The sequence below is a fragment of the Rhinopithecus roxellana genome, chromosome 10 (assembly GCF_007565055.1).
Source record: "Rhinopithecus roxellana isolate Shanxi Qingling chromosome 10, ASM756505v1, whole genome shotgun sequence".
NCBI lineage: Eukaryota > Metazoa > Chordata > Mammalia > Primates > Cercopithecidae > Rhinopithecus > Rhinopithecus roxellana.
In genome coordinates this window covers 62195732-62465308 of record NC_044558.1, presented here as the reverse complement: position 1 = coordinate 62465308, position 269577 = coordinate 62195732, and the positions used below count along the sequence as shown (strand labels likewise).

At 48.7% G+C, this 269577-nt stretch overlaps 9 protein-coding genes and 1 non-coding gene across 19 annotated transcripts in view; 3 read left to right on the top strand and 7 right to left on the bottom strand.

Moving 5' to 3' along the window:
• Positions 1–4438: 4438 nt before the first annotated feature.
• Positions 4439–40046, bottom strand: CCNT1 (cyclin T1). Of its 2 annotated transcripts, XM_010354175.2 has the most exons (9): positions 39663–40046; positions 36530–36611; positions 26214–26342; positions 17697–17757; positions 16784–16846; positions 14828–14873; positions 11994–12157; positions 11754–11824; positions 4439–10431 (listed from the first exon to the last, which is right to left on the bottom strand). In XM_010354175.2, the coding sequence occupies exons 1-9, from the start codon at positions 39821–39823 to the stop codon at positions 9022–9024; spliced, it is 2187 nt and encodes a 728-aa protein (XP_010352477.1). In that variant the 5' UTR covers positions 39824–40046; the 3' UTR covers positions 4439–9021. The 2 variants fall into 2 exon arrangements, 1 of the variants encoding a protein (XP_010352477.1); XR_746904.2 differs by lacking the exon at positions 11994–12157 and having other exon boundaries at positions 9922–10431.
• A 9741-nt stretch (positions 40047–49787) lies between these two features.
• On the top strand, positions 49788–81195 carry TEX49 (testis expressed 49). Of its 2 annotated transcripts, XM_030938415.1 has the most exons (5): positions 64845–64869; positions 66514–66531; positions 74327–74449; positions 80096–80240; positions 81009–81079. In XM_030938415.1, the coding sequence occupies exons 1-5, from the start codon at positions 64845–64847 to the stop codon at positions 81055–81057; spliced, it is 360 nt and encodes a 119-aa protein (XP_030794275.1). In that variant the 3' UTR covers positions 81058–81079. The 2 variants fall into 2 exon arrangements, with proteins under 2 accessions (XP_010352479.1, XP_030794275.1); XM_010354177.2 differs by lacking the exons at positions 64845–64869; positions 66514–66531 and adding an exon at positions 49788–49906 and having other exon boundaries at positions 81009–81195.
• A 405-nt stretch (positions 81196–81600) lies between these two features.
• On the bottom strand, positions 81601–116822 carry ADCY6 (adenylate cyclase 6). 2 transcript variants are annotated; one of them, XM_030938411.1, is made up of 22 exons: positions 116649–116822; positions 110331–111198; positions 105896–106045; positions 105410–105531; positions 105206–105317; positions 104900–105027; positions 104222–104380; positions 104002–104143; positions 103753–103884; positions 92010–92035; positions 91644–91791; positions 91298–91395; positions 91029–91116; positions 90738–90854; positions 90276–90434; positions 89808–89986; positions 88837–88872; positions 88624–88753; positions 88017–88280; positions 86749–86953; positions 84340–84464; positions 81601–84120 (listed from the first exon to the last, which is right to left on the bottom strand). In XM_030938411.1, exons 2-22 carry the CDS (start codon positions 111192–111194, stop codon positions 83995–83997), a joined length of 3510 nt encoding a protein of 1169 aa, XP_030794271.1. In that variant the 5' UTR covers positions 111195–111198; positions 116649–116822; the 3' UTR covers positions 81601–83994. The 2 variants fall into 2 exon arrangements, with proteins under 2 accessions (XP_030794271.1, XP_030794272.1); XM_030938412.1 differs by lacking the exon at positions 116649–116822 and adding an exon at positions 115447–116139 and having other exon boundaries at positions 81736–84120.
• Positions 116823–143019: 26197 nt separating this feature from the next.
• CACNB3 (calcium voltage-gated channel auxiliary subunit beta 3) lies at positions 143020–157486 on the top strand. 5 transcript variants are annotated; one of them, XM_030938414.1, is made up of 15 exons: positions 147523–147551; positions 148213–148279; positions 148404–148521; positions 151934–152056; positions 152271–152393; positions 152855–152970; positions 153275–153339; positions 153556–153575; positions 153773–153853; positions 154045–154103; positions 154270–154379; positions 154983–155134; positions 155300–155395; positions 155515–155664; positions 156126–157486. In XM_030938414.1, exons 3-15 carry the CDS (start codon positions 148468–148470, stop codon positions 156438–156440), a joined length of 1464 nt encoding a protein of 487 aa, XP_030794274.1. In that variant the 5' UTR covers positions 147523–147551; positions 148213–148279; positions 148404–148467; the 3' UTR covers positions 156441–157486. The 5 variants fall into 5 exon arrangements, with proteins under 5 accessions (XP_010383738.1, XP_010383737.1, XP_010383736.1 ...); XM_030938413.1 differs by having other exon boundaries at positions 147514–147551; positions 148213–148521; XM_010385436.2 differs by lacking the exons at positions 147523–147551; positions 148213–148279; positions 148404–148521 and adding an exon at positions 143020–143133.
• An 814-nt stretch (positions 157487–158300) lies between these two features.
• Positions 158301–178945, bottom strand: DDX23 (DEAD-box helicase 23). Its single transcript, XM_010385432.2, has 17 exons — positions 178845–178945; positions 172973–173181; positions 171532–171642; positions 169235–169328; positions 168746–168811; positions 166852–166990; positions 166434–166567; positions 166189–166301; positions 165803–165946; positions 165478–165703; positions 165030–165175; positions 162909–163086; positions 161808–162050; positions 160946–161097; positions 160604–160712; positions 159684–159858; positions 158301–159234 (listed from the first exon to the last, which is right to left on the bottom strand). Exons 2-17 carry the CDS (start codon positions 173179–173181, stop codon positions 159011–159013), a joined length of 2463 nt encoding a protein of 820 aa, XP_010383734.1. The 5' UTR covers positions 178845–178945; the 3' UTR covers positions 158301–159010.
• Positions 178946–183688: 4743 nt separating this feature from the next.
• Positions 183689–192432, bottom strand: RND1 (Rho family GTPase 1). Its single transcript, XM_010385430.1, has 5 exons — positions 192216–192432; positions 191348–191435; positions 188585–188694; positions 187570–187704; positions 183689–184788 (listed from the first exon to the last, which is right to left on the bottom strand). The coding sequence occupies exons 1-5, from the start codon at positions 192333–192335 to the stop codon at positions 184543–184545; spliced, it is 699 nt and encodes a 232-aa protein (XP_010383732.1). The 5' UTR covers positions 192336–192432; the 3' UTR covers positions 183689–184542.
• Positions 192433–219126: 26694 nt separating this feature from the next.
• Positions 219127–219228, bottom strand: LOC115900127. The gene has a single exon (XR_004059807.1). It is a non-coding gene; the product is annotated as a U6 spliceosomal RNA (small nuclear RNA).
• A 12250-nt stretch (positions 219229–231478) lies between these two features.
• CCDC65 (coiled-coil domain containing 65) lies at positions 231479–248026 on the top strand. 2 transcript variants are annotated; one of them, XM_010385427.2, is made up of 8 exons: positions 231479–231794; positions 232311–232460; positions 242098–242267; positions 243101–243239; positions 244401–244598; positions 244822–245040; positions 247379–247531; positions 247617–248026. In XM_010385427.2, the coding sequence occupies exons 3-8, from the start codon at positions 242227–242229 to the stop codon at positions 247890–247892; spliced, it is 1026 nt and encodes a 341-aa protein (XP_010383729.1). In that variant the 5' UTR covers positions 231479–231794; positions 232311–232460; positions 242098–242226; the 3' UTR covers positions 247893–248026. The 2 variants fall into 2 exon arrangements, with proteins under 2 accessions (XP_010383729.1, XP_010383728.1); XM_010385426.2 differs by having other exon boundaries at positions 231479–231816; positions 232293–232460; positions 247617–248025.
• Positions 248027–248408: 382 nt separating this feature from the next.
• Positions 248409–253191, bottom strand: FKBP11 (FKBP prolyl isomerase 11). Of its 2 annotated transcripts, XM_010385428.2 has the most exons (6): positions 252239–253191; positions 251988–252053; positions 251503–251590; positions 251165–251198; positions 250245–250315; positions 248410–248651 (listed from the first exon to the last, which is right to left on the bottom strand). In XM_010385428.2, exons 1-6 carry the CDS (start codon positions 252365–252367, stop codon positions 248434–248436), a joined length of 606 nt encoding a protein of 201 aa, XP_010383730.1. In that variant the 5' UTR covers positions 252368–253191; the 3' UTR covers positions 248410–248433. The 2 variants fall into 2 exon arrangements, with proteins under 2 accessions (XP_010383731.1, XP_010383730.1); XM_010385429.2 differs by lacking the exons at positions 251988–252053; positions 252239–253191 and adding an exon at positions 251716–251925 and having other exon boundaries at positions 248409–248651.
• A 9970-nt stretch (positions 253192–263161) lies between these two features.
• Positions 263162–269577, bottom strand: part of ARF3 (ADP ribosylation factor 3) — a 22877-nt gene continuing 16461 nt past the window's right edge. Inside the window, exons 2-5 of the mRNA XM_010385425.2 lie at positions 267930–268171; positions 266985–267095; positions 266640–266764; positions 263162–266093 (exon numbers count right to left, since the gene is read on the bottom strand). Of these exons, the coding sequence (XP_010383727.1) occupies positions 265932–266093; positions 266640–266764; positions 266985–267095; positions 267930–268077 (546 nt within the window). The 5' untranslated portion in view covers positions 268078–268171 and the 3' untranslated portion in view covers positions 263162–265931. The remainder of the gene's footprint in view (positions 266094–266639; positions 266765–266984; positions 267096–267929; positions 268172–269577) is intronic.

Here is a 269577-nt window from a genome sequence, read left to right as displayed (position 1 = left end):
AAAAAAGATGTTTTGTTACAAACACCCTATAATTAAAAAATAGCCAGAGGCAGTCATGTCACAGAAAATTTGGGAATCCAAATCTCCAACCAAATGTAGTAATATCAAAAAGCAACATTAAAACTACTGTAGTGAACAATATGAAGAGACACAGGAACAGATGGGGAAGAAACAAAGACTTTCTTTTAATGAATTTACTGAAGGTCTTAGTTGAAAAAAGAATCCTTCTTGTAAGTCCAAGACAGACAAAACATTACTATTTAGAACCACTTCCTTTTTTTTTTTTTTTCTTGTTTTTTTCTTGTGACGTAGTCTTGCTCTGTCACCCAGGCTGGGGTGCAGTGGCATAATCTCCGCTCACTGCAACCTCCGCCTCCCGGGTTCAAGTGATTCTTCTTTCTCAGCCTCCCCCGAGTAACTGGGACAACAGGTGTGTGCCACCACGCTCGGCTAATTTTTTTATATTTTTAGTGGAGACGGGGTTTCACCATATTGGCCAGGCTTGTCTCGAACTCCTGACGTCGTGATCTGCCCACCTCGGGCTCCAAAAGTGCTGGGATTACAGGCGTGAGCCACCGCGCCCGGCCTAGAACCACTTCTAAGTGAAAGGAGGGAGCAGATATTAAAAGCTCAAGGTGTCAGCAAATTCTTTGTTCTGTTTAACAAAGTAGATGGCTTTTTTTCTTCTTCTTTTTGAGATGGAGTCTCCTCTGTCGCCCAGGCTGGAGGTAGATGGCTATTTTTAATTCACTGAACACTTTGTAGCTATTGAAGAGGTTAAAGTAGACCAGAAGCTATTTATAAATAGGGATTAGGAAACGAGTTTGGGGGGCTAATCCTAGAGAAAAGTGAGGAAAAAAAAGATGAAAGCGGCTGGGCACGGTAGCTCACGCCTATAATCACAGCACTTTGAGAGTCTGAGGCGGGTGGATCACCTGAGGCCAAGAGTTCAAGACCAGCCTGGCCAACATGGTGAAACCCCATCTCTGCTAAAAGTACAAAACTAGCCAGGTGTGGTGGCATGTGCCTTAATCCCAGCTACTTGGGAGGCTGAGCAGGAGAATCACTTGAACCCAGGAGGCAGAGGGTGCAGTGAGCCAAGATTGTGCCACTGCACTCCAGTCTAGGTGACAGAGCAAGACTGTCTCAAAAAAAAAAAAAAAAAAAAAAGTTATCAAAGACCTTCTCGTTGCTAATTCTAATGAAGTTTTCAGGCCTCATCTTATTAGACCACTTTGCAATATTTGACACACTTGGCCACTCCTCCTCCTTAGAACTCCATACTCTTTCTAGATCTCCATACTCTTCCTAGTTTCGCATCTACATCATAGTCACCCACTCTCTGTCTCTTGTTTCTCTCTTTTCCCCAATTCTAAACACTGAACATTTCTATTTTCTACTACTACTCCCTTACTTATCTCACTCTGTTTCATCCCATTCATAAGCTGATATCTCCCAAATGTGTATATCCAGCCTGGACCCCTCCTTTGAACTTGACTCTCATCTGTCCAGTAGGTATCTCCACTTGGATGTCTAATTGGCATTTCAAATTTAATGTTAAAGCCAACCTCCCGCTACTCCTGTAGTCATCTCTACCTCAGTATATGACAACCCCAACCTTCCTGTTGGTCAGGACAAACACTGGGAGTTATCCTTGACTTCTTTCTCTTCTATCTAATAGAAAAATCCTATTAGCTCCATCTTCAAGATATATCACTTCTCGGCCGAGCGAGGTGGCTCACACCTGTAATCCCAGTACTTTGGGAGGCTGAGGCGAGTGGATCACCTGAGGTCAGGAGCTCAAGATCAGCCTGGCCAACATGGTGAAACCCTGTGTCTACTAAAAATACAAAATTAGCTGGGTGTGGTGGTGCATGCCTGTAATCCCAGCTACTTGGGAGGCTGAGGCAGGAGAATCGCTCGAATCTGGGAGGCGGAGGTTGCAGTGAGCCGAGATCGCGCCATTCCATTCCAGTCTGGGCAACAAGAGCAAAACTCCATCTCAAAATCTCAAATAAAAAAAAAAGATATATCACTTCTCATTACCTTGGGTACTTCCAACCTGTCCAAGCCACCCTCATCTCTTAAATTGTTGTGAGAGCTCCTTGCCCTTGACTCCTATAATCTATTTTCAACACAGCAGCCCAAATGAACATTTTAAAACCTAAATTGGATGTCACTTCTTCTCAAAACTTTCCAATAGTGTCTGTTCCATTCACTCAGTCTTCATACAAGGTCCTGTTGTATTTGGCTTTCTATTGCCTCTCTAACCTCATATCCTGCTACTCTCCCCTCTCCAATACCCCCTCCCCACTCATTCCTATACCAGCTACACTGGCTTCCTTGCTATTTTTCAAACATATCAGCATATTCTCACCTCAGAACCTTTGACGCCTCACATTTCCTGGAATGATCTTATCCTAGTTATTCCCATGACTTGCTGTCACCTCCTTCAGGTCTTCTCTAAAGGTCATGAGGCTTCTGGTCATGAAGCCTTCCCTAGCCACCTTTTTTCCAATTCCAACAGCCCTACTTACCCACACACACACATGCACACACACATCCCTAGGTCCTATTTTCTGCTTTAGTCCCAAAGTGCTTATTATGGCCAGGTGCAGCGGCTCACACCTAAAATCCCAACAAGAGTGAAGGAGACCCAGGTGGGCAGATCACTTAAGCTCAGGAGTTCAAGACCAGCCTGGGCAACATTGGATGACCCCATCTCTAAATAAAAATACCCAGGTGTGGTGGTGCACACCTGTAGTCCTAGTTACTCAGGAGGCTGAGATGGGAGGATCACTTGAGCCTAGGGAGATCAAGGATGCAGTGAGCCATTATCTTGCCACTGCACTCTGACCTGGGAGACAGTGAGACTGTTTCAAAAAGAAAAAAAAATTTTAAGTACTTATCACCACCTAACATACTGTTTTACTTATTTGTAAATTCTTTGAAGGCAGAATGTCTGCTTACTGCCATATTCCCATTAGTAAACAGTCCACAGCACTTAGTAGGAATTTTTTTTTTTTTTTCCCCCCCGAGACTGGGTATAGATCTATAGCCCCACAGGAGTGCAATGGTGCAATCATGGCTCACTGCAGCCTTCAACTGCTGGGCTCAAACAATCCTCCCTCCTCAGCCTCCCTAGTAGCTGGGACTATACACTACTGTGCCTGGCTAATTTGTGTGTGCAGAGATGAGGTCTCACTTTGTTGCTCAGGTTGGTCTTGAACTCCTGGCCTCAAGCAATCCTCCCACCTCAGCCTCCCAAAGTGCGGGGAAGTAGGTAGTATTTTCTAAAGGAATGAATGAAAAGCAGGGGAGTGCTTCAAACCACACCAGAATTCCTGAACTGTTGGCATCTTCCTAAACTGTCAGCAACTTCTGCAAAGATTTCCGATTTCATAGTTTTTACAGGAGAGGTATACATACTGTCTGTAAAATTAGCTACTTTATTTTAGAAAATTGGAGAAGAAATGACTCAAGTGACTTTTCAGAAGTATCATTGTTTATTTTTTTCCTTTTAAAGCTTTCAAACTATATCTATTACTAACTTTGTGTAGTAAGTATGGAGTACTTTAGCATAAAAGTTATTTTCAGTGTGTAATTTACAAGAGTTACCTTGTAAATGTGGTCTTATTATGTCTCAGGATGAGTATTCACTATCAATTTTTCCAGGCACTACCAAGAATGTTTTTTTCTTCAAAGTTTTTCTTCCAGATAGAATGCTATGTCTTTACTAACATGTCAGGCTTTTCAAAGAACCACGTATACAATTATGAATCATGTTGATAATGCTTGCAAGATAAGCAGCACATGCGTACATGCTGCCATCATGTTAGTGCTGTAATTTTTTGTGTACAAGTTACTTTTCCAGGTATTCATGTAACAATATAGAGTGAGGGTTTTTTTCTTCCCTTTGACTACAACAGACTTCATACTACTGGGTTTACTGATCAACAAATCTTGGGTCTTTCCAATGGACTCAATTCCCACAAGATCTTGCACAATAAGAAAACATACTAATATCAAAACTGAAACAAAATTGTAAACATATCAATAAAATTACAGTTATAGACTAAGGACTAGGCTGGGCGCGGTGGCTCACGCCTGTAATCCCAGCACTTTGGGAGGCCGAGGTGGGCAGATCACCTGAGGTCAAGAGTTCAAGACCAGCCTGGCCAACACAGTGAAACCCTGTCTCTACTAAAAATACAAAAATTAGCTGGGTGTAGTGGTGGGCGCCTGTAATTCCAGCAACTCAGGAGGCTGAGGCAGGAGAATCACTTGAACTCAGGAAGCAGAGGTTGCAGTGAGCCAAGATCACACCATTGTACTCTCCAGCCTGGGCGACAGAGCTAGACTCCGTCTCAAAAACAAACAAACAAACAAACAAAAAGACTAAGGACTAATTTGAGGACAGTACACATAAACAATCAAATGAGTGTTTTACCATTAACATTTATTGAGGGGATGGATAAATACAGATTGAGAAACATACTTGACAGCAAGATATCAAACTGATAGCCAGACTATAAAATGTATACATCCTTTTTAAATTTTTTACAAACAGCCCTTACTATAATGGTCACTTACATCCTATCATTCACATAACAGCAGTAGATATTCCAGGGGTAGCATCCAGAGCTGAGGTGCCCCAAGGAAGACAAAGGCAATGGCAGAATTATATGCTGAGAAAGGACTCTTAAGAGCAATACAAAGAGAACAGACAAAAATCTCACCACAAAATTGTACCTGAGTGACATAGATTGGTAAAGTGTTTTACTTTTTTTTTTTTTTTTTTTTTTTTTGCTCTTTGGTCTGACAAGAAAACAGTTTTAGGTGTGTGAAGTAGGGTGGGGAAAAAGGTCAGTTTCAAATTCAGTAACATATGGTAACACTAAGTTAGGCTGCTGCATTCTTTTCTTTGGGTACTTAAGCCAGCCAGCACTTCCACTTTGTAACCAATTACATTATGATCAATCAACAACTAATCAGTTAGTTCCTCAGCTTCAGCTGAAGAGTTCCTGATTACCTGATGAAGGCCATACTTGCTCTGGCTTCAATTAGCATGCTGTCAAGCATCCCTCTCCATGCTTAACATGGCAACACAAAACCCAAGAGTCCTCCTCTTTTTTTCATTAGCCATGAATACACACTCATCAAGGGGAAGAGTAGACACTTTTAGTAAACGTCCTTTTTCTTTACCTCCCTTTTCCAATGCCAAGTTCATATGAAAAACTTTAGAAACATTAAAATGGAGAACTCTCCCACTCAAAAAATAAGTCTCATTCCAGACTACTCTTGATCAGGCAGGATTACTGTACTGTGCTTGTTTGAAACTCACATCTACAGAGGGATAAAAAGACAAAATAAAACCTGACAGTGTGATACAATATGAAAATCTCCTAAACCATCAGGAGCAAACACTCAGTTAAAAGCTGGGTGTTAACAAGCAGCAACTCAAGAAACTTGGGGAGGTATCAAAGTCACTGAAAGCTTACTGGAACCTCGGAGGGCTATTTCTCATCATTTGATGAGTTGCATAGACTGCTTAAATTCTCCCAAGACCAAAAGAATAAAATTTGTATTCCAACTTCAAGATGTTCTAGATTCTCTCTTTTCCTAGTATTAGTATCAAAATAACTCATAAACAAAAAAAATTGTAAATATTAATCAGTTCCCAAAATAACGGAAACACAGATATGTTTAAAATCCAACCATACTGGGATAGACAGGGCCCCTCTACAATTGCCTTTACCTAGAAGCCATGTATGTGGAGGAGTATGCATTTCAATATGGAGAATTAAGTAGCAGAGGTTTAAGATAACTCAGCAGTGATGTCACCATGATTTTATTTCCATATCCTAATCCATTGCTGTTTGCAACTGGAGATTTAAAATTTTTCTGTCAACACTGGTAAAGCCAGTAATACTGAACTATGTAATATACACTAAATCAAAACATTAAAATCATTTTTAAAAAGGAAGAAGTTGAGGCTGTCTGATATGGACACACACTGATTCATGAATGGCAAGACTAGACTAACACCTAAGTATTTTCTAAACTCAAAAGCATAACTGATACTTCAGAAGACCAATTTGGATCGATGCTTCACTACAGTTCAGCTAACAGCAACACAGGTATCTGATTAAAAGCCTTAAGGACAATCCACAGGTATTTGTTTTTGCCAACACCAGTCTAGCAAAATTTTAGAAATGAGATTTACAGAAGCTGAGGCTCCAGGCCTACTTATCACCATCACTTATTTGTGACAGTCTAGGTTAAATGAAGAAACGAAAAGCCATGTTTATCAGACTTTGGATGTATAAATCTCATTTCTCACCCTTTGAAGGTACAAGGATAGGAAAGACACATAGAGCTCAGAAACCACACAGCCCTTAAAAACCTTAAGTTTATGGAATTTGGACAATACACATGCTAGTTGACAGGCACATCTGTTAACCCAAAAACAAAGCAGCAGCTTCATGCAGAGCCCACAAGGAGCTTCATGACATATGCATAGGTCTAAAAACAGACATTGTATGTATCTTAAGACAGTACCAGGAGGCATTAACACAGAAAGGTCTCTAAACTGACCTATGTCAGCAATGATCTACTAGTGCAAAGGCCAGACTACACAGCACAAAGCAACTCTTAGGCTCTAGTAAGCACTTTTTTCTAGTTCACTCCTGACAAAGTTCTAAGGAACTTTACTACAGTATGGCCATGGAGAACTGCTATGAGGCCAAATGATTATGTGCCTCTGTAGTAAAGGAGTGCATGTGATTAGAAAATATGTGACACTTGATGAGAGTAACTAAAAGCTGGAAAAGACATTTTTCAAAATCAAACCAGTGATCATCAATTCCACAAAGATACAGATGCAGATTAAACAGCACATTCCCTTTTGGAAACAGACTCCACCAAACAAAATCTAAATAAATAGAAGCCCTAAATGTACTAAACCACAACTATGTATCTACCAATTATCTAACACAACACAGAAAATATCAAGGGGAAAGAGGAAAATGTCACCTATAAAGTGAAGTGACACTCCAAGTCAAGAAGTATTAATGATTTACAGGTCGACAGAGAGCTCCTCATTTTATACCCAGCAATGGCAGGAACTCTAGACAGTTCAAATATGCAAGATGCAGGGTACTAACCCACCGCCAGTTAACGTTTACTCCTGCCTACAAATTCCTTTCTATATTAGGCCAGTACGTCATCAATTCCAACAGCCACAATTTTCTTCCCAACCTGTTCCTGGCAAGTAGCAGCACAAGTACAACTCCTGTCTCCCTATGACTTCCAAATGAAAAATAATTCAACCTCTCCCTAAAAAATACTTGGCATGAAGGAAGCTGCAATCAAATCACAAAGACAAACTCAAATTGCACCATCCTTTCCAGAGCAAAAAAATGCAATGAAGATCAAAGAATATCCCATTAAAAGATCTCTGGCTAGGTAGTTTTTAGTACTTAGACAGCTAACTTAGAATTCTTTCTAGCCAAGATTTTCTGAAAGGTTTCTTTATCAAAAATGTTCACTCCTAATATTTGGGATAATCAAGCCTCCATAACAACAGGACTCTTGACCTATTTTTATAAAGGACTCAGAAATCTTAAGAACCTCAATCAAGAATCTAAAGCTACCAAAGATGAACAATCTAAACATAATAGTATCCATTGGCTAGGCTTTGCTCATTCTCATGGCACCAGTACTGTTAAATTCACAAGCTCCAAACTCAAGTCATATAGGCTGCAAAAACTTGAGGATGCAGCTGTTTCCCTTCAGATATACAGATAAAAGCATGTCTTACATGTATAATGTAATTTTTAAAACAATGTTCTAAAACTTCTAAATCACAATTTCATTGTTTTTAGTATCCTCTAGCTTCTCCCATATGGTTTGGGCTTTCACAGGCAGGATATACATAGCACATTCCCCATCTCTTACAGACCTTAAGACTGCTCTCATTTGAACACTTTCCGAAAGCCTCACTTGAAAAAAAGACACACCCAATTCTGTAGGGCAGAAGCTGGCCTTGCTCACCAACCCTCCTTCCTCAACCCCATCTGTTTTGCACAAAAACAAAAAAGCGGGTAAAAAGGAAGTTCTCATAATGAAGTTAAAAGTCAGGGTATTGGCTGTACTTGCCCAAACTATAAATTAGAGGGTTACTACTTAATTATAACATAAAGAAAGGGAAAAAAACCATGTCAAATACATGCCTCTTCCTTTATGTTCTCAAGGCCAACCATGTTTTTCTCTAGTAGACTGTTGGAAAATGAAAATGGTAAGGAACAGGGAGGGAAAGATAAAACATGATTTTTAAACACACACACTTAAAAACACACATACCCACACTTACATACACACTTAAAGTCTGAACACTTGGAGTGGCCTGAGCCTATTTCAGAACTCCTAGCCAAAAACCTACCCTCCCACCCACCCTCACACATTCCCACCCTCCAATCCCACCCACCAGGAGTCACTGCTATGTATCACATACACACAGCAAAATCCCTATCCCCTTCCCGATCATATAAAAAAACTAAACAGATAACTTACTTTCTTTAAATTATTTTTTTTAAGTCTATTAAAAGATTTTGATGTTTAAATACTTCCTCTCTTCTGATATATTAAACACCAAAAGGATTCACAATTGTCTGATACAACAAACCCTCCATTTTTCGGCTCTGGCAAGAAGAGGGAAGATATCAACTCCAATCAACCTAATTAGATGGTGGAGAGGCCAAGAATTCAGAAAGTGTCCTTAATCCTTCACAGCTTCAACACCTAATACCAGTAAAAACTGTAAGAAAATAGTTAAATGCATGAGACAGCAGATATAATAGCCAACGCCTTCTACCACCCTCCTAACTATGTCTCAGTATCAATTTATTCCCTAGTCCAAGAGGGATGACATATTTCGTAAGTAATTTTCTTAGTCCAAAAAAAAAAGAAAAAGTATGTGGTTTTTTAAAGAAGTTTTTTTCTCCTCTTCTTTTTCTTTTTTCACTTAGGAAGAGGTGGAAGTGGTGGTGGAGGTTCTGAGGGCAGAGGTGGTGGTGGCCGGGGTTTGTCTGTATTGCCGGATCTTGAGGAGATTCCACCAGCCCGAGGATTCAGATATTCGCTGTAAGGACGAACAAATTCAAATGCAGTGGGCTGAGTGGGCTGAACACCCTGGGCACTGAGCAGGGAGTGAAGCATATTCACAGTATCTTGATAGTCTATGGTCTGGGTCGTGTTGTGACCATTGGCCCCAGTGGGCCCTTTATCCAGTTTCGAATGAGGGACTCGAGTTTTACAGCTGGGCTGTGAAAAGGAAAGCCCACTTGTGTCTGAGCTATGCCCAGGCATCTGAGCCATTGTAGGAAGTGAAGGGAAGGAGAAATTTAGGGAAGAGGATTTAGTACTCTTGGCAATCTTGGCTGGATGATCAAACACGGCCCCTCCAGACTCTTCAGAGGGTCCCCTTTTACGAGTAGAACTGGAAGAGGAAAAAGAACTAGACAAGCTATAAGTTTTATGTGCTAAGTTGCTTGTCTGGCTACTATGTTTTGGATCACCTGGACGTTTGTTCCCAGTACCAACTGGAAGTTGGGAATGAGAGTGCTTGTGTGAGTGGTGATTATGATGATGATGATGATTAGACGGGTGAGTCTTGTGCTTTTCTTTGTACTCTCGGGTCTTTGTAACACTGTCCTCTACAGAATTGTGCTTATCAGCTGCAGCATGGACTTTTATGCGCATTTTTATCTCCTCTGGTTTTGAAGTGGCAGCTTTATCTCCACCTGCCACTGGGATTCTCATTTTGAAAGCTGTTTTGTCAGCCTTTTCCAGAAAAGGCCGCTCAGGGTTTTCTGAACCCTCTATGGGCATTTTTAGAATGACTGAAGAATGGCTATCATGATGAGAAAGGAGATTCTGGGCAGCATATGCATATTGTGACTTCACATTGGCTTCCATGTTCTCCAGTTGCCTCTTCTGGGCAGCCAACTCTTCTGCATGCTTTGCACGGTATTCTTTCAGTGACACTTTAGCTGACGGCACACTCTTACTACTCTGCTTTTGGGAAATAAATGTATTTGAACCATCCTGTGGTAAGGAATGATCAACTCCTGTAAGTGCTAAATTCTCACTAGTCCGATGACCCTGAGTAGGTTCTAGTTTGAAAGAAGGTTGGGAGGATAGCCAACGCTTGCCCGGCAACATCTCCACACTGGTTAAGTTGCTGGATGACTCTTCAGAGACCGGGAGGGAAGGCACTGCACTTGTGGTAGAAGAGGTTGACATGCTCATTAAACCTGCAATGGTTGTGTCTGAAGAGCTCTGAGAAATCATATTGAGGATTGTCTGCTCTGAGGTCTTTTCATCTGTTCCTCGGTCATCTGCTTTTGTTTTCTTGGCAGCCTCGCATGCCTGGAATGAAGCAAATAGCATCTCTTTACTTAGGTAATTTACTAAATAAAAAAACATTGAGATGAGTAGATTGTACTTGCAGCAACACTGGAAGTTCTGGATAGGCCACAGGCAGGAGGCTATCCTAACATGAAATCCAATAAATATTACCATCAAGAGAAGATTTTAAAACCTTCAATTAAGAATCACAGCAATCTATCCAAATGTTACAAAGTAATTAACAACAAAGAATCTATGCTTATCTAAAATTCATACATGAACATCCATGCCCTCTGCTTATGATTATAGTTAGTCCATAGCTGAATTCTAGAAATTTTGGTGAGGTTTTATGCTAAAGTAAAAGATGACTATGTGCTCTCAAGCCTATTTCTTTTTTGTTGTTGCTGCTGTTTTTTGTTTGTTTGTTTGAGGCAGAGTCTCACTCTGTCACCAAGGCTGGAGTGCAGTGGCACAATCTCGGTTCACTGCAACCTCAACGTCCTGAGTTCAAGCGATTCTCCTGTCTCAGCCTCTCGAGTAGCTGGAACTACAGGCATGCATCACCATGCCTGGGTAATTTTTGTATTTTTAATAGAGACAAGGTTTCACCATGTTGGCCAGGCTGGTCTTGAACTCCTGACCTCAGTTGATCCGCCAGCCTTGGCCTACCAAAGTGCTGGGACTATAGGCGTGAGCCACCATGTCCGGCCTCTCAAGCCTACTTCTAATCTCAGGCTTCTAAGAGGCAAACTCACTCTGCCACTCACTCAACTCAGGAGAATGAAATTAACTTTATCTGTCTGGATTTATGAGAAAATAATGGAAATATCTGAAAACAAGCTTTATATCTGAACAAAAAAAGGAATGATTCCATTATTCCTAAGACTTTGACAAATATCTGAAATACAACTTTAGACTACAACCTATATAAAAACAAAATTCTAAAATCCATTTTATAAGTAGGTAATGTCAAAGACAAAATTATGATACCAGCTCTACCCTTGTAATTCTCTATCTTGCCTCTACCAGAAGCCAATACTCAGAGAAGCCATGACTCAGAGAAGCCATGTTTTTTCCCTACCAGTTTCCACACAGAAAATACTCAACCAGTGTTACTCCCCAAATGATCACAAGAGTTACACAATGAAAAGCAAATCCTGCTATCCCAAAGAGACACTGACTTCTACAATAGTATCCAAGGTATGAAGTGGAAGTCATGATGATTACTGTGTAACTATAAATAGGGAAATTCCAAACCTAAGGTACATATTCAATACTGGTATATTCACTGTTGCAGTCAAAAGAAATTGATTTTGTCCACAAGCTGACAGTAATATTCTTACCCTCCAATTCCAAATGCGTTTGAGCCTGTTGGGAGTTTTCTCCAAAATCTGTAGAAACTCATGTGTCAGTTCTACAAATAAAACAGAACATTCAAGAAAGACTGAGAGAAACAGAAGTAATGAAACAAGAATAACCTCAACTACTAACTAACTATTTTCATCTGAATCAAGTCACCTTTGGCCAGCTATGTGACAGATCAACAGCAAGTGCTTTTCAAGGTCCCTTACTCTAAAACTTACCATCTAAAAGTTCCAAGGTCACAGTGGCGTCAACATACTCCCACCAGTGCTTCCCGTCAGTTGAGACTGGGATCTCCCAATTGGACCACTTGCAAGCCAGATGAATGCAGACACAGGCCACCACAGGAGGTGTGTACTGCAGGCTAAATGTGGTCAAATGCAGGCTGACATCAGAGGGAAGAAAACAGAGAGTGTCATGAGCTCTCAATTCTCAACCCAAAGCTAAAACTCTCCATTATTAAAAAAAAAAAAAAAAAAAAAAAAAAAAGGCTTAAAAATACACAGGAGAGTAAGAAGGGTAAGAAATATGCAATGCTCTGATCTAGCACTCAATATAATTTCCTATTAACCCACCTGTTCCGGTAACAACATTTTTCACTTCTTGAATACACATCACTTAATCTACACATTGACCAGAGCCAAAAAAAATGAAAAAAGTAAAAAGGCTGGGAATTCAAGTTCTTTAAAACATTGACTTCTGAGCCAGTATTCAAGCCTAGAAGTCAATATTTATTACCTATTATTCTGAGACTAAGCTCAGATCCTAAGGAAAATTGTAAGCTTTTTGGTCTGTGTAATCCATAGATCAAATACTTAAGAAAATATCTGGCCGGGCGCAGTGGCTCAAGCCTGTAATCCCAGCACTTTGGGAGGCTGAGACGGGTGGATCACGAGGTCAGGAGATCAAGACCATCCTGGCTAACACAGTGAAACCCTGTCTCTACTAAAAATACAAAAAACTAGCCGGGCAAGGTGGTGGGCGCCTGTAGTCCCAGCTACTTGGGAGGCTGAGGCAGGAGAATGGCATAAACCCGGGAGGCGGAGCTTGCAGTGAGCTGAGATCCGGCCACTGCACTCCAGCCTGGGAGACAGAGCAAGACTCTGTCTCAAAAAAAAAAAAAAAAAAAAAAAAAACAAAACAAAAAACAAAACAAAAAAAAAGAAAATATCTTAAAAATAATTTGTTTCTCACCAATCATAGTTCTGGTCTATTTAAAATAATGAATAGACAACTACTCTCTCAAGTATAAATACGTTGGTTTATTTCAAAACTTTCTCGTAACAGGCTATAAAAATGAACTTCTTAGCTCTGACAGTTATTAGGGATATCTTTGGTTTCCATTAACTAACAATGTTGGGCAAGTCATTTGGTAATACAAGTTATGTACTAATCAGTTACTTTTTTTTAGACAGAGTCTCTCTGTCACCCAGGCTGCAGTGTAGTGGGGCAATCTCAGCTCACAGCAACCTCTGCCTCCTGGGTTCAAGCAATTCTAGTACCTCAGCCTCCCAAGTAGCTGGTACTACATGCATATGCCACCACGCCCTGCTAATTTTCGTATTTTTTAGTAAAGATGTGGTTTCACCATGTTGCCCAGGCTGGTCTCGAACTCCTAGACTCAAGTGATCCACCAGCTTTGGCCTCCCAATGTGCTGGGATTACAGGTGTGAGCCACTGCGCCCACAGTCTCATTTACTTTTCTTTAAAAGGGAAGAAGGAAAAGGACTGAAACGCTTTACATCCGTAAGTGCCCGTTGATTGACAGAGGGGGAAGAAAAAGGAATATTTTAAAATATAATTATTGGCCGGGTGCAGTGGCTTACCCCTGTAATCCCAGCACTCTGGAAAGTCAAGGCAGGCAGGAACACTTGAGGCCAGGAGTTTGAAACCAGCCTAGCAAACATAGCGAAACCCCATCTCTACTAAAATTACAAAAAAATTAGCCAGGCATTGTGGTGCCAGCCTGTAATTCCAGCTTACTCAAGAGGCTGAGGTCGGAGAATCACTTGAACCCGGGAGACAGAGGTTGCAGTGAGCCAAGATCACACCACTGCAGTCCAGCCTGGCAGACAGAGTAAGACTCTGTCATTAAAAAAAAAAAATATGGCCGGGCGCGGTGGCTCAAGCCTGTAATCCCAGCACTTTGGGAGGCCGAGACGGGTGGATCACGAGGTCAGGAGATCGAGACCATCCTGGCTAACACGGTGAAACCCCGTCTCTACTAAAAATACAAAAAAAAAACTAGCCAGGCGAGGTGGCGGGCACCTGTAGTCCCAGCTACTCTGGAGGCTGAGGCAGGAGAATGGCGTAAACCCAGGAGGCAGAGCTTGCAGTGAGCTGAGATCCGGCCACTGCACTCCAGCCGGGACGACAGAGCAAGACTCCGTCTCAAAAAAAAAAAAAATATATATATATATATATACACACACACACACACACACACACACACATATACATATATATATATATATGCTGGGCGCAGTGGCTCACGCCTGTAATCCCAGCACTTTGGGAGGCTGAGGCGAGCAGATCACGAGGTCAGGAAATCAAGACCATCCTGGCTAACACGGTAAAACCCCGTCTCTACCAAAAACACAAAAATTAGCCGGGCATGGTGGCGGGGTGCCTGTAGTCCCAGCTACTCGGGAGACTGAGGCAGGAGAATGTCATGAACCTGGGAGGTGGAGCTTGCAGTGAGCTGAGATCCCGGCACTGCACTCCGGCCTGAGCAAGACTCCGTCTCAAAAAAAAAAAAAAAAAAAAAAAAATATATATATATATATATATATATATATAATTACTATTATTGCAGAATCCTCCAAATTAGATTTTCAGTCACTATCATGCAGAATTGAGTAGGTTATCAAAAAAATCAGTACTAAATAATTACATAACCTTAGAAAATTAAAAAGTAACATGGAAATTTAAAGTACAACATGAAAACTGTGCAGAAAAATCAATATTCACCAGAGAATTGTCTACAGCACACTGTATCAAACCCAAGTAAAGTCCTATACCAAAAATAGAAGAGAAAAAAAATTAAAATATAAACCTGTTGGTTGCCATGAAGTAAGAAGTCTGTGCTAAGTCCTTGCTTGCTAAAGAAAAAAAAAAAGTCAGGGTTGGGGGAGGAAAAAACTTATTAGTTCCATTCATTCTCAGCAAATATTTAGTAAGCATTTAGTATTTGCAAGGTACTGTGAATATAATGGCAAATGAGACAGCAGACATGGTCCCTGTAAACCTGATGTTTACATTCTGCCAAAGTAGACATATCAATGATTTTTTATTTTAACATTAATAATTATGCTGCTTCCAGATCTAGGTACTCAAGCTTTATTCTAAACACCACATACCTGAGGTACTTGTTTAAAATGCAATTCTTGGACATGCTCCCTAAAATTTCATTAAATGTTTGGAGAAGGGTGCAAGCATTTTTTTAACAAGTAACCCAGAGATTCTGATGTAAGGATTCACCGAGAAACACTAAACTACAGGATGAACTAAGATGATCTAGAAAGAAGACCAGAATCTAGAAGACTTTGACATATTTCAGAAAAGTGACTTTTGCTGTTAAGAAAGTTTTTAATTAAGGCCAAGCGCAGTGGCTCACACCTGGAATCCCAGCACTTTGAGAGGCCGAGGCGGGTGGATCACCTGAGGTTGGGAGTTCACGACCAGCCTGACCAACATGGAGAAACCTCGTCTCTACTAAAAATACAAAATTAGCCGGGTGTGGTGGCACATGCCTGTAATCCCAGTTACTCGGGAGGCTGAGGCAGGAGAATCGCTTGAACCCGGGAGGCAGAGGTTGAGGTGAGCCGAGATTGTCCCACTGCACTCCAGCGTGGGCAACAAGAGCAAAACTCCGTCTCAAAAAAAAAGTTTTTAATTGAGTAGCCTGTGATTTAATCCTCAAATCATCAAATAATGTAATATATTACAATGAAAAAATTTAACTTCTTCCAAAACAAACCATTCTGGGTGACAAAGCAAATTTTTTTTTTTCTTTTTTTTTTCTTTTTTTTCGAGACGGAGTCTTGCTCTGCTGCCCAGGCTGGAGTGCAGTGGCCGGATCTCAGCTCACTGCAAGCTCCGCCTCCTGGGTTCACGCCATTCTCCTGTCTCAGCCTCCCGAGTAGCTGGGACTACAGGCGCCCGCCTCGTCGCCCGGCTAGTTTTTTGTATTTTTTAGTAGAGACGGGGTTTCACCGTATTAGCCAGGATGGTCTCGATCTCCTGACCTCATGATCTGCCCGTCTCGGCCTCCCAAAGTGCTGGGATTACAGGCTTGAGCCACCGCGCCCGGCCGACAAAGCAAATTTTTATCTTCCTTAGGACACAGTCTTCTCAATATTAACATACATCCATCTCTAATCTTATCCTTGTTCAATATAACATTTTAATACTTTCAAATATAAAGAACTCGGGAAAATTTGGGGATTTTCACATGAAACACATATTAGTAAAATGTAAAATAAGACCAATTATTAGTTTGGCCTACAAAATCATAAAAGGACTTAAAGGCACAATAGTGTTCAGATATTCTTGATACTACTTAAACTAAATAAGAGAGTTTCTTTCAATTATACCTAATATTGTTAAATCAGAATTAAAAAGAAAAGTTCTCCAAGGGATTGTAAATCATGGAAAGTCCAAATAAATTCTATATGATCCTCTAGGGGGCCTTTAATCAACTCCAGAATTAAAATAAGATCACCCACTCCTCATGACTTTCTTAAAATTGCTGTTAAATAACTCTTCAAAACCTGCCCAACTTTGACAAACATTCTCAAGAGGTTAGCTCGCTTTAACCAGAGATCATCTAAAAACATTACTTGTAAGAACCCAACAGAAAAACATCAAGTCAGAACAACTCATTGTGATTTAAGCCAAGCAGGCCTTTAAATCTGGCCAAAGCAGAACTGTTATGTATTGTCCGCCACAAACCAAAACCTCTAAATGAGAAAACAATTTGAGATAGTCTTCATAAGTTGGGATTCCTTACCTCGAACAAGTTGAGTGCACTTTACTACATGAGTATGTGGGTGATCAATTGTTAGTTCAAAGCCTTAAAAGAAAAAGTAATTGGTTAAAAAACTATTAAGAAGTTTACATTTTACAAATTATTCTACAAGGATAACTGATTGTGAATTATACCTTACTGGTTTCCACATTAAAATATTAATAGAAATTTATTCCACCAGAAAAATATCATTGTCCCATGAAATATAATTTGAAGGTATTTTAAGAAAAAAGTTAACTAGAATTAACTTGAGAAATAAACTTTGAAGAACTCATCATGTATATATATGTGCAAAAAAAACTGTACCTACACCAATAACTTTGACATACAACTCATGAAACCTTACCCTAAGAGAAAAATGATAGCCCAAAAGAACAAGGAAAAACAAAATCTGTATTTTCATATTTTCTAAACTTTTAAAGGCAGCCTATGTGATGAAAATAACAGATAATAACACAGTGTCATCAGAGTTGCCCATGCAACCACTAAAGCTTAAGTTCCCCCACTTTCACTCTGCTGTTCTAAACACTAGTTACCATTTTAAAAACAAATGCTGTTACAGGCCATAACGATCCACGGAAGGAAAAACATCCTTTAGATAGTTTTTATAATTTTTGAGGGTAAAAGTCACCAAAACTCAAAAAGTAAATAATGAACCCTAGAATGAAAAAAATAATACCCCACTGACTGCTGTTTCAAAGGTCAGCTGTATTACCTGCATTCACTCTATGGAACAGGCCAAGGTTAAACTCAGGTCTACAACCTCTATAATCTGGAAACAGAGGGACACTACGAAAACTTTCCCAAGAAATATTCTTCCTATTGAGCAAATATTTAAAATCAAATCATTTTATTGCATAATTTAAAAAAATGTTTCAAAGGAAGATAAGCTTACCTAAAGTCTGCAAAATTATGCTTTCTAAAATGACCAGATCTTGAACTTGTTGCAAATAAGCCTAAAAGTGAGAAGACAGAAATTATCCCCTACGAAGGCACAATACATAAAGTATAAACAATTCTAACAATCCCTTCCAGGGAAACCAAAACAATAAAAGACATGGGTGGAGTTAGGAAGTAGAGTTAAGAACTGAAGTACAATCTTTTATTTATTTATTTATTTTTTGAGACAGTCTCCCTTTGTCACCCAGGCTAGAGTGCAGTGGCATGATCTTGGCTCACTGCAACCTCCACCTCCCTGGGTCAAGCAATTCCCCTGCCTCAGCCTCCCAAGTAGCTGGGATTCCAGGAGCACATGACCACGCCCGGCTTTTTTGTGAAACACAATTTTTATCCCTTATGCCCATTCAGTACAGATTTTCTTTAAAAAATAAATAAGTAAGTAGTATGCTGAGAGATAACACTTTAGATACAACTACAGAAAAAGCACCATATATTTGGTTTATTTTCAGGCTAATATTTAAGGTTTTATGGTTTCTGTGATTTAGACATAAGAAAATTTAAAATATGTATTTTTTCCTTTTCTTTTCTTTTTTTTTTTTTTGGAGTTGGAGTTGGAGTTTCGCTCTTGTTGCCCAGGTTGGAGTGCAATGGGACAATATTGGAATTGGAGTTTCGCTCTTGTTGCCCAGGCTGGAGTGCAATGGGACAATATTGGAGTTGGAGTTTCGCTCTTGTTGCCCAGGCTGGAGTGCAATGGGACAATCTTGCCTCACCGCAACCTCCGCCTCCCGGGTTCAAGCAATTCTCCTGCCTCAGCCTCCCGAGTAGCTGGGATTACAGGCATGCACCACCATGCCCGGCTAATTTTGTATCTTTAGTAGAGATAGGGTTTCTCCATGTTGGTCAGGCTGGTCTCAAACTCCCAACCTCAGGTGATCCGCCCACCTTGGCCTCCCAAAGTGCTGGGATTACAGGTGTGAGCCACTGCACCCAGCCTTTTTTTTTTTTTTTTTTTTTTGAGACGGAGTCTTGTTCTGTCGCCAGGGCTGGAGTGCAGTGGCCAGATCTCAGCTCACTGCAAGCTCCGCCTCCCGGGTTCACGCCATTCTCCTGCCTCAGCCTCTGGAGTAGCTGGGACTACAGGCGCCCGCCACCTCGCCCAGCTAGTTTTTTGTATTTTTAGTAGAGACGGGGTTTCACCATGTTAGCCAGGATGGTCTCGATCTCCTGACCTTGTGATCCGCCTGTCTCAGCCTCCCAAAGTGCTGGGATTACAGGCTTGAGCCACCGCGCCCGGCCAACCAGCCTTTTTTTTGAGAGGAAGTCTCACTCTGCCGCTCAGGCTGGAGTGCAGTGGCACGACCTCGGCTCGCTGCAAATTCTGCCTCCCAGGTTCAAGCAATTCTCCTGCCTCAGTCTCCCGAGTAGGTGGGATTACAGGCGCCCACCACCACACCCGGCTAATTTTTGTATACTTAGTAGAGACGGGGTTTCACCATATTGGCAAAGCTGGTCTTGAACCCCTGACCTCAGGTGATCCGCCCGCCTCAGCCTTCCAAAGTGCTAGGATTACAAGCGTGAGCCACCGCACCTGGCCATAAAGTATATATTTTTCAACATCACCAAAATACATTTGCAGAACCTTCCTACAATACTGTAAGCATTTAATTGATATCAAACATTTGACTCCTATTAGACCTTCCCCTTTGGGTCCATGCTAGGTTTCTAAAAAGTAGCAGAAGAGTTCAAAGGAAAAGGTAATAAGAAAATTCGCTCAGATTTCTGCCAGACAAAGCTACAGCCACTAGCCCCATGTAGCCATTCATCACTTGAAATGTAGCTAGTCTAAATTGAAACGTGCTATAACCATAAAATAAACTGGATTTTTTAGACAGTTAAAAAATAAAGAACGGGCCAGGTGCGGTGGCTCATGCCTCTAATCCCAGAACTTAGGGAGGCTGAAGCGGCTATATCATGAGGTTAGGAGTTCAAGACCAGCCTGGCCAATATGGTGAAACCCTGTCTCTACTAAAAATAAAAATAAAATAAAATAAACTAGCTGGGCATGATGGTGGGTGTGAACTTTGGCCTGTTTCATAGAGTGAATGCAGGTAGTAGTCCCAGCTATTCAGGAGGCTGAGGCAGAGAATCGCTTGAACCCGGGAGGTAGAGGTTGCAGTGAGCTGAGATCGTGCCACTGCACTCCAGCCTGGGCGACAGAGCGAGACTCCATCTCAAAAAAAGAAAAAATAAAAAATGTAGCGAGGCATGGTTGCTCACATCTGGAATTCTAACACTTAGGGAGGCCAGTGTGGGAGGATTCTTTGAACGTCAAGAGTTCAAGATCAGCCCGGGAAACATGGTAAGACCTCCATCTCTACAAAAAAATAAAAATTAGCTGGGAGTGGTCGCATGCAGCTATAGTCCTAGCTACTTGGAAGGCTGAGGTGAAATGATCACCTGAGCCCAGGTGTATGAGGCTGCAAGAGGCTATAATCTTGCCACTGCACTCTATCCTGGGCAACAAAATGAGATTCTGTCTCAAAAAAAACAGAGCTGGCTGGACGCAGTGGCTCACGCCTATAATCCCAGCACTTTGGGAGGCCGAGGCAGGTGGATCACCTCAGGTTGGGAGTTCAAGACCAGCCTGATCAACATGGAGAGACCCCGTCTCAACTAAAAATACGAAAAAGTAGCCAGGCGTTGTGGCGCATGCCTGTAATCCCAGCTATTTGGGAGGCTGAGGCACGCGAATCGCTTGAAACCGGAAGGGGGAGGTTGCGGTAAGCCAAAATTGCGCCACTGCACTCCAGCCTAGGCAACAAGAGAGAAACTCCGTCTAAAAAATTTTAAAAAGTAGAGCTGGGCAGGGTGGCTCATGCCTATAATCCCAGCCTTTGGGAGGCCGAGGTTGGCAGATCACCAGGAGATCAAGACCAGTCTGGGCAACATAGCGAGACCCTGTCTCTATCTAAAATACAAAAATTAGGCCAGGCGTGGTGGCTCACACCTGTAATCCCAGCACTTTGGGAGGCCAAGGTGGGCAGATCACGAGGTCCCAGGAGTTCAAGACCAGCTTGACCAACATGGTGAAACCCCGCCTCTACTAAAAATACAAAAAAAATTAGCCGGGCATGGTGGTGCATGCCTGTAGTCCCAGCTAACTCAGGAGACTGAGGCAGGAGAATCACTTGAACCCAGAAGGTGGAGATTGCAGTGAGCCAAGATTGCGCCACTGCACTCCAGCCTGGGTGACAAAGCAAGACTCCATCTTAAAAAAAAAAAAAAAAAAAAAAATTAGCTGGGCATGGTGGTGCACACCTATAGTCCTAACTACTTTGGGAGCTGAGGCACGAGTATCACTTGAACCTGGGAGGCCGAGGTTGCCATAAGCCGAGATCACACCACTGCACTCCAGCCTGCACAACAGAACGAGTCTCTCAAAAAAAAAAAAAAGTAAAATAACCCATTAATAACTTTTTAACATTGATTATATGCTAAAATGCCCATGTATTAGACATACTGGATTAAATATATGTATTTATGTTAAATATCTATTGCATTATACATTTATACATTAAATATATATTATATATATAGTTTTCTTTTTTAAAAACTAGGATTTTAATGAAATTTAATGAAAAGTTAAAAATTTTAAATTAAATATGTGGCTCCCACTATATTTCTATTCAACAGTACACTGGTCTAGAGCTCTAAGAAAATGAGACCTGGGTCAGTACTTAAAAGACCTAAATTACAGTTAGCTTTCTCTTAGGGAAACAGGAACCCAGGATAGCCATGGTAATATGATTTTAAAAATCACCTTCATCTTACAACTACCAAGGCACATTCCTTGCAAGTCATGACCCATGGTCATAAGACATTTGCAGCTAAGGAAGTAGTTTAATAATGCCTACAAGAACAAACTCCTACAACAACAAAATGTCCAGGTATCTTGAAAGCACAAAATATATGCTTTTTAAATATAGTTATGCTTTGATGTGCTTACACACTAAAATGCCAAAGATCGTTTTCTTTAAATCAACAAAATAATACATTTTGTCACAATGTCAACCCACCTGCATGTAGACGTAGCTTAGCTTTTACACAGAGAAGACGCCTATATAAGAAATGCTTAAAAGGCTGGGCGCAGTGGCTCACACCTGTAATCTCAGCACTTTGAGAGGCTGAGGCAGGCTGGTAGCTTGAACCCATGAGTAGAGACCAGTCTGGGCAACATGGCAAAATCTTGTCTCTACAAAAAATAGAAAAATTAGCGGGGTATGGTGGTCTGTGCCTGTAGTCCCAACTATTTGGCATGCTGAAATGTGAGGAGCAACTGAGCCCAGGTAGGTCAAGGACACAGTGAGCCACCATCGTGCCACTGTACTCCAGCCTGATCGACAAGAGTATGATTTTGTCTCAAAAACTAAAATTTAATAAAAAAAAAAAAAAAGAAATGCTTAAAACAAAGATGAAACATTCCTTCTCCTGCTTTCTGAGGACTCCCTACTCTGTAACTGCGTAGCTTTCAATCAACTATCTTCTCACTGCGCTCTGTGACGCACCTTGAACTCCTTCCTGCATGAAACCCAAGAACCCTCTCTTGGGGTCTGGATCAGGATCCCCTTTTTCATAACTTTATGATTTGAATATGTCAATAAGGACTTAAAACTATACTAGTTTCTCCTTTCCACATAGAGGAGAAAACATCTCCCTAACCAACTCACAAGAACTGCAGACTCAGGTGAGAAGTTACATAAATACACTTTCGAGAAGAAAAAAGTGTGGATTATTTTATTTTTGTTTAATTTTGTTAACTCAATTCTATAGACCAATGGCATTTACTAGTCTCAAACCTAAACAAAGTCCAGAGCAATCACTCTTTCCACAAGAGCTACTGGTATGGCTTAAACAGAAAAACAAATGAAGACACTGCTATGCAAACATTATTAAGAAGGACTATTACTAAAAACAAACAAAAATCTCCCCTGCCACCCAAAAAAATCTTCCTACAACATGATCAGAAGAAAACACACTATTCCATTTATTTATTTCATAAAGGACAAGCCGCACATTCATTGGAAGAGGGTTAAATAATCTAGTCTCACCACAGATACATAATTTTTCTTCAATCGCTTACAAGTGTCAGACCTCTCAATTTATCATCACTCCCCAATCACTGACTTCTAAAAGCAGGAGAGCGTTTTCCTTCTATTTTATTTTATATATTTTATTTACATCTTATTTTGTTTTTGAGATAGAGTTTGGCTCTGTCACCAAGTCTAGAGTGTAATGGCGCCATCTCAGCTTACTGCAACCACTGCCTCCCAGGCTCAAGCAATCCTCCCACCTCAGCCTCCCAAGTAACCGGGACCACAGTCATGCACCACCATGCCCAGCTGATTTCTGTATTTTTGGTAGAGAAGGGGTTTTACCATGTTGCCCAAGCTGGTCTTGAACTCCTGGGCTCAAGCAATCCTCCCATCTCAGCCTCCCAATGTGCTGGGATTACAGGTATGAGCCACCATGTCCAGCCTTTTCCTTCTTTAACAAAGTCAAAAAAGGATGGAAGAAAACAAAAAAAGTCCTGTGTACATGTGCAGGATAAAGATCTGGAAGAATACATATCAAACAGTAATTGGCACTATCTTCCTAGGAGAAAAGGCCAACTTTAACTTTAAATGTTTCTTAAGTGTTTGAATTCTTTTATCATAAGCATAAGTAATTTTTATAATTTTTTTTTTTTTTTTTTTTTTTTTTGTTGAGACGGAGTCTCGCTCTGTCGCCCAGGCTGGAGTGCAGTGGCCAGATCTCAGCTCACTGCAAGCTCCGCCTCCTGGGTTTACGCCATTCTCCTGCCTCAGCCTCCCGAGTAGCTGGGACTACAGGCGCCCGCCACCTCGCCCGGCTAGTTTTTTGTATTTTTAGTAGAGACGGGGTTTCACCGTGTTAGCCAGGATGGTCTCGATCTCCTGACCTCGTGATCCGCCCGTCTCGGCCTCCCAAAGTGCTGGGATTACAGGCTTGAGCCACCGCGCCCGGCCTATAATTTCTTTAAAAGTTAAAAAAATAGACCAGGCGCAGTGGCTCACACCTGTAATCCCAGCACTTTGCGAGGCTGGGGCGGGCGAATCACCTGAGATCGGGAGTTCAAGACCAGTCTGACCAACATGGAGAAACCCCATCTCTACTAAAAATACAAAATCAGCCAGGCGTGGTGGCACATGCCTGTAATCCCAGCTACTAGGGAGGCTGAGGCAGGAGAATCGCTTGAATCTGGGAAGAAGAGGTTGTGGTGAGCCAAGATCACGCCATTGCACTCCAGCCTGGGCAACAAGAGAGAAACTCTCAACTCGGGGAAAAAAAAAAAAAAAAGTTAAATAAATAACTAGTGACACTACTAATTTAAGGATCCATAACAAAAATTTATAATAATATTTTTCAGCCAGGTGCAGTGGCTCATGCCTGTAATCCCAGCACTTGGGAGGCCAACAGGGGTGGATTACTTGAGCTCGGGACGTCGAGAGCAGCCTGGGCAACATGGTAAAACCCTATCTCTACAAAAACTAGCTGGGCATGGTGGCACACACCTAGTCCCAGCTACTCAAGAAGCTGAGATCGGGGGGATCACTGAGCCCAGGAGGTCGAGGCCACAATGAGCCATGATCACACTACTGGACTCCAGCCAGGGCAACAGAGCAAGACCTTGTCTCAAAAAAAAAAAAAAAAAAGAATATTTTTCATAACACTTATAGTGATGAAAAGCTATAAATTGTCTAGACTTCTTAATGGAGAATGGTTAAAACTACCTACATTCACATATATGTCATCAAATACTAGCCAGACATTTTTAAAAAGTAGAGAATCCATCAGATGGGAAAATATTTGGGATATAGTAAGCAAACAAAAACAAAACCAGAGACAAAATACATGCACACATAGCTATTTATACAAAAGAAACCACAAATAACAGTGGTTCATTAGTATACCTGTGCTTCAGGTGTCTCTAACAGGGGGTCCATGGCCTGTTATGAACTAAGCCGCAGAGCAGGAGTTGAGCGGCAGACGAGTGAGTGAAGCTTCATCTGTATTTACAGCCGCTCCCCATCATTCACATTGCCCAACCTGAGCTCCACCTCTTGTCTGATCAGCCGTGGCATTAGATTCTTATAGGAGTGCTTGAACCCTGTGGTGAACTGCCCATGCAAGGGATCTGATTTGCTGCTTTTTATGAGAATCTAATGCCTTATGATCTGTCACTGTCTCCCATCACCCCCAGATGGGACCATCTAGTTGCAGGAAAAGAAGCTCAGGATAGCCGGGCGTAGCGGCTCACGCCTGTAATTCCAGCACTTTGGGAGGCTGAGGCGGGCAGATCACAAGGTCAAGAGATCAAGACCATACTGGCCAACATGATGAAACCCCGTCTCTACTAAAAATACAAAAATTAGCTGGGTGTGGTGGCGTGCACCTGTAGTCCCACCTACTCGGGAGGCTGAGGCAGCAGAATCACTTGAACCCGGGAGGCGGAGGTTGCAGTGAGCCAAGATCGCGCCACTGCACTCCAGCCTTGTGAAAAAAAAAAAAAAAAAAAAGAGAGAGAGAGAGACGCTCAGGGCTCCCACTGATTCTACATTATGGTGAGTTATATAATTATTTCGTTATGTATAACAATATGATAATAACAGAAATAAAGTGAACAATAAATGTAATGTGCTTGAATCATCCCAAAACCATCTCCAACCCCACCCTCTGTCCGTGTAAAATCTGTCTCCCATGAAACCAGTCCCGGGTGCCAAAAAAGGTCTGGGACCATTGGTCTAAAATTTATCTGAGAGATATTTTCTTCTTCATTGTTCTGTATTTTCAAATTTTACTGCAACAAATACACAACTTTTGCCATAAAATTTATGTTTTGTTTTGTTTTTCAGACAGGGTCCTGGCACTGTTGCCTGCAGTGGTATGATCATGGCTCACTGCAGCCTCAACATCCCATGCTCAAGCAACCCTCCCACCTCAGTCTCCCAAGTAGCTGGGACTAAAGATGTGAGCCGGCATGCCCAGTTTTTTTCTTTTTTTCTTTTTTTGTAAAAAGGGGGTTTCACTTTGTTGCCAGAGCTGGTCTTGAACTGGACTCAAGCAATTCTCCTGCCTCAGTCTCCCAAAGTGTTGGGATTACAGGCATGAGCCACTACATCTTTCATAGAGACAGCATCTTGCTATGTTGTCCAGGCTGGTCTTGAACTTCTGGCCTAAAGTGATTCTCCCACCTTATCCTCCCAAGGTGCTAGGATTACAGGTGTGAGCCACCATACGCAGCCTGAATTTTTACTGTTAAGGAAAACACAAACACTAAAAGGTTCTTTTAATAACCCCAATCCAAACTTCAATAAATCAGTTATAAAATTAAGTTGCATCAAAATACATAAAGATCCTGGCATGCTTGGGAGTAGGGTAAAAAAAAGAAAGAAAAAAATTAAGAAAAACAGATGTGTAATTAATCTCCTACCTCACTTCTAGTATCAGGAAGGGATTCCTGAGGATGGAGACAAGTATGTGCTACCTTGATGACATGTTCCAATTTTTTGGGCTGCTCCTCCACTTTAGCTGCTAGAAACAAGGCTGCTGGAGCCACAGACTGAATGGAGAGAAAATAAATAATATTTATTACCAATTTATTCATTCATAGATCAAGATAGATCCAAAGAGGAGCTAAGTCTCAAATCAAGTTATTTACTTGCCTCGACTTTGTCACCTCTTTACCCTTTCCCCCCAGCTTCTATCATCTTCCCCTCTCCTACCTATTAATCCATGTCCACTTCTAAACACCAATTATTTGACAAACTCTCATTAAAAGCTATCTATGGGAAAAGCTACTAGATGTAAAGACAGTTTTCTATTTAAAATGAGATTCTTTATTAAGTTTGTATCAAATCACTCAATACATCTTTTAAGGAGTAAATTGAAATGTCCAGAATACACAAATCCATATAGAGAAAAAGTTTAGTGGTTGCCAGGAGCTGGGGGGAGGGGAGTATAGGAATAACTGCTAATAGGTGAGGGGTGATGTAAATGTTCTGGAATTAGATTGTTTTGATGGTCGCACAATTTTGTGCATATACTAAAAACCAGTGAACTATATAATTTAAACAAATGAATTTAATTGTATGTGAATTGTATCTCAATTACTTATACATATCAAATCTTTCAAAAACACAAAGCATGGCATTATATGCAAGGCATTATTTATAGAAAGCATTAAGAGGGAAAAATTGAAGTCAATACACAAGTAGATAAACTTGATAAGAGCTGTAATTCACCAGGAGTCAAAGAAATACATAAATAATTTTACAGAATTGAAATATATATTTCATTTTACTGACTAGAACTGATATTCTAATACTTATTTATAACTCTGATGTCACCTATGCCATACTTTTCTAGAATAAGTTTTTCTCCACAAATTAAACTCATAGTAATCATTTCAGACAAGACCATAGGAGACAAAAATAATTTAAAACAAATTTTTTTTAGGCCAGGCACAGTGGTTCAAAGTCTATAATCTCAGCACTTTGGGAAGCAGAGGCAGGGGATCACTTGAGCCCAGGAGTCCGAGACCAGCCTAGGCAACACAGTGAGAGACTCCATCTCCATACACACATGAAAAAAAATGGTTTTAAGTAAACATAGTGATTCATTTCCTTCATATTTGTTTCAGATGAATATGAAGCATACTACATATATATTCCTCAGACTTCAGGATAAACAAAACAGAATCAGAGAAAAATGGGTGTGAACAAAGGTATTTTGATCGGGCATAAAGCACATTTTCTTTTTCTGAGACGGAGTCTCGCTCTGTCGCCCAGGCTGGAGTGCAGTGGCCGGATCTCAGCTCACTGCAAGCTCCGCCTCCTGGGTTTACGCCATTCTCCTGCCTCAGCCTCCCAAGTAGCTGGGACTACAGGCGCCCGCCACCTCGCCCGGCTAGTTTTTTGTATTTTTTAGTAGAGACGGGGTTTCACCGTGTTAGCCAGGATGGTCTCGATCTCCTGACCTCGTGATCCACCCGTCTCGGCCTCCCAAAGTGCTGGGATTACAGGCTTGAGCCACCGCGCCCGGCATAATTTCAACACTAAACTGAGTAGTTAAATAAATTAGATAATCAGATGTGGAACACAAATTTTTTTTTCTTTTTTTTTTTTTTGAGACAGCATCTCACTCTGTCACCCACTGCAGTGCAGTGGTGTCATAATCACAGTTCCACTCAACCTGTGGAAGGTTGAGATATTCCCATCTCAGCCTTTGAAGTAGCTGGGATCACAGGCACACGCTACCACATCCAGTTAATTTATTTTTATTTTTAATAGAGATGGGGTTGCCCTACATTGTCCAGGCCGCTCAAACTCCTGGGCTCAAGTGATTCTCCTGTCTCTGCCTCCCAAACTCCTAGGATTACAGGTGTGAGTCACCTCACCCAGCCAAGATTCTTAACAAGAGTGACACTAAAGATTTTGAAAAACATAGTTCAAAAAATGTTTATGATAAATGTATGTAACTATTATGCACATATGATAATTAATAAAAATAAATTTTTTAAAACACAGTAATATTTAGAAGAAGTAATCTGGTGGTAGGTAGAACTAGGAGAAAAGGATGGGATACATTAAAAGTTAATTCAGGCTGCGTGTTGCGGTTCACACCTGTAATCCCAGCATTTTGGGAGGTTGAGGCGGCGGATCACTTGAAGTCAGGAATTCAAGACCAGCCTAGCCAACATGGTGAAACCTTGTCTCTACTAAAAACACAAAAATTAGCCAGGCATGGTGACACACACCACCACTAGGGAGTCTTCTAATAGGGTAGTCCCACTTACTGGAGAAAACTACCCGACCCCAGGAGGCAGGGGTTCAAGTGAGCCAATATCATGCCATTGTACTCCAGCCTGGGCAACAGAGCAATACTGTCTCAAAAAATAAAATGAAAGTTAACTTAAATAATAATTTAGGCATTAGGACATAAAGTTTAGAGTACTTTGGGAGGCCAAAGCAGGAGAATCCCTTGAGCTCAAAGTTCGAGATCAGCCTGGGCAACACTGTGAGACCCTGTCTCTTGTTTAAAAATTATTTTAAAATATAGAAAAAATGATTTTAAAAAGTTTAGAGTAGGCTGGGCATGGTGGCTGATGCCTGTAATCCCAGCACTTTGGGAGGCCGAGGTGGGCAGATCACCTGAGGTCAGGAGTTCAAGAACAGGCTGGCCAACATGGTAAAAGCCCATCTCTACTAAAATTACAAAAATTAGCCAGGAGTGGTGGTGCACGCCTGTGGTCCCAGCTACTTGGGAGGCTGAGGCAGGAGAATCGCTTGAACCCAGGAGGCAGAGGTTGCAGTGAGCCAAGATCACACCATTGCACTCCAACCTGGGCCACAGAGCAAGACTCTGTCTCAAAAAAAAAAAAAAAAAAGTTTAGAGTAGACAATAGCAGTAGAAACAAAGGAAAAAAGAAACACAGGCATCACTTTGTAAAACTAATAGGGCTGCACTAAATATATGTACATGTATTTGCACACAAAGAAAAAATTCTAATGGGATATACTCTAAAATGTTAACAGGATTATCTCTATTTCCTGTCCTCTTCCAATTTTATGATAATTTAAAAAGTATATATTTAGGCCAGGCCCAGTGGCTCACGCCTGTAATCCCAGCACTTTGGGAGGCCGAGACGGGCGGATCACGAGGTCAGGAGATCGAGACCATCCTTGCTAACATGGTGAAACCCTGTCTCTACTAAAAATACAAAAAATTAGCCGGGCGTGGTGGCAGGTGCCTGTAGTCCCAGCTACTTGGGAGGCTGAGGCAGGAGAATGGCATGAACCCGGGAAGCAGAGCTTGCAGTGAGCCAAGATCACGACACCACACTCCAGCCTGGGTGACAGAGCGAGACTCCATCTCAAAACAAAACACAACCAAAAAAAAGTATACATTTATAAGGAGAGGAAAAAAATGGTAACATTATAAAATTGCAAGACTTTATAGGCTGGGAGCAGACTCTTGCCTGTAATCCTAGCACTTTGGGAGGCTGAGGCAGGAGGATCCCTTGAGCTCAAGCCTAAGCAACATAGCAAGACCTCATCTCTACAAAAAATCAAAAGGAAAATTCACTGGGCCTGGTGGCACTATGGTCCTGGTAAGGCGGGAGGATCACTTGAGCCCAGCAGATGGAGGCTGCAGTGAGATATGACTGCACCACTGCACTCTAGCCTGGCCTAGGTGACAGAGTAAAACCCTATCTTGGGGTGGGGGGACTATAACTAACTGAACAAAGGGGAAAAGGACAAGTCAAAGACTATACTAAGGCTTAGCATAAACTAATAAAACCAAAATAAAACTAAACTCAATTATGGCACCACTGCACTCCTGGGCAACAGAGGAGACTCTGTCTCAAAAAAAAAAAAAAAAAAAGAAAAGAAAAAAAAAGAACTCAATGAATGTTTCTTAAAGTAATGAGTATGTGTTGTTTGTTAAGGTGGAAAGAAAAGGACCCTCACCTATAGGCTGGAAACAACGTATAATGTATAATCTTTCGTAGGGCAAACTGACACTACAAAAATTTTTATATATACTTGGGGCACAGCAATTCCACCTATAGGAACTTATATTAAAATGCTTATATAAGTGCACTATATATATACACACAAGACTATCCCATGAAACATAACATACAATATAATAAACTAGAACAACCCAAATAGCTATCAACAAAGAGCTGGTTAAATAACCTACAGTAACTACACAGATACCATGTGGCAATTTCAAATAGTAAGAAATCCAAAAAATAATAATAATGAGAAATATGGAAAGATGTCCGATACATACTGTTACATGATAAAGGCAAGCTGTGCAACAGTAGCATAGCAAGATGTGATTTTTTAATAGAAATACATAAATGCTACTTTATGTGCACAGAAAAATGTCTGGGCCACTATATACAAAACCTTTATCAATGGTTATCTCTGGGTGGGATTACAGAGTAGTTTTCACTTTCCACATATATTTCTGTACTGTCTTAATTTTTACCATGGGAATTTATTATAATACTTTTGGGTTTTTTTTTTTTTTTTTTTTTTTTTGGAGATGGGAGTCTCACTGTGTCGCCCAAGCTGGAGTGCAATGATGTGATCTCAGCTCACTGCAACCTCCATCTCCCAGGTTCAAGCGATTCTCCTGCCTCAGCCTTCCAAGTGAGTAGCTGGGACCACAGGCGCATGCCACCATGCCCAGCTGATTTTTGCGTTTTTAATAGAAACGGGGTTTCACCACGTTGGCCAGGATGGTCTCGACTCCTGACCTCAAATGATCCACCCAACTCGGCCTCCCAAAGTGCTAGGATTACAGGCCTGAGTCACCGCACCCAGCCTATACCTTTGTAACAAGAAAAACACACACATACATACACACACAAATGCCTGACAACCTGACAGGATATATGACATATCAATGCCACATTTATTATTAGACCACACTTAATGTATTAAGTCCTCTCACATTTAAATTTGGATTCATCACAGCTAAATTTAGAATTAGCATGTTAAAAGATGATATTAAATCTAGAATGTTGATTCCAAAATGTGCCTAAAATCAATCCTCTAAAAAGGATCAACAACTTCATATTAATCAATGGATTTTGAAAAAGGTCATGACATTCAAAAGAATATCCCTATACTAGCCAGGCGCAGTGGCCCATGCCTGCAATCCCAGCACTTTGGGAGACTGAGGTGGGAGAACAGCTTGAGGCCAGGAATTTGAAACCAGACTGGGCAACAGAACGAGATCTCCTGTCTCTAAAAAATAAATATATATAAAATGTTTGAGGCCAGGCGCGGTGGCTCAGGCCTGTAATCCCAGCACTTTGGGAGGCCGAGACGGGAGGATCACAAGGTCAGGAGATCGAGACCATCCTGGCTAATATGGTGAAACCCCGTCTCTACTAAAAATACAAAAAATTAGTCAGGCACGTTGGTAGGCACCTGTAGTCCCAGCCACTCAGGAGGCTGAGGCAAGAGAATGGTGTGAACCCAGGGGGTGGAGCTTGCAATGAGCCGAGATTGCGCCACTGCACTCCAGCCTGGGCAAAAGAGTGAGACTCCATCTCAAAAAAAAAAAAAAAAAAAAAAAAAAGGTTGAAAGACTCTCTCTATATTGGGTAATTACCAGATCATCCATTCATTCAATAAGTTTACTGAAGTTGCTTTAGAGAATACACAAAAAAGGGAATCTCTGTCCTTGTTAAGCTTAACACATGTAATCCTAGCACTTTGGGAGGCTGAGGCAGGAGGATCACAAGGTCAGGAGATCAAGACCATCCTAGCTAACATGGCGAAACCCCATCTCTACTAAAAATACAAAAAAAATTAGCCAGGCGTGGTAGCAGGCACCTGTAGTCCCAGCTATTCGGGAGGCTGAAGCAGGAGAATGGCGTGAACCCGGGAGGTGGAGCTTGCAGTGAGCCGAGATCGGGCCACTACACTCCAGCCTGGGGACACAGCTAGACCCCATCTCAAAAAAAAAAAAGAAAAGAAATAAAAAGATACAGCCTGGCACGATGGCTCATGGCTATAATTCCAGCACTTGGTAGCCAAGGCGGGTGGATTATGAGGTCAGGAATTCAAGACCACGCTGGCCAAGATGGTGAAACCCCGTCTCTATTAAAAATACAAAAATTAGCCAGGTGTGGGGGCGGGCGCCTGTAATCCCAGCTACTTGGGAGGCTGAGGCAGAAGAACTGCTTGAACCCAGGAGGCGGAGGTTGCAGTGAGCCAAGATCATGCCACTGCAATCCAGCCTGGGGGAAAGAGCGAGACTCCGGGTCTCCAAAAAAAAAAAAGATATAATTTAAAATACAAGGCTAGGCACGGTGGCTCACATCTGTAATCCCAGCACTCTGGGAGGATGAGGCGGGCAGATCACAAGGTCAGCAGTTTGAGACAAGCCTGGCCAACATAGCAAAACCCCGTCTCTACTAAAAATACAAAAATTAGCCAGGTGTGGTGGCGGGCACCTGTAGTCCTAGTTACTTAGGAGGTTGAGACAGGAGAATCGCTTGAACCTGGCAGGTGAAGGTTGCAGTGAGCTGAGATAATGCCACTGCACTCCAGCCTGGGTGACAGAGCGAGACTGTCTCAAAAATAAGTAAATAAATAAATAAATAAATAATAAAAGCAGGGGAAAATATATATTAACCTATACATGAGGAGTGGACAAACTGATTTGAGATTTTCTTTTTTTGATTTGATATTTACTTCACCCCAGATTTCAAGTCTTTATCATAATAAAAGGGAAGTATAGAAAACTTTCAGAACTGGCAAAACAGCTAGGAATTTCCTCTTCAAATTTCACTTTGTAACTACTCACTACCTTCTACTCTGGTGTTATCAGATAGCCTCGTTTAAATGCTAACAGGCTTCTCTCTCTCTTAATAAGAAGGGTAGGCCGGGCGCGGTGGCTCACGCCTGTAATCCCAGCACTTTGGGAGGCCGAGGCGGGCGGATCACAAGGTCAGGAGATCGAGACCACAGTGAAACCCCGTCTCTACCAAAAATACAAAAAATTAGACGGGCGCGGTGGCGGACGCCTGTAGTCCCAGCTACTAGTGAGGCTGAGGCAGGAGAATGGCGTGAACCCAGGAGGCGGAGCTTGCAGTGAGCAGAGATCGCGCCACTGCACTCCAGCCTGGTGGACAGAGTGAGACACCGCCTCAAAAAAAAAAAAAGAAGGGTATACTCCCTGCAATCAAAGCCAGAGCAAGGCTCCAGGGCATAACTAGAGGTACAGGGGCTAAGGGCAGAAGAAAGCCAGCCAGGGTGGATCATTAGCAAAAACCTTAGTTCACAAATCCAAAAAGTTTCCTGTGCAGTTACTCCCAATATTTTTTCTGCCAGTTTTTTACATTTCAGGAGCTATGTCTAGCTTCATAGACTCTCTACAGCATTAAAAAAATTATAAAAAATCTGAAAACCCACCATTCTAAGGATATGAAATAAGCATTCTCAAAGGCATAACATTTTTCTTTCTGAGACAGAGGTTTGCCCTTGTCGCCTAGGCTGGAGTGCAATAGCAATCTCGGCTCACCACAACTTCGGCCTCCCCAGTTCAAGTGAGTGCCTCAGCCTCCTGAGTAGCTGGGATTACAGGCATGAGACACCATGCCTGGCTAATTTTTGTTTTAGCAGAGATGGGGTTTCTCCATGTTGGTCAGGCTGGTCTCAAACTCCCTACCTCAGGTGATCTGCTCGCCTCGGCCTCCCAAAGTTCTGGGATTATAGGCCTAAGCCACTGCACCCGACAGGATAACTTTGTCTTAAAAAAAAAAAGCGGCCGGGCGCGGTGTCTTACGCTTGTAATCCCAGCACTTTGGGAGGCCGAGACGGGCGGATCACGAGGTCAGGAGATCCAGACCATCCTGGCTAACACAGTGAAACCCCGTCTCTACTAAAAATACAAAAAAATTAGCTGGGCGTAATGACGGGCGCCTGTAGTCCCAGCTACTCGGCAGGCTGAGGCAGGAGAAGGGCGTGAACCCGGGAGGCGGGGCTTGCAGTGAGCCGAGATCGCGCCACCACACTCCAGCCTGGGCAACTGAGCAAGACTCCATCTCAAAAAAAAAAAAAAAAAGGAGTGACATATTTGACTCACAAATCCATATAAACTATATAGCCCGTACGGTGGCTCACACCTATGATCTCAACACTTTGGGAGCCCGAGGCAGGCAGATCACCTGAGGTCAGGAGTTGAAAATCAGCCTAACCAACATGGTGAAACCTTGCCTCTATTAAAAATACAAAAATTAGCCAAGGCCGGGCGCGGTGGCTCAAGCCTGTAATCCCAGCACTTTGGGAGGCCGAGACGGGTGGATCACGAGGTCAGGAGATCGAGACCATCCTGGCTAACACAGTGAAACCCCGTCTCTACTAAAAAACACAAAAAACTAGCCGGGCGAGGTGACGGGTGCCTGTAGTCCCAGGCTACTTGGGAGGCTGAGGCAGGAGAATGGCGTAAATCCGGGAGGCGGAGCTTGCAGTGAGCTGAGATCCGGCCACTGCACTGCAGCCTGGGCGACAGAGCGAGACTCCGTCTCAAAAAAAAAAAAAAAAAAAATTAGCCAAGTGTGGTGGCACACGCCTGTAATCCCAGCTACTTGGGAGGCTGAGGAAAGAGGATTGCTTGAATCTGCAATGCAGATGTTACAATGAGCTGAGATCATGCCATTGCACTCCACCCTGGTCAACAAGAGCGAAACTCCATCTCAAAAAAAAAAAAAAAAATCAATGCATATGAAGTACTCAAGTTTATCCCTATTACCTTAGCATTCTATTAAGTAAATACAGTCCTTCCTAGAACTGGGATATCACTATGCATTCACTTCCAAGTCATTTATAATAATGTTAAATAGGACCATTTCAAATAGCAACACTGAAAAGATCACTATTTATAATCCCGTACAAAAAAATACAATTTCTTTATTAGTATTATTTTATTCTTCATGTTCTTTTAAAAAATTTTTTTACCTTTTTCTTTTTTTTTTTTTTTTTTTTGTAGAAACGGGGTCTCACCATGTTGCCCAGGCTGGTCTCAAACTCCTGGGCTCAATCGATCCTCCCACCTGGACCTCCCAGAGTGCTGTGATTATACATAAGAATGAGACACCATGCATAACCTATTTTTCATGTTCTTAAAAGTCATTTTCCCAGTTATTATTACATAATGTACCTTCCCCTCCAACTGCTGACTGCAATTTTATCAAAGGCTTTTAGAAAATCTAAGTAACTTACATTTACTTCTTCTGCTGTGACCATATTTTATAAACTACTTCAAAATTAACACCAGGAATGGCGGCTTATGCCTGTAATCCCAACATTTTAGAAGGCGGAGGCAGAAGGATCCCTTGAGCCCTGGAGTTTGAGACCAGGCTGGGCAACATAGGGATAGGGAGACCCCATCTCCACAAAAAAAATTTTTTTAATTGCCAGGGATGGTGGCAGGCCTGTGGTCCCAGTTACTTGGGAGGCTAAGGCAGGAGGACTGCTTGAGACCAGAAGGTTAAGGCTGCAATGAACTGTAATCAAACCACTGCACTCCACCATGGACAACAGGGCAAGACCCTGCCTGTCTCCCTGCCCCAGCAAGAAAAAGAAAGCTATACCTAAATTACACATGATTTCCCCTTTAATGTTACTCCTCCAACCTCAAAATGTTGACTTTAGATGTCTGATAATCTGTTTTTGGGGGGATTTTTTGGGGACAGGGTCTCACTCTGATGCCCAGGCTGGAGTGCAGTGACTCGATCTTGGCTCACTGCATCCTCAACTCCCTGAGTTCAAGCAATCCTCTTGCCAACCTCTGGAGTAGCTGAGACCACAGATGCATACCACCACACCCAGCTACTTGGTTTTTGTTTTTGTTTTGATATTTTGTAGAAATGAGGTCTCATTATGTTGCCCAGGCTGGTTTTGAACTCCTGGGCTCAAGTGATCCTCCCATCTCCATCTCTCAAAGTGTGGGATTACAGTTGTGAGCCACTGCACCCGGCCTAATCTACTTTAGAGAATCGACATGGATGTACTAAATCCAATAGACAAGTAGATACTTAACAGGAAAACTGAAAAGCTGGATTCAGAACAGCAACACAGCACATAATGAAAGTGATCAACCCTAAATTCTACAGTTCAAGTCACAGTTCAGTAGCAAAGACCAACCACAAATGGAATAGGTAGTTGGAATCAATCACAAAAGGATTACGCCATTTAAAAAAAAAAAAATTATACTTACATTTCCAGGAAACTGTGTGAAGGACTGAATCATGTAGAATCGATGCATGTATACTATAGCAGTGTTGATAGTCAATTGTGAGCTGAAGAGTTCAAGTTAAGATCCAAAAAACAGGCAGGTATAATTCTGGAAAAGATAACCTCTATCTCCCTCCCAAAAGGATGAAATGGCCAAGCAAGTAGATGCTACTAAATGAAAATCATACTTATCTCTCCAAATCAAAGAATATGTTTGTTTTCTTTCACCAAATTACTAATTGCCAACTGACACTTATTACAATGGCTTACACATAACAAATATATAATATAAATGTACTGAATGAATAAACAAACATATCAGGATGCATGGATCTAGACAGAGTTTTTAAAAAACTATATAAAGCGGCCAGGTGTGGTGGCTCGCTCCTGTAATCTCAACACTTTGGGAAGCCGAAGGGGGTGCAGGTCACCTGAGGTCGGGAGTTCGAGACCAGCCTGACCAACACGGAGAAATCGCGTCTCTACTAAAAATACAAAATTAGCTGGGCGTGGTGGGGCATGCCTGTAATCCCAGCTACTCCGGAGGCTGAGGCAGGAGAATCACTTGAACTGGGAGGCGGAGGTTGTGGAGAGCAAGGATCATGCCATTGCACTCCAGCCTGGGCAACAAGAACAAAACTGCTCTCCAAAAAAAAAAAAAAGAACAATTTATAAGGCCTGGCTGGGCACGGTGGTTCACACCTGTAATCCTAGGGCTTTGGGTAGGGGCAGAGGCAAGTGGATCACCTGAGGTCAGGAGTTTGAGACCAGTTTGGGCAACATGGCGAAACCCCTCCTTGACTAAAAACACAAAAATTACCCAGGCATGGTGGCAGGTATCTATAATCTAATATGATTTACAGCGCCCACCCTGATCTGACCCATAGGTATGTCTCCACTACCTCTCTCACCTGCTCCATCAACTAAATTATTTTCTTTTTTTTTTTTTTCAGACGGAGTCTCATTCTGTCGCCCAGGCTGAGTGCAGTGGCACAACCTCAGCTCACTGAAACCTTCGCCTCCTGGGATCAAGCAATTCTCCTGCCTCAGCCTCCCAAGTAGCTGGGACTACGGGCTGGGCCACCATGCCTGGCTAATTTTTGTATTTTTAGTAGAGATGTGGTTTCACCTTTTTGGCCACGCTGGTGTCGAACTCCTGACCTCAAGTGATCCGCCCGCCTCAGTCTCCCAAAGTGCTGGGATTACAGGTGTGAGTCACCACACCCGGCCTAAACTATTTTCAGTTCCACTTCTCTCTGGTAACCAAGCCTTCTCATGTGGTGATCCACGGGACAGGAAACATCTGAAATGATCTGATAAATTCATTAACTGAAGAAGAAAAAACTTGTAAATGCCTTACTTCTAAAAACTTCAGCAGACAATATGGGGTAGAGAGATGATGCAGTCCCAAATTACAACAGCCTTTTTTTGAGGGGGCAGAGTCTCGCTCTGTCGCCCAGGATGGAGTGCACTGGCACCATCTTGGCTCACTGAAACCTCTGCCTCCCAAATTCAAGTGATTCTCCTGCCTCAGCTTCCCCAGTTGCTAAGATTATAGGCACCCATCACCAAACATGACTAATTTTTGTATTTTTAGTAGGGACGGGGTTTCACCATTATGGCCAGGCTGGTCTTGAACTCCTGGCCTCAAGTGATCGACCCGCCGGGGCCTCCCAAAGTGCTGGTATTACAGGTGTGAGCCACCGCGCCTGGCTGACAACCTTAATGACAACACACATACAAAAAGAAAAGCGTTTTAAGGATACGCTGAAATAGAATTTCGAACAAAAAGATTTACTGCATACTGATAGGATGCTTAGGAAACACACCTGGACATCAGCAGGAAACAAACTGGCGATAAAAGACACCCATTTTGAGATGAACACACCCTTAAGATACAAACATTACTGTCAGCCACACATTTAAATAGAAGCTGCACCCAAGAAAATTTTCACACACAGAGTGGAAAGAACTTTAAAACTATACTAGTTTTCTCCACCACAAAATAAGTGTATTTCCTGACAAACAAAAATATGTGGGAGAGGATACCTCATTTTTTTTTAATTTTTTTTTTCTGAGACAGAGTTTCACTATTGTTGCCCAAGCTGGAGAGCAGTGGCGCGATCTCGGCTCACTGCAACCTCTGCCTCCCGGGTTCAAGCGATTCTCCTGCCTCAGCCTCCTGACTAGCTGGGATTACAGCTGCCCGCCTCTAAGCCTGGGTAATTTTTTGTATTTTTAATAGAAACAGGGGTTTAATTATGTTGGCCAGTCTGGTCTCGAACTCCTGACCTCAGGTGATCCACCCGCCTCGGCCTCCCAGAAGTGCAGAGATTACAGGTGTGAGCCACTGCACCCGGCCGTTACCTCATTTTTGAATAGAAAGAAAATGAAGTACACACCACCACTCTAAGTAACTTAAGGACCCAGTATTTTGTAAAGGATTTAAAACATTAGATTCGTGGGTATCCCCTACAAACGTAAACTAACATCTTTCCTCTGAAATTCTATAAAACAGCAGCTACTAATTGAGCATCTTAATGCAAAGCATGGACACAGAATCAAACACAAGAGGTATCATCCCATTTTATAGACAAGACGACCAAGAATTTGACAGGTCATTTAAATAGCTAGCAGATGAGGAATGGATTTGGGACCAAGGCTGAGGCATTAATTCTAGTCCACCCTTTATAAGACTTTCAGGTACTGAATTTCTCGAAATTTACACACTAGGTTTGGGAGGCAGCCCTCAACAGAGAAACCTCTGCCAGACCCAGACCCCTAGGGCACAGCGGAAAATGAGAAACTTAACGTCACCAGAGCAGATTAGAACACAATGACGAGAGACTTGGAAGGGCCGGTTAAAACACAAAGCCGGGAAGGGTACGAATTCCCAGCAAGGTTGGTGGCACGGGTGAGCGAGCGGGAAATCAACTCCGCCTCGCTTCCCTAGCGCGAACTGAGTTTCAGCCCGCCCCATCGTGGGCTCCCCCAACTAGACATCCAGCTTCTGCCCACCTTCTTCCCCACTTTCGTCCCCCACCAGAGCCTGAGACCTAGACGCCAGAGCATGGCGGGACCAACTCGAAGGCCGAAGGCCTAGGCCGCAAGGATACACGTTAAGACGCTGCCCCATGTCCTGGAGCAGATTGGCCGCCTGCTGGCGATAAGAAAGTTCTTTATCTGGGTCCACACCAAATCGACGGGATGGGCTATTTTCCAGCTGTTCTCGAGTGAAATACCACCGTTTGTTGTTGTTCTTCCTGTCTCCCTCCATAGTGCTTCAACCAGAAGGCAGCGGCGGAGGCTGCAAGCACTTCCTAGCGTCACCTAAGAGGCGACCCACATCCGCTGTGCGGGGGCAACTGCGACTTGACGAACTTCCGCTAGGCGTCGACCGCCGGGTTGTGACTCTCTTCCGTAAAGAAAGCAAAAGTCAAAGGACCTGCTTCCGGAGTGCACCTCGCGACACCTCGTAGCCGAGTTAACAGCCAATATGCGACGAGAAAAAACCTTGAGGCGAGGACGCAGGCGCGTCACGTGACCCTTGGGAGGTGGAGTGGGCTTAGAAGTTCTCGCTTAAAAAAAAAAAAAAAAAAAAAAACATGTATCTTCCCGCGAGAAGCGGATTGAGCGTTGGCGCCGGGGGTTAGGCTGTGAGGTCACAATTATAGTGGTATGAGGCGCCCGCCCACGCGCCGCTTGGCGGTTCTTAACGAGAACTTAGTTTGTGACTGCAATGGTGATATAAAATGGGGCAGGTGGACCGGGCGCGGTGGTTCACGTCGGTAATCTCAGCACTTTGGGAGCCCGAAGCGGGCGGATCAGCGGGAGTTCGAGACCAGCCTGGTCAATATGGCGAAACCCCGTCTCTACTGAAAATACAAAATTAGCCCGGCGTGGTGGCGTGAGCCTGTAGTCCCAGCTACTCGGGAAGCTGAGGCAGGAGAATCGCTTGAACCCGGGAGACGGAGGTCGCAGTGAGCCAAGATCGCGCCACTGCACCCCAACCTCCAGCCTGGGTGACAAAGCGAGACTCCGTCTAAAAAATAAATAAATAAAAATGGGGCAGATGAACTTGAAAGTGAAAGTAGGTGAGGCTGTCAGAAACTGAAAAACAGAATCAAATGGTGGGGCGCTTTCGGATATCGGAACATAAAGCAACTAGAAGGCTGTTACATTGTTGGTAGCAATGTAAAATACGACAACCCATTTGGAGAGGTCGCTTTAATGTGTAGCCAAATTCATGAAAACATTCTCACGTTTCGCCGCAGTGATCCAACTTAAAGGAATAAAATGAAATTAATAACATTAAGAGCTTACATGTCCCATGCACAATACTGACTTAACTATACCGTTTCATTTATTCAGCAGAACTCTTAAGAGGTAATTTTTAAGTACGTTTGCTAATGGGTGAACTAAAACTGCCCCTTGAATGTGAAAAGCCTCCACCGCTACCCCTCACTTGCACAGATTAGCAAGTTCCTGCCCTCTGTCAAGATATTTCCCAGCTCCTTTGCCGGGCGCGGTGGCTCACGCCTGTAATCCCAGCAGTTTGGGAGGCCAAGGCGGGCGGATCACCTGAAGTCCGGAGTTCGAGACCAGCCTGGCCAACATGGTGAACCCTCGTCTCTACTGAAAATACAAAAAGTAGCCAAGTGTTGTGGTGCACGCCTGTAATCCCAGCTACTCGGGAGGCTGAGGCAGGAGAATCATTTGAACCCAGGAGGAGGTTGCAGTGAGCCTAAATCTCACCACTGCACTCCAGCTTGGGCGACAGTGCAAGACTCCTTCTCAAAAAAAAACCAAGATATATCCCAGCTCCAGCATCTGGTAACTGTTTGGTGCTGGCAAGATAGTTAACCTCTCTATGCCTCTTTTCTGTGATAATACCTATGTTTTAGATTGTGAAAGGGAGTAAAGATTTAATGAGTAAAAAGTATTTATAATAGTACCCAATACTTAGAAAATATTCAGTAGCCCTTAATGTTATAATATTTGTTACATTGTATTGAAATTGAAGGCAAGAGCAATGCCTTCATTTTTGTATGGCACCTACCTTGTAAAGTCCTGGCCCTAGTAAATAGTCCATAAATCTTTGTCAGATAAATGTGCAAAACACCCACAATACAGAAACTGAGGCTCTGGGAGTTTGCCCTCACTACACCACTAATAAGCGTAGATCTTAAATCTAATTCTTAAATCTAATTCCGTTGGTCTTCCCATTCACGCAATTCCCATTCACTTCCTGCTTTTCTGGAACCACGTTCAGTTTACCTTGATTAAATGTGGGTAATTTTAGATAGATTTGGATAATGTTAGAATCCTGTGTCTTGCTTTGATAATATTTTGGGTTTTGTCATTTCTGGGCATGGGTGACTTTACTATGTTTGATTGTCATTCATTCTCAGACGTGTTTCTTTCCATTTCAGGTCACCTCTGCCATATACTGCCTGTAGTTAGTACTAGCTCCATTTTACCCTGGAGAAATTGAGGTTCAGGAAGATTTAAATGACTTACTTCTGGTTATAAGGTAAAATAACTTAGGATTTCAAACTTCTTCCCTCACAGACTCTTTACTAGTAACAGAATAAACACTTATAAAATAGATTTTTTAGTAGAATAAGCACTTTTTCAGTTATGTAGTCATGTGTGTTTTCTTTTAAACAGCTGTGTTAGTCCATTTTCATGCTGCTGATAAAGACATACCCAAGACTGGGCAATTTACAAAGGAAAGAAGTTTAATGGAGAACTCACAGTTCCACGTGGCTGGGGAAGCCTCACAATCATGGCAGAAGGCAAGGAGCAAGTCACATCTTACCTGGATGACGGCAGGCAAAGAGAGAGCTTGTGTAGGCAAACTCCCATTTTTTTAAAAACCGTCAGATCTCAGGAGACTCATTCACTATTGTGATAACAGTGCAGGAAAGACCTGCCCCATAATTCAGTCACCTCCCACCGGGTTCCTCCTACCATATGTGGAAATTGTGGGAGTTACAACTCAAGATGAGATTTGGGTAGTGACACAGTGCCAAACCATATCATTCTGCCCCGGCCCCTCCCAAATCTGATGTCCTCACATTTCAAAATACATTCATGCCTTCCCCACAGTCCCCCAAAGTCTCAACTCGTTTCAGCATTAACTCAGAAGTCCATAGTCCAAAGTCTCATCCGAGACAAGCAAGTCCCTTCTACTTATTAGCCTGTAAAATCAAAAGCAAGTTAATTACTTCTTAGATACAATGGCGGTACAGGCATTAGGTAAATACAGCCATTCCAAATGGGAGAAATTGGCCAAAACAAAGGGGCTACAGGCCCCATGCAAGTCCAGAATCCAGCAGGGCAGTCAAATCTTAAAGCTCCAAGATGATCTCCTTTGACTCCATGTCTCACATCCAGGTCACACTGATCCAAGAGGTGGGTTCCCATGGTCTTGGGCATCTCCACCCCTGTGGCTTTGCAGGGTACAGCCTCCCTCCCATCTCCCTTTCCAGGCTGGTATTGACTGTTTGTGGCTTTTCCAGGTAAACAGTGCAAGCTGTTAATGGAGCTACCATGCTGGGATCTGGAGGACCATGGCCCTCTTCTCACAGTTCCATGAGGCAGTGGCCCAGTAGGGATTCTGTGTGGGGGCTCCAACCCCACATTTCCCTTCCACACTGCCCTAGTAGAGGTTCTCCATGAGTGCCCTGCCCCTGCAGCAAACTTCTGCCTGGACATCCAGGTGTTTCCATACATCCTCTGAAATCTAGGCAGAGGTTCCCAAACCCCAGTTCTGTGCACTCGCAGGCTCAACACCATGTGGAAGCTGCCAAGGCTTGGGGCTTGCATCTCTGAAATCACAGCCCAAGCTCTGTGTTGGCCCCTTTCAGCCATGACTGGAATGGCTGGGATGCAGGGCACCAACTCCCTAGGCTGCACGCAGCACACACGGGGACCCTGGGCCTGGCCCACGAAACTGTTTTCTCCTAGACCTCTGGGCCTGTGATGGGAGGGGCTGCCATGAAGTCCTCTGACATGCCCTGGAGACATTTTCCCCATTGTCTTGGGTATTAATGTTCAGCTCCTCTTTAGTTATGCAGATTTCCTCAGAAAATGCGTTTTTCTTTTCTATCACATCAGGCTGCAAATTTTTCAAACATTTATGTTCTGCTTCCCTTATAAAACTGAATGCCTTTAACAGCACCCAAGTCACCTCTTGAATGCTTTGCTGGTTAGAAATTTCTTCTGCCAGATACCCTAAATCATCTCTCTAAAGTTCAAAATTCCACAAATCTCTAGGACGGGCAAAATGCTGCCAGTCTGTTTGCTAAAATATAACAAGAGTCACCTTTGCTCCAGTTCCCAGCAAGTTCCTCATATCCATCTGACACCACCTCGGCCTGGACCTTATTGTCTATATCACTATCAGGCTTTTGGTCAAAGCCTTTCAGCAATTCTCTAGGAAGTTTGAAAGTTTCCCACATTTTCCTATCTTCTTCTGAGCCCTCTAAACTGTTCCAACTTCTGCCTGTTACCCAGTTCCAAAGTTGCTTCCACATTTTGTGGTATCTTTTCAGCAACACCCCACTCCTGGCACCAATTTACTGTATTAGTCCATTTTCACACTGCTGATAAGACACACCGGAGGCTGGGCAATTTACAAAGGAAAGAAGTTTAATGGAGAACTCACAATTCCACGTAACTGGGAAGCCTCACAACCGTGGCAGAAGGCAAGCAGGAGCAAGTCACATCTTAAGTGGATGGTGGCAGGCAAAGAGAGAGCTTGTGCAGGCAAACTCTCATTTTTTTAAAACCATCAGATCTCGTGAGATTCATTAACTATCATGATAGCAGTGCAGGAAAGACCTGCCCCATAATTCAATCGCCTTCCACCAGATTCCTCCCATGACATGTGGGAATTGTGGGAGTTACAATTCCAGATGAGATTTGGGTGGGGACACAGAACCAAACCATATCAACAGCCAAGATCATTTCTTCCAGATTCCTCTTGTCCAATTTTCTGACCTGTGCTTGGTTCTCCACTTAATCTGTTGGATTAATGACTCCATATTGAGTTTGCTATCTTGGTTAAGTATGCCACTTTTTAGGGCATATATTACCCTTAAAGAACAATTGACAAAATCTTAAACCAGAGGAATTTTCCTTTTTTACAAAATGTAAATATTACTCCATTTCTTATAAGCCATACCTATAGGGCTACTCCTCCTGTTTACTAGAGACTAGTCTTGTTCTGGGTATAGGATTCTACCATATTTCATGGTGTTTTGGGTTTGTTTGTTTGTTTGTTTTGTTGTTGTTGGACAGAGTTTTGCTCTTGTTGCCCAGGCTGGAGTGCAATGGTGCCATCTTGGCTCACTGCAACCTCCGCCTCCCGGGTTCAAGTGATTATCCTGCCTCAGACTCCTGAGTAGCTGGGATTACAAGCATGTGCCACCATGCTCAGCTAATTTTGTATTTTTAGTAGAGACAGGGTTTCTCCATGTTGGTCAGGCTGGTCTCGAACTCCCCACCTTAGGTGATCCACCTGCCTCAGCCTCCCAAAGTGCTGGGATTACAGGTGTGAGCCACCACGCCTGGCCAGGGTTTTGTTTTTATTATTTTTAAATTTTTATTTTTTCTGTGAAACAGCTTCCGAAGGTCCTAAGAATTTGTGCCCCTCTTTTTGTTTTTAGAGATGGGAGCTTGCTATGTTGCCCAGGCTGGATTCAAACTGCTAGGCTCAAGTGGTCCTCCAACCTCAGCCTCCCAAATATCTAGGACAACAGGCACATGCCACCACGCCCAACTAGATAATAACTTTTAAATAGTGGAACAGGCCGGGCGCGGTGGCTCAAGCCTGTAATCCCAGCACTTTGGGAGGCTGAGACGGGCGGATCACGAGGTCAGGAGATCGAGACCATCCTGGCTAACACAGTGAAACCCCCTCTCTACTAAAAATACAAAAACTAGCCGGGCGAGGTGGCAGGCCGCCCCAGCTACTCGGGAGGCTGAGGCAGGAGAATGGTGTAAACCCGGGAGGCGGAGCTTGCAGTGAGCTGAGATCCGGCCACTGCACTTCAGTCCGGGCGACAGAGCGAGACTCTGCCTCAAAAAAAAAAAAAAAAAAATAGTGGAACAATATGTCAAATTTTTGTGCTAGCAACAATGTAACAATGTAATGGCTTTAGACATGATATGCTTTTTTTTTTTTTTTTTTTTTCCTGAGACATACTCTCGCTCTGTCACCCAGGCTGCAGTGCAGTGGCACAATCTCAGTTCCCTGCAACCTCACTTCCTAGATTCAAGCGATTCTCCTGCCTCAGCCTTCTGAGTAGCTGGCATTACAGGCCTATACCAACACACCCGGCCAATTTTTGTGTTTTTAGTAGAGATGGTGTTTCACCATGTTGCCCAGGGTGGTCTTGAATTCCTGGCCTCAGGTGATCCAACCACCTTGGCCTCCCAAAGTGCAGGGATTACAGGCGTAAGCAGCCATGCCCAGCCAGACATGATACAGGCTTTAAAACTTAATCTGAATTATTAACATTTTCTCTATCACTTTCTTAAGTTCAGACAATCAACTAAATGAATAAATCAAGCTTTGTTTGTAACATTTGCCAATGTTTGTGATATAAATCCTCCCACCATGCTTGATTTCAATATGCCCATATGACATCACTGATCATAAAATTGGGAAAAGAGGCACACACCATCACATAGTATTTTCTCCAGACAGATAAAATAGATAGGGCGTTCCAGTTTTCAGTCTGACAGGTAAAGAGCTTGGAAGTCATCACTCCCATTTTCACAAGAAGGAAAAAGCCAAACAAACTGAAACTTAACAACCCTTCTTAGACCCTTCAGAGAATCGAGGTCCCAGGGCAAACCATCACCCCAAAATCTGGAGAGACATTTGGACTTAAAATAGGTGGAACAGAGAATTATGACTTACTTGGAGGAAAAACTACTACTGGAACCAGCAACTGGTAGAAATACTTATAGGGCAAGTGATTAATTGCTGGAGACTGAACATGGACTAGCTTGAGATTTTTTTTTAAACTCCTAGGGACCCAGTGTTAAGGAGTCCCCCACATTTTTGTAAGTTTTGCTTCCAACAGGGAGAGAGAGAAGTTAGCCATTTTGAAATACACCCAGAGCATTCTATGCTCCTTAACAAAGGCCTGCCTTCAAGGGAAACTGTTGAACAGAGCCTAACCAATGCGGGAGAAGGGATATACCCAACAGAAGCCTCCTCTAAAAATGAGACAGTTGTGAAGGTCACACGTGCAATAAAAGACAGACCTAATAATAGAATTATGGAATTCTTTCCCCATCCACCTTAATAGGGCTCCTGTTTAATAATGGGATTACAACGGAAAAAACTGCAAGGCCCAGAGCCTATTTCAGGAAGAGTCTCTAAGGAAAGTTGAAGACCAAGGGAGGCAAAAACAAGGACACCAGCTATAGCAAACAGTAAACACAACCTAATTCCTAGCCACATAAACACAAAACCTTACCCTTACCCAATACATAATGTCCAACTTAAAACAATTATATGGGATGCTAAAATGTAAACAAAATATATATATACACACACACATTTATATACACACATATACATATATATGTAATCTAGAAAGACAAAGCAAGCCAGAAGCAATGGCTTACGCCTGTAATCCCAGTATTGTGGGAGGCTGAGGTGGGCGGATCACCTGAGGTCAGGAGTTTGAGATCAGCCTGGCCAACATGGCAAAACCCTGTCTCTACTAAAAGTACAAAAATTAGCTAGGCAAGGTGGTGGGCACCTGTAATCCCAGCTACTCAGGGGGCTGAGGCAAAAGAATTGCTTGAACCCAGGAGGCGGAGGTTGCAGTGAGCTGAGATCGTGCCCCTACACTCCAGCCTGGGTGACAGAGTGAGACTCCATCTCAAAAAAGACAAATCAAGCATCAGAACCAGACTCACATATGGCAGAAATTTTGGAATTATCAGAGTGAGATTTTTAAATAACTATTAATATGTTAAGGACGCTAATGGAAAAAGAGGACAACATTCAAAAACAAGGACACCAGCTATAGCAAACAGTAAACACAACCTAATTCCTAGCCATATAAACACAAAACCTATAGATGAAAACTCTATAAAGAATCAAAAGGAAATGCTAGAAATAAAAAAATACTGTAACAGAAATGAAGAATGCCTTTGGTGGGCTCATCAGTAGACTGGACCTGACAAAGGAAAAAAATCAGTGAGCTTGAAAATATGTCAATAGGAAACTTCCCAAACTGAAAAGCAAAGAGAAAAATGAATGAGAAAAGAGTGGAATACCCAGATGCAGTGGAAGTAAACTCATGAGCACAGATAAGAGTAAAATAATCAGGAAGAGATGAGTTGTTAATATTTACTACTTTTATTTTATTTTATTTTATTTTATGACAAGATCTGGCTCTATCGCCAGTCTGGAGTGCAATGGCACAATCTCAGCTCACTGCAACCTCCACCACCTGTAATCCCACCTCAGCCTCCCAAGTAGCTGGGACTACAGTCACATACCACACCTAATTTCTGTAGGTTTTATTTTTTTGTAGAGACGGGGTTTGCCCAGCCTGATTTCAAACTTGTGAGCTCAAAAGATCCATCTGTCTCAGCCTTCTAAAGTGGTGGGATTACAGGTGTGAGACACCATGCCTGGTGTACTACCTTTATTTTTAATATAACTTATTCAATTGTAAGTTTAGTTAATGTAACTTTTAATAATGCCTTGTTTAATAACCACTTCACAAAATTAATGAAAATTTAACAAGCTTTCAAAATTCACTATGGATTGGCACACCACTGCTGAAACAAAGACTCATTGAAAGTATCCTATTCAGATTTCTTTTTTTCCTGAATATAAGACTGAATAACTATTAACATTTAAATACTGGCAGGGCGTGGTGACTCACACCTGTAGTCACAGCACTTTGGGAGGCCAAGGAGGGCAGATCACTTGAGGTCAGCAGTTTGAGACCAGACTGGTCAACTCTGTCTCTAGTAAAAATATAAAAATTAGCCAGGTGTGGTGGCACGCCCCTGTAATCCCAGCTACTCGGAAGGCTGAGGCATGAGAATCTCTTGAAACCCAGGAGGCAGAGGTTGCAGTGAGCCAAGACAACGCCATTGCACTTCAGCCTGGGCAACAGAGGGAGACTCTTAAAAAAAAAAAAAAGATTTAAGTTTCCATTATGTGCTGAACACTGTTCTAAGGAAATATGCATGTATTATCTCATTTGATTCTTGTAACTATCAGATACTGTCATTGCCATTTTTTTTTTTTTTTTTTTTTTTTTTGAGACGGAGTCTCGCTCTGTCGCCCAGGCTGGAGTGCAGTGGCCGGATCTCAGCTCACTGCAAGCTCCGCCTCCTGGGTTCACGCCATTCTCCTGCCTCAGCCTCCCGAGTAGCTGGGACTACAGGCGCCCGCCACCTCGCCCGGCTAGTTTTTTGAATTTTTAGTAGAGACGGGGTTTCACCGGGTTAGCCAGGATGGTCTCGATCTCCTGACCTTGTGATCCGCCCGTCTCGGCCTCCCAAAGTGCTGGGATTACAGGCTTGAGCCACCGCGCCCGGCCCATTTTTTTTATTTAAAATTTAAAATGGAGGCTTAGTTAATCTATTCAAAGCCAGACACCTAGAATATGGCATAACTAAGATATGAGCCCAGGTCAGTGCTCTTTCTACTCACTGCCTTCTGAAGCTTACAGTGGAAGACTAGGTCAAGAAAAGGTATACTGACAGGCCAGGCGCAGTGGCTCACTCCTGTAGTCCCAGCACTTTGGGAGTCTGAGGTGGGTGGATCACGAGGTCAGGAGACCGAGACCATCCTGGCTAACACGGTAAAACCCAGTCTCTACTAAAAATACAAAAAATTAGCAGGGCGTGATGGCGGGCGCCTGTAGTCCCAGCTACTCAGGAGACTAAGGCAGGAGAATGGCGTGAACCTGGGAGGCGGAGCTTGCAGTGAGCCAAGACTGTGCCACTGTACTCCAGCCTGGGCAACAGAGTGAGACTCTGTCTCAAAAAAAAAAAAAAAAAAAAAAAAAAAAAAAAAAAATGGTGTACTGACCATTGATTTCTCCATTTTCCTGAAGTTATTTAGCCCACTCCCACTCCAGCTCCACTGTGAACCTATAAATCCTGTGCCTCATTAGACAAAGGGAGTGTCAGTTGTGGTAATTCTTAGGACATTACCATGGTTACCAGACACAGAGTCCAGTGCCCCAACCTGGACATTCCAGAAGAGGCCAGGGAGGATCTGAGATGGCCTTCTTCAACTTGTATCTATTGGGATATCAAAATTCCTTTCGGAACAAGAAAAGGAACGCAACTGAAGAAACAAGTAAGGGGAATATAGGGTAGAGGGTTAGAAGGGCCATTTCTTTTCCTAGATGCTTCATAGCCACTTCCTAGCTATTTATTTTCCTACCTGGCGTTAGAGATTTATCCTCCGAGACCAACAGTTACGCTAGTTAAAATTGTGGAATAGGGCCAGGCGTGGTGGCTCACACCTGTAATCCCAGCACTTTGGGAGGCCGAGGTGGGTGAATCACAAGGTCAGGAGTTCGAGACCAGCCTGGCCAACATGGTGAAAGTCCATCTCTACTAAAAATACAAAAATTGGCTGGGCACGGTGGCGCGTGCCTGTAATCCCAGCTACTCAGGAGGCTGAGGCAGGAGAACCGCTTGAACCCAGGAGGTGGAGGTTGCAGTGAGCTGAGGTCGTGCCATTGCCTTCCAACCTGGGTGACAGAGCGAGGCTCTGTCTCAAAAAAAAAAAAAAAAAATTGTGGAATAGGGACAATGTCCTTTCAGATTTGCTCTCCTGTCATTTAATATCTTTATTAAGACACACAATTTGGGCCAGGTGTGGTGGCTCACATGCAATCCCAGCACTTCGGGAGGCTAAGCATTGCTTGAGTCTGGGAGTTCGAGACCAGCCTGGGTAACATAGTGAGACCACATCTCTACGAAAAGTTACACAAATTAGCTGGGTGTGGCAGTGCATGCCTGTGGTCCTAGCTACTTGGGAGGCTGAAGTAGGAGAATCACTTGAGCCCAGGAGGTCAAGGATGAAGTGAGCCATGATCACACCACTGTACTCCAGCCTGGGCAACAGAGTGAAACCATCTCAAAAAAAAAAAAGACACATAATTTGTTCAACCAAATAAGTATATTCTTAGTCATTCATTTGCTCATTTAACCAACATTTGTTAAGCACCAGGCTTTATGTTCCAGGGATTATGTTGGTGACTAGGGTTAAGACCTCTGCTATAAAGCGACTATCTGATGAGAAAGATAAGTATGCAAACAAAAATTGCAATATGTTGTATGATTACATTAAATATGGAATGTTCTAGAGCCACTAAGAAGGAAGTACCTGATACTATTGGATTTGGAATAAGAACAGGGGGTGGAGGGTGGGGGAATCCTTCAGAGAAGACTTCACACAGGAAATGCTTCCAGAACCCGGTGTTAAAGGATGATTGGAGTTCACTACAAAGAAGGGGATATAGCACAGACGAAGGAGCAGAGACCTAAGAGAGAACCATATTAAGTGAATTCCAAGTTCGTGGGTACAGATAAAGGGCAAAGTGGAGAGGTGCAGAGACCTAAGAGAGAACTATATTAAGTGAATTCCAAGTTTGTGGGTACAGATAAAGGGTAAAATGGAGAGGTGCTGGGAGGCAGACATTGAAAACTAGGAAGGGGCCAGATAATTGAAGATGCTGTTAGCCATGCTAAGCATTTTAACTTTATAGAGAGCCATTGAATTTTTAGTAAGCAGTGAGCAGATCTATATTAGATTCAAAATGCCTAGCCATGCCTCACACATAATAGAGGTTTCATAAATACTTGTAGGGTGAATGGATGAATAAGTAAGTTTGAATAACTATAAAACAGGAAGCTAGGGGAGGCTTTACAGGAGATATAACAATTGATTTCATCTTAAAAGATGAATTGTTGCCGGGTGCAGCAGCTCACGCCTGTAATCCCAGCACTTTGAGAGGCTGAAGCGGGCAGATCATGAAGTCAAGCGATCGAGACCATCCTGGCCAACATGATGAAACCCCGTCTCTACTAAAAATACAAAAAAAATGAGCTGGGCATGGTGGCACACGCCTGTAATCCCAGCTACCTGGGAGGCTGAGGCAGGAGAATCGCTTGAACCCAGGAGGCGGAGGTTGCAGTGAGCCGAAATCGCACCACTGCACTTCAGCCTGGCAACAGAGCCAGACTCCATCTCAAAAAAAAAAAAAAAAAAAAAAAAAAAAGATGAATTGTTTAAAAGCACAGATATGAAGGAGAAGAGTATTCCAGGTAGAATGGAGGACACATGTGAAGGAAATTAAGTTTAGGTGAGTGCTGAAGCAAAAGCTGTATTGGGGTGGGGGAAAAGGGACTGGGAAAGTATAAAAGCACAAAGTTAAGATTGTGGGCCGGGCACAGTGGCTGACGCCTGTAATCCCAGCACTTTGAGAGGCTGAGGCAGGCAGATCATGAGGTCAGGAGTTCAAGAGCAGCCTAACCAACATAGCGAAACCCCGTCTCTACTAAAAATACAAAAATTAGCCGGGTGTAGTGGCATGCGCCTGTAGTCCCAGCTACTCGGGAGGCTAAGGCAGGAGAATCACTGGAATCAGGGAGGCAGAGGTTGCTGTGAGCCGAGATCGCGCCATTGCACTCCAGCCTGGGTGACAGAGCAAGACTCTGTATGAAAAAAATAATAAGATTGTAAAGAACGATCTTACATAGGCCTCTATTGGTCACTGTCTGTCCTCTGCAATTCCATCAAAGAAGTTCTGTTTTACTATCCAGCTTCCAGGTAAGATTTGTACGAAGGGTACCCCTGATGGACCTTAGAGACTCCTTAATATCCTTATACCAATTCTTCCCCTTCCTACCCCAACTGGGTCCCAGCATTATGCCATGGGACTGTTTTTATCTCCAAATAAAGAGGAGCTCTTCTCTACCCTCTTTCAGAAAAACAAACTCTTTGGGAAACCTACAAATTTCCCTTTTTCCAGGCCAAGACTAAGTCTCTCCTGGCTGCTCCAATCCTACCTACTCCAACTAGATAGAATTCCCTCACCATGAAAAAACTGAGTATACAGCTGACCAGTTGTCCTACCCAGTTAGCTACTTAAGCACAGTTGAACAAGACTTATTACTGATCCAAAGAGGCCTGGGCATCATTTCTTTATAGGCTAGACAAAGTGGAAGATTTTACTTTATAAAAACCAGAGCCCTCTATGGGATGATAGAGAAGTATCCTGAATATATCATCTGCTATCTAAGTTTTCTCATTCTGGTGGCAGAAAATCAGAGGCAGGAGGCTTGGCCAAACCCGTGGAATGTCAGGTTAGAGGGAAGATTGAACATCAAATATGCCACCCCTACTCCGTGTTCACTTCCCCTCCACCCCAATTTTACACCCTCCAGTTACTCTCTCAAAATATGGACTTCAACCTGCCTGTTTCTAATTAATCCATGTTTTTGTTGGCTCCGGCACTTTATAATAAACAACTACTTATTATGCAGTATACTAGGCACTGTACTAAGCACGCTACATGCTTAATTTCATTTAATACTCTAACATTCCTGTGAGGTAGGTATTACTGTTCCCTTTTTATCAGTAAGAAAACTGAGGCTCAGGCCGGGCACCGTGGCTCACGCCTGTAATCCCAGCACTTTGGGAGGGCAAGGCGGGTGGATTACCTGAGGTCAGGAGTTCGAGACTAGTTCAAAACACAGCAATCTGTCAGTTCCATTTTTTCCCAAACTGCCTATCCTACTGTAGTCTAGACTGTTCTTTCTCAAATCCGGTTGCATAACTATTGTCCTGGGACTTGCTTTTGCCTCTCTCCAAGGTAGTATTCACTGTTTCCTGGATCCCATGTTTTTTTTCTTGGCTTACTCCCTCCGTTTCCTGCAATATGCCAGGAAGTTTTATAAGAATGCATAGGAGGTATATTTATGAGTCCAGAATGGCTTTATTCTATACCCTCACACTTGATTGACAGTTTTTCAAGATAGGAAATTCTAGGTTGAAAATCATTTTCTGAAAATTTTGAAGCTGTTTTTATTGTCCTCTAGCTTACAGTTATATTACTTTGTATGTAACTAATTTCTTTCTTTCTGGAAGTTTTTTTTGTTTTTGCTTTTTCTGAGATAGGGTCGCCCATGCTGGAGTGCAGTGGCACAATCTTGGCTCACTGTGCTCAATCTCTGCTTCCTGTGCTCAAGCGATCATCCCACCTCAGCCTCCTTAGTAGCTGGAACTACAGGCACACACCTGGCTAACTTTTTATATTTTTTGTAGAGATGGGGTCTTTCCATGTTGCCCATGCTGGTCTCAAACTCCTGCAATCAAGCAATCCACTTGCCTCAGCCTCCCAAAGTGCTAGGATTACAGGTGTGAGCCACTTTGCCCAGCCTCTGGAAACTTTTGATTTTCTTTCTGTTCTGTAGTATTCTGATATTTCAAAATGATGAAATTTATTGTAAGTCTTTTCTCATTCATTGTTTTGAATACTCCATGAGCTCTTTCATTCTGGAAATTTATGCTTTCCATTTCTGAGAAATTTTATTTTAATTTTTAATTTATTGTTTTCTTTCTTCTTTTTTAAACTACCATTTGTCAGTTATAAAGTCTCCCAAATTGATCTTCTAACATTAATCTTGATATTATTATTATTATTAATTACTATTTTTGAGACAGGGTCTTGCTCTGTCACCCAGGCTGGAGTGCAGTAGAACAATCATGGCTTACTGCAGCCTCAACCTCCCAGGCTCAAGCAATGCTCCCAGCTCAGCCTCCCTGAGTAGCTGGGACTACAGGTGCAGGCTACAATGCCTGGCTAATTTTTGTATTTTTTAGTAGAAATGGAGTCTCCCTGTGTTGCCCAGGATGATCTGGAACTCCTAAGCTCAAGCAATCTGCCCACTTTGGCCTCCCAAAGTGCTGGGATTACAGGCGTGAGCCACCACGTCTGGCTTAATTTTCTTTATCATCATTATTATTATTACTATTTATTCTTTGGAAGGCTTCCTTAATTTTATCTTGCAACCTCGTGTTAATTAGCTATTGCTGTATAACATACTACCCTAAAATATGCAGGTTTATAATAGCAAATATTATTTTACAGTTTCTGTTAATCCAGAAGCAACTTATCTAGATAATTCTGGCTCAGGATCTCTCACATGGTTGCAGACAGGATGTCAGCAGGGGCTGTAGCCATATAATGGGTTGGAGATTGGGTGGGAGCTGAAGGAGCCATTTCCAGGATATCTGGTGACCTCAGTTTCTCTGTGGGTATTGACAAGACACCCCAGTTTCTCGCCATATGGGCCTCTCCATAAGCAGTTTGAGTATTCTTACATGGCACTTAACTTTCTTCAGAGCAAGTGATCAGAAAGAAGGAAGGGAGCCAAAATGCATTTTTATGACTTAGTCTCAGAAGTGACTGTCACTTTACCTTTTCTATTTGTTAGAAGAGAATTACTAAATCCAGCCCATACCCAAGGGAAGCAGAAGCTCTACTTCTTGAGGGGAGGTTTATCAAAGGATTTGTGGAAATGTGTGAAAACCAGCACACCTTCATATCAGAACTTTTTTTTTTCTGCTTTTTTTCTTCATGCAGTAGATAAGAACATTTTATATTGGTTATTATATTATATTTTAATTCCCAAGGACCATTTTTGGTCCTCTGATTTTCCTTTTTTACATTTTCTCTCTTTTGTCCATGAATGTATACTTTATTTGAAGTTCTTTTCCTTGCATCGACCCTTTTTCCCTCTGAGCCCTTTTTCCTAGGAGTTTATTTTGGTATCTTGTTTTTCTCAATGATTACTCTCCTCAGATAACTAGTGATCCTTGGCTTTCCATTCTGATTTAAGAGTAAGAAACAAAAAAAGCTAACTAGAAACTGATGGAGGGAGTTGTCCATTATGGGCTTCATTCCAGAGCTTTCCTCTGGCTCTCTACAATTTCTCTGGGGAAGAATCTTATTATTCCTTCTCTGGGTATTGGTTATATGCTTATCTACTAGCATGCTGGGGCTAGGACAGAAGAAGGTATTGAGGGTCTTAATTTTGAGGATCCTGACTTTTTTAACTTAATCACCAGATTTTCTGTCCTACACCTGTGCCAGCTATATTAGTCGGTTCTCACATTCCTTTAAAGAATTACCTGAGACTGAGTAATTATAAAAAAAAAAAGAGAGAGAGAGAGATTTAATTGTCTCCATTCTACAGGCTGTACAAGAAGCATGGCAGGGGAAGCCTCAGGAAACCTACAATCATGGTGGAAGGCGAAGGGGAAGCAGGCATGTTCTACGTGGCTGGAGTAGGAGAAAAAGAGAAGAGAGAAGGGGTGGGTGGTTGGTGCTATACACTTTCAAACAACTAGATCTTGTGAGAACTCACTCACTATCACGAGAACAGCAAGGGGGAAATCCGACCCCATGATCTAATCACCTTCCACCAGGTCCCTCCTCCAACACTGGAGATTACAATTCGATAGGAGGTTTGGGTAGGGACATAAATCCAAACCATATTACCAGCCTTCACAGTGAATCCTGTCCAGGGGTGCAAGGCCTCCTAGATTCAGGTCCTCTAGAGAAATCTTACATTCCATTTTCAGGGCAGGGTAGTTTGCCTGGTTTAGCCAGATGCTCTGACAGTTTCAGTGACTCCCTTCCTGTTCTCAAGCCTATTCCCTACTCCTACCATCTGTGGTACCCATTACACTCTAAGTTTTGGGCCTCTCAGATGAATTAGCTCAATTCTAGATGTATTCTCCACTACAGAAACTTAGGTAACAACATTATTTACTGTGTTAGGTTAATTGCCACCCCTCTGTCCACTTTGCATTTTCCAAAAGGTATTTCTACTGAAATATCTCATATGCTCTTATATCCTTGCCCACTGTTTTTGCCCTTGAAGATTAATATTATTGCGATTATGATGGTGACGATGTCATTTTAGCAAATTTAGGAGGAAATAAATAAATAATAAATAATAAAGCCAATAAGGTCAATCTACCATTTTTTAAAACTTTTCTTGCTGGCCGGGCGCGGTGGCTCAAGCCTGTAATCCCAGCACTTTGGGAGGCCGAGACGGGTGGATCACGAGGTCAGGAGATCGAGACCATCCTGGGTAACACGGTGAAACCTCGTCTCTACTAAAAATACAAAAAACTAGCCGGGCGAGGTGGTGGGTGCCTGTAGTCCCAGCTACTCGGGAGGCTGAGCCAGAAGAATGGCGTAAACCCGGGAGGCGGAGCTTGCAGTGAGCTGAGATCTGGCCACTGCACTCCAGCCTGGGCGACAGAGCCAGACTCCGTCTCAAAAAAAAAAAAAAAAAAAAAAAACTTTTCTTGCTAATGTAACTTCAAAATTATAGAAAACGTGTAAGACTTGTAGAAAGAATTTCTCTACACCCTTTACCCAAGTTAACTCATTGTTAATTTTGCCACTCTGTTTTTTGCTTTGTCTCTACTATAGTATCTACTTTATCTCAGATAGTTGAGAATATTACATCTCTTTCCCTTTAAATAATAAGCTTATATCTCCCAACAACAACTCACCATATAAGTATCAAATTCAGCAAATCTTAGCACTTACACAATGCTGTTATATAATTACCTAGAGTGCATTTCTCAGTTTTGCCAATTGTTTCATAAATGTCTTTTTTTTTTTTTTTGAGATGGTGTCTCACTGTCGCTGAGGCTGGAGTACAGTGGCGTGATCTCAACTCACTGCAAGCTCTGCCTCCCGAGTTCAGGCCATTCTCCTGCCTCAGCCTCCAGAGTAGCTGGGACTACAGGTGCCCGCCAGCACGTCTGGCTAATTTTTTGTATTTTTAGTACAGACGGGGGTTTCACTGTGTTAGCCAGGATGGTCTCGATCTCCTGACCTCGTGATCTGCACACCTTGGCCTCCCAAAGTGCTGCGATTACAGGCGTGAGCCACTGCGCCCCGCCTTTTTTTTTTGTTTTTTTTAGACAAGGTCTTACTCTGTCTCCCAGGCTTCAGTACAGTGAGGTGATCATGGTTTACTGCAGCCTTAAGCTCCTGGGCTCAAGTGATTCTCCCACCTCAGACTCCCAAAGTGCTGGAATTATAGGCATGAGCCATCACACCTGGGCAACTTTTTTTTTTTTTTTTTAAGAGAGGAGGTCCCAGCCTGGCCAACATGGTGAAACCTAGTCTCTGCTAAAAATACAAAAATTAGCCAGGCATGGTGGCAGGTGCCTCTAATGCTAGCTACTCAGGAGGATGACTTGGGAGGATTGCTTGAACCTGGGAGATGGAGGTTGCCGTGAGCCAAGATCACGCCATTGCACTCCAGCCTGGGTGACAGAGACTCCATCTTAAAAATTAAAAATAAAAGAGATGAGGTCTCGCTATGTTGCCCAGACTGTCCATTAATGTCTTTTGGAGCAAAATTTTTCCTTCCAGGGTCCAGTTAAGGATCAGCCATTGCATTTAGTGAGCATGTCTCTTTAGTCTTCTTTAATCTGGAATAGTTCCTTCACCTTCGTTTCATGATGATACTGCCTTTTTTTTTTTTTTTTTTTTTTTTTTTTTTTTTTTTTTTTGAGACGGAGTTTTGCTCTTGTTGCCCAGGCTGGAGTGCAGTGGCTCACCGCAATCTCCGCCGTCCAGGTTCAAGCGATTCTCCTGCCTTAGCCTCCCAAGTAGCTAGAATTACAGGCATGCGCCACCCGGCCCAGCTAATTTGGTATTTTTAGTAGAGACGGGGTTTCTCCATGTTGCTCAGGCTGGTCTCGAACTCCCAACCTCAGGTGATCCACCCACCTCTGCTTCCCAAAGTGCTGGGATTAGACGCCTGGCTAGTATTGACATTTTTGTAATAGTATAGGCAAGACATTGTGTAGAATATTCCATAATTTGGATTTTTCTGATGTTTCTCATGATTAGATTGAGTTTAAACATCTTTGGCAGGAATAAGTGACATTATGTCCTCAGTACATCATATCGGGAGGCTCATGATGTCATTTTGTCCCATTACTGGTAATGTGAACTTTGACCACTTAAGGTGTTGGTTTTCTTCACTGTCAAGTTACCATTCTTCTTTTGTAACCAATAATTTCTGGTAAGATTCTTTGGAAAAATGCTAGTATCCTATTCTTTTTTTTTTTTTTTTTTTTTTTTTGACAAGGTGTCACTCTGTTGCTCAGGCTTGAGTGCAGTGGCACAATCACAGCTCACTGCAGCCTTGACCTCCCAGACTTAAGCAATTTTCCAACCTCAGCCTCCCAAGTAGCTGGGACTACAGATGCCCACCACCACACACAGCCAATTGTTTTCATTTCTAGTAGAAGGTCTACTAGACCTGGGCTATGTTGCCCAGGCTATTCTCAAATTCCTGCGCTCAAGCGATTCTCCCGCCCCAACCTCCCTAAGTGGTGGAATTACAGGCATGAGCCATTGCACCTAGTCAACTATCCTATTCTTCATCAGATTTTCACCCACTAATTTTAGTATCGATTGATGGTTTTGTGTGAATCTGTTGTTTCTGTAATAATTGCAAAATTGTGATTTTCTAACTCCAATCCATTTTAACTCAAAGTTTACTACAATTAAAAGAAATTTTTTTTGTAGACACAGGGTCTCACTTGTTGCCCAGGTTGGTCTCGAGCCCCTGGCCTCAAGCAATCCTTCTGCCTGGGCCCCCCAAAGCACATATTACAGGCATGAGCCACCTCACCTAGCCCCCAGCTTTTAAATGACCCACCTTTTTTGAGTTTTTCCAAAACATTCAGCTTCATTTTCCTTTTCTTTTTTTTCTGTTTTTTGTTTGTTTGTTTGTTTTGTTTTTTTGAGACAGAGTCTCGCTCTGTTGCCGAGGCTGCAGTGCAATAGCACAATCTCGGCTCACTGCAACCTCCGCCTCCCGGGTTCAAGCGATTCTCCTGCCTCAGCCTCCCGAGTAGCTGGGATAACAGGTGCCTGCCACCTGTTATCCAAATATTTGAACTGATGGAGAATATGTGTGGAGAAAAAGGGCTGTGGCTTTTATTTATTTTATATTTATTTTTATTTTTTTTAGATGGAATTTCGCTCTTGTTGCCCAAGCTGGAGTGCAATGGCACGATCTCGGCTCAATGCAACCTCCACCTCCCAGGTTCAAGTGATCCTCCTGCCTCAGCCTCCCAAGTAGCTGGGATTACAGACATGTGCCACCATGCCTGGCCCCATCTTTTTATTCTTAATTTACGAAGGAGTATAACCTCTGCCTCCAGGGCTCAAGCAATTTTGTGCCTTAGCCTCCCAAGTAGCTAGGATTACAGGCCTGTGCCCCCACACCAGGCTAATTTTTGTATTTTTAGTAGAGGTGGGGTTTCTCCATGTTGGTCAGACTGGTCTTGAACTCCCGACCTTGTGATCTGCCCGCCTCGGCCTCCCAAGGTGCTGGGATTACAGGCATTAGCCACCGTGCCCGGCCTCAGCTTCATTTTTATAAAAGCCACTGCCGGCCAGGCGCGGTGGCTCAAGCCTGTAATCCCAGCACTTTGGGAGGCCGAGACGGGCGGATCACGAGGTGAGGAGATCAAGACCATCCTGGCTAACACGGTGAAACCCCGTCTCTACTAAAAAATACAAAAAACTAGCCAGGCGAGGTGGTGGGCGCCTGAAGTCCCAGCTACTTGGGAGGCTGAGGCAGGAGAATGGCGTGAACCCGGGAGGCGGAGCTTGCAGTGAGCTGAGATCCGGCCAAGGCTGCACTCCAGCCTGGGGGACGGTGCGAGACTCCATCTCAAAAAAAAAAAAAAAAGAATAAAAAGATGTTTCTCAGCGTAATACACACCTCCCACCTCACATCATACACAAAAATAAATTCCCGAGGCTGAGGCAGGCGGATCATTTGAGGTCAGGAGTTCGAGACCAGCCTGACCAACATGGTGAAACCCCGTCTCTACTAAAAATACAAAAAAATTAGCTGGGCTTCGTGGTGCATGCCTACAGCCCAGCTACTTGGGAGGCTGAGGCCGGAGAATCACTTGAACCCAGGAGGCGGATATTGCAGTGAGCCAAGATCGCACCTCCCAGACTGGGTGGCAGAGCAGGACTTTGTCTCAATCAATCAATCTATTTCAGATGAATTAGAGAGTTCAATAAATAAAACTACAGAAATATTAGAAGAAAACATAGAGTATTTGTATATTCTTAGCAGGGTTTTGCAAATCTTTCTTTATTGGACATTAAGCCCAGAAGCCTAAAAGAAAATATTGACAATTTTTACTAAAAAATAATTTAATTGTGTATCAAAAGACATCATAAACTTAAAATCAAGAGAGAGACTGAGTGAAAATATTTGTCATATATAGATGGGTGTATATCTACATGCACATATACACACATATATAAACGCATACATACTTCCATGTTCATATGTATAAATCATGTATGCAATAATATTGAAACTATATGAAAAGCTTCTAAGTAAAGCACCAAGCCAGACTCCCCCTCTAATCCAACATCAAATATTTATTTATTGGGAATTGATTGTGCCAGCCACTGTGTAAGACACTAGAAATATAACAGTGATTAACACAGGCAATAAAACTAGTAAATAAATAAACAAGATACAAATTGTGCCGAGTGCTGGGGAGAAAATAAAGGGGCAATGCAATAGAACCGAAGTCCTAAAGTGCTGGCCTGGATGCCAGATGTAGCCTGATGCCATGCTCAGTTTGCAGAGTGCTTTTTAAAAACAAATGTAGACCAACATCTAAAAATCCAGAGATTTCATGTAAAACCAACATTTCTGACTTCTCTTTAAAAATTAGATTTGGGGGCCGGGCACAATGGCTTACACCTGTAATCCAAGCACTTTGGGAGGCCAAGGCGGGTGGATCATCTGAGGTCAGGAGTTTAAGACCAGCCTGGCCAACATGGTGAAACCTGTCTCTACTAAAAACACAAAAATTAGCTGGGCATGGTGGCACATGCCTGTAATCCCAGCTACTCGGGAGACTGAGGCAGGAGAATCACTTGAACCCGGGAGGCAGAGGTTGCAGTGAGCCGACATTGTGTCCCTGCACTTTAGCCTGGGCAACAAAGTGAGACTCCGTCTCAAAAAAAAAAAAAAAAAAAAAAAATTAGATTTGGCCACACTGGCCCTAAACTGTGGCTGTAAATGACAACAAACAGGTAGAATAAAGTAGCAGCTTCCCCCTGCAGATGGTACGGGTTTCTTACCCAGCTTGCTTTACTCATAAGCATTATCTGCCTGGCCCTTATGGACAACTGAATTTGAAGATGCCATAATGAAGAGTAACTTGGAGAGGCACACTTTATTTTATTTTGTTTTTTTAACTTTTACTTTATTTCATTTTTTTGAGAGGCAGCGTCTCCTTTTGTTGCCCAGGCTGGTCTTAAACTGGGCTCAAGTGATCCTCCTGCCTCAGCCTCCCAAAATGCTGAGATTACAGGCATGAGCCACCATGCCCAACAAGAGACCCTCTTTAGACAGATAATTCAATGAAGTAATGTTTGAGCAACAGCCTGAAGAATGAGAAGCTTGTCATGTATAGAGCTAAGCCTAGGGCTTCATCTTCATAAAAACAGATTGAAAATCGAGAAAAAATTCAAAGCCAAAACTGTAGTAGGGTACCTTCACCTCCCACTTTGATCAGATTGCTTTCATTGCATCCCAGCCCTGAAATTCATCTCCCAGTTCTGACAGCCTTTTTAATAGTGCAAACCCTAACATAGCTATGCACTGTGCCCATCATCCATGACCTCATAACAAAAGGAACCATAGAATAGTATTTCTGATGCCACAATCCCTTTTCACAAAGACATTCAGGCAACTTGGCTACCCTCCGCCAAGTTTGGCTTCAACCATATCATCCAATCTTCCACCTGAAAATTGCATTCAATAGTAATTTTCTTCTATTTAGTACTTTCTTGAAGCCACTTGAATTGCCCCAGAGTTGAAGTCTGTGCCCACATGGCCAAGCTGTGAGACACATAGGCTGACCTCTAGGAGTTCATTATAAGGCCATGAAAAGTGTGCTTCAGAGAAACCTGTCGAGACAAAGGTGACTTTATTTAGCTTTTATCTAGGATGTTTAGTCTTCCTAGAGTGATGAGTACCATAACCACAGATGTCAAGTGGGAACTCAGGGCAGCCTGACAATCCTATCATATTCCCCCAGTCACTCTCCCAATCCTCAAGTCAACTATTTCACATCCCCTCCTTGGAGATCTAAAGCCCCTCTCCCATCCTCACTCTGAGCTAACTTCCTTGCTCCTTATTTCACTAAGAAAATTAGAAGGAATCAAAGACTTTCCATCATCACATCTAACATTCCACTCCATTCCCTCTGGTTCAATGAATGAACTGATTCCATTTGTGTACTGGAGCCCATCCCTTCTCAGCTACTATAGGATTTTGCTCCTAAAACTATCACCTTCTCCCTCAGGATTCTCCTTCTTCCCAGATCATTTCCGTCAGTATACAAATATGCTATCATCTCTTCCATCTGGCAGGGGAAGGGCAAGGGAAGAAACCTCCCTTGGCCACGTGGTCTCCTCGAGCTATTGCCCTCATTTCTTTTTCAACCCTCCTCTCCCCACTACCATCTGGATTATATCAAAATTCCTGGAAAGAGAAGTTTACACTCGCAGTCTAGGGGAAAAAAAAAAAAGGCATGCCAATTGCCCTTGCTTTAAATCCATGATCACCAAACTCAGTGGGTCTTGTTGTGGTGATTATTGCTGCCCAGAAGTCAAGCTACATTTCCTTGTTCCATTCACTCTCCTCATCTCCTGGAGGCCTTTTCCTACCTTCTCCTGTTTCTTCAAACCTCCAACACCTTCTCCCCCCATCCTCATTCTCATATAATGAGTTGCCTTCCATTTCAAAGAGAAAACAGAAGCAATTGGTAGATAATTTCCATAAGCTATCACAAACCACATCTATCCATCTACCTGCATCTGTGCCCATATATCTCCTATTATCATGAATGAATGGCCCACACACCTATTAAGACAAACCCCCTCCACTTTTGACCAGATCCCATTTCTTTTTGCCTTCTCCAAAACACCACTCCAATAATTCTTCTCACTCTTTTTTTTTTTTGAGACGGAGTCTCGCTCTGTCGCCCGGCTGGACTGCAGTGGCCGGATCTCAGCTCACTGCAAGCTCCGCCTCCCGGGTTTACGCCATTCTCCTGCCTCAGCCTCCCGAGTAGCTGGGACTACAGGCGCCCGCCACCTCGCCCGGCTAGCTTTTTGTATTTTTTAGTAGAGACGGGGTTTCACCGTGTTAGCCAGGATAGTCTCGAACTCCTGACCTCGTGATCCGCCCGTCTCGGCCTCCCAAAGTGCTGGGATTACAGGCGTGAGCCACCGCGCCCGGCCTCTCACTCTTGTATTAATTTGTCCATCTATAATTTCCTCTTCTGGCTGAGACCAGTGGCTCACACCTGTAATCCCAGAACTTTGGGAGGCCGAGGCAGGTGGATCACTTGAGGCCAGGAGTTCAAGACCAACCTGACCAACATGGTGAAAACCCATCTCTACTAAAAATACAAAAATTGGCCGGGCGCGGTGGCTCAAGCCTGTAATCCCAGCACTTTGGGAGGCCGAGACGGGCGGATCACGAGGTCAGGAGATCAAGACCATCCTGGCTAACATGGTGAAACCCCGTCTCTACTAAAAAAATACAAAAAACTAGCTGGGCGAAGTGGCGGGCGCCTGTAGTCCCAGCTACTTGGGAGGCTGAGGCAGGAGAATGGCGTGAACCCGGGAGGCGGAGCTTGCAGTGAGCCGAGATTGCGCCACTGCACTCCAGTCTGGGCGACAGAGCAAGACTCCGCCTCAAAAAAAAAAAAACAAAAACAAAAATTAGCCAGGCGTGGTGGTGCACACCTGTAGTGCCAGCTACTTGGGAGTCTGAGGCAGAAGAATCACTTGAACCTGGGAGGCAGAGGCTGCAGTGGACCGAGATCGTGCCACTGCACTCCAGTCTGGGCGACAGAGCAAGACTCAGTCCCCCCCCCGCCAAAAAAATATATTTCTTCTTCCATCTTAAAACCCCACATTTCCTATTTCCCTGCTCCCAGTAGAGCAAAATTCCTCATAAGAGTTGTCTGTTTGGGCCAGGCACGGTGGCTCATGCCTGTAATCCCAACACTTTGGGAGGCCAAGGCGGGCAGATCACCTGAGGTCAGAAGTTCAAGACCAATCTGACCAAAATGGGAAACTCTGTCTCTACTAAAAATACAAAATTAGCCAGGCATGGTGGCACATGCCTGTAATCCCAGCTACTCAGGGGGCTGAGGCAGGAGAATCGCTTGAACCCGGGAGGCAGAGGTTTTGGTGAGCCAAGATTGTGCCATTGCACTGCAGCCTGGGCAACAAGAGCGAAACTCGGTCTCAAAAAAAAAAAAAAAAAAAAAAAAAAAAAAAAGTTGCCTGTTTTTTCTATCTCTGGTTCTTCTTCTTAATTCTTTTTTTTCCTTTTTTAAATTTTTGCAACAGAGTCTTGCTCTGTTGCAGCCTGGAGCGTAGTGGCGTGATCTTGGCTCACTGCAAGCTCCGCCTCCCAGGTTCACGCCATTCTCCTGCCTCAGCCTCCTGAGTAGCTGGGACTACAGGCGCCCGCCACCATGCCTGGCTAACTTTTTGTATTTTTAGTAAAGAAGGGGTTTCACCATGTTAGCCAGGATGGTCTCGATCTCCTGACCTCGTGATCCACCCGCCTTGGCCTCCCAAAGTGCTGGGATTACAGGCGTGAGCCATTGCACCCGGCCTGTCTCTGGTTCTTCTGCCATTCTCTCTTGAGCCCACACCAACCCAGGCTCTTGCCATCACCACACCATTAAAACTGCTCCAGGCTGGAGTGCAGTGGCCGGATCTCAGCTCACTGCAAGCTCCGCCTCCCGGGTTTACGCCATTCTCCTGCCTCAGCCTCCGGAGTAGCTGGGACTACAGGCGCCTGCCACCTCGCCCGGCTAGTTTTTTTTGTAGTTTTTAGTAGAGACAGGGTTTCACCGTGTTAGCCAGGATGGTCTTGATCTCCTGACCTCGTGATCCGCCCGTCTCGGCCTCCCAAAGTGCTGGGATTACAGGCTTGAGCCACCGCACCCGGCCCATGCCTCATATTTTCTATTACCTCAGAACTGGTTTGGGAAATTCACGTGGGGCAGGGAGATTATGGGTAAAATACAGCATTCTCTTCATCTCCTAGCAAGCCCACATCTACCTTGCTTACCCTGGTCTTTCTCATCCCAAATTCTATGTCCATCAATTCAGGGAACCCACGGTTCCTGAATCTCTACTCACCCTTTTCCACAAGCTAAACAATCTTGAAAGACTCTCATTTGTCTCCAGAATGGTTCCTGGTCCCAGTTTCTTTCTGGTTGATTTCACCTTGTTAATACATTCACTCAAACTGCTTGACACCTTTCTGTCCATCTGGTTTTAGCACTTCAACCACTCCGTGGTTCGAATCAGCCACATTCCTTGCCTGGTCCCTTAGCTAGGCCTTTAACAGCAACTATAAAAATGAACCTATTAATATTCACACTTTTCATTCTTAACACTCCTACTATCATGATATTTTTAAGTCATTCACAATTCTTCCTTGAAGAACGATAGGCTTTTTTTTCCCTCCTAGTAGGTGTGAGTGTATTAACATTCAACTCAAAAGGGCCCACTCAAGCTTTCCTTATTATAGTCATAATGAAAACTCAGAGGTGAGTCAACACGTGTAATCAAACATTCTGCCAGTTCCTGCCTCCTTCCTACGTTTTCCTCCTGATAAAGAATCAAAATAGAAAGACCAAAGAGGAAAATGGGTGTGGGGAACATACTTTGGTCTATCCTTGACTTCAGAAACTCAGTTTAAGCCAGGTGCAGTGGCTCATACCTGTAATCCCAGCACTTTGGGAGGCTGAGGCAAAAGGATCGCTTGAGCCCAGGGGTTTGAGACCAGCCTGGGCAACACACTGGGACCTTGTCTCTACCAAAAATTAGCCAGGTGTGTTGGCACATGCCTGTAGTCCCAGGTAGTTGGGAGGCTGAGGTGGGAGGATCACTTGAACCCAGGAGGTTGAGGCTGCAGTGAGCCATGATTGCACCAGTGCATTCCAGCCTAGTGACAGAGTGAGGCTGACTCAAAAACAAAAAGAAACTCAGTTTATCAAGGATCCAAAGATGTTCAAATTCAGGAGGCTAACTCACACTAAGCAAATTCACAGTGCCTCAGTTTCCTCACCTATAAATGGAGACGATAATGTCTGCCTTATAGACTTAGTGTGGCGAGGCCGGGTGCAGTGACTCATACCTGTAATCCTAACACTTTGGGAGGCCGAGACAGGCAGATCACCTGGGGTCAGGAGTTCAAGACTAGCCTGGCCAACATGGTGAAACCTCATTCCTACTAAAAATACAAAAATTAGCTGCATGTGTTAGTGGGTGCCTGTAATCCCAGCTACTTGGGAGGCCAAGGCACGAGAATCTCTTGAACCTGGGAGGTGGAGGTTGCAGTGAGCTGCACTCTAGCCTGAGGCAACAGACTCTGCCTCAAAAAAAGAAAGATTTATTATGGACATTAAATAAAATAATGTATCTAATGTACTTAAGAACTAGCACATAAAACTTTACAATAGATGATGGAGGAAAAGTTATAAATCATATGTAAGTTTACTGTTTACATATAGAACATACACCTTTCCTGTGACTACAATATCTTTGTCCACTACTCAAGACATACTTGCCAGGATAGGATACCTGGAAAACAGTATTTTTAACCATAAGATTCCTTGTACAAAAGACGCTGGCTGGCTTCAAAGGATATTTCATCTAGGCCCTGAAAGAGGCTGGTCAACTCACTGCCCACAGAACAGCACCCCTGACCAGTGACCAGAACTCTTATGTCTACCAGTTGGGAGATTCATGTTCCCTCCCAGGCTCACTCTTCCTCATTCTAATACTGATTGCTCCTGCAGATTCAGCCCAGCTTCCAGGGTTTGTTCACCTTTTACTCTGGGCTCTTGGGTGCTCAAGGTTTCCCTTTCGTCCTGCCCAGGGAAGCACAATCCTGTATCAGTCCTTTCCTTTGCTGAATCTCTCTCAACACCAGCTTTGAACCCTGCTCTCCTATTTATTCTTTTTTTTTTTTTGGGACAGAGTTTTGCTATTGTTGCCCAGACTGGAGTGCAGTGGGGCGATCTCGGCTCACTGCAACCTCTGCCTCCCGGGTTCAAGCGATTCTCCTGCCTCAGCCTCCTGACTAGCTGGGATTACAGGCACATGTGACCACACCCAGCTAATTTTTTATATTTTAGTAGAGACAAGGTTTCATCATGTTGGCCAGGCTAGTCTCGAACTACCAACCTCAGGTGATCCACCTGCCTTGGCCTCTCAAAGTGCAGGAATTACAGGCGTGAGCCGCTGTGCCCAGCCATCCTATTTATTTAGCTTCATACCTGACCCTCCTCTTAGTCCAGGAGGGCCTTGTTCTTTTTTCTAGAAAAATTCCCTCTAATCTGGCCCTTCTTTGAGACAACTCCCTTGCCTTGTTATATGAAAATCTTGTGTCAGCCTAGCTCTCACCATAACACAAGTCCAGGCACCCAGAACACTGTTCATTGACCGGAGTCACAGAAAAAATCTCTGCGAGATTTGGGTAGTAGGGAAAGATTATTCTTTCCCTGTTCTTGTCTTGAGACAATTGAGACAAATGACCTCTCCTTGCCAGACTCTCCAATGACTGCCCTCTAGCCACAGACACACTGACCTTCAAGCTGTGCACATCCAAAGGGCCTCACTCCAGCTTACTCCACTGCTGCCCTTATCATTCCCCTTCCCTGAGGAATTCACTAATGAGTCCTCAGAGTTGCTTTCATTTCCAATTCCAAATGAATTTCTTTAAAGAAAGGCTCAACCTCGAGTCTTTGGTAAAAGCTGAACTCGTCTTACTTACGTTCTCATTTCCTGGATTCTGTTAGAGGAAGCCTGGCTGGAATGTCCTCTGCTCAATCTCCTAGTCTCCCTGCCTCTTTGGTGAACCACCTGTTAGGAGACAGCTGGAGATCCCATTCTTAGACTCCACAGCAGAGGGCACTGTTGTTCTGGCTTTTCTTTTCTTCTCGCTCTCTTTTTTTTTTTTTTTTTTTTTTTTTTTTTTGGAGACAGTCTCACTCTGTCACCCAGGGTGGAGTGCAGTGGCGCAATCTCAGCTCACTGCAACCTCTGCCCCCCAGGTTCAAGCGACTCTCCTGCCTCAGCCTCCAGAGTAGCTGGAACTACAGGCGTGTGCTACGCCAGGCCAATTTTTGTATTTTTAGTAGAGACAGAGTTTTGCCATGTTGGCCAGACTGGTCTCTTTTTTTTTTTTTTTTTCAGACTGGTCTCGAACTCCTGACCTCAAGTGATCCACCTGCCTCAGCCTCCCAAAGTGCTGGGATTAGAGGCATGAGCCACTGTCCCCGGCCCATTCTGGCTTTTCAAACAGGAGTATAAGTGGCACAATTCAGCCAAGAATGAATTGGCCAGAGCCTCTGAGCCCCTCTGCCTTTCCAAATGGATAAACCTTCTGAAGTTAGAGAAATGTACCTTGGGGCACAGTGTGATGGCTCATGCCTGTAATCTAAGCAATTTGTGAGGCCAAGGTGGGAAGATTATTTGAGCCTAGGAGTTGTAGACTGGCTTTGGCAACATAGCAAGACCCCTTCTTTACAAAAAATAAATTTGTTTTTAATTAGCCAGGCATGGTGGCACATGCCTGTAGTCTCAACTACTCAGGAGGCTGAGGCGGGAGGATCACCTGAGCCCAGGAGTTCCAGGCTGCAGTGAGCTATGATTGTGTCACTGAACTCTAGCCTGGGCAACAGAGCGAGATCCTGTCTCAATAAAAACACAACTCCATCCCCTATCCACATGAAACTAGAAAGGGAAGGTACTCGTATTCATAGCTACACTCTAAGCTTAAGGAGTGGGCCCACCTCTAAGCTGGGTGAGTGTGTCTGTATCGCAGCAGACAGGCCACTTTTTCCACAAGGGTTTAGCCTTTCCGCACTGGTCTTCCCCACTGGGACTGATCTAATCCACTGGTAGTTACCCACCAAGTTCCAGGCCTCTGCTCCCCCATTCTGGCCATAGGAAATGATATTACACATTTTAGTAGAGCTGAGGGAGGCAGGGTTCTGCCTGTGGATCAAGGAAATGATACCATGTCACCCACCTAACTCAAGGCTGCTCCAGGTGAGCAGACACCCTTGACAGGACCCCCACTGAGCTGTACACAGGGGAGCCTATCAAAGGCTGGTTCGAACAGTCTGTGTTTCCCCTTAGTCCTTTGTCTTTCCTGGGAAGCCTGATGATATTGCAATGGTGGTTAAGAACATGAGCTCTGGAGTCAAACTACTTGGGTTAAATTCATGTCCCTACCATATGCTAGTTACGTAACTTGGGAAAATTACTAAACTTTTCTGACCTTGTTTCCTCTTTGGGAAATAATAATGGCACCTACATTATAGAGTTGTGCCAAGCACATTCACTAGCTATTTTTATTGTTATTATCTCTAGAAAATTCCGTGTACTCCACTTTACATCAGCAATCTGCAACCAGCGCTAAGTCCTGCTATCGTCTCATGCCCCATCTACTTCCCATGTTCAGAATTCTGAACAAGTGCACCACTTCAAGGAAGATATTTTTGGACATGGAGCCAAAGGAACTGCTTCCATATGGAAAACATGCCTTGAGGATTGGTCTGCTTTCCTGGGCTCATGCTTCTGTCCACTTCGTCCCAAAGCACTGACAATTTATTTGTATCAGGGAAGATGATAAGTGCAAATTAGCCTTCCAAACACATTTCAGCCCATTTCAGTACATCTTAATGTTCCATCCACCTTTAAGAGACTAATGCCTAACATTTGATTTGACCTCCTAGACAGGAGTTATGAGTCATTTTTTCTGTTTGTTTTTTTTGTTTTGTTTTTTGTTTTTTGAGACACGGTCTTGCTCTGTCACCCAGGCTGGAGTGCAGTGGCACAATCATAGCCCACTGCACCCTCAACCTCCTAAACTTCAACGATCTTCCCACCTCAGCCTCCTGAGTAGCTAGGACCACAGGCTCATCCCACCACAACTCAGTCTCCCAAAGTGCTGGGATTATAGGCATTAGCCACCATGCCTGGCTGCAAATACCCTAATCTAGAAGGTCGATTTCTGGGAGGCCCAAAGGTAGACTCATTCTAAAAATTGTTCAACCTGAAAACATTGTGGCCAATCAGCCCCAGTTGCAACAAACAGAGGCAATGGGCAAAGTAGTGAATAACTAAGATTGTGTGACCACCCCGAGTCACAGGGAAGCTTGTAATACTGAGAAATCTGCACCATTAATTTGGAGGGATGGAAGATCCACTCAAGTACTTTTATATCACCCTAGATGTCCTTCATAGTCTATTCAAAGCATTAAAGGTGGTTTTATGGCAACCTCCAATTTGTGGCCCAGTTCTAAAAGCTATTTAGGGTACTTCATATCTACCTACCAGCAAAGACCATGCAGAGCATGGCGTTAACTGGATGGAGGAAGGACCATTCGGTAGGTGATATTCTGTTGTATCACCTACCGACAGAATAATTGATTCATCTACCTTACCACATTGGAGTTTGGTTATAAAGAGCTCATTGCATCCCTCTACCCAGAACATGCCCCTTCCCAGTAGCTGTGGCATGATTCTTTCCAAGCCCTGCCCCCTTCACCCCAGGTACCTTCCAAACCTTGGCAGCTTGGGAAAGTTATGGGTTACCAAGAATATCTATCTCCCAGCTTGCCAAAAATGGATGCAGGTATATGCCAATTGGTGCTTGATTCCAAAGGAAGGCATCCAGGTGAGTAATACTGTCCAGCACACCTCCAAGCACACACTGACCATTCATATGGGAAGCCGGGACCCTGCTGCTTGGACACGTTGAGATGATAGAGAACATCATCTGCCTGTACGCTTGGCAATCAGCCTGAGGCCTCAGGAACAGACAGAGTTCCTAACTGTCACCTGAGCTCAGACCAATAATTATTCTCAGTCTAGCTCCCACTGGCCACTAGGAATATGCTTGTTCTTTCTCCTCAGTCTATTTCTATTTGTCCAAGGACATCCTGCCACCCCTACCTTGCCCAAATTCAAATACCAAGCTCAATAATATTGCTTCCAGGAAATGACCTCATTGCTATAACCTGTAATGAAGTACAAATCAGCCCTGTGGTTCAGTCCAGGCTTCCAGAACTCTATATGCTAACCAAGGCTTCAACACTGTTGCTTCTCCAAGTCCTCAACTGTACAGGGAGGGGATTCAAACTGTTCCCCACTCTACTGGTACCATTATTTCAGATAGCGAATGTTAAAGGAGATTTAATTGGAGGGCAAACGAGAGAGATGAGGGACAGAGATGATGAATGAGTGAGGCTGAGCCAGGAAGAAAAGAAAAAAGCAGGAGCTGGGGAGGAACTCCAGAACAGAAGGGGCATCACCACCCTCCACCAGAGATTAGTCAGCAATCCTCGACAATTTCCAAAGAGAATGGTAAACTGATCCAGTTCCTGACAGGCATCCATAATCACAAAACATAAAAATTTGAGAAATGGGATAACTTCTGCTCCAGGAATACAGAATGGAGTCACTGAAAATGTCAGATGCAGAGGTGGATTTTTTTTCTTTTCCTTTTTTTTTGGAGACGGAGTTTCACTCTTGTCTCCCAGGCTGGAGTGTAGTGGCATCATCTTGGCTCACTGGAACCTCCACCTCCCGGATTCAAGCGATTCTCTTCCCTTAGCCACCAGGGTAGCTGGGACTACAGGCGTACACCACTACTCCCAGCTAATTTTTGTATTTTTCATAGAGGCGGGGTTTCACCATGTTGCCCAGGCTGGTCTCAAACTCCTGATCTCAGGTGATCCACCCGCTTTGGCCTCCCAAAGAGCTGAGATTACAGGCATGAGCCACTGTGCCCAGCCAAGAGCTGGATTTTACTCTGCATTTGAGACTGGCTGGAGGAGATAGGGAAAGGGGCCTAGTGCCTTTTTGGCTTGCGTGACAGAATGGATGGAACAGCCAAGAGAGAGAAATCTTGAAGCCACCCTAAACAGCTCTCCTTCTCTCACTCCCTCACCAAGTCTTGCTCTTCTGCATCTTAAATTTTTCTCAAACTCATCCTCCCTTGTACAGGAGTCTGAGATGCAAGCCAAATCTAGCCTATTTAAGCAGAATATGAATGGATTTTTAAAAATTTTGGCTGGGTACAGCGGTTCACGCCTGTAATCCCAGCACTTTGGGAGGTGGAGGCAGATGGATCATGAGGTCAGGAGTTCGAGACCAGCCTGGCCAATATGGTGAACTCCCGTCTCTACTAAAAATACAAAAATTAGCCAGGTGTGGTGGCAAGCGCCTGTAGTCCCAGTTACTTGGGAGGCTGAGGCAGGAGAAGTGATTGAACCCAGGAGGCAGAGGTTGCAGTGAGCCAAGATCGGGCCACTGCACTCCAGCCTGGGTGACAGAGTGAGACTCCGTCTAAAAAAAAGAAAAACTATATGTATGTGGGGCTGGATGCAGTGGCTCATACCTGTAGTCCCAGAACTTTGGGACGCTAAGGAGGGAAGATCTCTTGAGCCCAGGAGTTCATGGCTTCAATGAGCTATGATTACACCACTGTACTCCAGCCTGCACGGCAGAGGGAGACCCTCTTAAAATACATAAATAAGTAAAAAGAGAAAGAAAATAAGAAAATATTGGGAAGCACATAAAAGCTGCAGTAGGAATGGAAAACTACACATGGTGGACGGTAATCAGAAACAATGCTCAGAATCATGCTATAGGCCTGGTCTGGCACAGACACCACTGCATTCAATGCTGTGGTGGGCACTACTAGCACCAAGGATGCTGGGTCCTGAATACTGCTGCTGGAAACAGGATGCAGCTTCGTTGCTGTCACCTCCTGTCACTAGCAGATAACTTTATATGGCCACTGCTTCCTTGCAACCTTTGATTCAAAATCTGAAGCAGATGTGTTTGATTGGCCTAGCCAAAATTCTTTGTCCATATCCTTGCTGAAAGAGAGGTTGAGTAAGGAAGAACTCGTCTATTCAGCCTCTATTGTGAGATATAGGTTTTGCTTCATAGGAGTGATTCCCAAACATAACGAAAGCTAGGTAGCCACTACACTGCACTACCTTACCAGCCCCATCTCCTGTCCTTCTCCTCTTTACCCAGCACTCCAGGCTCCAAACCAAATAGCCCTCTGATGTCTCTCTAATGCTTCTAAACACTTGCCATTCTGCTGTCTGAAATGCACTTCCTGATTCTACTGTAACCCACCTCCTTCTTTTCCTCCAAGACTTAGCTCAAACATAACTTCCACTATTAGACCATTTGAAGTTCTGCAAATATGCCAATCCCAGGAGAGGAATGTCTACCCAGATAAGGGCCTTTTTCACTTGCACTAACCGTAAGCATGTGTCCAATATCCTGATTCCAGAAGTTGGCCACTTAAAACCCAGGAGGCAGGCAGGAGCAAGAGAGTGGTAAGGGAGGTCTTGTGATCACTGCATTCTCCCTCCCTCCCCTCTGTCACAGCCATGGTGATTGGATTCCTGAGAACTGGATGTGAATGGCTAGGAGAGATGCCTGCCATGCACCTGGTTAGCATGGAGACCAGGGAATCAGAGAATCAAATAGTCATTTGCCAAGTACTCAGAACAAGTCTACTCTCATTTCAGACCAGAAGGAATCAGAGCCTACTAGGCTTCCCCCCATTATCTCAAAAGATGGGAATTATTCCGTGCACCAGAATAGCCACACCAGATACCACGAAGCTGTCCGGAAGGTGTTGTTGAAGACATGTAAGTACCTTGGGGTGGGCATCATGCTAGGATAAAAAAAGATATGTCTGAGTTCCTAAAGAATGGCTGGGATGAAGCCGGGTTTGGTGGCTCATGTCGGTAATCCTAGCACTTTGGGAGGCCAAGGCAGGCAGATCACAAGGTCAGGAGTTCAAGACCAGCCTGGCCAACATAGTGAAACCCCATCTCTACTAAAAATACAAAAATTAGCCAGGCGTGGTGGTGCATGCCTGTAGTCTCAGCTACTCAAGAGGCTGAGGCAGGAGAATCACTTGAAGCCAGGAGTTGGAGGTTGCAGTGAGCCAAGATCGTGCCACTGCACTCTAGCTTGGGCAACAGAGTGGTGAGACTTCGTCTCAAAAAAGAAAAAAAAAAAAAGAATGGCTAGGATGTGGTTGGGTATGGTTATCTGGCAGGAAAAGAAAAAAAAGAGCCAAGAGGAGAGAGACTGAGAGGAAGAGGGAGAAAGTAGACTTGGTGGGATAAGCATGATAAAATAAATTTTTTTTTTTTTTTTGAGACAGAGTCTTGCTCTGTCACCCAGGCTGGAGTGCAGTGGCGCCATCTCAGCTCACTGCAACGTCTGTCTCCCAGGTTCAAGTGATTCTCTTGCCTCAGCCTCCCGAGTAGTTGAGATTACAGATGTCTGCCACCATACCCAGCTAATTTTTGTATTTTTAGTAGTGACGGGGTTTCACCATGTTGTCCAGGTTGGTCTCGAACGCCTGACCTCAGATGATCCACCCACTTGGGCCTCCCAAAGTGCTGGGATTACAGGCGTGAGCCACAATGTCCATTAATAAAATGAAATTTGAATTAGACTTAAAAGCAGAAGATCCATGTTTGAGTCCTAGTTCTGCCTCTTTTTTGATGTCTCACCTTTTCTTTTCTTGGAAACAGGATCTTATTCTGTCACCCAGGCTGGAGTGCAGTGGCACAATCATAGCTCATTGCAGCCTCGAACTCCTGGGCTCAAGTGATCTTCTTGCCTCAGCCTCCTGAGTAGCTGGGACTACAGGCATGCACCACCAAGCTTGGCTAATGTTTTAAAACCATTTTTGTAGAGAGGGAGTCATGCTATGTTGTCCAGGCTGGCATCAAACTCCCAGGCTCCAGTGATCCTCCCACCTTGGCCTCCCACAGTGCTGGGATTACAGGTGTGAGCCACCACACCCGGCCCATTTACCCTTTATTGACCTACTCCTTCATTGGTTTTGCTGTTGTTGTTGTTGTTGTTTTGAGGCAGATTCTCACTGTCGTCCAGGCTGTAGTGCAGTGGTGCAATCTTGGCTCACTGCAACCTCCGCCTCCCTTGTTCAAGTTATTCTTGTGCCTTAGCCTCCTGAGTAGCTGGTACTACAGGAGTGCGCCACCACGCCTGGCTAATTTTTGCATTTTTAGTAGAGACGGGGTTTCACCATGTTGGCCAGGCTGGTCTCAAACTCCTTATCTCAGGTGATCCATCTCCCTTGGCCTCCCAAAGTGCTGGGATTACAGGCGTGAGCCACCACTTCGGGCCCCTCATTGGTTTAAAGGCAGGATGTTGAGGACAGAAAATGCCTGATCTATTGTTTTACTAATCTTTCAAAATTGTTGGGAGAAAAAAAGTAAAAATGAAACCATTGTATATTATCATGCATTATCCCTTTAAGGAATAGTAAGCACCAGCTTTGGCATTTTATTGAACCGGGTTTAAACTGCAAATGAATTCTGTGACTTCAGGCAAGTTCCTTTAACCACAATCTCTCTGAACCATCTGGAAATGGGAATAATACTTTTTAGCGCTATTGTGAAGACAGAACATGTACATTTTAAAAAGCATGTAGCCAGCCTGGGCAATATGGTGAAATCCCATCTATAAAACATACAGCCAGGCACGGTGGCTCATGCCTGTAATCCCAGCACTTTAGGAAGACGAAGCGGGCGGATCACTTGAGGTCAGAAGTTCGAGACCAGCCCGTCCAACGTGGCGAAACCCCGTCTCAACTAAAAATACAAAAAAATGTTAGCCAGGCATAGTGGCAGGCACCTGTAATCCTAGATACTTGGTAGGCTGAGGCAGGAGAATCACTTGAACCCAAGAGGCAGAGGTTGCAGTGAGCCGAGATGGCGCAGTTGCACTCCAACCTGGATGACACAGTGAGACTCCGTCTCAAAAAAAAAAAAAAAAAAAAAAAAAAAAAAAAATCGTGGGGCATGGTGGTGCTCACCTGTAGTCCCAGCTATTCAGGAGGCTGAGGTGGGAGAATCACTTAAGCCTGGCAGGTCAAGGCTGCCATGAGCTGTGATAGCGCTACTGCACTCCAGCCTGGGTGACAGAGCAAGACCATGTCTCAAAAAAAAAAAAAAAACCAAAAACTAAAAAGCATGTAGGACATCAAAGCATGATGTAGGCTGATAAAAAATAAAAATAAAAATAAACGTCACATAGTATATGATGCCATTTATATAACATTCTTTTTTTTTTTTTAAAGACAGGGTCTCACTCTGTTGCCCAGGCTAAGTACAATGGGACAATTTATAGCTCACTACAGTCTCAAACTCCTGGGCTCAAGTGATCCTCCCACCTCAACCTCCCGAGTAGCTGAGACTACAGGTGTCTGCCACTATGCCCAGCTTTTTTCTTTTTCTTTTTTTTTTTTAGACACAAGGTCTGGCTATTTTGCCCAGGCTGGTCTTGAACTCCCGGGCACTCCCAAGCACAGCAATCCTCCCGCTTCAGCCCCACAAAGTGCTGGAATTATAGGTGTGAGCCACCACACCAGGCCTTACAACATTCTTATATGACATTCTTATATAACATTCTTATATAACACTCTGTTTTTTGTTTGTTTGTTTGTTTTTTGTTTTTTTTTTTGAGACGGAGTCTCGCTCTGTCGCCCAGGCTGGAGTGCAATGGCACGATCTCAGCTCACTGCAACCTCCGCCTTCTTGGTTCAAGTGATTCTCCTGTCTCAGTATCCTGAGTAGCTGGAATTACAGGCACCCGCCACCAAGCCCGGCTAATTTTTGTATTTTTAGTAGAGACGGGGGTTTCACAATATTGGTCAGGCTGGTCTTGAACTCCTGACTTCAGGTGATCCACCTGCCTCGGCCTCCCAAAGTGCTGGGATTACAGGCATGAGCCACCACATCTGGCTCTTATAACATTCTTAAAACGACAAGATTACAGAAATGAAGAACAGATCACTGATTTTCAAAGCGGGACAGTGGGAGAGGGTGGCTATAAAATGCCAGCTCCAGGATGGGTGGTGATGGAACTATTCTGTATCAATGTATTCAATATATTAATATCATGTTGTGGTAGTGTACTATAGTTTTGTAAGCTGTAACCATTTTGGGGAAGAGTAAAGGGTACACATGATTTCCCTGTTTTTGTTTTTTTTTAAAATAGAGACAGGGTCTTGCTATGTTGCCCAGGCTGATCTTGAACTCCTGGGCTCAAGTGATTCTCCCAAAGTGCTGGGATTACAGGCATGAGCCATTGCACCTGGTTTCCCTGTACTAGTCGTTACAACTGTATGTGAACCTATAATTATAACAAAATTAAAGTTTAAAACCTAAAATACTTTCAGAAATCAAAACAGGCACATGTGGAAAGAGGGGTAATAAGTTATTTTGAACAGCAAAACTTTAATATTTTTCCATTTTAACTTTTTTGAGACAGAATCTTGCTCTGTTGCCCAGGCTGGAATGCAGTGGCACAATGATGGCTCACTGCAGCCTCAACAACCTCCCAGGCTCAAACGATCCTTCCCACCTCAGCCTTCCGAGTAGCTGGTACTACAGGCGTGCACCATCCCACTGGACTAATTTTTGTATTTTTTGTAGAAATGGGGTTTCAACACGTTGCCTGGTCTGGTCTGGAAGTCCTGGGCTCGAGTGATCCATCTGCCTCTTAAAGTGCTGGGATGGCCGGGCGCGGTGGCTCACGCCTGTAATCCCAGCACTTTGGGAGGCCGAGGTGGGCGGATCACGAGGTCAGGAGATGGAGACCATCCTGGCGAACATGGTGAAACCCCGTCTCTACTGAAAATACAAAAAAATTAGCCGGGTGTGGTAGCAGGCGCCTGTAGTCCCAGCTACTCGGGAGGCTGAGGCAGGAGAATGGCGTTAACCCGGGAGGCGGCGGAGCTTGCAGTGAGCGGAGATCGCGCCACTGCACTCCAGCCTGGGCAACAGAGCGAGACTCCGTCTCAAAAAAAATTAAAAAATAAAAAATAAATAAAGTGCTGGGATTACAGGTGAGCCACTACACCTGGCCTCTAATAGCAAAACTTAATAGCTTATTATTAATTAATAGGAAAATAAGCCAAAAAATGTAACATCTACTCAATGAATTATTAGGGATTTTTAAAAAATTATTATAAACACTGTATAGCAATCCAGAATATTAGGCTATAATTCTAAGTTTTAAAAATAAACAAATTTTATACTGGTAGAATTAGACTTATCCAAATAAATAGTAAAAGTACTTTTTTTCTCTCTTTTTTTTTTTTTTGTTTGAGACAGAGTCTTGCTCTGTCACCCTGGCTGGAGTGCAGTGCACGATCTCAGCTCACTGCAACCTCCGTCTCTCAGGTGTAAACAATTCTCCTGCCTCAGCCTCCCAAGTAGCTGGGATTACAGGCACCCACCACGATGCCCTGCTAATTTCTGTATTTTTGGTAGAGATGGGGTTTCACCACGTTGGCCAGGCTGGTCTCAAACTCCTGACCTCAAGTGATCTACCTGCCTCGGCCTCCAAAAGTGCTGGGATTATAGGCATGAGCCACCTCACCCAGCCAAAAGTACTTTTTTTTTTTTTTTTTTTTGAGACAGAGTTTTGCTCTTATTGCCCCAGTTGGAGTGCAATGGCACAATCTTAGCTCACCGCAACCTCTGCCTCCCAGGTTCAAGTGATTCTCCTGCCTCAGCCTCCTGAATAGCTGGGATTACAGGCATGCACCACCACGCACGGCTAATTTTTTTTTAAGTAGAGACGGGGTTTCTCCATGTTGGTCAGGTTGGTCTTGAACTCCCGACCTCAGGTGATCTGCCTGCCTCGGCCTCCCAAAGTGCTCAGATTACAGGTGTGAGCCACTGCACCCAGCCCAAAAGTACTTTTTCAAACAGCATCAGAGTCTGATATTACAAAAATTTAAGAATATTTAATACCACATCTAGAACATAATAGGCACTAGATAAATGACATCTATTAACAGCATCTAAACATGAGGTAGTATTAGTTAGGTTTCAGAGAATTACTTGGAGTGAGCAAAGGAAGCCATTTTTTCCAAGAGGAGGGAAGAGAATGAGGATGATTAAGCCAAGAAAAATAATAGATCAGTGGACCCCATCTTACACATTTCCCACATGGGTTGACCACCTGTTTTTCTACCATCTTAGCACTTGGGGAAAGCTCTCTTGGTGATGGGCTTACTAGCAGCAGGAAGAACCAAGACTGATTCATTTGACCATGAAGGATGTGAGATGCTGGAATCCGGAAGTGAAGCAGGGTGTGGTGACCACACTCCCAGGACCTCTCAGCACCTGGTCAGGCTGAGCAGTTGCTGGGCTGGGCTGGACTATTGCTGCCCTGAGGCAGAAAAGTGAGCCGAGAACTTGAAGGAATTAGATAACCTGCCCTTTCCCTCACCCATTCAGTTCCCAATCAGGTCTTCAGAATTCCCTTGACTGATGCTCAGAACTTCAGCTTCTGGCAGTCCCATGATCCAGGAGTGCATCCAGAGGAAACCATGCCATGGATCCGGAGCCCACGCCACTGTCTCATAAAAAGCGCGATGACCAGGTTAGGCTGGGAGGGGCATAAGGGTGGGGAGGTCAAGGGAAGTACTCCTTCCCTTTACTTCAGTCTTAGAGATTATTTCATCTCTGGTCAGTTAGGGAATTAGGAGAGATTTGAGTCTTACCAGAGAAAACTGGCCCCAGAATTTGGGCCGTGATGGCATTAAAAGGCGTTAAATATTTGTCTGTGTCTTTGTGTTCCTCTTTGTGGGTGTGACTTCTGAGCTGGTACAAAACAAGTGTCCATAGTATTCCTGTGGCAGTCCAATGCTGCTTTCATCGCTACCTCTCCACCTCTCAAATCACCATCCATTGGCAGTAGCCCCACTTTTTCATCACTACCCCTACTCATTCTGCCCTGAGGCGGTTTGGGGAGCTATTTATTTATTTATTTATTTATTTATTTATTTATTTATTTATTTACTGATACAGACGGAGTCTAGCTCTCACCCAGGCTGGAGGGCAGTGGCGCGATCTCAGCTCACTGCATCCTCTGCCGCCCAGGTTCAAGCAATTCTCCTGAATCAGCTCCTGAGTAGCTGGGATTATAGGCACCCACCACCGCGACCGGCTGATTTTTGTATTTTTAGTAGAGACGAGGTTTTACCATCTCGGCCAGGCTGGTCTTGAACTCCTAACCTTGTGATCCACCTGCCAGGGCCTCCCAAAGTGGTGTGAGCCACCGCGCCCAGCCTCTTAGGAGCTATTTTTAAGGATCTCCTGCTCTCCAGCCTGGCCTGGCTGAATCTCTCTCTGAATCTCTTCTTTCCAGGTTTATGGATCACTCTATTCTCAATGACAGAACCTTCAGTCTGTATTAAGAAGATATGGCTGCAGAAAGACAAGATGAATTGTGGCAAGAGTACAAAGAGGGGGGAAAGAAGGAGGTTTCCCAGTTCTGATGGCTGACTAATGGGAGGAGGAGATGGAGAAAGCAGAGTACACAGATTGGACTAAAAGTTGCTTGTGTGCACGGCGGGAGCTGTGGGGTCAGGGTGGGAGTGATTCCAGTGTCCAGGTTGTTGTGAGAGCTGGTGTGTGGGAGATTCCTGAATGAGCCAGACCTTGGAGTGAGAAGTCTGTGAGGGGCCAAGGCACTGGAAAGAACCACAGGCCTCATGCGTGGCAGGGGCCACACACAAATCTGGGAAGGCACATACTGGAGCTCATGAAGCTGAAAGGCCTTGAGTAGTCACACTCTCTGAAGATACTGCAGCTTCTCCTTAGCAGGGAGAAAGCCAGAGGAAGTCCTCTGACCACAGACGAGAGGCCCACAGACCCCTGGGGCAGGAGGTTGCCCCCTACACCAGGCTTTGTCACTTGTGACCCACCCAGGGCCCAGAACAGCTACAGAGAACAGGGAATTTTACAAAGAGTTTGATTTTATTGATATTTAAATATATTAAATATTTCACTGAAATACATGGTACACCATCCTCCCTCACCCCCACAGTGGTTACATTACAAAACCAAAGCCCATGGCCTCCCATCTCCTGACTCCTCCACCAACTGGGTGAGGAAAGGGGCAATGGTTGCCCAGGGGAAGGGCATGGCTGGCACTGTGGTACGGGGAGCCAGGGTGTGGACAGGCCCTCCCACCTGGCAAAAAGCAGAGACAAGCCACCCAAGGCTGAGGTCTTCCCACTCTGATCTACTTATACCCTCACCCCTACCCCATGGCACCAAGTAGTCTCTTCCTATCCCTTCCTATCCAGGGGTATGGCTGGGGGCAGGGGAGTAGATTTTCTGTCTGGAAAAACAAGTCTTTTCCCCTCCTTCAGCCATGACTAATGAAGTACCTGATGGCCCATTTGGTTGACGCATGAAGATGCCCAACGGAGGCAGTACCCAGAAACCAGGCCTCCACAGGGAGCTGGTGTTAGAGGGGCATGAGGAGGGGCAAGTGCACTGCCTGCCCCTTCCACTCCCAAACCCAGCAACTCTGAAAACCCTTCTCCTCTGCCTCTCTAGTCATTTCCAAGACAAAGTGATCTTCAAGCAAAATTCAGGCTAGTGCCTTTGGCTTAAATAGGTACAGACAGAGAAACTAAGGGACCAACAAATTCAGGCCACAGTCAAGGAGGTTGCAGGGAAAGGGGTAAAAGGAAGGCAAAGATAGGAAGGGAATCTAGAGTTCAACCTCCTAACCCTTCTGCCAGCCCTCAAGGTTTCACAAGGGGCTGGGGAGCCAGAAACATGCTAGACTCAGGCTGAAGGCTGGAGAAAGCCAAGTTTAAGGTTTCTTCCCCACCCCGTAGTACCAGTATCCGGGTCCTCAGAGGGATTCCATGCTACCCCAGCCCCAAAGCATACCATGTCCCAGGACACCATCTGGGGAAGCCAGGAAATTCCTGAGCCTCTGTCCATCAAACCCCAGACAGTTTAAGTGCTGGCATGGAGCACTGGGGCTCAAGCAAGCGCTTGGGTCCCTGCCACAGACAGGGAGAGTCATGCTGCACACATGGCCCCCAAACGGCACTTAGGGATTTGGCACAAAAAGGACTCCTCTCCCTCCTTTTGCTAGCACACCCCATCCCACTCCTGTGTAATCTGGGCATCTCTCTACATCCCCTGAAATAGGAAACCCTGCTTTATTCCCAGAGGACAGAGGCCCACAGGAGAGAGGCAACCTGGGGTGGAGAGCTGAGGAGCAGGAGCACAAGGACTCACACAGACCTGGAAAACAGATATGCACACAAAGACCAACATGCACACACAGTTACACAAACACACAGGCCCTCCCCAACACCAGAGACTTGGGAGGGCAGGTTTGGGATCAGGGTCATCTTTCTCCATGCCCTGACCCTTTTCTATTTGGCAACAGAAGAGGGAGAGATGCTCCATGCCCCCTTGCCAGTAGACAGCAAGAGAGCACTGGGGCAGAGTGACCTGATCTGGACCCCGCTGGGGTCCTCAGATCAGAGTCTGGCACTGCCCCAGCCCTGGCCTGCCTGCTCTTTGGCACCTGCAGGTGAACTTCCAGCTCCTGACCTGATATCCCCACACACAGGCTTGCTCTCTGAGCATTTTCACAGTACCAGTGAGGCCAGACGCCCCGTTCCCTGGAGCGTGCAGGAACTGGGGCTAAATCTAAGCTGTCAGAGGTCCCTTTGTTCCCCTTTGGGGACAGATTGTGGGACTAGAATTTGGCACATGGAAACATTCTCCTGAAATATGGCCAAAGCTGGCTCCCCAGAGCATCTCCCTCCTCTGCTCTGTGCCTAGGAGGGACACCTGGCTGGGGTGGGGAAGTGCCCAGGACCAGTGCTGGGGACGCAGGTATTGCAAAGGCAAGCATGGAATAGGCACTCCTCATGCCTGTCTTTGTACAAAATATTGTACAAAATATTCCCAGGAAAAAAGAGGGAAAAGAAGGGCCCAGCCCTGAACCTGCTGCCCAGACAGACAGGGAAGGGTAGGCATGGCAAGCTGCCATTTTAATCCCTCAGGCAAGAGGCCTCCTTCTGCTTCTGCTACTGACCCCTCCCCTGCTCCCAAAAGCTGGAAGATTGGAGAGGGAACAGCCCTACCCCAAGTAAGAAGGAAAGTCACTTGCATAATCCTCTTGGTAGGTAGCCCCTTGTTTTCCAGCTTGAGGGTAGACGAGCATGATCCAAGCACAGCCTGCTGGGATGTTCCCTTTTGTGGTTAGCAGGGTCTGGAGGCTCAGTGCCCCCTGCCACAGCTCCACCCAGCGAGCACAGAGTCCACTCAATGCCCACCTTGATCCCTTCAGCTGAATTTGTGGCTGGGTCCTGCTAACTGCTGGGGCCCCCATTGAGGAAGTAGGTGGTCATCTCCCCCTTGCCCTTCACCTTGACCACCCCTCGACACTCCAGCTGGTAGCCCTTGGCAGCTAGAACCTGGTACAGGTCCGTGGTCACCTGGGGGAGTGGGAGGGGAGCCCGCTTAGCCTGGAATCCTTCCTGCTGCATTTGCAGGGGCCCAGGGGTTCTCTAGTCAGGCTAGCTCCCTTCCCCCAACCCCCACCCCACCATACACAGAACACTAGCCACCCTACCCCTGTCCTAGCAGACTGCAGAGACACCGTAGAAGCCCTCTGGGCCCACCTGCCTCCCAGCCCCTGCTCATATTCCCCTCACCTGGATTCGGTCGGGGACCCCCGTGCTGTCCATACGACTAGAGACATTCACTGTGTTCCCCCAGATGTCATACTGCGGCTTCCGAGCCCCAATGACACCTGCCACGACTGGGCCCATGTTCAGCCCTGAGGTGGGGAGAACAGCAAGAGACTAGAGCATGCTCCAGGGTAAACCCAGGGAGATATCCCACCTCCTGGAACAGGTAGAAGGACCCAGAGAAAAAAATGGAAAAAGGACAAGTCTCCTGGTTGTAAAGAACAATCTAGTTCAAGACCAGCCTGGCCAACATGGTGAAACCCCATCTCTACAAAAAAATGTAAAAATTAGCTGGGCATGGTGGTACACGCTTGTAGTCCCAGCTACTGAGGAGGCTGAGGTGAGAGAACAGATTGATTGATTAAGCCTGGGAGTTGATGCTGCAGGGAGCTGTGATTGTGCCACAGCACTCTAGCCTGGTGACAGAGCAAATAAATCCCCGTCTCAAAAACCCAAAAAAAAACAAACAAAAACACCCGAAGACCTGAGCACCTCAGTTTAGGAGCTCCCCTGAGTCAAGGCAGCCATGCTATAACAGTAATCTCCTGAATGCCTGTTCCATGCCAACCACTCTAGTAAGCATTTTACATGGCTTCATCCTTTCTTTTTTTTCTTTTTGAGATGGAGTCTTGCTCTGTTGCCCAGCATGGAGTACAGTGGCACGATCTCGGCTCACTGCAACCTCTGCCTCCCAGAATCAAGAGATTCTCCTGCCTCAGCCTCCTGAGTAGCTGGGATTACAGACACGTACCACCACACCCAGCTAATTTGTGTGTTTGTTTGTTTTTTGAGACGTAGTCTTGCTCTGTCGCCCAGGCTAGAGTGCAATGCTGCGATCTCGGCTCACTGCAATCTCTGCCTCCCAGGTTCACGCCATTCTTCTGTCTCAGCCTCCCAAGTAGCTGGGACTGCAGGCGCCCACCACCATGCCCGGATAATTTTTTGTATTTTTAGTAGAGACGGGGTTTCACCATGTTAGCCAGGATGGTCTTGATCTCCTGACCTTATGATCCGCCCGCCTCGGTCTTCCAAAGTGCTGGGATTACAGGCGTGAGCCACCGCGCCCGGCCCTATTTTTTTTTTTTTAAGTAGAGACAGGGTTTCACTATGTTGGCCAAGCTAGTCTTGAACTCCTGACCTCATCATCTGCCCATCTCAGCCTCCCAAAGTGCTGGGATTACAGGCATGAGCCACTGCACCCTGCCTGGCTTCATCCTTTTAACACCTCTAAAAGGTAGGTATTTTTATCCCCATTTTATAGATAAGGTAACTGAAGCTTAGAGAAGTTAGAAGACTGGGCCGGGCGCGGTGGCTCAAGCCTTTAATCCCAGCACTTTGGGAGGCCGAGACGGGCGGATCACGAGGTCAGGAGATCGAGACCATCCTGGCTAACACGGTGAAACCCCGTCTCTACTAAAAAATACAAAAAACTAGCTGGGCGAGGTGGCGGGCGCCTGTAGTCTCAGCTACTCGGGAGGCTGAGGCAGGAGAATGGCGTAAACCCGGGAGGCGGAGCTTGCAGTGAGCTGAGATCCGGCCACTGCACTCCAGCCTGGGCAACAGAGCGAGACTCCGTCTCAAAAAAAAAAAAAAAAAAAAAAAGAAGTTAGAAGACTTCTCAAATAAGCCAGTAAATGGAACAGCCAGAATTCAAACCAGATAGTCTGACTTCCATCCACCGGTTCATTTGAGAGGAAGTACCTCTTATCGGACTGGTCACATATAAGGGCAGAAGTATTCAAGTTTAGATAAACGTGATTTTTAATCCCAGCTCTGCCACTTACTAGTTGTTTGACCTTGGGCAAGTTATTTAATCTGAGAGTCAGTCTCTATCCAATGAAAGGGGATAGTAATATCAGTATTAAAGTATGCTCAAAAATGTCTAGGACAGTGCCTAATGATCTCTGTTCTTTTTTTTTTTTTTTTTTGAGACGGAGTCTGGCTCTGTCGCCCAGGCTGGAGTGCAGTGGCCAGATCTCAGCTCACTGCAAGCTCCGCCTCCTGGGCTTATGCCATTCTCCTGCCTCAGCCTCCCAAGTAGCTGGGACTACAGGCGCCCACCACCTCGCCCAGCTAGTTTTTTGTATTTTTTTAAGTAGAGATGGGGTTTCACCGTGTTAGCCAGGACGGTCTCGATCTCCCGACCTCGTGATCCGCCCGTCTCGGCCTCCCAAAGTGCTGGGATTACAGGCTTGAGCCACCGCGTCCGGCCTGATCTCTGTTCTTAATATCAGACTTGATATAGGAGGTCAGAGGGAAGAAAACCCCACAGGAGCCCTGATGGGAAATCTGTGATCCCATCCCCAGCCTATAATCCCAGCTTCAACCAGAAACAGTCCTGGGAAAACCTGCCAAGCAACCAAGCCCTCTTACCAATCTTCATCTGGAAATTGTTGAAGGAGTGCTCATTGATGTGCTTCATCTGCTCCATGAGCCGCATGGCGTAGTCAGCCAGGGCAGTGATGTGGGAGCGGCCCACCTGATCGTAGGTGCTGGCGTTCAGCCCTGAGGCAGCCATGTAGGTGCTACCAATTGTCTTGATCTTTTCCAGCTGCCGGAACCGCTCCTCGCTGATGATCTGAACAACACATGGGGACCTGGCTGTCAAGGCAAAGACCCCAAACCCAGCCCTGCCCCAACACTCATTTCTTGCCTCGCCTTGCCTCCCTTGCCCACTTCCCTGTCTCAAGAGCCCCCTTCCAGCTGCTGCTATCAGTGTAAGACTGACGAGCTGGGAAAACAGGCCCCCTAGGACTCCAAGCAGGACTTGGGCATATAGCTTAAGAAGATCTCTCCCGTAGCTCACTCACAGAACACAGACACACAGGTGGGATATTAAGCAATTTCTCCAATCCTCACCTTCCGGGATACTGAGTCCCAGGATGAGCAAGTGACCTCCCTCCAGAACAGTGAACAGCCCATTCCTGACCTGGATGTTCAGGACACTACCTCACATTTTGCTTCAATTTTCTCTATTCAGAGGACCATCTTGCTTGGCTGGTCTCATGAGGTTCTGCCCACAGACCATTGCCTTCTTCTTCAGTGACATCCACCTGGTACCTATCTTATCCCCCTACAGATCAAGTCCTCCCCTGCTCCCCGACAATGATGACCCTGCCCCATTAGGGCTGACCCCCTTGATGCCTTTGACACCTTCATGGGTTCTTTTTTTTTTTTTTTTTTTTTTTTGAGACGGAGTCTCGCTCTGTTGCCCAGGCTGGAGTGCAGTGGCGCGATCTCAGCTCACTGCAAGCTCCGCCTCCCGGGTTCATGCCATTCTCCTGCCTCAGCCTCCCAAGTAGCTGGGACTACAGGCGCCCGCCACCTTGCCCGGCTAATATTTTGTATTTTTAGTAGAGCTGGGGTTTCACCGTGTTAGCCAAGATGGTCTCAATCTCCTAACCTCATAATCCACCCACCTCGGCCTCCCAAAGTGCTGGGATTACAGGTATGAGCCACCGCGCCTGGCCCCTTCATGGGTTCTTACCTCTACCTCCACTATGCCTGCCCTTACCCCTACCCCTGATGCCTCTGAGTCCCATCAAATCTCTCTTTCTCTTCCCAGTGCCACTCGCCCCTTCTAATCCCTGGTCTCCAAGTCCCCCCGATTCTCTGCCAGCACCAGCCAACTGGACAAGTACCTCATCAAAGTCAGCGATGATCTCGTTGAGCAGCCGCAGGCACTCGACACCCTCATTGTTTGCCTCCAGCTCCACATAGAACTCAGAGAAGTTGGCAATGGAGGCAAACATAACAGCCACACACTCACACGACTGATAGTAGAGTTCATCATTGCGACGCTCCCGGGCCAGGAAGTGGGCGGCCACGTCCTTGGGCAGAATGTTATGCAGCAGCCTCCGGTTGTATGCCTGTAGCTCCTCCATCTCCTCCTTCTCCCCTGTTGCCTGTGGACACCACACCCATCACCCATTGACCGACATTCACAAGGGGTGGGTGTGGTGGCCAAGGCTTGGAAGTGGGGGTCAGAGGGAATCACATAGAGGAAGAAAGGCACGTACAGATGAGGCCTAAAGGACAGGCAAAGGGGTAAAGGGGGCAGGTACAGGATGGGGCAAGGAGGAAGGGATGGGCACAGAGAAGGCATGAAACCAGGGTGGGCCTAGGGGCGGCCTGAGGCTTAGCCAGCTAGCAGGAGATACGTTTCTGGCCTGGCCCAGGCTCCACCCCTAGGTTCCTCCTCTTCCCCCAAAGGCCCACCAAAGGCCCACCAAAGGCCCACTCGGTCACCTGTAGTTTCCAGAGGAAGTCTAGGCGGGCAGTCGACTCCACCTGCTGAGCATGCAGATACAGCGCCAGCGCAAACACCAGCAGAATCACAGGGGTCATATATTTGAGGGCCACCCTCCCTGCAGCTGGACTAAGGATAAGCAGAGACATGCTTGGTGTCTGAAGGAGGCATCTAATGGCCCTACCCTTTGCTGCCTCGGAGCCCTCACTTACCAGTCCAGCCCATCAAAGGTCTCATTGGAAGAAGCCCTGGCAAGAGGAGAGAAGAGACAAAGTCATCAGTGCTTCCTGAGTTGCTGGGTGGGCACATGGAAGGGGAGATACAGACTGCATTTACTAAGCACATACTAGAAATCAGGCATTGGGCCAGGGCTTTTACTTACATTAATTAACTAAGAGGAGAGGTTAAGAAAACCTCTACTCTTAGAGACTCCTCCACTTACCAGCTATGTGACCTGAGACAAGTCGTTTAATTCTCTAAGCCTCCTTCCCCATCAGTACAACAGGGATCGGATTTAAATAATGTATGTAAAAGGCTTAGCACAGTTCCTGCCATACAGTAAGCCTTCCATAAATGTCAGTTACTATAATCTTTACAACTACTCTGTGATTTAGGTGACAGTGCCATTTTACAGATGAGGAAATTGAGGCTCAGAGAAGCTAACTCACCTGTCTAAGGTCACACAGCTAATGAGCAGCAGAGCAGGGATTCAAACCCAGCAGACACCAGAGGCTTTTTCTACTACAACAAGCTACGGCCACATATCAAAGGAATGGGGTTTTGCAGGGGAAAAGCCAGTGTGATGTCCCAGGCAAAGCCCCCAAGCAGGAGTCAGAAGCTTTGGTTCCTAGCCAGAGCCCTGCCACCAAGCAGCTGTATGTCCTATGGGTGGTTAAGATGGTGGATGTGAAAGCACCATGCAAATACAAGAGGGAATTTTTTTTTTTTTTTTTTTTTTTTTTAGTGTCTAGCCTAAAGACACAAGGATTTCCCAGGACTGGGGTTTCCTTGGGGTAACTATTTGGGGTCACATGCTGGGAACTCCTCCATCTCCTCCCTTTCCCCCACAGGGGAGTTGTGGCATTCCAAGAGCACAAGGGGCCTGGGCACCAGAGAGGCTCACAGTGACCCAGCAAGGTCAGGGAAGTTCCTGGGGTATTAAAGAACCTGAGAATAAACTCACAAGCCATGGACGCCAAGCAGTAGGTCATAGTTGTCAAAGATGGTGGCTGGGGGACCCAGCAGAAGCAGCACCAAATAGATGAGCCCCAAGACAAAGACCATGGCCAACTTCCCGATGCTGCTGATGTGCAGGAAGACAGAGCTGGCCAAGAGACTCAGCAGCACGCTCCCGATGAAGTACTGCGGGGGCAGAGGCAGCACTGGGTGAAGGCAGAGGCCACAGCACCCTTGGGCAGGGAGAGCCCTGCACTCTCCTGCCTGACCTAACCTTTCTGCCACACCCCTCAAACCCCCATATCCTCCACCTTCCATGTCCAGCCCCTACACCACACCAGGGCCCCTGGTTGCTCCTAGTGTGGGACACTCTGGTGAGTTCCTGGGTCCCCAGCACCCATCACCAGGTCTGGCACAGAAGGGCCAATGTCTGTGCCAGGACAGCCCCCCCACCGCCTGAGCACTGCTTGAACACCTCAGGGAAGCTGCAGGTGGGCGTGGTGCCCTCACACAGGGGAGCATCCAGGCCCAGAGAGTAATTGAGCTGCTGCAGGTGGCAGGCAGTGATGTCAGCAGGTGTTAAATTCAGCATCCGGGCTGCACAGGTCCGTATGGGGGTGTGATTACAGGTGAACTGCAAAAGTAGAGGGGTATATCAGGATAGCCAAGGAGGGGAAGGGTTGCAAGGTACCTGGTGAAGCCATGTACCCTGCCCTGGGCTATGCCCAGGTACCTTATACCCCATGGGCCTTAGTACTGACTCAGAGATGACAAGAGGTTGGGAGAACAAGGAGGGAGAACTGGAGTTAACCTTGCCCTATTCTGGGAGGGGGCTCCCTGAGGGCAGAAAATATGTCCTATTCCCCTCTGTACCCGCAGTGTCCAGGACAGTGCTTGGCACAGAGCGGAGGTGGGAGAATTCCCACTGGACCCTTACCATGTTGGCAATGGCAGAAGTGAACACAAGCAGGACGGAAAAGATGCCAACTGCGGTGCTATGTGCCCGTGAGCGAACGATGCTGCGGGACAGATGTTGCAGGGCCTTAGGGAACAGCTAGAGGAATCAAGAGACGAAGAGTTGAAGGTTGTATCAGCCAAGAAGGAAGGCCAACCAGGGATGGGGCCCAGTGGAACAGGCATGGCCTTCTCCTCCCTCTCGCCATGTGACCTCCTCCCTGTCTGGAGTCCAGCCTGCCCTCCCAACAGCCTCAGAAGTCCCCCTACGTACAGAACCACAGGAGTACACGGCACAGATCAGCACGGTGACCAGCAGCAGCAGGAAGATGCTGGCATAGATCCCAAGCATCAAGATGGAGCTGGGGCAGAACAGGGCCAGAAAAATCATTTAATTCTGGAAGACCTGGGCATTCTTGTCCCACCCTCTGGAACAAGCAGGGATGCAGGCTCCAGGGATTGTGGGCTCGTGTGGGTATGTAGGAAGCTTCTGGGAAGCGGTGGAGAAGAGAGAAGCTAAGAGAGGAAGGGCAGGACTCTCACTGTGGGAAGATGAGAAGCTGGATGAAGCAGATGAAGCAGAAGACCAACAGGGCACAGGCAACGTAGGCTCCGAAGCGGGGATCCACCTTCCGGGAGTACTGAGGGAGAGGAGGCTGAGCTGGGTGCTGGGCCCTCCCTAAGGAAGGCAGGGACAGCAAGGACAGGGCACTACCAGGCGTCTCAACACGGAGGAGATGCAGTTGGCCCAACTGACGAAATCCCCACCCTGCTCTGTGGTCCCTTCTCCATGCCCCAGAAACACCTGTGCCCTCACCTGTGCTCAGCCTTCCCTGCCACGACCTGCCCGTCCCCCAGCCCTTGTCCTTCTGCCCTGTATCCCTGAAACCTTCTTCTCAAGATCCTCTCTCTGGAAGGTGAGCAGAAACCGGCGCACATGGTCCTTCCGCAGCTGATCAATGCTGCGGGCATCGATGGCACGGCTCAGGAATTCATCCACCTCATCCTCAGGGTTCAGGGCATCTTGGGTGCCCCGGCTGAGGGCAGGAGACATGGCTTCACCAGATGCATGGGCATGGCCACGTGAGAAACAATGAAAGGAAAGGTACGGGCAGCACCCAAGGGAGGGAGGGAGAGCTGGGGTGTGGCTCCTGCTCACATACAACACACCTAAAGTCGGGGAAAAGGAGGATTTTGGCTCCCCCCAGTCCCATCCCAGGGTGCAAGTGCCTTCTCCCTCAATAACCTGACTTACTTGTCTTTGCTGGAATCATCAATGCCCTGGAGAAAGGGACAGAGTGTGGAGTGAGGTGAAGGGCCAACAACCTTCATCTCTGCAGCCCCTTCTCCCACCCAACACCGTGCTGAGGGTGTCCCGGCCCCTTCTCCCACCCAACACCGTGCTGAGGGTGTCCCGGCCCCTTCTCCCACCCAACACCGTGCTGAGGGTGTCCCGGCCCCTTCTCCCACCCAACACCGTGCTGAGGGTGTCCCCGGCCCCTTCTCCCACCCAACACCGTGCTGAGGGTGTCCCCGGCCCCTTCTCCCACCCAACACTGTGCTGAGGGTGTCCCCGGCCCCTTCTCCCACCCAACACGGTGCTGAGGGTGTCCCCGGCCCCTTCTCCCACCCAACACGGTGCTGAGGGTGTCCCCGGCCCCTTCTCCCACCCAACACCGTGCTGAGGGTGTCCCCGGCCCCTTCTCCCACCCAACACCGTGCTGAGGGCGTCCCCGGCCCCTTCTCCCACCCAACACCGTGCTGAGGGCATCCCCGGCCCCTTCTCCCACCCAACACCGTGCTGAGGGTGTCCCCGGCCCCTTCTCCCACCCAACACCTGTGCTGAGGGTGTCCCCGGCCCCTTCTCCCACCCAACACTGTGCTGAGGGTGTCCCCGGCCCCTTCTCCCACCCCAACACTGTGCTGAGGGTGTCCCCGGCCCCTTCTCCCACCCAACACTGTGCTGAGGGTGTCCCGGCCCCTTCTCCCACCCAACACTGTGCTGAGGGTGTCCCCGGCCCCTTCTCCCACCCAACACTGTGCTGAGGGTGTCCCGGCCCCTTCTCCCACCCAACACCGTGCTGAGGGTGTCCCCGGCCCCTTCTCCCACCCAACACTGTGCTGAGGGTGTCCCGGCCCCTTCTCCCACCCAACACCGTGCTGAGGGCGTCCCCGGCCCCTTCTCCCACCCAACACCGTGCTGAGGGCGTCCCCGGCCCCTTCTCCCACCCAACACCGTGCTGAGGGCGTCCCCGGCCCTTCTCCCACCCAACACCTGTGCTGAGGGTGTCCCCGGTCCCCTTCTCCCACCCAACACTGTGCTGAGGGTGTCCCGGCCCCTTCTCCCACCCAACACTGTGCTGAGGGTGTCCCCGGCCCCTTCTCCCACCCAACACTGTGCTGAGGGTGTCCCGGCCCCTTCTCCCACCCAACACTGTGCTGAGGGTGTCCCGGCCCCTTCTCCCACCCAACACTGTGCTGAGGGTGTCCCGGCCCCTTCTCCCACCCAACACTGTGCTGAGGGTGTGCCCGGCCCCTTCTCCCACCCAACACTGTGCTGAGGGTGTCCCGGCCCCTTCTCCCACCCAACACTGTGCTGAGGGTGTCCCCGGCCCCTTCTCCCACCCAACACTGTGCTGAGGGTGTCCCCGGCCCCTTCTCCCACCCAACACTGTGCTGAGGGTGTCCCCGGCCCCTTCTCCCACCCAACACTGTGCTGAGGGTGTGCCCGGCCCCTTCTCCCACCCAACACTGTGCTGAGGGTGTCCCGGCCCCTTCTCCCACCCAACACTGTGCTGAGGGTGTGCCCGGCCCCTTCTCCCACCCAACACTGTGCTGAGGGTGTCCCGGCCCCTTCTCCCACCCAACACTGTGCTGAGGGTGTCCCCGGCCCCTTCTCCCACCCAACACTGTGCTGAGGGTGTCCCCGGCCCCTTCTCCCACCCAACACCGTGCTGAGGGTGTCCCGGCCCCTTCTCCCACCCAACACCGTGCTGAGGGTGTCCCGGCCCTTCTCCCACCCAACACCGTGCTGAGGGTGTCCCCGGCCCCTTCTCCCACCCAACACCGTGCTGAGGGTGTCCCCGGCCCCTTCTCCCACCCAACACCGTGCTGAGGGTGTCCCCGGCCCCTTCTCCCACCCAACACCGTGCTGAGGGCGTCCCCGGCCCCTTCTCCCACCCAACACCGTGCTGAGGGCGTCCCCGGCCCCTTCTCCCACCCAACACCGTGCTGAGGGCGTCCCCGGCCCCTTCTCCCACCCAACACCGTGCTGAGGCGTCCCCGGCCCCTTCTCCCACCCAACACCGTGCTGAGGGCGTCCCCGGCCCCTTCTCCCACCCAACACCGTGCTGAGGGCGTCCCCGGCCCCTTCTCCCACCCAACACTGTGCTGAGGGCGTCCCCGGCCCCTTCTCCCACCCAACACTGTGCTGAGGGCTGTCCCCGGCCCCTTCTCCCACCCAACACTGTGCTGAGGGCGTCCCCGGCCCCTTCTCCCACCCAACACTGTGCTGAGGGCGTCCCGGCCCCTTCTCCCACCCAACACTGTGCTGAGGGCGTCCCCGGCCCCTTCTCCCACCCAACACTGTGCTGAGGGCGTCCCCGGCCCCTTCTCCCACCCAACACTGTGCTGAGGGCGTCCCGGCCCCTTCTCCCACCCAACACTGTGCTGAGGGCGTCCCCGGCCCCTTCTCCCACCCAACACTGTGCTGAGGGCGTCCCCGGCCCCTTCTCCCACCCAACACTGTGCTGAGGGCGTCCCGGCCCCTTCTCCCACCCAACACTGTGCTGAGGGCGTCCCGGCCCCTTCTCCCACCCAACACTGTGCTGAGGGCGTCCCGGCCCCTTCTCCCACCCAACACTGGCTGAGGGTGTCCCGGCCCCTTTCTACCCCACCCAACACTGTGCTGAGGGTGTCCCGGCCCTTCTCCCACCCAACACTGTTCTGAGGTGTCCCGGCCCCTTCTCCCACCCAACACTGTGCTGAGGGTGTCCCCGGCCCCTTCTCCCACCCAACACTGTGCTGAGGGTGTCCCGCCCCTTCTCCCACCCAACACTGTGATGAGGGTGTCCCCGGCCCCCTTCTCCCACCCCAACACTGTGCTGAGGGGTGTCCCCGCCCCTTCTCCCACCCAACACTGTGCTGAGGTGTCCCCGGCCCCTTCTCCCACCCAACACTGTGCTGAGGGTGTCCCGGCCCCTTCTCCCACCAACACTGTGCTGAGGGTGTCCCCGGCCCCTTCTCCCACCCAACACTGTGCTGAGGTGTCCCCGGCCCCTTCTCCCACCCAACACTGTGCTGTGGGTGTCCCGGCCCCTTCTCCCACCCAACACTGTGCTGAGGGTGTCCCCGGCCCCTTCTCCCACCCAACACTGTGCTGAGGGTGTCCCCGGCCCCTTCTCCCACCCAACACTGTGCTGAGGGTGTCCCCGGCCCCTTCTCCCACCCAACACTGTGCTGAGGGTGTCCCGGCCCCTTCTCCCACCCAACACTGTGCTGAGGGTGTCCCCCGGCCCCTTCTCCCACCCAACACTGTGCTGAGGGTGTCCCGGCCCCTTCTCCCACCCAACACTGTGCTGAGGGTGTCCCCGGCCCCTTCTCCCACCCAACACTGTGCTGAGGGTGTCCCGGCCCCTTCTCCCACCCAACACTGTGCTGAGGGTGTCCCCGGCCCCTTCTCCCACCCAACACTGTGCTGAGGGTGTCCCCGGCCCCTTCTCCCACCCAACACTGTGCTGAGGGTGTCCCCGGCCCCTTCTCCCACCCCAACACTGTGCTGAGGGTGTCCCCGGCCCCTTCTCCCACCCCAACACTGTGCTGAGGGTGTCCCCGGCCCCTTCTCCCACCCCAACACTGTGCTGAGGGTGTCCCCGGCCCCTTCTCCCACCCCAACACTGTGCTGAGGGTGTCCCCGGCCCCTTCTCCCACCCCAACACTGTGCTGAGGGTGTCCCGGCCCCTTCTCCCACCCAACACTGTGCTGAGGGTGTCCCGGCCCCTTCTCCCACCCAACACTGTGCTGAGGGTGTCCCCGGCCCCTTCTCCCACCCAACCTGTGTGAGGGTGTCCCCGCCCCTTCTCCCACCCAACACTGTGCTGAGGGTGTCCCCGGCCCCTTCTCCCACCCAACACTGTGCTGAGGGTGTCCCCGGCCCCTTCTCCCACCCAACACTGTGCTGAGGGTGTCCCCGGCCCCTTCTCCCACCCAACACTGTGCTGAGGGTGTCCCGGCCCCTTCTCCCACCCAACACTGTGCTGAGGGTGTCCCCGGCCCCTTCTCCCACCCAACACTGTGCTGAGGGTGTCCCCGGCCCCTTCTCCCACCCAACACTGTGCTGAGGGTGTCCCGGCCCCTTCTCCCACCCAACACTGTGCTGAGGGTGTCCCCGGCCCCTTCTCCCACCCAACACTGTGCTGAGGGTGTCCCGGCCCCTTCTCCCACCCAACACTGTGCTGAGGGTGTCCCCGGCCCCTTCTCCCACCCAACACTGTGCTGAGGGTGTCCCCGGCCCCTTCTCCCACCCAACACTGTGCTGAGGGTGTCCCCGGCCCCTTCTCCCACCCAACACTGTGCTGAGGGTGTCCCCGGCCCCTTCTCCCACCCAACACTGTGCTGAGGGTGTCCCGGCCCCTTCTCCCACCCAACACTGTGCTGAGGGTGTCCCCGGCCCCTTCTCCCACCCCAACACTGTGCTGAGGGTGTCCCGGCCCCTTCTCCCACCCAACACTGTGCTGAGGGTGTCCCCGGCCCCTTCTCCCACCCAACACTGTGCTGAGGGTGTCCCCGGCCCCTTCTCCCACCCAACACTGTGCTGAGGGTGTCCCCGGCCCCTTCTCCCACCCCAACACTGTGCTGAGGGTGTCCCCGGCCCCTTCTCCCACCCCAACACTGTGCTGAGGGTGTCCCCGGCCCCTTCTCCCACCCCAACACTGTGCTGAGGGTGTCCCGGCCCCTTCTCCCACCCAACACTGTGCTGAGGGTGTCCCCGGCCCCTTCTCCCACCCAACACTGTGCTGAGGGTGTCCCCGGCCCCTTCTCCCACCCAACACTCTGCTGAGGGCGTCCCCGGCCCCTTCTCCCACCCCCAACACTGTGCTGAGGGCGTCCCCGGCCCCTTCTCCCACCCCAACACTGTGCTGAGGGCGTCCCCGGCCCCTTCTCCCACCCCAACACTGTGCTGAGGGCGTCCCCGGCCCCTTCTCCCACCCCAACACCTGTGCTGAGGGCGTCCCCGGCCCCTTCTCCCACCCCAACACCGTGCTGAGGGCGTCCCCGGCCCCTTCTCCCACCCCAACACCGTGCTGAGGGCGTCCCCGGCCCCTTCTCCCACCCAACACCGTGCTGAGGGCGTCCCCGGCCCCTTCTCCCACCCAACACCGTGCTGAGGGCGTCCCCGGCCCCTTCTCCCACCCAACACCGTGCTGAGGGCGTCCCCGGCCCCTTCTCCCACCCAACACCGTGCTGAGGGCGTCCCCGGCCCCTTCTCCCACCCAACACCGTGCTGAGGGCGTCCCCGGCCCCTTCTCCCACCCAACACCGTGCTGAGGGCGTCCCCGGCCCCTTCTCCCACCCAACACCTGTGCTGAGGGTGTCCCGGCCCCTTCTCCCACCCAACACTGTGCTGAGGGCGTCCCCGGCCCCTTCTCCCACCCAACACTGTGCTGAGGGCGTCCCCGGCCCCTTCTCCCACCCAACACTGTGCTGAGGGCGTCCCCGGCCCCTTCTCCCACCCAACACTGTGCTGAGGGCGTCCCCGGCCCCTTCTCCCACCCAACACTGTGCTGAGGGCGTCCCCGGCCCCTTCTCCCACCCAACACTGTGCTGAGGGCGTCCCCGGCCCCTTCTCCCACCCAACACTGTGCTGAGGGCGTCCCCGGCCCCTTCTCCCACCCAACACTGTGCTGAGGGCGTCCCCGGCCCCTTCTCCCACCCAACACTGTGCTGAGGGCGTCCCCGGCCCCTTCTCCCACCCAACACTGTGCTGAGGGCGTCCCCGGCCCCTTCTCCCACCCAACACTGTGCTGAGGGCGTCCCGGCCCCTTCTCCCACCCAACACTGTGCTGAGGGCGTCCCGGCCCCTTCTCCCACCCAACACTGTGCTGAGGGCGTCCCGGCCCCTTCTCCCACCCAACACTGTGCTGAGGGCGTCCCGGCCCCTTCTCCCACCCAACACTGTGCTGAGGGCGTCCCGGCCCCTTCTCCCACCCAACACTGTGCTGAGGGTGTCCCGGCCCCTTCTCCCACCCAACACTGTGCTGAGGGTGTCCCGGCCCCTTCTCCCACCCAACACTGTGCTGAGGGTGTCCCCGGCCCCTTCTCCCACCCAACACTGTGCTGAGGGTGTCCCGGCCCCTTCTCCCACCCAACACTGTGCTGAGGGTGTCCCCGGCCCCTTCTCCCACCCAACACTGTGCTGAGGGTGTCCCCGGCCCCTTCTCCCACCCAACACTGTGCTGAGGGTGTCCCCGGCCCCTTCTCCCACCCAACACTGTGCTGAGGGTGTCCCGGCCCCTTCTCCCACCCAACACTGTGCTGAGGGTGTCCCGGCCCCTTCTCCCACCCAACACTGTGCTGAGGGTGTCCCGGCCCCTTCTCCCACCCAACACTGTGCTGAGGGTGTCCCCGGCCCCTTCTCCCACCCAACACTGTGCTGAGGGTGTCCCGGCCCCTTCTCCCACCCAACACTGTGCTGAGGGTGTCCCGGCCCCTTCTCCCACCCAACACTGTGCTGAGGGTGTCCCGGCCCCTTCTCCCACCCAACACTGTGCTGAGGGTGTCCCCGGCCCCTTCTCCCACCCAACACTGTGCTGAGGGTGTCCCGGCCCCTTCTCCCACCCAACACTGTGCTGAGGGTGTCCCCGGCCCCTTCTCCCACCCAACACTGTGCTGAGGGTGTCCCGGCCCCTTCTCCCACCCAACACTGTGCTGAGGGTGTCCCCGGCCCCTTCTCCCACCCCAACACTGTGCTGAGGGTGTCCCCGGCCCCTTCTCCCACCCCAACACTGTGCTGAGGGTGTCCCCGGCCCCTTCTCCCACCCCAACACTGTGCTGAGGGTGTCCCCGGCCCCTTCTCCCACCCCAACACTGTGCTGAGGGTGTCCCCGGCCCCTTCTCCCACCCCAACACTGTGCTGAGGGTGTCCCCGGCCCCTTCTCCCACCCCAACACTGTGCTGAGGGTGTCCCCGGCCCCTTCTCCCACCCCAACACTGTGCTGAGGGTGTCCCCGGCCCCTTCTCCCACCCAACACTGTGCTGAGGGTGTCCCGGCCCCTTCTCCCACCCAACACTGTGCTGAGGGTGTCCCCGGCCCCTTCTCCCACCCAACACTGTGCTGAGGGTGTCCCCGGCCCCTTCTCCCACCCAACACTGTGCTGAGGGTGTCCCCGGCCCCTTCTCCCACCCAACACTGTGCTGAGGGTGTCCCCGGCCCCTTCTCCCACCCAACACTGTGCTGAGGGTGTCCCCGGCCCCTTCTCCCACCCAACACTGTGCTGAGGGTGTCCCCGGCCCCTTCTCCCACCCAACACTGTGCTGAGGGTGTCCCCGGCCCCTTCTCCCACCCAACACTGTGCTGAGGGTGTCCCCGGCCCCTTCTCCCACCCAACACTGTGCTGAGGGTGTCCCGGCCCCTTCTCCCACCCAACACTGTGCTGAGGGTGTCCCGGCCCCTTCTCCCACCCAACACTGTGCTGAGGGTGTCCCCGGCCCCTTCTCCCACCCAACACTGTGCTGAGGGTGTCCCCGGCCCTTCTCCCACCCAACACTGTGCTGAGGGTGTCCCCGGCCCCTTCTCCCACCCAACACTGTGCTGAGGGTTGTCCCGGCCCCTTCTCCCACCCAACACTGTGCTGAGGGTGTCCCGGCCCCTTCTCCCACCCAACACTGTGCTGAGGGTGTCCCGGCCCCTTCTCCCCACCCAACACTGTGCTGAGGGTGTCCCCGGCCCCTTCTCCCACCCCAACCACTGTGCTGAGGGGTCCCCGGCCCCTTCTCCCACCCCAACACTGTGCTGAGGGTGTCCCCGGCCCCTTCTCCCACCCCAACACTGTGCTGAGGGTGTCCCCGGCCCCTTCTCCCACCCCAACACTGTGCTGAGGGTGTCCCCGGCCCCTTCTCCCACCCCAACACTGTGCTGAGGGTGTCCCCGGCCCCTTCTCCCACCCAACACTGTGCTGAGGGTGTCCCGGCCCCTTCTCCCACCCAACACTGTGCTGAGGGTGTCCCCGGCCCCTTCTCCCACCCAACACTGTGCTGAGGGTGTCCCCGGCCCCTTCTCCCACCCCAACACTCTGCTGAGGGCGTCCCCGGCCCCTTCTCCCACCCCAACACTGTGCTGAGGGCGTCCCCGGCCCCTTCTCCCACCCCAACACTGTGCTGAGGGCGTCCCCGGCCCCTTCTCCCACCCCAACACTGTGCTGAGGGCGTCCCCGGCCCCTTCTCCCACCCCAACACTGTGCTGAGGGCGTCCCCGGCCCCTTCTCCCACCCCAACACTGTGCTGAGGGCGTCCCCGGCCCCTTCTCCCACCCCAACACTGTGCTGAGGGCGTCCCCGGCCCCTTCTCCCACCCAACACTGTGCTGAGGGCGTCCCCGGCCCCTTCTCCCACCCAACACTGTGCTGAGGGTGTCCCGGCCCCTTCTCCCACCCAACACTGTGCTGAGGGTGTCCCGGCCCCTTCTCCCACCCAACACTGTGCTGAGGGTGTCCCCGGCCCCTTCTCCCACCCAACACTGTGCTGAGGGTGTCCCCGGCCCCTTCTCCCACCCAACACTGTGCTGAGGGTGTCCCCGGCCCCTTCTCCCACCCAACACCGTGCTGAGGGTGTCCCCGGCCCCTTCTCCCACCCAACACCGTTGCTGAGGGTGTCCCCGGCCCCTTCTCCCACCCAACACCGTGCTGAGGGTGTCCCCGGCCCCTTCTCCCACCCAACACCGTGCTGAGGGTGTCCCGGCCCCTTCTCCCACCCAACACCGTGCTGAGGGCGTCCCCGGCCCCTTCTCCCACCCAACACCGTGCTGAGGGCGTCCCCGGCCCCTTCTCCCACCCAACACCGTGCTGAGGGCGTCCCCGGCCCCTTCTCCCACCCAACACCGTGCTGAGGGCGTCCCCGGCCCCTTCTCCCACCCAACACCGTGCTGAGGGCGTCCCCGGCCCCTTCTCCCACCCAACACCGTGCTGAGGGCGTCCCCGGCCCCTTCTCCCACCCAACACCGTGCTGAGGGCGTCCCCGGCCCCTTCTCCCACCCAACACCGTGCTGAGGGCGTCCCCGGCCCCTTCTCCCACCCAACACCGTGCTGAGGGCGTCCCCGGCCCCTTCTCCCACCCAACACCGTGCTGAGGGCGTCCCCGGCCCCTTCTCCCACCCAACACCGTGCTGAGGGCGTCCCCGGCCCCTTCTCCCACCCAACACCGTGCTGAGGGCGTCCCCGGCCCCTTCTCCCACCCAACACCGTGCTGAGGGCGTCCCCGGCCCCTTCTCCCACCCAACACCGTGCTGAGGGCGTCCCCGGCCCCTTCTCCCACCCAACACCGTGCTGAGGGCGTCCCCGGCCCCTTCTCCCACCCAACACCGTGCTGAGGGCGTCCCGGCCCCTTCTCCCACCCAACACTGTGCTGAGGGCGTCCCCGGCCCCTTCTCCCACCCAACACTGTGCTGAGGGCGTCCCCGGCCCCTTCTCCCACCCAACACTGTGCTGAGGGCGTCCCCGGCCCCTTCTCCCACCCAACACTGTGCTGAGGGCGTCCCCGGCCCCTTCTCCCACCCAACACTGTGCTGAGGGCGTCCCCGGCCCCTTCTCCCACCCAACACTGTGCTGAGGGCGTCCCCGGCCCCTTCTCCCACCCAACACTGTGCTGAGGGCGTCCCCGGCCCCTTCTCCCACCCAACACTGTGCTGAGGGCGTCCCCGGCCCCTTCTCCCACCCAACACTGTGCTGAGGGCGTCCCCGGCCCCTTCTCCCACCCAACACTGTGCTGAGGGCGTCCCCGGCCCCTTCTCCCACCCAACACTGTGCTGAGGGCGTCCCCGGCCCCTTCTCCCACCCAACACTGTGCTGAGGGCGTCCCCGGCCCCTTCTCCCACCCAACACTGTGCTGAGGGCGTCCCCGGCCCCTTCTCCCACCCAACACTGTGCTGAGGGCGTCCCCGGCCCCTTCTCCCACCCAACACTGTGCTGAGGGCGTCCCCGGCCCCTTCTCCCACCCAACACTGTGCTGAGGGCGTCCCCGGCCCCTTCTCCCACCCAACACTGTGCTGAGGGCGTCCCCGGCCCCTTCTCCCACCCAACACTGTGCTGAGGGCGTCCCCGGCCCCTTCTCCCACCCAACACTGTGCTGAGGGCGTCCCCGGCCCCTTCTCCCACCCAACACTGTGCTGAGGGCGTCCCCGGCCCCTTCTCCCACCCAACACTGTGCTGAGGGCGTCCCCGGCCCCTTCTCCCACCCAACACTGTGCTGAGGGCGTCCCCGGCCCCTTCTCCCACCCAACACTGTGCTGAGGGCGTCCCCGGCCCCTTCTCCCACCCAACACTGTGCTGAGGGCGTCCCCGGCCCCTTCTCCCACCCAACACTGTGCTGAGGGTGTCCCGGCCCCTTCTCCCACCCAACACTGTGCTGAGGGCGTCCCCGGCCCCTTCTCCCACCCAACACTGTGCTGAGGGTGTCCCGGCCCCTTCTCCCACCCAACACTGTGCTGAGGGTGTCCCGGCCCCTTCTCCCACCCAACACTGTGCTGAGGGTGTCCCCGGCCCCTTCTCCCACCCAACACTGTGCTGAGGGTGTCCCGGCCCCTTCTCCCACCCAACACTGTGCTGAGGGTGTCCCCGGCCCCTTCTCCCACCCAACACTGTGCTGAGGGTGTCCCCGGCCCCTTCTCCCACCCAACACTGTGCTGAGGGTGTCCCGGCCCCTTCTCCCACCCAACACTGTGCTGAGGGTGTCCCGGCCCCTTCTCCCACCCAACACTGTGCTGAGGGTGTCCCCGGCCCCTTCTCCCACCCAACACTGTGCTGAGGGTGTCCCCGGCCCCTTCTCCCACCCAACACTGTGCTGAGGGTGTCCCCGGCCCCTTCTCCCACCCAACACTGTGCTGAGGGTGTCCCCGGCCCCTTCTCCCACCCAACACTGTGCTGAGGGTGTCCCCGGCCCCTTCTCCCACCCAACACTGTGCTGAGGGTGTCCCCGGCCCCTTCTCCCACCCAACACTGTGCTGAGCTGAGGGTGTCCCCGGCCCCTTCTCCCACCCAACACTGTGCTGAGGGTGTCCCGGCCCCTTCTCCCACCCAACACTGTGCTGAGGGTGTCCCCGGCCCCTTCTCCCACCCAACACTGTGCTGAGGGTGTCCCGGCCCCTTCTCCCACCCAACACTGTGCTGAGGGTGTCCCCGGCCCCTTCTCCCACCCAACACTGTGCTGAGGGTGTCCCGGCCCCTTCTCCCACCCAACACTGTGCTGAGGGTGTCCCCGGCCCCTTCTCCCACCCAACACTGTGCTGAGGGTGTCCCGGCCCCTTCTCCCACCCAACACTGTGCTGAGGGTGTCCCCGGCCCCTTCTCCCACCCCAACACTGTGCTGAGGGTGTCCCCGGCCCCTTCTCCCACCCCAACACTGTGCTGAGGGTGTCCCCGGCCCCTTCTCCCACCCCAACACTGTGCTGAGGGTGTCCCCGGCCCCTTCTCCCACCCCAACACTGTGCTGAGGGTGTCCCCGGCCCCTTCTCCCACCCCAACACTGTGCTGAGGGTGTCCCCGGCCCCTTCTCCCACCCCAACACTGTGCTGAGGGTGTCCCCGGCCCCTTCTCCCACCCCAACACTGTGCTGAGGGTGTCCCCGCCGTATCTTCTGGGGGCACTGGGACCCCTGAGATGAAATCTTCCCACTGCCCCAACACCAGAAAGCATACATGGAAATGACAGTCACAAGAAGAAAGGACAGGGTCAGGGACACTGAGGGAGCCAAGAAAAAGAAGCCCTAGGTCTGGTGCTGAGGGCCCCTCACCATCTGGCGGAAGGCCTTGGAGTCCTTGGTCCGGGAAAAGGCACGATCAGGCACCCAGCGCGGCGGCATCAGCCCTTCCATGGAGTTGGCCCGAGTCCGCTGCAGCTTGGCCAGCATGGCCTTCTCCTCTTTCTGTGTGAGCAGCATGGGTACAGGCTCAGAAGAGGGGCCCAGAGAAGGCCTTGGCCTGCTCCTCCCCATTTGTCCCTCTTCCTGCTCCCCTGCCCCCAGCCCTGCCCTGGCCCTGACCCGTTTCTGGCTGGCGCCCAGGATGAGGAAAGTCTCAATGTGCTGCTCCTTGAGGTATGCGTTGCGCTCGCCACCACGGCCTGGCTCCACCTCGTAGTCCCCGTTCAGGTACTGCAGTGTTGCCCGAGTGATGTGGATGCGGCTGTACGTGGCCAAGAGGGTGAGACCCTGGGTCTCCCACCTTGCTCCCATACCCCACCACCTGGGCCCCCCTACTCACCCAGCCCGGCCTCCTGCCTCCATGTGGTTGGCCAGGGTCACATCATTGGACCACACATCGAACTGCCATTTCCGCAAGCCAAGGACACCGCAGTGCACACGCCCGCTGTGGATGCCCACGCGCATGTTCACATTCACACCTGTCACCTCACGTACCAGCCTGGGAGGATGCAGCCCCAGATCAGCTCCTGGCAGTCTTCCCCTCCCCCAGCCCACAGCCCAGGCCCTTCACTCCCCTCAGGGCCCAGTGGGCAAGGACAGACCCAGATGCAGGGGACAGGAGCACAGCCTTGGTTGGACATGAGCAGAAGGCTGCATGGGGCTCAAGGACAAATGTTAGGGCTGTGTTCACCAGCAGGGGCCCAGCAGCATCTTGTGGAACTGAGCTAGGAGAAGAGGAATCACTGTTATCCCCTCTGGCCTGCACAGATGGCATTCCCTCTAGCCCAACTCCCCTACTGCACAGGCTCTCCCCGCCCCATCTCGGCTGGCTGGGAGTCTAAGGGTCCACATGGGTCTTTGCACAGGTTGGAGAAAGATTCCCCTTCCCAGTGACAGACAGACTTCAAAGACAGAGAAACAGCCAAAACTGAGGAAATCTCCTGAGGTCTCATCAAAAAATAGGAGCAGTCTGGGGAACCCACAATTCCAGGAAGCCTGGGAATGGGGCACTGCTTACGAGATGGCCTCGATCATGTCTACCCCCATCTCCACACAGCAGTGGGCATGGTCGGCCCGGGCTTCCGGCAGCCCTGACACACAGTAGTAACAGTCCCCCAAGATCTTGATCCTCAGGCAGTGATTCTCCTGAATGGGAAAGAGTTGGAGGGAAGGGTAACCTTTACTCTCTTGCCCACCCAGTCTGCATGGCCCACCACCCTCGACGCACAATCTATCTGCTCCCAAATCCCCAGCTGCTGCCAGCAAAGCTATGCTCTCACCACGGTCAACACCCAGGCCCAATCCCAAGGCCCAGCACCCTCACCGCAGCCAGCTTGTCAAACCGGGCAAAGAGCTCATTCAGGGTCATGACCAGCTCCTGTGCAGTGCACTGGGATGCCAGGCTGGTGAAGCCCTCAATGTCTGCAAACAGGATGCTGTAGATGACAATAGAGAATGAACAGATCACATAGCCCTCAAAGACTTCCAGACCCCTGCCCTGCTTGGCACCCACCTACCCTCACCTTACCTGACATTGTCATGCTTCTGTATGTAGATTTTATGGAACATCATGTCTTCTTTTTTTGTGTTGATGTCTTCTTTCATCTCCATGGCAACATGCTGGGGCAACACCGACAGCAGCAGCCGCTCCTAGCCCAGTGGTTCCAATAGGCATCACTATACTCTTGGCCTCACATTTCAATCCCTCCTGGTCTCTCCACATCACCAGAGTCCTCCCAGACTTCTCTGAAGACCTTCCCTTCTGGACTGTGGCCTGACCTTCCCCCGTCAGAGCCCCCTCTGACCACCCTCCATTAAGCCCCCAGATGTGCTCCTGTCCATGCCCTCCTTCCCTTGGACAGTACAAAACCCCAGTATCATAGGGCCTCTGTGACGCACAACCCAGGGGAACCATCACACTGTGCTCCATGGAACCAGACAAGGCAGCAAATCCCATCTGCAAGTTATGTGGGGGTGAGGTGGGAGCAGGCCCTGGCCAGGGGAGCAGTCCCACCTGCTGCCGATTCTCATGCTGCAGGTGGAGCCGGGCCTGGATGTAACCACGGGTCTCCTGAAAGGCCTGGCGCTGAGACACCTCTGCTGGATAGTGTGTGCAGATGCCAATGACGTTGGTGCAGAGGAACAGCAGCACATTGGCACCGAGCTGCAGGAGGTGGTAGAGGCAGACAGTGACCATCTCCTCTGCCCACCCCTCCAAATACACACACACATTCACACAACTTACTAGGTTCTCTGAGGAAGGAAGCCAGGGTCCTGCACCCTCTCTATCCCCAAGCTACTGCCACCCCTGCAATATATCTCTCCCATGACCCACAGGACCCCAGATCCCAGCCAACTGCCTGAATCCTCCATGACTAGAAATGAGATCTTTTCACAGCTTCTGGAAGCAGAAGACCAACTAGGGCCAGGTAAGTCATGGGGCCCAGCTCTAGCACCCTGTACCTCCTGCTCCTCAAACACCCCACACGAAAGACAAATGCTGCTCCTTTTGCAGGTGCTCCTCCTTAAGGACAGCACCCAGGAGACCTGAGCTCTACATCCTCCTGTGAGTGACCCAGAACAAGTCACCTCCTCTCTCTTGGGTTTGCTCATCTATAACCCAAAGAGGAAGAATAAGATCTCTAAAGCCTCTCCCTGACTTGACATAACTTAGTAACAATAATCACCATTGTCATTATTATTATGGTAGCTAGTTTGTTGGCTGCCTACCATGTGCCAGAATTCTGTAGGTGCCTTCTATATACTGACTAACATTTCTTTTTTTTTTTTTTTGACAGAGCCTTGCTCTGTCACCCAGACTAGAGTGCAGTGGCCCGATCTCGGCTCACTGCAACCTCCACCTCCCAGTTCAAGCGATTCTCCTGCCTCAGGAGTAGCTGGGATTACAGCCAACTGCCACCATGACCGGCTAATTTTTGTATATTTTTTTAGTAGAGAAGGGGTTTCACCATGTTGGTCAGGCTGGTCTTGAACTCCTGACCTCAAGTGATCCACCCGCCTCGGCCTCCCAAAGTGCTTATGGGTGTGGATTACAGGCGTGATCGACTGCGCCTGGCCCCTAACACATTTCTTAAAACTCTATGAAATAGGTAACAATATCCCATTTTAAAGGTAAGGGACTCAGGCACAGAGAAGCCAAGTAACTTCGCCAAGATCACATAGCTGTTAGTGGCTAGTGTGAGACTTGAACCCAGGACAATCAGACTCCAAATTCTGTGTCCTAATCCTACTATCTATCTAGTGCATTCCATACTGTGTAGTACATTCCAGGTTTCCAAGATTCCTACTCACTCTACTGAGTCAAGCTCTCAAGCCCAACCTCAGAGCCCTGGCTTGAGAGTCATCAATTCTACTGATACAAAGGATGTCCTCTAACTGGAGATGGGGTCCACCATGACTGGCCACCCCTCAAGGTATAACTCCCTCTGACACTCGGCCCTGCCAGGCCCTAGGCCTAGGGCCTCCACCCTAGGAATGTTCAGTCCCCAATCATCATCAGTGGCATTGGCTAGAAAGCAAGGCTAAGGGAAGCTGGCCTCAGTGTTTCTGGAAACTCAGGAATTAACCTGGAGTTTGTGGCTCCACACCAGAGTTGGATGGGGCAGGGCTCTGGTTTAAGGAGAAGGGAGGGAAACAGCAGAAGCACTTCCTGGAAGCCAGAGGTTCTGGGCTCTGCCTTGAACTAGAACTAGTCCTGCAAAATTGGGCCGGTCACTTAATCTTTAGGACCTCAGTTTCCTCTTGGGTAAAACTGAGGGGGAGGCCTGGCTCACCCCTAGCCATTTCCAGCTCCAGCCTCTGGGATGGGCCTCCTAGCTTCCCTTCCCAGTCCAGCTCACAGGCCCAGGATCAACTAGGCTGAGCTCCCCCTCCCAGCAGCAGGGGTGAAGAGAGGGGCACACTATCTCCCTTGGGGGTTTCTAAGAATAGCCCCCAGTAGGGGAGAAGGGAAGGGGGGCAAACCAGGCAACTTCCCTTCCTGGCCCCAGGAGCCCAAGAGGAAAATGTGAGTCACGGTGGAGGGAAGGGGAAGGGGGACGAGACTGAAATAACTCTGTACACACAAGTCCCTATCTGACTGTGAGAAAAAATGGATGCCAGGGGACTGGAGGAGACTCCACGCTGGGCCTGGGTCACTGGGTGACACTGTTTGATGTGTCTAAGTGAGTGGGTTGGTGGGGACAAAGCCTCCTTCCTGTGACTGTGAGCAGGGTGGATCTGGGAAGGGGCTGCCCAAGTAGACGAGGAAGGAGGCCACAAACCCCACCCGTCTAGAAACCCACAGACCCAAACGGGCACAGGGAATGTTTCTCGGCCCAGAGGAAGTTGTAAGGGCGGCCCTGACCCCAAGGACTGGCACAGGGACAGCAGTGACTTTCGCTACTGCCCCAAGAATGTGCCTATCGAGACCCACTAGGTGAGGCTGTAGCCACACACTCCTGGGGAGATGGGCACAGTCCTGGCCTCCCTGGGACTGCACCTCCCCAGTCAGGCACTGGGCCTGACTCTGGGCACCATGCCAGTTGAGAGTAGGGAAGAGATGCCCCCCCAGCCCATGCCTGGCCAGAGAGGAAGGGGGAAAGGAGACACCACCTCTAAGCTCCTTCCCCAGGAGGGCAATCCAGCCATAAAGCCCTGGTTGAGAGCCAGCCTGGAAGAGAAGTTCTGGGGCAGAAGAACCTGGCCCTTTAAGATGTCCGATGGTGCCCTAAGGGCACGTGCTCCACAAACAAACGGGCTATAAGGTTACTTTTAAAAAGGTACATTCTGGCATGTGTTCTGACCTTCTGGCCATGTGAGGTGGCTCACTCCTGTAATCCCAGCACTTTGGGAGGCCAAGGAGGGTGGATCACGAGGCCAAGAGATCAAGACCATCCTGGCCGACATGGTGAAACCTGTCTCTACTAAAAATACAAAAATTAGCTGGGCGTGGTGGCGTGCTCCTGTAGTCCCAGCTACTCGGGAGGCTGAGGCAGGAGAACTGCTTGAACCCTGGAGGTGGAGGCTGAAGTGAGCTGAGATCACGCCACTGCCCGACTCCAGCCTAATGACAAAGCAAGACTCCGTCTCAAAAAAAAAACACACAAAAAACAGGTACGTTCTGTTCTATAGCACAGGCTGAGTGGAGAAGGGCATCATGCCAGAGAACCTAGCTTCTCACCCTGGGTTCCCCAGGCAACTTCTGTGGGTGAGGCAGGGTGGGCAACAGGCCACAAGCCCTCAAAACCTTGAGTAAGATAGCACTCTCTAGATAGGGTCCAGTGGAGGACCTGGGTGGTGTGCTGATGGCGGGGCTGTGCCTACAGCAGAGCCTGAAGGACCTGGCCTCTGCTCCCTGGGCGGGGGGGTAACATGAGATGGCAGATCCACAAACTAACATCTCTCTTAAAGAGACTTCCCAGAAACCCCTTCACTGGGTACCATGCCTTCCAGCACTCCCCACACCTCCCTGCCCCCAGGTGTGAACACTGCCCAGTCGGGTTCTACTCCACTCTAGGAAAGGGTGGGGCCCCAACAGCAACATGAGCTAGATGCTATTTTTATCCCAGCTTTGCAGACTGGGAAACTAAGGCTGGGAGAGGTGAGGCTAGTTGTCTAAGATCCCACAGAGAAGAATACAGCCCATTGGATAAGCAGGTCAGCTTACAGCCACTCCATACGGAGCCGTGGAGTCCCACCTCACACACACTTGGAGCCTGGAGGCAGCAACAGGCATGGACTGAGAACCTCAAGGAAAGGCGGCCAGGCCCCTGGTGCCCAGCATGGGGAAGGTGGGATACGATCAGACTTAATGTTCCTCTCTTCAACAGTCCAACCCCATTCAAACTACATCCAGCCCAGAGAGAACTGACCCCAGCTCTTCACCTTCCCTGTCCTCCCAGAAGTGGCCTTGGTCCAGGAAAAGAGGGGATTCCTCCCTTGCTGACAACATCCAAAACCTGCTCTATACCTCCAGATCACCACCTAGAGCTGCTCTCCATGGATGGCATCAGCACCTGATTCTCCAATGTCACCTTGCTAACAGAGATGCTAAAGCCTGGACACAGCCTGCACTGCCTTTTGAGCCCCACCACGGCCCTGGGGCTATATACCACACCACTGCCTCCAGCTCCACATTCTGTCTCTACAGACCACTATTTCAGACGGCTAAAGAGCCGGAGACTGGGGCACATGGTGACAGAGTTCAGGCTTGGGTCCTGGGGCCCTCCCTCCCCTCAGCAGTGCCTTCTACCCCAGATCCCACGTGGAGGCGGACCCCTGAACCCTGGCCTACCACCTCCTGCTCCTCTTCTCAGATACAGCCAGACATCCCTGCATCCAGCTTCCACCCATGACTCACCCGCCCTTCCTCACTAAGCCCCCACCTGCTTATGAGGTGAGAAATTCCCCACTTGCTGCCCTCTGTCCCTACCTCCCTGGCCACCTACCTGCTTCCACAGGAAGGCATCACCACGGTTAAGTTGCCAGGCCAAGATCAAATGCAGGGTGGAGAGGCCCAGGCCGCTGAGGACCGCAGCCCGCATGCGGATGGGGAGGAGCGTGTAGGCGATGTAGACGAAGAACACAGGGCACCAGAGGCCCGCAGAGGGGCTGCGTGGGTCTGCTGCGAGGGCGCCCCCGACCTGCACTGCCGCCAGGATGCCCAGCACCACGTAGCTCACCACCCACATGGAGTCCTGGCGGAAGCTATGCCGGTTACACACCACCATGAGCCCCAGGAACAGAGCGGCGGCGCAGGCCAGCAGGGCCACATAGGCAGGCTGAGGGCGGGCGGGCGCCGCGTGGAAAGCCAGCAGCACCGCCGTGAGCAGCACCAGCACCGCCATCAGCAGCGTCAGGCTGCTCTGGTTCATCTGGAAGAAGTACCGCTGGTACAGGCGCTCCAGCTTGGCCGAACGGAACTGCTTCGACTGGAACACCTGCACCAGACGGCGCCAGCAGGATCGCCCACTCCTGGGCACCGCGTCGGGCGCCACCTCAGCTGTCCCGCCCACTGTCGTTGTCACCTCGGTGTCCTCGAAGCCCAGGGCCACTGCCCGCAACCCCAGCTCCTTGCCCTTGCCTGGGCCGCCCCTCCGGATGAAGGCGTCATCCTGCCAGGGGCACCGAGGGGGGCCCGCAGGGGTGGGGCTGGGTGGCTCTGCATCCCGGAGGCAGCTCATATAGCGGGGCGTGCAGAAGCCACCTGCCCGAGTGCCACAGCGCCGTGAACGCTTCTGCCCATTGCGTTCACCCCAGGCTGTTTTCCGTTCATCCACTTTAGGCACCAGGAGGCCACTAAACCATGACATGTTGCTGGTAGGGAAGGAAGGAGATAGTATTAGAGACCATCCAATAGGAGCGGTATTAATACCACCGTCACAGCCACTGCCACCACCACTAGTAGCTCATTATCTAAGCACTTCCCACTGACAAGTTATGAGTTTCATCGTCATACAATTATTTGGATGTAGGCAACAAGGGTATCCCCATTCAACATGTGAGAAATCAAGACACAGTGAGGAAAAGAAACTTTCCCAAGGCCAGGCATAGTGGCTTACACCTGTAATCCCAGCACTTTGTGAGGCCGAGACAGGAGGATGGCTTAAGGCCAGGAATGTCAGAGCAACCTGGGCAATACAGCAAGACCTTACCTCTATTAAAACTTTAAAAAATTAGCCTGGGCCAGGCGCGGTGGCTCACATCTGTAATCCCAGCACTTTGGGAGGCCCTGGCAGGTGGATCTCAAGGTCAGAAGTTCAAGACCAGCCTGGCCAAGATGGTGAAACCTCGTCTCTACTAAAAATACAAAAATTAGCCGGGCGCAGTGGCGGGCGCCTGTAATCCCAGCAAATCGGGAGCTAAGGCAGGAGAATTGCTTGAACCCGGGTGGCAGAGGTTGCAGTGAGCTGAGATCACAGCACTGCACTCCAGCCTAGGTGACAGAGTGAGACCCTATCTCAAAAAATAAATAAATAAAAATTAGCCTGGTGTGGTGGTGTACACCTACAGACCAGGCCATTCAGGAGGCTAAGGCGGGAGGATTGCTTGGGCCCAGGCAGTGGAGGCTGCAGTAAGCCAGGATTGTGCGCCACTGAACTCCAGCCTGGGCAACAGCCATAGTCTGAAAAAAAAGGAAAAAAAAATGGATGGAAGGAAGGAAGGAAAGAAAAAAGGAGGGAGGGAGGGAGGGAGAGAAGGAGGGAAGGGAGGGAAAGAAAAGAAGAAAGACTTGCCCAAAGATCCAGCAGCCACGTAAGTGAGAGAACCAAGATTCTAAACCAGATTGGTCTGACCCCAAAGCCAGTATACTTGAAAATTTCCCTAAAAGGCACTGATTTGTTGATGGTCACAAACTCAAGTGCCCAAGTCAATGAGTGATGCAGCTTATGGTTCAGAACTAGGAGGAAGAGTTCATACCCTGTGCACTGGGCAAGCACCACCCAGCAGCTGTAGACTGTTGCCAGTGCGTCCCAATCTGATTTTTCTCAACAGAAGCAGAAGAAAAAATATGCTTTTTGTTTTTTTTGTTTTTTTTTGAGACGGAGTCTCACTCTGTCGTACAGGCTGGAGTGCAGTGGCAAGATCTTGGCTCACTGCAAGCTCTGCCTCCTGGGTTCACACCATTCTCCTGCCTCAGCCTCCTGAGTAGCTGGGACTATAGGCACCTGTCACCACGCCCGGCTAATTTTTTCTATTTTTTGTAGAGACGGGGTTTCACCATGTTTGCCAGGATAGTCTCGATCTCCTGACTTCATGAACCGCCACCAGCTAACAGTGATAATCCTAAGGCTCTTCAGCTTCCTCACTGCACCACAGTCATAGGAACCTCTTTGCTGTTTCCCAGCACACCCCGCACAGGCCAGCCTGGGACCTCAGTGCCTGCTGTTCCCTCTGTCTGGAACAAGAGCTCCTCCAGGTCACATCCCAAATGTCCCCTTATCAGTGAGGCTCTCTCTGACCACCCTATTAAAATAGCAACCCCTTTTCCTGGAGCTCTCTATCTTTTTCCCAGCTTTATGCTTTTTCTCCATAGCTCGAATCAGCAACCACCATTCTATATATTTTTCTTATGTGTTCATTTTCTGTCTCTCCTGACTGGAATGTCAGCTCTATGAAGGCAAGGATTTTGACCTGCTGTGCTCACTGCCATATCCACAACCCTTAGAAGGACCTAAACAAGTGTTTATTGAGGCTGGGTGTGGTGGCTCACACCTGTAATCCCAGCATTTTGGGAGGCTGAGGCGAGTGGATCACCTGAGGTCAGGAGTTCGAGACCAGCCTGACCAACATGGTGAAAACCCATCTCTACTAAAAATACAAAATTAGCCAGGAGTGGTGGTGGGCGCCTATAATCCTAACTACTCGGGAGGCTGAGGTGAGAGAATTGCTTGAATCTGGGAGGCGGCAGATGCAGTGAGCTAAGATCACGCCATTGCACTCCAGCTTGGGCAATAAGAGCGAAACTCCATCTCAAAAAATAAAATAATATTAAATGTTCATTGAGTAGATGGATGACTAGATGGATGGATGAATGATATTCCATGCACTTTCTCCATGCTTTAAACTGTTCAAGATCTTTTCACATCCCTAATTCCATCTGATCTTCACCAAAACTCTGAGAAACTAGTCCTGTGGCCCCCTGGGGCACAAGACAGATTTGAAAGGAAAAATATATATAAACAAAAACTGATGTCCATGGCAGTTTCATATGGCTGGCCCAAGTTATAGAGATCATGGTAACCAAATCAGTCCCAGATCCCACATTTCCTGGAGGAAATGCCATTAACTGAGGTGGGAGGACTCCATGATGATACCTTTAGTGTGACTCCTGGCTGAGCCCAGGTCAGAATAAGATGAGGCTGAAAGCACTGTCATCCATGCATACCTGTGTCCCCACCAGGGCCACACTCCTCTATGCTCACAGAGTACCCTGAGGGGTCCCTTGTACTCAAACCTGCTGAACTAACAGCACTGACATTTGTACTCACTAGGGGACAGGATGGAGGAATACCCAGCACTTGCCACAGGTGGCCACAGAATGAGAGCTCAAGCCAGATGCGCAGCACTCAAAGCAGACACCCAGGGACCCACAAGCAGAAGGCAGGCTGGGAATTCTCCACATACCCCAAAACTCCCATCCCTGGGTCACCCTCAGCCAAGTTCTGTCGGCATCCCTTCTCCTATATCCCACAGAGCAGTATGTCCTTCGACCTCCTTTTGTTTTTTTGTTTAAGACGGAGTCTCACCCTGCCCCACCCAAGCTGGAGTGCAGTGGCACAATCTTGGCTCACTGTAACCTCCGCCTCCCGGGTTCAAGCAATTCTCCTGCCTCAGCCTCCCCAGTAGCTGAGATTACAGGCACCTGCCACCATGCCCAGCTAATTTTTGTATTTTCAGTACAGATAGGGTTTCACCATGTTGGCCAGGCTGGTCTCGAACTCCTAACCTCAGGTGATCTGCCTGCCTTGGCCTCCCAAAGTGCTGGGATTACAGGCATGAGTCACCATGCCTGGCCCCTTCAACCTCTTAACATCACCAACAGCACCATCTGGAAGGACGGATCAGGAATACAAGACTTTTGGTCAGGCTGGCATTTGGAAAAGGTCACCAAAGAAAGCCTGGCTCTTCAAAATACTTCATTAGAAGCATGATCTTTGGCATGAGACCAGGTTCTAAACCTTAGTGTGATTATTTGCTAGCCACACTGCCTTGGGCAAGTTATTTAACCTCTCTGTGTCAGTACCTTCATCTGTAAAATGGAAATAATAATTGTCCTCTGGAAAGAATCTAATAATGCCTGTCATGAAGTACACACTTGAAAAATATTAGTTCTTCTCCTCACTCTACAACATTTTAAACCCAAATCTCTGTCAGCGTCAAGAGATGGAAAGATGAGAAACTCATGAGCAAGAACACACGTCTTTCTAGCCAGTCAGATGCCTGGTTCTATCAGTCCCTGTGTCCTTGGCTGTTAGTCCCCAGAGCTGCTGGAGACAGAGCCCAGAATGAGCAGGTTTCCCACCACCATCCAGCACCCACAACATTTTGCTTCAGCCTCCCCTCATTCACCAGACCCCTTCCCTGTTCTTATCTCCCCCCATACAACCCCCCACTCCCACCACTGGCCCAGACCTGTTCCCACAGGACTAGTTTCTGGCCAGGTTCCCAGCCCCCTGGAAACACATCCTAGCATCTGGCTCATACCCACAGAGAAAGGGGCAGACACTATCCAGGAGAATGCATGACCCTCCCAGGAACACTCTGACTCCCTAAGGGGATAGCTTCAGAGCTGTGTAATTGTCCAACCAACTGCAACCATCCCACTCTGGGCTCCACTCCAGGCACTGCCCATCCCCGAGAACTTGCTGGCCTCCCAGCATTTCTGGCACCCCATGCCAGACTAGTATGGCAGGGAACAGGGGAGAGTACTGTTCCAAGCCACAAAACTCTATATGGTCCCCCAACCCACTTTGTCCAGCAACCCATCACTATGAGAGCCCTGGGAGCACAGACCACCTCCCTCCTCCCCAGAGTCAGGCTCCTAAGCCTTGTGCCTCTGACCTCCTCCTTCCCTGAGTGTTGGTCCATTTGCTCCGTCACAGACCTGCTGCTCTTCACACCACTGGCTTCCACAGCCGGAGCCATGTCCCACTCAGCCTGGCAGGCCCAGGCTCAGTCCCAGACCTCAAGTCCCTCCCAAACCCTGATCAGGCTGAGACCAGAGTTTGGAACCCGCCAAGGCCAAGGCCCAGCCCTAAGGATGGCTCTGCCTACTGCCTTGCCAAGCCTTCCTGGCCACCTCCTGTCTATCCCATCCCCAGGGCCCATCTGCCCCTGCCCTCCTTGGCAAAAGGAGGCTCCAGGGGATTTAAAACGACTTCAGAAAGTTCATGGCAAGAGGCACTGCCCAGGCAGGGTCCAGCAGTGCCAGCACCACCCACCATACTGGGACGTGGGCCTCAATTCTTCAATTCTGGGCCTTTCCAGATGTAGAGGAGACTACCCAGGGCCTGTATCTGTCGGTCCAGTGCCCGCTGTCGCCTTCTCCCATCCCCAGTCCTCGCTCTTCCTAAAGATTACAGAGGGCTCCCACATCAAGCCTTACTGTGCAGCCCCCACCAGGTCCCTCCAGCTCACAGGGGTAGTCCGGTAAGGGGAGGATATGGGCAAAGAGCCTCCCACGCCTGATTCCACCTCTAGCCTTTCAGTCGAGCCCAAGAGTCTGCTTTGAATAAGTCAGCTCCCCTGCCCACCCTGCAGCAGGCCTTGGGGGATGTGGGGAGCCGACCCCACCCCTTTCATTCCCAAGGTTTGGGGTGAGGGGAAGGAGAGGGACTCCCGCAGACAGAGGGCATCCCTCCCTCTGCCCAGGCCGGTTCCTCTCCCCTAAATGGAATCTCCCCCAAACTCGGAGACTCACCCCACAGCCCCGCAGCAAAAAACTCAGGCCAGCCCCTCCCCCAGTACGTGCCAGGTCCTCCTGGCCTCCGGGCAAGCCTGGAACTCGCCCCGTGGAGGGAGGCCGGCGGCAGGGGACGCGGGTGGCCAGCGCCGGACCTAGGAGACCTCGATCCCACTGCCTCCATGACTTCCCTTTGCCAACCCCAACTCCCTCGGGCAACCCGCCAAACACTGCCGAGACGACCCGTCCCAGGCTTCGGCGCCCCCACCCACAAACTGCTATTGGGAGCCGCTCGGGAGCGTTCCAATCCTGGAGCCCCGGGAGCCCGGGCGGTCACTTCCCCAGCCCTCCGCGCGCTCACCTGCCGGCCAGTCTCCGCGCCTGCCCCGGGCCCCCGCCCCGCCGCCCCCGCGGGCTCCGGCCGGCCGGCCGGCCGTCCCGCGGTCCTTCTCCGAGCCCGCGCGTCCTGGCCGTCCCGCCCGCCGTCCGCCGTCCGCCCGGCCCTCGCCCCCTCCCGAGCTGTCCAGCGCAGCCGCCCTCTACCCCGGATCCAGAAGTCCCCTCCCCGCTGGCTCCCGGACTCCCCGCCTTAAAGGCACAAGCTCCTTTTGTCTGGGCACCCCCCTCCCCCTCCCCAGAAGCGGGGGCCGAGTCGCCCACTCCCCTTCCTAGTAGCGGGGTAGGGGCGCAGGAGGCCAAATAATGGGACCTCTCCCTCCGCGCGCCCCCTCCTCTCCTCCGGCCGCTTCCTCCCCCAGTCCTGAGAAGACAAGCGGCTACTGTTCTGGGATCAAGACCCCGGGGGGAGGGGACCTCGCAGCCCGGTCCCCTTCCCTTCACCCCGGCCGCCTCCTCCTTCATTCCTCTCCCGCCCTCACCCCGGGGGTCCCCAAGCGCGCCCGCAAACCCACCTCTCACGGCTACATCCCCTGCCCCGCCCACCAAGGGTCCCCTTCCTTCCTGTAAGGGTCGCAGGGGTTGGGCCCGCGCCCCGCGCCCACTCTTCATCCCCACGTCCTCACTGCCCCGGCCCCTGTTCCAGCCCCAGCCTCAACCCCAGCCCCCACCTAGCCATTCCTGCCCTGCCTGTCACGGCCCTGCGCCCTCCCGCGGGAACTCAGTTTAATAATTAATTAAGATCTCATTCCACAAGGCGCCAGGTGTGTGCGGCCTGCTTGCCCGCACACCACTTCTTTCCTCTTCCCCCAGCCTCTGGGGCAGCGGCCCCCAGGCGAACCTGCTGGACCCAGAGCCCAGTGGAGAGACCCAGGGAAGGGGCACTCTCCCGCAACCCCCCGCCCCATTCTCTAGGAGCCCTTCCCCCGCACCTGCCAATTTGCAGCCTCGCCCTCAGGCACCTTTTACCCAAAGGGCTGTGCTTCTCTGCTGGGGGTTGGAGGGGCTGCTGGGGTGCATTGCTAAGTGAACGAACTGAGGAATTAGGACTTTTATTTATTTCCAGCACGGAGCAGCTGCCCAAGTTACCTGGGAGATGGGAAAATCGTGTGAAAGCTGGTTAACCTTTTGAGGATTAGAATAATGGTGGAAGCAGAAAGGAGAAGGGGGTTCACCCCCATGATGTACGTAGGTGAGTCTGACTTTAGAGGGGTGCCATTCTGGAGCTGGGAGGAAGGCAGCCTGCCTGGCTTCCTTTTGAGGCCCCCTCTCCATTCCCTCAGTCAGACCTCTGGCTCCTCCTTCCAATTCAGCGCTTTCTCAGGCAGCCCATTCCCCACCCAAGATCCCAAGACCTGGATATCTGAAGATGATTCCTCCTCAGGACCAGCCCTCCCTGCAGTCTTGTCCTTCACAGCTCAAGTCTTGTCCATTCCAAATCACCACTGGGATTCCTAAGTCCAGGACAGAGCTTCAGGCAAGGAAAAGAGAAGAGTTGGGAAAGCCGGTTTCCAACATTTATCAGCCACGTGTACCTGCAAACTATATACCTTGGGTAAATCATCACTCTCTTGAAATGGGAGTAAAACCATCTGCCTTGTCTTTCTTACAGGATTTTCAGAATCGGATAGAGAAATGTTGGTTATAATGTTTGAAAATGGAAAAGTGATACTTTCTCATTTTCTCAGTTGTGCAGGCCTGGCCTGTAATTTGATCTTTGGGGCCTTTTTTGCCTGACTTCAAAATTTCCTTAAAAATTGTTTTTGGTATCAAAATTTCCTCTTCAAAATACCTGAATCAGGTTATCTACCACTTACGCTTAGAATAATGTGCTCATGGCCGGGCGCGGTGGCTCACGCCTGTAATCCCAGCACTTTAGGAGGCTGAGGCGGGTGGATTAGAGGTCAGGAGATGGAGACCATCCTGGCTAACACGGTGAAACCCCGTCTCTACCAAAGAATACAAAAAATTAGCCGGGCATAGTGGCGAGCGCCTATAGTCCCAGCTACTCGGGAGGCTGAGGCAGGAGAATGGCGTGAACCCGGGAGGTGGAGCTTGCAGTGAGCCTAGATTGCGACACTGCACTCCAGCCTGGGTGACAGAGCAAGACTCCGTCTCAAAAAATAATAATAATAATAATAATAATAATAATAATAATAATGTGCTCATGAGTCCCATGGGGAAAATGCAAAAAACAATTGAGATAAATAGCGTAAAAAAAGGAAATTTTAGCCTGGCGCCGTGGCTTACGCCTGTAATCCCAGCACTTTGGGCGGCCAAGGCAAGCGGATCACGAGGTCAGGAGTTCGAGATCAGCCTGACCAACATGGTGAAACCCCGTCTCTACTAAACATACAAAAATTAGCAGGACATGGTGGCATGCTCCTGTAATCCCAGTTACTAAGGAGGCTGAGGCAGGAGAATTGCCTGAACCTGGGAGGTGGAGGTTGCAGTGAGCCGAGATTGTGCCACTGCACTCCAGCCTGGGTGACAGAGTAAGACTCTGTCTCAAAAAAAAAAAAAAATTAGCGGGGTGTGATGATAGGTGCCTGTAGTCCCAGCTACTCAGGAGGCTGAGGCAGGAGAATCGCTTGAACCCGGGAGGCAGAGGTTGCAGTGAGCAGAGATCACGCCCCTGCACTCCAGCCTGGTCAACAGAGCGAGACTCTGTCTCGGAAAAAAAAAGAAATTTGTATTTTGGAATGGAAGGCCTTGTCCTTCATTTTATTTTAAAATGAGAAAAAAAAAATTGGACACCATCCAAGTAAGCTGGAGAAATATGCTAGGGGTCCTTCTCTGGGCACTGTAAATCCCACTGGCCATCTCTACCCTAGAGTGTGAGTGGTGTGTTAGTCTGGCCTCCTACATTCCATTTTCAGTTCCTAAAGGGCAGGGCCACCATCAAATCTATTTCTAGCACTATAGAATATTAGGACTTTTCTTTTTCTTTTTTCTTTTTTCTTTTTTTTTTGGGGGGGGAGACAAGGTCTTGCTCTATTATTGCCCAGGCTCACTGCAACCTCCACCTCCCAGGCTCAAGTGATTCTCCTGTGTCAGCCTTCTGAGTAGCTGGGATTACAGGCGCCCACCACCACGCCTAGCTAATTTTTGTATATGTAGTAGAGACAGGGTTTCTCCATGTTGGCCAGGCTGGTCTCAAATTCCTGACCTCAGGTGATCTGCCTGCCTCCGCCTCCGAAAGTGCTGAGATTACAGGCATGAAGCCACCATGCCCAGCCTTAGAATCATTTTTATTTTTTCTTGAGACCAAGTTTCGTTCTGTTGCCCAGGCTACAGTACAGTGGCACAATCTCTGCTTACTGCAGGTTCTGCCACCTGGGTTCAAGTGATTCTCCTGCCTTAGCCTCCTGAGTAGCTGGGATTACAGGCACATGCCAGACATGAATATTGGAGTCTTAAGTTCCTAGAGGGCAGGACCACCATCAAATACCTATTGCTACCACTATAGAATATTAAGACTTTTTTTTTTTTTTTTGAGACAAGGTCTCGCTCTGTCACCCAGGCTGGAGTGCAATGGCACAATCTCAGCTCACTATAACCTCTGCCTTCTGAGTTCAAGCGATTCTACGTCAGCCTCCCAAGTAGCTGGAACTACAGGTGTGTGCCACCATGCCCGGCTAATTTTTGTATTTTTTTTTTTTTTTTTGAGACGGAGTTTCGCTCTGTCGCCCAGGCTGGAGTGCAGTGGCCGGATCTCAGCTCACTGCAAGCTCCGCCTCCCGGGTTTACGCCATTCTCCTGCCTCAGCCTCCCGAGTAGCTGGGACTACAGGCGCCCGCCACCTCGCCCGACTAGTTTTTTGTATTTTTTTTTAGTAGAGACGGGGTTTCACCGTGTTAGCCAGGATGGTCTCGAACTCCTGACCTCGTGATCCCCCCGCCTCAGCCTCCCAAAGTGCTGGGATTACAGGCTTGAGCCACCGCGCCCGGCCAATTTCTGTATTTTTAATAGAGACAGGGTTTCACCATGTTGCCCAGGCTGGTCTGGAACTCGAGCTCAAGAAACGCACCTATTGTGGCCTCCCAAAGTATTGGAATTACAGGCATGAGCCACCGCGCCTGGCCAATTGGAAGGTTTTAACTCTAACAAAGAGAAGAAAAAGAGAGAGAGACAGTCAGCAGGAACTGTATTTCTCCACGTCTAGCTTGCTTGATCTCAATGACCTTTTTTTTTAATAATACAGACCACAGTCACACGAGTGATTTATTTTCAATCTCTCATTTTCAGGAAGAGGAAACTCTTACAAGCAGAATGTATTATATGTAAATGCAAGTTTCACACAGCCAAAAGTGTATCTGGACAACACTCTATAAATAAGCAGTGTTGAAAACACTCTGCAATGTAACTAATGGATAGGCTTGAGTGCCCTGAGCCTTCCTTGGGTTGTTTGGGTTACAGCTAAACTAGCCTCCGCCTACGCCCTTTTACAAAGCAAAGATTCCTTTTACAATGCAAACAACCATTCCCTAACTTTTCTGTCTTAAAGATCAAAAGTCTGCACAATTTATTTTCTGAAAGTAAGAAAGACATACAAAAAAAATTCACGGTTGGGTGTGGTGGTTCACGCCTGTAATCCCAACACTTTGGGAGGCCAAGGTGGGCAGATCACCTGAGTCAGGAGTTTGAGACCAGCCTGCCCAGCAAGGTGAAACCCCGTCTCTCCTAAAAATACAAAAATTATCCAGGTATAGTGACACGCACCTGTAGTCCCAGCTACTTGGGAGGCTGACGCAGGAGAATCGCTTGAACTCAGGAGGCAGAGGTTGCAGTGAGCCGAGATTGCGCCATTGCACTCCAGCCTGGGGGACAGAGTGAGACTCCATCTCAAAAAGAAAAAAAAAAAAATCACATTCATTCAATCTAGCAAATATGCCTTGTCCATTTCACTACCCCTAACATCACTGCTGCTACCACCACCACCACCATCACCACTCCAGAGACTCGCAACCCCTTCTAGTCCCAGGGTTGGAATAGGCTCTGGCCAACTCCATTTCCACTGCCACCACCACCACCACCTTGGGAATGGGCTCAACTCCGAGGGTATACAAAATCCCTTCCCCATCCCCTTAGATCCATTATTCATTCATCCCATAAATATTTATTTATTTATGAGATGGAGTCTCGCCCTGTCTCTCTCGCTACTGTGTGTTAGGCACTCTTCTAGTAATAGGTGCTAAGGATACAGTAATTGAACTCAGCAAAGTTCCTTGTCTCATTAAGCTTACCTTCTAGTGGGAGGAAACAAGAAATAAATGAATAGATGAGGCTGGGTGTGGCAGCTCACACCTGTAATCCCAGCACTTTGGGAGGCTGAAGCACAAGGATCACTTGAGCCCAAGAGTTTGAGACCAACCTGGGCAACATGGTGAGACCCCATCTCTACAAATAAAATTATTTAAAAACCTGAAAAAATGATGAGCCAGGTGCCTATAATCCCAGTGCTTTGGAAGGCTGAGGCAGGAGGATTGCTTGAGCTCAGGAGTTTGAGACCAGCCTGGTCAACATAGTGAGACCTCATCTCAACTAAAAATTTTTAAAATTAGCCAAGCGTGGTGCTGTGCACTTGTGGTTCCAGCTTACTCAGGAGGCTGAGGCAGGAGGATCACTTGAGCCCAGGAGGGCAAGGTTGCAGTGAGCCATGATTGCACCACTGCACTCCAGCCCGGGTGACAGACTGAGAGACACTGTCTCAAAAAAAAAAAAAAAAGAATATGCTGGGCGTGGTGGCTTATGCCTGTAATCCCAGCACTCTGGGAGGCTGAGGCGGGTGGATCACAAGGTCAGGAGTTCGAGACCAGCTTGGCCAACATGGTAAAACCCCATCTCTACTAAAAATACGAAAATTAGCCTGGTATGTGTAATCCCAGCTACTCAGCAGGCTGAGGCAGGATAATTGCTTGAACCCGGGAGGCGGAGGTTGCAGTGAGCTGAGATCCCGCCACTGCACTCCAGCCTGGGTGACAGAGCAAGACTCCATCTCGAAAGAAAAAAAAAAAAAGAATAGATGAGAAGATAGTCGATTACAAGTGCTATGATGACAATTAGAACCCAGGATGGATAGGAAGTGGCTGGGGGAGAAACCTAGGTACGGCTGTCAAGAAAGGTCCCTATAAGGAAGTGCTATGTACATGCAGACCTGAATGACAAGGAGTCAACCATGCAAAGAATCTGGGTAAAGAGCATTCCAGTCAGAGGGAACAGCTAATGCAAAAGCCCTAAGGCAATAGCAAGCTCACTGTACTCAAGAAACAGAAAGAAAGTCAGTGAGGCTGAAACCCATATGTTGAAGGAAGAAAGTATAAGATGAGGTCAGAAAGGGAGGCATGCCCTAGCTAGTGGAGAAGCTCTTAGACCAGGGAGAGGAGTTTGGATTTCATTCAAAGTGTAATGAGAAGGTGTTAAGCTCCAAAGTGGCACGATCTGATTTATGGTTTTAAAGGATCATGGTAGCTGCTGAGTGGAGAATAAATTGTGGGATCAAGGGATGCAAGGTAAACCACTTAGAAAGCTATTATAGTGGTCCAGGTGGAAACAGTGGCTTGGACAAGGATGGTGATAGAGGGCGGGGCTGTTGAGAAGTGGAAGGACTCAGGAAATGTTTTGGAGTTGGAGTACCCTAATGACCTGCCTTGGCTCTCTCTGCATGGTTTATGCATATCAAATAATTATCAACAATCGGCAATTATTTATTGAGTTCCTACCACATCCCAGGCACTGTGCTACGCACTGGAAGCTACAGCCCAGAGAAGGCCCACTCCACCTCCTTCTGCCCTACTGCCATAGGAGCTCTAGTTTGAGGAAGCTACTGCCCATCCCAACCCCACCCCATTTGCAGGGCCAGAGGCACACCTGTTACCCCACCCTACCCACCCCTGCACTCTATTCCAATGCCGATCTGGAATTGATGGGGTGGGGGCAGTGTTTACAGTTGGAGAATTGATGCCATAAAAAGAAGAGTTCAAAGTCCTCTTGAAGGTCTCAGAGCAAAGACTGGGAGAGCCCAAAGCTTCCGGAGTGGAAAGGGAGTACAGCTAGGGCCATGAGGATGAGACAACTCTTGCCCACACTACTGCTAGTCCTTCTCTGGGTTCCCAGAGCCCAGACTTTCTCAGTCTTCACTATCCCATTCTGCCGGCACCTATTCCCTCGACCCCACCTTAGTAAATGTCTGGGTCTTGTATGCCCTCTGGTGGCACAATCATGGCACTGCAGCCCATAGTTCCCAACTTTTCACTACTCAATCTACAGTGTTCTCTGGCTCACAGCTCCTAGGGGCAGTATGGAAATTCTGGAAATCAGGGAAGGGCTGGAACACTGGTCTCTGGGTGTTGGAAGGATGAGCTAACTCTCCATCTAGTTTTATACGCAATGCCAGATTCATCTTTTATGAGTTGAATTAAGCATATTTGAGCACCTGCTGTGAGCTGATCCCAGTTACCAACATGTGCTTAGCTGACCCAAGCTATGACTGGCCACTCCCACCAAAATCTTAGAGTCTGGAGCTGGGGGCGTGTGAAGAAGCAAGAGCAGTTTAGAATTCATTCTGCTGTCAGCAGCAGTGTCAGAAGCCCGAACCTCACCCTCCTAGCATTCCTGCTGCCTAATTTCCCTTTGTTCCTGCCTGTTTTCTACACCTGATTCTCTGGCCTTTCTATCAGTTCTGTGAGCAAGTCATTCACTATCCTTCCAACAAATGTAATTTCTGCTCACATTAGTTGGAGTCTGTTTCTGTTTTGATAACCAAGATGACTGGTACGTTGGACAATTCATCAAGCCTCTCTGGACCTTAGTTTCCCCCTTAGTAAAAAAGGGAGAATAGCAAAGACTTCCATGTGCAAGGCCATTTTTATTAAACAAGTGTATTAGTTCTCTATTGCTGCAAAACAAATTACCACACATTTAGCAGCTTAAAGCAACACATGTTTACTGTTTCATAGTTTCCGCCTATCAGGAGACTGAGCATAGCTCAGTGGGGTCCTCTACTTCAAGGTCTCACAAAGCTACAAGCAAGGTGTTAGCTGAGGCTTTAGTCTCATCTATGGCTGGAATAAGGAAGGATCCAATTCCAAGCTCATGTGGTCATTGATAGGATTCAGTTCCATACGGGCTAGGCTGCTGGACTGAGGCCTCAGGGCACCTTTCCCCTTAGGCCTCTGCCACGTGGCATGTCTTCATCCAAGCTAGCAAGAAGAGAGCCCTCTAGCAAACAGAAGTCTTGGTCTCTTACAGCCTCATTATGGAAGTACCATCCATCACTTTCTGATGGATCAGAAGCAAGTCTCTAGGCCAGCCCACAGTCAAGGGAGGAAATTACTGAAGGACATGAATACCAAGAGGTGGGGATCATTTGTGGCCATCTCAGATTTGCCTGCCACAATGTGGTAGCTGTTAGTCATCTTTCAAGGACTCCTCAAAATGCCACTTCCTTCTTGAGGGCTTTTTAAGTTCTTCCCCTACCCAAACCCATCAAAGTTAACCCCTCTTACAGATAATGAAACTTGAAAATGCACTGGATATTAGATGGATTTGTATTCAATTGTGTTAGGGAAGGGTAATTGTTATTTTGACACTAAGAAATTCCCCTAATTTTAACATTTATTTATTTATTTAAATTGACAAATAAAAATTATATATATACACATAAATTATGTACATGTTTTGAAATATGTATACATTGTGAAATGGCTAAATCAAGCTAATTATGCATCACTTCACATGCTTATCTTTTTTTTTTTGGTGGTGAGAATACCTAAAGTCTACTCTCTCAGCAATTTCAAGTATAAGATGCATTGCTATTAACTCTAGTCACCACGTTGTGCAATAGATCTCTTGAACTTATTCCTCTCATCTAACAGAGATTTTGTATCCTTTAGCCAACTTCATTTCGGCCCAATCCTCCCACTCCCCAGCCTCTGGTAACCGCCATTCTACTTTTTCTACGAGTTCACCTTTCTAAGATTCCACATATAAATGAGACCACGGCCAGGTGCAATAGCTCACGCTTGTAATCCCAGCACTTTGGGAGGCTGAGGTGGGTGGACCATGAGGTCAGGAGTTCAAGATCAGCCTGGCCAACATAGTGAAACCCTGTCTCTACTAAAAATACAAAAATTAGCCAGGTGTGGTGGCATGCACCTGTGGTACCAGCTACTTGGGAAGCTGAGGCAGGAGAATCGTTTGAACCCAGGAGGTGGAGGTTGCAGTGAGCCGAGACCACACCATTGCACTCCAGCCTGGGTGACAGAGAGAGACTCTGTCAAAAAAAAAAAAAAAAAAATCACATGGCATTTGTCTTTCTGTGCCAGGCTCATTTCACTTAGCATAATACCCTCCAGGTTCATCCATGTTGCCATAAATTGCAAAATTTCATTCTCTTTTTTTATGGCTGAATAGTATTACATAATGTATATACTGTATATGCATTTTCTTTATCCATTTATCTGTTGATGGACACTTAGGGTGATTCCATATCTTGGCTATTGTGTGTGTGTGTGTGTGTGTGTGTGTGTTTGTGTGTGTGTGTGTGTGTGTTGTTGTTGTTGTTGTTGTTTTTCTGAGACGGAGTCTCACTCTGTCACCCAGGCTGGAGTACAGTGGTGTGATCTTGGCTCACTGCAACCTCTGCTTCCTGGGTTCAAGCAATTCTCCTGCCTCAGCCTCCTGAGTAGCTAGGCGCTCACCACCACACCCGGCTAATTTCTGTATTTTTAGTAGAGACAAGGTTTCACCATATTGGCCAAGCTGGTCTTGGACTCCTGGCTTTGTGGTCTGCCTGCTTTGGCCTCCCAAAGTGCTGGGATTACAGGTATGAGTCACCATACCTGGCCTTTTTTTTTTTTCTTTTTTTTTTTTTAAATAAAGACAGATCTTCCTTTGTTGCCCAGGCTGGAGGGCAGTGGCTATTCAGAGGCATGATCATAGTGCCCTGCAGCTTCCAACTCCTGGACTCAAGCAATCCTCCTGCCTCAGCTTTCCAGAGTAGTTGGGACTATAGATGTGAGCCACTGTGCCCAGTTACTACATCTTGGCTATTGTGAATAAAGCTGCAATACATATGAGGTGCAGGTATATCTTCAACATACTGGTTTTATTTCTTCAGATATACACCCAATAGTGGGATTGCCGGATCATATGGTAGTTCAAATATGTTCTTTCTGAGTGATACTACTGAAGTATTTCTTGGTGGACTATCCTGATGCCCACACTTTTCTTTAAGATACTTTACTAGCCGGGTGCGGTGGCTCAAGCCTGTAATCCCAGCACTTTGGGAGGCTGAGACGGGCGGATCACGAGGTCAGGAGATCGAGACCATCCTGGCTAACACGGTGAAACCCCATCTCTACTAAAAAATACAAAAAACTAGCCGGGTGAGGTGGCGGGCGCCTGTAGTCCCAGCTACTCGGGAGGCTGAGGCAGGAGAATGGCGTAAACCCGGGAGGCGGAGCTTGCAGTGAGCTGAGATCCAGCCACTGCACTCCAGCCTGGGCGACAGAGCGAGACTCCGTCTCAAAAAAAAAAAAAAAAAAGATACTTTACTAAAAAAAAAAAAAAAAAAAAGCCAAGCATGGTGGCTCACACCTGTAATCCCAGCACTTTGGGAGGCCAAGGTGGGTGGATGGCTTGAGGGCAGGAGTTCAAGACCAGCCTGGCCAACACGTTTAAACTCCGTCTCTACTAAAAATACAAAAAGTAGCTGGGGTGTGGTGGTGCACACCTGTAACCCCAGCTACTCAGGAGGCTGAGGCATGAGAATTGCTTGAACCCAGGAGACAGAAGTTGTAGTGAGTCGAGATCATAGGGCGAGACTCCATCTCAAATGAAAAAAAAAAAAAAGATATTTTAGAGTAGTAAGGAGAGGGTCATAGGGACATCCTCCCTTTTATTCCCAGTCTCCTTGGCTAAGTAGTTGCCATGGAAAAAGTAGATTTTGCTCTTTCCAGAAGTGGTACATGAAGCCAGCTCTGTATATGTGTGTAAGAGGTGAGAGAGACTGAAAAGATTAACAATATCAAACCTTCTCATCTCACAAGCCTCAAAGGGCCTGTATCTGAGTGCAGATAACTGAAATCAGTTTTCTCCCTGATCCTTGCCAGCACGTCACACAAATGTTTGGGAGTCAGACACTGGGGACAAGGCTTGTCTCCCCCCCACCCCGCCCCCGCACTGGAAATTTTATTTCTTTAGGATTCTATCCCAACCAGTCGCTTAAAAATCAAGTAACACAGACCTGAGGGATAGGAGCTGGGGACTGCACCTCCCTGCTACTTGTGGAGGAAAGCAGTGCCAACGAGGCAGGGGCAGGAGAGGCGGCTGAAGCAAGGCAGCAGCAGAGGTAACATGGCCACGACCTCAGAGAACCAGCTTCATCCTCTCCCAGACCCTGGCTGGAGCCCCTATGGCTTGGGGTGGGGAGTGGGAGTATCTACCCCAAGCCCTTCCCTCTCTTCCTCACACAGCCTCCTTGTGGGCTCAACCCATTTCTTCTGGCAGGAGACTGAGGCACACACAGAGGAGGAATAGAAGAGGAGGATGCAGGAGAGGCAGGTTGGTGTCTCGAATGAAGGCAGAGATGAGAGGTGTGGGCAAGGTCACTCCATCCCACCCACCCCAGAGAGGGGTGAGGAAGCCACACAGGCAGCATGTTGGGTATGGGGGAACAAGGCGGGGTTTAAGGCTGAGCGGCCCAGGGCAGGCAGGTCCTCGGGCCTCAGTCAAAGCCGTGCCAGTCAAGGCCGTGCTCCAAGTCGTATTCCAACTTGGCACCCACGCACTTGACACAGTCCAGCAGCATGCCCTCCGCCTCCCGGGTTCAAGCGATTCTCCTGCCTCAGCCTCCCGAATAGCTGGGATTACAGGCACTTGCTATCACGTCCAGCTAATTTTTGTATTTTTAGTAGAGATGGGGTTTCTCCCTGTTGGTCAGGCTAGTCTCAAACTCCTGTCCTCAGGTGATCCGCCTGCCTTGGCCTCCCAAAGTGCTGGGATTACAAGTGTGTGCCACCATGCCTGGCCGCCTGGCTAATTTTTTTTTTTTTTTTTGAGATGGAGTCTCAGGCCGGAGTGCAGTGGCGCAATCTCAGCTCACTGCAAGCTCTGCCTCCTGGGTTCATGCCATTCTCCTGCCTCAGCCTCCCGAGTAGCTAGGACTACAGGCGCCCGCCACCAGGCCCGGCTAATTTGTGTGTGTGTGTGTGTGTGTGTATTTTTTAGTAGAGATGGGGTTTCACCATGTTAGCCAAGATGGTCTTGATCTCCTGACCTCATCATCTGCCCGCCTCGGCCTCCCAAAGTGATGGGATTACAGGCGTGAGCCACTGCACCCGGCCCACCTGGCTAATTTTTAAATTTTTTTTGTGGATACAGAGTTTTGCTCTATTGCCTAGGCTAGTCTCAAACTCCTGAGCTTAAGCAATCCTCCCACTTCAGCCTCCCAAAGTGATGGGATTACAGGTATGACCCACCACATCTGCCTCTGCTCTTTGGTCTCCTCATTTCTCTCCTTCTTTCTAAGGTAACATCCTCCCTGATTAAGAAAAAGGCCACCGGCCGGGCGCGGTGGCTCGTGCTTGTAATCTCACCTTGGGAGGCCAAGCTGGGTGGATCACCTGAGGTCAGGAGTTGAAGACCAGCCTGACTAACACGGTGAAACTCCATCTCTACTAAAAATACAAAATTAGCCGGGTGTGGTAGCATGTGCCTGTAATCCCAGCTACTCGGGAGGCTGAGGCAGGAGAATTGCTTGAATCTGGGAAGCAGAGGTTGCAGTGAGCCGAGATAGTGCCACTGCACTCCAGCCTGGGCAACAGAGCAAGACTTCGTCTCAAAAAAAAGAAAAATGCCACAGACGCTGCCTTAACCAAGTGATCGAATTTAAGAGTGCCAAAAAGGGGACAAACCGATATCATATGCCCCCAATGTGAGGCACTGGGAAGGACACAACATCACCTATGTAGCACTCTTTTTAAGACGGAGTCCTGCCCTGTCACCCATGCTGGAGTGTGGGGGCGTGACCATAGCTCACTGTAACCTTTGCCTCCCAAGTTCAAGCAATTCTCCTTCCTGGGCCTCCCAAGTAGCTGAGATTATAGGTGCGCACCACTATACCTGGCTAATTTTTTGTACTTTTAGTAAAGACTGGGTTTCACCATGTCAGTCAGGCTGGTCTTGAACTCCTGACCTTGGGTGATCTGCCCGCCTCGGTCTTCCAAAGTTCTGAGATTACAGGCATGAGCCACCTCACCCGGCCACCTATGTGGTATTCTTACCAAGAATGTTTAACTTGAGTCTAATCATGAGGAAACCAATTGAGAGATACCTCTAAGACAATTAGCCTGCATTCTTCGAAAATATCAAAGTTATGGAAGAAAAAAATTGGGAAACTTTAATACGACTAGAGAGACATAATTAAATACAATACATGATGCTTTATCAGAGCCCAGATTTAAAAAAAAAAAAAAAAAACTATAAGGACATTATTGGGACAGTTGGGGAAATGTAGATTAGATAATGGTATATCACTGTTAGATTTCCTGAGTGTGATAATTCTCTTGTGGTTATATAGAAATGCCCCTGTTCTTGGTAAATACCGAATGAAGTCTTTAGGAAGGAAGTTAATGTCTGCAACTAACTCTCACATAGTTCAGCAAAAACACACACCTACATAGTGATAAAGCAAATGTGGGATAATGTTAACAGTGAATCTAAGTGAAAGGTTTATGTGTTCATTGTATTACTCTTGCAACCTTTCTGTAGGTTTTAAAATGTTCATGGCTAGGCACCATGTAATCCCAGCACTTTGGGAGGCTGGGGTGGGCAGATCGCTTGAGCTCAGGAGTTCCAAACCAGCCTGGGAAATAAGGCGAGACGCCGTCTCTTTTTTGAAAAAAATTAAAAATTAAAAAAAATATTCAAGGCCGGGCACAGTGACTCATGCCTCTAATCCCAGCACTTTGGGAGGCCAAGGCAGACAGATAACTTGAGGTCAGGAGTTCGAAACCAGCCTGGCCAACATGGTGAAACACTATCTCTACCAAAAATACAAAAATTAAAAAAAATTAACTGAGTGTGGTGGCACATGCCCATAGTCCCAACTACTCAGGAAGCTGAGGCAGGAGAACCGCTTGAACCCAGGAAGTGGAGGTTGCAGTGAGCCAAGATCACACCACTGCACTCCAGCCTGGGCAACAGAGTGAGACTCTGTCTCAAAAAAAATTTTTTTAATTAATTAATTAAATGTTTAAAATGTTCAAGATAAAAAGTTAGGGAGATGCCAAGCATTCACAGTTTTTATGCCAGCACGAAAGTACTCCAAATGAGGAAATTAACAGTGTATTGTGATTCCTCTACATTTCATATTTCCCATGGAGGTAGGTATGGGGTACAAGAGTGAGTATCTACCTAATAGGCACCCTGAGTGTTAAGTGCCAGCAAAGCAGGGGCACTGAGTAATATTTATTTAGAAATAATGTGATACTTGACATTTTCCCCAAAATGTCAAATTTGTCATGGAAATTTTCAGAACATTTTTAGCATTCTTAAATTTTTTTTACAGTTGAATTAAATTGTTTTCAACTGCATGGGGATCATCATAGTCTCTTGAGTTCTTAGCGCATCTAAAAGTCTTTAGCCAGGCATGGTGACACACACCTGTAGTCCCAGCTACTCAGGAGGCTGAGGCAGGGAGATCGCCTGAGCTCAGGAGCTTGAGGCTGCAGTGAGCTATGATTGCACCACTGTACTCCAGTCAGAGTGACAGAGCGAGACCCTGCCTCAAAATAAATGTTTTTTAAAATAAATAAAAGTCTTAATGTATTCCCATACCCATCCTGGCAAACAGGCTGGGAGCAGGGAGGCAGGGAAACTAGGAGACTGCAAAATTGTAAAAAGCCCTTTGGAATTGGGCAGCAGTTATCTAGGAGGCAAGACACACAAAGGACCTGAGTCTGAGAGTCCAGGGAGTGAGAATGGAAACTTTACACTTCGGTCAATGCTGAGCTGTTTTAGAGTTCATGTATTTTCATTGTTTATTTTCTTTTTGTGTTTCCTTAGTATTAGGTAAAGTTTTTTGCTCACTTGTTTAAAGTGAGCCTCTCTCAGTATGTTGAGAAGGACCAAAACAAGAGGACTATGCCCACTTGGGGCAGAATTCCAAGGGGAAAAGAGAGCCTTCTGAGCTGTCCCCTTGGCCAACGGTGTTTTATGGAAAAGCCATTTCCGCCCTCCTCTCCTCCTCTCTGGTTGTCACTCCTCCTGCTGTCTCCCTTCTCTGGGCTCTATTCTCATCCGACCCCTGACACACTCCTTTCTTCCTTCCCAGTGTGGTGTAATGAACAGATCAGTCTAGGCTGTCAAGTCAAGGAGACCTGGATTCCAACCAATTGGAATGTGACAAGGACAAACTTCAAAACTTATTCTTTTTTATTTATTTATTTATTTTTTATGGAGTCTTGCTCTGTCACCCAGGCTGGAGTGCAGTGGCACAATCTCGGCTCATTGCAACCTCCACCTCCCAGTTTCAAGCGATTTTCCTGCCTCAGTCTCCTGAGTAACTGGAATCACAGGCACCTGCCACCATGCCTGGCTAATTTTTATATTTTTAGTAGAGATGGGGTTTTACCATGTTGGCCAGGCTGGTCTTGAACTCCTGACCTCAGGTGATCCACCCACCTCAGCCCCCCAAAGTGCTGAGATTACAGACGTGAACCACTGTGCCCAGCCAGAAACATTCTTCCTTTCAGCAAACATTCATTAATGCTTACTAGGTGGCAGGCACAATTCTAGGCACTGGAGATACAGTGGTAAGTAAAGAAGACAGACAAAGTTCCTGCCCTCATGCAACTTACAGTCTCATCCAGGGAGGCAGATAATAAACAAGCAGACAAAGGAATGAGATTGTAGAACCTGAAAAGTGTGTTGCAGAATCTGGTTAACATACTGCATGATGGCCAGGCTTGGTGGCTTACGCCTGTAATCCCAGCACTTTGGGAGGCCAAGGCGGGCAGATCACGAGGTCAGGAGATCGAGACCACCCTGGCTAACACGGTGAAACCCCGTCTCTACTAAAAATACAAAAAATTAGCCGGGCACGATGGCAGACGCCTGTAGTCCCAGCAACTCAGAAGGCTGAGGCAGGAGAATGGCGTGAACCTGGGAGGCGGAGCTTGCAGTGAGCTGAGATTGTGCCACTGCACTCCGGCCTGGGTGACAGAGTGAGACTCCACCTAAAAAAAAAAAAAAAACCACCATACTGCATGACTCCAACTATAGGACTTTCTGAAAAAACAAACACTGGAAGCAGTAAAAACATCAGTGGTTGCCAAGAGTTAGGCGTAGGGAGGGATGAAGAGGAAGAGCACAGAGGATTTTTAGGGCAGTGCGAAACTATTCTGTGTGATACTATAATGGTGGATACATGTCATTTAGACATTTATCCAAACCCACAGAATGTACAACACCAAGAGTGAACCCTAGTATAACTGTGGCACTTGCGGTTCAGCGGTAGAACTCTCCCCTGCCTAGTGTAAACTGTGGACTTGTGACAATGATGTGTCAATGTAGGTTCATTTGAACAAATTTGCCACTCTGCTGCGGGATGTTAATAGGGGGTAGGCTGTGCATGTGTTGGGGCAGGGAGTTTGTGGGAACTCTGGCCTTTCTGCTCAATTTTGCTGTGAATTTAAAACTTCTAGGTCAGGCATGGTGGCTCATGCCTGTAATCCCAGCACTTTGGGAGGCCAAGGCAAGCAGATCACGAGGTCAGGAGTTCGAGACCAGCCTGGCCAACATAGTAAAATCCCATCTGTACTAAAAATACAAAAATTAGCCAGGTATAGTGGTGCGCGCCTGCAGTCCCAGCTACTCGGGAGGCTGAGGCAGGAAAATCGCTTGAACTGGGGAGGCGGAGGTTATGGTGAGCTGATATCACACCACTGCACTCCAGCCTGGGTGACAGAGCGAGACTTCGTTTCAAAAAAAAAAGGAACAGGTGTGGTGGCTCATGCCTGTAATCTCAGCACTTTGGGAGGCCGAGGCAGGTGGATCACCTGAGGTCAGGAGTTTGAGACCAGCCTGACCAAAATGGTGAAACCCCGTCTGTTCTAAAAATACAAAAAAATAGCTAGGCATGATTGTGGGCGCCTGTAATCCCAGCTACTCGGGCAGGAGAATCCCTTGAACCTGGGAGGTGGATGTTGCAGTGAGCCGAGGTTGCACCATTGCACTCCAGCCTGGGCAACAAGAGCAAACTCCATCTCAAAAACAAAAACAAAACTTCTAGGCTGGTCAGGTGCGGTGGCACATGCCTTTAATCCCAGCATTTTGAGAGGCCAAGGCAGGTGGATCATCTGAGGTCAGGAGTTCAAGACCAGCCTGGCCAACAGGATGAAACTCTATTGCTACTAAAACTACAAAATTAGCTAGGCATGGTGGCAGGTGCCTATAGTCCCAGCTACTCGGGAGACTGAGGCAGGAGAATCGCTTGAACCCAGGAGGCAGAGGTTGCAGTGAGCCAAGATCACGCCACTGCACTCCAGCCTGGGCAACACGAGCAAAACTGTGTCCCCAAAATAAATAAATAAATGAATAAATAAATTAAAATGTAAAAATAAATAAATAAATAAAACTTCTAGGCCAAGAGTAATGGCAATCCCAGCATGTTGGTAGGCTGAGGCAGGATGACCTGAGCCCAGAGCTCAAGACCAGCCTGGGTGACATAGTGAAACCTCTTCAGTACAAAAAATACATATATAAATTAGCCACATGTGATGGCGTGAGCCTGTAGTCCCAGCTACTCAGGAGGCTGTGGTGGGAGGACTGCATGAGCTCAGGTCAAGGCTGCTGTGAGGTGTGACTGCACTCCTGCACTCCATCCTGGGCAACAAAGTGAGACCCTGTCTCAAAAAAAAAAAAAAAAACTGCTAAAAAATAATTTATTTTTGCCAGGCGCAGTGGCTCATACCTGTAATCCCAGCACTTTGGGAGGCCAAGGAGGGCGGATCATGACGTCAGGAGATCGAAACCATTTTTAGTAGAGACGGGGTGCCCCGTCTCTGCCCCGTCTCTACTAAAAATACAAAAAAAGTAGCCGGGTGTGGTGTCGGGCGCCTATAGTCCCAGCTACCCGGAAGGCTGAGGCCGGAGAATGTGAACCCGGAAGGCGGAGCTTGCAGTGAGCTGAGATTGTGCCACTGACTCCAGCCTGGGCAACAGAGCAAGACTCCGTCTCAAAAAAAAAAAAAAAAAATCTATTTTTAAAAAACTGTGTTGCAGGAAATTAATGTGTGATAAAGGCTAACTGAAGGGGCCTACTTGAGGGAGGATGAAAACGGAAGCTCTCTTCAAGGCTGTTTTCTCATTGATAAAATGGAGGTAACAGTATCTGCCTTCACAGAGTTGTTAAAGTTCAAATAACATATATATGAAAGGCCCTTTTAAATTGCTATGTATCTGGCCAGGTACAGTGACTCACGCCTGTAATCCCAGCACTTTGGAAGGCCAAGGCAGGTGGATCACTTGAGGTCAGGAGTTTGAGACCAGCCTGGCCAACATGGCAAAACCCTGTCTCTACTAAAAATACAAAAATTAACCAGGCATGGTGGTGCGTGCCTGTAATCCCAACTACTTGGGAGGCTGAGGCAGGAGAATCACTTGAACCCAGGAGGCTGCTGTGAGCCGAGATTGTGCCACTGCACTCCGGCCTAGACAACAGAGCAAGACTCCATCTCAAAAAAAGATTATAAAAATAGGCCAGGCTCTGTGGCTAACCCGTGGAGAAACCTTGTCACTACTATAACTACAAAATTAGCTGAGCATGGTGGTGCATGCCTGTAATCCCAGCTACTCAGGAGGCTGAGGCAGGAGAATCGCTCGAACCTAGGAGACAGAGGTTGCAGTGAGCCAAGATCACGCCATTGCACTCCAGCCTGGGCAACAAGAGCAAAACTCCATCTCAAAAATAATAATAATAATAATAATAATAATAATAATAATATAAATAAATTGCTATGTATCTTCCCATGTGATAAAATATGGAATATTACCTATAATGTACTGGTAGGCAGCTCTGAAATAGCTTCCGATGATCTCTGACTGCTGATATTCAGGCCCTTGTGTAACTCCCACACTCTGGGCATAGGCTGGGTCTAGTGACTCACTTCTAAGAAATAAAACGCAGCAAAAGTGATCAGATGCCATTTGCAAAATTAGGTTACAAAAAGACTGTGACTTCTATGCTCTCTCTCTCTCTTCCTTAAAAGTAGGCTGCCCGCCAGGCATGGTGGCTCATGCCTGTAATCCCAGTAGTTTGAGAGGCCGAGGAGGGCAGATCACAAGGTCAAGAGTTCGAGACCAGCCTGACCAACATGGTGAAACCCTGTCTCTACTAAAAATACAAAAATTAGCCAGGCATAGTGGTGCGTGCCTAATCCCAGCTACTCAGGAGGCTGAGGCAGGAGAATGGCTTGAACCCGGGAGACGGAGGTTGCAGTGAGCTGAGATCGCACCATTGCACTCCAGCCTGGGCAACAAGAGTGAAACTCCATCTCAAAAAAAAAAAAAAAAAGACATTTTGGGGCCAACCAGGGAGATTTAAATATAGACTGGGATTAGATGAAATGAAAATTGGCCGGGCACTATGGCTCACGAATGTAATCCCAGCACTTTGGGAGGCCGAGGCAGGAGGATTGCTTGAGCCCAGGGGTTTGAGACCAGCCCAGGCAACATGGTAAATCCCCATTTGTTATTTTATTAAATAACAGATTAAAAAAAAAAACTAACCAGGCATTGTGGCATGTGCCTATAGTCCCTAGCTACTAGGGAGGCTTAGGTGGGAGGATCTGCCTGTACTATGCTCCTCCCATGCATAATAAAAAGGAATGAAATGCTAATCACTGTGGCATCTGGGTGTGGGGGACTTTCCGGGGAGGTCCCAGTGTGCTGAGCCCATAGAAGGTCAGGGTGGAGTACCCAGCCCACCGACTGTAATGGAAAATAACCCAGGAGGTAGATTCTGAAGATCTGGGTCTGAATCCAGATCCAAGCATTGACTAATTGTGGCCTTTGAGAAGTCATTTAATCTCAGAAGTGGAAGGGACCTAAGAGGTTCTTCCGTGGGTTAGTCACAGGGCAGGTGCCAAAACCTAGGCCACTGACCCTGTGCAGGTTCTTTCCACTACGTGCTGCTTCCCGGTTTATGATATTCTTACCTGCAAAACAACTAACTTTGGTACAGCAATTTACATCTCATGAAGCGCAAGTGTTCCTCTTGAATTCTCACAGAACCTCTTGTTAAGCCACCATTATTCTTTTCCAGTTTTAAAAGTAAGATTGGGAGACCAAGGTGGGCAGATCACAAGGTCAGGAGTTCGAGACCAGCTTGACCAACATGGTGAAACCCCGTCTCTACTTAAAATACAAAAAATTACCCAGGCGTGGATACAAAAAATTACCCAGGCATGGTGGCATACGCCTGTAATCCCAGCTACTCAGGAGGCTGAGGCAGAAGAATTGCTTGAACCCAGGAGGCGGAGGTTGCAGTGGCGAGCCAAGCTCGCACTCCAGCCTGGGCAACAGAGACTCCTTCTAAAATAATTAAAAATAATAATAATAATTATAATAATACATAATAATAAAAAAATAAAAGTAAGAAACAGGTTGTGGGGTCTGGGCAAGGTGGCTCACGCCTGTAATCCCAACTTTTTGGGAGGCTGAGGCAGGCAGATCACCTGAGGTCAGGAGTTTGAGACAAGCCTGGCCAACATAGTGAAACCCCATCTCTACTAAATATATACAAAATTAGGCGGGTGTGGTGGCATGCACCTTTAGTCCTAGCTACTCAGGAAGCTGACCATGAGAACTGCTTGAACCCAAGAGGCAGAGACTATGGTGAGCCGAAATCACGCCACTGCACTCCAGCCAGCCTGGCAGACAGAGTGAGACCTTGTCTGAAAGAAAGAAAAGAAAAGAAAAGAAAAGAAAAGAAAAGAAAAGAAAAGAAAGAGGTTGTATGGGGGCCATGCAGGGAAGGGTGGTTGGAGGGTGAGGGATAAAAGACTATACATTGGGTGCAGTGTATACTGCTTGGGTGACAGGTGCACCAAAGTCTCAGAAATCACCACTACAGAACTTACCCATGTAACCAAAAACCACCTGTTCCCCAAAAACTATTCAAATAAAATAAAAATAGCCCGGGCGTGGTGGTTCACACCTGTAATCCCAGCACTTTGGGAGGCCGAGGCAGGCGGATCATGAGGTCAGGAGTTTGAGACCAGCCTGACCAACAAGTGAAACCCCAACTCTACTAAAAATACAAAAATTAGCTGTGCATGGTGGCAGGAGCCTGTGGTCCCAGCTACTAAGGAGGCTGAGGCAGGAGGATCCCTTGAACCCAGGAGGTGGAGGTTGTAGTGAGCTGACATCACACCACTGCACTCTGGCCTGGGAGACAGAGTGAGACTCCAACTCAAAAAAGAAAAAAAGAAAAAAGAAAAAAAAGAAAGTGAGGCTAGTCCAAAGGTAGTGAGCAATCTGAATTGATTGTTCAGTCAGTTACAGATCAAACTCCTTGTTCTACCTTTGCCCCCTTCTCACTATTGCAATTAACTAGTCTTAAAAAATTCTTTGTAAGTAAAAAATAAAAGTAAGAAACTGAGTTTCTGAGATAATAAATGGCTTGCTCACAACCAGCAAATGACAGAATTAGGACTTGCCCTCTGGTCTTCAGGCTCTAAATCCTGCATTCTTTCCAAGGTGCCAGATGAGGCTTGTCTAGGACCGTGATACTAACTGCACTCCTCACACCACACATGCAAGACCTTATTTGCAGGGAAGGGACAGAGGCCTCTCTGCCCAGAGCATCCCTGAATGACCCTTACTGGTGCTAACTTCAGGTCATTCAAGGAAAACCCCAGACTCCTTCTGGCTCTGTGTTACCCCAGAAGCATATGAGAGTCCGGACATCCAACCCTGGGAAACCACTCCGGTCAAAAGTCTTCCAGTCTCAGGCTGGGCGCGGTGGCTCATACCTGTAATCCCGGCACTTTGGGAGGCTAAGGCAGGCAGATCACGAGGTCAGGAAAGCGAGATCATCCTAGCTAACACGGTGAAAACCTGTCTCTACTAAAAATACAAAAAATTAGCCGGGCATGGTGACGGGTGCCTATAGTCCCAGCTACTCAAGAGGCTGAGGCAGGAGAATGGCGTGAACCCGGGAGGTGGAGCTTGCCGTGAGCTGAGATCGTGCCACTGCACTCCAGCCTGGGAGACAGGGCAAGACTCCGTCTCAAAAAAAAAAAAAAAAAAAAGTCTTCCCATCTCACTTCCCAACCTGGTTGCAACCAAGTGGTTGCCAGCTCCCTCTGTCCTATGACCACCCTCCTGATCCATGATGAGGGGCCACAAGTCTTTGCCAGCCTACCTCCCTGCATCCCAGGAGGCTTCTCTCCAAGGCCCACTTCCTCAACCTTATTTAGTCCCTGCCTCTCCCCAGTATTCTCTTCCCAGGCCCCAGGACTCATACCCCCTTACAGCCGTGAGAAGCACAGTAAGAGGCAATGGTGGGCCCAAGGGGCAGCAGCTGTGAACAGCTAGCACTACGCTGTCTTCAATAATTCATTCCCAGGGAGGTTGCAGGCACCATGCCCTCACCCTGAGCTAGAGATGGCTACCACAGCTCAGATCCTTAAACTGAGAAGGGTGGGAGTCAAGGGTGGGGCAGAGGCTAGTGGGAGCAAGTAGAAAGGTACTCAGCCTGCGGGCCAGACACTGGCACCTCTTTGTTAGAGAGGGGCTCTGATCTAGGCTCAGAGCAGGGATCCTGTGAGATAAAGGAACGCACAAACTGCCGTGAGCTAGAGGGGCAGAGAGGAAGAATCCAAACACATTGCCTCACTCCCACTCCCTCCAGCTGTACGTGCCAGGGTCAGCCTCTTCCCTCACGGCTCTGACCTTCTCAAGGCCACTCTCAGCCTCTTGTCAGCAGCCCCACCCTCCTAAAGGCCCAAGTCCTCTCCGCTCCAGCTGGCATGTTTCAGTTGCCCCTACTTGAGGAACTCTTTCCCCAAAGAACTCCCACCACATGTGCCTGTAATCTGAGTCAAACATCGCAGAACCTCTTCCAAGGATCCTTACCCCCACCTCCATTTCTTTTCAGCCCAGCTTCCCGGATTAACCTCTGATGTTTACAAAGCTTGTAAACGTGTGGGGGTGGAGGAAGGACTTGAACTGACCCCTTGGGCTGTGCTGTGATTCAGAGTCCTAAAGCTTTAGGAGTTTAGCAAGAGCAGTTCCTTGCTTCTAGTGAGGGAGAGAAGGTGGTAAATTCTAGGCCAGCCCCCGCCCTCATAGAGATCCTGCCACCAATGCCCCTTCCTCCATGTGGGGCAGCCCTAGAGTTCCACTCATATTCCAGGCTTATTGCTCACTGCAATCCATTCTGTGAGACTGGAATCACCTATCACGTGCATCAGCAGACCCAGAGGGGAAACTGGGATCTAAGACTAAAAGAAACACATTATCAAGCACCTACTATGTGCTAGGCTGAGCCGGATTCTGGGCAACAAGACATGAAGCCAATCACCTCAGCCTTCTCACCTTCCCCTCCTTCCCAGGTACCAGGAGGAGCCCTCAAATGCACACAGAAGTCATACTGTCTGTCCCAGGGTGAGCAAGAGTTAGGTCCTGAACCCGTAGCTGACTCCCCAGTTCCTCCAGAGGCCTGATTTGGGAAGGAGGGTGCAGTCCTGCTGGGCACTGTCAGCAAGAAACCCTTCAGACATATTTATAGCAAATGCTGCATCAGGGGATGGAATCTGAAAGTGCCTCGAAGCATCAAATAACACCATGAGTCCAGAGCAGAGCCCAGAAAAAGAAGGCACTGCAGCAGGAGGCACTGAGGTTTGATGTTAGAGGAACTTCCCCCAGATGTTACATCTGGAACTGGCAATGGGGATTCCCTGTGGAAGCTACTTCCACAGGATTTTCTCAGAAGAGAAGGGGTAGGTACCTTTTTCTGGTCTAGGTAGAAAAGATAAAAAGGGATGGACATGGTGATCGCTATCTTTGTAGTATACAGACTTTCAAATACCAAGGCCACTAAGCACAGTTGTGCAGATTATGCCTTGCTGAGGAGGCAAATGGAGACTGAAATCCAGTTCTAGATCAGTTACCTCCTGCTGCAGAGCTGTGTCTGTACAGACTAGCCAGAGTGGCTTGCAGGGGCTCTGCCAGATATCCCAAGTCTTAACAATCTGGGGGTCTGAGGACAAGGTCAGCAGGGAGAAGGGATGAAGGCTGCCTGGGAAGCCCTGGGGGCCTGTTTGCTAGAGCTCAGGGCCTATATGGGCCAAGCTAGAGGGCATAGCTCCCCGGAATGGATCCAGGGTAGAGGCCCCTCTCAGCAGGGTGCCCTGCCCAGACACTATGAGGTCTGAGCCAGAGATGAGGGCCCTGAGGGAGTTTGAGTGGGGAGGAAGAGGATATGTGTCTTGGGCAGGCCCTGGAGAAGGATAATCCTGCCAGTCACGTCACAGAGAAGGGCCTGGGAGAGGGCAGTTCTGGGGACCTGGAGGCTGGGCTGCTGGCTCCAGCTCTGAAGTTCCTACCTTCCCTGCCGAGCAAGATGGAGAAGGAGCCTGTGGTCCAGCAGCTGGGGTGGAAATAAGAAAAGTAAGGGGTGTGGAACTGCCCCTGTGCACCTCAGATGTCCTGTGACAGGCTCATGGAGCAGTAATTTTTTTATTTTTATTTTTTTGAGACAGAGACTCTGTCCCCCAGAGTCTGGAGTGCAGTGATACGGTCTAGGCCTGCCTTCTGAGTTCAAGCAATTCTCTGCCTCAGCCTCCTAAGTCGCTAAGACCACAGGCGTGTGCCACCATGCCTGGGGGCTAATTTTTATATTGTTTGTAGAGACAGGATTTCACCACGTTGGCCAGGCTGGTCTCGAACTCCTAGCCTCAAGCGATCTGCCCGCCTCGGCCTCCCAAAGTGCTGGGATTATAGGCGTGAGCCTCGGCGCCAGCCTCAGGGAGAAGTAATTGATATTTCTATTTCAAAGTGGGGGCACGGTGGCTCACGCCTGTAATCCCAGCACTTTGGGAGGCTGAGGCGGGCGGATCACTTGAGGTCAAGAGTTGGAGACTAACCTGGCCAACATGGTGAAACCTTGTCTCTACCAAAAATACAATAATTAGCCAGGCATGGTGGCCCGCCTGTAGCCCCAGCTACTGGGGGGAGAATCGCTTGAACCCGGGAAGCGGAGGTTGCTGTGGGCCAAGGATCGCCACTGCACCCCGGCCTACGCGACGGAGTGAGACTCCGTCTCGAAAACAAATAAATAAATAAATAAAAATAAAGTGGAAGGTGGAGAGATGCTTTCTAGGCTATAGGTTCAGGCAGAGAATGTGGAGGGAGAGAAGGAGAGAAGGAGCGGGAAGCCAGGGACAACGGCTTGCCTGGACCAACATCCCCTCTCCCCGCACCTCCCTTCTCCTATGGAAACTTAAGCTGCCGCAGGGCCCAGAGGAGCTAGTCCATTAGCTGTGGTCAGCAGGGGAGTGTAGGTGGGGAGGGCCCTCTCTCCCTCCAGGTCTTCTTGCCAAATGAAAGGCAAAGCGTTTACTCCCTCTACTAGAGTCAAAACAAAACAAAACAAAACCATAAAAACCTCCACGCACATTTTTAACACACACACATAACCTCTTTCTCTCCTCTGAATGGTCGAAGCTGAGCAACTTGGGGATGGGTGGGTGGTAGGGGCTCCCTGATCCACTAGACTAGACTGCAGAGGGAGTAGGGGAGGAGATGCCTTCCCAAAGCACTTTCCAGGTTAAATCCAGCCCCGGGAGGAGCCGGGAGTGGAGAGAGAATTTACTCTCCCCCAACTTAGCTCCCTCAGAAATAGGGGTAAGTGCAGGGTCAGCTGAGCAGAGAGGAACAATCTCCCGAGATCCCAGGGATGGGAGCATTGAGGGGAGGGGTTCGGAGAACTCCCAGGGGAAGTGGGTTAAAAGAAGGGCCGGGAAGAAGGGTAGGACGCCCTCCACTGGAAAGGGGAGAGAGTTCTAGTTAATGCCGAGAGGAAGTTGGGGACCTGGGTCAGCGTGTGTCTGTCTCCATGAAGGGGGTCCGTCGCTCCCCGCCCCAGGTGCTGTCTTTGGTCTGGAAAAGGGTCCAGCATGGGGGCGTTGAGGATGTGAAGGGACCAATGAGCGGTCTGTCCGCTCAGAAGGGTCCAGAGAGAGAGCCAACTGGGACTACACCCCCGCTCCCCCTTCCCCCGCCAGAACTTGGGCTTGTCCTGTTTGACGCACCCGCAGAAAGGGGCGGGAGGGGTACTGACCCGAGGAGCGGTCCCGCGACTCTGTACTCCCTGCTGCCCAGTCCCGGCCAGGACGCTGCCCGGCTTAGTTGGGGAGCCCCTCGAGACCAGGATGGAGGTAGGGACGGGCTAGGGTCCCGGAGGGGCACGGGTGTCTCGAAGCTGCCCTACGGGGTGGGGATAAGTAGAGGGCAGCCTGGGGTCTCCTACTGGGGGTCTCGAGATGGGACTGCAGTTCCTGGAGAAAGGAGGGGGAGAGGGGTTCGTCCTGGGCTTGGGCGGTGTCTGGATCCAGGGTGCGTCCCCTCTGCTCTGGCCCGAGCAGCGCCGCCTGCTGGCAGGGCCGGACTCCGCGGCCCCGGGACCGGACTCCAGGCGGTGCCGCCACCTGGAGGGCGCGTGCAGCCGCCGGGCCAGCGAACCCAGGGCGCTGCAGCCGGTCTAGAGGGAGCCGCGTCTCTTGGCCTCGCCCTTCCCCTTCGCGGAGCTGAGACCCGGGGCACCAGAACCCGGGAGAGAGGAGAGACAGCAGAGACTCCGCGGGCGCGGGGCGATCCCAGCTGGGCTGTCTCCACAGGGATGCCGATCCCGCTGGAGACACAGGGCCGAGCCGGGGAGGGGTAGATGGGCGCCCTGACGCTTGGGAAGGCGAGCCGAGCACCAGCACTCTTGCTTTTCGGTCCTTTTCCCCGCCGAGGTCGGGGTCGCAGTCGCTGCCGGAGGATGGGCGCCCAGCGCGCAGAGCAGGGCCGGGAGGGCGCAGAAGCTTCCGCCAAGAGCTCAGGTGCTGGGGCAGCCCTGGAGCTGTTCCTGCCCTTCTGCTTGCGGCGGCGGAAGCTCCAGAGACCCTACCCTTTCTCGGGAGGACTTTAGGGAAGAAGCAGAGGGGCAGGGGAAGCTGAGGAGCGAGGGTGTGACGTGGGGATGGAAGGACAGTGGGAGGCACACGGAAAAACAGAACGGAGACCTTAGGAGAGACGGAAGTGGAGAGAGAGGCTGGGCTGAAAGTCAGGGAGAGCCAGAGACTGACAGAGGCGGTGAGAAAGGAAGGGAGAGGGAGGGAGGGAGGAGGGAGGAGAAAGAGGGAGGGAACCAGGAGAGAGGGAAGGGAGCAGGCGGCGAAGCCGGGCGGGCGTGGGGCGAGGCCAGGCGTGCAGGCGGGAGCAGCGTGCAGAGCAGCGGCCGGGTTCTGCTCCCGCCTCGGAGCCCCTGGCCCGGGGGAGGGGGAGAGGCCGCTAGCCTGGTCTATGTCTTTTTCTGACTCCAGTGCAACCTTCTTGCTGAACGAGGTAACCGTGGTGGGGGGAGGGGGTCGTGGGAGGGGGGGTTCCCCACTGGATGGGAGGAGAGCTCCGCTCCAAGCTAGGAAGGGGGCATGCGTTTGGGTGAGACTGCACCGATGGGGAGGGAGGGAAACCGGACGAAGTGAGACCAGGGGTGGAAGAGGCACCGGGTTAGAGAGGAGGGAGTGGCCAGAGCTGGCAGCTTCCTAGTACTGGGATTGGATGGGAGGAGAGGACTGACCGGGAAGCCAGAAAAAAGGGGCTAGATTACAAGAAGGGCTCTGCCAAGCTCCCCTAGTGCCTGTCCCCGAGTTCCCTAGCAGCCAGAATGGTAGGGGCCTCTATCTGGTCCAGATCTTAAAAACTGCTGGGGAGGATTCTTTAAGTCTTCCCAAAAGGCCTAGCTTCTGCCTCAGTTTCCCCATTCAGTGCCCAGGGACTGGGATCTGCCCAGCTTCCTGGTGCACTTACAGGAGAAGCTAGAATATATTCTGAAACCTCCCAAGAACTCCAGCTCCCAAACCTGATTATTCAGGGTTTTCCTCTTATGTCTTGCTTCCATGACTTGGGTACCTGCCAGCTGCCAGTCTAACAACTCTCTCCTAGAAAGAATCAGCAGGAGGATCCTCTCCCCGATCCTTTATTGCCCTCAGCTCTCTCCCTTTATGCCCAGGTATGAAAAAGAAAAGAGGTTAGCGCTACATGGATACTGACAGGCACATGTCATGTCACAGGACAAGAAGTCACCAAGTTGGCATTAGAACTGGAGTAGGCAGATGTGGGTGAGAGGAGAAAGGAAAGGGGCATTGGGTAGCAACCCAGAGATATGAGGAGAAGGAAGGAAGTTCTGAAGCTCCTGCAGGACCCAGGGGAAGGGCCAGGTATGAGGAACTTGAACCCATCTCCTGGGGATGGTTGGCATGGCAACACATGCCTCAGGAGCAGACTTAGACAACCTTGTGGCAGGAGATTACAAGGAGTGTGAGGAAGGAGTGCTGCCCATGGCAGATCCGCTGTTACCTACAGCCCCAGGACCTTCTGTGGGTGGGAGAGTCCCAAAAGGAGAGGCCAAGAGAGTGGATGCAGGAATGGGAAGAGAAGCAGCTGCCTCCGCCACTGCTTTCTTCATCAGAACCATCTCCCAGGAGAAAAGCACCTTGAGGGTCTTACTCTCTGACACCTCTCTGGGCCCCTGAAAGACAGAAGGAATTGAAAAGAAAGGATGAAAGAGGGGGATACAAGGAATACTGAGTAACTGGATGAGGGCACAAAAGTGGGCAGTGTCTGGGAACTTCCAATACGAATCCAGTATATGACCAAACCCCAATTGGTGCTGGACTCAGGAGAGGCAACTGTGAAAGCTGACTGCCTCCCCCAATAGCGACGTCCCTTCAGCCACAGGGGCTGTAACAAAGTTGTTTGTTAAACCCAGGATGAGGAAGGTGCTGGGCAGGGCTACTCTGGGCCACCCACAGTAGACAGACTAAAGATGTCAGTCTGAAGATGAAGCCTCTTCTTTTTCTTGCTAAGATAACACCGATAAGTGACACAGGTGGGAAGCCGCTTGGTTTGGGTGGGCTTTCTCTCTCCCATGCACAGTGCCTTCTACCATAAATCTTATTAAGCTATGTCAGAGTTTTGGATGTCTGATTCTCCTCAAGCCTAGGAGGGATGAGCAGATTGCTGAACTCCCGGATGTGAGAAATTGGGAAAGGAAAAGGACTGAGCTCAGGGCCAAGGGCATGGGCACCAGGGGGCCTCCAAGTGTACCCCTGTCTATGGACGTCCTCCTTGTGGGGCACAAAGGTAGGCAGTCAAAAATCAAAGAAGGAATTTTGCTCAGGAGATGAAAAAAGGAGAGAGCTCAAATAGGTGGATCTTTGGGGAAAGTTTCCTCGATATAAGGGCTGCGGCTCTCTTACCTCAAATCTCAGTGTTCCTGTGAAGGAGACTGAGTGGTGCAGAGTGGTACAAGCCCTTCTGCTGAGGGGAGAATCTGGCCTTACCCTAGTGACTCTGAGGAGACTGGCCCTTTCCTCTCCCAATCCCAGTGTAGCCAGGATCCCACCCACAACTATCCCCTACCACCACCCTCTGGTTTCTCTCCCCTCCCTTTAGGCTCACCTAAAACAGCCCCTTTCTGACCCAGTTCCCACGGATGCCTTGGCACTGTCTGGCACGATCCTTGGCAGGGAAGTGGGGAAGGGAACCCCCATCCTGGCCGGACTAAGACGAAATCTATCTGTGCAACAGGTGTGGGGAGGCCTACCCAGCTCACGGAAAGTTCCCCCCTTCTCAAGGGCTAGGCAACACCGCCTTTGCCGCAGCGTTCCCGTACTGAGGGGGCCGGGCACCTGTTGGGGCAGGAGTTGCCGTCCTGGCATTAGCCTGGGGGCACTAAGCCCATTCCTCCCCGGGACTACTGCGGGGTTTGCTTTCGGAGCCTCCGGGACGCACGGGCCCAGACCCGCACTGCTGTCGCCTGGGACCCCTCCCCCGTCTGCCGCTTGTTCCCGCGCCTCTTCTGTCTCCCAGGGTCTCCCCATTTTCCTGTCCTCCTCGTCCTCCCTCTGCCTCTCTCTCTCCGGCTTCCTCGACACCTGCGCCCTCTCCTGTCTCCGCCCGGGTCGCGTCTTCCTCGCGGTCTCAGCGCCCCCTCCCTCCCCCGCCGCAGCCCTTTGTTTCCCGGCGGAGTAGTTCCTGGGTTGCCGAGCGTCTCTGTCTCCGCATCTCTCCTCGCCCCGCCTCCTCCCTGCCTGGATCCGCCCCGCCCGCAGCCTCTCCTCCCCTTCCTCCCTGCCGCCAAGGCCCCGTAGGTGCTCGGGGACCCACCTTCCACCCAGCACGGGTCCGTTCCCCTCTCCCGGCCTGGCCCGGGCTCCCCGGTGGCCGCCACCCCCGCCTTCTCCCAGGGAGGGGGTCAGGTGGGCGGGCACTATTGTTGTAGGAGCGGGCGCCAGATTCCTCAGCCGCGCTCGGGGTGGGACCGGCTGGGTTTGGGGGGGTGGGGTGGGGGGAGCGGTGATTTGAGCTCCGAGCAGCTGGTCTTCGCGGCTCGCTCCCTCCTTCGCGCTCTCTCGCTCCCCGCCGCCGCCCGCAGGGCTGCGGGGCTCCGTGGCATCTCCCGGGCGCGGCCCGCAGTCCTCGCCCCTGCCTCCGGGCCGCTCCCGCCCCCGGCGCCGCTCGCTTCCCCCACCCGGACTCCCCCATGTATGACGACTCCTACGTGCCCGGGTTTGAGGACTCGGAGGCGGTGAGTGCCCACGGTGAGGGTGGGGGCAGGGAAGTTGGGGTGACACCTCCTCTCCCTTCAACCCTTCCCCCAGTTCAGGACTTTGAAAAACGCCTCAGTGGCAGGGCAGGGTGTGTAGGGGGGCGCTCTAAAAACGTGGGGAGATGGATTTTCATGCCAAGCGCTCCCTAGCGACCCAGACTCAGACCCTGGGGCATCGGGTGTGTGCAGAGAGGGGGCAGTATAGGGAAAGGGCTCAAGCAGGTGGCTCCACTGCCCAGGAAAGAGGGGTGGGAGGAGGCAGGGCTGGGGGCCGAGGGCACAGAGGCTCTGGAGAGGGAACACGCCAAGTCTGGAGTTCCAAATTCTGGATTTCTGGGGTCTGAACACAGCAGCTAGGAGAGCCGCCGAGGTAGTTGGGGAGGCAGACATTCCGGACCTCTTGTGCCTCAAGCAAACAACACATTAGGGAGCTGAGAGGACACCAGGGAGCCAGGGACCAGCCTCTTTAGACAGAGGGATCCTAAAACTTGAGGAGCTCCATTATTCCCTTCTGCCCTCTCCATCTCTGCGCATTGCCTCATCTCCTCACCCTTTCTTTAGCCCAGTTTCTCTCTCAGGCTGAAACCTGGGCACCCAGCACATGGGTAGGCCAGGTGACTGAGCCCCATCCATTCCACAGCCCCCTGCTGAGGCTTCCTCTGAGCAGCGGGCATCCTGAGCTCTTGCCCAGCATGGAGGGCCTGGAGGTGAGGCCAGAGGAGTTGAGGGCCTGGGGATGGAGAGGATGCGCTTTGCTCAGAGAAACAGGCAACCAATAAATATTTAATTCTCCTCTTTGCTTTTATCTCCTGACCCACTGAGACAAATCAGCTCATTAAGCAGTGATTCCCGGAGCTCAGACAGCAGGGAGAGTGCCTGGAAAGATGGGGCAAGAATGCGGAGCAGCTGCTCAGACCCTTGGAGCTGCCAGCTTTCCCTCAAATGTCCTGTAAGAAGGCCTCCTTAGGAGTGGATCACTAGGTGGCTTGGAAGGGGACCCAATAGGTTGGAGCACCCCTGGGTCGGAAAGAGGAGTATGTTCCATTCTTCTCCCATCACTTGCTGCCAGGCCCAGGATAGATGAGTGCTGATGCTCAGAATAGGCAACTGTCCGTTTCTGAGACTGGGTTCCTTCTGGGCCCAATTCTCCATGGGGCCTCTGGGATAATTATATTGCTGCTAAAGCAGATCATTTTCAAGGCTCTGGTGGACACCTCTTTCTGACAGTTGAAGGAACAGCTGGTATAGCCCAGGGTGCCAAGGTGAGCTTGAGAACAAACCTCTCTGGGGCTGGAGGGCCCTAGGAGGTTCTTCCCATCCCTGGTGAGAAGGCAAGGGCTATTGCAAGGAACAGACTGACATGTGGATGGTGTTGGAGGGCAGCCTGCTGACCCATTGCTCCCTCCCATCTCTCTCTGGCTCCTGATCACCCTCCCCCACTTCCCTTTCTCTTGCCTGGCTCCTTGCTCTCCCTGAGGCCCCCTCTGAAGCAGTAGGAGGGAGATCAGGCTCTAAATAAATCCAACGGCTCATCTCCCTCCTCTCCTTCCCCCGTGCCAGGCAAGAGAGGAGCTGCAGCCTGCCCACACACTCACTAGGCAAGGGGGGCACCACCAGGGCACTGTGCCAACTCCTGGCAGCTCCAAAGTACTGACACTCTGGCTCTTTTGGCGTAGCAGGGTACAGGAAAGGTAAGACCCTAGATCATGCCTGGCAGGGCAGCCCTGGCCTCCCCAAGTAATACCAGAGCACGAGAGATGAGTTAGCCTGGAGGACTTGGGAGTAATGGAGAGGGGCTTCCATTCTGAGCACAACTCATTAAATGTTTAGGGAGAGATCCTGCGATTCCCATCCCAGGGTGAGAGGTCAGGTAACCCCAGATGCCCCAGGCGTTATTACTACTAAATTAGGCCGCAAGGTAGCTCAGGCCTGTAATCCCAGCGCTTTGGGTGGCCGAGCCAGGCGGATCACTTGAGGTCAGGAGTTGGAAACCAGCCTGGCCAATATGGTGAAAGCCCATGTCTACTAAAAATACAGAAATTAGCCTGACATGGTGGTGCATGCCTGTAGTCCCAACTACTCAGGAGGCTGGGGCAGGAGAAATGCTTGAACCCTGGAGGCAGAGGTTGCAGTGAGCCAACATCACGCCATTACACTCCAGCCTGGGCATCACAGTAAGACTCCGTCTCAAAAAAAAAAAAATTACTAAATTAAACCAGGCACAGAGACTCATGCCTATAGTCCCAGTGCTTTGCGAGGCTAAGGTAGGAAGATGGCTTAAGCCCAGGAGTTTGAGACCAGCCTAGGCAAAATAGCAAGATCCTGTCTCTACAAAAAACTAGTAGGCATGGTAGTGCATGCCTATAGTCCTAGCTACTCAGGAGACAGGAGGATCGCTTGAGCCCAAGAGTTCAAGGCTACAGTGAGCCACGATTGTGCCACTGCACTCCAGTCTGGGCGACAGAGCAAGACCTATCTCTAAGTAAATAAATAAAATAATAAAAATAAAGATTACTAAATTGGGCTGAGAGTCTGGAGCACAGGCAGAAAAGGTCAGACTCCTCTTTTAGCATGGTGCTGGGCTTCTGGGAGGTACCCGATGTATCTGTACCAAAGTGAGTGGTCATCTGCCTTGCCTTCTGCCTCCCAGCCTATTGGCCCCTGTCTGGTCGCTTCAGATACCAACATCCCACAGAGGTTTCTCTTGTGTCCTAAGACCCCTAGGAAGGCGGTCCCTCACCCTGTGCCAAGATTATTTCTGGGGTTCAACCCCCACTTTTCCTGCTGCCATCCAGCCTCATTTTGTTCTCAGGAGAAATGAGGGACAGCCAGCAGACTCTACTCTTCTGTAAAACGAAAGATCTTTCCCCCTTGTGCTATCTTCAGGCCTTTGGTGTACTATAGACACTGTCTTTAGCCTAAGGCTCGAGAGCCTGGGCTGACCCCTAGCTGAACAGCCCTCTTGCCCAAGGCAGGGTGGGGGTAGAGGGCACAGTGGACAGCAGGTATGTGATTTTGCCTTCTCCTCTGAGAGTCTGGTCTCTGCTGCCTTCTGTAGGTGGTCGTGCCCAGTGAGCTTGAGAGAATATTCCTCCACCCAAGGACATTCTAAAGCCCCTTCCCCTATACACACACACACTCCTGCATGAACCCCTTATTTAGGCTTATCCCTTCTCTCTGCCACTGGCATCTCAGAATTGTGGGAAGTATTACTTGAGGCTTCTCCCCACAGAGAGGGAATACTGAGGCAGGAAACGAAAGACTCTTTCCCTAGGCAGAGGAGGAAACCCAGACATCCTAACCTCTGGGCTCTTGTCTTGAAGTCCAGCATCCCTTCCTCATTTGTGCCTCTCCCTCATGGCCTTGAAGCTGAGCTCTGTGACCCTCAAATGCACCCTCATTGCCTAAGACCTTTCCTATGGGCAGGACTCAGAGACTCTCCTTGCTCATGTTACCCACTCCCCACATCCCCAGGGTCCTGCTCCATAGCTGAGTTGCCTGACAGTAGCATAGCCTTCTTCTAGGGCCAATGTCCCCTGGGCCTGGGAAAGGACTGGGGAGATGTAGGCCAAGTGGTAGGCATGGCCCAACCTCACCTGCGTCCAGGGAGACAGCTTTGTGTTCTTCTCAGTCTGTGTCTTGTTTGCTGCCTACATCTGGCCAGTTGCCCCAGCAGGTGTGGGAGGAAGAAAAGTAGGGGGTGGGGAGAGCAAAGGGGAGGTAACTTCTAGGAGTTACTACTAAAGAGGAGGCAGCTTTGTGTCCTCCTCTTCACCCTGGAAGGGTAAGGGCTCACCATTTGAGAGCCTTCAGAGCCTTGTTGGAGTAGGGAAAGTGGGATCTTAGGGGGCAGATGGCTGGATCCCCACACTCAGGACTGGTGCTGTGCCAACCAGCGTCTCTTGACTGTTACTGCTGGCTGGACTCCTGCCAGGCATCTTAAAGGGATGATGTCCAGGCTGCTCTTTGCAGGCTGCTGTGAACAAGAGGGCTGGGTCTCCTGGATCCAGAATCATTTGTAATACATCATCTTCAGCACTCCTCCCTTCCCTCAGCTCAGAGGACATGTTAGAGGGGAGAAAAGGGAGGAAAGAGAGAAGTGAAGGTTCTATTCAAAGCTGTAGTATTAATAGGCTTGGGGGAGGAGGGGCCCAGATCTTTGCACCTATAGATGGGGCCAGCTTTCCTGTAGCCTCAGAGGCACCAGGGCCCTTCTCAGGGGATAGGAGGGGCCATAGGGACCCAGCCACCCCCTTCAGATGGAGAAACGGCAATAGAGGCAACACTGTAAGGTGAGGAGGGTGCCTCCATAGCGTCCTTCACGCCGGAGCCTGGGAGTCACAGCCTGTTTCCCAACCCAGGGTTCAGCTGACTCCTACACCAGCCGCCCATCTCTGGACTCAGACGTCTCCCTGGAGGAGGACCGGGAAAGTGCCCGGCGTGAAGTAGAGAGCCAGGCTCAGCAGCAGCTCGAAAGGGCCAAGGTATAATTTCTGGGCATGGGGCAAGACAGGAGGCCAAACTAGGTGGAAACCTGCACTTGGTCCTAAGTCCCAAGGGTTCCTTGGGCAAGATGTCCTTGAGCGTGAGAGGGTGCGTGTGAGGGGCAGAGGCCACGGCCTTCTGCTGTTGGGGCACTGAAGCTGGAAGGGGTGCTCCGAGGCTTCTCTCACTTGCACTAATGGCCAAATTCTCCAGCACAAACCTGTGGCATTTGCGGTGAGGACCAATGTCAGCTACTGTGGCGTACTGGATGAGGAGTGCCCAGTCCAGGGCTCTGGAGTCAACTTTGAGGCCAAAGATTTTCTGCACATTAAAGAGGTGATCGACCCCCGTGCTCTAACACTTCTAAGCCTCTGACACTTCATTTTCTTGCTCTTGCCCCAGATCCCAATGCTTCTTACTTCAGTCCTCAGTCTAATTCCCCAAGCTAATCAGCTCTTCTCCTTAACAGACACCTGTCCACCCCTCATATCTAAGACCTCATCCCCAGGGTCTCCATCCTTCTGAGACCTGGCTTGGGCCTCAGTCTCCATGTCCATCAAGTGAGCAGTTAGATTAGCTGCCTCCGAGGTCCCCATGACAGCTGCAGTGCCTCAGTCAGAAATCCTGGGTGGCCCAAACTTGGCTGCCCTTTCCCCTGGCCCCTTCTGCCCACCGCCCCTTGCATTGCATTCCTTAGACCAGCTCAGTGACTGCCTCGCTGGCTTCTTCACATTGAAGAACCAGGACTTGGGCAGGGCGCTCCTCTCACCACTCCTTCCTGCTCCACCCACCCCCAGAAGTACAGCAATGACTGGTGGATCGGGCGGCTAGTGAAAGAGGGCGGGGACATCGCTTTCATCCCCAGCCCCCAGCGCCTGGAGAGCATCCGGCTCAAACAGGAGCAGAAGGCCAGGTGAGAGTTGGGCTGTGACTCAGCAAACACACCCCGAACACTTAAACTGTACCCACAGGACACGTCGTCATGCATGCCACACACATGCATATCCCCCTGAAATACACATGCACAAATGCTCGGCTCTACACACTCACACTAAACAAAACTACAAACACACACACGAATGCACACATATTGCATGTACACCTGTCTCACTAGATAAACCATATGGAAATGTGTACAATTATTAAATAATGCATAGAACATACGTACACAGCGACACATTCTTCTCTCCCTCTCTCTCGCCTCCCTTTCTTCTCAGGAGATCCGGGAACCCTTCCAGCCTGAGTGACATTGGCAACCGACGCTCCCCTCCACCATCTCTAGGTAGCCTCCCCTCAACCCACCCATTTTGGGTAGCTGGGTAGCTAAGACACAGGGAAAGGGGGGATTCTGCCCAAGTGAACTGTGTGGGAAGGGGTTTTGTGGAGGGATCAGAAGGGGTGGGGAGAAGCCAGTATCTCCCTGGGGATGGGGATACCGTGCCCCCAGGGACCTTTCCCCCTTCACCAACTTTAATCTTGTATTTCCTTTTCCGAAAAGCCAAGCAGAAGCAAAAGCAGGTGAGTCAAGGAACGGGACCTGGGCTGGGGGGGGATCATGGCTTATGGCTCTGGGGACAGTGTTCTAGGCAGTCATTGTTGGAGGGCAGAACAGAGAAGGGAGGGAGCCCAGAACCTCTGGATCTGCCTTGACACCAACCAGGCATGAGACAGGCACCAGGGCCATGGTTTCTCCTGACCTCATGTCCATTCTGCAGGCGGAACATGTTCCCCCATATGACGTGGTACCCTCCATGCGGCCTGTGGTGTTGGTTGGACCCTCTCTGAAAGGTTATGAGGTGAGGGAAGGTCCTTGACCCCAAAGAGTCACCTCTACCAAGCCTGCCACAGGAAGTCCCTAGGGAAAGTGGAAGGGGTCTATCTCCTCCCTCCAGGGTCTGTATGTGGAGGACGTCCACTCTGGGGCCATGCGTGGGGAGGCTGCCTCTCTCCAAAAGGGCCCTTCATCAGTGCCGTGTCCACCCACCAGGTCACAGACATGATGCAGAAGGCTCTCTTTGACTTCCTCAAACACAGATTTGATGGCAGGTAAGCTGCCCTGGCCTGAGGTGGCCTGAGAACCAAGGAGAAGCTCATGGCCTACTTCCAGATGCTGTAGCAAGTCTTCTCTAAGGGAAGAGTTAGTGGGAGCTGGGTAAGGAGAGGCTGAGGCACAGGTTTAGAAGCTAGCTGGGATTCTCCATTCCCACCCCAGGATCTCCATCACTCGAGTCACAGCCGACCTCTCCTTGGCAAAGCGATCTGTGCTCAACAATCCTGGCAAGAGGACCATCATTGAGCGCTCCTCTGCCCGCTCTAGCATCGGTGAGAAGTCCCTGCCACCTGCTTCTGTGCCCACTCAAGCACCAGTGAGAACCCCCTTCCTCCCTTTTCTTTCTTTTTTTTTTTTTTTCTGAGATGGAGTCTCACTCTGTCGCTCAGGCTGGAGTGTAGTGGTGAGATCTCGGCTCACTGCAACCTCCACCTCCTGGGTTCAAGCAATCTTCCCACCTCAGCCTCCTGAGTAGCTGGGACTACAGGTGCCCACCACCATCCCTGGCTAATTTTTGCATTTTTAGTAGACACAGGGTTTGGCCAGGCTGATCTCGAACTCCTGACCTCAAGTGATTGGCCCACCTGGGCCTCCCAAAATGCTGGGATTGCAGGCATGAGCCACCATGCCTGGCCCCTCCTCCTTTTCTCTTCCTTGCCTCCTTGTCTTTCTGCCCCACTCCTCTACCTGCCCCCAGGATTGGCAAGAACACACCCCTCCTCCTCAATTCCCATTCCTCTGCCTGCCCAGGCTTCGATGAATGCCCTTTTCCTCCAATTCCTTCCTGTCCACCATTTGGGAGCCCTCAAAGCCTGCTGGAGTGAGCAGTGGGCAGAGCTCCTGGTGAGCACTGCTGCTGCTGCCTCCCTCCGTAGCGGAAGTGCAGAGTGAGATCGAGCGCATATTTGAGCTGGCCAAATCCCTGCAGCTAGTAGTGTTGGACGCTGACACCATCAACCACCCAGCACAGCTGGCCAAGACCTCGCTGGCCCCCATCATCGTTTTTGTCAAAGTGTCCTCACCAAAGGTAAGTCAGCTGGGGTCATGGAGGAGGCCCACAGGGCTACCCTACTAGAATGTAGGATGACTCTGAGTCATCCTCCCCTGCTACTGATGCCACAAGTGGAGGAAATGCCTAGCTCTACCCAGAGTCCTGAGAGACTCCAGGCCTAGCTCTGCCCTCCCTGCTTAGGTACTCCAGCGTCTCATTCGCTCCCGGGGGAAGTCACAGATGAAGCACCTGACCGTACAGATGATGGCATACGATAAGCTGGTTCAGTGTCCACCGGTGAGTGCCTGGGTCAGCTGCTTTTGTGCCCACTCCCCCAGGGCTGCAGCAGTGACAGAGATGGGTTGGGGGCTGCTGCTGAGGGGAAACCAATGTTGCGCCTTCCTCCCCCTCCTCAGGAGTCATTTGATGTGATTCTGGATGAGAACCAGCTGGAGGATGCCTGTGAGCACCTGGCCGAGTACCTGGAGGTCTACTGGCGGGCTACGCACCACCCAGCCCCTGGCTCTGGACTTCTGGGTCCTCCCAGTGTCATCCCCGGACTTCAGGTAACCATTTCCAGTGGGCAGAGATGCTCAAGCTAAGCCAGCCAAAGCACTGCCCCTCCCTGCTCAGAGGACTGTCCTTGGCCTCCAGTTCAGCATGCCAAAGGATTATAGAACTCTCAGCTCTGCTGTACAGAGCTAGTGCAGACGGGCAAAGGAGCTTCCTGAGGAGAGAGGGAATCAATCAATGAGATGGATACATCAGAGATTAGTTTCCTGGGGGTCAAGAGAAACACAATCTCCAAATCTTCTCCCAGGCTGCCTTGAAGGCAGAGCCTGAATTTTGCGGGAGTCGAAGCTCCAGTTTTCTCTCTCGGAAGAGGAAAAATGCTCCAGCATGCTTCTTCCTTGCACTAATTCCTGTACCAGGGAATTGAGAGTTGAGAGGGGAAGAATCTCGCACCTTACCAGAGGACAAGGTGAGGTCTGTACTGCCTCACTCAGAGCTGTTGTGTGGCCCCCAGAACCAGCAGCTGCTCGGGGAGCGTGGCGAGGAGCACTCTCCCCTCGAGCGGGACAGCTTGATGCCTTCTGATGAGGCCAGCGAGAGCTCCCGCCAAGCCTGGACAGGATCTTCGCAGCGAAGCTCCCGCCACCTGGAGGAGGACTATGCAGATGCCTACCAGGACCTGTACCAGCCTCACCGCCAACACACCTCGGGGCTGCCTAGTGCTAACGGGCATGACCCCCAAGACCGGCTTCTAGCCCAGGACTCGGAGCACAACCACAATGACCGGAACTGGCAGCGCAACCGGCCTTGGCCCAAGGATAGCTACTGACAGCCTCCTGCTGCCCTACCCTGGCAGGCACAGGCACAGCTAGCCGGGGGGCCCACTCCAGGCAGGGTGGCGTTAGACTGGCATTAGGCTGGCATTAGGCTCAGCCCCCAAAACCCCCTGCTCAGCCCCAGCTTCAGGGCTGCCTGTGGTCCCAAGGTTCTGGGAGAAACAGGGGGCCCCCCTCACCTCCTGGGCAGTGACCCCTACTAGGCTCCCATTCCAGGTACTAGCTGTGTGTTCTGTATCCCTGGCACCTTCCTCTTCTCCCACACAGGAAGCTGCCCCACTGGGCAGTGCCCTCAAGCCAGGATCCCCTTAGCAGGGGCCTTCCCACCAGACTCAGGGAAGGGATGCCCCATCAAAGTGACAAAAGGGTGGGGTGTGGGCACCATGGCATGAGGAAGAAACAAGGTCCCTGAGCAGGCACAAGTCCTGACAGTCAAGGGACTGCTTTGGCATCCGAGGGCCTCCAGTCACCTCACTGCCACATATTAGAAATGAGACAATCAAAGCCCCCCCCCGGGGTGGCACACCTATCCATCTGCTGGGGTGGGGCATCCACATCCAAGACTGGAGCAGCAGGCTGGCCACACTCGGGCTAGAGAGAGCTCACAGCCGAAGCTCTTGGAGGGAAGGGCTCTCCTCACTCTGCCAGGAAGCTTCTTAACATGTGACAGGACCAGGGGCCAAGAGCATGGTGAAGCCAAGTGGCAGACGGGAGCTAACCTGGATGGGGGTTTGGGGAAGGAGGGTGTGTGTAGCAGAGAACTTATGGGGGCCTCCTTGCCTTTCTCATTCTTTTGCCCTGCATCCTGTCATTTCTGTTCTTGTCCCTCATACATCCTGGGAGAACCGGGCTCCAGACTTGGTTCCCTGACTCATAGCTGCTGCTTGTTAGGTTAGGGTTAGATGGGGAGAGACAGGGCACAGAGGACCTGTCTCCCTGGCTACTCTCGCCTTATGGCTCTAGTGTGTGACCTACAGAGCATGCTCCACAAGCCCCTGCCTCACCTCACTGTCATCACTAATAAACATCATGCACAGTCCCTCAGGCTTCTGTTCTGTCTGTGATGCGGCCCAAGTCTGGTGGAGGGAAAGATGTGTTCGGGCCGCCCTTCTCTCAGAGAATCTGTCCAGCGGGAAGGGGACAAAGGCAGAGCTGGGGAGGCACTCTACTCCCAGGCATCCCCACTCCTCATGCCCAGGTGTCAAGAGGGAGACATCCAGCAGCATGAAAGGGGCTTGTCCTGGGATGTGGGGAAGAAGACGCTTGGTCACGGCTTTACACTATCCTTGTGCCAGGCCAAAAAGGCCCTAGAAGCAGCTACAACTTGAACTCCATGTACTAGGCCAACTCTTTCTGTGGGGTAAGAAGAGCATGTGAACAAGAGGGGTATGGGGGGAGGACTGCAGCCCGGCGTTCCTATCACCACAGCCTGATACAGCTGAGTCCACCCGTCCTGCACCATCCCCTCCCAGGAGCAATGGGTCCAACTAGGGAGCTGCAAGCAAAGATGCTGAGACCAGGCCTTGGGCACACAGCGGCAGAGTGGTTCCAACTGCCTCACCTGCCCAAATTTCACAACTGCTTTCCTTTCTCCCCTTGGCCTAAAGCTTCCTAGCGGGTGTCCAGGCCAGGGCCACACATTCCGCCAGGCTACAGCAGGGGCAGAAGATGCATTACAGTCCTGCATGGCTTCTGCATCTCCCCTCAAGTCCGCCTATGCACTCAAGATTATCAGCAGAGACCCTCTGCTCTGCTCTTAATGTGACTGTCTCTCATTTTCCAAGCCAACCCACCCCGCACCCAGTGGTGTCCCTCCTGCCAGGGAGAAGCTGGGAAATAAGCTAGAACTAGACACAGTCTTAGTATTCACGTTATTTATTCTCAGAACATACAAACTTATCTTCTCAGAGAATAGAAAACAGAGATTTCACTCAGTGACAAAGATGGACACAGCCAGTTCACCCTGTCCCCCATCTACTCAGAAAATACCCTGGGGGAGGGATGCCTGGAGCACACAGCACCCCTTGGTGCGGGGCTGTGCACAGGTCTAAAGGTGCTCGACTTTCTTTACCATTTAAGCAGGAAAACAGCTGTCCAGATGACAGTAAGATTCCACTGTCCGTAATCCTCATGGTGCCAGGTCCCCTGGGGCATCTAGGGCAACGATGCTGCTGCACTTTATACAGTTACACAGTCAAGTCTGTGCCAAAGGAGGTCCCGTCAGGCAGCCAGGCTTCTGTTCAGTCTGGGCAGCAATGCCAAATGGCTGCCCCCATAGCCTGGCATGAGCTGATGGCCCAGTGCAATCCCAAAGCAAAGAAGGGCAGAGCTGGGCCAAAAAGCTGTGGTAATTTCCTCTCCCTGCCTCCGACAGTGTTGTCCTCTCCTTTTGCAGCCCCACACACAGGCCTCCCGACCTGAGGGTCTGGGCTAGAGAGTCTGATTGTTTTCCTAAGCCCCCATAAACCAAGAATGAGGACCTGGAAAGAGCGATGTGAGGTTTCTGAAAAACAGGCATCAGGTAGCTTCGGAGATGCCCTCAGCCCACAGGAAAAGTGCTGTGTCAGGCAAAGATGGTCTCTTCCCGGCGCTTCTTGGTGAGGATGGTGCCTGGCTTATGCTGGGCATCTGGGTGGTTGGCTAGTTCGGGGGGACAGGAAGACACTGGGCTTTCCAGGATGGCTTGCTTCAGCTCGTAGAACACAGCAGAGTCCTCTTTTGTGAGGAAGGTGATGGCCACCCCACTCTTGCCTGCTCGTCCCGTGCGGCCAATGCGGTGGATGTAATCTGGGGAATGGGAAGAACGTCACTCAGCACAGCCCAGATGCCCGGGGGAGCCGTGTCTGATGCCTCCACTTCTACAGGCGTCCTTCCCACCCCATCTCCAAAGGCGGGAATACAGCACATGCTGCCTGAACCTGAGGTGCCCACCGTGCCCTCTCCAGGTGCCCATCTCCCCTGTCCTCCTACTGACTGTAGTCCCCACCACACTAAGACCCACAGCTGCCTAGCTTCATTCTTCACACTCTTGAGGACACAAGTGTCATCCCAGCTGCTGGGACAACAAACCCAGGTAAGAGAAAAGACAGGAGCGCTTCTCATGGGAGCAAACAATCCCAGACTTGGAGCTGAGGAAGGCACTAACAGCCTTCCATGGACAGCACCCTGACTTCGAGTGGGACACCATAAGGAATCTAACTTCACCCTGGATTGAAGCTGCTTTCCCTGGAACTTACCTTCAATATTTTTGGCCATATCATAGTTGACAACCATAGACACATCTTGGATGTCAATACCACGACCAGCCACATCTGTAGCCACCAAAATATCCTTGGCCCCAGCCTTGAGGTTGGACAATGCAAACTCTCGCTGCTCCTGGCCTTTTCCACCATGCAGTGTGCAAGCATTGTACTGTTGGAAGAATGGTAGAGTGAGCAATGTGATCAAGGAGAGACACAGGAGTTCAGAGGAATGGGACAGACACAGAGGGAGGGTTGGAGAGGGCAGCAGGGTAGGAGAAAGGGAAGGAGGCAAGAGAAAGAATGACTGCAGTGAAAGGAAGGAGAGAACAAGTGAGCTGAAGAGATGGACGAGAGGAAAAGGTGTGGTGTGGCAGGGACACACAGAGTAAGGTCAGAGGCAAAGCAGCTGGAAGAGCTGTGGAGCCAGACAGATGAGAAGTCCTCAGAGAATTAGGGGCAAGATCAGGGTAGAAAGCAGGGATCAAGAAGTTTAAGGAAGTTGAAGAGCTGAGTGGCAGGGACACACCCTTCCCCTCAAGCACCAGTAACAAGAGTAAAGGACACTGATTATCAGCTCCCTTCTGACCCCATCACCTCCTCTCCTCAACATATCTAAGCACAGTTTTACCTACTCTTTTCTATATCCTCAGACTCAAACCTTTCCCTGGCTCCACCTCACCAGGATGAAGACCTAAGGCAGCTCTGGCTGGCATTACTGCAGCAGACAGGGAGTCCCAGCAATTAACTCCATTCTTTTCATTCCCTCAAACCACCCTTTACCCTGGTCCTGACTTGTTGATTGCTGGACAGGTTAAAGAAAGGGTGAGAATCGAAAGGAAGAGCCTAGGGGGCCTTGCTAGATTCAGAAAGCAGTGCCACAGAGGCCAGATTTTGTTTTCCCCTGCCAGACACACCCCCATCTTCTCCAGGGATTTGGCCAACACGTCGCAGCCCTTCTTCTGGTTGACAAAAATAATGATGGGTGGGTCAAAGCCTTGCTCCAAGATTGCCAGCAGCTTTTTCCTGGAGGGAAGAGGAGAAAGATGAGATGCATAATACCTCCCGCTCCAAGTGAAATGCCCAACCCTGATCTGTGAACACTACTTTCAGGGTCTTCAATGCCCATGACATTCTGCCCAAGAAAACAGCAGCTCAACACAGCAAAGCAATTGCCCTGCCCTGCACTTGCACTGAAAAAAGTTCTGAGAACCATTTCATTCTCCACCCTGTTTCCCCTGGCTCAGGTGCCCTCGTACCTCTTTTCTGACTCTGACATGAGGAAGACCTTCTGTTCCACACGCTCATGGGGCTTGCCTGCGGAGCCAATGTACACCACAGCAGGTCGCCGAAGATAGCTCCTGGCCAGACGCTCCACCGCTGGGGGCATGGTAGCCGTGAACATGACTGTCTACGAAAACAAGAGGCTCAGCCCTGCACCCAGGCAGGCATAATTACATATCCCACTGTCACCAACCCAGACTAAAGAATCTAAAATGTGCCGCAGTATAGGCTTTGATAGCCACCACCTTAGAAAATAGTGTCCTCTGAATTCCCATCCTTCCCCAGTACCCGTTCATCAAGGCACTTTCCATTTTATGATGACAGGAAGGCCTGCGAGCATTTGCTAGCACCTGTGGTCCCGGTAGCAGCTTAAGTCTTTGGAATCGTTTTTCCAGGGCTAAGCTAAATGGCTCCATCCTTACGACTGTCAGAGGACCGTACCTAGGCACACTTCATTCTAGAAACATGTACTCTGAGCCCACCTAAGGCAAAAAAGGCCCAATAGGAGGTTGGCAAACTTGTACAACTTTTCTTTTTTTTTTTTTTGAGACAGGGCCTCACTCTGTTGCCCAGGTTGGAGTGGAATAGTGGCACGACCTCAGCTCACTGCAACCTCAGCTCACTGCAACCTCGGCCTCCCAGGCTTAAGAGGTCCTCCTACCTCAGCCTCCGGAGTGGCTGGGACCACAGGTGCACACCACCGTGCCCAGCTAATTTTTGTAATTTTTGTAGAGATGGGGTTTCGCCATGTTGCCAGGCTGTCTCAAACTCCTGAGATCAAGTGATCCACCTGCCTTGGCCTGTCCCACTTTTCCCAGCCCAGGGAAGCAGCCTTACTTGGCGGTACTTATGTTTTCCCGATTCAAAGTTGGCCAGCATCTTCTCAGGGTCCTCAGCCTCATCCGTGTCTGGCTTCTGGTTGCTGACAGGCATGTGCTCCAGGATCTTCTGGACATCTGGCTCAAAGCCCATGTCAATCATCCTATCTGCCTCATCCAGAACCACATAGGTACAGCGGCTCAGCACCAGGTAGCGGTTCTCCAGCACATCAATCAAACGCCCAGGGGTAGCGATCACAATCTGAGTAGTACAGTATAATCATTTACAGCCCAGCAGGTGCCCCTTCTTTTCTTTCCTGTGAACTATCCACCCACTTGGGTGACAGACCTCCAATGCTGAGGAACTTGGACCCCAACCTCTGGTTATGTTTAGCAGTAAAGGCTCCTGCAAACCGGCATGAAATCACTTGTTGCCTGGATTTTCTGAGGAATGAATGAGGTCTCTGAGTAAGATGCAGGGATTAGACAGAGGAAGCAAAATCAGTAGAAACTTTTTTTTTTTTTTTTTTTTTTTTTTGCAAATCATTTCAGATCCTGAAGAAGGAACTTTCTTAGATGGGAGAGACTAAGGGATACTATGAAGGGGGTTGTATAAAGACGAAATTTTTTTTAAAAAATGTAAAAAGACTAAATTTCTACAGCAGATTTCTCATAAAAAGCTCTCCTCCACTTTCCTGAGATGAACGCAATGCACAAAGTCAAAGATTTGGTCTGGCAGAGTAAAGAGTAACAGGCTATGGATAAGAATCTCAGCTCTGCCCACTGCCAGCTTTTGTGACTTCAGGCAGTTATTAACCTGAACCTCAGCTTGATCTATAACAAGGAAATACCACCACCTACTCTCATACATTATTGTGAGAATTAATGAGCTAATATATATGATATATACTATTTGTAATATAAACTCTGGTGCATAAGTTCTCTTATATAAATAGCACATATATATAAACCAGCTCCTTTCTTCATTCTACTGCACATCTATTCCAGAAACTAGAAACAAAGCCCCAAGACAGTCTTCCCAGACAGCAGGCTGGCTGCTAGTGCCTGGGTGACAGAGCGAGACTCCGTCTCAAAAAAAAAGAAAAAAAGAAAAACAAACCTCACAACCCATGCGCAGCCTGAAGCCCTGGTCTTCTCTGGAGATGCCACCAATGACAGCCACAGTGCGGATACCTAGCGGCTTCCCAAACTTGATGGTCTCTTCCTCAATCTGTTGAGCCAACTCACGGGTGGGAGCCAGGATGATGGCATAAGGGCCTTGGTCTGATTCTTCGATTCTGTGGTAAATGGGGCATCCCACAGCTTTGTGAGCTTTAGTTCTTATCCAACCACAAGCCAGAGCAAGACAAAGTCACTCTTATGGGAAGCGATGGGAATGGGGAGGATGATGAGAAAAAAATGCAATGATCTCACTTAAAAATCAGAGGCCGGGGCCGGGCGCTATGGCTCACACCTGTAATCCCAGAACTGTGGGAGGCTGAGGCAGGCGGATCACCTGAGGTCAGGAGTTTGAGACTACCCTGGCCAACATGGTGAAACCCTGCCTCTAATAAAAATACAAAAATTAGCCAGGGGTGGTGGCTGGCGCCTGTAATACCAGCTACTCGGGAGGTTGAAGCAGGAGAATCGCTTGAACCCAGGAGATGGAGGTTGCAGTGAGCTGAGATTGTGCCACTGCACTCCAGCCTGACAGAGACACTCTGTCTCAAAAAAAAAAAAAAGAAAAAAAAAAGTAAGTCCAGAGGCCAGGCAAGATGGTACAAGCCTATAATCCCAGCACTTTGGGAGGCCGAGGTGGGTGAATCGCTTGAGCCCAGGAGTTTGAGACCAGCCTAGGCAACATGGTGAAACCCTGTTTCTACAAAAAATACAAAAATTAGCTGGGCATGTTGGAACACACCTGTAATCCCAGCTACTTGGGAGGCTGAGATGGGAGGATCTGCGCCTGGGAGGCAACGGTTGCAGTAAGCCAAGATCACACCACTGCACTCCAGCCTGGTCAACAAAGCATGACTCCATCTCAAAAAAACAAAAGCAAATAATAAATTAATAAATAAATAAAAATCAGAGATTCGGCCAGGTGTAGTGGTTCACGCCTGTAATCCCAGCACTTTGGGAGGCCAAAGCAGGCAGATCACTTGAAATCAGGAGTTTGAGACCAACCTGGCCAACATGGTGAAACCTTATCTCTACTAAAAATACAAATATTAAGGACGGGCACAGTGGCTCGCACCTGTAATCCCAACACTTTGGGAGGCTGAGGCAGGTGGATCACCTGAGGTCAGGAGTTAAGAGACCAGCCTGAACAACATGGAGACCCCGTCTCTACTAAAAATACAAAAAAATTAGCCGGGCGTGGTGACGGGTGCCTATAATCCCAGCTACTCAGGAGGCTGAAGGAGGAGAATCACTTGAACCTGGGATGAGGAGGTTGCAGTGAGCCAAGACTGCGCCACTGCACTCCAGCCTGGGCAACAAGAGCGAAACTCCGTCTCAAAAAACGAAACAAGGCCGGGCGCGGTGGCTCAAGCCTGTAATCCCAGCACTTTGGGAGGCTGAGACGGGCGGATCACGAGGTCAGGAGATCAAGACCATCCTGGCTAACATGGTGAAACCCCGTCTCTACTAAAAATACAAAAAACTAGCCGGGCAACCTGGCGGGCGCCTGTAGTCCCAGCTACTCGGGAGGCTGAGGCAGGAGAATGGCGTGAACCCGGGAGGCGGAGCTTGCAATGAGCTGAGATCCGGCCACTGCACTCCAGCCTGGGCGACAGAGCGAGACTCCGTCTCAAAAAAAAAAAAAAAAAAAAAAAAAAAAAAAAAGTTAGCTGGGTGTGGTGGCACAGGCCTGTAATCCCCAGCTACTCAGGAGGATGAGGCAGGAAAATCACCTGAACCTGGGAGGCAGAAGTTGCAGTGAGCCAAGATCGTGCCACTGCACTCCAGCCTGGGTGACAGAGTGAGACTCTGCCTCAAAAAAATAAATAAAATAAAATAAAATAAATAAAAATCAGAGACTCCAGGATAGCAAAGTTCTCCAGGTCTTTGCCAGCAACATATACTTCTTTGATATCATGATTCAATTATTCCCTAGTATCGAACCAAGAATAAAGAAGCAAGCTTCCGATTATAGATGTGAAACAAAAACCAAACATTCTTCTGCCACTTTCACCTTTCCTACCCAGACAAACCCACTCCAGCTGGTGCCAGCTGACCCCACCTGTCAATTTTGGGAAGTGTGGTGATCCAGACCAGCAGTGGGATGAGGAAGGCTGCTGTCTTGCCGCTGCCAGTCTCAGCCACGCCAATGATGTCACGATTCTGTAGCCCAATGGGAATTGCCTGACGCTGGATAGGTGTTGGTTCCTGCAGTGACCCCGAGAAAGAGTAATAGGTACAGGCAGAATTATACAACCTGGGCTACCACTGATAGTAGTAAGCACATCTGCTAGTGCAATGGAAGGATGCCAAGTACAGTTCACAGAAATGGGGACCCCAAGAAGAAACATAATCACTAAAAGCTGACGCTTCTACCAGAAAGTGACAGAAAAGGTCACATTGGTACCCACTAGCAGTGATGGCTCCAAATAGTCAAGGAACAAAGTTCTCTATTCCCAAACTAGTGCAGGAATATTTCAGATCTTTTGGGCCAATCTACCCCTCCTTACCTTATAGCCACACTTATCAATGACCTCCAAGATGTGTGGGGGCAGAGAAGAGTCTTTCCAGGATCGGATGGGATTGGGGATCTTGCCACCTTTGGTGGTGATGCTGTAGTCCTCACGGAAGATCCGCCAGTCCCTGTCTGTCATCTCATCTAACTTTTTCTGAGACCAATGACGATCATCCCAGCGCTGCTTGGCTTCCTTCTTACGAAGTTTGCGGAGTCTTGCCCTGGAGCAAGGTGTGAGGAGTAAGTAGAATCAGTGCCCTCCAACTCCTTTCTGTAGAGCCTCTGGGCTCTGTCCAGCCACCCTAGCCTTGATCACTCACTCCTCCTGCTCCTTTTCTTCCAGGGTTCGCCTCTTCTCCATTAGGTCTCCATAGAAACGTGACTGCTCTCGTTTCTGCTGCTTGAGGTCAATGCCTGCAATGAAGCCTCGCCCTAACAACTGCACCTGGTGCCGTTCTTTATACCTGGGATTAAGACAGAGGAAACGAAAAAAGAAGGAGCTGTTACAGCAGCAGGAGGGAAGGGCAGACTACTAATATGAAACAGTTCCTCCTGGACAGGGTCTTTCTTCCACCAGAGGGCTGGCTGACTACCAGTCTACCAATTTTCCATCCTGGCTTGTCTTACTTCCTCCACCTCTGTAGTCATCAGCTCTCTAGGACTGCCTAGTGGAAAAGACCTAGAATTCAGGCCTGAAGCCACTCACAGGGGGTTGTAGTCAATGGATGTGTCCTCAGATGCATCCCACTCAAAAACAAATTTTCGGTCATTGAGATGTCTCGTTCGGCGCCGTTTTTTGATGCCACCCAGGTAACGTTCCTGCCCAGGGAGGGAACACAAAGCACATGAGCCTTGAGGCCCAATTCTCACATGCAGAGATCACAATGGCCAAATAACTAAACCTCATTTTTGTGTGTGGGAGAGAAGTGAAGATGGATCCAAGGCCTGCACCTTAATGGCATGCAATTCCTTGCTCTTATCCTTCTCTTCACGGATCTTCTGCCGCCCTTCCTCATCCTCATTTCCATTGGTCTCCCGTTCCATCCTCTCCCTGCGTTCCCGACGTTCCCGTTCCTGAGGATCTTCTGCAGATCAAAGAAAGCAAAGCTGCAGAAGAGCTCATGGAAGAAAAGAGGAGAGGGAATGGAGGGAATCCAGACGAGGAACATCAAATGAAGAAAAAAAGGGCTAGACTTATGATATGGGGTAAATGGAGATCTAACAGAAAAATGTTTTCTCATAAACTCCCACCATCCTTCCCTTTTCCAAACTTCAGAGTGAACAGGTTTCTATCTCTCCTAAGAGACATTGTATCTCATCCCACTCTTTCCTCTTCCATCTAGGGGCTACACAGGGTAGAATAACGAACCCAACATCTTCCTGCCCAAGTCTTGGAACTGTTTCCTTTTTTTCCTCTCTTCTTCAAGCATCCTCTGCCGCTCTTCCACCTCCTGCTGCCGTCGCTTTAGAGCTTCAGCCTCTCGTTCTGCTTTGGAGAGGAACTTGGGCTACAAAACAGATTGGAACTGTCAACAAAGGATCTGGGAGCAGGGTACAATCACATCACTGATGGGGAGATGGCACGGAACCCAAAAACATTTGCTCAAGCATTAAGCCTGTTGAGGAAAACATAAATAGGCCTTGGACTCGGTTATGAACTGAACTACGTCCCCTACAGAATTCTGTGTTTTTTCAGGCTGGACATGGTGGCGCATGCCTGTAATCCCAGTGCTTTGGGAGACCTAGATGGGAGGATTGCTTGAGGCCAGGAGTTCAAGACCAGCCTGGGCAACATAGCAAGATCTTGTTTCTACAAAAATAAAAAAACTCAGCCAGACATGATGGCATGTGCCTATAGTCCCAGCTACTCAGGAGGCTGAGGCAGGAAAATCATAAGAGCTCAGGAGTTTGAGGTTATAGCGAGCTGTGATTGCACCACTCTACTTCAGCCTGGGCAAAAAAGCAAGACCTTATCTCTTTAAAAAAATGTCATCGGGCGCAGTGGCTTGTGCCTATAAATCCCAGCACTTTGGGAGGCCAAGGCAGACAGATCACGAGGTCAGGAGTTCGAGACAAGCCTGGCCAGCACAGTGAAACCCTATCTCTACTAAAAAATACAAAAAATTAGCCAGGCATGGTGGCGCGTGCCTGTAATCCCAGCTACTCAGGAGACTGGGTCAGGAGAACTGCCTGAACCTGGGAGACGGAGGTTGCAGTGAGCCGAGATCGTGCCATTGCACTCCAGCCTGGGCAACAGAGCGAGACTCCATCTCAAAAGAAACAAACAAACAAAAAATACATGTGTTATATATATTTTTTGCGACAGACTCTTGCTCTGTTGCCCAAGCTGCAGTACAGTGGTGTCATCATGGCTCACTACAGCTTCAACCTCCTGGGCTCAAGCAATATCCTTGCCTCAGCCTCCTAAGTAGCTGGGACTACATATGCATGCTACCACAGATGGCTAATTTTTTAAATTTTATAGAGATGGGTTTTCACCATGTTGCCCAGGCTGGTCTAAAAATCCCTGGCTCAAGTGATCCTCCCATCTTGGCTTTCCAAAATATTGGGATTACAGGTGTGAGCCACTGTACCCAGCTCAAAATTCGTATGTGGAAGCCCTAACCCCTAGTATCTCAGAATGTGACTGTATGTGGAGACAGGGCATGTAAAGAGGTGATTAAGTTAAAACGAGCCCATTAGGCTGGGCACAGTGGCTCATGCCTGTAATCCCAGCACTTTGTGAGGAAAAGGAAGACAGATCACTTGAGCCCAGGGGTTCCAGACCAGCCTGGGCAACATGGTGAAATCCTGACTCTACAAAAAATACAAAAATTAGCTGGGCGTTGTGGCACGCACCTGTAGTCCCAGATATTTGGGAGGCTGAGGTGGGAGGATTGCTTCAGCTTGGGAGGCAGAGGTTGAAGTGAGCCGATATCACGCCACTGTACTCCATCCCGGGTGACAGAGTGAGACTCTGTCTCAAAAAAAAAAAAAAAAAAAAAGGGCTTTTAGGGTGAGCCCTAATCCGATACAAGGGGTACATGTGTACACAGGGAAGACCATGTGAAGAGCTGAGGAAGAAGACAGTTTTATAAGCCAAGGAGAGAGGCCTCAGAAGAAACAACCCTGCTGACACTCTGCTCTCAGACTTCCAGCCACCAGAACTATGAGAAAATTAATTTCTGTTGTTGAAGTCACCCAGTCTGTGGTATTTTGTTATGGCAGCCTGAGCAGATGAATGGAGACCCCCAAGTACTTACCTTAGCCTCAGCTTCTTCCTCAGCCTTTTTCTTGGCCAGAAGTTCCTCCAGGGATAATGGCTGGGCCTGAACATAAAACACAGAACTTTAGTCTATAAAGGCTCTCGGCCGGGCGCGGTGGCTCAAGCCTGTAATCCCAGCACTTTGGGAGGCCGAGACGGGTGGATCACGAGGTCAGGAGATCGAGACCATCCTGGCTAACACGGTGAAACCCCGTCTCTACTTAAAAATACAAAAAAAAACTAGCCAGGCGACGAGGCGGGCGCCTGTAGTCCCAGCTACTCGGGAGGCTGAGGCAGGAGAATTGCGTAAACCCGGGAGGCGGAGCTTGCAGTGAGCTGAGATCCGGCCACTGCACTCTAGCCTGGGTGGCAGAGCAAGACTCCACCTCAAAAAAAAAAAAAAAAAAAAAAAAAGGCTCTCTTCCCTTTAAAGATCAACAAAGCAACGCACGAGTTGAAGATGAAAAATATCCTTCCTCTCCTTCACCTTAGGCTTCTTATCACCATGTTCATCCTCTTCATCCTTCTTAGAGTCTCTGTCCTTCCGAGATTTAAAGTCTTTTCCTCGGCCAGGAGATAAGCTTTGAGGAAAAGGAACAAGAAAGGTCCACATCACTCTTACTTCAGCCCCTGGATGAGGTTCAAGTTAAGCCCCAAAAACAGAATGGAAGTTTCCCCATGACTCAACAAGACTGGCCCACGGTCATCTATCATGTCTTGAAACTCTCTTAGCAGGCATGGTCATTCTGCCAGCTCTGAAACCTAATTATGGCCCTGTCTTGGCCCCTTTCTACCCAAATCTCCTTTTGAGACTAATCTCCTTTGGGAAGTGGGACTTTACTACTGATGTCAAAAATATTTCCTCTAGGCCAGGCACAGTGTCTCATGCCTGTAATCCCAGCACTTTGGGAGGCCAAGGCAGGTGGGTCACCTGAGGTCAGGAGTTCAAGACCAGCCTGGCCAACATGGCAAAACCCTGTCTCTGCTAAAAACACAAAAATTAGCCAGGTGTGGCTGTTTTAATTTTTTTTTTTTTTTTGGAGACGCAGTGTCACTCTGTTGCCCCGGCTGGAGTGCAATGGTGTGATCTCGGCTCACTGCAACCTCTGCCTCCTGGGTTCAAGCAATTCTGCCTCAGCTTCCCGAGTAGCTGGGACTACAGGTGCATACCGCCACCACTGGCTAATTTTTTTTTTTTTTTTTTTGAGACAGAGTCTCGCTGTCGCCCAGGCTGGAGTGCAGTGGCGCAATCTCTGCTCACTGCAAGCTCTGTCACCTCCCAGGTTCACACCATTCTCCTGCCTCAGCCTCCCAAGAAGCTGGGACTACAGGCGCCCACCACCACGCCCAGCTAATTTTTTTTCGTATTTTTAGTAGAGACGGGGTTTCACCATGTTCTCCAGGATGGTGTCGCTCTCCTGACCTCGTGATCTGCCCACCTCGGCCTCCCAAAGTGCTGGGATTACAGGCGTGAGCCACTGCGCCCGGTCTAATTTTTATAATTTTTAGTAGAGACGAGGGTTCACCATGTTGGTCAGGCTGGTCTCGAACTCTTGACCTCAGGTGATACATCCACCTCGGCCACCCAAAGTGCTAGGATTATAGGTGTGAGCCACGGTGCCCGTCCCTCCTTAACTCTTTCATACACAATGAATTTAGCCTACATGGCCACCCCACCACAAGCCAAGAAGATATTGTTATCTATATTCCCTCATCATTTTTCATTCCTATCAATCCCAACAATCTTTCCCCATACCTGCTCTAAGCTTAATCTACAAGAGAATTCAAACAACCACACTGAGCTTCTGTTAGAAGCATTCTGTCCTCTGCCTTGAATTCTAACCTATACTTTCAGGGCCTGATAAGAACTTTGTATACAGGCCAGGCACAGTGGCTCATGCCTGTAATCCCAGCATTTTGAGAGGCCGAGGTGGCCAGATCACCTAAGGTCAGGAGTTCGAGACCAGCCTGGCCAACAGGTGAAACCCCGTCTCTACTAAAAATACAAAAATTAGCCAGGTGTGGTGGCATGTGCCTGTAATCCCCACTACACTACTTGGGGGGCTGAAGCAGCAGAATCGCTTGAACCTAGGAGGTGGAGGTTGTAGTGAGATTGTACCACTGCACTCGGCCTGGGTGACAGAGAGAGATTCCGTCTCAAAAAAAAACAAAAGAGGCCGGGCGCGGTGGCTCATGCCTGTAATCCCAGCACTTTGCGAGGCCAAGGTGGGTGGATCACCTGTGGTCGGGAGTTTGAGACCAGCCTGGCCAACATGGAGAAACCCTGTCTCTACTAAAAATACAAAAATTAGTCAGGCACGGTGGCGCATGCCTGTAATCCCAGCTACTTGGGAGGCTGAGGCAGGAAAACTGTCTGAACCCAAGAGGCGGAGGTTGCAGTGAGCTGAGATCGTGCCATTGCACTCTAGCCTGGGCAACAGGACAAAAACTCCATCTCAAAAAAAAAAACAAAAACAAACCAAAATCTGGTGGCAGATGCCTGTAGTCCAGCTACTCAGGAGGCTGAGGTGGGTGGATCACCTAAGCCTGGGGAAGTCAAGGCTGCAGTAAGCTGTGATCACACCACTGCACTCCAGGCTGGCAAGAAAGTGAGACTCTGCTTTAAAAAAATGAATAAAATAAAAATAAATAAGATAAAGAGCTCTGTAATAACCACCAACAGAATCTGTTAAGAGAAATCTACTTTCATAAGAAGCTGAGTCAACTCAGGTACACAGAAGAAATGGGAGCATTCCCCTAAAGCCCCCTCATTCCTTCATGTACCTGGATCGTTTCCGGTCCTTGTCCCGTCTGTGTCCATCCTTGTCTCGATCTCGGTCCTTCTTATTCCGATCCCGCTCCTTATCTCGTTCTCGTTCTTTGTGCCGTCGTTCTCTGGAAGACCGCAAATTTAAGAATTCACTGGTATTTCCAAAGTATCTTGCTTCACTGCAGCCCTGAGAAAGTTCCTATACTCTCGTGCCAAAGTAATGTTTTACAAATTAGAGAATGTATCTCTCATGGAAATAACGAGGGAATTCTAAGAAGCTTCTATAGATCAGAGATGTACTGTTAAGTATTAATGGCAATGACAGGTCATTGACTATGTGTGAACAGATGAAACTTCCTTTTTTATTTTTTTGAGATGGAGTCTCGCTCTGTCGCCTAGACTGGAGTGCAGTGGTGCGATCTCGGCTCACTGCAGTCCCCGCCTCCCGGGTTCAAGGAATTGTCATGCCTCAGCCTCCCGAGTAGCTGGGAATACAGACATGCACCACCACACCTGGCTAATTTTTGTATTTTTAGAAGAGACGGGGTTTTGCCATGTTGGCCAGGCTGGTCTCAAACTCCTCACCTCAAGTAATCCACCCACCTCGGCCTCACAAAGTGCTGGGATTACAGGTATGAGCCACCGCACCCGGCCACAAATGAACCTTCCTTGACAACCCGGACCTTCATCTTACAAGTTCCCTCTCAACTTTTAAGAGTTGGGTCACTGAGGAAAACTGAAAACACCTGCAGGTCCAACTGGGATAGGAGTAGATTAATGTACAAAAAGTAGATGCCTAGCCGAGCACAGTGGCTCACACCTGTAATCCCAGTACTTTGGGAGGCTGAGGTAGGTGGATCACCTGAGGTCAGGAGATCGAGATCAGCCTGACCAACGTGGAGAAACCCCGTGTCTACTAAAAATACAAAATTAGCCGGGTGTGGTGGGTGCCTGTAATCCCAGCTATGTGGGAGGCTGAGGCAGGAGAATTGCTTGAACCCAGGAGGCAGAGGTTGTAGTGAGCCAAGATCGTGCCATTGCCCTCCAGCCTAGGCAACAAGAGTGAAACTCCATCTTAAAAAAAAAAAAAAAGGCCGGGCGCAGTGGCTCACGCCTATAATTCCAGCACTTTGGGAGGCCAAGGTGGGCGGATCATGAGGTCAGGAGATCGGGACCATCCTGGCTAACACGGTGAAACTCCATCTCTACTAAAAATACAAAAATTAGCCAGGCGTGGTGGCGAGTACCTGTAGTCCCAGCAACTCGGGAGGCTGAGGCAGGAGAATGGTGAGCTGAGATCAAGCCACTGCACTCCAGCCTGGGCGACAGAGCGAGACTCCGTCTCAAAAAAAGAAAAAAAAAAAGCCTAATACTGGAGGCATCAGAAGAACCAAGAAGGAAGAAATCTGAAATGTACTCTCCCTTCCCATGTAACAATACACAAAGTTACTTTACCTTTCTGCAGATTTGGAACGGGAACGAGAGCGAGAACGGCTGCCTCCTCGACGTCTATCTCTTGAACGATGCCGCTTTCTATCTTTAGATGGGGAAGACTTCCGGTCCCGGTCTCTATCCCGCTCTCTGTCAGGAGTCCGTGATCGCTTCCTTTCCTCCTTGGAAGGTGATGCATCACGGTCCTTTTTGTCAGCCAGCTCTCCTGCCATCTGTAATGAGTAGGAAGAGTACTTACAATGTACTAGGCAGTGCTCTAAATTGCTTATATATAATTCACTTACCCTCAAAACAACCCTATGAGGTGGATATATTAGTATGTCTACCGTACAAATGAGAAGACTGAAGCTCAGGTATATAAAGGAACTTGTCTGAGGGCAGACAGGTAGTGGCAGAGTTGCAGGCAGTCTGGCTCCACAGACCATTGTTACTCACTATACTATATTGTCTCCCTGTAATTCCTTTCAGGGTCTCACTCTGTCACCCAGGCTGGAGTGCAGTAGTGCAATCATAGGTCACTGCAGCTTCAACTTCCTGGGCTCAAGCCATCCTCCTGCCTCGCCTGGCTAATTTATTTTTTGTAGAGACAAGAGTCTCACTATGTTGCCCAGGCTGGTCTTAAATTCCTGACCTCAAGCAATCCTCCTGCCTCAGCCTCTAAAAGGCTGAGATTACAGGCGTGAGCCACAGTGCCTGGCCGATTCCTTTTTATATATTCATTTCTAGATATGTACAGTGAATATACCATATTTTTGCAAAAGAGTATTAAAAGAAGTGTTAGTGTATGAATAGTGTACCGCTCCTAGAAACATCCTACATTGCTTACTTTGAAGTTTATTAGATCTGCCAACCCACTAGGATCAGGCAGCACACATACATCTGAGAGAGACATTTCTCCAGCTCATAAAGAGAGCTCAATGGAGAAAAAAGTTTAACTTTGAGATCTGGATCATATTATAATTAGCACCACAAGGAAAACCTGAATTTAAGTGGAGAAACACACTTTTACTCAGATTAAAAGAAATGTACCTCTAGTTATGCAATGGGAAAAATTTGGTGAAGGGTACACAGGACCTCTACACACATTTTTTAACTTCCTGTGAAACTATAATTATTTCAAAATATATATTTTTTAAATGCCCAAAACTAGAGGTTGCAGAAGTCCTGACTGACACTCCCTATTCAGATTTTCACAACCTTGGTCATCTGCATAACCCAGTTTTGTGAAAGGTTTCAGCAGGAATTTTTTCTGTCTCCCTCCTACCTGGGAGACACCGAACACCACTCCCACACTGTCAACTATTCTTTGGACTATGAAATCTAGTTCAGCCAGGAGCTAAAACTGCAGCAAGCCTGAATCTGCAACCACCTTATCATCATCCCAAAGACTTGGGATACATTTCTCACAACTTATTTTATCCCCAGATGGTTCAGCTCAAATAGTTCCTTAAGCTTTAGCTTACAAGTCCCCTTTCTCATGCCATTCCCCGCCATATATCCTTAAGGAAGATTGTATAAAGATAAGAAAAGAAAAATGAACAAGAAGCACTTTCAAAATGTGAGGACAACCCATTTGATCTCACAATCACCTGAGAAGTGACTGACTGTTCTGTATCAGTACATCATGCATATCACATAGAAATAGCTATGTCTTGGGCTGGGCGTGGTGGCTCACACCTGTAATCCCAGCACTTTGGGAGGCCGAGGCAGGCAGATCACAAGGTCAGGAGATCGAGACCATCCTGGCAAACATGGTGAAACCCCGTCTCTACTAAAAATACAAAAGTTAGCTGGGCGTGGTGGTGCATGCCTGTAGTCCCAGCTACTCAGGAGGCTGAGGCAGGAGAATCGCTTGAACCTGGGAGGCGGAGACTGCAGTGAGCTGAGATCACGCCACTGCACCCCAGCCTGGGAAACAGGGCAAAACCCTGTTTCAAAAAAAAAGAACACTTGTAGCCCTAAGAAAATAATCCCAAAGGAGGGCTATTTTCTCTGTACAGCATCCTGGATATCATTCATTCTTTCAACAAATATTCACCGATCACCTACAAGGTACCAGAAATTGTTGTAGGTAACGGAGACAAAGCAGTAAAGAAAACAAAGTCTCCTACTTCATAAAGCGTAAATTCTAGTGTAGCACAAAGGATTTTAAATAGTAATGAATGCTAATGAAGAGAATAAAAGAATGATATGATTGGTAAGGGTATGAACAACAGATAGATGGCTCAGGGTAGAAGTTTTAGTTGACATTTAAGCTGAGACTTGAATGATGGGAAAGAAGGCCATGAAAAGATCAGGGTAAAAAACCCTTATTAGATAGAAGAGATGTGAGTACTAGGAAACTGGGGCAGGAACTAGCTTAGCATGTTTGTCAGGTTTGTTTTTTGTTGTTGTTGTTGTTGTTGTTGAGACAGGGTCTCACCCTCTCACTCAGGATGGAGGGCAGGGCACAATCATGGCACACTGCAGCCTTGACTTCCCAGGCTCAAGAGATCCTCCTGCCTCAACCTCCCAAGCAGTTGGGACTATAGGCGCATGCCACCACACCCGACTAATTTTTTTTTTTTGAGACAGAGTCTTGCTCTGTCGCCCACCCTGGAGCGCAATGGCATGATCTCAGCTCACTGCAACCTCCACCTCCCAGGTTCAAGTGATTCTCCTGCCTCAGTCTCCCAAGTAGTTGGGATTACAGGCACGTGCCACCACGCCTGGCTAATTTTTGTATTTTTAGTAGAGGCGGAGTTTCACCATGTTGGCCAGGCTGGTCTCAAACTCCTGACCTCAGGTGATCCACCCTGAGTGCCCAAAGTGCTGAGATTACAAGCATGAGCCACCATGCCCGGCCCCAACTAATTTTTAAAATTTTTATTAGAGACAAGGTCTCAATTTGTTGTCCAGGCTAGTCTTGAACTCCTGGGCTCAAGGGATCCTTCTGCCTCAGCCTCCCAAAGTGCTGGTATTACAGGTGTGAGCCCAACTGCACGTTTGTCAATTAAAAACATATTTGTGTGGCCAGGCCTGGTGGCTCATGCCTGTAGTACCAGCACCTTGGGAGGCCAAGGCGGGAGGATCACTTGAGCTCAGGTGTTCAAGACCAGCCAGGATAGTATAGTAAGACTTCCCGTCTATTTTGAAAAATAAAATTTTACATTTATAAAAATCAGCCGGAGGCTGGGTGCAGTGGCTCACGCCTGTAATCTCAGCACTTTGGGAGGCTGAGGTAGGTGGATCATGAGGTCAGGAGTTTGAGACCAGCCTGGCCAACAGGGTGAAACCCCATCTCTACTAAAAATACAAAAATTAGCCAGGCATAGCGTCGGGCATCTGTAATCCCAGGTACTCGGAAGGCTGAGGCAGAACTGCTTGAACCCAGGAGGTGGGGGTTGTTTTGAGCCAAGATAGCGCCACTGCACTCCAGCCTGGGTGACAGAGCAAGACTCCCTCTGTCTCGAGGAAAAAAAAAAAAATCAGCCAGGTGTGGTGGTTCACACCTGTAATCCTAGCACTTTGGGAGAGGCTGAGGGTGGGTGGACTGCTTGAGTTCAAAAGTGTTCAAGAGCTCATAGGCAGAGGCCTGGGAGGAAAATAAAGGAAAATATCATCCGGGAACATGGCTTGTACCCCCAGGAGCCAATACTACCTATGGGGCCCATGCTCCTTTGCTCCTGCCTGGGGAGGATTACCTGAGCCCAGGCTGAGGTGGGAAGACTTCTTGAGCCTGGGAAGCACTGATGCAGGGGGAATACTGATTCAAGATGAGTTCAGTGAGCTGGGCAGGAGTCAGATAACGAAAATGTGTTACAGGTCAGAGTAAACTGGATTTTAACTGCAATGGGGATCTTAGAAGAGCTTTAAACAGGAAGCAATCTAATACTTTGGTGACTTGCAAGAAAATATATAGCAGAGAGGCACAGTGAAAACAAAACCACTGAGAGTGCTATTATGGTACTCTAGGCAAGAGATGGCAGTGGCTTGTTCTAGGAAGGTGGCAATGGAGATGGAAACAAGTAGGCAGCGTCAGAGCGTATTTTGGATGCAAAGCTGACAGGACTTACTGAAGGGAGATACGGAAAGAAGAGACACAAAGATAGCTCCTAAATTTATAGTTTCAGCAACCTAATAGTTTGCAGTGCCATAGCAAACAAACTGGAAAAGACTAGGGAAGGAATAGATTTAAGAAGAAATCAAACATTTCATTTTGGCCAGGTTAAGTGTGAGATGTCAATAAGACAACCAAGTGGAGATTCCCAGAAGGCAAGTAGAAATGCAAATCTGGAACTTAGGGAAGAGGGTCTGTAGACAAAAACCTGAGTCACCAATACACAGATAGCTTTTAAAGCCATGGGACACTAAATGATATTACCTAAGTAGGCAGCATAGTGAAAGAAAAAAATAGAGAAGCTCCAGGATTGAGCTCTGGAACACCTTTAACAGGAGTTAGCCACGGGATGAACCACAGAAAAAGAATGGAAAAAACCAGCAGCCAGTGAGAAAGGACAAAGAAAAGTATGGCAACGAAGAAGCCGAAAACATGTTTCAAGGTGGGAGGGGTCAACGTTATCAAGTACCAGCGAAGTGGAGAGGGAATAAGGGACAGAGAAGCAACCACTGAATTTGGAAAAATGGAGATTACTGGTGACCTTGACAAGAGCTGTTTCAGTGGCATTGAGGGAATGGAAGCCCAAGTGGAATGAGTTTGGAAGAGAATGAAAAATGAGGAGATAGTAAATATAGGCAACTTTTATCACAGGTTCTATTATCACAAGGGCCAAATAACCAGGCTGACTCTGGCCATGCTTCCCAGCAGCCTTACTCTCAAACCTCCAGATCTTCAGGTCCTCAGTTCTTGCAGGGCAGGGGCACATTCTTTTTTTTTCATTCAATGACGTATTTACCAAGCATCTACTGTATGCAAGGCACAGTGCTAGGTGCTGTGTGAGTCACAAAAATAAATTCTGTTCACAGCAAGTTTTTAGAACAACAGGTGTTATCAGGCCGGACGCGGTGGCTCACGCCTGTAATCCTAACACTTTAAGAGGCCGAGGCAGGTGGAATGCCTGACCTCAGGAGTTCGAGACCAGCCTGGGGAACACGGTGAAACCCCGTCTCTACTAAAAATACAAAAAATTAGCTGGGCGTGACGACGTGCGCCTGTAATCCCAGCTACTTGGGAGGCTGAGACAGGAGAATCGCTGGAACCCGGGAGGCGGAGGTTGCAGTGAGCAGAGATCGCGCCATTGCACTCCAGCCTGGGCGACAGAGCGAGACTCCGTCTCAAAAAAAAAAAAAAAAAAGAACAATAGTGGGTATGAGACACATACCAAGAAGAGTATCAAGGCTCAGATGTAGTAATACAGGTGTTCAAAGGCGTTTCCTTTCACTTGTAAAAGGTGATGTGGAAGGCTTGGTAGAGGAAATGACGCTTGAGCCTTTAAGTATAAGTAGAATTTGAAGATATGTAATTAAGGACGCGGAAAAGAAGTCATTCCCGGCAAAAGAAATAATAGAGGCGGAGCAGAGGCGGGAAAATATGGACCGATTGCGAGAGAAAAGCCTGAGTTCCAGTTTGCCTGCAGTAAAGGCTACTTGAAGCATGAGAGAATAAGGTCAGACTGGGGGTATCAGAGGCGCTGTGCCCATGGGCAGAGTCCTGGGAGGAAAATATCGTGCAGGGACGTGGCCTGTGCTCGGAGGAGCCAACACTACCCCTGGGGCCTGCGCCCCTTCACTCATGCTCGCCCGAGCTTCCCGGATTCATGCCCCTTTTCTGAGGCGTTCTTTCCCGCCTCGTCCAGGAGGCAGGGGCCACCGCTGTGCCCCGACTCTCGCCCTCTCTGTAAGCTCGTGGGAACCGCCTCCACCGCCCGGGACTCACCACCCTGAGTCTGAACCGCCCAACGCGGCCTCAACGTCGCGGAGCCGTCGCCATCTTTCCCGTTTCCTGGTCGCGGCGATGAACCCCCCCCCGGCCGCAAGGCAAGCTGGGAAGGCGAGTTCCTGGGGCTGGGCGAACAGGCCGACACTGAGGCCCAGGAACTACCAATCCCAGAATGCACGGCTAGAGCGCCGGCCCCAGGCTGCGGCGTCTGCCGGGTCGGCCGGGTCTGCCGGGTCTGCTGGGCAATGTGGTTTGCCAGACGTTAGCGTCCGGGAAGGAAGAGTTTTTCGCGAATAGGCTTCCGGCATTAGGTTGTCCCGCCGAGCATCCTTCTTGGAATTGGCTGGTCTTCCTAGAAACTACAGTCGATGACAATCGTTGCCCGTGGCTTACAGTGGAGGAATTTAAGGGCATCCTGAGATATCTATAGCACGTAATTATAGCTAACAACTGTAGTAACAACAATAAATATCATTCGTGGAAAAGCGGTTTTTATAACAATTCTGTGAGAATGGGGCTAGTCCCATTTTACAGTTGGACAAACTAAAGATTAGGTTACAGGAGTAGGTTCACAAGGAGGGTGATGCAATTCTCCATTGTGTGTGGAACTATCCCAGGCTTAGGAGGACCTTTTAGCAACCTTGGCCCCTGCAGCCGGGTGAATGCCGTAACAACCCCCAGTTATTGTTACAGTTCCAAATGAGCCCACACAATGGACTCTAAAGTCCTCCCGGAAGGATGGTATCTCCTGGGCTCTAGCACCTGTTTTCTCAACATTCCAGATAGAACCCTGGTTTCCTCAATTTTTTGGCCCTTTGGAATGTGACCAATTGTTGAACTGTCTTGGTATTTTTGCTTCTTTCTTCCCCCAGATTCCCCTACTTTCAGTCTTCCACTGAGTTTTGTTGTTGTTGTTTTAACCCCAAATCGTAAGTTAACTTTGTGTTTCTCTTTGGTCTTACGGGTTCATAACTCTTTCCCTCAAAACAAAACAAAACACTGCAATTGCGGCAACGGTTTAGATAACCGGAAGTATCTTGGACCTCCCTTCCCATTTTGCCAGCAGCAGGTTTGTTGCTTGAATTCCACATGGCTGTAGGTCTGGCTTTTCTCTCCGAATATGCCTTAAGCTCTCAAGCAAAGCCTCAGGATAGACCCAAGTAATCCTAAAGCCCTGAGCATCATGCACAATGGCCCGAAGTAACCCTTGGAGACACACACTTCTCTTAGAATCTGCAGCCTTTCACCTCCCTGCTTCTACTCCAGAGAGAACGGAAGGGGAAGAAGAGAGCTGAGATCTGCTAGGTGTAAGTCACCACGAAAGCACGAGAGGGCGCTCGACTCACAGATTCACAGATTCAACTAAGAATCAGACCAACCATGGTAGGCCAGAATCTTCAAAAACTGCAGCCACTTTTTGTTGAGAATCTTCTAAGTGCCCAACTCTGGGCTGGACACTTAACCTACCTTATTTGTTTTACTTAGTTCTCATAGCAGTATGAGATGAGTGCTATCTCCATTTTACTGCTAAGGAGATTGCGGCCCAGAAAGAGTAATTATGCCTTCAAAGGCCACATAGTTAAAAGAATGGGCCAGGTGAGGTGGCTCACGCTTGTATCTCAGCACTGAACCAAAATTCAGGTTCATTTAACTTCAGAGTCCATTACCTTTCCCCATTTTCAGACTGCCATCTTAACTCTCTTTAAAGATGAGTAAATTGAGCTCCTGGAGGGTGATAAAGCTTGTCCCAGTTCGCAGTGGCAGAGTTCCTCTAGTACTTGTGCACACCTCTCATGACACATGTAGGGCTTCAAGGATACTTGTTATTTGTCTTGCCCCACTAGTTTTCTCACAAATGTGCATCTTTGTTTTCTTATTTGTTTGTATTTTTATTTTATTTATTTATTTTTGAGATGGAGTCTCGCTCTGTCACCAGGCTGGAGTGCAGTGGTGCAATCTCGGCTCACTGCAATCTCCAACTCCCTGGTCCAAGCGATTCTCCTGCCTCAACCTCCCAAGTAGCTGGGATTACAGGCATGTGCCACCACGCCCAGCTAATTTTTGTATTTTCAGTAGGGAAGGGGTTTCATCATGTTGGCCAGGATGGTCTCGATCTCCTGACCTCTTGATGCACCTGCCTCGGCCTCCCAAAGTGCTGGGATTACAGGCGTGAGCCACTGTGCCCAGCTTATTTACTCATTTATTTTTGAGACAGGATTTCACTTTGTTGCCCAGTTTGAAGTGGAGTGGCACAAACAGCTCACTGCAGCCCTGACTTGAGCTCAAGCGATCCTCCTGCCTCATCCTCCCAAGTACCTGGGACCACAGGTGCACCCCATCACACCTGGCTAATCGTTTTATTTTCTGTAGAGACAGGGTCTTGCAATGTTGTCCAGTCTGACCTCAAACTCCTGGCCTCAAGCAATCCACCCGGCTCATCCTCCCAAAGTGCTGGAACTACAGGCATCAGTCACCGCACCCAAACCATCATCTTTGGAGATGGAGACAGAGGAATGGTGTTCTAGTAAGAACCATAACTGGAGATAACTATTTAGGTACAACATGCCTACCAGTAAAGGGTCCATAGGATTTTGGTTAACAGTGAGATCTGGTTTGAATCTTGGCTCAATTACTTACCAGTACTGTGATCTTGTGCAAATTATATGGCATCTCTGGCTTTTCTCTTTCCTCATTTACAAAACAGAGATAGTAGCACTTTCCTCACAGGACAGGACAGCAGAGCAGGTTAGAGTGCATGATGTGCAGCCAGATTGCCTGGATTTGTATCCATGTTCAGCCACTTTCTAGCTGTGTGACCTTGTGCACATTACCTAATCTCTCTGAACCTCGGTCTTCTTTTTCTGTAAAATGAAGTAGATAGTGGCCGGGCGCCGTGGCTCTCGCCTGTAATCCCAGCACTTTGGGAGGCTGAGGTGGGTGGATCACCTGAGGTCGGGAGTTCGAAACCAGCCTGACCAACATGGAGAAACCTCATCTCTACTAAAAAAAAAAAAAAAGAATTAGCCAGGCGTGGTGGTGCAGGCCTGTAATTCCAGCTACTTGGGAGGCTGAGGCAGGAGAATCACTTGAACCCAGGAGGCAGAGGTCGTGGTGAGCCAAGATCGTGCCATTGTACTCCAGCCAGGGTGAAACTCTATCTAAAAAAAAAAATAGCACCTCATAGGCTCATAGGGTTATCACAGGAATAAATAATGTAGAAAGAACTCATAAGTGGGGCCAGGCACCGTGGCTTATGCCTGTAATCCCAAAACTTTGGGAGGCCGAAGCAGGAGGATCACTTGAGCCCAGAAGTTTGAGACCAGCCTGGACAACATGGTGAAACCCCATCTCTACAAAAAATAGACTACTGTGGTACTCCTGTAGTCCTACCTACCCAGGAGGGTGAGATAGGAGGATCAGTTGAACCAGGAGGGTAAGGTTGCAGTGAGCAGTAGTCACGCCACTGTACTCCAGCATGGGTGACAGAGTGAGACCCTGTCTCAAAAAAAAAAAAAAAAAAAAAAAAACTCATAAATGCCCCTGACCCATAGTAAACATTGAACAAATGTTAGCTCTTATCATTTATGAGGCTAAACATGATCATATAAAGCCCTCAACACAGTGCACAGTGCTGAACACTCATTAAGTACATGCTAACTTTATTTATTTATTTATTTAGAGACGGAGTCTCCCTCTTTTGCCCAGGCTGGAGTGCAGTGGCGCCATCTCAGCTCACTGCACTTTGCCTCCTGGGTTTAAGCAATTCTCCTGCCTCAGCTCACAGGCACATGCCACCATGCCCAGCTAATTTTTTGCATTTTAGTAGAGATGGGGTTTCACCGTGTTAGCCAGGATGGTCTCGATCTCCTGACCTTGTGATCCACCCGCCTCACCCTTCCAAAGTGCTGGGATTATGGGCCTGAGCCACTGCGCCCGACCTAGTACATGTTAACTTTATTTCTAGCACTAGCACTACACTATGGCACTTGGAAAACAAGAGCTATAAGTCACTGAGAAAGGAAGAGTTAAGGTCCCTGAGCTGCCATCAGTAGGCATCAGAATTGGAAGGTCATGAAGGCAAATGTCACCTCTCCTTGAACTCAGAGGAGACCAGAATCCCAGGAGCCTCCCCAAGCTTTGGCTTAGTCTGTCCACCTATGTGGGGTGGGATCTCAGCAGTATGGATTCTCTACTGATTATTTCATCAAACCTTTTTCTCTCCTCTAGACTCTCCAGGGCAGTGGTTCTCAACCAGAATTTTTCCACAGGGATCATTTAGCAATGTCTGGAGACATTTTTGGGTGTGATAGCTGGAGAGTGGGGGTACTGTCTTCTAGCATCCACTAGATGTCAGGGACACTGCTAAACATCTTGGGCTGCATAGGACAGTCCCTCACAACAAAGCATTATCCAGTTCAAAATGTCAATAGTTCCAGGGTTGAGAACCCCTGTACCCCTGCTCTAGGGCTAAGGAACCCTTCCTTGGTTTAGCAGGTCTTGGGCGGGTCTAGGGTAGGGGGATGGGGGAGTAGAGAAGCTCCTTCTTGGAGGAGCTGGGGAATGGTAGCGGCAGCCCCTCTGCAACCCACAGAAAGGGCCCCAGGACAGCTTTTCTCTCATTATCATCAATCAAAGGGCTCAGCACAGTGGCTCATGCCCGTAATCCCAGCTCTTAGGGAGGCAGAGATGTGAGAATAGCTTGAACCCAGGAGTTCAAGACCTGCCTGAGCAATATAGGGAGACCCCGTGCTCCACGAAAAGGAAAAAAAAAAAAAAAAAGACACACACAAAAATACCAATTGTAACAACTAAAGAAAACAGAAAAAAATACGGAGCCAAACTCTTTATATGTATTATATTTTTCATTAATAAATAGGTTTTCTTCATTAAACACAGAACATGTAACAGATTGAAACACTCCCCCCTCCCCCCAATTCCAAAGACAAGAGTCTATAAAACAAATGCCAGCTGTACTGCCCTAAGGGCAGAAAAAGTCTGGTGACCCCCACCCAGCCCTGCCCCTGCAGCACCACCACCCCACACTCTGCAAGAGAAGGGGGTCTGGGGCTTCTCCCTTGGACCCTGGGGACTTAGGTGAGAAGCATGTGAATGTATGATGTCACCTCTCCATGAGGCATGGGCTATGCAAAGATGAGGTTTCCTTCTCATTGGCTCTGACCAGCTCCCTGCACTTCCGATTGCATTTACGAAGCACCTGGGCTAAAACCCCAAGGGAGCTGCCACTCGGCTTCCCCACTCTGTTCAACTGCTGCCTCCTTAGAGGGGAAGGGAAGGGCTCTGGGACCCCTCCCATCCCCTGGCCTGCATGGAAACGCTGTGTGGAAGAGGCATGATGCTGAAGGTGAGGCTGCTGTAGGCCCCCAAGCCCAGGAGGCCAGCATGCCCCCCGTCCCCCACAGCTTTCCTTCCTCTGGAGCGGGGGGGGGGCACTGGGATAGCCGCCCCCTCCACAACCTAGTGCCTAGCTTGGGGTATGATGGTTCTATCTCAGCATCAGGTCCTCATGCCGGGCCTGGCTCCTTCCTCGCCCCATTCCTGTCTCCTTCCAAGCCCTCACCGTGGCCATCTGAAAAATTCATGTCCAGTATCCTAAATTGTCTCATCCTCCCTCTCCCCGTGCCTCTGCACCCCAAGGGAGGAAGTAGGGGGTTGTCTCCCCCCTCCAATTTCCACTTCACATAATGGAACAGCTTTTGGCCTTTTCCTTCTTGAAGGTAGAAGAGATGAGTTCAGAGCGACTGGGGAGGTGGAGCAGTCGTTTGGAGAGGCTTCGGACAGGGCTCTTCTGGGGTAGTGGGCTAGGCTTGTTCAGACACACCATGGATGCCATCCGAAAGATGCTGTGGATGCTCTTTTCTGAGGTGAAAGCCGAACCTTCCAGGTAGATTTCTGCACCCAGCTGCTTGGCTATTGCACAACCCTGCAGGAGGGGGTGAGGGCATTAATGCAGTGGGCCACAATGGCTCTGGGACGCTGCCTCTTGTGTGTCACTCCCCAGGGCCACTCCAGAGGGGACCCAGCTGCCAATCTCCAAATACCACCCTCTGCCAATTATTCGATTGTCTTGTCTTTTTTTTTTTTTTTGGCATACACCCTGTCTGATGATGCCTCTTTTTCTTAAGACGATGCGTGACTGCACATTATAAATCACCTGGAATACTCTTAAAACTATACTGATGCCGGCCGGGTGCGGTGGCTCAAGCCTGTAATCCCAGCACTTTGGGAGGCCGAGACGGGCGGATCACGAGGTCAGGAGATCGAGACCGTCCTGGCTAACACGGTGAAACCCCGTCTCTACTAAAAATACAAAAAACTAGCCGGGCGAGGTGGCGGGCGCCTGTAGTCCCAGCGACTCCGGAGGCTGAGGCAGGAGAATGGTGTAAACCCGGGAGGCGGAGCTTGCAGTGAGCTGAGATCTGGCCACTGCACTCCAGCCTGGGAGACAGAGCCAGACTCCGTCTCAAAAAACAAACAAACAAACAAACAAAAACTATATTGATGCCAAACTACATCAGAATTTCTGGGGATAGCTGGGGCAGTGGCTAGTGCCTCTAATCCCAGCTACTCAGGAGGCTGTGGTAGGAGGATCACTTAAGGAGGCCAGGAGTTCAAGACCAGCCTAGGCGACCAGGCGCGGTGGCTCATACCCATAATCCCAGCACTTTGGGGTTACAAAAATAAATATCAAAAATAAAAATAATAAAATAATAACAACTTTTAAAAAATGTTTAAACATTTGCTGGAAGTGGGCCCAAAACTACAGTCTCAAATACTAGGGAGGATCCCTTGAGACCAGGAGTTCTACCCTGCAGTGAGCTAGGATCATACCATTGCACTTCATTCTGGGTGACAGAGTAAGACTCTGTCTCTGGGAGAAAAAAAAAAGGAAAAGGAAAAAAAAATTCTGGGTATAGAGCCAAGGCATTAGTATTCTTTTTCTTTTTTCTTTTTTGAGACAGAGTCTTGCTCTGTGCCCAGGCTGAAGTGCAGTGGCACAATCTTAGCTCACTGCAAGCTCCGCCTTCTGGGTTCACGCCATTCTCCTGTCTCAGCCTCCTGAGTAGCTGGGACTACAGGCGCCCACCACCACGCCCGGCTAATTTTTTGTATTTTTGGTAGAGACGGGGTTTCACCGTGTTACAACAGGATGGTCTTGATCTCCTGACCTTGTTATCCACCCGCCTCAGCCTCCCAAAGTGCTGGGATTACAGGCGTGAGCCACCGCACCCAGCCAGCATTAGTATTCTTAAGAGGTCCCCAGGTCAGGTGCAGTGGAGGCCAAGGCAGGTGGATCACCTGAGGTCAGGAGTTCGAGACCAGCCTGGCCAACATGGTGAAACCCCATCTCTACTAAAAATAACAAAAATTAGCCGGGTGTGTTGGCAGACACCTGTAATCCCAGCTACTTGGGAGGCTGAGGCAGGAGAATCGCTTGAACCCAGGAGGCAAAGGTTGCAGTGAGCTGAGATCGCACCACTGCACTCCAGCGTGGGTGACAAGAGCAAAACTCTGTCCCCCAATGCTATGCTCTCATGCACATAAGAAATTATCAAGGGGTCTTATCAAAAATGCAGATTCCAGGCCAGGTGTGGTGACTCACACCTGTAATCCCAGCACTTTGGGAGGCCAAGGTGGGAGAATCACTTGATGTCAGGAGTTCAAGAACAACCTGGGAAACATAATGAGACCTTGTCTCTACAAAAAATGTTAAAGATTAGCTAGTCATGGGGCCCGTACCTATAGTTCCAGCTACTAGGGAGACAAGAGGGAGGATCACTTGAGTCTGGGAGGCCAAGGCTGCATAAACAACTATTACGCAACTGCATTCCAGCCTAGGCAGATCACTTCTTTTTTTTCTTGAAACAGAGTCTCACTCTGTCACCCAGGGATTACAGGTGTGCACCACCATCCCTGGCTAATTTTTTGTATTTTTTGTAGAGACGGGGTTTCACCATGTTGACCAGGCTGGTCTTGAACTCCTGACCTCAAGCGATCCACCTGCCTCGGTCTCCCAAAGTGCTGGGATTACAGGCGTGAGCTACCACACCTGGCTCTTTTTTTTTCTTTTTTTTTTCCTTGAGACAGAGTCTTTCATTCTGTCACCCAGGCTGGAGTGCAGTGGCACATTCTCAGCTAACTGCAACCTCCATCTCCCACGTTCAAGCGATTCTCCTGCTTCAGCCTCCCAAGTAGCTGGGATTACAGGTGCATGCCACCACAACCTGCTAATTTTGGTATTTTTAGTAGAGACAGTGTTTTGCCATGTTGGCCAGGCTAGTCCTGAATTCCTGAGCTCAAGTGATCCATCGGCCTCAGCCTCCCAAAGTGCTGGGATTATAGGTGTGAGCCACCGTGCACAGTGCCCCTCCTCCTTTATTGTTTTTTTTTTTTTTTTTGAGACAGGGTCTCTTTTTTTTGTGTGGGTGAAATTCTAATGAACACCTCTAATGATTCTAACGCAGGTGGTCAGAATACAGTCTTAGAAATGTGGGCACACACAGGAATAACTCGCCTGCTAACTGACAGCATACATCTGGGTAAGCAGGTACCCACCACCTCTCTCCAGGTGAATCATTTGCTAATTATTATAGCAGTTGTCTCTTGCCATAGTGGAAGAGTTTGAGCCAGGGCCATATTTCAAGCTGTCTGCCTCTAGCCTTCCTCACTTCACCCTACAACACGCATTTGCACGTGCACATACCTGCTCATACGAGATGGGCGCCTGCTTCTGGTGGGACAGCTCCATCAGAGTACTCAGGTCTGTTCGCAGGTCTGTCTTGCAGCCAATGAGCAAAACGCGGGTACTGGGACAATAATCTAGGATTTCTGTCCTCCACTGAGGGGTCGAGCAGGAAGAAGGGAAGGAGAAGGAGGAAGGGAGGAGAGTTAGTGGTAGACAGATACCAGGAGAAGCTTGGCTGGCAACATCACACACATCACCTCGCTTATCACCAGCCCAGTCCTCCCTCTGAGTCACAGCATCGCCACTGCACTAATTACATCATCTTCCTGCCCATGAGGCCTTTGGGGCCCCCAGAGTGCTGACCCAGGAGCCTGTTCCCCCAGTCTATGGCCCAGTCACCAGAGAGAGCACAAGGGCAATTCTCCTCCCACTCTCTGCCAAGCATACAGAGCATGGATCTGCCCCCTCACCCCAAAGGGCCTCACAAGTCCAGAATGCCAGGGGGAAGCCAACCAGTCTCTTCCCAAGGGGAGAACGTGATCCCAGCATCTTCTATACTATACTAGATACACAAGGTTTCCTAGGACTCCTCAGCATTGGCGGATCTGCCCAGACCCAAGCATTTCATACCAGCAGCTCAGCTCAGACCTGCCTAGCTTGCCCATTCTCAGTGGGACTGGGACCAGGATATATAGAAGCTGCCTCCAAAGATCCCATGCATGACCCTCATACCATATCACTTAAAGGTTCTCTGACTCTCTGTCCTCTGCTTCCTGAGTCTTCAACACCACCCTCCCCTGTGGGGCCTCTGGCAAGGCAGCATGGGATAACAAAAAGGGTGGGAGGCAGCGGGGTAAGCAGACCCAAGTTCCAGTCCCAGAGCTGTAGCTAATGGTGTGGCCTTGGGCAAATCTCTTCCTTCCCGGGCTTCCGTTTCTTGATGTTATACAAGAGGGCATTCATGACAAGGTCCCCACGATTCCTTCTTGATCCTCAAGCTGAGTTAGAGATTGGAGAGTTGATCTAGTCTTACCTTCTTGAGTGCGCTGTCCACTGTCTCTGGACGGCTGATGTCAAAACATAGTAATACTGCATCCGAGTCGCTGTAGCAGAGTGGACGGACATTATCGTAGTAGGGAGATCCTGGTGTAGGCCAGAAAGAGTTGATGGCGAGCCATGGTGCTTTCCTTCCCCAATAGGCCTAAGCCCCAAAGCCCTGGGAATACCACCCATGATCCCTGAGGATCCACCCATCTCCCAGGGGGAATGTGCTATGGCTGGAAGCTTGGGACCTGACCGTCTGCCAGAAGGTCATGCAAGAATATCATCCCCCTTGGTCCAGAAAAAGGGAAAGAAGGCAAAATAAAGTGGGTGGAGTATAATTTGGCCCTGTCTGGGTCTCCTACAGCAGCTTAATTGGACATCTACTAGTTTTCTGAGTCCCAGAAGATGCTTCCAGCCCGGCAGAGAGACAGCGCTTATTTCAGGGTTCCTCTCTTCTAGAGCCTGCCTGCTGCCCAATTTCGCTCCCCTCTGCTCCAGGGTCTCCCCAGTGAAGAGACAAACCTGCCTGTTACGTAACCTGGCTGCTGCTTTGCCATGGGGTCAGAACTTTAGGAGGCTAGCAGGGGAGGGAAAGAATCAAGGGTTCAGTGCCCCACTTCTCCACCCACCCAGATCGGCTTACACTGAAAAGGGCAAAAGGAAAGCTGTACCCCCTGACCCCCGCACATCTCAGAAAGGCAGTCTCAAAGACAGCAGCACCGATGGCTGGGGATTTAGAGGCTAGAGCAAGAGTCCTTCGTTGGGGGGGAAACAGGTAATGCAGACCCAGGTGGTCCCATATGAGAGAATGCTAGGGGCTGAGCCTACCCCCTCCACCCTGGGGAAGGAGCAGTAGCGGATTTGGAACCCAGACAATCCGTGCTCAGAATAGCAAGCAGCCCCTCTCCCTGCACCGCAATCGCCATGGAAACTGGGGGGAATCCAAGCTGGTGGGGGGATGTTGATCATTAAAAAAAAGGAATACAGGGGAGTTGGGATAGCTGCCTGCTCCTTTAGCAAGCCTCCCCCATCCCCTTCTGAGGTGGGGTCTTACCACTGCAGCACTGAGGAGCCGAAGCACTGCAGCATTGGGGAAGGGGGAGGGGAGGAGGCCTCCATTTTGGCTCCAAGCAATCCCCCTCCCTTAAGACCAGCAAGTGAATAATGGGAACAGGGTCAACCCTGACCCCAACATTGGGAAACCCTATCCCACACACCACGGCCACTTCTTCCTTCCTTATGGGAACCTAATCTGAAAGAGGGAGTTTGAGAATAACTGATAGCCTTTATCCTTTCGGAAATTGGGGGTTGGAGGTGTGACACAGGGAATAGAGACTACACTTGCTGATTTTCCATGATCTGGTTTGGGATTTGAGGGCTGCATTCTGACTGTGGAAGGAGGGAGGAGGTAGGGGGAGGGGGTTTGGGCAGTGGTAGTGAAAAGAGATGAGCTGCAGTAAGATTCTGGGAAGATTGGAAGGTGGGAGGGTACAGCAGATGAACAACCAAAAAATTATACATCATGCAGTCAGACTGCATTCTAGTCCGATCTAGCCAGCATAGCACAGCCCAGGAGAACCAGAACCCAGCCTCCCAAGCCCTGAAACTGCAACAGGGGAAAAGCACACCAGGTTGGGGAATTTTTTTGGGGGGAGGAAAGGCTCATTGTCTGTCTAACCATCCCCTAGCCCCAGTCTTTTCAGACCTCAGAACTGGAGCATGGGAACAACGACTGTTGGAGGAGCAGGACAGCATATTTATTATGTAGCAGGAAACACCCAGTGATTTATGGTCCCTTTTAAAACTCAGCCTGAATATGCATTTTTGGGGAGGGGTAGATTTTATTTTCTTTCTCCTATTCCCGGCTTTTACTCCTTTATTATGACTCTGAGTCAGTCTTTTGAAAAAGATATGGGGTAAAGAGATAATGGGAAGGGGTCAGAATTAAGGCAAAGGATAGCCTAGCACTAAGGGCTTGGGGCTGAGAGGCTGGAAAAACATTGTTTCTACATTCTAGAGGGACAGGGCATCTTCTACCTCACCCCAGTAGAGGGAAAACAGTCAGAGCCAACCTCCCCTCTGCCCTGCCGGCCACTATTCACAACTGACTATGCCCTATATTAAGCCATCTCCCCCACCCTCCAAAACATCGATGATGCATCGCTTCATCCCCGAGCTGCAGCAGTGTGACGAGTGGGGCTGAGCTGCGGCAGGAGGACAACAGTGGCCCAAGATGGAATGCAGGAGACGAAACTGAGTCTGAGCAATCTTTCCCCAAAGCAGACTTGTCTCCGCGCCCCAACCACACTGCCTCCAGCAGCACTGCCTCTTGCCTCTTATTTGGCTTTGCTCTGGGGAAGTAAAAAGTGTGTGTGTGTGTGTGTGTGTGTGTGTGTGTGTGTGCGCGCGCGCGCACGCCCACGCATTGGGTGGCAGGGAAGGAAAAGGAGAAGTCCTGTTTTACTGCCCTCCCACCCCAGGAATATTCATGGATCCCTTCACCTCATCATCCCAGCCCTCTAAAGGGTGGAACTAGACCCAGGGAAGAGAGTGGTTCCTGGGCTTCACCTACTCTGTACCCTTGGACCATGCAACTGAGTCGACCAACTGTCACCCTTCCCCATAACTAATGAGTCTTCAGATTCTCTTCTTTCACTTCTCCCCACCAAAGGGGAAAACAATTTCTAGAAGACGGCAGCTACACAGCAGACCAGTGGGGGTGGGAAAGGGGCATTTGGAGTCTAATTCTTACCTGAGGTATCCCAGAGACTAAGCTCCACCCTCTGCTCCTCTGTCTCCAAACAGGCTGTGTAATTTTCGAACACGGTGGGCACATAGGTCTGTGAAAGGAGAGGAAACATTCACCCCGGGCACCCCTACCCTCAGATCCCCTGGTTAGTGCTGGCTACACACGCACTCACCAGAGAGACAGTAAAGTCACAGGAGACAAGAAACCAGAGGAGATGCCTGGGTCAGGAGGGAAGGGACTGTGGAGGACCGGGCACTTTGCTCTGTGACAGTGAGAAATGTGAATGACACCCCCCACCACCACCACCGCACCAGGGGTAATCCCCTCATATCCTAGACGATCAGCAACACACACACACACACAGATTCCTCCCATCCCCAGATTTGTGTTTCCCAGTTTGAGAGAGCCACAGGCCAAAACCAATCCTAGCTCATCTCCTCTCAAACCCCTCCAGTATGGTGAACAGAGGGCTGCAGAAGCCTGCCTGGAGGCACTGGCATAGAGCCTCTGAGGAGCAGGTGAGCGGATAGGCAGGGATTACGTCAAGAAGAAACCCCAGACTCTCAAATGCCTCCAGTGCCCTCTCCTGAGAGCAGACTCCAGGGACGCAGGAAGGTGGAGGGGATCTGATGGGACCTTTGGGTGAAGAGATGAGGAGGAGCCAGCGGGGCGGCAGAAGTGGAACAGGTCTCAGGGGAAGCTAAGGCAGGGCAGTCCTCCAGCCAAAAAGCAGCGGAGGATGGGAAAGGCTCAGAAAGCGGCTGAGGATGGGCTGGGGCTGGGGGAGCCACGTCTCCTGGGCAGGTGGAAATCTACCCCAAGTCGGGCTGGCAGGGAGAAAAGCCGGCCACCGGGCGGGCGGGCAGCTCACCTCCGGATAGCAATCCTTCGCTAACACTTGTAACATCGCGGTCTTCCCACACTGCACGTCCCCGACCAGAACGAGCTTACATCTGGCCACGACTGGCTGGGGGGCCCGTCTCTCTTTCATGGTTGCAGTGTCCGCGGGACTTGAATTTCGATTCAGAAGGGAGGGTTGCGCCAGGTGCGTCTCAGCACAACAATCCGGCTGGATTCCCTGCCTCCCTCCAACTGAGGAGGAGGCAGGCACAGCTGCCTTTTATTTCTCTGGCTGAGCCAATCACAAGAGGAGGCGGACTCTGTTACGCCCAATCCCTGAGGTGGGATTCCCTCCAGCAGCCAATGGATCTGAGGATCTGAGTCAGCGCCCCCTTCCTCCCTTCCCTTTCTCTTAAAGCTGCACCGTTGCTTCCCCCAGAAAGGGGATGCCCACGTTGTTTTGCATTTGTATTAGGAAGGGGAAAGGGTACTAGAAGCAAAATGAAATGATCTGGAGTGTCTAACAATAAGTGTCAAAAAAACAAACTAGCTATGGAAGCAGGAAGTGAGGTCAGGCTGGAGTTGCAGGGACTGTCCCGGGTGGGTTAGAAGAGCAGGACCTGCTTAGACTATAGACAGGTGTGTGTGTGTGTGTGTTGGAGGAGTGAGGGGTGGGGGAGGTGGCTCAGAGCTTCTCTGACATTTTTTTCTTTTTTTTTTTCCTTACATATTTTGTTTTAAGTAGAGACAGGGGTCTCACCATGTTGCCCAGGCTGGTCTTGAACCTCTGGGCTCAAGCAATCCGCCTGTCTCAGCTTCCCAAAGTGCTGGGACTACAGACATGAGCCACAGCACCTGGCCTGATGTCTGACTTTTTGTTTTTTCTAACTCCCATCCAAACCAGTTCTTGCTTCCCCTTATTTCCCCTCCCAATATCAGCTCCTGCTGTACCTCTTTTATTTTTATTTTTATTTTTATTTGTGTGTTTATTTATTCATTCATTTTGAGACGGAGTATCCCTCTTGTTGCCCAGGCTGGAGTGCAATGGCGCAATCTCAGCTCACTGCAACCTCCACCTCCCTAGTTGAAGCAATTCTCCTGCCTCAGCCTCCTGAGGAGCTGGGATTACAGGCACCCACCTCGATGCCCTGCTAATTTGTGTATTTTTGGTAGAGAGGGGGTTTCTTCATGTTGGTCAGGCTGGTCTCAAGCTCCCGACCTCAGGTTATCCACCCGCCTTGGCCTGCCAAAGTGGTGGGATTATAGGCAGTGAGTCAGCATGCCTGCCCGGCCACTGCCCCCTTTAAAGCCTTCTCTTCTTCAAGAATCACCTTCACCACCAAAAAGAGAGAGAGAGAGAGAGAGAGAGAGAGAGCTTTCTAGAGTCGTCCAGAAAAAACTACACAGCACCTGACCCAGTGACGGATAGAGAGAAATGAGGGACTCTGGCAAGTGGAGATGGGAGAGAGGAAGAAGACAAAGCAAACATACTCACTGTTTGGCCAGACAGCCTCTCACCCATGCCTAGCAGGAGCTGCTTAGGGGTGTTTGTTTGTGGCCTAGGCTCAGCTTCCTGGATGAATCAGGCACAGGTCCAGTTCCATGTTAACGCCCACTGAAACTGACACACTAATTGTGTCACCTGGTTAAAGTTCAGACTGGACCCAGGATTTTGGGATTAGAAGCTGGAGGACAATCTAAGGTTGAGATGAACTACAGAACTTTTTTTTTTTTTTTTTTGAGATGGAGTCTCACTCTGTTACCAAGGCTGGAGTGCAGTGGCTCAATCTCAGCTCACTGCAACCTCTGCCTCCCAGGTTCAAGCAATTCTCCTGTCTCAGCCTCCTGAGTAGCTGAGACTACAAGCGCGCATCACCATGCCTGGCTAATTTTTGTATTTTCAGTAGAGACAGGGTTTCACCATATTGGTCAGGCTGGTCTCGAACTCCTGACCTTAGGTGATCCACCCACCTCGGCCTCCCAAAGTGCTGGGATTACAAGCATGAGCCACCGCGCCCAGCTGAGCGTCATAACTTCTTAACAGCCCTGTCCGGTGGGGCCCCTGAATTTTGGGGAGGCTCTCTACTAGACGGAACTATGGGCTGTCCACAGCTTAAATAAACCACTGATTGTCCAGGAATCAAGACCGTCCAAATAAGGATTCCAGGGGATTTGTGATTGAAGGAAGATCAACTATGGGCAAAATTGAGAGTAGTCCCTTTCCCCTATCAAGCCCAGTGTCTCTGGAGCATGACCTGGGACTTGTTTCACTTGAGCTTTACTTTTTTTTTTTTTTTTTTATACAGAGTCTTGCTCTGTCACCCAGGCTGGAGTGCAGTGGCGCGATCTTGGCTCACTGCAACCTCTGCCTCCCAGGTTCAAGCGATTCTCCTACCTCAGCCTTCTGAGTAGCTGGGATTACAGGTGCCTGCCACCATGCCCGGCTAATTTTTGTATTTTTAGTAGAGATGGGGTTTCGCTATGTTGGCCAGGCTTGTCGTAAACTCCTGACCTTAGGTGATCCACCTGCCTCAAATCCCAAAGTGCTGGGATTACAGGTGTGAGCCACTGTGCCCCAGCCTGAGCTTTACTCTTAATTCATAGTCATTGCTGCCCCACCCAGGGATAGTTTCCCTGTGATAAAGGATGCCTGAAAGCCTTCCACAGACCCAAAGGGACAGATCTCTAAGAGTGAGATTTCCAGTGCCCACTATAGGCAGTAGGAGAGTGGATGTTGTTTTGAGAATACAGCCTAGCCAGTGTTCCTCCAGTCAAACCTTGTGGCTCTGGGGCCAAGGCCTACACCTGCTCTCCACCCCTATGCTAAGCTCCATTCACTTCCTGGGATGGATAATGGCCTGAGGGAAACTTCAGGGTGGAAAGGGCATTATCCAGGTGTTGCCATTAGCTGGCTGCCTCTTCTCCCAGGCTTTCGGAAGGTTTCTGCCCTTTACCTCCCCTCATCCTCTGCCCTCAGATAATGTTCTGTTGATAGAATTTGTCCTCTTCTTGCCCTTTTCCAGCAGGCTGACAGCCTCTCTGAGCTGTATATAAGTGGGGTTTGGGAGAGTTCCAGGAACAGCTATAAGATCATGGACTGCCTCAATCTGGAATCCTTTCCCACAGCCTGACCTTCTCCTTCTGTATCCTCCTATCCCCTACCTTCAGTCTCATCTGGACTTAGTTCTGGAAGCATCAGTAGAGTTCCCATACATACTGTTTTTTTTTTTTTTTTTTTCTTTTTCGGGACAGAGTCTTGCTCTGTTGCTCAGGCTGGAGCGCAGAGGCATGATCTCTGCTCACTGCAACTTCCACCTCCCGGGTTCAAGCAATTCTCCTGCCTCAGCCTCCCGAGTAGCTGGGATTACAGGCACATGCAACCAGGCCCAGCTAATTTTTGTATTCTTAGTAGAGACAGGGTTTCACCATGTTGGCCAGGCTGGTCTCAAACTCTTGACCTTGTGATCCGCCCGCCTCGGCCTCCCAAAGTGCTAGGATTACAGACGTGAGCCGCCTCGCCCAGTCCCCCATACATCCTCTTAACTCTTAACTGAGTTCCCTCCAATCACAGCCCCACAGGAGTTAGCCTTCTCTCCATGTTCTCTACCAGCCTCCTCCTACACACACCATTCATCCACCACTCCAAATAAACTTTCAGAATAAGTAAAAACTGTTCCTGCTAAACAAACAGCTTCTTCTGGCTTCTAAGAACATTGCCATTCCTGAGCTCCTCCCAGACAGAAATTCTGAGAGCTGGTGCCAACACTGATTCTTCCCTGGGTGACTGCATTTCAGGGTCAAGTAGCAGAAGGCCCGAACCATTATACAGAGCAGCCTCTACCATGGCGGAGGCCCAAGATGTGTCTCCAAAGATATTTTGTGGGTCATATGTTTATGAGTTTTGGTGGAAAACGTGTTATGTGTGTGAAAGCGTGTGTGTTAGATCAAGTGGCAGGGATGTAACAGGAAAAGGATGGAACTAAAGTTTAGCAGGTCTAGGCCTTGGACCTTGCTCTGCCTTTAACAAACTGTGTGCCTTTGGGTAAGTTACTTCCCTCTCTGGGTGCCTATTTCCTTAAATGCAATGTGAGGGATTTAACCAGAGAAGGAGTTTTTAGACGTTATTTAATTAATTAATTAATTAATTTTTTTGAGACAGAGTTTCTCTTGTTGCCCAGGCTGGAGTGCAATGGCACAATCTTGGCTCACTGCAACCTCCACCTCCCAGGTTCAAGCGATTCTCCTGTCTCAGCCTCCTGAGTAGCTGGGATTACAGGCATGCACCACCACACCCAGCTAATTTTTATATTTTTAGTAGAGATGGGGTTTCTCCATGTTGGTCAGGCTGGTCTCGAACTCCAGACCTCAGGTGATCCACCAGCCTCGGCCTCCCAAAGTGCTGGGATTACAGATGTGAACCAGCACGCCTGGTCTAGATGTTATTATTATTATTATTTTTTTTTTTTTTTTGAGACAGTCTCGCTCTGTCGCCCGGGCTGGAGTGCAGTGGCCAGATCTCAGCTCACTACAAGCTCTGCCTCCCGAGTTTACGCCATTCTCCTGCCTCAGCCTCCCGAGTAGCTGGGACTACAGGCACCCGCCACCTCGCCCAGCTAGTTTTTTGTATTTTTTAGTAGAGACGGGGTTTCACCATGTTAGCCAGGATGGTCTCGATCTCCTGACCTCGTGATCCACCCGTCTCGGCCTCCCAAAGTGCTGGGATTACAGGCTTGAGCCACCGCGCCCAGCCTAGATGTTATTATTATTATTATTATTTAGCGGTTAGACTCGCTCCTCCAAATTTGTTTAAACCTCTTTTAAATAACTTTATTTCAAACTCCATAGCCAAGACCAGGTGTGGTGGCTCACACCTATAATCCCAGGATTTGGGGAGGCTGAGGTAGGAGGATCCCTTGAGACCAGGAGTTCAAGACCAGCTTGGGCAATGGAGTGAGACCCCCATCTCTACAAGAAAAATTTAAAAATCAAATAAAAGTATGTAGCCAGATTAATACATTAAAGTGGCTCTTCTGGGTCAGGCACAGTGGCTCACACCTGTAATCTCAGCACTTTGGGAGGCTGAGGTGGGTGGACCACTTGTGGTCAAGAGTTCGAGACCAGCCTGGCCAACATGGTGAAACCCCATCTCTACTAAAAATACAAAAATTAGCCAGGCTGGTGGCAGGTGTCTGTAATCCCAGCTACTCGGGAGGGTGAGGTAGGAGAATAGCTTGAACCTCAGGAGGCAGAAGTTGCAGTGAGCCGAAATTGCGCCACTGCACTCCAGCCTGGGCAACCGAGGGAGATGCTGTCTCACAAAAACAAACAAGCAAACAAAAAAAGCAAAGGTGCCTCTTCCCTATCAAGATCAGACAAATTTAAAACAAGGTTATAGTTGGAAACATTATGCCAAGGTGAAAGAAGCCAACCACAAAAGACCATATAGACTGTGTCCATTTATATGAAATGTCCAGAATAGGCAAATCTGAAAAAACAGAAAGTAGACTCATAGTTGCCTAGGTCTGTGGAGTTGAGGAGGAAATGGGGAGTGACTGAAAAACCATCAAATTGTATAGTTCAAACTGGTGAATTCAGGGTAGGCACAGTGGTTCATGCTTGTAATCCAACACTTTGGGAGGCCGATGCAGACAGATTGCTTGAGCTCAGGAGTTCAAAACCAGCCTGGGCAACATGGTGAAACTCTGGATCTACAAAAAATACAAAAATTAGCTGGGCGTGGTGGCATGTGCCAGTGGTCTTAGCTACTCTGGAGGCTAAGGAGGGAGGATTGCTTGAGCCTGGGAGGTTGAGGCTGCAGTGAGCCGTGATCATGCCACCTCACTCCAGCTTGGGCAACCAAGTGTGACCCTGTCTCAAAATAAAATAAAATAAAACTACTGGTCTGGATAATACCCTCTAGCACAAATATGTGTGTGTATACCCCATGCTCAAAGTTCAGGGCTGTCCTATCTTTTTTGGTTCTGATTACTCTTGATAAGTTCCCTATCTGGGACAGTGGCATAATATACAAAGATGTTCAGGGTTGTAACAAATTAAAATTCATGCTGACTTGTACTAGAGAATACACAAGTCTCATACTTTCTCTGCCCTAGGGATTCTTTGCAAAGAGCCCCCAGGCACGCTGCCACCTGCATCTCCCAGAACAAGGCCCATTATCCTCTTCCCTTCATATGACGCAGGTGCTGCACTCCTCAGTCCTAAGCAATAACTTGTGATCTCAGGGGTCTCTGGTCCCTGGCACCTGGGAACACCTGACCTTTTGACTGCTGATCTTTTAACTGAGCACTCTAAGGACACAGTCCTGCCTTGGGGGAGTTTACAGGTAAGCAGGGAGACAAGAAAGAAGCAGGCCAGGAACAGTGGCTCACACCTATGATCCTAGCACTTTGGGAGGCAAAGGCGGGTGAATCACTTGAGGTTAGGAGTTCGAGACCAGCCTGGCCAACATGGTAAAACCCCTGTCTCTACTAAAATACAAAAATTAGCCAGGCATGGTGGCACATGCCTATAGTCTCAGCTACTGGAAGGCTGAAGCAGGAGAATCACTTGAACCCAAGAGGCGGAGGTTGTGGTGAGTCAAGATCATGCCACTGCACTCCAGCCTGGGCAACAGAGAGAGACTCCCTCTCAAAAAAAAAAAAAAAGAAAAGAAAAGAAAAGAAAAAAAATCTACTGCAATTTTTTTTTTTTTTTTTTTTTTTTGAGACGGAGTTTTGCTTTTGTTGTCCAGGTTGGAGTGCAATGGCGCGATCTTGGCTCACCACAACCTTCACCTCCCGGGTTCAAGTGATTCTCCTGCTTCAGCCTCCCGAGTAGCTGAGATTACAGGCATGTGCCACCACACCCGGCTGATTTTGTAATTTTAGTAGAGACGGGGTTTCTCCATGTTGGTCAGGCTGGTCTCAAACTCCCATCCTCAGATGATCCGCCCGCCTCGGCCTCCCAAAGTTCTGGGATTACAGGCGTGAGCCACTGCGACTGTCTAAAATATCTGTAAAAGCACTTAAAAGTCTGGGTGCAGTGGCTCACATCTGTAATCCCAGCACTTTGGGAGGCTGAGGCAGGCGGATCACCTGAGGTCAGGAGTTCAAGACCAGCCTGACCAACATCGTGAAACCCTGTCTCTACTAAAAATACAAAAATTAGCCGGGCCTGGTGACACACGCCTGCAATCCCAGCTACTCAGGAGGCTGAGGCAAGAGAATCACGTGAACCAGGGAGGCAGAGGTTGCGGTGAGCTGAAATCATGCCATTGCACTCTAGCGTGGGTGACAGAGTGAGACTCCATCTCAAAAAAAACAAAAAACAAAAAACAAAAACTGGGTCTCAATTTGTCGCCCAGCCTAGGGTGATGCAGTGGTGAGATCATAGCTTACTACAGCCTTGAACTCTGGGGCTCAAGTGATCCTCCCGCCTCAGCCTCCCAAAGTACTGTGATTAGAGGTGGGAGCCATTGTGCCTGGCAGACTAATTTCAATAAGAACACGTGCCATGGTAGAACTGTGGCACATCCAATAAATGAGTGTTAGAAAGGACTTAGGATCTGAGCTTACATTTGGTGATTTGGGGAAGAGGTCGAGGAAGTGAGGCTTTTCTCAGGATTGGATGCTGGTCAGAAAGTGAGGTATCCAGGAGGCAGAGGCTGCAGTAAGCTGAGATCATGCCACTGCACTGTAGCCTGGGCAACAGAGCGAGACTCCAACTCAAGAAAAAAAAAAAGAAATTAAAAGAAAGTGGAGTATCAATAAATCTTCTGTCCTGTACAAGGTGGGAGGAATGAAGCAAGGCTAAGTGTGGTAAAGAAGCAGCATGGGCTCATGTTAGCTTGGATGCATGGATGGTTGGTTATTCTTGTGGTTTGGACAATGTTCTTGTTTCTGTCTTTGTTCAGATATGATTACTGAGAGATCTTGTTTCTGTCTGGATCTCTTGAGGTCGGTCACAGTGTGGCCTTGCCTGATGTTGGTATTCTGTGAAATGCTTACGAGAAAACCAAAGCATTGCTGAGAGTGCCAGGCAAGTTCCTGACTGCCGGGAGCTGCTTTCTCCTTCTCAGCTCCTCTTCTGCTCCTCTTCCTGGGAGCTGGGCATTGTTACATAAGTGGTGAGAGAGCTAAAGGAAAAACAAAAAGAAAGAGAATTTTCCAGGAAAACTTTCTGGAAAAAGTAGCACTGAGCTATGAGGCAAAGCAAGAATAGAATGCTGAGAGTTGGGCCAGAGTACAGGGAATGTTCTAGGAGAATGGGGTGGCTTGGAAGCAGGAGGAGGCCTGGGGAAAAGGACCAGTGCATGTGTGGGTATGCATGTGTGAATAGGAGGAGAAAAAACAAAACAAGCCACCTGAGCTGGACTAAGAATGAGGAGGGAGGCTGGGCACAGTGACTCACACCTGTATTCCCAGCAATTTGCGAGGCCAAGATGGGCAGATCACCTGAGGTCAGGAGTTTAAAACCTGGCCAACACGGAAAAACCCTGTCTCTACCAAAAATACAAAAATTAGCCGGGCGTGGTGTGTGAGCCTGTAATCCCAGCTGCCCCAGAGGATGAGGCAGGACAATCCCTTGAACCCAGGAGGCAGAGGTTGCAGTGAGCTGAGATCGCACCACAGCACTCCAGACTGGGCAACAGAGTGAGACTCTGTTTCAGAAGAAGAAGAAGAAGAGGAAGAAGAAGATGAAGGAGGAGGAGGAGGAGGAGGAGGAGGAGGAGGAGGAGGAGAAGGGAAGACCGGAGACTTCTCAAACTAAAAAAAAGAGAGAGAGAATCAGGAGGGAGGTACAGAAGTGGCCAAGGATGGGGCCAGAGTGAAAATAGAGGAAGGGGCCAGGTGCAGTGGCTCATGCCTGTAATCTCAACACTTTGGGAGGCCAAGGCAGGAGGGTCACTTGAACCCAGGAGTTGGAAACCAGCCTGATCAACCTAGTAAGACCCGTCTCTACAAAATTAAAAAATGAAAACCTAGCCGGGGCCGGGCGCGGTGGCTCAAGCCTGTAATCCCAGCACTTTGGGAGGCCGAGACGGGCGGATCACGAGGTCAGGAGATCGAGACCATCCTGGCTAATACGGTGAAACCCCGTCTCTACTTAAAAATACAAAAAACTAGCTGGGCGAGGTGGCGGGCGCCTGTAGTCCCAGCTACTCGGGAGGCTGAGGCAGGAGAATGGCGTAAACCCGGGAGGCGGAGCTTGCAGTGAGCTGAGATCCGGCCACTGCACTCCAGCCTGGGTGGCAGAGCAAGACTCCGTCTCAAAAAAAAGAAAACCTAGCCGGGCATGGTGGTGCATGCACCTGTAGTCCCAGCTACTCAGGAGGCTGAGGTGGGAGGATCACTTGGGCCCAAGAGATCGAGGCTGCAGTGAGCTGTGATAGAACCACTGCACTACAACCTGGGTGACAGAGCAAGACCCTGTCTCAAAAAATAAAATTAAATTAAACAACAACAACAACAACAAAAAAAAAAAAACAGAAGAAGGCGGTGAAGATAGTGGTGGTGAAGAAGCCTGTATTCTGTCTGGTTCTGGCTGAGTTGGGGGTAGGGAATGGAAGCACAGAGAGGAGCAGAGGGCAGCTGAAGGGAGCTCAGAGTAGCCACACTTGGAGTCAGGAGACCGGAGACCACACATGCAGGCCTTCCTGCCATCTCTTGCCACTACCCCAGGGCTTGGCCAAGACTAAGGTGAACACTTGCTGGGTGAATGGGAGACAGTAATTCCAAGGCATGAAAGGACCTCAGGAGCACAGGAGTGAGTTAGGAAACGATGTGGACCCTGAGCCAGGCCTACTTCCTCTCCAGTTCCCTCCTCCTCATCCTCCCAGGTAGCACCAATTCCCTCAGCCTGTTTTACCCTCTTTTTTTTTTTTCTTCAGACGGTCTCGCTCTGTCGCCCAGGCTGGAGTGCAGTGGCACAATCTTGGCTCACTGCAACCTCCACCTCCCGGGTTCAAGTGATTCTCCTGTCTCAGCCTCCCCAGTAGCTGGGATTACAGGCAGGCGCCACCACACCCAGCTAATTTTTGTATTTTTAGTAGAGATGGGGTTTCACCATGTTGGCCAGACTGGTCTTGAACTCCTGACCTCAGGTGATCCACCTGCCTTGGCCTCCCAAAGTGCTGGGATTACAGGTGTGAGCCACCGTGCTCGGCCTGTTTCACCTTCTTTTTTTTTTTTTTTTTTTTTGAGGAGGAGTCTCGCTCTGTCGCCCAGGCTGGAGTGCAGTGGGGTGATCTCGGCTCACTGCAAGCTTCGCCTCGCGGGTTCCCGCCATTCTCCCGCCTCAGCCTCCGAGTAGCTGGGACTACAGGCGCCCGCCACCTCGTCCGGCTAGTTTTTTGTATTTTTAGTAGAGACGGGGTTTCACCGTGTTAGCCAGGAGGGTCTCAATCTCCTGACCTCGTGATCCACCCGCCTCAGCCTCCCAAAGTGCTGGGATTACAGGCTTGAGCCACCGCGCCCGGCCTTTTTTTTTTTTTTTTTTTAAAGCCAGAGTTTCACTCTTTTTGCCCAGCCTGGAGTGCAATGGCACAATCTTGGCTCACCGCAACCTCCACCTCCCGGGTTCAAGCGATTCTCTTGCCTCAGCCTCCTGAGTAGCTGGGATTACAGGCATGCACCACCACCCCGGCTAATTTTGTATTTTTAGTGGAGACAGGGTTTCTCCATGTTGGTCAGGCTGGTCTTGAACTCCCGACCTCAGGTGATCCACCTGCCTTGGCCTCCCAAAATGCTGGGATTACAGGCGTGAGCCACCGCGCCCAGCTTCTGTTTTACTCTCTTTTGATCCTTCTCCTTCTCATCCCCCGTGACAGCCTTCCTGGGGATGTTCTTGCATCTGCTCTCCTGGGCCCCTCTGGGAGGTCTTTCTTGATCTGGCAAGGTGGACATAAGTCTAAGCCTCCCCTGCCCATCCCTGGATTTTTCGCCTGAAAAATTGAGGTAAACCAGTTATGATAGGAAAATGACTATAAGGAGACATAGTTTCTCTATTTCTAAATGGCTAGGTTAAAAACAAACACAAGAGGCTGGGCGCGGTGGCTCATGCCTGTAATCCCAGTTAAACCCCTACTAAAAATAAAAAAATTAGCTGGGCATGGTGGCACGTGCCTGTTATCCCAGCTATTCCGGAGGCTGAGGCAGGAGAATCACTTGTACCTGGGGTGACAGAGCAAGACTCTGTCTCAAACAAACAAACAAAGCACAAGAAACTACATAGATAATGTTCATCCTCTGCTTAGTCTTCCTGTGGTGTCAACTTTTTTTTTCAGACAGTCTCACTCTGTCACCTAGGCTGCAGTGCAATGGCTTGATTACGGCTCACTGCAGCCTCCACCTCCTGAGTTCAAGCAATCCTCCCACCTCAGCTTCCCAAGCAGCTGGGACCACAGACGTGCACCAGCAAACCTGGCTAATTTTTGTATTTTTTGTAGAGATGGGGTCTCACTATGTTGCCCAGGCTAGTCTTGAACTCCTGGGCTCAAGGGATCTCCCACCTTGGCCTCCCAAATTGCTGGGATTACAGGCCTAAACCACTTTGCCTGGCTTTTTTTTGTTTCGATTGAGACAGGGTCTCACTCTGTCATCCAGGCTTGAGTCCAGTGGTGTGATCATGGCTCACTGAAGCCTCAACTTCCTGGGTTCAATCAATCTGCCTACCTCAGCTTCCTGAGTAGCTGGGACTTAAAGGCATGAGCCACCATGACTGGCTCATTTTTTAATGTATTTTTTGTAGAGACAGAGGTCTCCCTATGTTGCCCAGACTGGTCTTGAACTCCTGGGCTCAAGCAATCTGCCCATCTCAGCCACCAAAAATGCTGGGATTACAGGCGTGAGCCACCAAGCCCAGCCATCAAGTCCATTTGAACAAAATCCAGCTTCTTATTCTGGTTCCTAGAGCCCTGCATGACCTATGCTTGCCCCTTGGCTGACCTCATCTCCTGCAGTTCTTCTCTCTCCAACCACATTGAACTTTTTAAAATTCCTCCAATAATGGCTTTAAAACTTTTCTGTTCACAAGCCACAGTCAGAAATTCATGTTATATCACAAACCAAAACATACACTCATGTTATATTTACAGATATAGATATATCAATATATATCATGCATCATGCTATATGTATCTCTGCATGCATATATATATATCTGCGTGCATATATATATACACACATATATATATATCTCCTAAAGTTTCCTCAAACATTTACCTTTACAATGCACTCTGATATTTTCTTTTCTACTTTTTTCTTTTTTTCTTTTTTAAGACGGAGTCTTGTTCTGTCACCAGGCTGGAGTGCAGTGGCACGATCTTGGCTGACTGCAACCTCCTCCTGCCTCAGCCTCTCAAGGAGCTGGGACTCCAGGAGTGCGCCACCACGCCCAGCTAAATTTTGTATTTTTAGTAGAGATGGGGTTTTACCATTTTGGCTTGGATGGTCTTGATCTCCTGACCTCGTGATCTGCCTGCCTCAGCCTCCCAAAGTGCTGGGATTACAGGTGTGAGCCACTGCGCCCGGCTACTTCATTTTTTGAATGCTTGTCAGTACTCACTAAATCGATTTCACTATCCACTGTGCTCACACACCAAGCTTATACTCAGGGCCTTTTCACTGGCTGTTCCCTCTATCAACAATGCCCTTCCCCCTGACTGCCCCCACTGGCACCTTTTCATCCTTTAGATCTCAGGTTAAGCATCTCCTGCCCAGAGAAGTCACCCAGCCTGAAGTAGCCACCTGATCCTTCTCTTTCATCTTCTCAGTATGGTCTTTATCACTCTGATATTTTTCTAGTTTATGTTTTTTGTTGACCTATTTTTTTGTTGATTGTCTTTCTCCCTCACTATGATAAGGTGGACTCTGTAGGTGCAGTGACCTTCTCACTTTGGTGTAATAACTAGAACAGTGCCTGGAAACAGCAGGTACTCAGTATTATTAGTAGACTGTGGGAATGGGCCTAGTCAAGACTCTTGCACTCTTTGGGCCTCGGCATTCTCCTCTATACAGTGTGAGGTCGGAGCCACTCCCCAAGAGCCCCTCCAGCTCTATCAATCCAGTTTTCCAAGAAACACCAGAGGATGTGCTCCAGAAACCCAGGGTTGGGCCAGTAGGTGGGACAGAGATGGCCAAGCAGTTAACTGAGGCCAGATACTGAGAGGGGGCCTTGCTTCCAGGCTGCTGAAGGCCAAGGATATAAACCCAGGCACAAAACAAAGAATGGAAAGGCAGAACTGGAGCCAGCCAGACATCATGAAGACAACGGTGTTGATGTTCTTCCCGTGTGCTCTGCCTGCATCGTCTCATTCAATGCTTGGTCCTCTGAGGGTGGAAGAGGTGGTACCGAACATCATGATGCATTCTGGCTCCGGAGTCAGCCAGATCAGATTCAAACCCTGACTACAACACTTGCACATGTGGAGAATGCAGGCTTGGGCCACAATGCCTGGGTTTGAATCCTAGCCCTGCCAGTTACTACTTACATGACTTTGAGTAAATCACTCAGCCTCTCACCGTCCTTTTTTTTTTTTTGAGACTGAGTCTCACCCTGTTGCCCAGGCTAGAGTGCAATGGTGCAATCTCAGCTCAGTGCAACCTCCGTCTCCTGGGTTCAAGCTATTCTCCTGCCTCGGCCTGCCGAGTAGCTGGGATTACAGGCTCATGCCACCACGCTCGGCTAATTTTTTGTATGTTTAGTAGAGACGGTGTTTCACCACATTGGCCAGGCTGGTCTTGAATTCCTGACCTCGTGATCCACCCGCCTTGGCCTCCCAAAGTGCTGGGATTACAGGCGTGAGCCACCACGCCAGCCCTCACTATGCTTTCTTATGTCTTTTTTCTTTTTTTCTTTTTTATTTTATTTACTTATTTTTTTTGAGATGGAGTCTCACTCACTCTGTCACCCAGGCTGGAGTGCAGTGGTACAATCTCGGCTCAGGTTCAAGTGATTCTCCTCCCTCAGCCTCCCAAGTAGCTGGAATTACAGGTGTTTGCCACCACGCCTGGCTAATTTTTGTATTTTTAGTAGAGATGGGGTTTCACCATGTTGACCAGGTTGGTCTTGAACTCCTGACTTCAGATGATCCTCCCGCCTTGGCTTCCCAAAGTGCTGGGATTGCAGGCGTGAGCCACTGCGCCCAGCCAAAAAATCCCTCTCTTGCTCTCACAAATCTAATTCTCTCAGTCCTTTCCCACATCTGTCCTTTGCCACCTCCCTGTATCACCTGTGTCTTCTGACACTGACAACACCAAGTTCAGCTTCACCCCTTTGGCTGGGATTTGAATTGAATTGAGCAAGAGGGCTGAGAAATAACCCTGTGTCCCTCAGACCTCTCAGCTCCAGGGAATCAACGGCTCCATTCCTGAGATCATTGCCACTTGGAAGGCACTGTGCTAAGTGCTGTTGGGGCTCAGAAACCAATATCCCAAAATACAGTGCTTTGTCATGCTGAACTGAAGAAGCTTCAAGGTGTCTCTGGCCCTTTCCCCACCCACTGTCTCCCAAAGTGAACTTCCTTTATCTGCCTAAGATCCAGAACCACCAAAAGGAACAACTGTTTTTTTTTCCCCTTTCTGTAAGAACAAGAATGTAAGTAACCACACCTGAACAGACCCTTTTGCAAGATAATGTACGGGTTAGTTTCTGTTTCCCGGATGCATTCCTTCTCCCTAGAAATCTCCTCAACAGAATTCCTCTTCTCCTGCCTCCCATCCTCTTTTGCCAGGATGGTATACAAGCTCCTGAATCCCATCAGGGAGTGGGCAATCACCATGATTCTCCTCATGTACATGTGTTAAATACATTTGTATGCTTTTCCTCCAATTAATCTGCCTTTTGTGATTTGATTTTTCAGTGAACCCTTAGAGGAAGAAGAGAAAAGTTTCTAGTAGCCCCTACAGTGCCCTCGTTGCATGATCTCATGTAAACCTTTCTGCAACTCTACTAAATATAATACTATTGTATTAATGATGAAACCTAAACATAATTGGTGGGGTACAGGGTTCTGGGTTCATCTGACTCTGTTAGGGAAACAGCATAGGAGAACCAGGGTGACACCATTTTAAAATCAACTCCATATTAAAACTAGCCAGGCATGGACCAGGCGTGGTGGCTCACGCCTGTAATCCCAGCACCTTAGGAAGTCAAGGGGGGCAGATCATTTGAGGTCAGAGGTTAGAGACCAATGTGGCCAACATGGTGAAACCTCGTCTCCACAAAAATACAAAAATGAGCCGGATGTGGTGGCAGGTGCCTATAATCCCAGCTACTTGGAAGGCTGAGGCAGGAGAATCGCTTGAACCCAGGAGGCAGAGGCTGCAGTGTGCTAAAATCATGCTATTGCACTCCAGCCTGAATGACAGAACGGACCCTGTCTCAATAAATAAATAAATAAATAAATAAACAAAAATAAAACTATTAAGGCACATTCCTTGCCAGTCACAACCCATGGTCATAAGATGTTTATGACTAAGGAAGCAGCTTAATAATGCCTGCAAGGACAAACTCCTATCACAACAGAATAACTGGATACCCTGAGACTGCATAACAATTATGCTTGTAAGATAGTCATAGTTATGCTTTTATGTACTTATGCCCTAAAAAGGTAATAATAATAAGGATAGTTTTCTTTAAATCAACAGAATAACACATTTTGCCATGCTATCAGCCCACCCATATGTAGACATAGCTTAGTTTTTACACAGATAAGACCCCTATATAAGAAGAGTCCCCCGGGCGTGGTGCCTCACGCCTGTAATCCCAGCACTTTGGGAGGCTGAGGCAGGCGGATCACTTGAGGTCAGGGATTCAAGACCAGCCTGGCCAACATGGTGAAACCCCGTCTCTACAAAAAATACGGAAAGAATTAGCTGGGCGTGGTGATGCACACTTGTAATCTCAGCTACTTGGGAGGCTGAGACAGGAGAATCACTTGAACCCGGGAGGTGGAGGTTGCAGTGAGTCGAGATCATGCCACTGCACTCCAGCCTGGGTGACAAGAGTGAAACTCGGTCTCAAAAAAAAAAAAAAAGAAGAAGAGTGGGCACATTCCTCCTCCTCTTTCTTTCTTTCTTTTTTTTTTTTTTTTTTTAATTTTTTGTTATTTCTTTGATTGAGAGGGAGTCTCGCTCTGTCGCCCAGGCTGGAGTGCAGTGGCGCGATCTCGGCTCGCTGCAAGCTCCGCCTCCCGGGTTCACGCCATTCCCCTGCCTCAGCCTCCTAGGTAACTGGGACTACAGGCGCCCGCCACCACGCCCGGCTAATTTTTTTGTATTTTTAGTAGAGACGGGATTTGACCGTGTTAGCCAGGATGATCTCGATCTCCTGACCTCGTGATCCTCCCACCTCGGCCTCCCAAAGTGCTGGGATTGCCTCCTCCTCTTGCTTTGTAAGGATGCCCTACTCTGTAACTGAGTAGCTTTCAATCAATTATCTCTTCTCACTGCGCCCTGTGGCTTGCCTTGAATTCCTTCCTGCACGAGATCCAAGAATCCACTCTTGTGGTTTGGATGAGGACCCCTTTTTCCGGCAACAACTTCACAGCTCGTTTGAAACAGGGTGCTACTGCAGTGGGACAAGCCAGAACCGCAGGGATAGAGTTGCCTTTTCTGAAACAGGGGGAAAATGTCACAGTGAAAAAGGAGGAGGAATTTCTAGAAGGGAAACAAGATAAAAAGGATAAGGGGCCGGGCGCGGTGGCTCACGCCTGTAATCCCAGCACTTTGGGAGGCCGAGACGGGCGGATCACGAGGTCAGGATATCGAGACCATCCTGGCTAACACACGGTGAAACTCCGTCTCTACTAAAATACAAAAAAAATTAGCCGGGCGAGGTGGCGGGCGCCTGTAGTCCCAGCTACTCGGGAGGCTGAGGCAGGAGAATGGCGTGAACCCGGGAGGCGGAGCTTGCAGTGAGCCGAGATCGCGCCACTGCACTCCAGCCTGGGCGACAGAACAAGACTCCGTCTCAAAAAAAAAAAAAAAAAAAAAAAGGATAAGGAGCCCAGAGACTCAGAATTGTGTCACAATCTGCATATATCAGTCCAGCCTAGGTAGGGATATACTCAGTACTGAGGGGACTGGAGAGACAGAGAGATGGGAGGAGGGTGGGGTAAGTCCGGGAATTCTCAACAGAAGGTAAGGATGTGTGCTGGAGGGTGGAAGTCTGGGAACACGAGACAGAGTTGAAGAAAGGGTCAGGGGAAGAAGTGGCCCCACCCCCATGCCTGCGGAGAACTGAAAGATCGGGAAGGTGCTAGCATGTGAAATGTGTTTATTTTTTCCAAAGACTAAAAATACAGTGAAAAGGAAACACACACACACACAAACTAACCTAACCAGAAATGGGGAAGAGTGGTCACAGCCACAGCTGAGAAATCTGAGACAATTTCAGGAACTGGGATAACTCAGTGACCTGAGCTTGGAAATTCCACCGCATGACGAGTCTCCGGAGAGCGACTGCTTCCCATCAGCGTCTGGAGCTCTTTCCAGCAGCCTGAGGTGGAGCAGAGAGGGAATAAGGGAAGGAGTCAGGAGGAGGTGAATGCACCCGATTGAGAGGGCAGACCTGTCACCTCCAGGGAATATGGGTATAGGATGGATAAGGCGGGGACCCTCTATTTAGCCCACACTCAGAGTAATCATAACTATCTTAACAACAACCTCTTACTAAGATGCCAACAGTCTTGCGAAGTAGTGTCATCTCCACTTTATAGATGAGGACACAGAGACACAGAGAGGTTAAGCAATTGGACTGAGGTCTCACAGCCAGCAAATGGCTGGCTGTGCCTTTCTGATATCACAGAGCCCTTTCCTGAGAATCTAATGAAAGCTATGTACCCAGTACCTAGGAAAAAGCCTTATAATGAACTTACACATATTACATTCAATTTCAGGGAGATCAAAGAGCCCCAAAGCCCATTCCATGGCAAAGAAATTGGACAGTAGGCCAGCGTTGAATGATCTCCCACCCTTATCCCTGACCCTACAGTCCAGTAAACAAAGCAACAGTGCATATGGGGGGCGCTTACAGCAATTGCACACCATCCCTTCCTTGAAAACTCTACTGGCCTGGGACGTGGGTTTTGCCCTAGCTGATTTGAAAGGCCTCCCCAGCCTGCTCTGGCATGAGATGGTGATCGGGGTGGCAGCTGGGAGGGGGTGGGCTGGGAAAGCCATAACAGACTTTGTGGGGAAGCCGGAATTGTGCTATATTGGAGGACAACACTGCTTCCTCACCCCCTCAGGGTATCCTTTTTCGGGTTGAGATTTGGAACTGCCCAGCCTGGAAGGGATGAAGGCCTCCTCCCTTAATTAAATGCCCAGGGGTTGCTATGGAAACCAGAGCTTCCAAATCCTGGCCAGACAATGGGGAGAGGAGCTGTCTCCAGCCTAGAGGAGTGAAGCTTCAGGGGCCTTTCTGGGGACAGGAATGGGACCAGAGGGTGAGAAAAAAGGGGGTGCCGCCGGGCGTGGTGGCTCAAGCTTGTAATCCCAGCACTTTGGGAGGCCGAGACGGGCGGATCACGAGGTCAGGAGATCGAGACCATCCTGGCTAACACGGTGAAACCCCGTCTCTACTAAAAATACAAAAACTAGCCGGGCGAGGTGGCGGGCGCCTGTAGTCCCAGCTACTTGGGAGGCTGAGGCAGGAGAATGGTGTAAACCCAGGAGGCGGAGCTTGCAGTGAGCTGAGATCTGGCCACTGCACTCCAGTCCGGGCGACAGAGCGAGACTCCGCCTCAAAAAAAAAAAAAAAAAAGAAAAAGAAAAAAGGGGGTGCCAACTGAGGAGCTCAGCCTCCTCTCTCCTGGAGCTGTGGGAAGGGGCCTGTCAGAGCCAAGGGGTCTGAGACAGGGGCAACCCTCCTGGAAAGGAGAGATGATGGGGGCGGGGAGCTGGAGCCAGGCACTGCCCAGAACTGAACACCTCCTTTGTTTCCAGAGGAGAAAGCCAGCCAAGTTGGTAAACAAAGGGAAGAGGCCAGAGGGCAGACAGCTAAGTGATAAGGCCTGGGACCACAGAGAGCTGAGTAATGGAGCCCCAGAGACGAGGGGAATCTCCGTGGTCCCACTAACAGGCAGGACATGCAGCAGGCCTGCATACATTGCCACACTGACACACAGAGTCACAGTGATCACACAGGACACATAGGTGTTCCTACAGAAACAATGGTCTTTGAAGACACTCAGATCCCCTGCCCCTTTGTTCCCGGCCTCTCCTCTGGAGCCCATTAGTCTCCCTTCTTTGGAATGTTTATGGAAGGCAGAGGACAGTCCTCTCTTTCATGAGCGTGGGCTCCCAGAGCTGCATGCAGGGTTCAGGGACGTCAGGTCATAGATCCTGTTACCTCACTTTGAGAGGAGAGACCCTCGTTTGGAAAACATCACAACACAGATCATTCACTTACATGCCGGGCACTGTGCTGAAGGCAATACAGTCTCTAGCTTAATGCCCCCTACAATTCTGTGAGGTAAAAATGACTGTCCTCTTTTACTAGAGAGAGGAATCTGAGGGGAACTTGGGTAAATCAGGCACGCACTCATAGCTGGTAAGTGGAAGAGCTGGGATTAAACCCATGTTTGTCTGACTTTTCCCATTTTTCCTACATTTGCTTCAAAAACTTCTTGGAAACTTTTCTGAGAGAGCCCACTCTGTTCTCTCCCTTCCCTCTCCCACTCGGTGTTACCTAAATACTTCTCTAGAAGCAGTTCCCAATTTGCAAGCTGGTTATTTAAAGGGTCTATATATAACTTGGTTGTTTGGAACCCATACACATTTTTCCCAGAGACAAAATGTTAAATGGGCTGGGCACAGTGGCTCACGCCTGTAATCCCAGCACTTTGGGAGGCCAAGGCAGGCGGATCACCTGAGGTCAGGAGTTTGAGATCCGCCACCAAGAGGTGGGCGGATCACGAGGTCAGGATTTTGAGACCAGCCTGGTCAACATGATGAAACCCCGTCTGTACTAAAAATATAAAAAAGTAGTCAGGAGTGGTGGCACACACTTGTAATATCAGCTACTCAGGAGGCTGAGGCAAGAGAATCGCTTGAACCTAGGAGGTGGAGGTTTCGGTGAGCAGAGATCGTACCATTGTATTACAGCCTGGGTTATAGAGCAAGAATCCATCTAAAAAAAAAAAGTTAAATGGGTCCAGAAAGGCCACTTGACCCAGGATGTAGCCAACAATGCTACATCTAGTTCAGGATTAGCTTGGGGACCCAACCGTCAGTACTAATAGTGTTTTCTGGGAAATAAACCTGGTTAGACAGTGAGAAAGAAACAGCCTTCTTTTCTCACTTTCTCCTCCCTTATCCTGCCACATCTGTATTGCAGTTGCTGGAGTGCCTGGGGGAATGAGAACAGATGGCAAATCTGGTGCTGACCAAAGGGATTTTCTTGAGAAGGGTACAGAAGAAGGGTAGAGGCTGGGCGCGGTGGCTGATGCCTATAATCCCAGCCCTTTGGGAGGCCAAGGCAGGTGGATCACCTGAGGTCACGAGTTTGAAACCAGCCTGACCAACACAGTGAAACCCTGTCTCTACTAAAAATACAAAAATTATCCAGGCTTGGTGGCGGGCACCTGTAGAGGCAGCTACTCGGGAGGCTGAGACAGGAGAATTGCTTAAACCCTACAGGTGGAGGTTGCAGTGATCTGAGATTGTGCCACTCTACTCCAGCCTGGGCAACAGAGCGAGATTCCATCTCAAAATAAATAAATAAATAAAAATAAAATAAAAAAGAAAGACAAGAAAGGTTGAGAAGGGAGTTTCTTGAGAAGGGGAGGAAAGGGTTGAGAATCCAAGCCTTCCTAATCTGAAAGAACTATTGAGATGGCACAGTGAAAGCTGAGGGCGGAGGGAGAGGCCAGCAGGACAGCTGTCTGCATCCATTTCAAGGACACAATTCCAGAGGGCCAGTCTAGGACTGAGGGGTGACAGATGATCAGAGTTTTCTTCAATAAGAAGAACTTTTTTTTTTTTTTTTTTTTTTTTGAGACGGAGTCTCGCTCTGTCACCCGGGCTGGAGTGCAGTGGCCGGATCTCAGCTCACAGCTCACTGCAAACTCCGCCTCCCGGGTTTACGCCATTCTCCTGCCTCAGCCTCCAAGTAGCTGGGACTACAGGCGCCCGCCACCACGCCCGGCTAGTTTTTTGTATTTTTTAGTAGAGACGGGGTTTCGCCGTGTTAGCCAGGATGGTCTCGATCTCCTGACCTCGTGATCCGCCCGTCTCGGCCTCCCAAAGTTCTGGGATTACAGGCTTGAGCCACCGCGCCCGGCCTAAGAAGAACTTTCTAACTATTAAATCTCTCCGAAAGTAAATGGGCCTCTTGGTGAAGTAGTGAGTGCTCTGCTGCTGGGAATATTCAAGGAGAAGGTAAATAGCCTATTGAACATATGGTGAAAGGAAAGAAGCATTGGACGAATACACTTCTAAGATTTCTCTAAATTTATAAGCCCATTTAGCAAAATGTTATATAGTATCTACATGTGCCCAGCACTATGCCAGAAACAAAGCTTATAGCAGGGATTCTTGCCCTCATAGAGCTTATAGTCTAATGGGAGAGTCAAGCATTGAATAAACACAACTGAATATATATATATATATATATATATTTTTTTTTTTTTTTTTTTTTTTTGAGACGGAGTCTTGCTCTGTCGCCCAGGCTGGAGTGCAGTGGCCGGATCTCAGCTCACTGCAAGCTCCGCCTCCCGGGTTTATGCCATTCTCCTGCCTCAGCCTCCCGAGTAGCTGGGACTACAGGGGCCTGCCACCTCGCCCAGCTAGTTTTTTTGTATTTTTAGTAGAGACGGGGTTTCACCGTGTTAGCCAGGATGGTCTCTATCTCCTGACCTCGTGATCCACCCATCTTAGCCTCCCAAAGTGCTGGCATTACAGGCTTGAGCCACCGTGCCGGTCTATATATTTTTATATTTACGTATTTATTTTTTAGTGACAGGGGTCTTGGCTGTGTTCCCCAGTCTAGTTTCAAACTTCTGGCCTCAAGCAATCCTCTTGTCTTGGCCTCCCAAAGTGCTGGGATTATAGGCATGGGCCACCACACCTAGCCCACAACTAAATACATAATTTCAAATTGTGATACAGATTACAATGGAAAATAATAGGGCACTACTGTGAGAGACTAAGAGAAGGGATCTAATCTAGAGGGACTCTTTGAGGAACTGACAGTGAGGCTGAGATCTGGAGGATGAGGGGGTCAGCCTGGAAAAGGGCAGGTGTATGTGTATGTTTATAGGGAAAGGTTCAGGGTAGAAGCAACATCAAGGAAGAAGGCCCTAGGGCAGGGAAGAGCAGTGTGACTGGAAAATTGTGAGTGAGGGGAGAGCAGCGAGAGATGACACTGACAAGGGAGGCAGGGCTAAATCTCATAGGCGACAGTAGGAGCTTCCATGCTGCCTAATACCCTGACAATTTTTTTCTCTCTCTTTTTTTTAATATTTGGAAATGTCGGGGGAGGGTCTCACTGTGTTGCCCAGGCTGGAATGCAGTGGCTATTCACAGGTGCAATCATAGCACATTGCAGCCTTAAACTCCTGGCTTCAAGCGATCCTCCTGCCTTAGGCCCGGAGTAGCTAGAACTACAGGCATGTGTCACCATGCCCAACTTGACCTTATCTCTTTTTTTTCTTTTCTTTTTTTTTTTTTTGAGACGGAGTTTCACTCTTGTTGCCCAGGCTGGAGTGCGATGGCGCCATCTTGGCCCACCGCAACCTCCACCTCCCAGGTTCAAGCGATTCTTTTGCCTCAGCCTCCTTCCTGAGTAGCTGGGATTACAGGCATTCACCACCACGCCCAGCTAATTTTTTGTATTTAGTAGAGACGGGGTTTCACCATGTTGGCCAGGCTGGCCTCCAACTCCTGACCTCAGGTGATTCACCTGCCTTGGCCTCCCAAAGTGCTGGGATTACAGGCGTGAGTCACCACGCCGGCCTGACCTTGTCTCTTAACTAGCTGCCCCTCTCCAGTCCTAGGCCTCTAGGCCTTGGTCTCCAGCAGCTCCCTGCAGTTGCTAGGCCTCACCATTCCCCCATGGCTCCTCCCACTTCCCCAGGACCTCTTCATAGTAGCAGGTGCTCCTTGTATCTAATGAGTGTCCCCAGGAGGTGGAGTGGTAGAATTCTCATGTCTTGTGTGGGACATTCAGGTTCAATTCATTGCCTTTGCAAAGGCCTTCCCTCTCAGTTTAGTAGTGAAAGCACAAACTCTGGAGCCAGACTGCCTGGGTTCAGATAGTGGCTTTGTCACTTACTTGCTGTTTGACCTTGCCAAGTTACTGAACTGCTTCATGCCTCATATGCAAAATGAGGACCACGCTTATCTCCTAGGAGTGTTATAAGGTAATATTTGCTAAGTGTTTAGGACAGAGCCTGGCATATAAGTACTAGAATAACCCCCCCTTATCTTCAGGGGATACATTCCAAGACCCCCAGTGGATGCCTGAAACTGCAGATAGTACCGAATTATGTATGGACCATGTTTTTTTTTCATTCTATACATACATACCTATGATAAAGTTTAATTTTATTTATTAATTTTTTTTTAGATGGAGTCTCACTCTGTTGCCCAGGCTGGAGTGCAGTGGCGCAATCTCGGCTCACTGCAACCTCCACCTCCCAGGTTCAAGTGATTCTCTTGTCTCAGCCTCCCGAGTAGCTAGGACTACAGGCGTGTGCCACCACGCCTGGCTAATTTTTTGTATTTTTAGTAGAGATGGGGTTTCACTATGTTGGCCAGGATGGTCTCGCTCTGACCTCGTGATCTGCCCATCTTGGCCTCCCAAACTGCTGGGATTACAGGCGTGAGTCACCGTGCCCGGCCAAGTTTAATTTTTTTTTTTTTTGAGATGGAGTCTTGCTCTGTCACCTAGGCTAGAGTGTAGTGGCGTGATCTTGGCTCACTGCAACCTCTGCCTCCAGGGTTCAAGCGATTCTCCTGCCTCTGACTCCTGAGTAGCTGGGATTACAGGCACGTGCCACCATGCCCAGCTAATTTTTGAATTTTTAGTAGAGACAGGATTTCACTATGTTGGCCAGGCTGGTCTCAAATGCCTGACCTCGTGATCCTCCCATCTTGGCCTCCCAAAGTGCTGGGATTACAGGCATGAGCCACCACGTTCGGCTTAGAGTTTAATTTTTAAATTAGGCATAGTAAGAGATTACCAACAATAACTAATAATAAACTAGAACAATTATGATGACATGCCAGTATCACTACTCTTGTGCTTTGGAGCCATTATAAAGTAAAATAAGAGTTTTTTTTTGTTTGTTTGTTTTTGTTTGTTTTTTTTTTTTGAGACAGAGTCTCGCTCTTTCACCCAGGCTTGAGTGCAGTTGTGCAGTTGTGCGATCTTGGCTCACTGCAACCTCCGCCTCCTGGGTTCAAGTGATTCTCGTGCCTCAGCCTCCGGATTAGCTGGGATTACAGGTGTGTGCCACCACGCCAAATAAAGGTTACTTGAACACAAGCACTGCGATACCAAGGCAGTGGATCTGATAACTGAGATGGCTACTAAGTGATAATGGGTGGGTAGCATCTAAAGTGTGGCTACGCTGGACAAAGAGATGATTCACATTCTGGGCAGCAGTGGGATGGTGTGAGATTTCATCACACTACTCAGAATGGTGGCAATTTAAAACTTATGAATTGTTTATTTCTGGAATTTTCCATTTAATGTTTTCTTTTTTCTTTTTTGAGATAGAGTTTCACTCTTCTTGCCCAGGCTGGAGTGCAATGGCATGATCTTGGCTCACCGAAACCTCCACCTCCCGGGTTCAAGTGATTCTCCTGCCTCAGCCTCCCAAATAACTGGGATTACAGGCATGCGCCACCACACCCAGCTAATTTTGTATTTTTAGTAGAGACAGGTAAAAAAGGTTAAGAATCAGTGTGTGTAAGCTTTCTGTAAATACTCTTTTTTGACTGGATGCATCCATCGTGACAATAATAGATGATACTCAATAAACATTATTGAATGAATGAATGAGCCTCCTCTTCACAATTAGAGTGTTTTAAATGGATTGAGAAAAACCTCAGAAGAAACCTTTGCCAGAAAAAGTTAAAGTGCCCCTTGCCTCAGTCCTTGACTCTGTGGTCCTTAATACGCGGCTTCTCAGCGGGGCCCACAGACAGCTTAAGACCAAGGCTTCATAGCCTCACAGCCCCTGCCAGAACCCATCTCCCGCTCTGAAATCCACCTACTGCGCCTTTGCAGCCTGTCAGCTGAAAATAATCCCAGTGAAGGCAGGGGCGAGGTGGAAGCAGAGAAGCAGGCCCACACACGACTTTAATGCGGGGGGGCTCTGCCCCCTGCTGGCTGCCCGGCTCCCCTTCAGTGACCGGCCGAGAGCCCAGTGGCTCCGACTCAGGTCAGAGCGGGGAGAGGAGAGGGAGGGAGCGAGGCGGAGGCGCCTCGGGAGGGGGCCATCGCCCACTGGGCAGTCTTCCCACCGACGATTAGGCTTTGTCTTCAAAGCAAGTTAGAGGTGGTGGCTTCTGCTTTGGAGCCCCCTCACTTCTCTTCCCGACTCTCCCGTCTTCGACTTCCAAATTAGGAGCTTAGGGAGGGCAGGGGGCGTGGTGGGGGTGGAGGTCCTACTGGAGCTCAGGGAGGTCCAGTCATCCAGACTTGGCTTTCTCATCGATCCCTTTTCCCAGAGCCTGGTTACTGCCGGCACCTTTGGATCCTCGGCCAATTCTCTGCTTCGCCTACACTTGGCGTGCGGTGTACCAGCCTCCCCGCGTCACCATGGAAACAGGAGCCTCTGCATCCATCCCAGAGCTGATCTGTGAAGCTATGAGAAGAATCTGGAGGGGTGTCTGTCTGTGTGTGTGTGTGTGTGTGTGTGTGTGTGTGTGTGTGTGTGTTGGGGGGCAGAGAGATAAAGGAAGGGCAAAAGGGAAAAGGTTCAGAGAAAATATGGAGAGAGAGAGAAAGAAATCTGGGTGAAGGGGCGGGATTGCTTTATAAGGGTTATTGAATAACTGGTACCCTGTGGAGAGGGTCAACTTCCCTGACAGACCATAAATGCAGTCCTCTCATAGTCCGAACCTCCTCACGGACTGTCAGTTAGTAGCCATGTAACCTTGAGTGAGTGACTTAGCCCCTCTAAGCATCGCTTTTCTTATCTGTAAAATAAAAATAATAGCAGCACTCTACAGGGTTATTGTAAAAATCAATGAGGGGTGATTCATATAGAGCACTTAATACAGTGCTTAGCGGCCGGGCGCGGTGGCTCACGCCTGTAATCCCCCAGCACTTTGGGAGGCCGAGACGGGCGGATCACGAGGTCAGGATATCGAGACCATCCTGGCTAACACGGTGAAATCTTGTCTCTACTAAAAATACAAAAAAATTAGCCGGGTGTGGTGGCGGGCGCCTGTGGTCCCAGCTACTTGGGAGGCTGACGCAGGAGAATGGCGTGAACCCGGGAGGTGGAGCTTGCAGTGAGCCGAGATTGCGCCACTGAACTCCAGCCTGGGCGACAGAGCAAGACTCCGTCTCAAAAAAAAAAAAAAAAAAAAAAACAGGGCTTAGCACATAGTGAGTGCTCAAAAATGTAGTTATGGTTGTACATGCTTGTGTATCTTTAGTAATGATTTCTGTTATTTCTATATTTTTCCTCTGCTGAATCAATCGCCAGCTCTTCAATAATAATACGTTAATAATACTTCAGAATTTTTTTTCTCAGCTTACTGCAACCTCTGCCTCCTGAGTTCAAGTGATTCTCCTGCCTCAGCCTCCTGAGTAGCTGGGACTACAGGCGTATGCCACCACATTCAACTAATTGTTTATTTTTAGTAGACACAGGGTTTCACCATGTTGGCCAGGCTGGTCTCAAATTCCTGACCTCAGGTAATCCACCCGCCTTGGCCTCCCAAAGTGCTGGGATTACAGGCTTGAGCCACCACGCCCGGCATACTTTAGAATTTTTTAAATCATGTCATCCTTGTGCAGGGACCATGCTAGTCTTCTTTGTATCATTCCAGTTTTAGAATATGTGCTGCCCAAGTGAGCACTACTTCACAATTTCCTTCCTTCCTTCCTTCCTTCCTTCCTTCCTTCCTTCCTTCCTTCCTTCCTTCCTTCCTTCCTTCCTTTCTCTCTCTTTCTTTTTCTCTTTCTCTTTTTTTCTCTCTCTGTCTCCTTCCTTCCTTGTTTTTTTGAGACAGTCTTGCCCTGTCACCCAGGCTAGAGTGCAGTGGTGTAATCTCAGCTTACTGCAACCACTTCTGCCTCCCAGGTTCAAGCGATTCTCCTGCCTCAGCCTGCCAAATAACTGGGATTACCAGCATGTGCCACCACGCCCAGCTAATTTTCACATTTTTAGTAGAAACAGCGTTTCACCATGCTGGCCAGGCTGGTCTTGAACTCCTGACCTCAAGTGATCTACCTGCCTTAGCCTCCCGAAGTGCTGGGATTACAGGCATGAGCCACCACACGCAGCCTCTTTTCTTTTTTCTTTTCTTTTCTTTTCTTTTTTTGAGACGGAGTATTGCTCTGCCCCAGGCTGGAGTGCAGTGGCGCGGATCTCGGCTCACTGCAAGCTCCGCCTCCCGGGTTCACGCCATTCTCCTGCCTCAGCCTCCCAAGTAGCTGGGACTACAGGCACCCGCCACCACACCCGGCCAATTTTTGTGTTTTTAGTAGAGACGGGGTTTCACTGTGTTAGCCAGGATAGTCTCTCGATCTCCTGATCTCGTAATCTGCCCGCCTCGGCCTCCCAAAGTGCTGGGATTACAGGTGTGAACCACCGCGCCCGGCCCTGGCCTCTGGCCTCTTTTCTTTTCTTTTTCTTTTTTTTTTTTTTTTGAGATGACATCTCACTCCGTTGCCCAAGCTGGAGCAGTGGCATGATCTCGGCTCACTGCAACCTCCACCTCCAGGGTTCAAGTGATTCTCCTGCCTTAGCCTCCCGAGTTGCTGGGATTACAGGCACATGCCACCATGCCTGGATAATTTTTATATTTTTAGTAGAGATGGGGTTGGGTTTTACTATGTTGGCCAGGCTGCTCTCGAACTCCTGACCTTGTGATCCTCCTGCCTCGGCCTCCCAAAGTGCTGGGGTTACAGGCAACAGCCACCGCACCTGGCCCCTTTCCTTTTTTAAAGACAGGGTCTCACTCTATCACCCAGGCTGGAGTGCAGTGGCGCTATCATGGTTCACTGCAGCCTTGACCTCCCAGGCTCAGGTGATTCTCCCACCTCAGCCTCCCAAGGGGCTGGGACTACAGAGGCATGCCCCTATGCCTGGCTAATTTTTTGTGCTTTTTGTAGAGACAGGGTTTCCTCCTGTGGCCTAGGCTTACAATTTTCAAGGTGCGGCCGCGTGCAGTGGCTGATGCTTATATTCCCAGCACTTTGGGAGGCTGAGGTGGGTGGATCACCTGAGGTCAAGAGTTTGAGACCAGCCTAGCCAACATGGTGAAACCCCATCTCTACTAAAAAATACAAAAATTAGCCAGGCGTGGTGGTATGGGCCTGTAATCCCAGCTACTCAGGAGGCTGAGGCGGGAGAATCGCTTGAATTAGGGAGGCAGAGGTGGCCGGTTGCCGTAAGCCGAGATCGTGCCACTGCACTCCAGCCCGGGTGACAGAGAATCTGTCTCAAAAAAACAAAAACAAAAACAACAATTTTCAAGGTGCTTTTACACACATTCTCTCATTTGGTCCACTCCAATCCTGAAAAATACAGAAGGGATTACTCACCCCACTTTGCAGATGAAGATAGAAATTCAGAATTTAACCTTGTTCAAAGGCTTGTCTCTGAACTGGTGCTAAATTTTAGGGTTCTATAGAGCCAGGATTCAGTGCCCCATCAACTTATATCCTTTCTCTGTCTCTGTTCCCAGCATGGTACCACAAACAGCACCTCATCATTGTTTGGTGCCAGTCAGCACCTCATTGTTTGGTGGCACTGATTCTGTGGAGCAGACCTCTCAGGGAAGAGCTAATCCTGAAATGTGGGCACTTGGGTTTGACCATAAAGGAAGGAGAAAATGCCTAATTAAATCTATAATTTTTTTTTTTTTTTTGAGACGGAGTCTCGCTGTCACCCAGGCTGGAGTGCAGTGGTGCAGTCTTGGCTCACTACAACCTCTGCTTCCCAGGTTCAAGCAATTCTCCTGCCTCAGCCTCCTGAGTAGCTGGGACTATAGGCGCCTGCCACCACCCTCAGCTAATTTTTTGTGTTTTTAGTAAGAGACAGAGTTTCACCATGTTGGCCAGGCTGGTCTCAAACTCCTGACCTCAAGTGATCTGCCCGCCTCAGCCTCTCAAACTTCTGGGATTACAGGCATGAGCCATTGCGCCTAACCAGGAATATTTTTAATATATGTATTAATAGTTTAATATTAATATATTTTAATTATAGATTTAATAGCCTTTGTGAAAGAGTGAGACTCCGTCTCAAAAGAAAAAAAAATCCCACAGAAGGGGAATGACTGCTAATGGCTAAGCTTTCTTTATGTCCTAAATTTGAAAATGTTCTAAATGTTGTAAATTTGGTTGAGGTGATGGTTGCACAAGTCTGTGAATAACTAAAAATCATTCAATTGTACATTTTTTTCACGCCTCTGAGACAAGTTCAAGAATCGTACATTTTAAATGGGTGATTTGCTTGGCATGTGAATTATGTCTCAATACAGCTGTTATTTTTTCAATTCACACAAATCAAATCCCAGGCCCAGATGTGGCACCAGTGAATTCTACCAAACATTTAAGGAAGAAATAATGCCAACTGGACATAAATGCTTGCAAATAATAGAAATAAACAGCTGGACCCAGTGGCTCATGCCTGTAATACCAGCTCTTTGGGAGGCCAAGGCAGGTGGATCACTTGAGCCCAGGAGTTTGAGACTAGCCTGGGCAACATGGTGAAACCTGATCTCTACAAAAAAATACAAAGAACTAGCCATGCAAGGTGGCATGCACCTGTAGTCCCAGCTACTTGGGAGGCTTGCGGTGGGAGGACTGCCTAAGTAAGGGAGGTTGAGGCTGCAGTGAGCCATGATTGTGCCATTGCACTCCAGCTTGGGTGACAGAGTGAGATTGTCTCAAAAAGAAAAACAAAAACAAAAAGAAAGAAGAAGACAGAAAAGAAAAGAAAGGCTACTCTCCCCAATTCATTTTATTAGACAAACATAACCTTGATATTAAATCCAATAAAGACATTATAAGAAAGAGGGGTGGGCACAATGGCTCACACATGTAATCCCAGCACTTTGGGAGGCTTAGGCAGGAGGATCGCTTGAGGTCAAGAGTTCTCAACCTGGGCAACATAGTGAGACCTCATCTCTACAAAAGATTTTTTTTTTTCTAATTAGCCAATTTAAAAATATTTTTAGGCCAGGCCCAGTGGCTCACTCCTGTAATCCCAGCACTTTGGGAGGCCGAGACAGATGGATCATGAGGTCAGGAGATGGGGACCATCCTGGCTAACACGGTGAAACCCCGTCTCTACTAAAAATACAAAAAAATTAGCTGGGCATGGTGGCAGGCACCTGTAGGCCCAGCTACTTGGGAGGCTGAGGCTGGAGAATGGGGTAAACTTGGGAGGCGGAGCTTGCAGTGAGCTGAGATTGCGCTGACTCCATCTGAGCGAGACTCCATCTCAAAAAAATAAAATAAATAAAACAAAAAATATTTTTAGGTTCAAGTCTATAGTCCTAGCTACTTGGGAGGCTAAAGCGGGAGGATCTCTTGAGCCCAGAAGTTAGATGGTACTGAGCTGTGATCATGCCACTGCACTCCAGCCTGGATGATAGCAAGACCTTATCTCAAAACAGTGAAATAAATAAATAAAAATTTCTGCAAAAACACATTCAGATAGGCAGATTCACTCGCTGGCTTCAATTTCATTTCATTTTATTTTATATTTATTTTATTTATTTTATTTTTGAGACAGAGTCTCTGTCACCCAGGTCGGACTGCAATGGCACCATCTCGGCTCACTGCAACCTCTGTCTCCGGGATTCAAGTGATTCTCCTGTCTTAGGCTCCCTAGTAGCTGGGATTACAGGCACTCGCCACCACACCTGGCTAATGTTTGTATTTTCAGTAGAGACTGGGTTTCACCATGTTGGTCAGGCTGACCAACTTCTGACCTCAGGTGACCTGCCTGCCTCAGCCTCCGAAAGTGCTGGGAATACAGGTGTGAGCCACTGCACCTGGCCAATTTTATTCTCATATGTCAGCAACAAACAGAACTTTGTAAAGATACCATTTACATTCGTATAAAAATATTAAGTACCTTAGAATAATTCTTAGAATAATTCTAACAAAATATGTTTAAGATATCTAGCAGAAAACCTTTACCGGGCAACACCAGCCTGACCAACATGGAGAAACCTCATCTCTACTAAAAATACAAAATTAGCTGGGCGTGGTGGCACATGCCTATAATCTCAGCTACTCGGGAGGCTGAGGCAGGAGAATTGCTTGAACCCGGGAGGCAGAGGTTGCGGTGAGCTGAGATCATGCCATTGCACTCCAGCCTGGGCAACAAGAGTGAAACTCCATCTCATAAAAAAGAAAGGAAGAAAAAAAATAAAGAAAAAACTTTACCATGCTGGGCAGTGACTCACGCCTGTCATCCCAGCAGTTTGGGAGGCCAAGGCGGGCAGATTAGCTGAGGTCAGGAGTTTGAGACCAACCTGGCCAACATGGTGAAACCCCGTCTCTATTAAAAATGCAAAAATTACCCTGGGCGTAGTGGCAGACACCTGTAATCTCAGCTACTTGGGAGGCTGAGGCAGGAGAATCGCCTGAACCCAGGAGGCGGAGGTTGCAGTGAACCGAGACTGCACCATTGCACTCCATTCTGGGTGACAAGAGCAAGACTCTGTCTCAAAAAACAAAAAAACCAAAAAAACAAAAAATTAAAAAGAAAAAGAAAAAGAAAAACTCTAACAGGCTGGGTGCAGTGGCTCATGCTTGTAATACCAGCACTTTGGGAGGCCAAGGTGGGTGGATCACTTGAGATCTGGGGTTTGAGACCAGCCTGGCCAACATGGTGAAACCCCATGTCTACTAAGAATACAAAAATTAGCTGGGCGTGGTAGTGCACGCCTGTAATCCCAGGTACTCGGGAGGCTGAGGCAGGAGAATCGCTTGAACCCAGGAGGTGGAGGTTGCAGTTACCCAAGATCCTGCCACTGCGCTCCAGCCTGGGCAAGAGTGATACTCTCTCTCAAAAAAAAAAAAAAAAAAAAAAAAAAAAAAAAAGCCAGGCACAGTGACTCATGCCTGTAATCCCAGCACTTTGGGAGGCTCAGGTGGGCGGATCATGAGGTCAGGAGTTCAAGACCAGCCTGACCAACATGGTGAAACCCCATTGCTACTAAAAATACAAAATTACCTGGGCGTGGTGGCGTGTGCCTACAGTCCCAGTTACTCAGGAGGCTGAGGCAGGAGAATCTCTTGAACCCAGGAGGCAAAGGTTGCAGTGAGCCAAGATCACACCATTGCATTCTATCCAGAGCAACAGAGCAAGACTCTGTCTCAAAAAAAAAAAAAAAGAAAGAAAAAAGAAAAAAAGTAGGTCAATGGGATAGAATAAAAAATCCAAACACAAACCCACACATAGATGTACACTTGATTTATGACAAAAGGGACGACAGTGCAGAGCAGTGAGGAGGTATCTCTAAGGCATATATAAAATCACAATAACAAAAATCAACCCAGGTGAATTGTATATACAAATGTAAAAGGCAGAACAATAAAGCCTCTAGAAATAAGGTAGAAACCTATCTTCATGACCTTAGGATAGAAAAAAGACATCTGTTTTTTTGAAAGATTTCTTAAACAGTATACAAAAACCAAAGAGTAAGCCTAAAGAAAAAGACTGATATACTTGACTACATTTTAAAATTATTATTATTTTAAATTTTTGTGGGTACATAGTGGGTGTATATATTTATGGGGTACATGACATGTTCTGATACAGTCATGTAATTTACTACATTAAAAGTTTTAAATATTCTATTGGCCCAAACCAAACATTATTAAAAAGGTGAAAAAAAGGTTGAATATTATGGTATGTGAATTAAATTTTTGAAAAAGAAAATAAAGTGAAAAGGTAAGCCATAGACTGGGAAGAGAAATTTGAAACACATATACTGATAAAAGACTTACATCCAGCATACTATATAAAATGAATTCCTATAAATCAGTAAAAGATATACAATCTAACATAAAAATTGGCAAGAAACTTGATTAGATACACTACAAAAGAGGATGTTCAAATGGCAAATAAACATGAGAACGAGCAAATCCGGATTTGTCTTCTCTATACACAATGCTTCTGCCAAAACTACCATCCACGGATTTACAGGATGTTTCATTCACCTTCATGGTGTTCCACACAGCATTGCTTCTGATCAAGGAATTCATTTTACAGCAAATGAAGTGTGGCAATGGGCCCATGCTTATAAATTCACTAGTCTTACCATGTTCCCCACCAACTTGAAGCTGGTTTGACAGAATGATGGAATGGCTTTTTTTTTTTTTTTTTTTTTTGGAGACAGAATTTCACTGTTGTTGCCCAGGCTGGAGTGCAATGGCATCATCTCAGCTTACTGCAACCTCTGCATCCCGGGTTCAAATGATTCTCCTGCCTCAGCCTCGAGAGTAGCTGGGATTACAGGCATGCACCACCACACCCAGCTAATTTTGTATTTTTAGTAGCGACGGGTTTTCTCCATGTTGGTCAGGCTGGTGTCGAACTCCTGACCTCCGGTGATCCACTCACCTCAGCCTCCCAAAGTGCTAGGATTACAGATGTGAGCCACCGCGCCCAGCCTGGAATGACCTTTTGAAGACACATTTATGCTATCAGCTAGGTCACAACACCTTGCAAGGTTGGAGCATGGATCTCTAGAAGACTATCTATGTTCTGAATCAGTGTTCAATACATAGGGCTGTTTCTTCCACAGCCAGGATTCATAGGTCCAGGAATTAAAGGATGGAAATGGGAATGGCACAATGCACAATTACCACTAGAGGCCCACTAGCAACATTTTTGTTTCTTGTTCTTCCAGTCTCATGCTCTGCTGGCCTAGAGGTCTTAGCTCCAAAGGGAAGAATGCTTCCACCAGGAGACACAATGATTCCATTGAAGTGGAATAGACTGAAGTCAGGCCACTTTGGGATTCTCATGGCTCTGAGTCAGCAGGAGAAGAAAGAAGTTACTGTGCTGGCTGGGGTGATTGATCCTAACTAGCAATGAAAAATTGGAGGCTGGGCGTGGTGGCTTATGCCTGTAATCCCAGAACTTTGGAAGGCCGAGGTGGGCAGATCACCTGAGATCAGAAGTTCACGACCAGCCTGGCCAACATGGTGAAACCCCATCTCTACTAAATACAAAAATTAGCTGGGTGTGGTGGTGCGCAGCTGTAATCCCAGCTACTTGGGAGGCTGAGGCAGGAGAATCACTTGAACTGGGAAGGTGGAGTTTGCAGTGAGCCAAGATCACACCACTGCACTCCAGCCTGGGCGACAGAGCAAGACTTCGTCTCAAAAAAGAAACAAACAAACACCAACAACAAAAATAAATAAATAAATATACAAAAATGAGCCAGGCATGGTGGTGCATGCCTGTATTTCTGGTGACTCGGGAAGCTGAAGCAGGAGACCAAGGCTGCAGTGAGCTGAGATTGCACCATTGCACTTCAGCCTGGGTGATAGAGTGAGACTCCGTCAAAAAAAAAAAAAGAGAAAAAGAAAAAAGAAAAAGAAAAATTGGAATATTACTTCACAGTGGAGGTAAGTATGAGTATATCAAGAATACAGGAGATTCCTTAGGTCATCTCAGTATTACTGTGACCTGTGATTAAGGTCAATTGAAAACTAGAACAAACCAATCCAGGACTACTAATGGCCCAGAGCCTTCAGAAATGAAGCTTTGAGTCAGTCCATCAGGTAAAGAAACAGGTAAATACCTGTTAAGGTGCATGCTGAAGGCAAAGGGAATACAGGATAGTAGTAGAAAAAGGTAGCTATTAATACCAGCTTTGACCACGTGACCAGTTACGGAACCTAGGACTATGATTGTCATGAGTATTACAGGCATGTGCCACCACGTCCAGCTAATTTTGTATTTTTAGTAGCGACGGGGTTTCTCAATGTTGGTCAGGCTGGTCTCGAACTCCCGACCTTAGGTGATCTGCCCGCCTCAGCCTCCCAAAGCGCTGGGATTACAGGCGTGAGCCACTGCACCTGGCCAGTTCACTTTTTTAAAGTCTATAATTTGATGACTTTTTTTTTTTTTTGAGACTAGGTTGTTCTGTCACCTAGGCTGGAGTGCAGTGGCATGATCACAGTTCACGGCAACCTCCACCTCCTGGGTTCAGGCGATCCTCATACCTCAGCCACCCAAGTAGCTGGGACTACAGATGTGTGCCACCACACCTGGGGTAATTTTTGTGTTTTTAGTAGAGACAGGGTTTAACCATGTTGGCCAGGTTGGTCTTGAACTCCTGACCTCAAGTGATCCACCCACCTCAGCCTCCCAAAGTGCTGGGATTACAGGCATGAGCCACCACACCCAACCAGGCTTTTTATTTTTATTTTAAATTGTATTTTATTATTATTATTTTTTCGAGACAGAGTTTCGCTCTTGTTGCCCAGGCTGGAGTGCAATGGCACGATATCAGCTCATTGCAACCTCTGCCTTCCAGGTTCAAGTGATTCTCCTGCCTCAGGTTCCCGAGTAGCTGAGATTACAGGCATGCGACACCATGCCCAGCTAATTTTGTATTTTTAGTAGAGATAGGGTTTCTCCACGTTGGTCAGGCTGGTCTTGAACTCCTGACCTCAGGTGATCCACCCACCTTGGCCTCTCAAAGTGCTGGGATTACAGGTGTGAGCCACCATGCCCACGCCTGGCTACAGGGTTTCACCATGTTGGCCAGGCTGGTGATCCACCCACCTTAACCTCCCAAAGAGCTTAGATTACAGGTGTGAGCCACCATGCCCAGACTATTTTTATTTTTTACAAACAAGTTCTCGCTATGTTTCCCAGGCTGATCTTGAACTTCTGGGCTCAAGTGATCCTCCTTCCTTGGCCTCCCAAATTGCCAGGACTACAGGGGTGAGCCATGGCATCTGGCTCAATGACTTTTCAAACCAAATTCATCAACTTGTTTAATATAAATACATTTTCGAGCATTTTCAACATCGCAGTATGATCTCTCAAGCACATTTACTATATATATTTATACACATTTACTATTATACTATCTTCCTCTCCCCGCCCACAGATAATAGAAAATTGTCTTAGTTCAGGCTGCCATAACATAATACCATATACTAGGTGGCTTAAACAACAAATGTTTATTTCTCACAGCTCTGGAGCCTGGGTAGTCCAAGATCAAGGTGCTGGCAGATCTGGTGTCTGGTGAGGGCACTCTTCCTGGTTTGCACATGGCTGTCTTTCCCCAATATCCTCACAAAGCCGAGAGACAATGCTAGTCTCTTTCTCTTCTTCTAAGGACACTAATCCCATAATGGGAGCTCCACTCTCATGACCTGTCTAAACCTAAATACCTCCCAAAGGCCCCACCTAATATCATTCCATTGGGGGTTAGGATTTTCCACTGGGGGTTAGGGGGTTAGAAAGAAGGTAATCTGGCTGGGTGCGGTGGCTCACACCTGTAACCCTAGCACTTTGGGAGGCCAAGGTATATCACTTGAGGCCAGGAGTTTGAGACTAGCCTGGCCAACATGGTGAAACCCCATCTCTACTAAAAATACAAAAAATTAGCCGGGCGTGGTAGCGGGTGCCTGTAATCCCAGCTACTTGGGAAGCTGAGCTGAGGCAGCTTCACTTGAACCTGGGAGGTGCAGGTTGCAGTGAGCCGAGACTGTGTCACTGCACTTCAGCCTGGGCAACTGAGCAAGACTCAGCCAAAAAAAGAAAGAGAGAGAGAGAGAGCGAGAGAGAAAGAAAGAAGGAGAGAAAATTAAAAAAAAGAAAGAAGATAATCTACTTTCTGTCTTTATAGCTTGGCCTTTTCCAGATATTTCATATAAATGGAACCATACAATATGTAATCACTTGTGTCTGGCTTATTTCACTGAGCATAGGGTTTTCTTGGCTGGGCATGGTGGCTCACAACTGTAATCCCAGCACTTTGGGAGGCCGAGGTGGGTGGATCATGTGAGATCAGGAGTTTGAGACCAACCTGGCCAACATGGTGAAACCCCATCTCTACTAAAAATACAAAAATTAGGCAGCCTTGGTGGTGCACACCTGTAGTCCCAGCTACTCGGGAGGCTGAGGCAGGATAATTTATTGAACCCGGGAGGTGGAGGTTGAAGTGAGCTAAGATCATGCACTGCTCCAGCCTAGGTGACAGAGTGAGACTCCAGTCTAAAAAAAAAAAAAGGCCGGGCGCGGTGGCTCAAGCCTGTAATCCCAGCACTTTGGGAGGCCGAGACGGGCGGATCACGAGGTCAGGAGATCGAGACCATCCTGGCTAACACAGTGAAACCCCGTCTCTACTAAAAATACAAAAACTAGCCGGGCGAGGTGGCGGGCGCCTGTAGTCCCAGCTACTCGGGAGGCTGAGGCGGGAGAATGGCGCAAACCCGGGAGGCGGAGCTTGCAGTGAGCTGAGATCCGGCCACTGCACTCCAGTCCGGGCGACAGAGCGAGACTCCGCCTAAAAAAAAAAAAAAAAGGGGGGGGGGGTTTGTTTGTTTTGTTTTTATTGTTTCTTTTTTGAGACAGGGCTGCTCTGTCACCCAGTTGGAGTGCAATGGCTTGATTATGGCTTGACCTCTGGGGACTCAGGTGATCCTCTCACCTCAGCCTCCTGGGGTAGCTGGGACAACAGGTATGCACCACCACGCCCGGCTAACTTCTTTTGTATTTTTTGTAGAGAAGGGATTTCGCCACATTGCTCAAGCTGGTCTCGATCTCCTAGGCTAACGCAGTCCTCCTGCCTCGGCCCCCCAAAGTGCTGGGATCACAGGTGTGAGCCACAGTGCCCAACCTGCATATTCTTTTTGAGGTTCACCTACATTGTAGCTGGTATCCATAGTTTGTTCGGAATAATATTCCATTGTATGGACATAGCATATTTTGTCTACTCATTCACATGTTAATGGACATTTAGGTTGTCTCTAATTTTTCCAATTGGACTATTATGAGTGAGACAGAGAAGAAAATTCTTGTGCAAGTTTTTGTGTGTATGCATGCTTTCATTTCTCTTAGGCAGATCCCTAAGAGTGAAATTATTGGGTCACATGGTAAATTTATGTTTAACATTTTTAAAAATTGCCAAACTGTTTTCCAAAGTGGCTACACCATTTTACATTTCCACTGCCAATATATGAGGGTTCCCGTTTCTCCACATTCTCTCCAACACTTACCTTTTTTAAAAAGGTTTTTGGCCGGGCGCGGTGGCTCAAGCCTGTAATCCCAGCACTTTGGGAGGCCGAGACGGGCGGATCACAAGGTCAGGAGATCGAGACCATCCTGGCTAACACGGTGAAACCCCGTCTCTACTAAAAGATACAAAAAACTAGCCGGGCGAGGTGGCGGCGCCTGTAGTCCCAGCTACTCGGGAGGCTGAGGCAGGAGAATGGCGTAAACCCGGGAGGCGGAGCTTGCGCAGCCTGGGATTGGGGTTGGTGGCTCTGAAGGCCAGCTGGGCAGCTCTTTTCCACGATGGCTTTGCGGTTCTTGGAGGAAACATTGTGAGCGATCTCAGCACAGTAAGATTTGTTGCACAACAGCAGCACTTCCAGCTCCTTGACGTTGTGGACCAGGAACTTCCGGAAGCCACTGGGCAGCATGTGCTTTGTTTTTTTGTTGCTCCCATAACCAATGTTGGGCATCAAGATCTAGCCCTTGAACCTTCTACGAACTCTGTTGTCAACACCTCTGGGTTTCCGCCAGATACACTTAATTTTGACATATCGGTCAGACTTCTTGATTCTGTTTTTGACGATCTTGGGCTTCCCAGGGGTCTGAGGAAGGTTTATAAAAGTGCACTGAAGGGAGGTTGAGACAGGAGAATTGCTTGAACAGGGGAGGCGGAGGTTGAGTGAGCCGAAATCATGCCCAGCCTAGGCGACAGAGAGAGACTAAGTCTCAAAAAAAAAAAAAAAAAAAAAATGCACTGAGGGGACAGGTTTTTGAGAGGTAAAAGGACCCTCTCAAAAACCGACCGCGGTCCTCCACTGGAGAGGGGGCGCTCCAAGACAGGGACTCTTCTAGCCGTTGCCTCTCCATATTAGCGAGATCCTCGTTGCTAGGAGACTAGACGCGTCTTACCGTGGGAGAGCTCAGCATCGCTGATAGCCCGGGGTCTCTCTTGTGCGAGGGCTGAGATCTCAGGTCCCACAACCGCCCACAACCAGGGGCAGTTCTGGAAGGCCCCTTTCTAGGGACATTTTTCTTCTACGCTCTGTAATGCGGGTCGAGACAAGCCGAAGCTTCTTTCCCGGATCCAATCCCCAGCCCCGCCATGCCTAAGAAAGAAAAAAAGGCCAAGACGCCCCTGTCCGATGAGGAGCAGCTGCTTCTGTTTCAGCAGAAGTTGCTGGCAGAGGAGGAGATGGCCAAAAAGAAAGAGAGGCTCCTCAGCCAGTTCTTGAAGGTGATGGCGTTTTGCATTATGTCCTGCTCAACCCCATCCACCCGCTGCGCTGGCCTGTCACTGAGAAAACCTCATTTTCATCCTGACCTCCCCTCCTCCGGAAATCGTGAGACCCAGATATACTTAGATTTCAGGCAACATTGTTTGGGAGGCGGGGGTGTTCTCCGCGAAGCATGGAGGGGGTGCGTGGTATACAGCTTGGCAGTCTCTATTGAATCACAGAACTGGGACCTTAGGTCCTGTCCGCTGTCCCAGCTGTCTGGAATGCTGATATTCTCCCTGGAGATGGGTCATTACAAACAACATCCTACTCTGATGCTCCCACCCTGAAGGAAATTCACCCTTGCCCTCCCTAAATGCCATCAGGCCATTCCCATCGAAAAGGGGTAAGGTGTCAGCTGATAAATTAAGAGTGATCTTGTTTGTTGTACTGAACGGCCCTGACTTCCTGGAGGTATATTTATTCCTTCACACAGGACAAGCTGGCCAAGGAGGAACACAGCAGTGCTTTGAACCTTAATAAGATTAACACACAGTGGAGAACTGTCCTTAGGGAAGTCAAGACCAGAGAGCTTCATAAGGACATTGAGATCCTCAGCCAAACATTTGAACGAGTGGTGGACTGTAAGGACAACGTCATCAAGGTAGGCACTCTTTCCAAGGAAACCTTGAGTATGGCTTCCTGACCTCTTAATAGAATGAGCCTAGTGAATTAATCCATCTTTTTTTTTTTTTTTTTTTTTTTTTTTTTTTTTTTGAGACGGAGTCTCGCTCTGTCGCCCAGGCTGGAGTGCAGTGGCCAGATCTCAGCTCACTGTAAGCTCCGCCTCCCAGGTTCACGCCATTCTCCTGCCTCAGCCTCCCGAGTGGCTGGGACTACAGGCGCCCGCCACCTCACCCGGCTAGTTTTTTGTATTTTTTAGTAGTGACGGGGTTTCACTGTGTTTGCCAGGATGATCTCGATCTCCTGACCTCGTGATCCGCCCGTCTCGGCCTCCCAAAGTGCTGGGATTACAGGCTTGAGCCACCGCGCCCGGCCGAATTAATCCATCTTTAAGCCCTCACAAGACACAGGCTGTGAGAAAGCCAGGCTATTGGTAACAACGGTTTTCACAGAAATAAAAAATAGAATATGGGACTATCTTTCATCCCTCTCTCCCTTAGAGGAGCCACTCTCCTTGTAATCTAGTGCCCCAAACCAGCACTATCCAATAGTAGAGTTGTAAGGCACAGTAGACATCACCCAGTGCCTTGAAATGAGTCCCACACCTTCATTTCAATGTCCGAAGGCTCAGTTCCAGAGGGGAACTGACTTGCCCGAGGTCACATACCTAGTCAGTGAGAGAGCCAGGACTCCAGCCTGTGTTTATTGATTCCCACTACAGTGCTCCATTCAACCAAATTGGCCTCTTGATTCAACTTCAGTGGCCCTGGATAAGGTTGAGAAGATCTCCATGGGTAAGAGCAGTTCTGGATTTCTAAGCAATTCAATCAGCCATCCTTATGCTCCTGGGAGGTTCTTGAGTTCTTGATTCCATCTTATCTTTTCTTCTAAGGGATTTTCTGTACCCCTTTTTTTTCCTTACTTTTAATAGTCTACCTCCATTTACTGCCTTCTCCTTAGTCTGTTTATTGATTGATTGATTGAGACGGAGTCTTGCTCTGTCGTCAGGCTGGAGTGCAGTGCTGTGATCTCGGCTCAGTGCAGCCTCCACCTCCCGGGTTCAAGTGATTCTCCTGCCTCAGCCTCCCGAGTAGCTGCAACTACAGGCATGTGCCACCATGCTTGGCTAATTTTTGTATTTTTAGTAGAGATGGGGTTTCACCGTGTTGGCCAGGATGGTCTCGATATCCTGACCTCGTGATCCACCCGCCTTGGCCTCCCAAAGTGCTGGGATTACAGGTGTGAGCCACTGCGCCCAGTCAGAGTCTTTTCAATTGTAAACAAAACAAAGCCCACAGTAACAGCAAAATATACATTGCCAACATGGTATTCCCCCTCTAGAAAACACACATTTCTCTTTCATAGCCTAATCCCTGGGGAAAAAGCTCAGCAGACCTTGGGCAGCTTCCAGAGTCCTCAAATATATTAAGAGTCCTCAAATTTGCAATAACCATTATTCATTAGAAGTTCACGCCCCACCAGTTATACCTTATGGATTTTTTTCTTTTTTCGAGATGGAGTTTCACTCTTGTTGCCCAGGCTGCAGTGCAAAGGCCCGGTCTCAGCTCACTGCAACCTCTGCCTCCTGGGTTCAAGCGATTCTCCTGACTCACTCTCCTGAATAGCTGGGATTACAGGCGCCCATCACCAAGCCCAGCTTATTTTTATATTTTTAGTAGAGACAGGGTTTCACCATGTTGGCCAGGCTGGTCTGGAACTCCTGACCTTAGGTGATCCACCCACCTTAGCCTCCCAAAGTGCTGGGATTACAGATGTTAGCCACCGCGCCCAGCCCATACCTTATGGATTTTAAAGAGGCTCTTTCAGACACTTATTGGAAGTTATCAAACACTTGATAAGAACAGCAGTGTTCATTGCCTAGTGTTCCATTATTGGAATGCTAAGTTTTGGGGAGTTATGTATCTTGTACTGCTCAAGGTCATCACCAAAATCTGATTTTTCACAAAAAATATTTGCAACCTCAGGCATGAATGGGTTAAGGGAAGCTGAGTAGTTGACCAAGTTCACCCCGACACAATTAACTTCTTCCTACACAGCAGCCTCTCAGCTTATGATAACAGTTCTTGCTTAGGTAAATCACACACTGTTAATATTAACCACCTTCAGGGTCATTCCTGAGTAAGACTACACATATTAAATGTGGAAATGTTAGTGATCCTCACTATCTCTACTTCTTTACTTCCCTTTTACCCTGTATCCCACAACATCTGATTTCTACCCTTCTCTAGGAAACTGCTCAGGTAAAGGCCACAGGTTCAGAATTGTGGCTACTTTTCATCATTTAGTCTTTATCTAACCTAACCTCTCTATGGCACTGACATTCTTGGTCATGCCCTGGGTCTTGAAACTCTCCTTTGGCTTGCAAGACACCATTCTGTCATTTTTTTCTACCTCTGGGACATAAACCATTCACTCCAGTGAGTTTATCTTCCTCTCTCCATCCTCTGAACTTCAGCATTCCCCAGATTTCTGAGTCTGGCCATCTCACCCTTTAACCAGTTTTCTAGGGCCAGACAATCTTACATATTACCCTGACTTTATTTTATTTTATTTTATTTTATTTTATTTTATTTTATTTTATTTTATTTTATTTTTTGAGACAGTCTCACTTTGTTGTCCAGGCTGAAGTGCAATAGCACAATCATAGCTCACTACACTCAAGCTCCTGGGCTCAAGTGATCCTCCCACCTGAGCAGTTGGGATTACAGGCTCTCACTAGGATTGGCTAATTTTTTTGTTTGTTTGTTTTGAGACAGAGTCTCACCCTGTCGCCCAGGCTAGAATGCAGTGGTGCCATCTTTGCTCACTGCAACCTCTGCCTCCCGGGTTCAAGCAATTCTCCTGCCCCAGCCTCCCAAGTAGCTGGGATTACAGGCGCACGCCACTACGCCCAGCTAACTTTTGTATTTTTAGTAGAGACGGGGTTTCACTATATTGGTCAGGGTGGTCTCGAACTCTTGATCTTGTGATCTGCCCTCCTCGGCCTCCCAAAGTGCTGGGATTACAGGTGTGAGGCACCGCGCCCAGCTTACAATTGGCTAAATTTTAGAATTATTTTTTAATTTTTAGTAGAGACAAGGTCTCACTGTGTTGCCCAGGCTGATCCTCCCACCTCACCCTCTGGAGTAGCTGGGACCACAGGTGCACACCACCTCACCTAACAAATTTTTACATTTTTTGTAGAGATGCAGCCTCGTTACGTTGCCCATGCTGGTCTTCAACTCCTGGCCTCAAGCAGTCCTCCCACTTCGGCCTCCCAAAGTGCTAGTATTACAGGCATGAGCCACTGGGCCCAGTCCATCCTAGATTTTGCATCTATCCCTGACCTCTGTTACTAAGTGTTGTATAAGTCGTCTACTTTAAAGTAGTTTTCAAAGCTATACCCTGCTGTCCTTTTCCACTGTCCTGTGAGACCTGGGCATCATCTCTAACCTAAACTATTAGTTTCCTGTTTTCCACCCTTCACATTCAACTGCCTCTAGATTCTCTGCAGAACTACCACGATTATTATTATTATTATTAATTTTATTTTATTTTTAGACAGAGTCACCCAGGCAGGAGTGCAGTGGCACAATCTTGGCTCGCTGCAACCTCTGCCCCCTGAGTTCAAGTGATTCTCCTGCCTCAGCCTCCTGAGTAGCTGGGATTACAGGTGCATGCCACCATGTCCAGCCAATTTCTGCATTTTTAGTAGAGACGGGGTCTCGCCACATTGGTCAGGCTGGTCTCTAACTCCTGGCCTCAGGTGATCCACCTACCTCGGCCTCCCAAAGTGCTGGGATTATAGGCATGAGTACTAGGGTTATCTTTCTAAAGCAGAAATCTAATCCTGTCACTCCACTGCTTAAATCTTAGTGGTTCCCCCATCTATAGGAAAAAATCCAAACTCCTTAGTAAGAACATCAAAGCCTTTCATGATCTGGTTCCTACCTGTACTTTTTTTTTTTTTTTTTTTTTTTTTTTTGAGATGGAGTTTCGCTCTTGTTGCCCAGGCTGAGTATTACAGGCGTGAGCCACCACACCCGGCCTCTGCCCACCTGTACTTTTCATACAGCCAGCCTTGTTTCTTACCTGTGCCTTTGCATATGCTATTCCCTGTGTCTGGAATTCTCATCTCCATTTCTTCTCCAGTTGTCCTGACACACTTTCTTATCATTTTTATTTTTATTTATCTATTTTTTTTGAGATGGAGTCTCATTCTGTCTCCCAGGCTGGAGTGCAGTGGAGCGATCTCTGCTCACTGTGACCTTCGCCTCCCGGGTTCAAGCGATTCTCCTGCCTCAGCCTCCCAAGTAGCTGGGATTACAGGCACACGCCACCACGCCCTGGCTAATTTTTGTATTTTTAGTAGATACAGGGTTTCATCATGTTGGCCAGCTGGTCTTGAACTCCTGACCTCAAGTGATCTGCCCACTTCAGCCTCCCAAAATGCGAGGATTACACACCACACTGCGCTCTGCCCTTTTTTTTTTTTTTTCTGAGATGGAGTCTCATTCTTTTGCCCAGGGTGGAGTGCAGTGGTGCAATCTCTACTCACTGCAATCTCCACCTCCCAGGTTCAAGTGATCCTCCTGCCTCAGCCTCCTGAGTGGCTGGGACTACAGGTGTGCGGCACCATGCTGGCTAATTTTTGTATTTTTAGTAGAGATGGGGCTTCACCATGTTGGTCAGGTTGGTCTGGAACTACTGACCTCAGGTGATCCGCCTGCCTCAGCCTCCCAAAGTGCTGGGATTACAGGAGTGAGCCCGACCATCCTGGTAAACTTTCATTCCTCCTTCAAGAGTTGATACAAATGACATCTCTTTGGTGAAGCCTTTCCCAGTGCTTAGTCATATGTAGGCACTCAATCCTTTATATTCATTGTCACTCAATAAATCATCAACCTTATAGCAATTTCTCTGTTATGTTGTGATTTTCTATTTATGTAATTCTTCCTACGAGACTGTAAGCTCCTTTGGGAGCAATAGGCATATCTTTTTATCTCTGAATCCTCAACATCCTGCACAATGCTGGTACATAGCAGGGATTAGGTAAACATTTGCTGAGTGAGTGAATAGTCTTCCATTATCAGAACCTATTTCATAGGATCCTTTTATCATTGTAAACATATAAGGTAAAAGCTATCTCTGTGTAGAGGTCATGGTAGTTTACAGTGAGTGGACTCAAGGTGCCTGGATCATGTGGGCAATTCCATAAATGCTTTTCTGTTTAATCTTGTTTTACTTTTTTGAAGGTAGTACATTCACATTATTCAAAATCCAAAAGAAAAAAAGGTTATATAGAGAAAAGTTCCTCCCCACCAGTGCCTTCCAGGTACCCAGTGTTCCTTCCAATAATTCTAGTTTCAAAAGGAAACCTTTTTTCTTTTTTCTTTTCTTTTTTACACAAATGATCATATTATATACTATTCTGCCCCTTGGTTTTTTCACTTAATAATATATCTTGGAGGCTGGGCACGGTGGCTCATGCCTGAAATCCCAGCACTTTGGGAGGCCAATGTAGGTGGATTGCTTGAGCCTAGGAGTTCGAGATCGGCCAGGGCAACATGGTAAAACCCTGTCTCTACTAAGAATATAAAAATTAGCTGGGTGTGGTGGCATGTGCCTATAGTCCCAGCTACGGGGAGGCTGAGGTAGGAGGATCACCTGAGCCTGGGAGGCAGAGGTTGCAGTGAGCCAAGATTGTGCTCATATATATATGAGATTGTTCCATATTTTCCCATAAAGAGTTTCTAATTTTACAACTGCATAGTATTCTGTATTGCAGTTTACCACATTACTTTTTCCTCTGTATTTTTATTTGGGTAATTGGATTTAGATGCTTAGCAATGTTGCATCAAGAGGCACATATTGTCTAGCTCTCTTTTTGTGATGTTAGCAGCTGTTGATCCATTAAATCATTGGGAGATGCAAAAATGCTTATTTTTAAAATGTTTAAATTGTATTTTAGAAATGGGGATGGGGCCAGGCACAGTGGTTCATACTTGTAATCCCAACACTTTGGGAGGCTGAGGCAGGCAGATCCTTTGAGCCCAGGAGTTCGAGACCAGCCTGGGCAACATGTTGAAACCCTGTTTACAAAAAAACTTAAAAATTATCTGGGCAACGGCCGGGCGCGGTGGCTCAAGCCTGTAATCCCAGCACTTTGGGAGGCCGAGACGGGCGGATCACGAGGTCAGGAGATCGAGACCATCCTGGCTAACACGGTGAAACCCCGTCTCTACTAAAAACTACAAAAAACTAGCCGGGCGACGTGGCGGCACCTGTAGTCCCAGCTACTCGGGAGGCTGAGACAGGAGAATGGCGTGAACCCGGGAGGCGGAGCTTGCAGTGAGCTGAGATCCGGCCACAGCACTCCAGCCTGGGTGACAGAGCGAGACTCCGTCTCAAAAAAAAAAAAAAAAAAAAAAGAAAAAAAAAATTATCTGGGCATGGTAGTGTGAGCCTGTAGTCCCAGCTACTCAGGGGGCTGATGTGGAGGATCAGTTGAGCCTGGGAGATTGAGGCTGCAGTAAGCTGTGATCATGACACCTGGACCAGCCTGGATGACAGAACAAGACCCTGACTCAAAACAAAAAGAAATAGGGATGGGAGGCCGGGCACGGTGGTTCAAGCCTGTAATCCCAGCACTTTGGGAGGCCGAGACAGGCGGATCACAAGGTCAGGAGATCGAGACCATCCTGGCTAACACGGTGAAACCCCGTCTCTACTAAAAAAATACAAAAAAACTAGCCGGGACGAGGTGGCAGGCGTCTGTAGTCCCAGCTACTCGGGAGGTTGAGTCAAGAGAATGGCATGAACCTGGGAGGCGGAGCTTGCAGTGAGCTGAGATCCGGCCACTGCACTCCAGTCCGGGTGACAGAGCAAGACTCTGTCTCAAAAAAAAAAAAAAAAAAAAAAATAGAGATGGGGTCTAGATGTAGTGATCCAGTAAGGAAAAAAAAAAAAAAGAGAGAGAGAGAAAGAAATAGGGATCGGGGCCTCACTCTTGCCCAGGTTAGTCTCAAACTCTCGGCCTCAAACCCTTGCTTCAAATGATCTTCCTGCCTCAGCCTCCCAAAGATCTGGGATTACAGGTGTGAGCCACTGTGCCTGGCCTGATTTTCTAATAGTATAGTTCATTTTTTGTTCATTAGCTTGAGTATTTCTGAAAAGAGATACTTCCCCTCATTTTCTATTCAATTACTCAGAGCTATAGTTTATATAGGAAAAGCAAGATAAATGCTTGATTCTTTCTCTTGCCTTTATTTAACAGTTTTTTAAAAAATTGGTTGTCTGGTATCCTCCAGTGATAACTGATTAAAAAACAAAACAAAACAAAACAAAAAACAAACTTCTGGCTGGGCACAGTGGTTCACACTTGTAATCCCAGCACTTTAGGAGGCCGAGGCGGGTGGATCACGAGGTCAGGAGTTCAAGACCAGCCTGACTAACATGGTGAAACCCCATCTCTACTAAAAAATACAAAAAATTAGCTGAGTGTGGTGTGTAATTCCAGCTACTCTGGGAGGCTGAGGCAGGAGAATCACTTGAACCTGGGGGGCGGAGGTTGCAATGAGCCGAGATCGTGCCACTGCACTCCAGCTTGGGTGACAGAGTGAGACTCCATCTCAAAAAAATAAATAAATAAAAAATAAAAAATAAAAATAAATAAATAAATAAAAATTCATGTGCACTTGGCTTCTCACAGAATGACTGTTAGGCTCCTGGAGGGATCATCCTAAGAACAAGCATTCTAAGGGGCGGGAAGCAGAAACTGCCAGGCCAGCCAAGGGTTACCTTGGCCAGCCTGGGACTGGCACAGTGTCACTTCCACCGTATTCTATTGACCCATGTAGTCACAGGGTCTGCCCAAATTCAAGGAGCTGGAAGAAGAGACACCACCTTTTAATAGGGGAATGGCAAGGTCACATAGCAGAGAATTGTAGGATGGGAGATATTGCTGTGATTTTCTTTGGAAAATCTGCCTCAGTGAGGCACTTCATGTTGGTTCCTGGGTCCTTCTGACATGACTCTTTTGGTCTTTGATAGTTTCTTTGCTATCTTTTATGATAAGATACTCCAGGTTCTGCCGGGAGCGATGGTTCATGCCTGTAATCCCAGCACTTTGGGAGGCCGAATCAGGCGGATCACAAGGTCAGAGATCAAGACCATCCTGGCCAACATGGTGAAACCCTGTCTCTACTAAAAATGTAAAAAATTAGCTGGGCGTGGTGGCAGGTGCCTGTAGTCCCAGCTACTTGGGATGCTGAGGCAGGAATCGTTTGAACCCAGGAGGCTGAGGTTATAGTGAGCCAAGATCACACCACCACATTCCAGACTGGTGACAGAGCGAGACTCCGTCTCAAAAAAAAAAAAAGATACCCCAGGGTCAACTCATTTTCTGCATCAGACCTCAAAGCACTCATTTCTCCAAGAATCCCTGATTCCTTTCAGTGGTAGCTATATCACTGTAAATGTTAGTCATCCACAGGACACTGGCTGGCTTCATGGGGCTCCTTGCTGTCACTTTTTTTTTTTTCTTCTTCTTCTTTCAGACGGAGTCTCGCTCTCTTGCCCAGGCTGGAGTGCAGTGGCATGATCTCAGCTCACTGCAACCTCGGCCTCCTGGGTTCAAGGAATTTTCCTGCCTCAGCCTCCCGAGTAGCTGGGATTACAGGCATGCACCACCACACCCAACTAATATTTGTATTTTTATTATTTATTTATTTATTTTGAGACAGAGTCTCGCACTGTCACCCAGGCTGGAGTGCAGTGGCACAATCTCAGCTCACTGCAACCTCTGCCTCCCAGGTTTAAGCAATTCTCCTTGCCTCACACTCCCGAGTAGCTGGGATTACAGGCGCCCACCACCATGGCCGGATTTTTTTTTTTTTTTTTGTATTTTTAGTAGAGACGGGGTTTCACTATGTTGGCCAGGCTAGTCTTGAACTCTTGACCTCATGATCCACCCACCTTGTCCTCCCAAAGTGCTGGGATTACAGGCTTGTGCCACCGCGCCCGGCATTTTTGTATTTTTACTAGAGACAGGGCTTCGCCATGTTGGTCAGGCTGGTGTTGAACTCCAGATCTCGTGATCTGCCTGCCTTAGCCTCCCAAAGTGCTGGGATTACAGGTGTGAGCCACTGTGCCCGGCCTTTTTTTTTTTTTTTTTGAGACAGGGTCTTGTTCTGTCACCTAGGCTGGAGTGCAGTGGCATGATCACAGCTTACTGCAACTTTGAACTCTTGGGCTTAAGCAATCCTCCTGCCCAAGCCTTGTGAGTAGCTGGGACTATAGCCTGGGTAATTTTTACGTTTTTTGTTTTTTTGTGTGTAGAGACTGGGGGGTCTCACTGTGTTGCCCAGGCTAGCCTTGAGCTCCCAGGCTCATGTAATCCTCCCACCTTGGCTACCCAAAATGCTGGGATTACAGATGCAAGCCACCTTGCTCAGCCCTTGCCATCACTCTTGCTTTACACGAGTGAGGAGGACAACCAGCATTCTTAAAGCCAAATTGGCAGTAGGAACAAATAAAAAACTGCAAGCTGAATATATTTTTATTTTCTCACACAGATGCCATTCAGCTGGAATGGTAACTCTCTCTTTCTGGCCTAGTCTTTAGCTAAAGACCTGTCCGAAGCTGAGGAGCAGTACGCCCGTGCCCTGCGCAGCCACTTGCACAATGTTGACCAGCTTTTGGCCCTGCAGAGGCACCGGCTCAGTCTCCTGGAGGAAAGTTACAACATGGAGCTGGAAGCCCTAACCAAGGAGTTTGAGACAGAAAGGTACGGGGGCCTAAGAGAAGATGGGGAATTGAATCCAGGGGAGTGTCCAGAGTCTGTGTCAAGGAGTTGCCTGTAAGCAAGTGGCTAGTATCTTGGAGCATCCCACATTGATTATCACAGGACCCCCAGCAGAGAATATCTTGGTTCCTTTTAAACAAACTCTGGCTTAAGTTTGCAGCTCTAGCTTCCCTTTACTCACGTCAGGCCCCCTGTCTGTGTGCCTTCACCGCCCACTTTCTTTTTTCTTTCACTATTTTTTTCTTTCTTTATTATTTTTTTTATTGTGTTTTGTTTTTTCAAGACAGAGTCGCGCTCTGTCGTCCAGGCTGGAGTGCAGTGGCGCGATCTCAGCTCACTGCAACCTCTGCCTCCCAGGTTCAAGCAATTTTCCTGCCTCAGTGTCCCCAGTAGCTGGGACTACAGGTGCTTGCCACCTCACCTGGCTAAGTTATTGTTTTACTTCTTTTAATAACTCTTTTTTTTCCTTCTTTTTAAATTTAACTCCTCAAATTCCTTTTACCAACTACCCACTATCAACTATCAAAATCCTACCCATTTGGCAGGGAACAGGGATGGGAGAGAGACTTCTCACTGTAACCTTTTGTACTTTTTTGGCATCACGTGAATGTATTACCCATTCAGAAATCAAAATAAAATAACCGTATTCATTCGTTCTAGCCCTAAAAAGAATAGAGCCTTCCCTCTCTCTGTTCTCCATCAGTACCTGAGAGTTTGTACCATTCACATAGATTTATTACATACTGCTTTGAATTATCATTATTGGTCAATATCCTGTATCCCTCAGAGCAGGGACAGTGTCTTGTCTCCTACAGGAAGACAATTATTGACCAACATGAGAAAGAGATTCACTATCTGCAAGATATCTTCATGGCCATGGAGCAGAACTATATAGATTCTGAGTATGAAAGCAAGCTGGAGTTCCAGAGCATGTGGAATGATCTCAAAAACATGGTACGGAGGGAGAGTAGACAGACAAGAAGTGGAAGGAGGTGATAGAAAAATGCTCATGGAGGCTGGGAACAGTGGCTCACACCTGTAATCCCAGCACGTTGGTAGGCCAAGGCAGGAGGATCACTTGAGACTGGGAGTTCAAGACCAGCCTGGGCAACACAGGGAGACTGCCATCTCTACCTCCCCACCAAAAAAAAAAAAAAAGAAAAGAGCCAGGCGTGGTAGTGTGCGCCTATGGTCCAAGCTACTTAGGAGGCTGAGGTAGGATGATCGCTTGAGCCCAGAAGATGGAGGCTGTAGTGAACTGTGATAGCAACACTGCCCTCTAGCCTGGGTGACAGAGCGAGACCCTCTCTCAAAAAAATTAAAAAATTAAAAAATTAAAATGCTCAAGGCTACTAGAGGTAGAAGAGACCCCTTTAGCCAACACAGTGAATAAAATATCTATTGCCACTGTAGGTATCCCACAATTTGTAATTTTGTGAAAATTGGTCGGGAGGGAAGACCATTCTAAAATGTCAAGGGAATGCATTTTAGAGCTAAAAAGCACCAAGGAGATCATCTGGCTTCACCCCTGTGATTTTCAGATGAAGAAAGTAAGGCCCAATAAGTAAAATGACCTGCCAAAGTCATGCTGCTGGTCTGTGGTAGAACCAGGAGAATCTAGGTCTCCTGCCCCTTGATCCAAAGTGCTTTCCATTGTCCTCGAGGTTGCAAACTTAGCCAGCCCACAGACCTAGGTTTGGGTATGGAGTTCTTTGTTTTTATTTATCCCATAGTGTTTTATAAAATTTTTTGAATAAGCATCTTACACTTTAAAATTGGAGATTGCATAAAAACATCCAAATTTTCAGCTTCCCTTGAAAAATTTAAAGATCTGGCAACACTGGGCCACATTTCCAAATGGCAAGGCTCACGTGGAGCTCAGTGGCTGCCCCTCCTCCTCCCAAATGCAGCATTTCCTCTCCAGTTCACCACAGGCCCCACCCGGCCCACAGAATTTATTTATATCATCTGCCTGGTCTTCTGTAGGCATTTTCATTGGAGACCTCTGTACTAAACTATGCTACAAACAGTTCAAGAGGGTGAGGTTGCTGGTGGAAGTGAAAGGGCACTAATAAGGTAATTCCAAACATTTGCTATTCTGGGGTCACTTGCTAGAATTTAGAAGAGAAGCACTTTCTAAGGCTGCACCTGGAGAACATAGTAGAAGATCTGTGGAGAAAGTTCCAGGATGTACTCAAGAATTACACTGATGCCACAGAGGATCGAAAGGCTGCCTTTGAGACCCTGCAGGTGAAGGATGAGAAGAGCTCCAAAGAGATTGAAGTACATATGAAAAAAATACAGAAACTACAGGTTAGTGTATACTCACTAACCTGTGAGTTACTCACAGTGAAATACTCACTGCTTTAACTGCTCTATTATCCCCTCTTCTGCTTCCCCTTGTTTCCCCTGGGCCTCATCACTGATTGGTTGGGAAAAGATGATATGCTCTGATTTCAGTCCCCAGGCAGCCCTTTTACCTATCTCACTGAAGACCCTCATTTGGCCAAGTGTTTCCCCTAATCTGTTCCTTTAGGATGCCATAACTATTTCAAAAGGCAAGATCATGATACACAGCCGTGAGAGTGAAGATGAGAACCGGTATATCCGTAATGACAAGGAATTGGTCCTTGTACAACTGCGAAATCTTAAGGCCCAAAGGACTCAGGCCCGGGCAGCATCCCAGAAGAACTTAGTCAAACTCACCTTGGAAAGTAATGCCACCCTCAAGGCCCTGAGAAAGATTGTTGATAAGGTAACACAAGGGAGAGGAGTCAGAACAAAGTCAAGGAACTTGGCTCCCTGCAAGGTTAAAGGGATTTGGAAAGGATAGCGGAGGCTTCTTCCTGCTTCCTGGCTGAGTGGACACTTGGAATACCTTTTTTATTCCATGTTTCCTCCCCTAATACATAAATTAATTAATTTATTTACGTATTTCTACAGATGGGGTCTCACTGTGTTGCCCAGGATGGTTATGAACTCCTGGCCTCAAGCAGTCCTCTTGCCTTGGCCTCCCAAAGTGCTGGGATTAGAGGCGTGAGCCACCCTGGTGAGCCCCTTCCTACTTTTTTTTTTTTTCTTTCTGGTGATGAAGACAGGGTCTCACTCTGTCTCCCAGGCTAGAGTGCAGCGGCGCCATCTTGGCTCACTGCAACCTCTGCCTCCTTGGGCTCAAGCGTTCCTCCTGCCTCAGCCTCCCCAGTGCATGGCTAACTTTCGTATTTTTTGTAGAGAGGGGGTTTCGCCATGTTGCCCAGGCTGGCTCAAACTCCTGGCCTCAGACGATCTTCCCACCCTGGCTTTCTTTTTTTTTGTTTGTTTTTGAGACGGAGTCTCACTCTGTCGCCCAGGCTGGAGTGCAGTGGCCGGATCTCAGCTCACTGCAAGCTCCGCCTCCCAGGTTTATGCCATTCTCCTGCCTCAGCCTCCCGAGTAGCTGGGAGTACAGGCGCCCGCCACCTCGCCCGGCTAGTGTTTTGTATTTTTTTGTAAAGACGGGGTTTCACCGTGTTAGCCAGGATGGTCTCAATCTCCTGACCTCGTGATCTGCCCGTTTCAGTCTCCCAAAGTGCTGGGATTACAGGCTTGAGCCACCGCGCCCGGCCCACCCTGGCTTTCTAAAACACTAGGATTACAGGCATGAGCCACTGCATCGAGCCACCTCTTACATTTTAATTAATTAATTATTATTATTATTTTTGAGATGAAGTCTTACTCTGTTGCCCTGGCTGGAGTGAAGTGGCATGATCTTGGCTCGCTGCAACCTTCACCTCCCCAGTTCAAGCAATTCTCCTGCCTCAGCCTCCTGAGTAGCTGAGATAACAGGTGTGCACCACCACACCCAGCTAATTTTTGTATTTTCAGTGGAGACAGGGTTTCACCATGTTGGCCAGGATGTTCTCCAACTCCTGACCTCAGCGATCCACCCACCTTGGCTTCCCAAGTGCTGGGATTACAGATGTAAGCCACCACGTCTGGTCTACATTTTAAATTGAAATGAATTGGCCAGACGTGGTGGCTCATGCCTGTAATCCCAGCACTTTGGGAGGCCAAGGTGGGAGGATTGCTTGAGCCCAAGAGTTTGAGACCACCCTGGGCAACATAGGAAGAGCCCATCTCTACAAAAAAAAAAAAAAAAAAAAAAAAAGCTGGGCATAGTGGCACACGCCTGTGAGCCCAGATACTTGGGAAGCTGAGATGGGAGGATCACTTGAGCCTGGGACATCGAGGCTGTAGTGAGCCATGACTGCACCACTGCACCCCAGCCTGGGTGACAGAGTAAGACCCTGTCTCAAAAAAAAAAAAAAAAAAAAAAAAAAAAGACAGAAAAGAAAAAAGAAATGAATTAATAATGAAAGAGTTTTTGGCTGGGCACGGTGGCTGACACCTGTAATCCCAACACTTTGGGAGGCCAAGGCAGGCAGATCACCTGAGGTTGGGAGTTTGAGACCAGCCTGACCAACATGGAGAAATTCCATCTCTACTAAAAATACAAAATTAGCTCGGCATGGTGGCGCATGCCTGTAATCCCAGCTACTCGGGAAGCTGAGGAAGAAGAATCGCTCGAACCCTGGAGACAGAAGTTGCAGTGTGCCAAGACTGCACCACTGCACTCCAGCCTGGGCAACAATAGTGAAACTCTGTCATTAAAGAAATGAATTAATAATGAATGAATGATTTTTTTTTTTTTTTTTTTTTGAGACAGGGTCTCACTCAGTTGCCCAGGCTGGAGTGTGGTGGCACCATCTCGTCTCACTCCAGCCTCTACCTCCTGGGCTCAAGTGATTCTTCCACCTCAGCCTCCCCAGTCGCTGAGACTGTAGGCATGTGCCACCACGCCTGGCTTTTACAAAATTTTTTGTAGAGATAGGATCTTCCTATGTTTCCCAGGCTATGAATTAATTTTACAATAAGAATAGAAAATACTTGGAATAGTGTGTGTTACATGGTAACCTCTATTTGCTATATGTATTTATTGCTATTGTTTCCCACTTGGATGAGTAGCTTACCTGGGTTCAAACAGGGGAATCAACTCCACTAGCTTCCCTCTCCACTCCCTTTCCTAATATAAACTCTCTTCCTGCTTCAAATAGGGTGAAAAGATCCTTAAACTTGCTGAAATATGTAGGAAATTTGAAACTGAGGAAGAAAAAGTGCTGCCTTTTTATTCATCAGTATTGACTCCTAAGGAGCAGGAGGGGATTGAGGAGAATAATTTAGAAGAGCTTACTGAGGAGCTCGCCAAGGTAAAGGCTGGGGGATGGTGGGGCATTGGGCACCATTTGCTAGTGGGTCTCGCTGCACACCTTATCCCTGCAACTCCACTCCCAGGTGATGGTGGACTACACAGGAATGGAGAATTTCTGGAAAAGGTACAACAAAGTGAAACTGGAGCAACTGAGCCTCCAACACAGACGAGCCCAGCTGCTAGATATCAATGGAAAGCTGCGGGAGATGCTGAAGCAGTACTTGGATGGCATCTCAGTGAGTGACGAAGTGCTGAGCCAGCTCAACCCACTCTTTATAGTCAACTATCAAAGCAATTTACCCCAGCCCTTGTCCATACCTACAGCCCATCCAGGTGATAAACAACATCCAACCACTTAAAATATAATTGAAGCAGCCCACGTGATCTTCCACAACCTGTGATCTAAGGAAAAAAATCTTTCAACTCCTATAGATTTTTTTTTTTTTTTTGAGAGATGTAGGGATGTTACTATTAAAAATTTCCATGGAGTTTATGAGCTCCTTGTATCTTTTCCATATTGAACAGAGCAGTCCTCTTTGAGGACACTAGGAACACTGTGGTCCCAGGGAATAGAGAGAAGAGCTAGGCAACTACCAGGAGGCTCACTGCTCAATTAAGCATCCCTCCTCAGAATCAGGGCGCCATGAAAGCCAAAACCCATACCTTAAGGACTTAGAGATCCTATGGAAAGACTCAAGACCAGATCCTTAAAGTCAGTTAGGACAGCAAGAAGAGGCCAGGGGAAGAGGTGATCCAGGGCCTACAACCACCCCCATGCCAGGCAAGATGCAACTAAGAATGCTTTTTTCCTCAGCCCTTTACCTCATTCCCACTTTCAAAGGCAGTCTCAGAAAGTATCAGATGAAGAATGCAAAGAAGTTTTTTAGAATTTATTATTTATTATTTCTTTTTGCTCTTGTTTCGTTTCTCTTCCTTGAGCTTCTTTTTGGAGACTTTGGGTCTGTTGGCCTTTCTGTATAGGTGATATCCAATGAGGCCCAGGAGGGCTGGCACCATGGCCATCCCTACCAGAGGCAAAATGCCCTTCACCAGCTTTAGCCAGTAGTTGGCTCGGATTAGTGCAATCAGCTCCACGTCATACTGCACCACTGCATCCGCTGGAGAGGCAGAGGGGTGGAGAGGGTTAGACTCTCAGTGCATTTTATCCAGGGCTCAGAATCTGAATGAAAATAGGGAGGGTAGGCCACAGCAAAGCCAACAACTATGAAGCTGACAAGATTTAAATGTGGGGTTGAATTCCTTTAGACAAGAGTAGAGGAGGATTATGAGCAGAGTTCAGTGATAGTCATGTTGACACGTGTGGCTTGGGTCCAGTGACAAGTCTTTGAATGCAGGAAAACTTTCTGTGCATATGAAATGTAAGACTCTTCTCCATTTGTAAGTGGGAGAACCCTCTATACTAACTACTAACTTATTGTATTTCCAAATAACCACATAGATAGAGTCTTTGTAGGGCTGAAATTAAATGGATTTAAACTAGACTTTAAAAAATCAACCAACCAATGAGCACATTCAACGTGATTATGAGATAACAGGAGTTTCAGCATAAGAACTGAAGAGGAAGAAGGATGAGGATGCTGCTTAAGAAGTAAAGGGGCAGGTGGAACAGAAATGAGTGGGCGGAAGAGGTGCAAATAAGCAGCACTGGGAATGGGGAGGTATAGGGCTTTGGGTAAAAGAGTTTCTCCTTGGTTGCCCTACCCTCCTTCCAGGCCTTTCTCTAAGCTGGAACTAGAATAAAAATTATGAGCCCAGCCAGGTGCGGTGGCTCATGCCTGTAATCCCAGCACTTTGGGAAGCCAAGGCAGGCAGATCACCTGAGGTTGAGAGTTTGAGATCAGCCTGACCAACATGGAGAAGCCCCATCTCTACTAAAAATACAAAATTAGCTGGGCGTGGTGGCACATGCCTGTAATCCCAGCTACTCGTGAGGCTGAGGCAGGAGAATCGCTTGAACCTAGGAGACAGAGGTTGTGGTGAGTGAAGATTGCGCCACTGCACTCCAGCCTGAGCAACAAGAATGAAACTCCGTCTCAAAAAAAAAAAAAAAAAAAAGAAGAAGAAGAAGAATTACGAGCCCAATACTCTGTGGAGTACAACACATTTTAGCTAATAGAACATTTGTTAGAACGGAAAGCAAAAGATATGCATTTTGGGAAATCTGTCCATCTCAACCCTTCAAAAATAGACATCGGCAGTGACCTATGATGGCTTTTAAAGTTATGGGGTAGACTTGGCTTTAACAGTTGCTTTTTGTTTTGTTTTGAATTACTTGACTGTGATTATTTTCACTATCTCTTCCCTGATGGAGGCTGAAAGGAAGGGCGGGGGGCGGCTGTACAGCTGACACAGCGTAGAGTTGTAGAAAAGGGCAGGAAAGAAGCCCAGTGTTCTGGGAAAGGTGGTGGCACAGGCAGCAGACCCATGTGGCCCAAGCAGTTCTCTTCCCTAACAAGTTACTGGCTGCTAGAGGTCACGCCAGGTGGCCTCATCAGGTTATTTGTCTTTAGTCCCTGTTGGTGATATGAGGAAGAAAAAAGTAGCCCTGGAGATAGAGGCCCCAGGCACTCCGGTCTGTCTAAACAAACTTGGTCTGGACCTTCTCAAGCATGAGACAAAGTATATAGCTCCTTACAGCTCTTAGGGACTGGGTATTTTGATGGCCTGAGAGATAGGCCTAGTCAGATTACCTGGGACAGATGGTGGAAATCCTCGTTTTCCATAGGCCAAGTGAGAAGGAATGATTGCCCTTCGCTTCTCTCTGAGGGAAGGAATGTCAGTCACAGCCAGAGGCAGGAGAGGTAGGCCAGCAGCCTCAGTCCAGCTGAAGCTCCTCCAGCAAAACCCTCTGGATCTTCACACCCAAAACACGAACTTTTCCACCTGAACACCAAACAGGCTGGCCAGCAAAGGTGTCCATCTCCCCATATGCCTCAACTCCCCAACAAAAGCAACAGCACAAGAGGCACAGAGGCTTTGGATGTCCTCAGGGTTCCCACCTGACCTGGACCTGTCCAGTGGGAAGCAGGGTCCTTTATTCCACATTCTCCTGCTTTTTCTTCTTCTTTTTTTTTTTTGAGACAGAGTCTTGCTCTATCGCCCAGGCTGGAGTGCAGTGGCCGGATCTTAGCTCACTGCAAGCTCAGCCTCCCAGGTTCACGCCATTCTTCTGCCTCAGCCTCCCAAGTAGCTGGGACTACAGGCGCCCGCCACCTCGCCCGGCTAATTTTTTGGTTTTTTTTTTGAGACGGAGTCTTGCTCTGTGGCGGGCTGGAGTGCAGTGGCCGGATCTCAGCTCACTGCAAGCTCCGCCTCCCGGGTTTACGCCATTCTCCTGCCTCAGCCTCCAGAGTAGCTGGGCCTACAGGTGCCCGCCACCTCGCCCGGCTAGTTTTTTGTATTTTTAGTAGAGACGGGGTTTCACCGTGTTAGCCAGGATGGTCTCGATCTCCTGACCTCGTGATCCACCCGTCTCGGCCTCCCAAAGTGCTGGGATTACAGGCTTGAGCCACCGCGCCCAGCCTCCTGCTTCTTAAGGAGCGAGGACGGCAGAGAAAACCTCTTCCCATGCAAAGAGGGTACCCAGGCCCACCCCTGCCCAGATACTCACCCCACACACATGTCTAGAAGACTCTGCTCCAGACCTTGAGGAAGAAGACACAACTGAACTGGAAGCTATCCACCTTCCCCAAATCCCATGACATGAACAACAAAGTCTTCCTCCTCCATCCTCAATAGTTCTTGCCCCCAGTTCTTAAATCTCTGGCTTCCAATAGGGTATGGGACAAGTGGAGTATTAGAAGTGAGGTTTGAACCTCAGAAGGTAACTGGTAGAGCCCTAGGGTCTTACTGATTTCAGGGGGAATTTCCAGGGCAGCTTTGGAGCTGAAGAAGCTAAGAAAGGGCTTAGGTTGTGAAGAGGTAGAATGGGAGGCACAGGTCACATACCTGGAATCACCTGCTTTTGGCCAAGTTCTATAACCAGAGGGTCTCTGGTCAGGGAGGTGTCAATAATACGTCCATCTACCAAGCTTCCCTGGGGGGAGAGAGCATCAAGAGCATACACCTAGCACCCTCTCCCTCCCAGCAGGCGCGCAACACACACCTGGACCGCTGGGCGGCGGCAGCCCCCTTTCAGCGGCAGCCTAGCCTTCCCCTTACCGCTGTAAGGAACAGGAAGCCCCAGAGGGCTGACGCTTCTCGGAGATCTCTCCACCCTGCACTTCTCCGTGCCAGGTAGGAACTGGCAGAAAAGCAAGGAGGAAAAAGAGGCACGGAAGAGCAACGCCTCTCCCCTCGCCACATGCTCTATGACCCCTGAGCCCCGAGTTTCTTCTCCCGAACCGCTTGCCACGTGTCCAAGCCAAAGCTGACGTGTTTCAGCAGGGCGCCACCCCCTCCCAGGCCCCGCCCCGGCCCCCCAGACCCCTCACCGTGTAGTGTATGTGGAGCGTGTCTCCAAAAGCAGCTGGCTCGGCACATGGTTCGAGGGGCTCCACCTACGATCGGACTACAGGGGTCACGGATGCTCTGCCAAAGATCCCGTTCTCGCTTCTAGACCCGGCACCACCCCCAACTCAGTTCCCGCACTTCCTCCCTTCCCGGCTCCCAGATTCCTTGAGATCCCTGTGTTACCCCACAAGGCTCGGCCCACAGGTGCTGAGGTTCGGGACTATCTCCTCACCAGGGTCTCCACTTGGAGGGTCCGGACGGGACTTTCAGTTTCGAACCCAGCCTCAGCCTGGCACACCGCTGCACTGAGCAGCAGCAGCAGCAGCAGATAGAGCAGGAGGAGTGAGGGGCGCAGGGCCATGACTGGGCGCGGGGCAGGGAGCCGGGGCACCAGGACAGGCTGTTCGGGTGGCGGCAGCTAGGACAGCGTTCCCGCAGCGCCCAGGCCAGACTGGACGGGACGGGGCGGGTCGCGATGCTAGAGCTCCTCCTCCTGCAGCCCTTCCTCCACCTTGTCCCCACCTCCGAAAGGGAGGAGGCCGAGGGGCGCCCTCTGTACCCTCCAAGATCCAGAAGGCGCAGGTTCTGACCCGTCCGTTAGACGTTCTGTCCTATAACGTGGGTTGGGCCAAATAATAGCACCAATTTACGATTACCTACTGTGTGTCAGGAGCTAGTCTCTAATCCTCAAAACCAACCTAAAAGGTCGGCATAATTGTTTCCATTTTACAGATAAGGCACAGGGTGCTCAGGATGTGCCCAAGGTCATCAGGCTAGGTGGTGACACAGACAGGATTCAAACCCAGGACTGCCCGAGTCCAATGTGGTTGCTGTCTGCTCTTTCCTCTAAGTTATGTCTCCTTGTGGCTATCCTGGCAGTGTCTGGCTGGCCGACCCCACCCAGACAGTTGTCTCATTCCTCTCCCACCTCCAACTACTTCAGCCTGAATTTCTGGAGGTTATAGATCCAAATATCCGAAAGAGGGCAGGGAGCTGTCCTATCCCTATCCTTTGAAAAGCTAGCTGAAAAGAGCAAGGAGCTGTTTTCCTGTAAGAACAGGGTAAACCCCTGATCTTTTCCTCTGGTGCTACTACTTCCTTTCTCCTTTCATCAACAAACTTCTCAAAGGGCAGCACACATAACCCCTTTATGTTTGTGTAAAGACTTCACTTTTTTTTTTTTTTTTTTTTTTTTTGAGACGGAGTCTCGCTCTGTCCCCCAGGCTGGAGTGCAGTGGCGCGATCTCGGCCCACTGCAAGCTCCGCCTCCCGGGTTCACGCCATTCTCCTGCCTCAGCCTCCCGAGTAGCTGGGACTATAGGCGCCCACCACCACGCCCAGCTAATCTTTTGCATTTTTATAGAGAGGGGGTTTCACCATGTTAGCCAGGATGGTCTCGATCTCCTGACCTCGTGATCCGCCCACCTCGGCCTCCCAAAGTGCTGAGATTACAGGGGTGAGCCACTGCGCCCGGCCGACTTCACATTTTTTTTTTTTTTTTTGAGATGGAGTCTCACTGTGTGGCCCAGGCTGGAGTGCAGTGGAGTGATTTCCACTCACTGCAACCACCGCCTCCCAGGTTCAAGCGATTCTCCTGCCTTAGCCTCCCAAGTAGCTGGGATTACAGGCGCCCGCCACCATGCCTGGCTAATTTTTGTATTTTTAGTAGATAAGGGTTTCACCATGTTGGCCAGGCTGGTCTCAAAATCCTGATCTTGGTGATCCGCCTGCCTCAGTCTCTCAAAGGGCTGGGATTACAGGCTTGAGCCACCACGCCTGGCCAGACTTCACTTTTTTTTTTTTTTTTTTTTTGAGGAGGAGGAGTTTTGCTCTTGTTGCCCAGGCTGGAGTGCAATGGTGTGATCTCGGTTCACCACAACCTCTAACTCCCGGGTTCAAGCAATTCTCCTGCCTCAGCCTCCCGAGTAGCTGGGATTACAGGCATGCACCACCACGCCTGGCTAATTTTGTATTTTTAGTAAAGACAGGGTTTCACCACGTCGGTCAGGCTGGTCTCAAATTCCCAACCTCAGGTGATCCACCCGCCTCGGCCTTCCAAAATGCTGGGATGCAGGTGTGAGCCACCATGCCCAGTCCACTTTTTAAAAGTTTGTTGTTGTTGTTTTGAGACAGTTTCACTCCTGTCGCCCAGGCTGGAGTGCAATGGCATGATCTTGGCTCACTGCAACCTCCACCTCCCGGGTTCAAGCGATTCTCCTTTCTCAGCCTCCCAAGTAGCTGGGATTATAGGCACCCACCACCACGCCTGGCTAATTTTTGTATTTTTAGTACATGGGGTTTCGCCATGTTGGCCAGACTGCTCTCAAACTCCTGACCTCATGATGCGGCTGCCTAAGCCTTCCCAAAGTGCTGGGATTACAGGCGTTGAGCCAATGCGCCCGGCCAATAGTCTTAACTGCACTCATTCTTCCAACCCATCTGTAACAACCCAGACTTCCTCCCTATCTCCTGTTTCTGTTAGTGGCTCTGCTACCAGCATTCATTCTTCTTTCATCTCCCACATCCAACGGGTCTACTCTGGATTCTCCTTCCACAGTCTCTCCAGCTCCTCCCTTCTATTCCCATAGCTACAACCCTCCCACCTCAGGATAAGAAGCCTCATTATCTCTCATTTGTATTGTTTAAAAAAAAAAAAAAGTCCCCTCAGCAGGAGGGAATTTCTAGGGGTGATGAAATGCTCTATATTTTCAGAGGGATGTGGGTTACATGGGTGTATGCATTTGTCAGAACTTATCAAACTGTATACTTACGATCTGTGCATTTCACTGTTTGCAAATTACATATCAAAATATTTTTTAAGTTAAACAAAAAAACCACAAAACTACATCTCCAAGTCTCCCTTAAAGCTGGATATGGCTAAGTTCTGGCCAAGAGAACATAAACGAAGTGTTGGAAGTATTGTCTTGGGACTTCCAAGAAGGCCCTTTAAAGAGTTAACTAGGAAGCATCCTTCTGTGCTCCTCTCCCTCCCCCAATCATCTTTCATTCCTTCTGTCTGCTATCTGAAATGCAGATGAGATTAATTAAGCTCTAGAAGCCATATTAGACAATGAGATGACCATTAGGATGGAAGCTGCATGCTAGGATGGTGAAGCAAAAAGCAGCAGTAAGTCCTTGTTAACTGCAGAGCCACCATGCCAGTTCTGGATTGCCTACCACCAGATACTTTTATTTTTCAGTTGTATCTGAAGCCCCATTCTTTGTGGGGGGAAAAAAAGACTAGTCAAGTGCAGTAGTGAGAAGGGGGAAAGAGGAGTTCGATCTGTAACTGGCTGTGAACAATTGAGATGCCTATCTTCAGACCAGCTGCCAGATACCTTTTTTTTTTTTTTTTTGAGATGGGGGTCTCTGTCATTCAGGCTGTAGCATAGTGGTGCAATCTTGGCTCACTGCAACCTCCACCTCCTGGGCTCAAGTGATCCTCCTGCCTCAGCCTCCCAAGTAGCTGGGACCACAGGGGCATGCCACCACACTCAGCTAATTTTTATATTTTTTGTAGAGATGCGGTTTCGCCATATTGCCCAGGCTGGCCTCGAACACCTGGACTCAAGTGATCTGCCTGCTTCGGCTTCCTAAAGTGCTGGGATTACAGGCGTCAGTCACCACGCCCAGCTCACCATTTTTTTTTTTTTTTTTTTTTGACAGAGTCTCACTCTGTTGCCCAGGGTGGAGTGCAGTGGTGTGATCTTGGCTCACTGCAACCTCCGCCTCCTGGGTTCAAGCAAGCATATCTGGCTAATTTTTATTTATTTATTTTTATTTATTTGGATGAAGTCTCACTCTGTCTTGCCCAGGCTGGAGTGTAGTGCTGCGATTGTGGCTCACTGCAGCCTCTGCCTCCCAGGTTCAAGCAATTCTCCTGTTTCAGCCTCTGGAGTAGCTGGGACTACAGGTGTGTGCCACCACACCAGGCTAATTTTGTATTTTCAGTAAAGACGTGGTTTCACCATGTCGGCCAGGCCAGTGTCGAACTCCTGACCTCAGGTGATCCACCTGCCTCAGCCTCCCAAAGTGCTGGGATCACAGGTGTGAGCCACCATGCACGACCCCAGACACCTTTTAACTGAGGCAGAAAGACACTTTTTTTTTTTTGAGACAGAGTCTCGCTCTGTCGCCCAGGCTGGAGTGCAGTGGTGCGATATTGGCTCACTGCAAGCTCCGCCCCCTGGGTTCATGCCATTCTCCTGCCTCAGCCTCCTAAGTAGCTGGGACTACAGGCACCCGCCACCACGCCTGGCTAATTTTTTGTATTTTTCTTTTTAGTGAAGATGGGGTTTCACCGTGTTAGCCAGGATGGCCTCGATCTCCTGACCTCATGATCTGCCTGCCTAGGCCTCCCAAAGTGCTGGGATTACAGGCGTGAGCCACCGTGTCTGGCCTTTAAACTTCTATCTTGTTTAAGAAAACTTTAAACTTCTATCTTGTGTAAGAAAACCTCTAAACTTCTATCTTGTTTAAGAAAAGTCTTGGCATGGTGGCTCATACCTGTAATCCCAACACTTTTGGGAGGCTGAAGCAGGGGGATTGCTTGAGGCCAGGAGCTCAAGATCAGCCTAGGCAACATGGCAAGACCCTCTCTCTACAAATAATTTAACAATTAGCTAGGTATGGTGGTGTGCTCCTGTGGTCTTAGCTACTCAGGAGGCTAAGGTGGGAGGATCACTTGCGCCCAGGAGATCAAGGCTGCAGTAAGCCATGATCACACCACTGCACTCCAGTCTAGGTTACAGAGACCTTGTTTCAAAAAATAAGCCCCTCAACCCTAGCCTCTCCCTACTTTGGACCATTGTGTACACTGCCGCTTTCTACAGTTTCAATCCCATCATCTGCCCACTAAAAAGCCTACCATGGCTTCACATTGCCCTCGTGAATAAAATTCCAACTCCTTGACATGACAACTGAAAGCTTGTCATCCGGCCCTAATCTGCATTTCCAAACTTCGCTTTTATTCCATTAAACTGAATCCCTTTTAGAGACAGGAACCTCATGTTTCTCATTTCTAAATCTTCATTGCTAGTATAATGTCTGACACATAAATGCTCAGTAAATGTTTGTGAATTGAGCCAAATTCCCTTCCTGCTCAAGGACTGTGGTCTGGCATCAGACAAACTTACATCTTTCTGTTTCCATCTCTGTGCCTGCACACATACACTTCTTTTACCTGTCAAGCTCCCTCCAGGCTAAGCTCGAATATCATTTCCTCTGTGAAGTCCTGATTCTCTTAGCTAGGAGCTCCAGGCATACACTTGTGGATATTATTATATTTTTCCTTTTGTTGCAGTTATTTGTGTATGCCCCATTCCTCCCTTCCTATCTCCCCCAGAGCCAGCTAACTGATGGCAAGGTCAAGGTTACAATCATGTCTGGAGCTAAGTACTAGCTACACGATACCCTCCAAATAATAGATTCTAGACAGTATGTTTTATTTTGAAGAAATTATACTATGAAATACTGAGAAGGCATTAAAAGATCTAATTATACTAATATAGAAAATATCTAAGACAAATGTATATATACCCTAAGTAAAAAAGCAAGTAGCAGAATAACAGATGTGATATGAGCCCATTTATATTTTAACCCCTCCACAAACATGTATCAGCACATACATTTAGAAAAGGAACTAGAGGCTGGGCGCGGTGGCTCAAGCCTGTAATCCCAGCACTTTGGGAGGCTGAGACAGGGCAGATCATGAGGTCAGGAGATCGAGACCATACTGGCTAACCCGGTGAAACCCCGTCTCTACTAAAAAAAAATACAAAAAAACTAGCCAAGCGAGGTGGTGGGCGCCTGTAGTCCCAGCTACTCGGGAGGCTGAGGCAGGAGAATGGCGTAAATCCGGGAGGCGGAGCTTGCAGTGAGCTGAGATCCGGCCACTGCACTCCAGCCTGGGTGACAGAGCGAGACTCCGTCTCAAAAAAAAAAAAAAAAAAAAAAAAAGAAAAGGAACTAGAAGGATGCACATCAAATAGCTGAGGATGGTTACGTTTGGGCATGAGAGAAGAGTAGAGGGGAATGTCCCACATGTTGCTCTGTATATTTTTGTATTGTTTGGATCTTTTACAATAAAAATTACTTTGGTTATAAAAATAATTTTTTTCCTGCTCAGATGTTACCTCTCAGGTTATGAAAATAATTTTTAATATTAAATATTACATGGATAAACAAGATATATAGTGATACAGGGGAATGAGTGGCAGGTATTAAATGAGTTGTGCTAACACAGCTAAAGGAGCCAACGTGGGGAAAAACTATAAAAGTCCTTGTGGTTGCAGAGGGCACAGGCAGCTTTGTGGGGGTGAAACGAGCTAGATCTTGGAGTGGGATTTTTAAACAAGTGAGAAAGGAGGTAAAGGCAGAGGGCCACATGTTTGGGAAAAATTAATGGACCGATTTGTCTAAAGTAAGGGATTTGGCCAGAGACTAGAGAGAGATGGTTGGAGAGGGAATTAAGGGCTAGTTATGAAGAACCTTGAATGTCAGACTAAGGCAATGGGAACACATTGGAAGTTTCTAAGCAAAAGGATGACACAGCATACTGCACTGATGTATCAGCAGACTTGAACAGTGTCGTGAAGGTGGAAGGCTATTGTCTTTTTTTTTTTTTTTTTTTTTTTTTTTTTTTTTTTTTTTTTTTTGAGACGGAGTCTCGCTCTGTCACCCAGGCTGGAGTGCTGTGGCCGGATCTCAGCTCACTGCAAGCTCCGCCTCCCGGGTTCACGCCATTCTCCTGCCTCAGCCTCCCGAGTAGCTGGGACTACAGGCACCGCCACGTCGCCCAGCTAGTTTTTTGTATTTTTTAGTAGAGACGGGGTTTCACCGTGTTAGCCAGGATGGTCTTGATCTCCTGACCTCGTGATCCGCCCGTCTCGGCCTCCCAAAGTGCTGGGATTACAGGCTTGAGCCACCGCGCCCGGCCGGCTATTGTCTTATCCAGGTCTGAGGCTCTGTTCTGAAGGGGAAGAGGAACCTGAAGGGGAAGAGGAGTAGAGTAGGAGAGCGTGGTAGTAAAAATGGAAAGGGCAAAACTATTAAAGACAATATCCAATCACAGGCAGCACAAGCCCATCTGCACCCTGGAGGGACCAGAGAAGGAGTTTTTTCCTTGGATTAGGTTAGAAGAAATCCAAACAACAGAGAAAGGTGAGATGATTCCTGGAAAGGTAGGAGAGTTGACCCACCCCTGGCTGGAGATACAACTTAATCACAGAACCATTCCTAGAAAAGCCTCCACCCTCAAAGGTGTCTGTCAGTATGTAGAAGAAACCCTACCACAGTACCCCAGCTTCCAAGACTCATGGGGCACCCACCATGCCCAGCCTGATTAAAGACAATGGTGTTTATTAATTCATCCATTTGTTCATCAAGGTTGCATGCCTATTATGTGCCAAAGAGTAAGCAGAACACTGCTCTTTAAATGTTCTTAAGTATTTATTTATAACAGGTTGTTAATAAAGTAAAAGCCTGAGTTGGCATATACAAATCTGGGTTTAAAATTTGATTTTTGAGACAGGGTCTTGCTGTGTCACCAGTGCGGTGGCGCAAACGTGGCTCACTGCAGCCTCAACCTCTCAGGCTCAAGCAATCCTCCTGCTTCAGCCTCCTGAGTAGCTGGGACCACAGGCACGTGCCACCATGCCCAACTAATTAAAAACACATTTTTTTTGGCTGGTCACAATGGCTCACGCCTGTAATTCCAGCACTTTGGGAGGCTGGGGTGGGAGGACTGCTTGAGCTCAGGGGTTTGAAACCAGCCTGGGCAACACAGTGAAACCCCATCTCTATATTTTTAAATAAAAGTAAAAAAAAATATATATATATATATGCATATACTTGTACATATATATATAAACATATAATTATATATATTATATATATATTTTTTCTTATAGAGATGGGGCCTCACCTCGTTGCCCAGGTTGATCTCAAACTCCTGGGCTCAAGCTATCCTCCCACATCAGCCTCCCAAAGTGCTGAGATTATAGAACTGAGCCACCGTGCCTGGCCTGGTGTTGTATTTTCAAGGGTATGCATAACCCCAGCTGACTAGATGTTTTCTTTCAGGTATGTTTATGCACACATTCATCCAAGAATGAAGCAGTTACTTCCTTCCTCCACTCTTCCCCTATGGCTATTCTAACCAAGGAGGTATCATCCCATCAATGCAAGATTTGGCAAAGACAAGAACAGATTCTCCATCTCCTATCTATAACCTAAAGCCAGGGATCCGGATCCTATCACTCCCCAGTGACCAGCATGACACTCTTCTCTCTCTAGCTACTGAGTTGGAAAGTGAGAGAACTGGATTCTAGTTCTCCTACCTTCACACTCTTCAGAACTGGAAAAGCTTTTCTGTCAGGCACAGTGGCTCATGCCTGTAATCCCAGCACTTTGGGAGGCCAAGGTGGGCGAATCACTTGAGGTCACAAGTTCAAGACCAGCCTGGCCAACATGGTGAAACCCCATCTCTACTAAAAATGCAAAAATCAGCTGGGCATGGTGGCACATACCTGTAGTCCCAGCTACTCAGAGGCTGAGGCAGGAAAATTGCTTGAAACTGAGAGGTAGAGGTTGTGGTGAGCTGAGATCACGCCATTGCACTCCAGCTTGGGCAAGAGTGAAACTCCGTCTCAAAAAAAAAAAAAAAAAAAAAAAAAAAATTAGCAGGGAGTTATAGTGTGCACTCACAATCCCAGCAACTCGGGAAAGGCTGAGGCACAAGAATCACTTCAACCTGGGAGGCAGAGGTTGCAGTGAGCCGAGATCATGCCACTGCATTCCGGCCTGGGTGACAGAGACTGTGTCTCAAAAAAAAAAAAAGCTTTTCTTAATAATATGATTGTTGCCCAAAGACACCACTCCCTACACTAAAGCAGCAGCAATGGAAGAGGTGTCCCCCAACTCTCACTACCCAATGTGGTACACTGCAGATATCCCAAAAAGATTTCACAGCATCCCAGAAATGGATCCCCAGACTCCTCCCTGAGTTCAGTGGTTTGACCTACTTTTAGCAGATGCCTACTTTTAGCAGATGCCTAAAAACATCAAATATACTAAATACACACTTGTCAACTTCCTGCTGTAACCAACCTAGGCACTTGAACTGCAAGTGGCGGGTGCAGTGAATTCCCAGAGCCTTCAGACCTTATACCTTAAGACTGAGAAACCCACACATACATTTATTCTCTACCACTGCCCCTATACTCTGGAATGAAGGGGAGGGTTTTGCCCTCCATCCCACCTTAGCCAACCTAAGCCCTTCCACTGGCTTTCTACAGGCTCATTTGGGAAGCTCCCTTGCCCAAATTATCCTGAAGTGGACCCTGGGTCCAAGTCTTCTGCCAGTCCATGACTGATGCTATGCATGTTCTGGAAGATGGGGTTGCTGTTTGTCCTAAGAGCTGGGTGCTAAGCATTTACCTCCCAGGTTCAATCTCCCCTTCATCCCACGTCCCCTCAAAATAACAGGAAGGTTTCAGCAACTGCCACAAGAGGGCTCCCCTCAACTTCCTAGCATTCTAAATTGAGTACTAAGGGACAAAAGGGAACAGGTCATCCTCTTCTCCAAGTTGTTCAGGGGTCCAAAGACCCCCCACTGGCCCACCATTCAGCTAAAGTTCTCTCCATTATCATTATGAGAGGTTGTAGCTCTAAAAGATATCTATTTGCTAATATAGAAATGAAACACCTGGCCGGGTGTGGTGGCTCACGTCTGCAATCCTAGCACTTTGGGAGGCTGAGGTTGGCAGATCACCTGAGGTCGGGAGTTCAAGACCAGTCTCACTAACATGGAGAAACCCATCTCTATTAAAAATACAATACAAAATTAGCTGGGTGTGGTGGCACATGCCTGTAATCCCACCTGCTCAGGAGGCTGAGGCAGGAGAATGGCTTGAACCCGGGAGGCAGAGGTTGTGGTGAGCTGAGATTGTACCACTGCCCTCCAGTCTGGGCAACAAGAGCGAAACTCCGTCTCAAAAAAAAAAAAAAAGAAAGAAAGAAAACACTTGGGAAAGATACTCTTATCAGCAGCCTGTCACCAAGCAGAACTTTGGAGAAGCCTGGAAGGAAGGTAGTGTCATCTTATCTTGAGGAGTAGGTGGGTAATGTTCAAAGTCATTGGGATTGATAATACATGTCTGGTTGGGGTAGTCTGAGAGTTATATATGGGTGGAAGCACTGGTCCTTGAGGGTGATGGCCTATTAATAACAGAAGCGCTGAAAAAGGAAAATTGGCAGGGGAGGCAGCAGGGAAGTAACTGAATACAAATTATATGCTTCACACTGGTACTTGGGGCTCTCAAACTTATTATATGCCTAAATCCTATCCCTTTCCCACAACAGCAGGCTGGGAAGACTTCTGTCCTCAAAGCTTAAGAAAATATTAAGACTGGGGAAGGCTTGCCTGGCTCACCCAGACCTCACTCACCCTAAAGGTAGCACCATCCCTTTCTTTGCCTGGAGCCAGACACTGGTAGCAGGGGAGGAACAGAATAGTGGTAGGAGTGCGATGGAGGATGGAGGCTTTATGGAAAAGGTCTATTCCTCAAGACATCTGTGGGATCTCTGGATGAGCTTGGCATCCTGACAATGAAAAACCACACGCCTAAAGTAGAGCTGATGCAGGGCCATTAGTTATAAGAAGGATCAAGGTCATTACACTGCCCAGACGTTTATCCTTCATGTTTATTCACTGCCAAAGTCTAGAACTAGACTAGTGAGGGGACTCTGTTCAAACTAGAAGCACCTCATGTGCAAGGCTGAGATCTGAGAGTAGAGGTACATGGGGCCCTCCAAGTTCAGGGCCCTTCAGCCAGTGAAGTCCCTACAGTCTACCAACAGGTGAGAAATGTGGCTGATTTCAGGTTTAAACCTTAGAACTAGAGGAGGAAAGTCACAAAGCCCTCACACTCTGGTGCCCAATTCATTTGGGCTCCCCCCGTGGGTTATGATGGGAAGAAATAACCAGTGTGGAGTGGGACTAAGTTCCTCCATAACCTTACTCTCTATCAATCAAATGTGCCTTTTACCCCTTTGCTGAAAGAAGGAGCACTATGGAGAGAGGGACCAGAAAAAGGACTCCCCTCACATGAAACCACTGTCCCATGGCTGCTGCACAGCAAAGATGAAGGTCTGCTCCAAAGCTGCATAAAACAAGTTTAATTTCCAACCAGGGTCACAGTCATCGTGTTATCCCACATTTTGAGCAAGGATAGAGAAGGTGAGTTATTAAACATATACAGTCTACATTCCAGAGAAGGAACTGTAGTTACCACTATACCACCACAGACAAACTTTGGGGTGGGGGGAGCGGGGAGTCCTCAGGAAGCAGGAAGCTGGAATCAGGGAAAGCATAAAATTAAACCTACCAGAGGAGAGGAGAGGGAGTGGGAAGAAATGGAATGAAACACCCAATCCCAAAAGAGCTGTTAAGTGAATGGGAATGTAAAAAGGACCACCCCTGCCAAGGGCTTAGCAGCCAGGGATACTACCAAGATCACTTACTGCTCCCTGCTGGACAGATCTGGGGCAGCACCAAGGCAACCTCCTAACATTTTCAGGCCCAGATTGGTCCCTGGAGCCCCCCAAAAACAAGGTGAGGGGTGAGGCCTGAAGTGAGGAAAACCTATTTAGGACTGGCATCTAACTAGAGAAAGTCAGGGAATGAGGCAGGAGAAGAGGCAAAGTCCTCATGAACCACAAAGATAGAGTGGAAAATCCTAAGTAGGAAAAAATACATGGAAAAGGGCAAACAAGCAACAGCAGTGAATGAGTTGAGATTGAAAAGGAAAGAGTTCAGGGAAGGAGAGGCAATGGGGCAGGACAAAATAAATCTGAGGAAATAGAGCAAATAAAAAGTATGGAGGGAAGCATCTGTGGGGCCAGGGTAATGAATACATTTTTAAATGAAATAGAATCTCCAACACCCCCCCACACAAACACCACACACAAACACACCCACACCCACGCCCATACACACACACCCACACACACACACACACACACACACACACACACACAGGCCTAGAGAGCAAGATACCTGCACACACCTGCTGCATCGTGGGTAACACATCAATAAGTAACTGGCACTGAGGGAGATACCCCTGGAACCTCTCTTTCACAGTTCAATCTTGGATGGGGTTACTAGTATTGATCCACCTGCTATCGATAAAAGTTGCCAGGAAACCTGGCCTCATGGAGTGGGGCTTGGGACAGCCCTACTGGGAAGGGATCTCTCAGCTATGCTGTGGGGGGCCCTGGGCCTCACCTTCACAGAAAGGTTATGGACAGCTGTCTGGGAGCTCAGGGAGCAGCCAGCACACACAGAAGCCCACAGGACAGCCATGTCTTCACAGAAACTACAAAAGTCAGGACCCAGGCCAGGACCTCAGGGACAAGTGCCCCCTGCAGACAGAGAGATGCAATAGCAGCAACTTCTGAACAACTACATAATAATGTGGCGAGAACCCTGAAGACCACTGCATCCCACAAGAACTGACAACCACTTCAGGATTTTATTTCCTCCACTCTAACCCCCAGATCCATTTATGAGAAGTGGGTGAGGAGGGCAGGGGCATGGAGGGTAAAGGGACAGCAAGGATGGTCTGAGGGCCTGGAAACAACAGAAAATCTTCATCCTTTAGCACATCCTGGACTAGAAAACAAGAATTGGAGAAGAGGGGTGTTGATACTAAGGTCAGCTATGTCACCCCACTTCCCAGCTCCTCATTAGAACACCCAGTAGCCCTGGTCAGGCCAACAGGAGTACTAGGGTGAGAAAACTGACCAAGGACAGATGAACCATCCAGCACCCAAGATCGAAGGGTGGTGGGGCACTGGAAGGCAGTAATGGGACTGATCCATGCCTCACCTCCTAGTAACAAAAGAGAATGAAGATGGAAAGCCTGGGGCCTTTGCCTCCCTTCCCCCAATGCCCTGGGTCCCTAACACACACCACAGACTTGCCATCCCCACCCCCTAGTCAAGCTCCAGAGGAACAGATCTGAGGATGGTGGGGAAGGATCAGTTGAACACTCTAAGCTGATAAGAGTGAGTGGGTTCCTCTCTCCTTCCCAACAATAAGGCAGAGCACAGTGGCATCTCCTTGGGAACAGTCATCTAGAGATAAATGCCACCCTCCAGTCCTAAGGGTGGAGAGAGGAGTATAAGGAAAATGGTGGTGGAGAATCCATCATCTGTCCTATCATCCAGAAAAACCTAACTGTAGAGAGGTGGGTAACCAGTCAAAGACTGGGGTAGTCCGGCCTGACTAATGCCCTCCCACCTTCTTCCCTTAATCTCACCAACACGAAAGGGGCAGATGACAGGCTCCAGTGGGCAGTGTCCTGGCTGCAAGCCCTGAGCTTAACTCCACCCCCTCCCCGCTCCCCCCGGCCCCCACAAATATATCTCTCTATACATGTATATACAGGCGCACACATGCACGCAAACACAGAGAGGCCCGTGCAATTTCCATGTAGAAGAGGGAGAGAGTGGCGAAGGAAAGACAAACGGGGAGTAGAAGGGCTTGTGGGGACAGGGAAAGGATTCAGATGCCAAGAGGACAGCAACCACTGCCAAACAAAGAGAATACCCCACTCGACCTCCCAAAACCCAGAGGGTGAGAGAGAGAGGGGCCACCCCATGAAACCATTAACAACTTTGTTTTTGTTTAAAATCCAGTAAATTGGAATGACTCATCATCAGGACAGCAATTAGGGATTGGTCATATAGGTGGACAGGTAAAAGGAGGGGAAGCAGGGGAGGCAAGGCTCTTGCTGGGCATGCGGACATGATACCCAGGGCCCTGGCCACACTTGCAATGGAGAGGAAGGGGTAGGACTGGGGCAGGGTGACAGCAGGTATGTCAGGGGTGGGTGGGGTGCTTGGTTAGGGCTGTCTGGCTCTCACTTCTTGTTTTTGAGCTGATTGGCCAGCCAGTCCAGGCCTTCGTACAGCCCGTCCCCGCTGGTGGCACAGGTGGCCTGAATGTACCAGTTACGGTGACGAAGGGAATGCAGGCCCAGCTTGTCTGTGATCTCAGCAGCATTCATAGCATTAGGCAGATCCTGGAGCACGTGGGAGACACACAAAAAGAAGCCTCAGGATTTTTTAAGGGCTTCTAGAACACCCATCTACCAAAGAAATGTGTACCAGCACCTTCCCCTCCTCCTTTATTTTAGGAAACCCAGAACAAGATCCTAAGGAGCTACTTTGGATTTAGTCACCCTAGAACCCAAGATCCAAGGCACTAGCGGTCACTGTACTGAGGAATTGGAAACCAAATACGAGATTGGTGGGGAAGCAAGAGACGTGATTCAAACTGACCAAAGAATCAGGTCTCTCTGACAGCAGGAGTGAGGCCAATTCACCTAAAGTAGATAATAGGCAAGATGAAAGAAAGATTTGAGGCAATCCGTGAGGACTGCAATGTTGCTAAATAAAGCTGGGGTGGGGCACAAGAAGAGGGGCATAAAGAAGCCTACTGCTCAATTTCCCACACTTCTAAAATTGAGAGCATACTAAAAGGGTTTACCGTATAATAGGCCCAAGACCCAACAATTTCCACAGCCAGTTTGCTGTCTCCCAGATTTTGGGGTGGGAAGAAGTCTCACCTGTTTGTTTGCAAAGACAAGGAGTACAGCATCCCGGAGCTCGTCCTCCGCCAGCATTCTCATCAGCTCTTCCCGGGCCTCATTTACTCGCTCCCGATCATTGCTGTCGACCACAAATATCAAGCCTAGGGAGGCAGAGCATGGGCTGCACTAAGATGACAGGTAACCCCCTCCCCCCAACAAAAAGACAACACCTGCCTGACACCCTCCAAATATTTGCTCCCTTTCCTCCCTTTCTTCTGCCCCCAGGAGCTGCAGTAGGGTAACAGTTGGCCACCCATAAACAAGAAAGACAGCCACACTCTCTGCTCACACCCAACCAACCCATGCTAGGCCTAGGCATACCTTGGGTATTCTGGAAGTAGTGTCTCCAGAGGGGCCGAATCTTGTCCTGGCCACCCACATCCCACACTGTGAAGCTGATGTTCTTATACTCCACTGTCTCCACATTGAATCCTTTGGAAAAAGAACAGGCAATGGCCACTTGGCCTCAAACACTAGCCCCGCAAACACCACCACAATGAGTTTGGTTCTGCTTTCTCCCAGTGGTAGCCATGACACCAACAATGGAAAAAAAGCTAAGGCTTCCTTAGACCTGGTAATCATTAACCTAGCAGCCTGAAGGCCAAAATGAAAACCGAAGAGAAGTCGAAGAGGATGAGGAAAGTCAGTCGAGAGGTTCACAGTTGCTTGGGTAACGTGGGCCAACTTTCCTGACTTTTCCACTGAGTCTTTGGTGCTCTCTCCTACAAAATGACTCAGCCCTACTCTGGTACTTTGGCTACCAGAGTCGGCCTCAGCTAAGATGTGGGGCCTGAGAGGCAGAGTGAAGAAAGGGAAGTAAGCTGGCATCCTGGAGCCCCAAAGGCAGAGCCAGCTGAGAATGCTGACTGGAGCCCCTACTACATGGCAAATGTTCTCCCTCCCTTCAGCAGACTGTAACCAAGATTGGCCACCAAAGATCTAAACCCAAGCAATTTCAAGCCTTTGGCAGGAACATCAAAGCCGTTCACCTGCTTTCCAAACACAGAGAAAAAACCAACTCCATGCCTGAGGGCAACTGTTGAGTGCCAGGCCATGGAAGTTCCCGCATCAGGGAGAGCCAGGTTAGGTGGGCAAACAGCAGCCCCAGCACCTGCTAGTAAGCTAAACAACACCCCCCTCTTTTCTGAACCCCACAAATTGTATGGACTTGCCTGGGGAGAAGAGGCCAGGTGGGGGAACCAGGAATAGGTCCCTGCCCTGCCTCAGCTGCCGGCATGAAAGCCCACATCCAAGCTCTGCTCTTACCAATGGTAGGGATGGTGGTGACGATCTCCCCCAGTTTCAGCTTGTATAGGATGGTGGTCTTTCCTGCGGCATCCAGGCCCACCATCAGGATGCGCATCTCCTTCTTCCCAATCAGGCTCTTGAGAAGGTTTCCAAAGATATTGCCCATGATCACAGCAACTGCTTTCTGGGGACAGTGGGGCCCAAGTAGGGGGCAGTGGCAGTCTGGTTTTGGCCTGGTTCCTGGTATGGAAGACCTGATCCTAGACAAAGGAAATGTAAAATCGTACCATCATTTGCTTGTCAGGACTTCCAAGTAATTAGAATTTCCCAAGGTCATGGCTAGAGTTCATTCATGACAAACCGAGAGTCTGAGGGGACTATAAATACCAAGGCCCACTTAACATACTGAGTCTTTGGGAACAGAGACAAAGCAGTAAACACTAAGGATCCCTGCTCTGCCAGTAATCTAACCATGTGACTCTGGGCAAGTTACTTCACTTTTCCATATGTGCAACTGTAAATGGAAGGGGGACTGAACTAGATGATTTCTGAAGTCCCTTCAGTTCTGCTGTTCTACCCTACACCCCAAGGCATTGCAAGATCATTAATGCCCCTCCCTCCCCTAACCTTACTTACCCTGAGACTTCTGGCAAGGGTGGAAGAGGAGGGAGTGGAATGAGGAGTGGCTCTCTGTGACTCCCGACAAGGTTCAGGCTTGCCAGTTTCCCAAGGTTTATGCTCTCTCCTCTAATCAAGAGACTCTGCCTCTTCCCATCCTATATTTCTGCAACTCCATCTTTCTTCCACACCAAAATAAATGAGGAATAAGAAAGCCGCACTCCTAAAAGAGGCTGATCCTTTACACTCTGCGAAATGCCAACTGCTAATGTTGTGCCCTGTTCAAACAACAGTGCACTGGGAGTAGAAAGGTGGGGTACGGCGGGGTTACCCCTTTACTCCTCAGCTAGGTGCATCCTTGGCTCACTGTGGCCCATCCAAGGAAGGGGCTGTCCCACATGGTCGCTGCAATGAGGCAGTCATCTCATTGGTTCTCTGCTTCTTCCCTAAGCCTTTTGGCCTAATCTCCATATAGCATCTAGAGTGGTTTTAAAATCAAACTCGGGTCATATGATTCCTTTGTTCAAAACCCTCTAGTGGCTTCATGGCTCCTTTTCAGTAAAACCCAAGGCCCAAACCATGGCTTACAGGGTCCTACATGACCTCCACTCCCCTACTTCTGTCACAAGATCACTACTCACTCTCTGCTTACTCCACCCAATTCCCCAACACTTTCCTTTCCTGCCTCAAAGCTTTTTTTTTTTTTTAAAGAGGCGAGGTCTTACCATGTTGCCCAGGCTGGTCTCAAACTCCTGGGTTCAAGCAATCCTCCTGCCTTAGCCTCCCAGGGCACTGGGATTACAAGCATGAGCCACCATGCCTGGCCCAAAGCTTTCATATTTGCTATCACCTCTGCCTGGAATGCTTCTCACCCAGATAGCCATCATGGATTACTCCTTCACCCCCTTCAGTTACCTGTCTGTTCCAATGTCTCCTACCAAAGAGGCCTCCCACAACCACCTGTATAACACACACACACAGACACACACCACTCTCTACCCCATTTATCCCACTTTTATTCATAACATTTATCACCATCTGACACATT

Excerpts from the sequence above, each read along its gene's own strand:
- FKBP11 (XM_010385428.2), bottom strand. The coding sequence starts at position 252,367 with ATGGCCCTGCGCCCCTCACTCCTCCTGCTCTATCTGCTGCTGCTGCTG. Across the intron at positions 251,199-251,502 it reads CCAAAAGCAGGTGATTCCAG|GTCTGGAGCAGAGTCTTCTA; the intron begins GTATGTGACCTG and ends TTCTTCCTCAAG. Across the intron at positions 250,316-251,164 it reads CTTCTAGACATGTGTGTGGG|AGAGAAGCGAAGGGCAATCA; the intron begins GTGAGTATCTGG and ends TCCTTCCCTCAG.
- TEX49 (XM_010354177.2), top strand. The coding sequence starts at position 49,828 with ATGGCCTTCTTCAACTTGTATCTATTGGGATATCAAAATTCCTTTCGG. Across the intron at positions 74,450-80,095 it reads GAAGGTGTTGTTGAAGACAT|TTCCCAATCAGGTCTTCAGA; the intron begins GTAAGTACCTTG and ends TCACCCATTCAG. Across the intron at positions 80,241-81,008 it reads ATAAAAAGCGCGATGACCAG|GTTTATGGATCACTCTATTC; the intron begins GTTAGGCTGGGA and ends TCTTCTTTCCAG.
- CACNB3 (XM_030938413.1), top strand. The coding sequence starts at position 148,468 with ATGCGGAGCAGCTGCTCAGACCCTTGGAGCTGCCAGCTTTCCCTCAAA. Across the intron at positions 152,394-152,854 it reads ATTTTCTGCACATTAAAGAG|AAGTACAGCAATGACTGGTG; the intron begins GTGATCGACCCC and ends ACCCACCCCCAG. Across the intron at positions 153,576-153,772 it reads CCAAGCAGAAGCAAAAGCAG|GCGGAACATGTTCCCCCATA; the intron begins GTGAGTCAAGGA and ends TCCATTCTGCAG.
- CCNT1 (XM_010354175.2), bottom strand. The coding sequence starts at position 39,823 with ATGGAGGGAGACAGGAAGAACAACAACAAACGGTGGTATTTCACTCGA. Across the intron at positions 12,158-14,827 it reads TACTTCATGGCAACCAACAG|CCTGCATTTGACCACATTTA; the intron begins GTTTATATTTTA and ends CTCTGATGTCAG. Across the intron at positions 11,825-11,993 it reads GACCTTGGAACTTTTAGATG|AACTGACACATGAGTTTCTA; the intron begins GTAAGTTTTAGA and ends TTTTATTTGTAG.
- DDX23 (XM_010385432.2), bottom strand. The coding sequence starts at position 173,181 with ATGGCAGGAGAGCTGGCTGACAAAAAGGACCGTGATGCATCACCTTCC. Across the intron at positions 166,991-168,745 it reads AGGAAGAAGCTGAGGCTAAG|CCCAAGTTCCTCTCCAAAGC; the intron begins GTAAGTACTTGG and ends TCTGTTTTGTAG. Across the intron at positions 165,704-165,802 it reads GAAGAAAAGGAGCAGGAGGA|GGCAAGACTCCGCAAACTTC; the intron begins GTGAGTGATCAA and ends ACCTTGCTCCAG.
- ADCY6 (XM_030938411.1), bottom strand. The coding sequence starts at position 111,194 with ATGTCATGGTTTAGTGGCCTCCTGGTGCCTAAAGTGGATGAACGGAAA. Across the intron at positions 105,028-105,205 it reads GGTTTGACAAGCTGGCTGCG|GAGAATCACTGCCTGAGGAT; the intron begins GTGAGGGTGCTG and ends TTTCCCATTCAG. Across the intron at positions 88,873-89,807 it reads CTGCTTGGCGTCCATGGCTT|GGCTTCTTCCAATGAGACCT; the intron begins GTGAGTTTATTC and ends TCCTCTTGCCAG.
- RND1 (XM_010385430.1), bottom strand. The coding sequence starts at position 192,335 with ATGAAAGAGAGACGGGCCCCCCAGCCAGTCGTGGCCAGATGTAAGCTC. Across the intron at positions 188,695-191,347 it reads TAGTCTCTGGGATACCTCAG|GATCTCCCTACTACGATAAT; the intron begins GTAAGAATTAGA and ends GGCCTACACCAG. Across the intron at positions 187,705-188,584 it reads TGGACAGCGCACTCAAGAAG|TGGAGGACAGAAATCCTAGA; the intron begins GTAAGACTAGAT and ends TCGACCCCTCAG.
- CCDC65 (XM_010385426.2), top strand. The coding sequence starts at position 231,685 with ATGCCTAAGAAAGAAAAAAAGGCCAAGACGCCCCTGTCCGATGAGGAG. Across the intron at positions 242,268-243,100 it reads AAGGAGTTTGAGACAGAAAG|GAAGACAATTATTGACCAAC; the intron begins GTACGGGGGCCT and ends TGTCTCCTACAG. Across the intron at positions 243,240-244,400 it reads GGAATGATCTCAAAAACATG|AATTTAGAAGAGAAGCACTT; the intron begins GTACGGAGGGAG and ends GTCACTTGCTAG.